Consider the following 274281-nt stretch of genomic DNA (forward strand, 5'->3'; position numbering starts at 1 on the left):
AGACTTAAATAAATGGAGAGATATACTATATTCATGGATCAGAAGACAATATTGCTAAGATGTTAATTCTCCCCAAATTGCTCAGTCGATTCACAATGCAATCCCAATCAAAATCTCAACAGCCTTCTTTTATAGAAATAGATAATTCTAACTTTTTTTAAATGTGAAGAGCTTTATAGTCAAAATAACTTTGAACAATAAGAGCAAAATTGGAGAATGTCACTACTTGATTTTGAGACTTCTTATAAAGCTGCAGTAATTCAGATAGTGTGGTACTGGCATGAAATAAACAGATCAATGGAGCAGAAAAGAAAGTCTAGAAATAGACCCTCAAATATGTAATCAGGTGATTTTTTTTTTTACAAAGATGTAAAAGCAATTCAGTGAAGTAAGGATAGTCTTTTCAACAAATGGTGCTGGAAAATTGGATATCTGTATGCAAAAACCAAACTTTGATCCATACTTCACACCGTATACAAAAATTAGCTCGAAATACTGAATACCTAAATGTAAAGCCTAAAACTATAAACTGTCTAGAAGAAAACACAAGAGAGGGGCACTTGGGTGGCTCAGTCAGTTAAGCATCCGACTCTTGATTTTGGCTCAGGTCATGATCTCACAGGTTTGTGGGATTGAGCCCCACGTCAGGCTCCCTGCTGACAGCATGGAGCCTGCTTGGGATTCTCTCTCCCTGTCTCTCTGCCCCTCCCCTGCTCATGTGCATGCATGTATACTCTCTCTCTCAAAATAAACTTTAAAAAAAAAAGTAGAAGAAAACATAAGAGAAATTCTTTATGCCCTTGGGTTAGGCTAAGATTTCTTAATTTTTTTTAATTAATTAATTTATTTATTTTAAGAGAGAGCCCGAGAATGGGAGAGGGGCAGAGAGAGAGGGAGAGAGAGAGAATCCCAACAGGGATTAATGTGGGGCTCAAACTCATGAACCTTGAGATCATGACCTGAGCGGAAATCAAGAGTCTGAGCCACTCAGGCGCCCTAAGATTTCTTAATGTGATGCCAAAATCACTACCCATACAGAACAAATTGTTCCATACAGAAAAATTAAAAGCTTCTGCTTTTTGAATGACATTTTTAAGAGAATGGAAGAGGGGCACCTGTGTGGCTCAGTTGGTTAAGCGTCCAACTTCAGCTCAGGTCATGATCTCATGGTTCACAGGTTTGAGCCCCGCATTGGCTCCGTGCTGACAGCTCAGAGCCTGGATCCTTCTTCCAATTCTGTGTCTCCCTCTTTCTCTGCCCCTCTCCCACTCATGCTCTCAAGCATAAATAAATAAACGTTAAAAAATAAATAAAACGTTAAAAATAAATAAACGTTAAAAAAATAAATAATTCTTTCTCTCAAAAATAAATAAACGTTAAAAAAAAGAGAGAGAGAGAGACTGGAACAATAAGTCATTGACTAGGAAAATATGTTTTCAAGTCTACATGTCTAATAAAGGACTTATATCCAAAATCTATAAAGAATTCTCAAAACCCAGTAGTAAGAAAACACAACCCAATAAAAGTGTGGAAAATATTTGACTAGATACTTCAAAAAAGGAGATATACAAGAGGCTAATAAATAAATGAAAAAATCTGCACACTTATTTTTTTTAAGTTTATTTATTTATTTTGAGAGAGACAGAGACAATGCGAGTGGAGGAGGGGCAAAGAGCTAAGGAGACAGAGAATCACAAGCAGGTTCTGCACTGTGAGCACAAAGCCCAGTGCGGGGCTCAAACTCACAAAACCATGAGATCATGACCTGAGCCAAAACCAAGAATCGGATGCTTACCCGGCTGAGCCACCCAGGAACCCCTAAATCTGCACACTTAAAAGTCATGTATGAAGATGTTTTAGAAGGCCGTCATTGTGATAGCATGGGCTCAAGGTACTTAGATGTTCATCACTGGGAGAATGGCTAAGTAAAATATGATGACTCTTCATTATGGAATATAATGCAATGCTTAAAAGCAATGAACTACAGGGGCGCCTGGGTGGCACAGTCGGTTAAGCGTCCGACTTCAGCCAGGTCACGATCTCGCACTCCGTGAGCTCGAGCCCCGCGTCGGGCTCTGGGCTGATGGCTCAGAGCCTGGAGCCTGTTTCCGATTCTGTGTCTCCCTCTCTCTCTGCCCCTCCCCCGTTCATGCTCGGTCTCTCTCTGTCCCAAAAATAAATAAACGTTGAAAAAAAAAATTAAAAAAAAAAAAAAAGCAATGAACTACATGTCTATATAGCAACACGAATGATTTTTTTTAACATAATAGGATAGAAATAAATAAAAACCAAAGAGGTCTAAGATTAGCTGTTCTCAGTAATTCACTTGCTTCATGGTAACAGGATTATACATCCCACTTATTGGATGAAACTTGCAGTGCTGATGTTCCCAACAGAAATACTTCTTCATCCCATTGTTAGGATTGGCTATGACTTGACAGATGCCAAGTCCAAGCTGAAGTTTTAAGAAGCATCACAATTTCTGCCAATTCTTTTGCCTTTTTCTTTTGCAAGAGAATAGCATGTCCGTCAAAAGGGTTCGTTCTTTCAGCCCAATCCTAGGGTGAGAATATGGAGGTGGAGAACTTCAATCTCCAACCCACAATTACTAACATGTAATGTGAGCAAGAAATAAATGTTGTCATAAGCCACTGAGATTTTTAAGATTGTTTGTTACGTCTCCTAACTGACTAATACAAGGTCTTTATTGTGTTACAATCTACAAAAATTAAAAACAAGGAACACATACACAAACAACACATAAGGATACTCATATGTGCAAGGGCATATTCCAATCACACTAGAGTGGATGCCTATAAAACAGGGGAAGGGAACAGGAGTGGGGAATGGGATAAAAGGGGTAAAGAAACAAACAAAAAAGAACCTTTACACAGTTTGATGATGGTATTGTGATGTATTAAGAACTGAGGGGTAGTATCAACCCAACTCTGTGCATCTGAGGCCCAAGAGACAATAAGAGGCTCTGGAGCTGGGAGTAACTGTTGGAGGAAGGTCCCAGGGGGGTTGGGAGAGAAGGGAATCTAGAATGCAAGTAGCGAAGATCAGCCTTGGGATCACCAGCTTATTCTGAGAGAGATGCTGGAAAGAAGGCTTTCTAAGGGATTCTGTTCTCAAGGTAACCTGTAGCAAAGGTGTTCTGCCAAGTGTGAGTGAGGAAGGGGGCTTCAAGAGAGAAATAAGAGAATAATAAATTCCTTTGTTCTCAAAGAATTTATATTCTAGTGAAAAGACAATATTGATATTCTCCAAGCCTGATATGTTCATTTCCCCATTTTTGTATATCCAATCCTACCCATTTCTTAAGGCCAAGGTCAAAATCTACTTCTTTCAGAAAGACCTTCTGATCTCTAATACCCCTCCCCTAAATAAACCTAGAAATCCCTCTTCCATATGCTGAATATCCATAGCACACATGTTAAGTTGCATTTGTTTTTCTTCCTCCCAGTAGACTGAAGGATCCTTAAGACCAGTATTATCTGGCAGGTAAACTGCCTTACACACAAAGGGTATTCAAAAACTGTCTGTAGAGTAAGTATAAATAGTAGTTAAAATGTCAGATAGCAAATTATATAAGTGATAAATCAATGAGCCAAATAACCAATGTGACAGAATTTCAGAAGAGGCCAAAACATTTTGAGCAGATCAAGAAAGGCTACATGGAGGGGCACCTGGGTGGCTCAGTCGGTTGGGTGTCCAACTTCAGCTCAGGTCATGGTCTCACAGTTTGTGAGTTTGAGCCCCGTGTCAGGCTCTGTGCTGACAGCTCAGAGCCTGGAGCCTGCTTCAGATTCTGTGCCTCCCTCTCTCTGACCCTCCCCTGCTTGTGCTCTGTCTCTCTCTGTCTCTCTCTCTCTCTCTGTCTCTGTCTCTCTCAAAAACAAATAACCATTTAAAAAAATCTTCAAAAAAAAAAAAATAAAGGAAATGCTACATGAAGCAGAGCCTTGAAAGATGAATAAGACTCTGCTAACCAGGTAAACACAGGAAGAGTATTCCAGGCTAAGGGAAAAGTGTAAGCAAGGGTGAAGAGTTAGGAAGATATAGGAAGATATTTAAGTTAGACTCCTAACTCACATAGCATACCAAAAATAAATTCCATATTATTAGAGATTTAAGTGAAAGAACATAAGAGTATTGGGAAAAAAATTAGGAGATTAGTTTCATAATTATAGGAGTAGACAATACCTTCCTGTGTAAGATAGTAACCTTGAAGTCACAACATAGTTTTATGACAAGTCACCACGAGCAAAATTGAGAGAAAAAAAGAAAAGAGTAGGGGAGAAATTTGCAATATATATGACAAAGATTTGTATTCCATAACATGTAAAGAAACTTTTATAAATCAATATGAAAAGAAACTCAAGACTTCTGATTTCTGGTCTGGCATGTAAGAAGCTTGGAAGCTGTCACTTGGTCCTAACAAGTAAAAAGTTGAACACATGGAAAAATCCACAAATCTTAAATCCATCAGAAAAGTGAGGTCACAGGGCAGACTAGTGCCCATGAAATTGGAGAGGCAGGTGAATACAGATAATCAGATAATACAGATAAGCAGACCTCCACAGGAAACAGTGCCAGGGAAACCTAAATAGGTAAGCTTAGACTGTAATTGACAAATTGCTAGAGGTTGTCAGTATGACAAGTCTGAGACTTAAAAACTCCAGGAGAGGGGCGCCTGGGTGGCGCAGTCGGTTAAGCGTCCGACTTCAGCCAGGTCACGATCTCGCGGTCTGTGAGTTCGAGCCCCGCGTCGGGCTCTGGGCTGATGGCTCAGAGCCTGGAGCCTGTTTCCGATTCTGTGTCTCCCTCTCTCTCTGCCCCTCGCCCGTTCATGCTCTGTCTCTCTCTGTCCCAAAAATAAATAAACGTTGGAAAAAAAAAAAAAAAAAATTTAAAAAAAAAAGAAAAAAAAAAAAAAACTCCAGGAGAATCCAGTGATAGGGGAACCCTCCCCCACCCTCCACACTTTTGTGAGTTTTACCTTCAGGAGCTTGACCTGATTCTCAGAGTGAATATTAGAGAAAGATCCCCTCCAGTTTCCAGCAGGGAGAATGAGAAAGTAATCACTTTGAAATACACCAGAGCGTTTTGTTCTTAAGGAAGCCTTCCCTAAGGAGAAACTATTTTACCAGAGCCTAAACTGCTGGTGTTTTCAGACCCTAACCAAACTGGGGAAAAGAAACTGAGGAAATGAAAAATTCTAGCCCACTCTACTTTTCCATGTGGAAGAAGGGAAATACCCCATTCCAACCCACTCTATCCATTCTTTCCCACCTAACCAGAGGAAGAAAACTATGAGAAACACTTGTAAAGTTCACAGTCTAGAGGAAAAGGCTCATTAAAAGACTGCAACCTGATCAGAGGACTCTCAAATGTTTCTCCATATCCCACAACTCACCACAACCTTACTGAAGGCTTATTTACAGAAATTCCTTTTACCTCATGTCCAGCTATTAAGAAAAAAATCACAACATAATAAAAGGGTAAGAAATACATTTTGAAGAGACAGAGATTCAAAGATTCATCCAAAACAGACTCAAGCATGGCAGAGATGTTGGCAGGGAATTTAAAACAACTAGGATTAATATGCCATGGGCTGAGGGGCACCTGAGTTTGTGAAGCATCCAACTCTTGACTCCGGCTCAGGTCATGATCTCACAGTTCTGAGATGGAGCTCCACATCTGGCCCCGTGCTAGGCATGGAGCCTGCTTAACATTCTCTTTCTCTCCCCTCTGGCCCTCCTCCACCCTCAAAAAATATCCTAAAGGCTCTAATGGATAAACAGTAGGCAATAATAGATGGGCAATGTAAGTACCTAGGTATATAATCTTCCAACTGCATAAAATCAACCATACAGAAAACATCTTGAGAGAAGTCAGAGGAAGAAACCACCTTACCGATTGAGGAGCAAAGATAAAAATTACATCTGACTTTTTTTTCAGAAACTATTCAAGCAAGAAGAGAACACAGTGAAATATTTAAAGTGTTAAAAGTAAAAAACCCACCAACATAAAATTCTCTACCCTGTGAAATTATCCTTCAAAAATGAAGGAGAAATGAAGACTGTCTCACATAAACAAAAATTGAGAGAATTTGTTGGCAGTAGACTTGCCTTCTAAAAGAAGTTCTTCTTAAGCCACCTGGGTGGCTCAGTTGGTTAAGCATCCAACTTTGGCTCAGGTCATGATCTCATGATTCGTGGATTCAAGCCCCACGTCAGGCTCTGTGCTGACAGCTCAGAGCCCACTTCAGATCCTTCTCTTTCTGGCCCTCTTTCTGGCCCTCCCTGCTCTCTCTCTCTCTATAAAAAATAAAATAAACTTTAAAATTTTTAAAAATAAATAAAAGAAGTTCTTCTAAAAGAAATTCTTCAGAAAAGGGAAATGATATGAGTCAGAAACTCAGATCTACATAAAGAAGAGTATCAGAAAAGAAAATAGGTGAAAGTCAAAAATTTTTATTTTTCTTATACTTAATTGATCTAACAAAAGTTTGTTCAAAATAATAGCATTAATGTATTTCAGTATGTCTGCTTAAGTACATACATATGCTTATGTACGCTTAAATATAAGTGAAATGAATGACACAATGATGCAAAGGACAGGAGGGAAGAATGAGGATGATTGTGTTATTAAAAGATACTCATATTACCTGTGCAGCCAAATTGTGTTATTTGCAAGTGGACCTGGATTAGTTGTAAGTGTATATTGCAAACTCTAGGGCAACCATAAAAAAAGTATAATTGATATGCTAAGAAAGGACAGAGAATGGAATCATATAAAATGTTCAATTAAAACCACAAAAGGCAAGGGGTGCCTGGGTGGCTCAGTCAGTTAAGCGTCCGACTCTTGATTTCGGCTTAGGTCGTGATCTCATGGTTCGTGAGTTTGAGCCCCACATCGGGCTCCACACTGACAGCACGAGCCTCTCTGGGATTCTCTCTCTCCCTCTCTCTCTGCCCCTCCTCCACTCTCTCTGTATCTCAAAATAAATAAACTTAAAAAAATATTTTTAAATAAATAAATAAAAATAAAACCACAAAAGGCATAAAAAGAGCAGAAGACAAAAATAAGAACAAAGAACAAGGCAACGAATAGAATACAGAAACAAATATCTAATTATATCAATAGTCACTTTAAATGTCAGTGGTCTAAATATACCAATTAAAAGACAAAGATTGCCAAAGTGGATAAAAAAAAAAGACCATCTGTATGTTGTCTACATGAAATCCATTTTAATTATAAAGACATAGATTAAAAGTAAATGGATAAAGGGGGTACCTGGGTGGCTCAGTTGGTTAAGCATCCGCCCTTGGCCCAGGTCATGATCTCACGGTTCATGGGTTCCCGCATCAGGCTATGAGCTGACAGCTTGGAGCCTGGAGCCTGCTTCGGATTCTGTCTCTCTCTCTCTCTCTCTCTCTGCCCCTCACCTGCTCATGCTCTGTCTCTCTCTATCCTAAAAACAAATAAACATTAAAAAAAATGTAAATGGATAAAGAAAGCTATATCATGCTGACACTAATTTTAAAAACCAGAAGTTGCTACATTGATTTCAAACAGAGCAGACATCAAAGTAAGAAAAATTACCAGGGATAAAGAGAGGTATTACATAATAATAAAGGGGCCAACTTTCCAAGAAGACTTAGAAATCCTTAATATGTGTGTGCCTCACAACACAGCATCAAACACAGCATCAAACTACATCAGAAAAAATTATAGAACTGCAGAGAGAAATAGATCTCAAATCACAGTTGGACATTTTAACACCAGACTATCAGAAATAGACAGATACAGCAAGCAGAAAATCAGTACGGACATAGTTTAATTCAACAGCAATATCAATCAATTGGTTATAATTGACATCTATTGACCACTTCATCCAACAACAGCAGAATATACATTCTTGTCAAGTTCACATGGAACATTCACCAAGACAGACTACATCCTTGGGCCATAAAACACACATCAAAAAAAATTTTTAGGGGCACCTGGGTGGCTCAGTCGGTTAAGAATCCAACTCTTGATCTTGGCTCAGGTCATGATCTTACAGTTCGTGAAATCGAACTGCACATGGGCTCTACACAGACAGTGTAGAGCCTGCTTGGGATTCTCCCTCTCCCCTCTCTCTCTGCCCCTCACCAATCCCTCTCTTTCTCTCAAAATAAATAAATAAACTTTAAAAAAATTTATTTATTTTTGAGAGAGAGAGAGAGACAGAGCGTGGGCAAAGAAGGGGCAGAGAGAGAGTGAGACACAGAATCTGAAGCAGGCTCCAGGCTCTGCACTGTCAGCACAGAGCCCAACACAGGGCTTGAACTCATGACTGCAAGATTGTGACATGAGCTAGATTGGACACTTAACCAACTGAGCCACTCAGGTGCCCAAAATAAATTTTTTAAATATAAATCATGCCCGAAGCAGTTTTTTTTCTAGATATGTCTCTTGAGGCAAGGGAAACAAAATCAAAAATAAACTATTTGGACTACATCAAAATAAAAAGCTGCATAGTAAAGGAAACAATCAACAAAACTAAAAGGCAACCTACTTAATGGGAGAAGATATTTGCAAATGATATATCCAATAAAGGGTTAGTATCCAAAATACACAAAGAACTTACAAAACTCAGTTCCTAAAAAATGAATGATCCAATTAAAAATGGACAGAAGATATAAATAGACATTTCTCCAAATAAGACATCCAGATGGCCAATAGACATATAAAAAGATGTTCATCATCACTTATCATCAGGGAAATGTAAGTTGAAGCCAAAATATCATCTCACACCTGTTAGAATGGCTCTTATCAAAAAGACAAGAGATAGCAAGTGTTGGCAAGGACTAGGAGAAATAGGAACCCTCGTGCACTGTTGGTGGGAATGCAAACAGGTGCAACCACTGTAGAAAACAGTGGCGGTTCCTCAAAAAGTTAAAAATAGGACTACTCTATGACCCAGCAATCACACTACAGGGTATTTACCCAAAGAATACAAAAACACTAATTCAAAGAGATACCTGCACCTCTACGTTTATAAGCAATTTTATTTACAATGGCCAAGATACGGAAGCAGCCCAAGTGTCCAGTGATTGATGAATGGATAAAGAAGATGTGGTATATATACAATGGAATATTATTCAGCCATAAAAAGGAATGAAATCTTGCCATTTGCAATGATGTGGAAAGAACTAGAGAGTATAAGGCTAGCCAAATCTGTCAGTCAGAGAAAGACAAATACCATATGATTTCAATCATATGTAGAATTTAGGAAACAAAACAAATTAACATAGGGTAAGAAAGAAAGAAAGAAAGAAAGAAAGAAAGAAAGAAAGAAAGAAAGAAAAAAGAGGCAAACCAAGAAACAGACTCTTAACTATACAGAACAAACTATGGTTACTGGCGGGGAGGTTGGGGGGGGGATGTGTTAAATAGATGATGGATATTAAGGAGGGCACTAGTGATGAGCACTGGGTGTTGTATATAAGTGATGAATCACTAAATGCTACACCTGAAACTAATATTATACTGTATATTAACAGACTGGAATTTAAATAAAAACTTGAAAAAAAATTTAAAAATAAACCTAAGTGTAGATGCAAAACAAAAACGAAAACAAAAACAAACAACAGAAAAAGCACAACCCTATGCCCACAAATCCTATAGCCTGGATGAAATGGACCAACTCCTTAAAAGATACAATCTGCCAAAATTTACATTCAAAAAATAGATGTTCTGAATGGCCTATATCTATTAAAGAAATTTAGTCAATGATTAATAACCATCCAACATAGTAAATACCAGGCTCTGATGGGTTCACTGGTGAATTATACCAAACACTTCAGGACAAAATTATATCAGCTCTCTATAATCTCTTCCAGAAGAAAGAAACAGAGGGAATACTTTCTAAATCATTCTATGAGGCCAGTATTACCCTAATACCAAAACCAGAGAAAGACAGTACAAGAAAACTACAGACCATTATCTATCACGAACATGGATGCAAAAAACCGTAATGAAACTATCAAATCAACAATGTAGAAAAAGAATTACACACCATGACCAAGTGGGATTTATCCCAAGTATGTAAGGTTGGTTTCACATTGATAAATCAATGAGTATAATATATCACATCAACAAGCTAAAGAAGAAAGATCACATGATCATATTGATAGATGCAGAAAAAACACTTGTCAAAATCTAATACCCACTCATGATAAACAAGACTCTCAGAAAATGAAGACTTCACCAAGACATATTATCATAAAATGGTCAAAAACCAAAGACAATGAAAAACTTTTAAAAGAAGCAAGAAAAAAAACAACTTGACTCACACAAGTGTACCCCAATAAGGCTATCAGTGGATTTCTCAGCAGAAATCTTGCAGACTAAAAAAGAGTGGGATGATATGTTCAAAGTACTAAAAGGAAAAAAAAAAAAAAAAAACTGCCAACCAAGAGTACTCTACCCAGCAAAGCTGTCCTTCAGAAATGAAGGAGATAATGGGGAGCCTGGGTGGCGCAGTTGGTTAAGCGTCCGACTTCAGCCAGGTCACGATATCGCGGTCCGTGAGTTCGAGCCCCGCGTCGGGCTCTGGGCTGATGGCTCAGAGCCTGGAGCCTGTTTCCGATTCTGTGTCTCCCTCTCTCTCTGCCCCTCCCCCGTTCATGATCTGTCTCTCTCTGTCCCAAAAATAAATATACGTTGAAAAAAAAATTAAAAAAAAAATAAAAAAAGAAATGAAGGAGATAAGACTTTCCTAGACAAACAAAATCCAGGGGAATTTATCACCTCTAGACTTGCCTTATAAGAAATGATAATAGAAGCTTTTAAGCTGAAATGAAAGAATGCTAATTAGTAACATGAAAAACATTGAAGTGTAAAACTCCCTGGCAGGGGCACCTGGGTGGCTCAGTGAGTTAAGTGTCTGACTCTTGATTTGCGCTCACATCATGATCTCATGGGTTCATGAGTTTGAGCCCTGCTTTGAACACAGAGCCTGCTTAAGATTCTCTGTCTCCCTCTATCTCTGCCCCTACCCCACATATGTGCATGCGCGCTCTCTCTCTCTCTCTCTCTCTCTCAAAATAAATAAATAAACATTAAAAAAACCTCACTGGTAAAAGTAAGTATAGAGTCAAGTTCACAATACTCTATTGTCTATTGTAATGGTGGTATGTAAAGCAATTAACTCTAGTATAAAGGTTAAAAGGCATATTATTAATAACTGTAGCTAAAATAATTTTTTAATGGATACATGTAAATTGTGACATCAAAAACATGAAATGAGGGGCACCTGGGTGGCTCAGTCAGTTGGGCGTCTGACTTCGACTCAGGTCATGATCTCTTAGTTCATGAGTTTGAGCCCCATGTCTGTGCTGACAGCTCAGAGCCTGGAGCCAGCTTCAGATTCTTTGTCTCCCTCTCTTATGCCCCTCCCCCACTCGCATTCTCTACCTCTCTCTGTCTCTCTCTCTCTCTCTCTGTCTCAAAAATAAATAAATATTAAAAGAAAAAAGCATAAAGTAAGGGGGCTATGAAAGGGTAGAATTTTTCTCTGTGATCAAAGTTATCAGTTTAAAATAGACTGTTAAAACTATAAGATGTTTCATGTAATCCTAGGAATAATGAAGCAAAACCTACAGCAGATACATAGAAGATCAAGATACAGAAAACAAAGCATACCAGTATAACTATAATATCACAGAGGAAGACATCAAGAGAGGATAAAATAAAGGAATGACAAATAGCCAGAAAACAATGAACAAGAAGTCAATAATAAGCCCTTACCTATCAATAATTACTTCAAGTGTAGGGGCTCCTGGGTGGCTCAGCTGGTTAAGCATCTGACTTCGGCTCAGGTCATGATCTCATAGTCTATGAGTTCGAGCCCCACATCAGGCTCTGTGCTGGCAGCTCAGAGCCTGGAGCCTGCTTCAGATTCTGTCTCCCTCTCTCTGCCCCTCCCCTGCTCACTCTGTGTCTGTCTGTCTGTCTCTCTCAAAAATAAATATACATTAAAAAAATTTAAAAAATTACTTTAAATGTAAATGGACAAATACTCAAATCAAAAGACAGAGTGGCTGAATGGATTTTTAAAAAACAAAAAAGAGGGGCGCCTGGGTGGCTCAGTCAGTTAAGCCGCCGACTTCGGCTCAGGTCATGATCTCGCGGTCCGTGAGTTCAAGCCCTGCGTCGGGCTCTGTGCTGACAGCTCAGAGCCTGGAGCCTGTTTCAGATTCTGTGTCTCCCTCTCTCTGACCCTCCCCCGTTCATGCTCTGTCTCTCTCTGTCTCAAAAATAAATAAAAAAAAACGTTAAAAAAAAAAATTTTAAAAACAAAAAAGACCCAACTATATGCTGCCTTCAAAAGATTTCAGCTTTAAATCTTTATATTGGCAGCAAGTAAAGGGATAGAATAAGATATTTTTTTGCAACTGGAAACCAAGAGAGAGTAAAGGTGGTTATACTTTTATCAGACAAGATAGACATTAAGTAAAAAACTAACAAGGCACAAAGAAGGTCATTATATAATGATAAAGGGATCGACTCATCAAGAGGCTATAACTATAAATATATATGCACCCAACATCAAAGTGCATAAATATATTAAACAAATATCAACAGATCTGAAAGTAGAAATAGACAGCAATGCAAGAATGGAAGGTGACTTCAATGCTCCACTTATGTTAGTGGATATATCATCCAGACAAAAAAATTGATAAGGAAATATAAGACTTGAAGTACGGTTTAGACCAAATGGATCTAACAGACATATATATAACATTCCATCCAACAGCAGCAGAATGCTCATTCCTCTCAAGTGCACATAGAACATTCTCCAAGATAAATCATGTGTCAGGTCACAAAACAAGTCTTAACAAACTTAAAGTTGAAATCTTAACAAGGAACTTTGATCACAGTGGTATAGCACAAGAAGAAAACTGAAAAAGTCACAGATATGTCAAAATTAAATAACATGCTCCTGATCAGTCAATGGATCAAAGAAGAAATCAACAGGGAAATCAAAAAATATTAAGAGACAAAAGAACATTGAAACACAATATAACAATATGGGATGCAGCAAAAGCAGTTCTGAGAGGAAAGTTTGTCACAATAAATGCCTACATTAAGAAAAAAAGAAAGACCTGAAATAAACAACCTGACTTGACACCTGAAGAAACCAGAGGAAGAAGAGGGAGAAGAAGGAGGATGAGGACGAGGAGGAGGGGGAGGGAGGGGAGGAGGAGAAGAAGAAGAGGAAAAGAACTAAGCCCCAGGTTAGCAGAAATAAATGAAATAGAGATTACAAACACAATAGAAAAGGTCAGCAAAACTAAAAGTTTTTCTTTAAGATAAACAAAGTTGACAAATCTTTAGCTAGACTAATGGAAAAAGGAGAAAAGATTCAAACAAATAAAACTAGAAACAAAAAAGGAGACATTACAGGGGATACCATAGAAACACAAAGGATCAGAAGGGACAACTGTGAACAATTATATACCAAGAAATTGGATAACCTATAAATAATGGATAAATGCTTAGAAACATACAATCTACCAAGACTGAATCATGAAGAAACAGGAAATATGAATAGATCTATAACTAATAAGGAAGTTGAATCAGGAATCAAAAATCTCCCAACAAAGAAAAGTCCAGGACCAGATGGCTTTACTGGTGAATTGAACGAAACATTTAAAGAACTAAGGCCTTCTCAACTCTTCCAAAAAACTGATGAGGAAGAAACACTTCCAAATTCATTTTATAAGGTTATGATTACCCTGATACTAAAGCCAGACAAGGACACTGCATGGAAATTACAGGCCAATATTCCTGATGAACATAAATGCAAAAATCATCAACAAAATATCAGCAATCTGCATTCAAACAGCACAATAAAAGGATCATATCTCATGGCCAAGTGGGATGTATCCCTTTGTGGCAAGAATGGTTCAACAGGTGTGAATCCGTGTAATCTCATGATTACACTGGGATTAAGGGGAGGGAAATCACAGAGGAGTAGTGTCATTCTCATCCCATCATATCCAGGGTACATATTGTCAACAGGACTTTTCGCTGTTGATGTTGACTGTGATCACCCAACTGAGGTTTGTCAGCTTTCTGCACTGTGAAGTTACTCCCCACCACCCCTGCCCTTTTCTGTTCTGTACTCTTGGAGGGAGGTCACAACCTGGAGCCCACACTGGAAGAGTAGCTACATAGATTATTTGGAATTCTTCTGCATGCGGTATTTGTCTCTCCTCCCCTTGTATTTATTTATTCATTTATTTATATCAGTAGGGATCCGTGCATGTTTATTTATACTTTAGGTTATAATCCAAAACGATTTTGTTGCTCCAATTGTCCAGCTTTGGCCACTGGGAGCACTCTCTGATGGCTCCTGTGTTCCTTGTCATTTTTCACACGGATGGCTATAACCTCCATAAATAAAAGGTCTGTGGGGTCCTTAATAATTTTTGAACGTAAAAGGGATCTGAGAACAAAGTTTGAGAACTGGAGCTCTAAAGGACCCTCCACTTGACCCCAACACCACGTGTGGGCGTGGCTCTGCAGGAAGGGTAGGAGCAGAGGCCACACTCGCGCACCCACGGGGACACCGACTTCCCCGTGCCACGCACTCCGTCCAAAGGTTTTCTCCCAGTCGGCAAACGCACGAGCGCCCACTCTGACAAAGCTCATCCTGCCGTGCCTTTCTAGAAAAGGCCACTGCGGGGCGCGCGGCCCACAGTGAGTCACGCACCAGCAAATCGGGAAGGGACAGGCATGTTGGCGGACTCAGCGCTTTCCTCCGCAGAGCCGGGGCCCTGGCCCGGCCGGCCCATCGGTCTCACTCCCCTCCAGGCTCAGCCGGTTTGCCCTCCCGGGCCACCTAAGGCGTGCAGGTGTGACGGCCGCGGACAAGAGCGCTCCTGCGGCAGTGGCGGGGCGCGTGAGGAGAAGCCGCCGGTTCCTCGGCCTCGCAAGGGCTCCCCAGTGCCCTCCACCTGCCGGTCCCTGCTGAAAGCGGCCGGACAGCTCCCGGGCCGCGGCCCCGCTTCTGCCCTTTCCTCTGGGGCCCGGCTGGCTGGGCCCGGCCGACCCTTTCTTCAGCGAGCGCCAGGCAGACAGAGATAACCGGCTGCAGCTGGAGACCCGGCTAATTGATACAATAAGTTCTGTAATTGCCTCGAAAATAAGGTAATGATTTGGCAGAGGGAATGCTTTGATCTTATCAGCCAAGAAAGACCTCTCCAAATGAAACTTCAGAGGGACTGGAGGCCTTCAACTCGGAGTGTGAAACCCAGGGACCGTCTACTCCCCACCCCCAACCCGCCCTTGCCCCTATGTCCCCTGTGCCCTGCCTTACACTCCAGGCTTTCCAGGCTTTTCAAGAAGGAATGGAAGAAGCAGACTTTTCCTAGACTAAAATATAACATTCGCACATATGCCAGGGGTTACGTATGGAGAAGGAAGGGGTGGCTTCCAGCCCTAGGGACGCTGTAAAAAGGATTGGGTGGGTGGGGCAGACTGAGATTATGAGAACCCTGATTTGGCTCAAGCCTGATGAGGTTTCTTATAGAGTGAGGGCTGCTGATTTTGAGGTTTTCAGGAAGGAGGGGGTACCCAGAGGGAGAAGAACCTTAGTCTTGCTTTCTCCAAGAATCTGCACACACACACACACACACACACACACACACACACACACACACACACACCCTTGCTCTGCACTGTGGGTGTCCCTGTCTGGCAGGGGCCCCAGCACAAAGAGGATTAGAGAGATGAGCTAATCTGGTTTGTGTGCCAGACATGGCCCCAGAAAGGGCCCTTGTCTACCCTGATGTTTGAGGGGGTGAAGGAGTGAGGAGTCCTCCTCCTTTTGGGGCCTGCTGGCTGACAGTATCAAAGACTCCTTCCCACTGAGGGTCCAAAGGATGCTGGAGTCCTAACTTCAGGGTCAAATCTAGGGAGCAAAGAAGCAGAGGCCTTGGAGAACAGGGTGGGCTGTCCTACAAGAAACAAGGGAGAAAGAGACAGAAATTGGCCCCCACGGAGGGAACTAGATGTCCACCCCACTTGTCTTGCCAGTGAGGAAACTGAGGCCAGGAGTGCAAAAGTGACCTTCAGAATCATGGAAATCAAGAAAGCTCAGGAAAAGCGTCTCAGGGCTCCTTGTGCAAGCAGCAGGCTCGGAATCATGCATGGCTGGGTTGAGGGAAAACGGTTTTTCTGATTTCTTTCAGTCCACTGTGCTTTGCATCGTGTTGCAGGGCCTATGGAGGAAGGTGTGAGAAAGAGAAGAACAGAGACAAAGAGAAACAAAGATACACACAGAAAAATACAGAGGGGAACACAGACACACAGAGGGAGTCAGAAAAGATATGGAGAGTGAAAGACAAGAGAGAGACATAAAGAGAAAGAGAGAGATTCATAAAGAGAAAGATGGAGAGAAGTTCAGACAGAGGGCAAAAGGCCAGCAGACACAGACACACAGAGAAGACAAACGAAGACAGACAGAGAGACAAACATAGAAAGACAGGAATGGACACAGCATGATAGAAATAGGAGCCAGACAGAGACAGACCTAGAGAGACACAGAGAGGACATGGGGAGAGCAAGAAGCAGAGCAAAGTGAGGAAGGCAGAGTGGGAGGGAGGAAGATAGTGGGCTCTGCAGATTTGTGTCCGCTGGAAGCAAACCTCGCTTCCAGATCATTCTAGGACCCAGAACAGGTGGTGGGGAGAGAAAGAGAGCTCAGTGTTATTTGATACAGGCAGATTGGGAGAGGGTGGCTGGGGGCAAAGTGGGAACCACTCTCCCTTGGGGTTAGGCTGGTCAGTGACCACCCAGAATCCCAGCAGCACACCCACTGGCCTCACACAGAACCTGGGCCACCCGCCCAGGATGGCTGTGAGCCCGCCTACCGCCTGGCTCCAGTCTGATTACAGCCAAAACACTAAAAGGCTCCAGACCCCCTTGCCCCGCCCCCATGGTCCCGCCTCCCCAAGCCTCTGCCCTTCCTTCCCCTTCTCCCCTAGCTCACTGTTTCTCCCAGGCCCCTTGGGGGAGGAATCTACTCTCCTGTTTGGCCACTGGCTGGGAGGAAGAGGGTCCCTGTCTCTGGCCTGCCCCACCGAGCCCCCTTCACTGGTTTGGGCTGGATGCTCCTTCCCTCCAAAGCCCTCTTGGCCTGGCCTCTTTGAGACACGTTCCATGCCTCGCCTGGGAGCTCATAAATACCAAGGAGAGGCCAGTCAGGCGGTGTGCAAAGTGTAGATTCCCCCACTCCACCCCCCTTAAAAGCCCCTGTGTTCTTCCCAAGCTCGCTCCTCTTCCCTAGACACCTGCATGGGGTGGCTGGGGAGGGAGAGACGAGGTGGGGGCACGGAGGCCTGTGTGAACCTGGCCCCATTTCAAATAAGACTTGCCTCGGTCTGCAAAGAAAGCTCAGGAAAAGCGTCTCAGGGCTCCTTGTGCAAGCAGCAGGCTCAGGAATTCCTTGACTCCCATCCAAACCTCCCCCCAGCCCCTTCTCGGCCTTTCTCTCTGCTCATTACCATCCACACCACCTCCCACCCACCAGGAAAGAGAGAAGGTCATCACCAAAGGGGTCCAGGGAAGGGGGAGCCTCCTCCTCGGGGGTCAACCAGGGTAGAGTAAGAGCTGTTTACCCACACCACCCGAACTCCCCTTAGCTCATCTCCACTCCCATCCAAGGGCCAGTAAAAACTCAAAATCATTCAGCCTCACGCAGCTGAGAAGAGAGTGAAGGAAGTCCCCATGGGGGAGCAGAGCGTGAGGTTAGATATCCAGGGTGAGGGGGGAGACCCTTCTCCTTTGGGCAGCCACTTTTGAGAAGGCAGGGGGCTACGGTGCCACCTTGAGGAAGAAGGGTGACTGGCTCTGCTGGTTGCCCCAGGGAATGCAGGATTCTCAGGGAGCCGGGATTCTTCCCCAAGGCCTCTGTTGACACTGCCCAGTAAATCTGCGGTATGCAGCCTCGAACAGCAAAGCCTAGTGAACCACTCCTCGGGTGGCTTTATTGTATTTGCAAGAAAACACCTTGGAGTAAGACCCTTTGTCTCCTTCTGTGTCATTTAGGATGCTCTGGCCAGTGCTGGGCATACAGCAGGTGTTCGATAAGTGCCAACCTGACTCTATGCAGTGCCCTCCAGACAAGAACTTGACTCCCAAATTAGTGACTCCTCCCCTGCCTCCCATTAGGGTGGAGTGAGGGTAGGGGTGGGAGGGAGGAGCAGGTCAGGCACTAGCTCTGGCCTTGACCCTCGGCCTGGAAGCCCCACAACAGGCCCTCGCGTGAGGAGCTGAGCTCTCCAGTAGCGTCTAGGACCTTGAGACTGAAAGTTTATTTTGAGATATGAAGTCCAAAGTGGCAGATCCCAGAAAACCTCTTCTCTGGCTCCGTATTTGTTCTCTAGTTAAGTGGTTGAGTGCAGCTCTTGCAGGCAGCTGGCTCCTGCAGCCTGGGGTTCCTCCTGGGGAGCCAGGGGGCTCGGAGGGGAGGGGAGGAAGACGAGGAAGGAGCAGAGCCTCATCTTGGGTTGTCCACTCTACAGCAAAGGTAGCCTGTAAGCACTGGGGAGAAGTCTTGTCCCCTCATTCACTGCCCTCCCTCTTCGAGCTGCTGATGTTTCTGGGGGCCTCCTTAGCTCAGCAACATGCTTTAATAGTTGAGCATCTATGTTGTGCCAAGACACGGTCCCACTTGACTGTGAAGACAGCTGAAGCCAAAGAAGGGGCCTCAGAAGTGAGTCTGGGGCCCAAGTGGGTGAGTCCGCACGGTTAGGGCTGATGTGATCATCTCCAGCCCACCCCACAACCTCGGGCCCATATGTAGAAACAAACACAGGGCCAGAGTCACACCCAGGCCTAAGCACACAGGGGAGTCTGGGAGAGGCTGCCCCAGCTTGCAGACCTTATAGACTGCTGCCCAGCATCAGGGTGGGGCTGGGCTGGGAGGAGGTGAAAGAGTGGTCCAAGGAGAGGGGCCCGGCCAGGAAGGAGCCTGGGCCCACTCCTTTCTCACCTGTCCCTCTCAGGGAAGCTCGGCAGAGAGTCTGCTTTTTGAGAGTCTTTTTGATGAAACACAAGGGCTGCTGGATACTTTCAGACTCAGGGAAAGGAGAGAAGGGGAGGGAAGGGTCAGCTGGTTAGTAGGGAGGGATGTGGCTGCATGCTGGCCCTGCTTGGTCTCAGCAGTCAACCCTCTCCCACTCTTATGCGACTCCAGTCCAGCCCCCAATTTCAACCCCTATGCCCCACCCCACAGGACTTGGGCCACCCTGGCTACCTAGCTGAACTCCTCTCCTTCCCCCAGCTCCTTGCTGCCCCCATGCCACCCTTTGCACACCAGCGCATACCCACCATAGTGTCTCTGTGTTGGCTGTACCCTCTGCTGCGAATGCTCTCCACCAAAAATCTGCCCGGTTTGTTCCCTGGCCTCCTCAAGTCTTTGCTTGAATGTTGCCTTACTGAGCCTACCTTCATCATCCTAGTTACAACTCTGTCCTTCCCACTGCTCTTACTCCCTTCTAACATACTATATGTTTTACTTATGATGTATACTGTGTATTGTCCGTGTTATCCCAGTAGAAGGTAAACTCCATGAAGGCAGAAAGTGTTTTGTTTTGCCTTGTTCACTAGCAGACTGTTCTAGCACAGTCTGGCACTGGTAAGGAGTAGATAAATATTTGTTGAATTAATGAAGGCACTTTGGCCCCTGCCACAGAAAGTAAGGTAGAGAGGTAGGGAGAGGGGATAAAGGTCCTTCTGAGCCCTCCCCACCCCCCCCCCCCCATATCTGCCCCTGGGATGTCTGCAGCTGCGCGGTGCCCACTCACACTCAGGCGGCTCTAACACCCCACCCCCACCCCCACCCCACCGGCAGGCCCCCAACCAAGAACTGACAGTGAGTTTGGGGTTGAGGAGGATGGGCAGTTTCCAGAGCATTGTTTACACCAGGGCTTTACAGTTTAGATAAATCATGGGGAGAGGCATAAAGACACTTGGGAATGAGGGGTTAGACAGGAGAAACTGAGGCTGGAGAAGAGGTCAGGCCACTTCCCAACTCTCCAAGTTGGAAGGCCGGGGCCACTCTGATCCCAAAGGTTCTACCAGCCTGCCTGGTAAGTGCGGGGAGAGAAGAGGGGTGTCACCGTCAGCAGTCAGCCCCTCCCCACCCCTTCCTGATTTACCACGCCCCGGGGCGGTGTGCAGGGGTGGGATGGGTGACGGAGGGGGTGAGGGAGCAGTAGGGAGGAGGAAAGGCGACGGAGAGAAATGGCTCCGGGTCTTCCACTCTCAGCAGGACCCCCACCCTGGCCTCTGGTTCGGGAAAGCCGCCCAGCTGTTTCTGATTCTTTCCTGCTTGCAGCCCCGCCCGAGGGGGTGGGGGACCGAAGCACTGGGTAGCCGGGAGAGACTAAGTTCTGCTCAGCCGGGGCGGTAAAGGGCGGGGAGTCCTTGTCCGGTCCGCAGGTGTGCCCCCTCTGCTTCTGCCATCGATTCCCGGTCCACAGGCCAGAGGGGAGCATCGGGGCCGGCAGGCGGGCGTGAACCAGGTCTAAACATTGTTTGCGTGCAGGGGGTGCGGTGGGCAGTGGGTCGGAGGAACGAGGAGCAACAAGCCCTAGATGAGAGAAGCCCCTACCTGAAGCCGACTGCCCAAAGAGCCCCAGTTGGCAACTTTGAACGGGAGTTAAGATCCTCCCGCAACTCCCCGTGACAGAGGTTCTACCCATTTCACAGAAGCGCAAGAACCGAGAGAGGACCGAGGAAATGAGTGCATGCTCAGTGGCTCAGCTCCGGTGTCACTGTAGGTTAGAGAACAGAGGGGAAGTGTCTGCGGCCCCCTCACTCTGCGCTCCTGGCCATCACCCACAGAAGTTAGGGCTGCCAATTGAAGGGCGCTAGGACCCGGTGGCGCTGCGTCGGCCAGGATTGGGCGCTACGGGTTCTGAAGGGCTCCCCCGCACCCCGTCGCGGCCCGCCGAAGCAGGTGAGGGCGCGGCGCGGTGCTCCGCGGAGAGCCGAGGGGCGGAGGGGGCCGCCACACCTAGGGCGCTGCGAAGCGCCCGGGGCTGGCGCGGGCGGAGCCGCCCAGAGGGCCGCGCGTGTCCCCGGCTTCGGCCCCGCCCCGCGCCGTCCAATGAGAGCCCGCGGCCGAGGGGCTGTCCGCACACACTCTGCCCGCAGCCCTACTCCGCGCCACCGACCCCCTGACACCGCGCCCAGCGCTGGGGCAGCGCGTCCCAGACCCGGGGCTCCGCGCGCCGCCGTCGGCTTCCGGAACCCGTTCCCTGAGCCCCTCTCCGGGACCCTGCGCCCCGGCTCCCGGACTCCAGGTGCCCCTGGGTGCCCTGCCGCCGGGCCCTATGGCCCCCCAAGGGGGTGAGGTAGGAGCAGCCTGAGTACCCCGAGCCGGTGCCCCGTCCACGCCCCTCCGGGTCGCGCGGCGGGAGTCATCGGGGAGCTATGCTGAAGCCGGGTGGTGCGGAGGAAGCCGCACAGCTCCCCCCTCGGCGCGCCCGCGCCCCTGTCCCCGCGCTCCCGCCAGGACCCGCGGCCCCCGACGGCTCTCGGGCTTCCGCCCGCCTCGGTCTTGCCTGCCTGCTGTTGCTGCTGCTGCTGACGCTGCCGGCCCGCGTAGACACGTCCTGGTGGTGAGCATGGCTCTCGGGGTGGGGAGGGTGAGGCGCGGGGTCAGAGGCCGAAGGCGCCCAGAGGAATTACGCAGCTCCTGGCACCGGCTGCACAGACCAGGCTTTTGCTTCGACGGAGTTAGAGACGATCCGAGCCGGACTGTCACTTAAGTCTCGGAGTAAGGGTGGGGGTGGATAGGTGTGCTGCTCACCCAGTGAGGTGGGCCCTGGGTGTTTGGAGCAAGGACGCCTGGTGGTCGAGGCTTTCCAGATTCCCTTGTGTGTGCCCCATTTCAGCTCTGACTTAGGGGGAATGCTACCTTCCAAGTTTTTCTCAGGGTGGATTCAAGAAACCAATCGTCCATCTGGGGCCTTCAGTGGTCCTCCAACAGAGCCCCCTGATCGCCTAACGTCGACCCCCCCCCCCCACCCCGAGGTGGAGAAAAGGGCATTTGGCGAGGGCGGACGAGGCTCTCGCTAGTCTACCCCACCGGGTAGGCAGTAAGACTTTGGTGTTCATGCTATAGCACCCAGCACAAGGTTTAGAAATGGAATCAAAGCAAAAATACTCCATTAACTCTCACAATTAAAACAATTTTGCATAATTGCATAATTTAGGCGTTTGTCTTCAACTTCAGCTTTGAAGATGTCACTTCGAACCCTGACATCCCTCTCTTCTTCCTTTTTCTTCCCAGATGACCCTGTGTCTCCCATCTCTTTCCCGTCCAAGAACTAGAGGCTTCTGGAGGCGCAAAGCATTGAGACCCTCCCCTCAGGTTTCTTGCAGGCCTCCAGACACCTCACAAGAGGGCAGATGAGGCAAAAGGCATTAAAAACCCACTGGATATCTGCTCTTTTCTGAATCCCCCCCTGCACCACCCCCAAGCCCTGGATGGCATTCATCCTTTTCTCTCAGGAGAAAGCTGCTCTCCCTCCTCCCCCACCCTCTGGGGGGCAAAGGGGGGAACTGAACTGAGAAAAGACAGTCTTCTCATCTTTCCTCTTCACTGCCCCCCCCCATCAAACTGGCTTCAGACTGCACTCTTGCCCCTCCCTACCCAAGCAGTGCCCCCTTCCTTTTCTTACTTTGCTCCTTCCTCCCTCCCCCTTCCCACCACACAGAGTGGTCTCTCCTCCCCTTGCACCCTGTGGCTTTTCTCCTCTAGACTTGGAATCTTGGCTAGGAAGGGTGAGGGGTAGCTGGCTGAGGGGCCAGCAAGCTTGGGCTGCAGATTCCTATCATTTCAAGATGCGTTGCTCTCCATCCCCAATCCCCCCCCCCCCCCCATTTTCCTGTTTCAGAAAAATCTCTCTTTTGGATCTTTTTAATCTCTGCAGTGTTGGGGAAGGCAAGGGGGGGTGGTTTGTTCTGGATGGGGGAGAAGGGAGGCCCATATCTTACATCTGGCTTGAAACATTCTTTCAGAAAGGGAAAGAGAAGAGGGGACAGAGGAGAAAAGCCTTTCAAAGTTCAGAGGGAGATCAAAGCCATCAGGGACTCAGTTTGGCTGGGGACTTGTGTGTTCAGTGGCCGGATGGAGAGACGATGAAGTGACCACAGTGCATCTTTACCCACCCCAGATAGCAATTTGCTTTTAGGGACTCTTGATTGCTTCTTACCAGTTTGGGAGGTAGTTTTGGGGACCACTTGGTGTTTAGGTGAGGAAGTGTCATTCTGATAATTGCAGCATCCTGGTAGTGCTTCCTAAAGATCCAACTAGGGTGTTTTCTGGTCCCCAATTTGTCCCTTGGCTACTCCCTCTTCTTTTCCTTTCTCCCTTCTACTGCTCTCACCCCCACGTGGTTCACATTTTGGAAAAACTCTGGGTAGAAGAGCCAGAGAGGGGGCATGCCAGTGATACAGTGATAGGGAGGGACTCGGCAGTCGCTGTGAAAGGCGGCAGTGGATCCAGGATGGGGAGTGGGTGCAGAGGTTAGTTCAATCTCCTTGCCTCACACCTGTCACAGCTGTAGGCCCCAGATGCCTGCCTCAGTGGTCATCACTTCTGAGATACAGTGGAAAGCTGCTTTCTAAAGGCAGGTCAGGCCCCCAAGGTATCTCACTTTCCTTTAGGGAAAAAACCCAGCAAGATTGATACTCTGTCCAAACCCTGGAAGAGATGCCTGTTGACCCTGTGTGTGTCCGTGTTCCACTCTGGAGCAGAAGGTCATCACTATCACCAGCTAACAGTCTGATCGTCCCCCCAGCCCTTCCCTTACTCTCCAGTCACTCCTTCCCTCTCCCCACTTCTAACTGGAGGAGGAAACAGATGGTCTCTTCTTAATCTGTGACAAACAGAGCAAGAAATAGGGGGCTCCTCGCATGTGCTTCCCTGTTCCATTTTGCATTCTGCAGGGGGCTGGATGTAGGGAATCCCGTGAGCAGGACATCATGCATGGATTCACGAAGGGAGAGGAACAGAGTTGATATCATAATAATAGCATTATTGTCACCACCACCAACTGCCATTCAATGAATCTTTACTAAGCTTTGGACACTATAACTAAGTACTTTATGAGCATCATCTTCTTCAATGCCCAAAGTAATCTGGTGAGGTAGATACTATTATTTTCTCCATTTCACACATGAAGAAAGTGAGGGCTGGGAGGGGAGTGGTATGAAACTTGCCCAAGTTCACACCAATTTTGGAGCTAGATTGCTCTATTCCTGGTTAAGCATTGTATGCCTGTCTTGTTCTCGGAGTGAAAATGAGCTTGGACTTTGGAGTCAGATATCCTTGGTTCGCCCTGGCTCTCCTCCGACTAGTCCTGATGGACAGAGTGGGTATTACCACTTAATCTCCCTGAACCTCAGTCTCTTCATCTGTAAAATGGAGACCTGTCTCATAGGATTTTTGTTTAGAGAAATGTTTCGTGAACTGTAAAGTACCATATAAATGATGTTGTATTAAGAGATTCAGGGAAGGTAAATAGTTTTATTCCTGTGTTCAAAGCCCTGTGTGGGCTGGGCTGAATTGTGTACACTAGGGACTGCAAGAGGGGAAATGAAAAGAGCATCCCTGGCCTCATTAAAAAGACACAAATATAAAACATCTGCAAATAGGCTGGCAATGTCAGCAGGAGTAAAGCTGTAATTGAAATGAAGTTTATGGCTGGCTAGGGGGAAAAGAGAGTTGGCGGTAAATCAGAGCGGTTAGGTGTTTATTCAACAAACAGTTATTAAGTATCTACTATGTGCCAGACACTGTTCTAGGTTCTGGGGGTAACCAAGTGAACAAAACAGACAAAAATCTCTGCCTTCATGGAACAGGGTGTCTGAATCACCTCGTGATGTTGGTGAAAATGCAGAATCTGATTCAGTACGCCTGGGGTGGGGCCCAAGGCTCTGCATTTCTAACAGATCCCTAGATGATGCCCATATGGCTGTTCTGGGGACCACACTTTGAGGAGCAAAGGGCTAGAGTAAGGTATGGGTCACTTTGTCAAAGGAAGGGACGTGAATTGGTCAAAAGCAGGTGAAGGGAGCATTCTGGGGCAGGAGGCTGGGAAGAAAAGGAAAACTTCTGAAAGGGAAAACAGAGCTGGAGTCAGGGGCATCTCTCCCCCTCTTACCAGCCAATGAGATGCAAGGTGCCTTAAACATCTCTGTGCCCTAACAGCTGAGCTCAGTGCTTGGCACATGCAGGCGTGTGTTGAATTGAGAGGGGACTGAAGCTCAGTTGTATTGGAGCCCGCCTCCCCCACCAACTACAAGGGGCTGACCACTAGCCAGCAGGCAAGTGCCCTGCTCTTCAGAATCACACCAGTTGGGGCACTTAGTGCAGCTACTTAATGGGGTCTGGGTGGTAGTAGAGGAACGTAATTATCTTCCTGTCTTAGGTACTAAATGTTCCCACGCTCAGTGAGGATGTAACAAGAAGGACCAATGTGGGCTGCAGCAGAATGGATTTAAGTCATACCACAGGAAGGACTTATTGCCAGAGTTTGGCCTGCCTCACTCCAGACTGTCTCATGAGGGCTGGATTACTGGTCTCCCATTCCCATCCAACCCCCCTCTTTCCAAGCCCCAGTAAAAAAAACAAACACCCATTGCTTAGAGTAGTACTTGGGCCGAACTGGGGAAGCAAAACGGTGGTGAGACAGGGACGAGCTCCAACTGCAATGGTCTTGATTCTCCAAACAAAGCACCGCGGCAGTGGGTGTAACTCCAGGCTGTGCGTCAGGCGGCCTTTTCCGGCCTGGCCCAGCCCGGGGTGTTTATTTTGTTTGTTCCTGGAAGCTATTGCCCTGATGGACGGTGCTGCTGGGGACGCTGATTCCATGGGATTTGTCAGTGGTGGGCCAGCCCTCTCACCCCTCCCCCGGGGACAGATGGGCCCCATCAGCCCTGCTGAGCTCCAAAAGAGGCAAGCATCAGCCCTCCTTGAGTCTGTCTGACTTGGTGTCACCAGCGGTGATCTAGTTTGTGGGTGAGGGCCAGGCACAAGGATGTGGGCAGGGCACGGTGAGGGGACATAGAGCCCAGGGCGGTCCAGCTTTTCCTCTCTCCCCACTGGCTGCCTTCTGTTCCCCTCACCCACTTCTAGGCCCATTTTGGGATCTCTCCCAAACCACAGGCTCATTCACAGCCCAAACCAAATCTTTTCAGCCCGTAGCAGCAACTGCCCCCTTTGACCCCCACCTGTTCAGAGAAAGAGAGAGAGGTATCCATTTGATGTGTTAGGATAGGAGAACAGAGAACTCCCAGAGGGCCAAGGAAGGTGCTAGGTGTTGGAGAGACAGCGAGGGAGTGTGAAGTGGATGAATGGGTCAGATCTCATTTAGTGACCTCATGGAGAGAAGAAGCTAAGAATGTTCGAGTGAAGAGAAAATACTGAGAAATTTGAGAGTGACTCTAGCAACCCACCGAACTTTTAGTAGCCCACCCCAACTGATCTTCTTAAAATTGTTTGAATTGGGCAGAGTGGGGACTGGAATATGGGGAGTGTCACCCCCCTCGCTTTATCTTGGCTTTGGCTTCCCACTGCTAACAGCCCTCTGCCCAAGCAGGTTCATCCAGGACATCATGCCTCCAAGACTCATTTGTTAAGAAAGGCTGTGGAGCCTGGAAATGAAGGGTATAGGGAGGAGATTTGGGGGTGGGGTCTTCCTCCCCAAGACCTCAGGTTTGGGAGTGAGGAATTTTAGCTACATGGGTCTGACTAGAGCTGTAAACATGACTCAAAATTGCCCACTGAGTCTCTTCCCACTGGTCCCTCCCTGTCTCCATCCTTCCTCCCCCAAACTATGTCTTCATGGACCAGCTACGAAGGACTTGCCTCTTACATGTGGGTGTAAGAGTGTTGTCTCAGACTCTTGTTTTGTTAGTTTATTTTTCTCTGAGGCTCTTAATGTTTATTAAATAAACCGGGAATGGGTTTGTGTGACATGCCCAGGGCTTCTACGTATGTGACACATGCCTGGCCCGTGTTCTGGGAGTGTGTGTCACTTGGGCCTTTGGCTGGGGAGCGGGTGATGGTGAGAGACCACTCAATTACTCTCTGCAACTGTGTAACCATTTCTCCAGGCTTGTGGGGAAAGCTGTACCCTTTGGCCTCAGGGAATGTGGGTTGGAGGAGGGGAAGGAACCTCTTCAAGTTCTGAATGCCAAATCTCTCCCCTCCCCCTCCCCCTCCTTCTCCCCCTCCTGAGGCAGGAAAAGGGCCAGGATGCTCTGACAGGGCCATCTCCACCTTGCAGGTACATCGGGGCACTGGGGGCCCGAGTGATCTGTGACAATATCCCTGGTCTGGTGAGCCGGCAGCGGCAGCTGTGCCAGCGTTACCCAGATATCATGCGCTCGGTGGGCGAGGGTGCCCGAGAATGGATCCGAGAGTGTCAGCACCAGTTCCGCCACCACCGCTGGAACTGCACCACGCTGGACCGGGACCACACTGTCTTTGGCCGTGTCATGCTCAGAAGTAGGGAGCTCTTCCACCCTGCTCCAACTACTTCCCTGTCTGTGCCTGGGGTGGCAAGTGGGTAGGGTAGGCATGATCCTCCTCCCCTCTTGGACACACTGCCTCATAATCAGATAGACGGTTGAGGGCAGTGCCCAGGATACAGTTGGGAACAGACCCTCAGTACCTGAGATATGTAGGCAGGGACCCCTCTAAATGCCAGTGTTGCTGGGATGATACACAAAGGTACAGTGTCCCCTGCCACCTCCATGTCTCGTCTTCCCTCCCCCTTTCCTCCCCAACCCCAGTGTGAGGGTTTCCACGCACTGTAAGGCCGAGGACTAGAACGGCTGCTCTGTACTCACTGCCACCATCACTACCCTCACCCCAACACTCCCAACATCACAGTAATGGCAGCAAGGGATAAACAGAAAGGTGATATGTAAATATTTGGAGAGTTGGTGGCTTGGCCCCAGCTCAGCAAAAAAGCTAAGCAGAAGTGAGACAATAAACTAGGAGAAAGGGAAGGAGATGGGAATCAGGAGGTGTCTGGGGGACAGGGGTGATGAGTCATCAATCCCTGAGAGCAGGGTAAGAAGGAAGCAGGCCCTGGAAAGTAGCAGGTCTCCCCAAACAGGCTAACCCCTGGGCTGGGGTCTCTATTGTAGGGGAACTGTCCAGCAGAGTAGGTCTGAAAAGGCCTGGAATGTGGACTGAGGCAGGCTTAGCTGAGCTAGGATTGGCACTCGGTGGGAGGGGATGACTCACTGTGAAACTTTTCAATGGATGGATCCAGGGAGTTTGGAAGGAAGCAAGAGTACAGGTCAGCCCAAGAGGTCAGATGTACAAAGAAGCGGATAGAGAGTACTGAGGGCCGAGGGGAAGAGGTCAGATACTCTGGGGAGTGCTTTTGGAAGGGAAGGCCACCTTGAAAAAAGCAGGTGCAGGAGTTGCTCTGGGAAAGACAAGAAGAGAGGAGGTTTCAGAGTGGGGGGTTGTGTGGGCAGAAGACAGGGACAGACATAGGCCTCTTTGCAGAAATGTACTTCTACCTTTCTCTCTCCAGGTAGCCGGGAGGCAGCATTTGTATATGCCATCTCGTCTGCAGGGGTGGTCCATGCTATCACTCGTGCCTGCAGCCAGGGAGAACTGAGTGTGTGCAGCTGTGACCCCTACACCCGTGGCCGACACCATGACCAACGTGGGGATTTTGACTGGGGTGGCTGCAGTGACAACATCCATTATGGTGTTCGCTTTGCCAAGGCCTTTGTGGATGCCAAGGAAAAGAGGCTTAAGGATGCCCGGGCCCTCATGAACTTACATAACAACCGCTGTGGTCGCACGGTCAGTACTCATGTCTGTGCATGTACGTCCATATCTGCTGGGGGTGACCAGTACGTGTGATCACGGAGTAAATGTGAAGGTGGAAGTGCTGAAGGCTCCTGGATCACTTCCAGCGGCCCCAACCCCCACGGGATAGGAGTAGTGAATGCAAGGGAGCTTGGGAATGCCTAGATTCAACCAGGCGCATAAAGTGTCTTCACAGATGTGGAAAGTAGGGAAAGGTAGAGAAAAGAAGGGAAGTTAACTTTTTAAGAAGGGGAAGGACCACTTCCATAAAGACTGAGGAGGATAAGAACTTGCTCTGGGCAGTTCACTGGTTTCTGAGCACTGCCAATGTGCCTAGTACTGTGCTGGGAAATGACATGCTAGAGAAGCAGAAGGCACGGCACCTTAAACTCTAAGAACATGTAGGGCATGTGATGGCAAACTGTAATCATGAACAGGATCCTGTGGCTCTGTGTTTGAACACACTATCGTGGGAAGAAAGCACTGGTGGTCTAGGGAGGATTCATGGAGGAAGAGGTTCTTGAATGGGTGGGTTCTGATGGGGAGAGAACCCACTGTCCAGCCTAGGCCAGATGTCAGAGCACTCATGCTTGTAGCCCTAAGGATGACTGAAAAGTGCCCTGACCGGCTGCCTCTCCCTCACCTCCCAGGCTGTGAGGCGGTTTCTGAAGCTCGAGTGTAAGTGCCATGGCGTTAGTGGCTCCTGTACTCTGCGCACCTGCTGGCGTGCACTCTCAGACTTCCGCCGCACAGGTGATTACCTGCGGCGGCGCTACGATGGGGCTGTGCAGGTGACAGCAACCCAGGATGGCGCCAACTTCACAGCAGCCCGCCAAGGTTATCGCCGTGCCACCCGGACTGACCTTGTCTACTTTGACAACTCCCCAGACTACTGTGTCTTAGACAAGGCTGCAGGTGAGTAAGGAAAGCAGGTAAGGACAAGGAGCCCCAGTTCTTGGTGCAGGCACCCCTGGTCAATCATAGTCTGCTCAGCCACAGGAGTTAGGGAAGTGGTACTTTGCAAGGCATCAGTCTCCTCTCGACGTGAACGTCTTATAATAAGATTGATAATGAATGCCTCAAGCCACCAGTCCCAGTGCTACCCAAGCAGAGGAGAGGTCATTTCTCACTCTTTTATATCCCCAGCATCTGGGGTACAGTAGGTATTATTCAGGGATTGTTTAAATGAGTCACCCGTTTTCAATACCAAGCAATGTATGGGCTGTACACAAGCATGAGGTGGAGGAACCCTACGTCTCTGACTGTTTATGATCTGGCTAAAGAAATAAGATGTAATCAATCGGTGGACATATGCAATTGCAGAAGACACAAAGCTGGAGAAACCAAGAAAAGCTTATTGGAAAATGTGGAACTTAAGCAATTTCTCGAGGTGTAGGGATCACCTGGACAACCTAGAGAGAAGAGAAGGGCAATAAGCAGAGTGGTAGGTGGGAAAGTACATGATTGTTCTAGGAACCGAGAGGTTTGATGAATCTGACTGAGTGAAGGTTTGGGATGAGGAGACTAGAGGTAGAAAGAAAGGTGAGGATCAGACCATGAGTGGCCTTGAAAGACTATATCCAGTGTGCTGCCACTGAAGATTCTACAGTGGAGTTGGGGAAGCAAGGAAAGAGATCTCAGTAGGGCTAACCACTAGCAGAAAGCAGCAAATTGTTTTTCAATCTGGTCCAGATATTTGTGGTGGAATTCTTGGGGATGCTGGAAAGTGATATGTTATTGCCCCCAAAGAGTAGAAGTCACCATCTTGGCTTGGCTCATATTTCAGGTTCAGACAGGTTAGACTAGGAACAACCTTTAGTGCAAAAGAACTGTTCTTCCTCTGGTTACTATCATGGGCTTGCAGGCTCTTCTCTGCAGACTCAGCACTCAGGACTTGGGTGAGATAGAGCCAGGAACCACAGCTGTCTTTGGTTCTGTTTGTTTTCAGCCATCACTGTCATTCCTGGAGAGTCAAGTGGCTCGGAGCAAATCTGGGCATAGAAACAGGGTGGGGCTCCACCTAAGTAACACAGAAAGTAGTTTGTGCCCTTTGGAGGGTGCTAGGAGAAAAGGAGTTAAAAGAGCCCTTTCTGATTCTCTCAGTGATTTCCTGCCACTAGGTATGTTTTCTTCCCACGTGGTATAATTCAGAGGACTACTCTCTGAATGTCTTGAAATAATTCCATAGCAGCCGAGGTATAAGCCTATGCTGTTATACCTAAAATGCACCTTTGGGGAAGGATCTTTGGAGTCAGAAGGAAGGGTGAGTCAGATGTGTTGGTTTTTCTTGGAGGCATAAAATTAAGTCTCATAAAACCCAAAGTGGGGCCTGGAATTCAAAGGGTGTAAGTCATCTCAGAATCGAGTATGGAGCCACAAATTTCCACCAAAGCAGTCCTGTCCGGTGGAGCTCTCTGTGATGACAGAACTGTTCTACATCTGTGTTTTCCAATAGATAGCCACTTAGCCACATGGGATTACTGAGCATTTGAAATATAGGTATTGTGCCTGAGAAATTAAGTTTTAAATTTTAGTTAATTTATAACTAAATGACCACGTGTGGCTGGTGGCTATAACCTGGACAGCTCAGCTCTAGAGTATAGAAGAGGCTTTTGGTGCACAAAAGGACTTAAGATCCAGCCCTTGGAGTTAGAGGAGAGTAACACAGATAGTATAACTAGTTAGCCCACACTCTGGAAGAGTGGCCTCTAACAATTTTGGATTGCGTACTCTTTCATTAAAAAATTATTTGAGCATGTACCTCTAATATATGGATATTTACTTTAAATTTTTTTTTTTCAACGTTTATTTATTTTTTTGGGGACAGAGAGAGACAGAGCATGAACGGGGGAGGGGCAGAGAGAGAGGGAGACACAGAATCGGAAACAGGCTCCAGGCTCTGAGCCATCAGCCCAGAGCCTGACGCGGGGCTCGAACTCACGGACCGCGAGATCGTGACCTGGCTGAAGTCGGACGCTTAACCGACTGCGCCACCCAGGCGCCCCATATGGATATTTACTTTAAAAAGATACCTATGTTCCACTGTATTGATATGTACTTTATAAAACATACAAAGTAGGGATTTTAAATTTATGAGATAAAAAACAAATGTAGAAGTTCTAAGATCTAGCATTTTCTTTTTTTTTTTTTTAATTTTTTTTTAATGTTTATTTTTGAGAGAGAGAGAGAGGCAGAACGTGAATGGGGGAAGGGCAGAGAAAGAGGGAGACACAGAATCTGAAGCAGGCCCCAGGCTCTGAGCTGTCAGCACAGAGCCCAATGCAGGGCTCGAACCCACTAACCATGAGATCATGACGTGAGCTGAAGTCAGTCTCTTAACCGACTGAACCATCCAGGTGCCCCTAGCATTTTCTTTCCATATCGCAGTAGGGTATACAGACTACTGCAAGAGAATCAGTCAATCTGTTCCCCTTCCTCAACCTCCAGGTCAGTCCCTGTCCCATCTCTGGAGAAGGGTTAGAATAGACAGATACTTTCTAGGGCCCATCCCATCCCAAATTCTGTGTTTTTATATCTGTCGGCAGGATCTCTCTTGCTAAAGTTGGTCAGAATGAAGTCCTAAGCACTCTCTGTGCAGGGGGATAATATCATTCCTACCCTTCAAGAGTTCCTACTGTAAAGGGTAAGGCAAGGGATATTCTGTAGCAATTCCACAGGGATATACCTCTGGGCAGTCACACTAACCAGTTCACCTCCTCATCTGAACAGAGATGATAGATGTAACAATCCACTGAGTTACACGCTATTATTATGCCTATTTTCATATGAGAAGATTAAAGCCTAGAGAGATTAACTACCTTGTGAAATCACATAGCTAAGATGCGGCAGGCCTGGAACTGAAACTTGAACAATATGACAATAAGGCCCATGCTTTTAATGGCCATCCTATATTACTTCCCTGTATGGTACAACTTAAAATGTAAACTAAGGACCAAAATACTAACAAATGGTAGCTGGATCAGAGTTGTGGCATGACTTCTTGGAAAAGATAAATTATAGGCTAAGTTGTTTTTTTTAACTGTTTAGTATGGAAAACTTCTAACACAGAGAGCCCTTACCCAGCTTTAACAGCTAGGAGCATTTTAAGGCTAGGTTTTGAAGGAGACACAGAGATGTGTATTGGCAGGGATGGCATAGTAGGTGAAGTCAATGGTCTTTGGGGAGCCTTTATGGTGGGAAGAAGCCAGAGTGGTGCAAAGGGAAGTAAGGAGATGGTCATTTTGGCCAGTTGGGCATATTTTCAGGAAAAGGGATTCTTTATGGTTTCCTCATGAGGATGTGGGTAAGGGAACCCAGAGCAGCTGAAGTAAGAGGTAACTTGGTTCTCATTCTCTTCCCCAACCCAGGTTCCCTAGGCACTGCGGGCCGTGTCTGTAGCAAGACATCCAAAGGGACGGATGGTTGCGAAATCATGTGCTGTGGCCGAGGGTACGACACAACTCGAGTCACCCGTGTCACCCAGTGTGAGTGCAAATTCCACTGGTGCTGTGCAGTGCGGTGCAAGGAGTGCAGAAACACTGTGGACGTCCACACTTGCAAGGCCCCCAAGAAGGCAGAGTGGCTGGACCAGACCTGAATGTAGAAATACCTCACTCATCCCTCTACTTCAAAACTCCTGGCTCAAAAGCACAAGATCTTTGCATGCACGCCTTCCTCTACCCTCAGTTCTGGGCTGCTACAGTTTCTATTTAAGGACTTGGAAAGCAATCCAGAAGGACTCTGGTGTCCTGACTGGTTCCTTAGCCCTGGGAAGGAGTTGACAGGGGATGTAAGAAACTGAACAGCTCCCTGACTGCCCCCTATGGAGGTTAGAAGGGAGAGGGGAAGAGGTGGGGGTCTTCAGAGTGATATAAGTTGCACTAAAGCACATGGTCAAGGCTCATTTTTCCTTTCCTTTGCACTGGCTTCCTGACATTTCTTGTGTGTGCAAGAGGAAGGGTACCTGGAGAGAGCTTCTTTGTGTTCCTACCTGACTAAGGGTAGATGGGACAGAGATGGAACCACATCTCTTCCCTGGGTCAGTTTGAGCAGACTGCCTGGTACCCCAAAAGAAACTCTCAGGCTACAACCTTCTTCCATTATCCCAGAGCCTGGGATTCCTAGGTAAGAGTTAGCCGTAGTGGACAAGGTTCCATTCACATGCTCATAGGTTTATAAACTGCTGTATTTTGTAGGGGAAAAAATTATATAACTATACAAACATACATTCTCTTCCAACCTCCCTCTTCTTTTCAACCTATATCAGATAGCACTGCCCCTTGCTCACTTGCTACCTGTTCAAACCAAGTGGCATGTAGTGGTTCTTATGCCTAATAGATCACTAGAATACCCTGGAACACTCCTGAGAAAGAATAATTTAGTAAGCCTGCCTAGGCCTTTGGGGTTTTATTTTATTTTTTTAAAGTTTCTATGCATTCTTCTGGAGGTCAACTAGGTTTGGGAAACACTTAGTAAAAGATATGTGACTCATGGAGGGTAGGAAAGGGTAGCAGGCCTGATCTCAAGGGCCCCACATGAGGCATCAGGGTATACTAGTCAGGTAGGGATCTCTGGCTTTGGCAATTTTTAGGAGAGAATCCTAGTCTTTGAAGTTGGGCATGGAAGCCAGTGGCTACAGAGGAAAAGAGAGCTGGGGCTTTGGGGCCAAAGTGGTAAACAACTTAAAAAACAGCCTTTCCCCATTTATTGAACAAATTTTTATTTCGTGGCTCTCTAAGTTCTGGGGATTATTACTGTTCACTCCATGTTTGGCTTAAACAGGGGAGTTCCTTCTATGCTACTACCTGCTGCCTAACTAAGCTTGCAGTAGTGGAGTCTCCAGAGATAGCAGGCTTTGTAAGCTACAAGCTAGGATATGGAGTCCCAAAAACTGTGATGTCCTATTTTTATGTGACTTAGACAATGGCTATCTTTTGATAATTTAAGAGAGCAGAGTGGTATAGAAATTTGCAGTTATGACACACCTGGGTTGAAATCACAGTTGTGCCATTTACAGTTTTTGATATTTTGAGCAAGATACCCAAATTCTACAAGCCTCTATCATCTCGTCTGTAAAATGAGGTTATAAACCTATCTCAGATACTGAGTTTTAATTGTGCCCCCCAATTCCAGCCAACAGACACTCTTACCAAAGTTCCTAACTGGTCTAGCCCATCATGCCTTCTCTTGAAACCTTCCATTTACAATTGCAAAGTATTGACAGCAGGCTGTTGATTAAAGGGCCTACACAAGGAATTCTGAACATAGGCGCCCACCCCCCCTCCAAGTTCCTCTCCAACATCCCTTGGGGTCCTCACGTGTTTGTAGAACAGCTTCACTCTGCACAGGCAGCAGAGGATAGGGGAGCCAGAGCTCTGGGCCATGGGGGCAGATTTATTTGGATGATAGGACTAATATTTGTGTAACCTGCTGAGACCTGTGTGGGAGAGTTTGGGGTGGTTTTTCTTTTGGTGAGGGGTTTGCTCCGGTTTCACATCCATTAACACAAAACATGAGCTAGTCAGGGCTCTTGTGGTCTGCGGTGAGGGGATTCCTGTGGAGAAATGGGACTGAGTGAGTCAGGCCAGGGGAATGTCTTCCTTGCAGAGTGGAGTCAACTGGATAACTGATGAGCCAATGGTGGGATTAGGGAGGGGGAAATGGGAGGGAAAGAGAAGAGCTTCTGACATCTTGAGCTGGGATTAGGAGGAGGAAAGCCTTAGCATGGTGGGAAGGTAAGGGGGTCAAAGTCAGTCTGAATCAAGAATACAGCTGAAGGAATTTACATCAGGGTGTTTGGGTAGAGCCTCAGGTCCCAGTCAGCCCCTGCTCTCACAAGAATGCCCAGGTAACCACATAAATGACAGCTAGGCCTTCCTGGGACTTCAACCCAAGTTCAATCTGCCTGTGCTGTCACCTATTCCTTTTCAGTTCTTACCCTATGAAGGAAGTTGAGCCTCTTCTGGCATCTCGTACTGCTCTGGGCTTCCCCTGGGCTCCAAATTCTAGTTCATAAAGACCCAAGTTTTGTAATTTACTATAAATGGTTAAGAGAAAAGCAAGCTGTCCAGAGAGTGAAAAGTTTGAATAGTGGGGTGGATAGCGAAAGAAAAGAGGTCCATGTGAGCCCCACTACAGAGGCACTGTGGTCCCAAGAAGGGATGGATGATGGCCAAGCAATTAATTTTTCCTCGTATTTCTTAGCTTGCCTCTGCATTGTGACTGGCTTTGGACAACTGGCGTCTATTCTGCAATAAAACAAACAGAAACTAATTTATTTGGAACAAGCAGCAAAAGGAGAACTTTATTTGGTGCAGTCAGGGCTCCATTTAGTCCTGCTGCCACCCACTCACAGCGTCTAACCCCTCTCCAGACCCTCCTCTACTCAGGAGAGTTCTGTGCCTCAAGCAGCGGTCTCTTAGCCCCTCTCTGACACTCCTTCCTGTCAGTCCTCATTTCTTCTAACTTTTAACATTTAGGTAGAATGCGTTGCAGAAAGTGCTATTTGGGTACAAAGTTAACGTCAAAGACACAATCTCTATCCTTTAAAGATCTTAGACTGTTTTAGAGAAGGCAGGTGACTGAAGTACCTCAGCTGCACAGCCCGTGGCCAGTTTTTCTCATGTAGAAGTAAGAATGCCAGCCTTAATCTAGGCCTGCAGATAAGAGCCAACTGCTATTATTGCTAGCCTTGAATAGTAGTGCTCGCCCTTATGCTTTCTTAGAATGATGCTGGAAAATGAAATCAGGGACTTCAGATTATTTTTTAAAAAATTAAACACTGCCTGGCCCTGAACGTCTGTTTGCAAAAAGTCTTGTAGGTCTGACTCATGACCACTTACGGCCTCATTTCTTTTCCTCCCTGTTGTAGAGGGTAATCTCTTCTCCTTTTTCTCACCTCCCTTAGCAAGAACACCAACCACTAAGTCTTCTGCCAAATTCTCAGACCCACTCAGGACACTGGTTTCTACACAGTTTAATATATGAGAGTTAATCGGGATTTTTTTCCCCCTCAGCCTGAGGTTTTTAAACACCCTCAGTGGTCACAGGGCAGAAACCCAAGGGAGGACGCCAGGGAGAGTATGTTTCTCATCCCTGGGAGGCCGTCAGCCTAGCTCCTGCAGCCAAATTACAGCACCAGAGAATAATGTGATGCATTCCTGGGCAGGTCGGTGGGACCCTGGGCGCCTGGGCCTTGTGGAGAGAGGTGCCAGACACAGAGCTCTCCGTAAGCAATCCTGCAGAGCCGCCCCCTGGGTGCAGAAATGAAATACGGGAGAGCTTCACATTACACGGAGACCTGTAGCTCACACCTGGTTATTGATGGCCTTGGTGGAAGCCTCTGCCCCCTCCCTCCACTTGGGAACTGCCTGCTACTACGGGGGTTGGGCACCTTTGAAGCAATGTTGGAAAACAAGAAAGAGATGCTTCCTTTCCATTCCTTGCTCTCCCTGCGAGCCTGCGCACAGCCATGAGGATACGCGTACGTGCACGCGTGATATGTGTTTGCGTGGACACGCACGCAAGCTTCTCTCAGGCTGCAGCAGAGTTCTAGTCGTCCCCGGTCCCTAACAATAAAACAAACAACTGGATTTCAATCACATCCTTCAAAATTCCTGCCATTATCAGGGGTTCAGCCGTAACCAAGTAACATTAAACATGTCCATTCTCAATATGCAAGCAGCTGTGTGGTTTGGTGACTGGTACCCCCACGAGGTGGCAGGGAAAGGATGCAGAGAGTGCATGGAGAGGGGAGATACTACCACCCAAGCCCAATGGCTAAGACCATGCTGGAGATAGTGCAATTTGTGCCCTGTGTGCTACGGATATGGCACACAGCCTCCAGGACTGCACCGGGTATAATCACCAAGCCTGTGGCCCACGACCTGTCGTTCTTAATTTCTATTAAGTTAGAAAACAGGATAGCTTTGGGTTCCAGGGATAATCTCCACAAGAGAGAGGCACTGGAGAGGAGCAAGCAGTGACTTTACTAAGGTAAATATGTCACAGTTGCTACAGTGAACTGAGCTTTCCCAGAAGCTGCTCTTCTCGTTGGGTGACTGGCAGGTTTCAGGTAATAGTCAGTGGGGTATCAGTAAATGCCTTCCCCTGACCCCAAAGGTCAAAGGGATTGAAGAGAGGGGGAGTTTACAAGTACATTTTTCCACTTCCCATTCATGGTTTAAATTATCCCTGAGCATCTTAGTGGCTCTTCCACTTACTTAAGATGTATCAGTCATCCTGGAGTAGAGACAGCAAGGAAAGCATTCTCCCCTTGGCCCCCTGACTCTGAACTACCCTTTGCTCACTTCCATTCTGCCTATGAGTCTATGCATGGAGCAGCCGGACATGGAAGTCCTCTTTCTTTGACCAAAAGGAGCTGAAATCTGGTGACTTTACTTCACTACTACCAGCCCCTCTAAGCAGGCCTGAGCAAACAGAAACGTTAAGCTGAGTGAAGAAAATGGGAAGACCGTTTAATCCACAGCTGTCCTTTTTGACAACTCAAGGTAGGGCTTCCCTGAGAATAATTATGATGTCATAAGAAGCTTTTTCAGGTACAAAATGCTTTAACGCAGACTAATTTTCACACCAATTTTCCCTGTGAGGCAGGAGACACTCTCACTGCACAGGTACTATTCAGAAAGGCTCAGTGATTTGTCCCAGGTCATGTGATACTGAGTGGTTCAGACAGAACTCAAATCCAGGGCTTCTCACTTCAAACCCTGTGTGCTCTCCTCAAAGACTGACAATACACAAGGCTGCAGAGTCCAGAGTCCCAGCCCCTTTAGGACAGAAATTGATACAAAATATTCTAGGAGAGTATATCTGAGCAGAATTTTCAAAAGGAAAAGCCTAGGGCTTCCCTAACTACATCAGCACATCCCCTTTTGGTCATTTCTGCCGCTATTTCCACCACCACAAAATGATCACTATGCCAAGTAGTCCACCTTCAATCAACTCTGCCTCCTAGAGCTTTCTATGCCTTTTTTTCTTCATCGGATTAACACTTTTAACATTTGCTTTAATTTTATCTATTTCTTTTAAAGTGATGCTAAGTGCACGGAATACAAGTAATCCTGAGAATCCATGAGAAGAAATTATTAAGGCTTTGGGCTTCTAATGTATGTATTAGAATTTCCTTTGAGATTTCACTCTGTTTTTATTTATTTTTTTTTTTTTATTTTTTTTTTTTCCACGTTTTTTTTATTTATTTTTGGGACAGAGAGAGACAGAGCATGAACGGGGGAGGGGCAGAGAGAGAGGGAGACACAGAATCGGAAACAGGCTCCAGGCTCCGAGCCATCAGCCCAGAGCCCGACGCGGGGCTCGAACTCACGGACCGCGAGATCGTGACCTGGCCGAAGTCGGACGCTCAACCGACTGCGCCACCCAGGCGCCCCTCACTCTGTTTTTAAATGGCTGTCAACCCCTGGGCTAGGAAAGTAAGAACAGGGAATGAGAGTGCTAAAAAAAAAAAATGTCTTACCCCAGGCCAGATGCCTACTCATGGCCTGGTAAAAGTCCTGGGACCTCTAGCTGAGACAGGTAATTTATCTACACCAAGGCAAGGAGAATCCACCCTGCAGAGAAACCCCTACAAGATGAGGCAGACAACAGATTTTTACTTGATCAAAAACTTTTGCTCCTTTCAACCCCTCCTCCCACCCTCATTCAAAATCTGGACTTCTGTGTGGGTCCAAGACAGTGAGACAAAGCAGCTCTAAGAGAGGATGTGTGCAAGGGGAACCCTTCCCTGTTCAACCGTGGAATGCATTCCTTCAGAAACAGCATAAGCCTGCACATACCCTACCTATCCCACTCCCGCACCCCAACTGTGAAGGCAGAAGGGAAAACTGCAGGAACACAGTGTTCATCCATCATAGACCCGGGCCCCCACTTGAATTAGGGGAAGGACACCTCATGAAAAAGCCTACCTATAGTCAGGATCTGTCCCAGAGCAAACCTTACTTTTTGGTCCATCGATCTTGGCTCTCACTGCTCTCCCTGCTCCCCACCCCCACTGCCTCCGCATGTGGGCTCAGAAGTCATCATCTAAAGAATTCCACTGCTCACCTCCTGCATAGCAGCACAGCCCCATGAGGCCGCACACCAGATGGAGGGGATAAAAGTACGAGGTCATGGCTTCTAGCAAGAGGCTTTTTCTTAAACTAACCCTGACTTCTGGAAAAGAGGCAGAGCAGGAGAGTGTCGGGTGAGCTGCTGACGACAGCAGCTTCATGGGTCTTATGTAAAAAGGAAGGAAAAAGCATTCATTAAAAATTTCCCTACTCCCATCCCCAGACCTATTTCTGATCCCACATCTACTTCATGAAGGCGTCTGAGTAGAATGCAGAGACGTTGAAACCAAAGGGTTAGATCCTTCCTATTTGTAGGGACCTATTCAGCAGGCTGCCACACACATGCTGAGGTGGAGGCCAAGTCCTGAATGTGTCCTGTTTCTCCAGGAATTTAGCTCTGATGTCAAGGGAAAAGGTATGGAAGGTGGACTAGAACTCAGGGAAAACTGAGCAGGCTGTTAGCAGGCCTTCAAAATGTTTGTGTGTATTAAACAAAGACAAGAGGACAGAGGAAAATCGTCATTCCTAGTATCATCATGCTCCTTGGGTGACAATGTACACAAGCAACAATCACAAAGGAAAACCAGTCTGAGGAATGGGCCGAGAAACAGAAGTCTCCGAATAAAGCAATCAGGTGGAAGAGATTAATCAGACTTTCTCCAGGACTCACTTTTGAGTTGGAGTCTTAAAAGATAAGGTATGGACTGGTGGAGGGCAGTCAGAGAATGCGTTCTAAAGCAAAGGCCCTGGTATGTGCTGAAACTTAGAAGCAAGAATGTGCAAGCAATATATAAGGAATTTCAAGCAAGTACATATTATATACACTGGGGACTACAGAGAAATCAGAATGCTGAGATAAGGGCTTAAATAATGTGAGCTAGCGGTATATGCCTAGACTGTCAGATGGTGCAGAGCCCCTTAGGGCCACACAGCATCTTGCTCTAGGTCAGTAAACACGGGGGTACCTACGGGAAAGCACAAGGATGAGGCCGTTTGTTACACATACAGGGACGAAAAGAGAGCTCCACTGTAAAGCCTCACAAATGCTAAGTGTTAACTACAACTCACTACCATTTGAGATTCCAGGCTAAATAAGAGACATGAAGTATTCTATCCAGAACTGTGATGCATTCATGTAGGCTTCCAAGCCCAGAATCTGACATAAATCAAGCCAAATGCTTAAGAAATTAAAATTTAAAAAAGAAATAATATGAAATTAAAAATATGTGTTTCTTTCCTTCATTCCCAACCTTAGAGCTTGACTGGCCCCTATGTCCCATTTGACATACTGGACTTTTTGTGGCTAGCGGATTCATCACCTCCAAGGCCACAGCAAATAGGAGGAGAGCGAAGAAAGAACTTTAGGAACTACAAAACCAGCTAACTGATAAGTGAGAAGATAGTTCTTGTGTGCTACAAGCTGCCAGATAAAGAGGCTGCCAGACAAGAGACAAATTCCAATTTCCTGACTTTCAGTTAGGTCTCTGGCTTCTTGCATTTGTGAAGGTAAAAACAGAGCTATTTACCAAGCTCCTGTCATACTTCCTAACTGAGCTTTCTCAACTTCTGGGGACAAAAATCACAAGGGCAACCTGTCCTTCCACAGCATTTTCCTTGTGTTTTTTTCAGAAAAAGAATAAGCTGACCCTTGAAACAACACTGGTTTGAATTGCATGGGTGCAGTTATACGCAGATTTTTAAAATAAATACAGTCCAGTACTGTAAATGTATTTTTTTCTACCTTATGATTTTCTTAATTATAAGAATACAGAATATATATACAATATATGTGTTAACTGTTATTTTTTAATATATATATATTTTAAATGTTTATTTATTTTTGAGAGAGAGAGAGAGCGCGCGCGCGCACAAGAGGGGGAGGGGCAGACAGAGGAGCCAAAGTGGGCTCCGTGCTGACAGCAGAGAGTCTGATATGGGGCTCAAACTCACGAACCGTGAGATCACGACCTGAGCCAAAGTCGGATGCTCAACCAACTGAGCCACCCAAGCCACCCCCATTTATGTTATTGATGTGGGTTCCGGTAAACAGTAAGTTTTTGGAGAATCAAAAGATGGATTTTCGACTGCACAGCAGGTCAGTGCCCATAACTCCTGTGTTGTTCAAGGGTCAGCTGCATTAGAATACACACGCACATGTATGTACACATACACATACACTGAATAAGCCCACAGGTGAGCAGTATCCTATGTTTTTGCTTTACTTAACTGGCACAATTTGGTGCTGGGAGGCAGCCACTTAACAGTGATGGCATTTTTTGGTATCATCTTAGTTTTTTCCTCCTACCCTAGGCAATTTATAAAAAGTGATTTCTGAAACCCTTCACGACAGAAAAAAGCTCAAGGGTTTCATTCAACTGTGACACCACTATGAATTCATTAAGAAGTGTGTTTCAGGTTGCACTATAATTTCCCTATGTAACATAAACCCACGGAATCTGCCATAAGCTGATTGCTCATGCTGCTTATTTTATTTACATTTCTGAATGGAAGGGATTTCAGTACTCATAAAATATCTAACTGACTTATTATTTTTCATCTGCTCTCTCAGGGCAGCTATTATAAAATAGACATAGAGATAGAAGTCTTAACTTGTACGACCGGTTAAGCAACCAAAGAAAAAGTTATTGCTCAAAAGCAATTAAAAAAATAATAATTCAAGGCACTTGGGTGGCTCAGTCAGTTAAGAGTCCAACTTCAGCTCAGGTCATGATCTCATGGTCTGTGAGTTTGAGCCCTGTTTCGGGCTCTGTGCTGACAGCTCGGAGCCTGGAGCCTCCTTTGGATTCTGTATCTCCCTCTCTCTCTGCCCCTCCCCCACTCCCACTCTGTCTCTCTCTCTCTCTCAAAAATAAAAATAAACGTTAAAAAAAATAATTCAATAGGGAGTTTGACACCAAACAAAAGATACGGTTACTCTCAATGCCATCTGAAAGATCAAAGTTAAAAAAATTTTTTTAAGTAACTCTATTCATTATCTTTGTCCAAGTCCTAAGGGAATTGGTGGCGGTAGGAACTCAGGGGGCCTGGAGTCGACTTAACTCTTTCTCTAGAGACCCAGCATTAGCAGACACGGTCTAGGATAAACGAGAACACAGGTGAATGGATGAGAGTGGGCTCCTTACAACCCAGAAATATGAATGTGACTCCTTATTAGCATGTTACAAATCAGACTTCTGAACTGGAAGATCCTGTCATGCATCTAACTCACTATCCAGAGATACATTTTCTGTTAACCTACCCAAACACTAATAATTTCTACTTATTCCATCAGATAGAGCAAGCTCAGATGGACTCTTAGAGAACAGTCACCAGTAAATTCCAAAGCCTGATCTGCAGTCTTCTGCCTCTAAGTCATTGTTCAAATCATCCCACTTCCTTTCTTCTGCTGCCACACTGAGTTAAATCAGTATATTCTTTGACCCCTAGTACAACCTTAGGCCTACTCTTCCACTCCATATACTTCCATCATATTATCCTATTTATTGATTACACGCCTAATTAGTATAAGCTCCCCAAGGCACAGCTCCCCTGTGCCTATTCTGAAATATGTATTCCAAGGTCATCCCTAATGACCTAGCCAGCACATATATTTGATTGAGCCCAATGAAGATTGGAAATATTTTTTAGTTACTTGGAAAATCTTGGTGGCTCTCCTTATAAAAAGACAGAATTGTCAGGATGCAGAATTGATTGGCAAAATTCAGCTTGGGGAATTCTGGAACCTTATTTCAGTGCCTACCCCAATATCCTTTTATGATTTTTTAAAATTAACATGTGCCTATGTTCAGAATCAGTCACTGCAGGATGCAGCTTTAACATTAACGGTAGGCTCTGGGAAATTTGGAGTGGGTCTTTCCCATCTTTCCCACATGGCCACAGACCCAACTAATTTTAGTCCTAACTCTTGTTCTCCCATTCTGCTTCACAATGACATCATACTGTTTCATATTCTAAACCAGAATGGCCTTTAACCCTTATCAGTCTATCATTATTAGCAATGAGAGGTTATAAAAGAGGACGATGGAAGTGTAAGTGTGAGAGAGGCCTCTGTCTTATGCTACTATGGCGACTACTATGTGACTCTTGAGGCAAGACCTTTCTTATTTCAATTTTGAATTGTGGAGCACTTCACTTTTTGATGAAGTTTAAACTATTCAGATAGACATAATGAGTACCACAGTTTATAAAGACATGAACTTCATCAGTTAGGTGTAAAGATGAAAGTCCTATGTGTCTCCTGTTTGAAAGAGAATAAAATAGAGACTCCCTTATCTGCCTTGTTTGACTGAAAGGACCCCTGACTAAACAAAGCCTAGATCTAAAGGGAAAACTCCTCTCTGAGTCTCAAATGACTTTTTAGGTCACTACATCTTATGTGAGGCACGTGAAAATAATTCCTCAGCCACTTCCAGTCAGATGAATAAACACGCAAGGGTGAGCTAATCTATCGCCGTGGCAGCAGCCTCTGTCTTACACGAATGCATCCCTTGCCGGTCTCAAACCCCCTACGGCTAGACTACGAGTTACTTGTGAACAAGTTGTGTTTTACATTTCATAAAGGTACCTGATAACACACTTGTTCACTGAATGAAGGAAGAAACAAGTTCATTAGTAGTAACATCTTAAAATAATGAAGTTGAATGTGGAAAACTTGGGAGTACAGTACAGAATAATCACTACCATACTATAGCATGTTATAGGACAACAGTTAGCATGTTTTTAAATGCTGAGGCTCTTTAAAAACTAAACTTTGAAAACAAACTAAGATGAGCCCTATTGGAGTCCTTCCAGTCAATAAGCCAATACTGAAAGAAGAATCTTCTCAGAGTATCCAGGACTCTGAACTGCATGTTCTTAGTACAGCTGTTGTTGCTGTTGTTGTTAAAGGCGGTCTTAACAATAGCTAAAATACAGCAAGAGCAAATTAATAAGAAAAGTCTACACAGCTAGGACTTAGCTGAATTACAATCCCTAGGCTCCCATAAAGGGCTAAATCCAAAGGGATCAGAGTCAAGTAAATAAAAAATCCAGCTGAATTTTATCAGAGGGCAAAGTTTCAACTCTGAGTACCTCAGCAACCAAAGATGAATTATGCATAAGATTAGTAAAGTGCCTTCATCTACACCCCAGCCAGAGAACATTTTTCTATCTCATTGTGACTGAAGGAAAAACAGCAATGTCTTTGCTTGCCAAGAATAGTCGTCGCTATAGTCTAGATAAGAGTCTAACAAACACTAAGGGATTAAAATTTAATTGTAAAGCTCCTGCTACCTGGGCATAAAAGCTTGAACTCTGGCTTCAGAAAGAAACTGGGACTCTGGCATATTGAACACATGAAAACAAGAGCTGGCGTGTTCCTACCAAAGGGTGTGAGAATATGCTCCCTTTTAAATTCTTCCCCAAACTGCTTCTCTCTCTGTATATCCTATTGGTAATATACAAGTACTCAATAAGAATATAGCCTTTTCGACACTTTGAATAACACATATACATTTCATTTTCAGAATGCCTGAAATTACAGGATGAGATTGAGAGAGTAATTATGTGGTCTGAACTCTCTGAATATCAGTTCTCTTAATTTTGTTGAGCATCACCTAAAGCCAAAATAATTTCTTTTCTTGAGGCTGGCTTCAATCTAATGCCACTATAGAACTAAGGCAGATAATTTTATTTTTTCCTCTAATTTGGAAAGAGCACCATTAACACCCAATCTTGTATTGAGGCCTTATCAGCATTAAAGAACACACCCAAGTTCCCTATTTATTTTTATATGTTTTTTTAATCTTTATTTATTCTTGAGAGAGAGAGACATACAGACAGAGTGCAAGCAGGGGAGAAACAGAGACAGAGGGAGGCACAGAATCCGAAGCAGGCTCCAGGCTCTGAGCTGTCAGCACATAGTTTCTGAGCCATAGTTTCATGCTTAACCAACTGAGCCACCCAGACACCTCCCAAGTTCCCTACCTATTGATAACAGCTCCTAGAAGTACCTTTACTATCTAAAATCCCCATGTTAGCCAAAAAATACCCACAAGTTAAATTTTAGACCAAAAGTTTATTCTGCTCAGTTAAACTTCCCTCCCTAATTCTTCACAAACTTACCCTTTGATTTTGAAAGAAGAGTGATATTGAAACATAGCGTATACATTTGTACTTTGTATTAAAACTTTTTTTTTTTTTACCATTTCAGAGAGTCAAATTCCCTCTGAATCATTACAAACCAGCATCTACTGTTTCTTTAGTATTACTGCACATTTCCAAAAGTTAGAAAGACTTAAGTTCTTTATACAGTTGTCTGAGTATGTGATGTAAATAACCAAACAGTGTTCTTCTTTCTTAAGTGACTTACTAGCAAGAAAAGGAATGAAATGAAAATGAACCAGTTTGAAGACAGAAAAGCAAATGGGCATTCTTTATTTTAAAGCATCAGAGTTCATCAAATAAACTAATACTGTGAAGAGTGAAGAGTTCCCCAGGCAGTTTGTATATTTATATTTTTATTTTTGCAGGAAGCATTTTTGCAACCTAAGTGTCCTTTCTATTTTCTGAAAACCAGTATCAGCCTTTTCATTTAAAACTCTGTTTCATTATATGCTAATTTGGATGTAAATTTTAAAAAATAAAAAATAAAATTTAAAAAAATGCGATAAAAAACAAACCTCCAAATTCATCTCCTATAGCAAGACGTCTCTAGCAAAACCACGTTACTATCACCATTCTATCATTCTATATCCCGTTACCATTACTATATTTAGTTTGAAATTTATTCTTTTGTATTTGCTTTGGTGTGAGTCGTGAACTGACATGTTATTGAAACCAAGCATATATATCATGACTAAAGGGCTATCTACTGTATGATTTCAAGCAAATTGCTTAACTTGAATGACTCGAACTTCCCCATCTGTAAAGCTGGAAAACCACAGTCTGTCTTGCAATGGCTCAGGTAAGAATAAATGAGAATATATGTACACACTATTGAGAGAAGAGATAATAACTAACAGAAATCTAAATTCTCCTGGTTTAAAATCATAATATATTAAGTAGTAGTACAAATTTATTTCCTTTGAGTATTAGTAATTTGATTGGTGGGAGAAGGAGCAAAGTTCAACTCAAGAAACAAGCCAATAAAAACTATTCCTCAAGATTATAATTTTATTCTGCATTCCCATTATTCTCTCCATTTAGAGGACTATGCTGGGTCTGCAAAAAACAAAGATGTTTTCTGAAAGAAAAATCAGTAGGTTTCCTAACATGAATTTTAATATCACTCATGTAATGGGTTTGGAGTGAGCAATTTACATCAATATCTAAGCGCAGCTCTTCCAAAAACTGTTATGCAGTCCACTTTGCCCCAAGTGCTAATGATTAAGCAATCAATAGATCAGCAGCAGTTAGTGACAGGATGTTCTAAACTTTGGCATTGAGATGTTCACTTTGAGGGGGAAAGGATGATTAAATATACTGCCAAATAAATTCAGGGTGAGCTTTTGTGAACTTCATACTTGACACGCACATGTTAATTGGGAAAGAGAGTGCTTTCCATAAACTTCAAAACTGAATTAAACCCTGGAGAAGGAATACAGACATGCATTAAAAAGTACATTGCCAGGGCACCTGGGTAGTTCAGTTGGTTGGGCATCCAACTTTGGCTCAGGTAATGATCTTGCGGTTTGTGAGTTCAAGCCCCGCGTTGGGCTCTATGATGACAGCTCAGAGCCTGGAACCTGCTTCAGATTCTGTGTCTCCCTCTCTGTCCCTCCCCCACTCACGCTCTGTCTCTCTCTCTCTCAAAAATAAATAAGCATTTAAAAAAAAGTACATTAACTTTTATTCTTTTTTTTCCTGCCTTTGAAAAGAAGAATTTAGTACTCAGAAAATATGGATAAAGAAGAACATCAGCGATTTCACAAACTTCTCAGTCTGGTTCTTTTTGAAGGGGAACAATGAGAATGAAGCATGAGAAATGCCCTTAGTGGAAGTAGAGAACATCTTTTCTCTTGCTAGAAATACCCCTATTTATTAAGAAAATCAAAATTGGAACATGCTAGATTGCCCAAATAAAGACTTCAGTGGCACTAGCAAAGAAACAAAAATATAAACATTTAACATTTTTTGACCTGTCACACAATGGGCTCCTTTATTATCAGTATAATCTCTGGGAAATACCTCAGATATATTACTGTAGAAATAGCATGGTTACAGAACAATATTTTATGCGAATATAAGCTTGGTTACAATTCAAAAATGTTTTAAAAGCTATGTCAGTTCTTAGGAACCAAAGAAGTCTCAAAGCTTTGAAAAATAATCCATTTTCAAACAAAGTAAAGAGACTTATTTTCCTTGTCGGTTGAATTTCTGAATGTGACCCTATTTAAGAAAGAGGGATGTAACTATCATAGGTTTTCATTATGAATGAAGTCAGATGGAGAATATAAAAAATTACTTTCACCTATGAACAGATTTCATATCCCTTGTTATGACAATGGAAAATTAGGAACCTTTAAAAATAATATATTTTTTTCTACCAGTATGTTTCTCAATATAAAGTTATAATTATCTACCAACTTCCCTAGTTACGAGGATGATCTTTGCCCTGGAAAAAATCATGAGAATAGTGTACAAACCTCAAAAGTTTTGATCACTATTCAGTAAAACACACTTGGCCATTTATTTCTGCTTATTATTCTTAAAAATGTAATTTGGGGAGAAAAATATTAATTATTTTTGGGAAGGGGCTGAAGAAATCCCAGTGAGACATTCTGTAGAAAGGTCTTTTGTTAGTATAACATCTGACCTTCTATATCTTTGGAAATCATGCAACTTGGCTAATGTAGTCCTTAAAGAATTAATCAAGCAGATTGTTAGGCCCTAGTTACAGTGGAGCCAGCCAATTATGAGTTGCTCAGAAATTCATCACTGGCATGTCCAACCACATTTTCCCACATAAAGATTAGTAAAAATATGTGGAAACAGGGCCCATTCCCACCTCAGCACAGCTACAATATGTGTTCAGTGAAACAGATTTCAACAGAGCTTTGCTTTAGTGAAACAAACAATTTATTTGGGAATCTTTTTTATTCCTGTCTTTACCCACTAACACCTTTTTCTGCCAAGTTGCAAAGGCTATCCTATTTAGTTAAAACCCAACTAAGGATTTTTATATTCAAACACACTTCTGAATTCAAAGTACTAAAGTCACATGCCACAAGCCTGAATTCATCAGCAAGTTAGTGAAATCCCCAAAGACCATCTTTAGTCTTCACTGCTGTGATAACGCCCTCCCAAGGCTTACTAAGAAGAAAGCTTTTCTTGCAAGAGAGAAATGAAAGGGGCCAGAGTAGACGAAGATTGGTTCTCTAAGGAGAGGGCAGTGCTGCTCTTAAATAAAGAAGCTCCTTTCAGATAAGCAGAATCAGATTCCAGTTCATTTGGTTTGCTGGCTACCCTTACTTTGAACTCTCATATTTAACCCAGCAGGCTTCAAAGCAGGTGAGAAAATGACCTACCACTTAAAAGCAATTTTTCCTTTTTCAGGAATTCTGGCCTTGGAGAATATCGGCTCTGATATCAGCACATTCCACATCTCCAGGGACTTACGCATTTTTTTTTATTATTATTGCTCTATGTCGAATGTCAGGCTTGGTTTTCATCTCAGCCAGGAAAAAAAAACAAGAAAAAAGTCCTAACTTGCTGACACTGAAGTCTTATTCCATATAGCTTTATACCATGCAAAACAAAAAACAAAAAACAAAAAACAAAACAACAACAACCAGGCACTAAAACCACTAACCATTCTAGTTCATTCCCTTCCATTTATCTCAATCTGATGTACAGTGGGGTTATTAAAAATCATTAATCCGTAGTGCCTTGCTTCACAAAAAAAGCAATTTTTGTAACAAATGTATTTTAACAAATTCAAAGTAAATTAGCATGTGAGCTAAAACAAAAATATATATTAGATGAGGAGGGGACCATGACAACAATGGAAGAAATTTAGGAAATTTTCTTAAGTTGTTTTGCCTTCCTAAATAGATTGAGTTCCACTGTATTTGGCTATCAAATATATGACTTAATTGAAAACCCTAACATAGGCAGTTTGCAATTTACCAATAGTTTCTGTTCTACGAGGCAGTTTGCCAGCTCCTAGAATCTGAAACATTTCTCCCCTTTTGGTGGTACAAATACACATAGTGTACCAGCAGTACGGTACTGACAGTCTTTTTTAAATGACACGTAACCACCATTTATACTACAATTTCTGTGGGAAACACATTTTGAATGTACTATTGGGACATGGCTCCTGCAGCGTGAAGGGGGTAGTATTCTTCACTACAGCTGCACTTTGGTGATAATGATGACCATGACGGGTGACAACAACAGTAACACTCCCCTAGTTTCTACTATGGACAGACGTGAGTCTAAACACCTGACATATTTTAAACTCATTTAACCCTCACAAAAACCCATGAGGTAGTACCACTCCCATTTCATGATGAGGGGGAGAAATGGTTAAGTAACTTATCTGAAGCTGCACAGACAGTAAATGTCAGGGCTGGAACTCAAAGCAAAGCAGTTTGGCTCCAGAACCTATGCTCATCACCATTCTGCAATGCTGCCCCTTGTCTACCTCAAAAAAGTGGCACTATCCAGGCAATCTACGTTCCTCCTATGGGGGTAGAGGAGAGCAGGGCTTCTTAGATTTTAAATGTGCATATAGGATCACCTGGGGGTCATGTTAAAAAGCAGATTCAGGAGGTGTGGAGTGGTGCCTGAGGCTATGTCTTTCTAACAAGCTCCTGGGTGATGGTGATGTTCCTACCACATAGACCATGCTGGGTGATGGTGACATTCCTACTCTATAGACCACACTATATTAAGAGGTGAAGAAGTAGAATTTGAGCCTCCAGCTCCGTTGCGGGCTGGTTGGCTGTTAGGCATTTATACGTTGTGTTCATAAGATGGGGATGGCCCTTATGTAATAATTTTCCATAAAGTCTTCAATGAAACCTGACTTTGATACTGCAGCATACCAAATATTGATTTCCAGGTACTTTCAGTAAATAGTTAGCTTTTAGGAACTTAAAATGTGCATGTAAAGGCCAGAGGATAAAATGTGGCTATAAAAGTTTGCTGTGAGGCACATTTTTCACTATATACCACCAACCATACAAATATCAAAAGATAGTAAATAAATGCCTGTTTATTGTTCACTAACTAGAATCACAGTAAATTAATAACTTTTGGTCTAAAAAAAAGTGTCCACTTTAAAATATATAATTATTCATTCTCAGACTCTTCTAGAAGAGTGCTAAGGAGCTTGTGCTATGTAATCTTAAAGGCTCTTCCAGTGCCATCAGCAATGTCTCAGGTAAAGACAGACACTATATACTAACATGAATGGACAGAACAGATAGTGAGTACACTCCACATTATTTTTAGCTGGAAGTATACTACTAACAATTGCTACCTATCGATTCCAGATTCTAGATCTTGCTCCTCACTCAATTTTATCTTTTCCCCACTGCCCTGAGAGAAACCCAAGGAGTCTTCCACTGCTCGCCTGTGATCTCAAATACACAGCTGCATATATTTTTCCAGTTGTTAAATGGACAGGATTCCTTTTCTAGTCAACTTTTTCCATGCCAGATTACACAGTAAGGTCATTTCAGTTTGAGATGCACTCACTCCCTAGGCAGCACCACTGCGAATAACAGTTATGGTATGATCACTACACTTCCCTTTTACACTAAAAGGAAATAGTCCGTTTCCAACCCAAATATCTATACTCCCTGAACAACAGTGGGAAGTCATTCCCCTTGAAGACTGACCCAGAATCAAGTGCAGTCGCAGACTCCTAGGCCTACAGCCAGTGGCAAGTTAACACATTATACAGTTGACCTTCAGGGAAAAAGGGAAACCAGTGCTTTTACTACTGGTGCCAAAAGAAAACCAACTGATCTTTAAGGCACAAAATAAACTGTTCTTAAGGCAGAAAAAGAAATTGTGAGGAAACAGAGAGTCAAAATGGAGGCATATAGAGAAAAATATAGAAATTACATTACCGAGTAAGGGCCAGTGTTTCTACAGTTCTCAATGCTTTTTGATCCGGGACTAGAATGAATTAGCATTTTCCTTTTGGGTTTGAACTATTATTACCTGGTAAAAATCCCAAGATGTACAAGAAAGACACATTTTTTTAAAGGCTCGGAGACTTAAAGCGACTTATCTTTGGTAATTTTACTTTAAGCCAGTGACACTAATTACTAACTTTATGTAGAAGAGTAAATAATCATGGGATACTCTCTCTAATATCAAGTACTTTCTGGACCTGGGTCAGGAAATGGGGAAGTAGTTCAAAATTGAAGGACAAAAATGAAACTAAAGGTCTATACATGGTTTTACACCCAAGATTGGGGAAAGTCAATAGGAACGTGAAGATACAACAGGGAGAAGCTTTGAGTAAAGAAGCGTATTCTGTACTCAGGGCAAATGTCGCATCTGTACCATCTTACCTACTTATTCTCCATCAGCAAACCTTACAACTGATGATTTCATTTAAATGGAAAAATCAAAATTTGTTTACAAAATAGGGAATTTTTTTAAATGCCAAAAAGAAAGCATTTAAAAGAGTTGGATTATTCCTCAGCTAGTAACAAGTGCTGTGTTTACCACCAAAAGTGATCTACAAAGACCAACTGTATAATGTTACACCATTGTAGTCTTTAAATTTTTAAGCAACAAAAATATAGCTCAAGTCACCAAGAAACTTATGTTTGACATATTTATGGCAGCAACTTTACAAATCAGTTCCTGTAATTTACTATAACAAACATCTTCCACTGATCAACTGGCTTAGCACAAACAGATCAGAGATGGTTTCTTGTGTGTTTTACAAATACTCTACACAAGTCCTTGAGATCATACTTACAGCTTTAGCAAAAACACCCATGATTTCAGGAAACTGGTGTGTGAGAAGAGCTATCATTGCTGTAGAAGAACACAGTCCTGCTGTGAAATGGATGAAAAAAGGAAGCTCCTTCTTTGGGTAAACAGAAACATGATGAAAGGCTGCAAGGGAGAAAAGGTTGAAATGGATTTTATTTAAGAATACAGTGTAAGCCAGTTTTAATATTTTCAAACAAAGTTTATTTTTTAAAACTAAAAAGGAAAATCATTTTTTTTTTTTAAAAAAGAACAAGGCATCTCGGGATAGCAAGATAGAAGAGAGTTATTCATTATTTATTCCAGCATCAACAGCCTATCTACGGAGCCAGATGACTGTGCTGCGGACTAAGAATAGGATGGCATCGTGGGAAAGAACATTAATTGTAAAGTCATGCTGAGGTGCTTTTGAAAAAGAGCTTTGTCACTTATTAGCTGTGTGATCTTGAATAAGTTGCTAAACCCTCTCATAGTTGCTATGGAGTTGTTATGATGAATACTGTAAGTCCTTACTAAATGTGAGTTGTTATAATTCTTGTTCTTTAGGAGCTCAGAGACAAGTACAGAATCGAGACAGATGTGTGGTTGCAGATTTCCCAGAACCACAATTTTACCCAGTTATTAATAAATGTTCTATCTGTAGCATTTCATAGAGCACTATAAAACCTGAACTAGAACACCAAAGCCCTAGGATTCTGATCATAAACCACGTACCCTGTCTTCTTTTACCACATTCACACATTAAATCAGGGATTATTTTTCTAAAGACTGGATATTCCATTACTAACAGTATTCAAGCATTTATATCTTATTTGAAATTTGATTGAAAATACCTGCATACCAATGCTGATGAGCGTATTACCATGCTTGGCACATAGTAGGTGCTCAATAAACGTCTGTTAAACTGAGAGCTATTCTGGGACTTCATTAGTCCAGTAAGTTGACTGCTCAGGGCTGGACACAAACCCAGGAATTCCTGATGTAATATCCTACATAAGTAAGGGATGACTAATTCAGTGCTGAATCAAGGTCAGCTATAAATTTCACTTTTTTAAACATAATGATTCACAGAGAAGATTACACCTAAGTTTCCTTTGGTAGCCATATTTTTTATGTCTTATACTATACTCTGAAAGAATATGCCAAAAACCAAACTCATTAAAAATCCAGAAAATTTCCAGAGGCTTGAATCACTTTTAAAGTAGAAACACACCAAATCTGAACTTTTTAAAAACGTTAGAAACATTAGAAGCTACGGACAACATTGAACTTTCAGCACCCAAAAAACCAGCAGTCCCTTTTGCCCTGTCCCTCAGCCATGAGAAGACAACTTCTTCCAGCAAACCAAGAGAGGCAAACCATCGTACTTGCAAAGACAGGGAACACTTAAATATACCAATGGTCACTAATACTCTTATTATATGACAGATGGCAACATTAATAAAGTTAATCAAACTGTATGGCATTTTATGGCTCACAAAGTGCTTTAATTTACATTAGTTTGATTTTTTTCCCAATTTCCCTAAGAGATAGATATTATTTCCACTTTATAAGGCAGAAAACTATATAGCTTTAGTAAGATAATCTCCTAAAATATGAAATTTTTATACTATAGGAGAGACTTAAGTTTTTCTTTTTGGATTGCTTTCTGTAGATTCACTTGTCAGTCAATGTTTGGCTAATACATCAATATAATGGATGACTAGTACAGAAACACTCCCTTGGAAGTAAAGTTCAAATTTCATCACTGGCTTGTAGAGAAAAATTTATCAGGAGGCATAAAAGACAACTAAATAGCTATGTGAACTAAGGGAATAGTTCAAGTCTGAGCTTATGAGGTTCATAAGCAAATTCCAGAATGTTGTAAGTCATATCAAGGTTGAAGGAGAATTGAAAACAAAAAAACATTAAGTACTCCTGGGTATTAGAACTCCACATTATTAAAAATTTGTTCATTCTACCACAGTCAGACACAGACAAATATTCTCAGAACAAACAGTATAATCAAACAAAGACCCCAGCATATCCCTCTTCTCCTACCTCCTGGAATTTGCAAATGTCTAAGTACCCTAGAAATAATAAAGGCCTGCCAAAAAGCAAACTCTCTGTTCTTATAAGCTGGGACTCTGGCAATACGTGCAAAAAACCCTGACTTTATTCATATTACTATGTAAAATTGGCCTTATATCAGGCAACCTTTATAATTTTGGGGAGGGGTATTTTAGGCTAAATGTATTAACTAATATAATATACTCTTGCATATTGATGTTCCATAATCAAAGATTTATTCTTTTGCCTTATTTCTGTTAAAATGGAAAACAACAAGAGCAACTACTACCAGCACCATCCTAGGAAAGAAAATAAAATTTCTCTCACTAATGACATTCTAACTGCTGAAGTCAATGGATTCTTCTCAGTAATCACCTTCCTTGGTATCAGATGCTCCTCCTCACTTGGATTTTTTCCCCTCTTTTTAGTTCCTAGCCTATCTAGTTCTGGTTCTTGTCCTGTCCCTGACCACTACTTCACTGAATCTTCCAGACTCCTTATCAGCCACCCATTCCTTCAACATTTTTGTGCCCCCATGGTTCTGCTCTTAGCTTACTTCTCACTCTACAGTTTCCCTTAGTGATCTCATTCATAGCTAGAAAATGATGACTACCAAGTTGGTTTGGTGAGGTAGAGAGATGTCAAGAGAAAGAGGTATCAGAACCCCTGGCAATTTTGTTTACACAACCTGACCCTGTCCCTAGCCCACAGCTAAATGAACCAGGAATGGACACATGGATTCTGATTCTGTCAGCATCTGATTCTGTCTCCCAGAAGTTTTACAAGCAGGATTGAGTTATTATTCATACTGTACTATTTGCCTGAACTGATGACATGTAAACTAGAGCGATGTAGGGGCATCAAGTTTGGCTACATGAGTGTCTAAGAAGGGAAAGCCAAACTACAAAGAGAAAGATATAAAAATGAAGCAGACACACTGAGAGAAGCAGAAAGGAGAGCTCATACAAAAAGGAGATGGCACTGGGGAAGGAAAAAAAAGAAAAGCGAGAATAGGAGAGCCTGAAAAAAGCAGCCTGAGATAAAGATATACAGATAACTGACTCCTGGAAATCTTTATATCCTTCTAGTTTCTGGTTCTAGTCCCTTCTGAGGTCCAACTGTAATTGCTGCCTTGGGATTCTTTGAGATAATCCAGTCTTCCAACAAATTCCCTTTAAGTTTAAAACAGCTCTGTATTACTTTTATCTAAAGAATACTTACAACATTTACTATTTATATAATATATATATATTTACTATATGTATATTTCTTATAAACATATCTTGGAACCATATATTATTTAGAAATATAAATAATATGTATATATATAATGTGTGTGTGAAACAGATTATGTAATAAGATATTTAAGCATGCATACACATATGCACACACACGTGTGTGTGGGCATGGGTGAAAGATTACACATACAACATATTCAAAGCCCGAATTTATTTACTTTCCCGACTCCTGTTCCCAAACTTGCTCCTTGTGCTGTATGTTGGATTTACCATTCTTCAAGTCATTCAAGTCAGATTTAGGAATCATCCCTGACCTTAGAGAGATAGGCACTCCCCATTCCAGCTTCCTTAAAATCTATTCCATACACACAGCACTTAACACATTGTTTATCAGTCTTTGTATTAACTCGTAAGCAGTTCAGGAGTTTGGAGTAGGATAAAGAGGAAAACGTGCTAATATTTAATATTTTTGTTGAGTGCTTACAATATACTTAGCATGTTTATAAGAATGCATTAACAAATTTGACTAATTAAAATATTTACACAATTTTCACGATGAACATTATAGAAATACCCAAAGAGATGATAAAGAGAATCCTGGCCTTCAAGTTTACAATCTAGAAGGGGGAGGTTAAGAAGTTCACAAAATACTTTGAGAGTTCAAAGAAAAGACAGGTAAATTATCTCAGAGGACGGAAGAAAATAAAAGACCCTGGGAGAAAAATATCAGCATACTCAACTTCCATAATCTCTCCTAAATTTTCATCTATTTGTTTGAACTTTTCAGTTCCCTAAATTTGGCGTTTGTAAAATTGCAACTTTCCTCGTTAGACTTGAGCTCTAACAGCCCCAGATCTGTAAAAACTATGGCACAGGTTTATATCACATAAGGAAACATGGTGCTAGTGTTTACACCCTTCAGCATGCTTATTTATTGGTTAAATCATAAAAAGAAAAGTTAAACAGAAATTTACCAGTTCACAGAAAAAAAGTGCAACTCAGACAAATGAATATAGACCATTCTTTTGAGAAGTTTGGCTTCCTGAAAGCAGGGACTCAGTGGGACTTTCAGCAATCATAACCCTATATATTTCTGGTTCTCTTCCTAAGTCTATGACTGCTCTTCTTAAAACTGCAAAGTGTAGTCTCTCCAATTTCATTCTTTGTAAAGACTGTTTTGACAATTCTGAGTCTTTTACCTTCCCATATAAATTTTGGGATCAGCTTGTCAATTTCTGCAAAAATCTCTCCTGGAATTTTGATAGGGATTGTATTGAATCTATAGATCAATTTGGAGAGAACTGTCATATAAATAATATCGAGTCTTCCAATCAATAAACATGGAACGCCTCTCCATTTACTTAGATTTGTCTTTAATTTCTCTCAGCAAATTATGTAGTTTTTTTTTTTAGTATACAAGCTTTGCACTTCTTTCATCAAATTATTCCTAAATTGTTTCTTCTTTTTGATGCCACTATGATTAGAAATGTTTTCTAAATTTCATTTCTGGATTGCTTATTCACTGCCAGTATTTAAATATGCAACTGAGTTTTATATTCTGATATTATATCCTGCAACTTTGCTGAACTTATTAGTTCTAATAGTATTTTTATGAATTTCTTAGGATTTCCTACATAGACGATGATGTCATCTATGAATAAAGATTGTTTTTCTTCTTCCTTTCCAATATGAATGCCTTTTATTTATTTTTCTTGCTTGATTGCACTGACTAGGACCCCTAGTACAATGCTGAAGGGAAGTGGGAGGGGCAGACATCCTTGCCTTATTCCTAACTTAGGGAGAAAGCATTCAGTCTTGCACCACTTAAGTATGATGTCAGTTGTGGGGTTTTTGTAGATGCTCTTTATCAGGTTGAGGAAATTCTCTTTTATTCCTAATTTTTTCAAAATTTTTATCATGAATGGGCGTTGGATTTTTATCAGACCCTTTCTCTGTATCCACTGTCATTTATTCTAATAACATGATGCATTGCCTTTTCAAATGTTAAACCACTTGCATTTGTGAGGTAAATCCCACTTGGTCATGGAGTATAATCCTTTTTATATGTGGCTGGATTCAGTTTGCTAATATTTGTTGAACATGTTTGTATCTGTATTCATGAGGGATATTGTTCTATAGTTTTCTTTTCTTGTAATGTCTTTGGTTTTGGTATCAGGGTCATACTGGTCTCGCAGAATAAGCTGAGCAGTGTTCCCTCCTCCTTTATTTTCTGAAAAGAGTTTGTGACTGAATGGTATTATTTCTTCTTTAAATGCTTATTAGTTGACTGTTCTTTTAAATATCTTCAGTTTTTGTGTTATCACATCTAACACAGAATTTTACCCCCAAAATACATGGGAATGAACTGAATTTTGCAACCACATCTAAGAAATGGCTAAAATAGTATTTTAAACAGTATCCTGAATTTCAACCAAAGGCACTTTTATCATGAGAAAATACTATGAAAAACAATCTCACAACTACTTTTAAGTTTAGGAAAACTAGAATATTTACTTACTAGGTAATAGCTCTCTATCAGCAGTCTCTGTGCAGCTGGGATAAGGGTAAAATAGATGGCCTTTCTCTAAAGGGTATGGAATCATTCTAAAAGCTGAGGAAAAAAAATATATAGTTTGACATTTAATTCAGACTCACTTTCATCCCATACTACAAATCAAAGCTACTGTGGAGACATATTTTTACAAAATTTTCATACAGCATTTATTAATTCCTTTAGAGATATCTTTTAGATGAAAGACACAAAGGAAGCAAAAGAAGGAATAAGGGGAAGAATAAGATTTATTCAGAGCATGAAGGGAGTAGTGGATAACAAAGTTGCTGAGTCCTTCTTGCCTCTGTCTCCTCACTACAAACACAACAGACTTAACTCTGTGGGTATAACTTCCTTTTCTTCCAGGAACCTTCATAAAATTGCAACATGTATCACTGTTGTTACCATGACTGTTGGCAACCCAGAAAGAGTTCCCAATGGGTACTAACTTCATGTGTTATATGTCACCAAAGTTTTCTACAAGCAGAATTTAATTTGGGGGTCACCAAAGTATGGCCCTTTGGCCAGATCTGGACCACTATTTATGTTTGCAAATAAAATTTTGTTAGAATACAGATGTTAAAACTGCTTGTTCATTTATATATTATGTTAGGCTGCTTTCATGCTACAAGAGTTGGGTATCTGTAACAGAGACTATGGCTCACAAAGACTAAAGATTTACCATCTGCCTTTTTACAGAAAAAATTTACCTACCCCTGATCTAGATTATCACCAACTCTTGAAGACTTCTTAAAGGAGGAATCTTTGTTTACCTACTTAACTAGCTAAGTATTCATCAAAACTGTGATTAAGTTTTGTTTTTCCTTTAGTGCTTAGCTCTATAAACTTTTGTCAAGGGGTGCATAGGTGGCTCAGCTGGTTAAGTGTCCGACTCTTAATTTCAGCTGAGGTCACAATCTCACAGTTCGTGAGATACCAGGATCAAACCCGGTATCAGACTCTGTGCTGACAGCATGGAGCCTGCTTGGCATTCTCTCTCCCTCTCTCGCTGCCCCTCCCCTGCTCACACTCTGTCTCTCTCTCTCAAAATAAATAAATAAACATTTAAAAAAACTTTTGTCAAAATATGAATTTTGTTCTGCCACAATAAAAAGTGGGGATTTGTCCAAAGTCACAAAGCAAATCAGTGGTAACACTAGAAAAATCATTCATAAAGAAGACTATTTATGAAATTCAGTGTAAGTCACATCCTTATTGAAAACCTCTTATGTGCCAGGCAGACCATTAGGCACTGAAGACACATACAGGATCAATGAGATAGAGTACCAGGCTTTGAGGAGCTTCTAGACTACTAGAGAGACAGCAAAAAGAAGCCTAATGACACAAAGACATTCTGCTCCTCAGTTTTATTAGTCCCAATTTCATTAATCTGCATATTGTCAGAGGTAAGCATAGTGTCTGACTCTTAGCAAGTAGTTAATGCATAGATTCCCAAATTCTCTTTGCCTCAAGGATACATGGTGCCCTTCATGTCTCAGTAATTTTTTATGATGCTCCTAGGCTGAAAGAAATATAACAATTCCACTTAAGTAGCGGATCCAAACAACTTTAAAGGTTTGTGTGCTAACAACTTAGCAGTGAATTTAAAAAAAAAAAAAAACTTAAAGGAAAAAATAATTATTTCATTTTTTTAAAATATTTTAATTTTTTAAAGTAATCTCTACCCCCATGTGGGGCTTGAAACTACAATCCCAAGATCAAGAGTCACATGCTCTACTCACTGGGCCAGCCAGGTGCCCCCAATTATTTCATTTTTAAACAACCATCTTTTCTTACTAGTGGGATGTATGTACCTGTTGGGCGCTGCATACCTTTTCAAACCTTGGAGTCAGATTGGACACTGCCATCGTCATTTCCTGTTCCACACTGATTTGTATGTGTGTGTGTGTGTGTGTGTGTGTGTGTGTGTGTGTGTGGTACTTCTTTTAATCACAGCAGCTAATAAAAAAACCGAGCTTTGCAAAGCTTTGACAACATCAAAAGAAAGAGACAATGGAGAGCCACCTAATGGTGAAACCTTGAACTACATGGAACTAACAATGATGCCTGACACATATAGAGTATTACTGTTGTTTCCACTGAAATTTTTAAATATGCCATGGCACTCTTATGAATTTGCCGCAACGCCCCAAGGTGCCTCAGCGCAAAGTTTGGGAACTGAGGGGGATCAACCAACTCTAGTTAATGAGTATTGAATTTATTTTTGAATTTTTAATGGTAGCAGAAATGCACTTTCCAAGACAATTATTATAAAAATTCAACTGATAAAACATTTTGATCAAGCTTTTTCATTTTCTAAATGATTTTAAGAAGTTACAAATAAGAGATCTGGTAGTTAATTGAAAAACAACCTAGTTCTCCAAAGAAGATATACAAATGGCCAATTAGCACATTAAAAAAAATTCAACAGCACTAATTATAAGGAAAATACAAATCAAAACCACAATGATATACCACTTCACACCCATCAGTGTGGCTATTAAAAAAAAAGGCAAGTGTTGACAAGGATATAGGGAAAGTGAAAACCTGTGCATTGCTGGTGGAATGTAAATGGTTGTAGCTGCCATAGAAAATAGTATGACAGTTCCTCAAAACATTGAACATAGAATTATATAATCTACCAGTTCCACTTCCAGGTATATACCCAAAAAAACTGAAAGTAGGAACTTAAACAGATATTCGTACACCCATGTTCATAGCAGCATTATTCATAATAGCCAAAAGGTGGAAACAACCCAAATATCCACTGACAGATGACTATATAAACAAAGTATGGTGTATATATACAATGGAAGATTACTCAGCCCTAAGAAGTAATGATTTTTTGACACATGCTACAACATTATACTCAGTGAGGTAAGCCTGATTTAATGAGACAAAGATTGTACAATTTCACTACAGAAGATACCTAGACTAGTCAAACTTATAGAGACAGAAAGCAGAATAATTACCAAGGGCTGGAGAGGAAGGAAGAATGGGGAGTCATTATCTAATGGGTATAGAATTTCAGTCTGGGATGATGAAAATGCTCTGGGAATAGAAGATGGCAATGGTTGCACAACAATGTGAATGTATATAATGTCACTGAACTATACATTTTAAAATGGCTAAAATGGGGGCACCTGGCTGGTTCAGTGGGTGGAGCATGTGATTCTTGATTTCGGGGTTGTATGTTTGAGCCCCACGCTGGGTGTAGAGATTAATTAAGAAAAATCTTGCGGGGGGGCGCCTGGGTGGCTCAGTCGGTTGAGCGTCCGACTTCGGCTCAGGTCATGATCTCACAGTCCATGAGTTCGAGCCCTGCATCAGGCTCTGTGCTGACAGCCTGGAACCTGCTTCGGATTCTGTGTCTCCCTCTCTCTGACCCTACCCCGTTCGTGCTCTGTCTCTCTCTGTCTCAAAAATAAATAAACATTAAAAAAAAAAAAAAAGAATAAAATCTTGGGGCATCTGGGTGGCTCAGTTGGTTAAGCATCTGACTCTTGATTTTGGTTCAGGTCATGATCTCACGGTTTGTGAATTCGAGCCCCACGTCAGGCTCTGCACTAACAGTGAGAAGCCTGCTTGGAATTCTCTCTCCTCTCTCTGTCCCTATCCCACTCACTCTCTCTCTCTCAAAATAAATAAATGAGCTTAAAAATAAAATAAAATCTTTAAAAATTTTTTTTAAATTAAAAAAATAAAATGGTTAAAACAGTAACTTCTATGTTATGTGTACTTTACCACAATAAAAAGAATAGATTGAAAAAAAAGAATAGATTTGATATTAGTTGTGAGGAAAATAGTTTCATGATGTATACATCTGAAAATAAAAGTCTAACTTAAAAAATATTAGAACAATAACTCAACCACATTAAAAAGCTTATAAACCAAGGGATGTAAGTTTTCATTTTCTTTCCTTACAAATATGTAATTTAAGTGAACATATGACAGAATACCATAACGGCTTCTCATTCTGCTTTTCCTAAATATGGCATCAGTATAAGTACATTATGCATTTCTCCTACAAATAAACCAAATAAACACCTCTGAGTTCACTTTGAAACCAATCCTTACAGAAACTCAGAAATCTCATTTAAAAGGGCTGCCTGGGGGCGCCTGGGTGGCGCAGTCGGTTAAGTGTCCGACTTCAGCCAGGTCACGATCTCGCGGTCCGTGAGTTCGAGCCCCGCGTCGGGCTCTGGGCTTATGGCTCGGAGCCTGGAGCCTGTTTCCGATTCTGTGTTTCCCTCTCTCTCTGCCCCTCCCCCGTTCATGCTCTGTCTCTCTCTGTCCCAAAAATAAATAAACATTGAAAAAAAAAAATTTTAAAAGGGCTGCCTGTGGATGCAATGAATAGTTGAGAGATTAGTGGGACATTTGGAGAATACTTACTGCCTTCCCACGTACACTGTAACAGATTCAGAGCACCTTCTATTCTCTTCCAATGCTGAAGATGGAAGAAAGCATAGGCAATTGCTTCACTATCACCTCGTTTCAGAATGTGTTCTGGAGGTAAAATTAGACTCTTCATCTCTAGTAAATACTAGAAAAATGACACACAGAGAAACACACCACAGAAAAGAGAAAAATTAAATTATGTTACATTCAAACAAAAAATGTAGACTCAAATTTTATAAAGTCCATTTGGTTAAAAAAAACACACATTAAGCTAGTTGAGATGACAAGAGGGTCATACTGATAGTATGTGTATAAAAAATGCTTGTATATGCAAATTCCAAAAATCAGAATATCCCTAAAGGCAGAAATAAGGAGATAAATGGCTTATGTATGACCTTGCTAAATACAAAATAGAAACTCAAGCTGAGGAAATAATGTGAAAGCAAATATCTATTTTTCCAAAAGAAAATTAAGTATAAAAATGATAAAATACAATTTTGGAAACATTTTGTGGTGACATTGAATTCTTTTTTCTCTTATTCCCATTTTACAAGTGAGGAACTTAATTGTGAATAAGTTCAATTAAATTAATATTTACTGAGTGCAAGTACTATATCTATTAGGAAACACTATATTCTCTGGAACTTCCTAATGTAATGAGAAAGACAGATTTTTTTAAGTTAATAATTATAACAAGACTATGCTTTATTAGAGATATAAACAGTGTATACAGGAATTTGGATTAAAGGTATTCATGTTTTTTAGTTTTTCTTTAACAGCTTTATTGAGACATAATTTACATACTTTACACTTCACCCATTTAAAGTGTACAACTCAATGGTTTCTAGTATTTTACAGATATATATAACCATTACCACAATTTTAGAACATTTTCATCACTTCAAAAAGAATCCACATCCTCTTATTACCCTCTAATCAAGCAACCATTAATCTGCTTTGAATCTCTATACATTTGCCTGTTCTGGTTATTTCATACAAAAAGAATTGCATAATATATGGTCTATTGTAATTCGTTTATTTCACTTAGTATAATGTTTTCATGGTACATCCATGTCGTATCATATACCAGTACCTCATTCCTTTTTGCAGCTGAATAATATTCCATTATATGGATATACCACACTTGTTTATCCATTCATTATTTGATGGACATTTGGTTGTTTTCACCTTTTGGCTATTACGAATAATGCTGCAGTAAACATTCACATACAAGGTTTTATGTGAACAGAAGTTTTCACCTCTCTTGGGTATATACCTAGCAATGAAAGTGCTGGATCATACGATAACTCTATGTTTAGGAGGTATTGGTTATGATTTAGGTGGTGAAAATAAACCACTTGATGGCATTTGGGATTTGAGTTTATAGATAAAGACGGGTAAAATATGGATGAACAGATTGGGCAGTGGGGTGGGAAAACACAGGGGTTGGAGTACAGGCCAACCTGAACAAGGCCAAGAAAGTACAGTGCAAGACACATTTAAGGAATTAGTGGATGTGCCTATTAAAGAAGTTATAACCTATCAGTTCTTATTCACACATGAAAATTAAATGCTACCTTAAATTCTTAAAGAAAATACTTGCCTTAATATTGCAATCCACAACAAAAGCAGTATGAACAAATGTACTAATTACATAAAGGTGCAAACTTAACCATCTGTTTATCATCTTTACTATTAAAGTGGTCAACTTAAAACAAAACCTTCAAAAATATTTAGTTAGCTAAATACTTCCTCCAAAGACTAAGACCAGAGTATACTTCCCCAACTAAAACAGTTCGAAACAACCTCTTTGGTTCTATATAATTTGATAGCAAATTATGTGTCATAATGTCTAAACCACATTATTTTCTGTTATAAAAAGAGAAACACTCCTGAGATGTGTCATAAATGATACATTCTCACACTTGGGCTGTTATACAAACTAAGGAGATGAACAACACAAAGAGCTGAATTTGTGAAACATGTTTCAAAACTGCTACAAGCAGGAAGAAACAAAAAGGTGTAGTGACTTCAAAATTTAAGCCTTAGGCTATTAATCAACATATATGTATACATTGTATCAATATATCTAAAATAATTTTTTTTGTTTATGAAATGTGCCTTTCCAATACTAAGTTTAATGCCCATCTTTAATTACTCTTACTCCTATACCTCAATAAAGCTGGGGGAAAAAAAAGCTCCTCTTAATCTTGATGTCTCTGGCTCTCTCCTAAAAGTGTAAGAATGCAGTCTGCTCATCAATTTATTTTAGCAGATGTCACAAGCTATGAGATTATTTACTAATCCAGTTTGGGGACTTAACATTTCCCATTCAGTTTCTTAAAGGAATGCAGCAGAGGTTGTGTCTTGGTCAAGCAAAGCCCATTTGCTGCCTGGTTGGGTTCTCTCCCCTTAGTGCCTTGGGCCTATATTCAGGAGGGTAATATTCTTTCTAATCCCCTCTAATCCTTGCCCATTTTTTTAAAACACAGTAAAAGATCACTCGCACCAGGCGGCTGTGGGAAAATGGACTCAAATAGCTGACCTCTGACATGACTCCTTATGTTCTTAGCAAGTGCGCTAAGAGCTTCTTCAGTAGGAAGCAAAAAAAATGCAACAATCACAGTGGAATCTCCATCATAAAATGAGTATCTCATTTTCAGAAGAAAACTGTTTTAATAAATAAACCAAGCCCTTTCTATTAAAACTCCGCTTCATTTCACAGGTAGAGGAGATAAAATATCCCAAATTATTTTCAATGAGTTTTAGAACCCTGAAGTTTTAAAGCTTTACACTAAACCCTATCTTGGTAGTCACATAGCAAGTGGTAAGCAAAAGATATTCAGTTAACAATTATCCAGGAGATATCAATTTAAAACGTTAAGAAAATACTTGAACAGCAACTGTATATCTGTATTTTCACTGTTTAATAATCTAAGTGACAATTCTGATAGTAATCAAACACATATGGCACATATATTAGGAAATGATACTTAAGTTTATATTTTAAAATCTTTGCTATTTAATCATGAAAAAAAATCTCTTTTGCTATCTTATTTTTCATTATCATGTCTTGCCTACCACCAAAGGTCCTTTCCAATTTGACTTTAAGGCAAAGCAATTTTTATTTTTCAGTTTCTAATAAACTACTGAATTAAAACTGCACCCTCAAAATATAAGGGAAAATTTTCAGTTTAAGGAAAATATATTTAAAATATGTTAAAGGATTATTACTTATTTTATATCCTTCACAAACTGCTACTCAGGAATTCCTGCCCCCCAGTATAAGCTGTAAGTTACTACACAATGGAAATTACATCTTTCGTATTCTACTATAGCACCTAGCACACTACACTAACCAAAGTAGGCATTTAAACACTGACTGACTTGATCTCATATATATAGTTAAAATATCTTCAAACTCATACTTATATTTCAGTTTTTACTTAAAGATATTGTTTAACTCTCTAGGCAAACTAAAAACAAAACAAAACAAACTTCTACCTAGACTTTACTTTTCCATGAATAAAAATAGGAGAGGTTGAAAACTGAAGAGTGGTTGGTTTGGTTTGGTGTTGGTCTTTTTTTATGCTTCTGAAAGTACATGCTTAGTGTTCTAAAGTTCAAACATTGCAGAGTTACATAGGAGAAATAATATATTAATAAATTGGAGGATAAAAGAGTAAAGAAAAAAGGTAATCCAAGTTATATTTGTCTGGATTTCTTTAAGCATAATATCCTTAAAAACAGGATCAAACTTTTATATAACTCACTTTTTACTTCACAATACATCTTTACATCTCATCCTGTCTCTAACAGATCTCATTATTTTTAATTATTGTATAGTATTCCATTAAAAACTGAGTTATTTTATAAGTTAAGAAATAAGGTCATGCTGAAATTGTACTACCATTCTTAAAAGGTCAAAAATAATAACATTAAACAAAGCTTATAAAAATATTAAGTAAAATGGCTTAAAAATTCCAAAAAATGATGGGATCTAAAATTTCACTTTCTTTAACTTAGACAGGTCTTTATAGCAATGTAGGTCTAAAACACAGACATGTCTACTTACCAAACATTTACTGCATGTCCGTTATGTTCTAAGCAGCATTTCAGACATAAAATGGTAAAACAAGAATTCTGCTTTTTAAAAAGCTCATAGGGAACTAAGGAAGAGACATACAAATAGACCAAAAAACAAGCAAAACAAAACCCAAGACATGATTAAAGCATTGAAGGAACAGAGAAAAGAGAGTCATTATCTCTGCTTAGGAAAAATGATAAAAGATACTTCTATACAGGAGGCAACAGATGAGCAGAATCCTGAAGAATGAGTAGAAAGTTGCCATGTAGAGAAGAGACTGAGCATATATACAAAGGTAGGGAGACATGATGAGACATGACCAATCTCAGGAATAACAAGATAAGGAGCAAAGCAGAAGTAGCAAGGAGTAATGTTGGAGACAGATATCCGGCCCAGACTGGGAAAGGCTTCTGTATATGCAATACTAAGGGATTGGTCCTTATCTGAGAGATGATAGGGAATAAGAAGGGCTCTTCAAGCAGAGCAAGTTTTGCTATTTAGGTAGATAACTATGGCAATGGCCAGAGTGGAGATGGGTTTATAGCAGGGAAACCAGTAAGAAGTATGTTTTAATCATCCAAGTAAAAGATGGAAAGTATTTGAAATAATTTCTATATCTTTATGTGTATGTTTAGAAATGCATAGAAAGGGCACCTGCGTGGCTCAGTTGGCTGAACATCTAACGTGGGCTCAGGTCATGATCTCATGGTTCCTGAGTTCAAGCCCTGCATCAGGCTGAGTTCGAGCACTGCATCGGGCTTGCACACGGTCAGTGTAGAGCCCACTTCAGATTCTCTGTTCCCCCCTCTCTTTCTGTCCCTCCCCTACTTGTACTCTCTCTCAAAAATAAAGAAATGCATATAATATGTCTGGCCATCACAGAACCAAACAGAAACAGTGGTTGCGTGAGAGAAGTAGAATTGGAGAGAAAGAACAGGACTTTTTATTCTATAAACTGCTAAAGGGTCTGATTTCTTTTTTAAAAAGCACTCGTTACTTTTATAACAACAATGATAATGTTTTAAAGAACAGGTAGTGAAGACAAACACTGGTCAGTGACAAAGGGAATGGAGTAGGTGACTAGATCTGAAAGACATTTCAAAGGTTATAATATGAGTTAGTAATTTGGAAAGGGCAGAAGTAAAGATTAATGATGAGAAGATGATAATGAAGCCATAAGCCAAATTATAATAATAAGTTAGGACAGGCAAGTTGGAGAAGAAACTTATAAATAAAAATTTAAAAATTCAGTTTGAGACATATTGAAGAGGCTGAGGTACCAACCAGATATCCAGGTAAAAATTTCCACAACCAGATAGAAACACAAGTTTATAGACAAGGAAGGAAGCCAGATTTATAAGATACAGGTTTGGAAATTATCAGCAAAAAAAATATAATAAAAGACATAAACCAAGGCCGGTACCCACTATACTATGCTGCAGGACCTTCCATATTACCTCGGAGTCACCTTACTGTTCTATCTGGAACAAATCAGAAATTGTAGGAACAATTTGTATTCAACTATTGACAATATACTCAGATGACTATTCAAGTCTCTTGCTTTTTCCTAAAAATAAAAATAAAAAATTAAAGCTACTTTGGAAAATAGCTTATAAATAGCTATAAATAGTTAAAAAAAGACATAATAATGTATTTTTTTTAATCTAAAACCATACCTATGCTTACACTCAAATTCACTTTAACTTTGAATTGCTTTGATCTTTATAATTTATCTTTAGATTACTTTGTTTCTATTACTTTGTAAATCTTACAACAGCTTTTGACCAAAAGCAATATAATTCTGACCTGAAGTAATGATAATGCTTTATAATCTTCTTCTTAAAAGCAGAGGTTAAAGAAAAATCTCTCTGAAGGCATCTGAAATTAAGGTACTTTGCTCTTGATCAGTCATGCACATCAAGAACCAATTTATCTCTGCAATTAGTTTTCTCAGTGCACATTCTATGAGATTGGACAGGCAGGCTGAATGCAAAGAGTCCACATTGATGTGTATTGGGGGAAGACTAAAGACAGTTCCCAGATAGAAAGTAAACAGAACAGCTGTATGAATAAACTGAAAGAAAATATAACACTCCTAGCAGTCTCAGGAGCAAAGGGAAAGTGATATTCTATTGCAAGGAGAGGGAAGGGAGACTAGAGAGGGCATTTGCCACGGGAAAACTTCTTTCCACATCACCCTACAGAGCAGTACCTCAAGAGAGAAGTGTTTTCTAGATCAACTCTTCCACCTAGACTACACCATAACATAACAGAAAGGCAAAGCCTTCACTGTGCCCTAACTTTGGGTCATGGACTTCAACACCACTTCCCCATTTCTCCCTTTACTACCGATATGGCACTCAGTCTCAATCAAGTGCCTGTTTCCCTCTCATCTTTTGTATATGCTGCTATAATATAGGTAATCTGACCAATGAAATGTAAGCTTGAGGGGCGCCTGGGTGGCTCAGTTGGCTGAGCGTCCGACTCTTGATTTCAGCTCAGGTCCTGATCCCAGCTTCATGGGATTGAGCCCCACATCACACTTCACCCTGAGCATGGAGCCTGCTTGAGATTCTCTCTCCTTCTCTCTCTCTCTCACTCCCTCCCTCCCTCTGTCCCTCTCCCCTGTTCATGCTCTATCAAATTAAAAAGAAGAAGCAGGAAGAGAAGGAAGAGGAGAAGAAGAAAGAGGAGGAGGAGGAGAAGAAAAAAGAAAAAAGAAATGTGAGCTTGCTGCTAAAGAGCTGGTATCTTCTATTAGTGGATGGGACTCAGAACATCCTACATGCTTCAATTTCTGATCAACCAAAATGAATTTTACCTTTTCTGTATCAATTTATTTTTAAAATTCCCCTTGCACTTAAAGAAGCCTCCAGGCATGGTCTGGTTTCTTGAAAACACAAAACAGCTTTTGTTATAAAATAAGAACTAATAACTTTTCAAAGCTACAGATAACATATTCTGAAACATGTACTCAAATTGTTATTGTTTTGTTTTTAAATGTTCTCTTCCCCCAAGAGCTTCTACTACAAGACGCAAATTATCTTCAGGGTATTAACTAATTCAAATTAGTTAAATGCTGTCTCAAGATCTTCACTTTTACCTCATCTCAACAAAAGAATCCCCAAATCTGACACATGCTAAGGCCATGAACACTAAAGTAATACTCCTAAGAAAAAGAGTTCATAGAGGAACAGCTTAAACAGGAAGCAAAAATGGTAATGGAGGTGTAATAAAGCAATAATCACCATGATCAGTACTGTTGCCTGACACTCAGACATTGTGTTAAGTGCTTCATATATATCAACGCATTTAATCAGAAGGCATGATACTTTGACAGTGCTTTCCATGCTGAGTCAGATTCTTTTACCTTTACTGATGTACCGTAAAATGCACGTATCTTAAGCATGCAATTTGATGAGTTTTGACAAATGTAGACAAGTCACACACCAATGAAGACACAGAACATTTCCATCACCCCAGAAAGTTCTCCTTTCCAGTTAATTCCCTACCTTGACTACCTGAAGCAACAACTGTTCTAATATCTACCAGCCCAGATCATATTTCGACACCACATAAGTGGAATCATTCAGTATGTACTCTTTTGTACACATTATATTCTTGAGTTTATCCATAGTTTACTTGTATCAGTTCTTTCTTTTTGTTGCTGAAAAGTATCCCAGTGAATAAATATATCACAATTTGTCCATTTACTTGTTAATGCACATCTGGGTTGTTTCCAGTTTGGGGCTATCATGAATAATCAGAAGGTATGAAACATGTTCCATCCTTAAAAAAAGAAAAAAAAGCCTGACATTTTTTTTTCTTTTTTTTAATGTTTATTTATTTTTTGAGAGAGAGAGAGACCCACAGCGTGCAAGGTAGGGAGGAAAAGAGAGAGAGAGGGAGACACAGAAACCGAAGCAGACTCCAGGCTCTAAGCTGTTAGCACAGAGCCCAACACAGGGCTTGAACTCACAGACCATGAGATCATAACCTGAGCTGAAGTCAGACACTTCACCGACTGAGCCACCTGAGTGCCCTTGACAATTTCTATAGTAGCTGAAAGATACACAATCTTTTTCTTGTTTGGTAACTAAAAAAAATTTTGAACCAAAACCATAGCTAAGTAATAAAGAACAAGTCAAAAACCATGAAAACACATTGTTTTAATTTTTTGCTATTACTATCATAGTTACTGTACACAGAAATTCACTCAGTAGATTAAAAAAATCTGTACAATCAATATTAATGAGATATCTAAAGCAAATGCATAGCCTGAAGAGATTTATGTGATCTCTTTCTACTGCGTTTCTAATAGTTTCCAGCTTTAACAAACTGCACAGTCCGAGACCTATAGTCATTTCTGTTGTAGTTCTGTGGAAAGTTGCCCAAAAATCTTTCCTGCTAAAACAGCTTCATCCTATGTCATCTTACTGGTAAAAGTCATATAACATTTGGCAAATTTGCATAACAAATTTTTAAGAATAAAAGATTAATTAATTAATTAATTAATTAACTTAGTTACTTACAGGTCATTGTTCATTAGGGTAAATAAGTTATTACAACCCACAGCTTAAGTTTGAGGAAGAAAATTAAAAAAAAATTTTTTTTTAATGTTTATTTATTTTTTTGAGACAGAGAGAGACAGAGCATGAACGGGGGAGGGTCAGAGAGAGGGAGACACAGAATCTGAAACAGACTCCAGGCTCTGAGCTGTCAGCACAGAGCCCGACGCGGGGCTCGAACTCACGGACCGTGAGATCATGACCTGAGCCAAAGTCCGACGCTTAACTGACCGAGCCACCCAGGCGCCCCGAGGAAGAAAATTTCTAAAGCCTTTATTTTTTCTTGGCTTCAGGCTGAGAGGCAGGGATAGAGAGCATAAGGGGGGGTGGAAGAAAATCTGAATCTGTATACTTCATAACTTGTAAATCCCTCACAAAAACAGCCTTAAATACCAGAGCTCTTCTAGTTCATATAATACTAATGTTATTTAAGTGGGATATTATCCAAGTTGTTGGACCTTAAAATTTCTCTAAAAAAATAATAATAATTATCCTGTTTGAAAATATCCAGGTTAGGGGCGCCTGGGTGGCGCAGTCGGTTAAGCGTCCGACTTCAGCCAGGTCACGATCTCGCGGTCCATGAGTTCGAGCCCCGCGTCGGGCTCTGGGCTGATGGCTCAGAGCCTGGAGCCTGTTTCCGATTCTGTGTCTCCCTCTCTCTCTGCCCCTCCCCCGTTCATGCTCTGTCTCTCTCTGTCCCCAAAATAAATAAAAGTTGAAGAAAATATCCAGGTTAAAGTGTATATCCACAAACAGTAATGTAAGGTTATAGCACCACTCTACTTAGGTGGATTTTTTTTAAGTTTATTTATTTTTAAAAAATTTTTAACGTTTATTCATTTTTGAGAGATGGAGGGAGACAGAGTGTGAGTGGGGGAAGGGCAGAGAGAGAGGAAGACACAGAATCGGAAGCAGGCTCCAGGCTCTGAGCTGTCAGCACAGAGCCCGGTGTGGGGCTCGAACTCACGACCCATGAGATCATGACCTGAGCTGAAGTCGGGCACCTAACGGACTGAGCCACCCAGGTGCCCCATTTATTTATTTATTTTGAGAGAGACAGGACAGTGCGAGCAGGGGAGGGGTATGAGAGAGAGAGAGAGAGAGAGAGAGAGAGAATCTCAAGGAGGTTCCACAATGTCAGCACACAGCCGGATGCGGGGCTCAAACTCCTGAACCATGAGATAGTTGGATATTTTGATAGAGTTGGCTTTGACATTTAGTTGAGGGGACATATGTAAATTTCTACCTACAGATAAAAATGACTTAATGTTAAAGTATAGGGGCATCTGGGTGGCTCAGTCGGTTAAGCAGCTGACTTCAGCTCGGGTCAGGATCTTGTCATTCATAAGTTCAAGCCCCACGTCGGGGTCTGTGCTGACAGCTCAGAGCCTGGAGCCTGCTTCAGGTTCTGTGTCTCCCTCTCTATCCCTTCCCCACTTGCACTCTGTTTCTCTCTTTCTCTCTCTCAAAAATAAATAAATATTGAAAAAAAATTTTTAAAGGTTAAAGTATATACACAATATATACTAGTTGAATATGGTTATATTTAAGTTATACATTGTAGTTTTATTGAGACACAAAATTCATCATTGTAAGTATACAGTTCAAAGATTTTCAGTAACTTTGTATGGTTGTGCAATCATCACCACCAAAAGTTTCCTCATGTCTGTGTGCAGTCAATCCATACTTCTACTTCAGCTCCAGGGAAACACTGATCTGCTTTTCTGTCTACAGTCTTCCCTGCTTGAGAAATTTCATATTAATGAAATCATATATGTTGTCTTTTGTGTCTGGTTTCTTTCACTTAGCATGAAGCACTTGAGGTCCATCTATGTTGTTATATGTACTTATAGTTTGCTCCTTTTTAGTACTAAGAAGTGTTCCATTACATGGAGATACTACAATTTACTTGTTCATTTACTTGTGTTTGACTGTTTCATGTTTTTGGCTATTGTGCATAATACTACGATTAACACTTGCACACAAGTCTTTGTGTAGACCTAGGTTTTCCCTTCTCTTGGGTAGATACCTAGGAATGAAATGGATGGGTCATATGGCAAGTGTATGTTTAACTGCAAAATTGTTTCCAAAGTAGCTATACTATTTTATATACCTAGCAGGAATGTACACAGTTTCTCCATATTCTTGCCAACAGCTGATTTTGTTGGTCTTTGTGAGTATAGCCAGTTGAGTGGGTATAAAGTAGTACCATATTGTGCTTTTAATTTGCATTTCCCCAATGACTCATGATGCTATCTTCTGATGTGATTATTAGCTATACATATATCTTCTTTGGTGAAGTGACTATTCAATCCTTTACCCATTTTTTTTCCCTTTACTCATGTTTTAAATAAGTTTTTTGTCCTCTTATTGAGTTGTAAGAGTTCTTTCTGAGTTCTGGGTACAGAACTTCAACAGTATATGACTTGCAAATGTTTTCCCCCAGTCTTTGGCTTTCCATTTTCTTAACGATGTCTTTTGAAGAGCAAATGTTTTAAGAAGTCCAATTTATCAATTTTTTCTCTTATGGAGCATGATTTTGAAGAAATCTTTGCCTAACCTGAGGTCACAAAGCTCGAAGTTTTATAATTTTACCTCTTATATTTAGATCTATGATCCATATTGAGTGCCTTTTTATATTTGGTATGAAGGAAGGGTCTGGGTCCTTCTTTTTTTTCTCCATATTGATTGTTCCAGCACCATAGAAAATACTATCCTTTCCCACTGAATTGCTTGGGAACTCTCGTTGAAAATCAACTGATCATTATGTGAGTTTGTTTCAGGATTCTCTATTGTCTTCTATTGATCTACATTTCAATATTTATGCCAATATTATACTATTTTAATTACTGTAGCTTTAAAAATGTCTTAAAATTGGGGCACCTGGGTTGGGCGTCCAACTTCAGCTCAGGTCATGATCTCACAGCTCATGAGTTCAAGCCCTGCCTCTGGCTCTGTGCTGACAGCTCAGAGCCTGGAGCCTGCTTCCGATTCTGTGTCTCCCTCTCTCTCTGCCCCTCCCCTGCTCGTGCTCTGTCTCTCTCTCAGAAATAAACAAACATTAAAAAATTTTTTTGAATGTCTTAAAATTGGATAAATTTGGGTGAATTCCAACTTTGTTCTCCTTTCTCAAAATTGTTTTGGCTATTTTAGGTCTTTTGAATTTTCGTATCAATTTTAGGATGAGTTTGTGAATTTCTACGAACAAGCCTGATAAGATTTTAATAGGAATTAGATTGAATCCATAGATCGATTTGGAGACAACTGTGGTCTTAACAATACTGAGTCTTCTAATCCATAAACATGGAACATATCTCCATTTATTTAGGTCTTCTTTAATTTCTTGTGTGTGTGTTCAAGATAAAAAAAAAAGTATCCCCTAAAAGCATTATAGATTATCTAGAGCAGATTCAATCTGGATATATTATCTATCCAACAATTTAATTTAATTAGGGCAATGCCTAGGATTTCTACTACCCTCCCTTGTACCCAAGTGCCTCCAGCAGTAGTTTTGAAGACCAATGCACAATGCACATCATCAGAATTGTTACTGCTGAGAATACACTTTGTATGAGAGGATTTGTGAAACAGAAACCAAGTCCACAACTACAGGGTATACATGGTCCATATTTTGTTATTCTTAGTGAGAATTAAATAAAATTTTTAGACATCTTAGTGATGTATTTAATTTGAATAGTTCGGTTAATAACAATTGCTTATCTTCTCACACAGGAAGATTTCCATCCCATCCTGGATAATAATGATACAAATCACTTCTGAAACGTTTACTGTGTGTCAGGCCTTCTTCTAAGCTCTTGAAGGATATGAACTCATCTAATCTCAATTAATAACTCTGAAGGATAAGAAATATTATTCCCATTTTACACATGAGGTCACTCGAGAGAAGCTGAGTAACTTGTCCAAGGTTATACAGCTAGGAAGTAGTGGAGCCAGAATTCAAACGTAGGCAGTTTAGTTGCAGAATCCATGCTCTTAACCACTCTGCAGCATGAGAGAACAGAGCATTTCATTTGGAGTTATTTTCAGACCTCTGCTTCCAGTAATGGAACACTGGGTAATTCAAATCAACCCTCTCAGACAACTAGAAAAGCTGAACAAAATATTTTTAAAAATCCAATCAAATGCATCAGAGAATTCACAAAGGGTAAGGAATTAGCAGCCCACAGTCTAAAGAAGGCAAAAATTGGAGAAGTAAACCACATTTGGGGCTTCTTTTACCATAGAGACATTTGCCAATTTTGGACAAGATGGCAAAGAGGCTGTTCAAACTTTCTGCCAGTTTTATTAGGCTAAAGGAACAAAAGTCAGGAGTTCAAGGTATGTCAAGAGTGAAGGCCCTGGTAAAACTCTCAGGGTTGGATTGGTATCCAGAACGGCTGCATCCTAGGAATAGGGGTGAACCAGATACAAACCCAAACTTTCACGGGCTACAGCCCAGTTTCTAGTCATCTAGGTAGACCAGAAAATATCAATCCCTGAAACTGAATTAAGGTGATTCTGCCCTGCTAATTGCTTCTCCTAGGCATCTAAGAACAAATAAAATACTCTCCGAAGGAAGATATTATTATCTGAGGTTTCAAGTTATTTCTACAATTTTTTCAGGTAAAATATCAGATACATAGTCAAAGAAAATCAGGTATAAGAGAAGACAAGAAGAACATAATGTAGCAGAAAAAAAAAAAAAAACACATTATAGAAACAGACACAGAAGTTCCAGATATGGGGATTATCAGAAAAAGACTTTAAGATAACTACTTTAAACTATTTTCACAGAGATAAAAGACTATACTTTAAATTTTGGCAGAGAATTAGAAACTATAAATAGCAAAGGAGATGTGAAAAATAAACAGAAATTCAAGAACTGAAAAATGTTTCAAAGGAGTGAAATCATGGACATAATGCAATCATGCTAGAAATCATTGATAAAAAGATAATCTTCGCATGTTTGGAAATTAAGAAATAGCCAAATGGAATAAATGTATCTCTAAATCAAAGAGGAAATCAAGATGGAAATTAGAAAATATGTTGAATTAAATTATACACAAAATATTACTATAGTATGCAGTTAAAATTGTACTTAGAGGTTTCTAGACTTGAACAAATATATTAGAAAGAAGAAAGACTGAAACTAATGAGTTAACTTAAGTAACTATATAAAAAGATACAGGAAATAAAAAATAATAAAATAGAGCCAAAGTAAGTTGAAGAAAGGCCATAAAGAGCAGAAATGAATGAACCAGAAAATAAACAGTAGAGCAGACTGTCAAAGCCAGAGCTTGGTTCTTTGCAGAGACTAATAAAATTCATAGATCCCTGGGGAATCTGGTCAAGAAAAAAAAATGGTAGCCAGTGTTAGGAACTAAATAGTAGATATCACAACTGATCCTGCAAACATTAACAAGATAATAAAAGGATTTTATGAAATCTTTATGCCAATAAATTATAATGAAATAAATTCCTAGAAAAATACAACTTAACAAAAACCAACACAAGAAGAATGAGGAAATTTGAATAGTTATGAAATACAGAAACTAAATTTATAATTCACCTATTAAAGAAATGAAATTTGTAATGAAAATCCTTCTCACAAAGGAAACTCCAGAATCAGATGGCTCTATCAACAAATTCTCTCGATTATTTAAGACAGAAATAATTCTAATTTTACACAAATTATTCCAGAGAATTTAAAAACACAGAGACCACTCCTAACTTATTTTATAAAGCCAACAATGAAAAGTACAGGCCAAAAACATAAGAAAAAAAGAAAGTGAACATAATTCATGTCACAACAGTGGTTACCTTTAAGCAGGAGGGAAGGAAGCATAGTTTCTGGGGGATGGCAAGGTGGTTCTTGACCTCAATGGTAGTTTTCACTCATTTGCTTTATAATAAATCATTAAGATCCACATTTCTGCTTTTTACACTTTGATATATATGTAATACAATTAAAAATAAAATTTAAATTAATGGGACCAGTGTCAATAAGAGAATGGTATGAATATTTGTTGACTGTCATTCTTAAATTTCAGTAATTTTCTTAACTCTATACTTACTCTAAGAGACTTACAACTTCAATTTCTTGGAGATTATCTTTTAGAGATTAATCTCTTTAATGTTTACTTGCTTCCAAATTCCATTATCGTACATTATACTGGAATCAACAGTTATAATTACATTTGGTAACAGATGCATATATTCTTGAATATTCTATAGTTCCTAACATGGAGCATTGCTTTTAAAACCCCAAATTTAATCTCGGGTGATAAGTCACAAAGATTAACCAATAATCTGTATGTCTGCAAGGTGTATAATATAAAGACAAACGAGATGGGTATAGTTTCATCTGGGACTAAATAAACATCAACTCAGCAGTTTTTCTGGGAACTTCCACATCTGTTTCCTATCATTGATTATTTTAATCTATTTGTCTTCAGTCTTTGTCTATCCCTAGTTCAAAAACACAGGCATCTGTCTAGAAGTAAAAAGCTTTTACAGTAACAGGAAATTTGATTTAATGATCTGAAAAATGAATGATCTTTTATTAAGACCATGCCATTTTATTTCTTCTCTATAACTAAAGTAAAAGGAACAGCTAGGTGAATACATTTCAAATTTTATTTTGAAAGCAATTACAAAGCCTAGAGTGAACTCCTGCTCCTATTCACCTTGCTAAATGCCTTTTAACATCCCCCGTATAGTGACTATCAAAATATAACAGACTAAAACAATTCTGACTCAAATTATGGAGACCCAAATTTGGTCTACATACTTTCATGAATTTGATAAACTTAAATAAAAGTAGTAGTTTCATCATAAAATTTCTCACTTTTGGAACATGAGGATTAAATTCCACAGCTCTATGAATTGCTTCCACAGCATTAATTTCTGCCATGCTTAGCCCTCTTCTGGAGGCTGTTTCAGGACAGAATCTATAAGAAAACCACAAAATGAACAAATGAATGTAAAAATCCATGATTTTCATCATAATCTAACTTCCTGAATCAGGGGTTTCTGGTGATGGCCAAAGACAAAGCCAAATAACTAGTAAACGTGAAAGTAAAGCCTTTATTTAGTTTAACATATAAAGAAAAGCAGCATAAGCAATGGAAATCCTCAAATTTAGGTAAGGAAAGCCTTCGAAGTCCATTGAAGGCACACTCTGGGAAAGGCAGTAAATATAAAATGCTACACAGGGACATCCAGAGAGTCTCATGAAATGGAAGTACATTGTTATTAAATTTTCACTGAGAGGAAAGAGTAATATTCCATTCTAATTTATATCAAGGCATAGTAATCTAAGGTGAAAAAAATGGTTGCCATTTGGTTGGTTTCTGAAAATTTTATCTGTGGAATAAAGAGAAATTCATTAAGGGCAGCCCAAAGGATAAAGATAAACAGAATAACTTGAAATTATAATCTCAGAACAGATAGTATGAAACTATTTCCCCACCACACACCTTATCAGTACCATTATAGCTACTCTCTGTACTTTCTAGCATTGCTTTAAGCATTTAACACACACAATCCTCACATACCCATGCTTTATTCTCACTTTACAGAGAGGAAGAGACTCAAACTGATTAACATGCCCAAAGTTCCACAGCTGGTATGCAGTAGACTTTGAATTGGAATTCAGGTTTAGTATAGCTCTAAAAACCTTGCTTTTTCCACTACACTAGTAAGAAGCCTCACAAGATCAAGGGTTATTCAAAAGGAAGTAGAGAGGAAAAAGCATTGTTTAAAGTCGGTGGTGAAAAACATAACACAGTTTCCCCTGCTATCTGTGAGTGTTTCTATCAAACCTTTCCTTAAGCTGGAATGGCATAAAGTGAAGAAGCAATTACCTTTTCATGAAAGTGAGAATCCTGTTTGGATTTCTTTCGGTTAGTGAACACATATATTAATGCAGGTCTCTTGCAAAAGCGAGGTGGCATAAAGTAAACTTTCAGACAGCAGGAGAAACCCATGTTGAGTTTAGCAGTCTTTCTAAATTACCGTAGTTTTCATTACTTACTTATCTGAAACAGTCCTTGTCTTCAATAGTGCTGCTGTGTAACAGATTGCTGCTGACTTTGGAAGGCTTATATCTGTAATTGTAATTTTCAACTCAGGTAAGAATTACAAAACATATCTTAAGACATTTTTAATAAGAATAATTCATGATACAAAATCAACAGATGCAACACAGTAGTAGAAGCATGTGGACATGTAGTTAGACATGCAGACCTGAGTTTTAATCCTGATTCTAGTATTTACTAGCTATGCATCCTTGAACTAGTAGCAACTTCTTTAACCTTTAACCTTAGTTTTCTCTTCTCAGAATAGAGAAGTAATACTTTTCTGGCAGAGAGTAATTAAATTATGTCTGTGAAAGCCCTCATACAATGGTGAAAAGCACTCAACAAATGTTTATGCTATGCTTACATAGGAGTATTCAGGGAAAAACATTTAGTTATAGCTGGAAATACTGAAAATTCCACCTTTCACAGAGAAAAACTAAGATTAAAAAAGTAGAAATACTTAATAGTAGTTAAATCCAGGTAATACAACAGATGATTTTAATTCTTTCTCCTTACAATATTTCTGTATTTTCTACATTTTCTTAAATGACTTTTTAAAAAAATTAAAAAAATTAATCAGGAATTATAATATAATTAGTTATATAAATCCTTTCTTAAAGAATGCACACAATAATGTTATCAGGGAAGTAAGACTTGAGGACCTTGAGTTTTATTTTATTTTAATTTTTTTTTAATTTTTTTAGCGTTTTCTTTTTTAAATTTATTTTTGAGAGAGAGAGACAGAGCATGAACGGGGGAGGGGCAGAGAAAGAGGGAGACACAGAATCCGAAGCAGGCTCCAGGCTCTGAGCCATCAGCCCAGAGCGCAACGCGGGGCTTGAACTCACAGACCGCGAGACTGTGACCTGAGCTGAAGTCGGACGCTTAACCAAATGAGCCACCCAGGCGCCCCGAGGACCTTGAGTTTTAGATTCCAGAATTATACCAGCAAATAGAGAACTAAAGAAATAAATCTGTAGAGTGCCTGGGTAGCTCAGTTGGTTGAGCGTCCAACTTTGGCTCAGGTCATGATCTCATGGCTTGTGAATTCAAGCCCTGCATCAGGCTTGACAGCTCAGAGCCTAGAGCCTGCTTCCAATTCTGTTGCCTCAATCTCTGCCTCTCCCCCGCTTGCACTCTCCCTCTCTCAAAAATTAATAAACATTAAAAAAAGAAAGAAAGAAAGAAATTTGCTTTTAACTTCTACAAGATTCTAGAACAGTAAAAACTCCGGAATCATAAAATCAACTGAAAACACAGAAGTATATCTAAGTTGTTAGTTTTATTTTGAATGAATCAGGTCCTATCTGATTTTTAGTATTTGGTTCCTAAGCTTGGTCATGTAAGTATCATAAGCAGGCCATGTACCCAATAAATTACATATGGAAAGAATTTCTCACAAATTTCTTCATGAGCCTACACTATTGTGAAGCACTTCCTAAGAATTCCAGATGTTTCAAAGAAATAAATTTCTCTTTCCAAGGGTAACACATTTCAAACTTTCCAAGTCATGGGGATTCCCAAACTAATGGATAGGAACTTATAACAGAACAAGGATGAATAAGTGACTTGTACATGCTCTGTTACAGTAAAAGATATGACCAGAAACATTATGCTATGCTTCTTAAAAATTCTCCCAACTCCATTTGTGGTGAACTGGCACTGTTTAGTATAATAATAAATAGCCAATACATACTGACTTTTTACTATTGGAAGACTAGTAAACAAAGAAATGGAACACCTGGATTTAAGTGCAGGCTTACCACTTACTGGCTGGGAGACCTTACCCAATTACTTACCTTCTTCAACTCCAGTTTCCTTGTTTCACTAACAAGAGCAAAAAAAAAAAAAACCTGTCCTACCACCTCACAAGAGTATTATACAGATATGAAATAAATTACACTTTGTAATCAAAAAGCATTTTAAAAATGTTATTCTGAATTACTCATGCAACTTGTTAACGGTCTCTGATACTCCAAAACAAATAAGGCACCATCCTATGTCTACAGCACCCCATACTTTTCCAATTATCTCACCTAACACACTATGCTTCAATACAACTACTATTCATTTGTCTGTATGTTCCTTTGCTAAACTGTAAATCCTACAAGGACTAAGTCCATGTCTTCTCATTCACCACTGTATTCCAAGTGCCTCACTCCTATTGGGTGCTGAATAAACAAATGAATAAATCTTTACAGAAGAAAAGTTCCTCCCTGCAGGCTTTTGCTCCCAAAAGTCCTGATAAAGAAAGTACTTAATATAACTGTATCCATGGATTCTAAATACTGACTGTTTAGAATAGGAAGAGAAAGGGGCACCTGGGTGGCGCAGTCGGTTAAGCGTCCGACTTCAGCCAGGTCACGATCTCGCGGTCCGTGAGTTCGAGCCCCGCGTCAGGCTCTGGGCTGATGGCTCAGAGCCTGGAGCCTGTTTCCGATTCTGTGTCTCCCTCTCTCTCTGCCCCTCCCCCATTCATGCTCTGTCTCTCTCTGTCCCAAAAAAAATAAATAAAAACGTTGAAAAAAAAAAATTTTAATAGAATAGGAAGAGAAAATCAAAGAAATACCAGAACAGAATCATATTTATGATTACATAATTGAAAAAATATTTTAACCATGCTATCAACTAAGTCAATTATCACTCACCATCATATTTTGCTAGGACTGCCTGAACATCTGCATAGGCCTGTAATTCTAAAAGTGATTCTAGGAGATTCTCATGGATGTTCAACATGGTAAGAGGAGGAAATTCTTTCATCAGCTGTACATTAAAAGGAAAAAAAGATTAAAATTATAGCAAAGGAACTCAACAGAGCTGAATCTGATTCATTAAAGTAGAAATTCTTTAGTGTCTTAACAAAACTGTGAAGACTCAACCCTTAAGAAATGTACGTATATTAAATAAATATCTTGTTATAAAGACTACCATTTAAAAAATAATGATTTTGCATTAAAATAACTGGCAACTTAAACCACATTTTCAGTTTTTCAAGGAAAAATTATAAACATCCAATCATCAAATTTACTTACATCTCTCATTATTTTTACTGCTTCTCTTATTCTTCCTAATTTTCTTGCACACATTGCTAATCTTCTTTTAATATATACCAGTACATTCGTATCTCTTCCTATTAAAAAAAAAAATGACACAACTATCACTTTGTATTATGACCTACTATTTCATTAACATATTATCCATTAATTTTATTGGCTTACCCTGGAAGCTTCAATTAAAATTAAATTGTTTCCAAATGGAATGATTATTGAATTTGGGTGATGAACATTGAATGAGAGTTCATTATGCTATTTTTGTGTATGTGTGAAGTTTTTTATGGTAAAAGCTTAAAATCTTTCCATATATACAGAATTACTTTTGCCTCTAACAGTAAGTAATCTGAGTACATTATAAATTAATTTGTGTATACTTGACAAGTATATTTTAATATTAACATAGAAGAAATATATACATTAAATAGAAAAAATAAATCTAACCTATTGAGTTTCTGCGTAAACAACCTATTATTTTAACATTCTCTATTGTTTTAACTGATAAAATATGTTCAAAACAAAATTTCCATGGCTAGAGTGAACTTTTGCTCAACACCTAGTAACTAACAAACTATAAAACTATTTCTAGAAAGAGCTAACAAATATTTCTGTAAGTACCTCATAATCATATTTGAGATTATACAAAGACAAATGGCATGGCTTTTTCACAGATGTAGTTTCATTAGTTCCAGACTGCAAAATTATATATTCCCACAGTTGTATGCCATAACAACATACATTAATGAAACATACTGTATACATCAATATTTAGTTTGGAGAGAAAACATTATCCAAATTTTAATTTCCACAAACAAAAGATTTAGAACTTAACTGCTAGCAGATAATACATTATGTAAACATATTTCAATTTATTGCCCATAATCTGCCAAAATCATTAAACTAAAATGCTCTGGCCACAAAAAATAGCAGGAGGCAACAGCACTACAGATTCTAACATCTTTGGTGGAAGTATCTCAATCACAGCTGAGAGAGTATCCCTAAGAGTGGAAAGAATTTCAGTTGCTATGGCCCATATGCTCTCAAACACATCATAGAGAAAAGTCAAAGAAAGAATCAATGCCAAGTGTAAGGCTGAATTTTTATACCAAAGGGCTGACTCCCTGGCACTCTGTGGAGATACATACAGTCTGAAGAGCAAACCAAATGATGTACTTTCACCATTGCTTGGGGTAAGGGTGAGGATAAAGGTAATACCTGCTTATCGTTACTAGAACGGTCTCCTGAATCTTGAATATTTTTGAGCTGTATTTCTCCAATGACCAACCCAATTTTCACATGAAATAAATTACTGTTAAGTCTAAGAGCAGCACATCTCTCAATAACCAGAGCACATCTGTTCCCTTCTGTAAGCATTCTCTAGCTAATGCATATTTGTCTTGCTGGCTTGCAGACATTATGAATACATTAGCTATCTCTTCTGAAAAGAAGCTAACCTCGAAATAGTAAGGATTTTTTTCTGTGTGTTTTTGTTTTTTTACTTGTTGTTTGTGTCTTAAACATAAATGAGCCAATTTCAGGAGCTAAAAGGTAAAATCAGTTCAGATTTGCTTACTCAGTTGAGCTTCGTGCTGAGGACTTTGGTGCTGGCACTGCTGTGACCGCCTGTAAATTGTCTCTCCTGCCTTGAGTGCCTGTTTAAATAACCTTTCAGCATCCACAATAGTTGTTGCTTCTTCCTCAGCCAGTAGAACATATGCAGTGGCACAGCTATGAAGAAAGCAAGTAAGGCAATTTTAAGTAAAATGGTTAAGGCAAGTATTTTCTCTTGGATATGTCCCTTTGTTCTGCATCACATTTCCCTACCTTTACCTAGACTTTCCATCTCTTGGAGGAAAAAAAGAAAACCTCACTCAGTACTTTATAATTTATTAGGGGTATATTGGTATATTTTTTGTGTGTTTCCACAATTTTTCTCCTTTCCTACCTTTCTCCTCTTTATTTTCTATTTTACTTCTATATCCATTCTCTGTTTGTCCCATATTTTTCTTTGGGGAAAGGGATAAGAAAGTAAGATATATAAAGAATTATGTAGAAAGCAGTTCAAGGGACTATGCATTCTAGTTGTCATGCCTACTCTTAGCCACTCTATATTGTTAATATCGATCTAATGAGGGCAGGTATGGAAGATGGTGAAGATTGAGAAGAAAGTCCCACAGCCAACTAGGCACTTTTAACATATGACTTAGAAACCGATCATTTCAGAAATAGCCCTTTTTCCCAACCCTGGGCCTTCCTTCTGCATGCTACCCCATCCTCTCTTAGACTTAACCACAATCATGTTGTGGCAAAACTCCCTTGGTCTGAATTCTAGTCTTTCCTCCTGCACTGTTGCTCATACTTGTCACACCCACACTCACTCTAAGTTTCTTCACCCTACTGAAACACAAAGATTTCTCTTTGTATCAATTAAGTCAAAAGCTGGCTAATAAAGAGAAATTAACCTGTTTGGGGGCAAAAAAAGAGAAAAAGTTTCCTTTCCATTTCAAAAAACAGCAAGTACATCTCTCCTGGAGACAGTATGCTAGTTATCTAAGCCTGCACTGTCAAGTACTGTAGTCATTACCACATGTAGTTACTGACCACTTGAAGTGTGCCTAATCTGAACTAAGATGGGAGGTCAGTGCAAAGTGCACAATGGCTTTTGAAGACTTGGAAGAATACAAAATACTTTAAAAGTTTAAAAAATATATTGATTATATGTTAAAATAATATTTTAATATTTTGAATACAGCTTAAGAAGATATATTATTTAGGTTAATTTCACTTATTTCTTTTTACTTTTTAAATCTGGCTACCAGAAAATTTAAAGTTACTTATGTGGATCATGTTATGTTTCTATTGAACAGTATTTAGGAAGAGAAGAGAAATTGTTGGTAAAACTACAAGACCAGGCATAAAACAAAAATGATGGCAAGGTAACTATCAAACAACTGGGGACAAGAAGGATCTTTTGAATGTAACAAATGGAAACTGGACTATTTCAGCATCCTTCAAATACTACACTAAATTGACTATATGATAATTTCACTCATCAACAGACATTTTGCTATTACATTATATTAGATTTCTCTGAAGCATTAGATATATTGCTGCTTTAAACGCTAGGCTCCCAAACTGCCATTCTAAACATAATTCAAATGCTTTTAAATAACAAAATAAAAGCACTTTTAAAAGATCTAGATAGGTATAAATTGATGGAGTAGAATCAAAATATGAATATATTTTAAATTATAGCATAGCTATATGATAAAAAGAAGTTCTTTCCTCTCAGAGCTTTCTTGTATTTGTTCAAAAATATTTTTAATGGACATGTTAATACAGAAATTAATTTTATGAATATTGAAATAATTATTAGGAGTGTTGCTTTTTTTAAAATTAATGTAAAATTCACATCACAAAATTAGCCATTTTAAAGTATGTCATCCACAGACTTTTAATATATTTACAAGATTCATTCATGTAGCATGTGGCTGTATTTCACTCCTTTTTATGACTGAATAATATTCCATTGTATAGATACACCACATTCTGTTTATCCATTCATCACCACCTGATGGCCATCTGGGTTGGTTCCAGTTTGAGGCTATTATACTGCTGGGAACATCTGTTTAAAAGTTTCTGTTTGAACACCTGCTTTCAGTACTCTTCAGCATATGCCTAGCTGTGGAACTGCTGGGCATATGATGGTTCTAGTTTTATCTTTATGACAAACTGCCAAACTGTTTTCCACAGTGGCTATACCATTTTACATTCCTACCTGCAATGTGTGAGGGTTCTGATTTCTCCACATTTTTGCAAACATTTGGTATTTTCTGGAGGTTTTTGTTATACCCATCTTGTTGCTTTCATTTTAATTTCCCTAGTGATGAATGATGTCAACCACCTTTACATGTGCTTATTGGTCATTTATATATCTTCTTTGAAGAAATGTCTATTCAAATCCTTTGTTCATTTTTAATTGGGTTATCTTTTTGTTATTGAGTTGTTAACAGCTCTTGATATATTCTGGATGCTAGACTCATCAAATATGGCTTGCAAACATTTTCTCTCATTCTGTGGGTTGTCTTTTCACTTTCTTGATAGTATCCTTCAATGCACAAAAGCTTTTAATTTTGATGAAGTCTAATTTATCTAATTTTTTTGTTTTTGTTTTTGTTGCTTGCGCTTTTGGTGTCATATCTAAGAAACCATTGCCAAATCCAGTCTTGAAAATTTGCCCCTGTCTTCTTCTAGGAGTTTATAGTTCTAGCTCATAAATTTAGGTTTCTGATTTTTAATTGTTTACGATGTGATGTAAGGGTTGCTTTTTTACGTAGTTATCCATTTGCCCAGTATCACTTAATGAAAAAACTATTCTTTCCCCCATGCAATGGTCTTGGCAACCTTGTCAGGGGCACTGGGTGACTCAACTGGTTAAGTGCCAGACTCTTGATTTTGGCTCAGGTCATGATCTCATGGTTTGTGAGAGTGAGCCCCACATTGGGCTCTAGGCTGACAGCATGGAGCCTGCTTGGGATTCTCTCTCTCCCTTCTCTCTGCCCTTCCCTGCTCACTCTCTCTCTTTCTCTCTCAAAATAAATAAATAAACATTTTTAAAAAATGGTCCTGGCACAAAAATCAATTGGCCATAAATGCATGGGTTTATTTCTGGACTCACAATTTGATTCCATCAACCTAGATGTCTATCTTTATTTAATTACTGCAGCTTCATAGTAAGTTTTGAAATCAGGAAGTGAGTTCTCCAACTTTATTCTTTTTCAAGATTGTTTTGGCTCTTTGAGGGCTCTTACAATTCCATGTGAATTTTAGGATCGGCTGGTCCATTTCATAATCATGGCTACTGAAATCCTGACAGGAATTGTACTGAATTTGAAGATCAGCTTGAGGAGTGCTGCTATCTTAACAATATTAAGTATTCCAATTCATGAACATGGGATGTCTTTCCATTTACTTAAGTCTTCTTTAACTTTTTCAAAAATACTTCGTCATTTTTAGTGTACAAAGCACTCCTTGGTTAAATTTAATCTTTAAATATTTTACCATTTTTGATGCTATTATAAATGGAATTGTTTTTCAAATTTCTTTTACAGACTATCTACTATTAGTGTATAGATATATGACAGACATTAAGAAGGACTTGTTTCTGCCATTTCCTATTTGTTTTATGTCCTATAGACAATAACTTTGTTGAACTCTTTTGTTAGCTCTACCAGTTTTTTTGTGTGTGGATTCTTTGGGATTTCTATGCATAAGATCATGTAATCTGTGAATAAAGTTTTACTTTTTCCTTTATGATTTGGAAGCCATTTCTCCCCCATTCTTACCAAATTGCACTGGCTAACCTTTCCAGTCCAATGTTAAATAGAAGTGGCAGGAAGTGGCAGTTTAAGGAAGTTTCCTTCCATTCCTGTCCTTTTTTTTTTTTTAGTGTTTTTACCATAAAATGGTGTTGGATTTTGTCAAATACCTTTTCTGCATCAATAGAGATGACCACGTGGTTCTCATTCTTTTTTCTATTAATGTGGTATCTTACATTGACTGATTTTCATATTTTTAAAAAAGTTTATTTATTTTGAGAGAAAGAGAGAGGGAGAGCAGAGGAGGGGCAGAGAGGGAGGGAGAGAGAATCTCCAGCAGGCTGCACACCATCAGCATGGAGACTGACATGGGCTCAAACTCAGGAACTGTGAGATCACGACCTGAACTGAAATCAAGAGTTGGATGCTTAACTAATTGAACCATCCAGGTGCCCCCATATTTTTTTAAGTTTTTTTTTTTTTTTAATTTTTTTTTCAACGTTTTTATTTATTTTTGGGACAGAGAGAGACAGAGCATGAACGGGGGAGGGGCAGAGAGAGAGGGAGACACAGAATCGGAAACAGGCTCCAGGCTCCGCGCCATCAGCCCAGAGCCCGACGCGGGGCTCGAACTCACGGACCGCGAGATCGTGACCTGGCTGAAGTCGGACGCTTAACCGACTGCGCCACCCAGGCGCCCCAAGTTTTATTTACTTAAGTAATCGCTACACCCCACATGGGGCTCAAACGCATCATGAGATCAAGAGTCACATGCACTTCTGACTGAGCCAGCCAGGAGCTCCTGATCTTCGTATTTTAAACCACCCTTGCCTTCTTGGGATAAATCCCATTTGTTCATGGTATATAATTCTTCTGACATGCTGCTGGATTTTCCATGCTAGTATTTTGGTGAGGATTTCTGCATCTGTATTCATAATGGACATTAACCTATAGTTTTTGTTTCTTGTGATGTCTTTGTTTGATTTTGGTATGAGGGCAATACTGGCTACACAGAATGAGTTAGGAAGAGTTACTTCCCTTCTATTTCTTTGAAGAGTTTAAGAACTGGTGTTATTTCTTCTTCAAGTGCTTGGTAGCATTTGCCAGTGAAGGGATCTAGTCCTGGTTGCCTTTGTTTGGAAGTTTTTAAATTATTGATTCCATCTCTTCACTTGTTACAGGTCTATTCAGATTTTCCATTTCATCTTGGGTCAGTCTTGGTACTGTGTTGTTAGAAATGTGTCCATTTATCTAATTTGTATGCATATAATTATTCACTGAATTCTCTTATGTTTTTCATTTCTATAAGGTCAGCAGTAATGTTCTCAGTTTCATTCTTAGTTTTAGTAATCTGAGTCTTATCTCTTTTCTAGTCTGGCTAAAAAGTTTGTCAATTTTGTTGATCTTTTAAAAAACCAACCTCTGGCCTCATTCTTTTTTTCTACTCTATTTTGTTTATCTCACTCTAATCTTTGTTACTGCCTTCTGTTTGTTGTTTAGTTAGCTCTTCATATTCTCATTTCTTTTTTTCATTTTTTTAATTTTTATTTATTTTTTTAAATTTACACCAAGTTAGTTAGCATGCAGTGCAACAATGATTTCAGGAGTAGATTCCTTAATGCCCCTTACCCATTTAGCCCATCCCCCATCCCATTTAAAAAATTTTTTTTAATGTTTATTTAATTTTCAGAGAGACAGAGGAGTGGGGAAGGGGCAGAGAGAGAGGGAGACACAGAATCCAAAGCAGGTTCCAGGCTCTAAGCTTTCAGCACAGGGGCCAACACAGGGCTTGAACCCACGAACTGTGAGATCATGCCCTGAGCCGAAGTCGGTTGCTGAACCAATTGAGCCACCTAGGCGCCCCCATCTTCTCATTTGTTAAGGAAGGTATAAAGTTTAAGTTATTGATTTGAGATCTTTTTTATTAATGCAAGTGTTTACAGCTATAAATTTTTCTCTGAGCACTGCTTTCTCTGTGTCTCATAAGTTTTGGTATGTTGTGCTTTCATTTTCACTCATCACAAAGTATTTTCTGATTTTTTCCTTGTGATTTATTCTTTGACTCATGGTTAAAACTTGTCTAACTTCCACATATTCCAATATTGTGGAATTTCCAGATTTCCTTGTTATTGATTTCTAATTTTATTAGAAAATATGGTTGCAGTGAATAGTTTATATAATTTCAATGTTTTGAAATTTATTGAGAATTGTTTATATCATAATATGTGATGCATCTTAGAGAATGTTCCATGTACACTTGAGATGAACATGTATTCCACTGTTGTTGGGTAGAGTACTATACAGATGTCTGTTAGGTCTAATTAGTTTATAGTGTTCTTCAAGTCTTTCATTTCATTGTGTATCTTTTGTCTAATTATTCTATCCATTATTGAAATTGCATGTTGAAGTTTCCAACTATTATTGTTGAACCGTCTATTACCTTCCTTCAATTCTGTCAGTTTTTGCTTCATATATTTTGGGGCTTTGTTATTAGAGATGCATGTGAGTTTAAAATTGTTGTGTATTCTTAATAAACTGAACCTCTTTTATCATTAGATAATGTAATTGTCTCATAAAAATTTTGTCTTGGGGCATCTCAGTTGGTTAATTGTCCGACTTTGGCTCAGGTCACTCATGGTTCATGAGTTCAAGCCCCACATCGGGTTCTCCGTGTAAGCACAGAGCCTGCTTTGGATCCTCTGGCTTCCTCCCTCTCTGCCCATCCCCTCCACTCTCAAAAATAACATTAAAAAATTTAAAAAAATATTTTTTGTCTTAAACTCTATTTTGTCTGATATTGGTTTAGCCATTGCAGCTCTCTTTTGGTTACTATTTGCATGAAAATCTTTTTCCATAATTTTACTTTCTACTTCTCTGTGTCTAAAATGAGTCTCTTATAGACAGCATATGATTTAACTATTTTTTAAATCCATTCTGCCAAAAAATGCCTTTAACTGGAGAGTTTCATCTATTTACATGTAAGTAGTTAATGGAAAGGAAGGACTTGTTTCTACTATTTTCCTATTTGTTTTCTATGTGTCCTTTTTTGTCCTTATTTCCTGAAGTAATTGTGTTAGGTATTTTCTAGCATACCATTTTGATTTCCTTGTCACTTCTTTTACTATGTTTTTTAGTTACTTTCAGGTGATTAACAATTAACAATTATATTTAACTTCTTAATTTACAGCAACCTAGTTTCAATTAATACTAACCTAGTTTCTATAGTATACAAAATTTTGCTCCTTCCCCCCCACCTTATGCTGTTATTGTCACAAATTACATTTTTATATACTGTACGTCCATTAACATAAATTTATAATTATTTACATTGTTGTCTTTTAAGTCATATTAAAAAAAAAGAATTGCAAACCCAAAATATATTAACTTTTGTATTTGCCTATGAAATTATTTTTACTGGTGTTCTTTGTTGCTTTGTGTAGAGTCAAGACTGTCTAATGTCCTTTAAGTTCAGCCTGAAAAACTCCTTTTAGCATTTTGCATAATTATACGTCTACTAGCAATGAACTCTCAGTTTCTGTTCATCTGGGAATGTCTTAATTTCCCCTTCATTTTTGAAGGACAGGTTTGTTGGATATAGAGTCTGTAGTTAACAGTTTTCTTTCTTTCAGAATTTTGACTTTGTCATCCCACTGCCTTCTGGCTTCTATGGTTTCTGATGAGAAATCAGCTGTTAATCTTATTGAGGATCCCTCATACATGATGAGTCACTTCTTTTTTGCTGCTCCCCTTGTCTATGGTCTCAATGTGAATGTCTCTGATTATATCTTACTTGGGGTTCACTGAGTTTCTTGGTCTTTGTTTCTAGATTTATTTCTACTTTTGTCCCTAGATTTCTTTCTAGATTTTGGGATCTTTATTGATATTCTCTAATGGTGAAACATTCTTCTCATGATTTCCTTTTGTTCTTTGTACATGGCTTTCTCTACCTCTTTGAGCATATTTAAAATATGATTTAAAGTTTTTATCTAGAAAGTCCAAAGTCTGGGCTTCCTCAAGGACAGTCTCCATTCCTTTCCTTTCTTTTCTTTGTATGGGATATATTTTGTTTCTTTCTATGTCTGGTAATTTTTCTGTTGAAAACTACAAATTTTGAATATCATAATTTAGCAACTCTAGAAATCAGATTTCCCCCTCCTTCCCGTGGCTTGCTGTTGTTGCCTGTTGCAGTTGTTTACTTGCTTAGTGACTTTTCTGAATTTTATGAAGTTTGTATTCTTTATCATATATGACCAGTGAAGCCTCTGCTCTGTTGCCTTATTTATCAGCCAGTGATGCGATAGAGACTGCCTTAAATACCTGGAACCAAAAACAAAACAAGAAAACCAAGTCTTTGCAGATTGGTTCTGTGTGTTGGGGCACACCTTCAACATTCAGTCAGGCATATAATTCTGCCTTAGCCTTTACTTTCTGTTTGTGCAGAACCTGAAATTTAGACAGAGCTTAGGGCCTTCTTAAGTCTTTTCTGAGCATATGCCCAACCTTAGGTATATGTGGGACTTTTGAGATTCCCAGGAATATGTGAGAGCTTTTGAAAGCCTTTACTTCCTAAAGTATCTAATTCCCCAACCTTTCCTCACAAGCTTTCTGATTTGTCTATTGTTTGCCCCAGCTGTTATCCCTTGCCCCCAGGGCAGCAGGGACTAATGCATTTGCCTTTAAACGTTTTCAACAAATGCCCCCCAGTGTAGCTGTGTCAATGCTGGGAGAGTTCAGAATTAACCCAAATAAAGACAAGCCTTTTAAGTTGGTCCTTCAGGGAACACCAGACAGGTCAAAATAAACAACCAAAATTTTTAAGAATAAAATCCATTCCACTTCCTCTGGTAGTTGGAACCTATACCCAAAATGAAGACTTTTTGTCTTCAAGGCTGCCCCACTGAGCTACGGAGTGGGGGATGGGGTCAGTGTAAGTTAAAACACCACAATGCTCTCTTATAGAAATTCAGCTGTTTTTTTTAATTGATTATGCATTCTCCAGGATGTTATAAACTTTTGATTAGTTTCTAGGGTTTCAATAAAGCTGATTCACTGCTTTTGGAGTTCCCCACACTGTGATTTTGCTCCACCTTGGAAAGGTCTTCTTAACAAGGATAATATATCTTGTTGCAGGATACAGGGGACAATGTTAAATTCACGTTATTCAGGAAGCATTTCTTGATTAACCCTGACTATGGCTGTATTTTTATTCCTAGCATTTATTCAGTATCAGATTAACACTTACTGATCTGCCCCACTTAAATATTATGATTTTACATTTTGCCTTTTCAAAATGTAGAGTTGATACAAAGAGGTATAAAAAATAAATGTTCTTAACATGAAAAAAAGTTAGAGCTACATATCATTTATTTTGAATCCTCTTCTCATGCCTCCAATCCCATTAGCAACTAAAGTTCTCAGGACTGAATGAATGCTTTAAATGAATGACTTAAATGAAAAACAAAATTAATACAGGTGGCATAAGTATTTTAGTACTCTTTAATTATCAAGTATTATAACCAATTAGTTCAGCATTTTCCATTTAAAAAGTATTTCTAGGATAATTTCTATTCAAAAGCATAGATAAGCTTGTAATTTAGGAAGCAAAGTACAGATGTGAACACTGCAAAATTTCTCTCTAGTATGCAAAATAAAGGGACTGGTAATGACTCCAAGTGTTTTAGGAACAGACAAAAGATAACATAAAATCATTTGCCTGGGTTTCCTTCAAAACAAACTTACTTTCCATATATTTCAAACTTACTCATTGTTTAATTCTAAAGCTTGATAGGCTGCTTTGATTCGAGCTGGAGGATTTCTTTCCCTCCATGCCTTCTGCATAACTGTAGGAAAAATATTTCAAAAAGTAGATGAGATGGTAAAACATAAATAATCTTACTCAAAACATATGAAGAATGAGCTATGAAAGTAAACAAAACTTTAAATAACATGTTCTTAAACAAGAAATTGGGGTGTTAGTTCACATTAATCTTATGAGAAATTCGCATTAAATTTGGAAGCTTCACATACAATAAAAATATATTCTTTCTCTGATTGAAGTAACAACATATAAAGTGTTTAATCCATTTGATTGCATCATTATTATACATGAACATTTATATTTCTAAATGCATACTGAGTCTGAGTGACATCAAATTATAATCAATATGAAATATTCTACTTTTTAAATCACTTTGCAAAGAGTCTACGGAACTGTTAAAATATACAAAACACTTAAAAAAAGGCTTTGTCTAACCAATGATTCAATGCAGGAACAATGTTTGAATTTGCATTTTGTATAAAAAGGTGGAAAAAGTAATTAATTTAGAATATTGTCCATTTGTGGAAAATGTCAGTCTCTACCAAGATTCAACAAAGCCTAAATGAAGATCTTTCTAGAATAACAATATTAGTTTTGCTACCAATTACTGTACCAAAATGAAAATTTCATAGTAATAAATACCAAATAAGATTTCATGCCAAAAAAATAAGTTTCTTAAAAATTAAATAAACAAATAAACAAAGTATATTCATGAAACTATCTGGCCTATTTCAAGTTTGATAAGAAAAATAGAGAATCTATGAATGTTGCTTTTGGAACAAAACCTACAACTGTCCAGAAAGAATAATGTGGAAAATGTTTGAGTTTTCCTTTGGAAACAAAATATTAGTCTTGGCTTAGAAAAGAAGACAATATATTCTACTTGTGTAACAAAAATACATTTCTCATATCAAATATGTCACCATCTGGCTGACAGCTAATGTTTCCTGAACTTGACAAATTGATGCAAGTCAGCACCCATCTGATAATAACCAGGTAAAGAATAGCATTTTGTTGGGGGGCCTGGGTGGCTCAGTCGGTTGAGTGACCGACTTCGTCTCAGGTCATGATCTCATGGTCCGTGAGTTCAAGACCCGTGTCGGACTCTGTGCTGTCAGTTCAGAGCCTGGAGCCTGGAGCCTGCATCGGATTCTGTGTCTCCCTCTCTCTCTGCCCCTCCCCCACTCATGCTCTGTCTCTCTCTGTCTCAGAAATAAATAAACATTAAGAAAAAAAATTAAAAAAAAAAGAGAATAGCATTTTGTTGAAACATTAAAATATTACATAAAAATAAAGACTAATATTAGACTTGCCAGTTTTAATGATGGGGCTTTTTTCTTTAAGTTACATGATATTTACAAGTCAAATTTTGATGCTGAATCTTTATTAACAATTTAAATGGTTATTTGATATTCTAGTATACTGGAATTATTTAAGCAATTCTTTTGATTATGAAGTTACACCCAATTTTTTTTGTTAATTATAGAAATGTTATAATAACCATCTTTCAACATCTACTTTTGCATACCTGACCAAATATTTCCTTTCTAGAAGTGGAATGGTTGGTTAAATGGTTGGATATACACTCCGAAACTCTTCTCAATAAGATTGTATTAAATTACATTCTTTCAGAGAGAGAGAGAGAGAGAGAGAGAGAGACAGTTTCCCTGCTTAGCAACACTGAGTAGTAACAATTTTGCTAATTTAATATGTGGAAACTATCTCATCTTCATTTGCATTTCTTTGCGGGGGGAGGGGCAGAGAGACAGGGGGCCAGCAGATCTTAAGTGGGCTCTGGGGCCGACAGCAGGAAGCACAACCCGGGGCTCAAACTCATGAACTGTGAGATCAGGACCTGAGCTGAAGTTGCTTACCCGAATGAGCCACCCAGGTGCCCCCGCATTTCTTTTATTTCTAGTAAGGTCATATGATCCACCTTTAAGCATTTGTTCTTATTCTTATTATGTTTTCAACTGCTCTATCCAGCCTTTCAAGATTAATCCTCACAACCAATGCAGTTCCAAGCTAAAAGGGAAAGGGGAAATAAAGCATAAGAAGAAAAATGTGTATTTCTTTCTTTAAAAAAGGCTTAGGAGTAATTTAAAGGAAAATATTGATTTAGTATTCAACTGTCCTCTTTAAGAGATCTTGACATGCTCAAAAAAATAACACAAGCAATTAGCAATTCAATCAATTTAATCTATTTTTTTAAGTTAAATAACATTCCAATATACTATCAAGCAGAAAAGAGAAGAGCCAATCTCAAGATCAGGAGTCATAAATGTAGATGCCTACAAAGACCAGGCAGAAAAAAAATATGTAAACTAAAAGGTCTAACTGATTATTGCCAAGTGGACATGCAGGTCCAGTTTTGCCATATTTTCCAACTTGTAACAAGTGTACACCTGGGTTTTAATATCAAATCTCCTGATTGTTAAGTGTTGAAAATACCATGAAAACAAATTATTCAAAAAACACTGTTAGCCAGGGGCACCTGACTGGCTCAGTCAGTGCAGCATGCAACTCATGATCTCAGGGTTGTGAGTTTAAGCCTATACTGGGTGTAGAGATCACTTAAAAATAAAATCTTTTAAAAAACCAAAACAGTGCTGACTGGCCCTGAGAATATATTTGTTTTCTGCCTTAAGTAAACAAGTCAATGGGAAGAGAACAGAATCTACTAACTTAGTAACTGATGACAATAGTCAAGAGAAATTTGTCACATCACATATGTACATGTTTTTTTAATGTAAAACTACATATATAAATCATTACCTTTATGTGAGTGTCTGAAAAGATCAGTATGGATCAATTCACAGATAAAAGTCTGTCCTTGAGCTCAGCATTTAGCTGGGAGTATGCATACCTCTAGAAGTACATGAAGCTTTGCAAGGACCAAAATAGGATGCATGGTTTTAAGAGAATCAATTTATAAAGTCTCAACTTTATATGACTCTTTTCTAGAACTGATCTACTTGAAGAATGTTTCTCTGAGTGGTCTGTACATCATGCTGGTTTTCCTTTCCTACCCAACATCTGCTTCCCCACTCCCCAAAAGATATATTTATTCTCTTCTCCTTTACAAAAGAAAGGCTTTTTTCACCCATCCTGAATTTTTCTAAGGTGCATTCTCTAGAGTATAAACATCTGCAAGTGCCAAAAAGGACAATTCAAAGCTTGGGTTTAGGGGCAGCCATTTTTGGTCAGGGGATTCCTTCTACTTAACAATGAAGTTAGGCATTAGAAATAAGTGTACCCCTGGGGCACCTGGGTGGCTCAGTCAGTTAAGCATCCCACTTCAGCTCAGGTCGTGATCTCACCGTTCATGAGCTTGAGCCCCGCATCAGGCTCTGTGCTGACAGTGCAGGGCCTGGAGCCTGCCTCAGATTCTGTGTCTCCCTCTCTCTCTGCCCCTCCCCTGCTCACACTCAGTCCCTCTCCCCCTCAAAAATAAATAAACATTAAAACAATTAAAAAAAAAAAAAGAACTAAGTGTAGTCTGGCCCCTGGATGCTCTGAATTCAAGTATATTGTAGTGGGGAGAGAGTGAAAACAATTTTTATCAATTCCATTTATCAGCACTGCTCTCCCCTTACTATCAAAGAATGCGCTGCTCCTAAGGGGAGGTCTCCTCACAGCAAGCAAAGGGGGCACTAGTAAAGGATACTAAAGGCACTGGAATCTTATTTTGGCCAAGTGATAGGCTCTAGGCAAAGCTCCAAGACTTATCTATCTTTCTATCTTAGAATCTAAATTCAGAAGAGAGATGGCTGTCATAGGGATGCATGTTAGCATGTTTATTTGACTTGAAAAATGAAGTCAGACTTCTCTGTCAGAAAGTCAGTCTGGTTTGGTTGATAGAATTGATAATGAGAACTCACCCAGCCAATTAGGTTATATGGAGGACATTTTCCAAAGTTAAAAAAAGCCAAATATGTAGCTCTAAGGATTTGACAAAAAATATAATTAAAGTACATGATATCATTTAGAACTTATGATCAAAGGAAATTTAAATTTTAAGAAACTTATGCAAATAATTTTTATGGTGGAAAAGCATGTGTGATAAATAAAAGATTCTCAAGTATATAATAATTATAATAAAATTATATTAGAAGTGTAAAATGGATGAGTTCAAGAAGAAAACGGACTTTATAAAATTTTCTACTGCTAAAGAGTATTAATTCATGTCTTTTTCAATGGATAATGGTGGGTATCAAGTCATTAGATTACTTGAGATATATCCAAATATAGGGTAATCTAGTTTTATTTTTAACTGTCTGTAACATGTCAAAAATTATATTCTTTACAATTATTTAATCTTATGATATCAAGTTAAAAATGTGTGAAAGGATACATAGTTTCTCAAAATTCCTTTAGGAGGTATGTGAGCAAAACTGTCCTAAGAGCACAGCTTTAGTGGATAGCCATGGTTGCTATTTGCAAAGCCCACCAATGTCTATAATCCTGCTTGTGAGAAGGAGGTGAAGCCTTCATTTCTTGAAGTCTTTAAAGTTAACATAAAATACTAGTTTCCATTTCTGTTATTCCCCCAATATGACACTTTGGCCATTAATGTAAACACTAAGCATATAAACATAAAGCAATTTCTTTTTCTTCTATTTGCAATTAAACCACTTTATGTAACCATTCCAAAGATGCTTGGCTTTCCTGCTATTATCTACCCTTAGTATATTTAACCCAGCAGATATAGATCACAAAGAACTCACTTTAATGCTGGAAAACTGGCTATTTTTCAGACCCTTGTTGTTGTTGATTTTCATCTGCCTATCACTGTGGTGAATAGAAGCAGCAGTAGTATAGTGGTTAAAAGTCAGACTTGCATTTGAAACCCAACTTTATCATTTATTAGTTAGGTTACTTAGAGCATGTTACTTGATTCCCTTTGCCTCCATTCCTTTATTTCCGAGGCTGATAAAAGTACCTAACTCATAAAATGATTGGGAAGATTAAGTCAGAACATTTATACAAATTGCTTAGAACAGTGCTTGGTGCATAATAAGTGCTATACGAGTGTTAGCTATTACTAGTGAAATTGCTTAAGACGTCTGTGACACCAAGGTCATTCATTCATATTTTCATCAAAGAATAAATATTAATATTTACAGTATGCCAGGCAATGTGCTAGACGATAAGGATTCAAAGATAATGAGACTATAGTCCCTGCTTTCCAAAGTTTCATACCCTATTAGGGAAGATAAACATTGAAGCAACATGACAAAATTAACAAGTAAATGGTTGTGGTTGAATAAATTAACTAGAATTGTTTCAGTGAGGCATGGACTATAGAACTACAGAGAATAAAGTGTTTAACTTTGGAGTTGACAGAGAAGGGTTCTTCTAGAATGTGACTTTTAACTGAATCTTGAAGGATAAAAGCAGGAAGCATAAAAGTAGGAGGATAGATAAGAAGGGAGAGAGCATTTGAAGTAAAAGAATAGTTGTGATAAAGGTCCCTGTCTTTAACCATGCATTTAAGAATCTCAATACTGTCTTCTATAGAGAAGACTGAGACACCTAAATATAGACATTTCTATGATCTTCCACTACTTTATATGCACCCCTAACTAATGACTAGGGTAAAATATACTCCATTCTAATCCACATGCCATGCCCCAGTGTTTGCACTTTGTCTTACTCTTCCTTTATTTATATAATTTCATGTGTTAATTTCCCATGAGCAGTTGCTGTATTTGATCTGAAACGTTTTTTAGGTAACAAAAGAAGCAATTTCATATTTTTATAAAATATTTTAAATTCTTTATAAGAAGGGTAGGTAGTGTAACAAGTTAATGTACACTCATAATTCGTTTCAATTTAATCTGGGTCTCTTATCAATGATGCAAACAACCCCAAGCCAAATAAATTTGTATATTCTAATAAGTAACTCTAAAGAGCTTTTAACACAATTTTCATTACCACTGTTTACCCCATGAACAGATATGACACATACCTGTGTCTGAAGGACGTAAAAAGTCCGTGTCACAGGTGAAAAAGGTCTGATGGTCCTGAGCTGACAAATTCATGTCATAGTAGGTAAGTGGCTCTTTACCAGTCACCCAAGTGTATCTTTACCAAAATACAAGAAAATATGTAAATTGAACACGAGAGAGCCTCTATCTGCTACAACAAACACTATTTAAAATGCAAAAATATATTGCTACAAATTCTATTTCAGAATGTTTTAAAAGTTTATTATAATCAGAAAAATAAGAGAAAACTTATACAAACTACTTCGAATATGATAATAAAACATAAAAAACCAAGAGGGAGCAATCAAAAAGAATGAAATTTTGCCATCTGCAACTACGTGGATGGAACTAGAGGGTATTATGCTAAGTGAAATTAGTCAGTCAGAGAAAGACAAATATCATATGACTTCACTCATACGAGGACTTTAAGATACAGAACAGATGAACACAAGAGAAGGGAAGCAAAAATAATATAAAAACAGGGAGGGGGACAAAACATAAGAGACTCTTAAATATGAAGAACAAACAGAGGGTTACTGGAGGGGTTGTGGGAGAGGGGATGGGCTAAGTGGGTAAGGGCATTAAGGGGTCTACTCCTGAAATCATTGTTGCACTATATGCTAATTTGGATGTCGATTAAAAACAAAACAAACAAAAAAAAACGGAAAAGGCCAGACTATTAGTGCTTCTAAATTAGATTTGAAGGGATAAAACAATTTGACTTATGATACATACCTTACTAAATATACTTAAATTTTCAGTGAATTAGAATTATTAAAAGTAAAACTACAAAGAAACTAGAAGAAAACATAGGTGGATTTTTATGAGATTATCAGAACAGCAAAGGACTTGAAAAGGATAAAATAAATAGAAACTTTTTCCAGATTTTACTAAATTAGAAATTTAAACTTTCCTATCCCCCTGAAACCCACAATAATTAATAGCAAGTTACCAAACTGGCTAATAAATATATTTTTAAGGGTCCAATCTCATTAGTAATGAATAGTGAATTGAATTTACAAATTTTTATTTTTCACCTGTTAAAATAAATTGTAAAATACACATTGTCAAGGATGAGATGGAACATGGACTCACACATATTCTGCTGGTATAAATATAAATTGTCATATACATTTCTCTTTCCAAAAATGAATTAGGTAATATCTATTAAGAGTCTTAAAAATATTCATATCTAGCTAGGAAATGGGTATATGGAATTCTATCATACCATTCTTTACTTTTTTGATTTTTGAAAATCTCCATAATTAAAAAAAGAAAATACTAAAGAAGAGACAGGAAGACAACCTGTTCACACCCTTTGATTCGGGAACCCCAGTACTACAAATCAACTCTAAGGAAGTAATCATAGGTGTTTAATTATCATAGGTTAAATATTTATATATACAGATATCCTTCTAATGTAAATGTTGATAGTGAAACATAATCTGTGACCCAGATAGGGAGCAGTAGGTAAGGTATGGTACCTCCATGTAACAGAATAGAATAAAATCATGTTTTTGAAGAAATTCCTGTATAAAAAGGTTCTGTGAGAAATTCATGTGTTAGAAAAAAAGGATGTAAAATTATATACACATTGTCATGTTCAAGTTTTGTTTCTATACATGCATATAGAAGAGAGACTGAATGGAAATACTAATTGCATTTATCATTTAGTGATAGGAAAAGGTGATTTTTACTTTCTTTTTTATGCATCTCTTTATTTTCCAATTTTCTACAGTGAATATGCATACATTTTAAAATGTAAAAAAAAAAGCAGTTTAAAAGTACATTATAAGTGTTATTTATGTGTAGATGATCAAAGATTTTAAGTAATTTAATAGTATAAATTACGTTGCTATTTAAAGTTTTTAGCTATTTTTTGAGAAATTATCATAAAGGAAAAAGAAAAAGTAGATCCTTGTTCACTTAGCAAAGTTGTTTTTGTTTGTTTGTTTGTTTGTTTGTTTGTTTTTCAAAGAGTGCACGTGCCCAAGCAAGGAAATGGCAAAGGGAGAGAGAAAAAGAATCTCAAGCAGGCTCTGTAACCAGCACAAAGTCCAATGCAGGGCTCGATCTCACCACCATGAGATCATGACCTCAGCTGAAATCAAGAGTCAGACACTTTAACTGACTGAGTCACCCAGGCACCCCAGCAAAGTTTTGCTACTTATTGTAAAATCATAAAAAAATATTTATTAATGATCTACATTATTCCCAAAATGATTTAAAGCAGTTAAAATATAATGTACAATATTAATAGCCCTAATTAGAAGCACATAAAAAAGACTCAGTAAAAGCAAAAATTGGGCCATACAGTGGAGCCTGGAATGAAGCTAACTGAAATACATACCAGACTTTTGTACCTTTGCTAACGGTTGGCTATAATAGGACTTTAAGCTTTCTAAATCCACACAATGATCATCAATACAGTTTAGACTTTAAGAGAAACTAATCATTCAAAAAGAAGCACAACGGGGCACCTGGGTGGCTTAGTCAGTTAAGCATCCAACTCTTGATTTTGGCTCAGGTCATGATCTCACAGTTTGTAGGATCAAGCCCGACACTGGGCTCTACACTGATGGTGCAGAGCCTGTTTGGGATTCTCTATCTGCCCCTCCTCTGCTCACGCTCTCTTCCTCTCAAAATAAATAAATACACTTTAAAAAAAAAAAAAAAAAAGCAGCAGCATGGAGTGCTTGGGTGGCTCAGTCAGTTGAGCACCTGACTCTTGATTTGGGCTCAGGTTATAGTCTCATGGTTCATGGGTTCAAGCCCTGCATCATGCTCTGCGCTGATAGTATGGAGCCTGCTTGGGATTCTCTGTCTCCCTCTCTCTCCGCCCTTCCCCTGCTCGTGCTCTCTCTCTCAAATAAATAAACAAACAAACACTAAAAAAAAAAAAAAAAAAAAAAGGAAGCATAAGTGTTCCTGATACTAAGATAAGAAATTTCTTGGGGTGCCTGCTGGCTCAGTTGGACGAGCATGCAATTCTTGATCTCAGGGTCACGAGTTCGAGCCCCATGTTAGGTGTAAAAATTACTTAAATTAATAAAAAAAATCTTTAGGGGCACCTGGGTGGCTCAGTCGGTTAAGTGTCTAACTCTTGATTTCGGCTCAGGTCATGATCTCATGGTTGGTGAGATCCAGCCTTGTGTTGGGCTCTGTGCTGACAGTGCAGAGCCTGCTTGGGAGTCTGAGTCTCTCTCTCTCTCTCTGCCCCTCCCCTGCTCACATTCTCTCTCAAAATAAATAAATAAACTAAAAAAATGTAAATACAGTGAAGATGCTGCCAACTAAACCTTGGGCTCCTCATTTTACCTTTTTATGTATCAATGTCTCCAACTAGAAGAGCTGTGATATATTTATAAAACAAATGTTTCCATAATACTTTTTAGTCTAAAACTAATGCCATAATTCTACTGAAAGCAAAATGTAATACCTCCTATATTCTGCTCCTCTGAAAAGATTTAGAGGGTTCCTCCATACTTTGCATTCTAAAAAACAAAGGGAAAGAAAAGGGAAGTTAGGTTAATCAAATGCAGTTAAATCTTACTTTCACCAACGTTAATTGTATAGTCACTGTATGCTATGCACAGTGCTAGCCAGTTAGCACAAAGATGAACACGGCCTGGATCACCCCTGCTGTCATGCAGCATACATGACATAGTTCATAGTTCATAGTTCATTCATGACATTAGTTCATAATTCAATTATGGCATTTACCATATTACAATGTGATTATCCATTTGGTTTTCAGTTTTTTTCATTTTAAAATATGAACTCTGGGGCGCCTGGTTGGCTCAGTCGGTTAAGCATCTGACTTTGGCTCAGGTCATGATCTCACAGTCCATGATCTCGAGCCCCACGTCAGGCTCTGTGCTGACAGCTCAGAGCCTGGAGCCTGCTTTATTTTTTTTTTATTTTATTTTATTTTTTTTTAATTTTTTTTTTCAACGTTTATTTATTTTTGGGACAGACAGAGACAGAGCATGAACGGGGGAGGGGCAGAGAGAGAGGGAGACACAGAATCGGAAACAGGCTCCAGGCTCTGAGCCATCAGCCCAGAGCCCGACGCGGGGCTCGAACTCACGGACCGCGAGATCGTGACCTGGCTGAAGTCGGACGCTTAACCGACTGCGCCACCCAGGCGCCCCTGGAGCCTGCTTTAGAGTCTGTGTCTCATTCTCTCTCTGCCCCTCCCCTGCTCATACTCTGTCTCTCTCTGTCTCGAAAATAAATAAAAACATTTAAAAAAAATAAAGAAAAAAAAATAAAATATGAACTCTTACAACTTTATTCATTTGTGTATTCTTGGAGCCTAGTGCAACATTTGGAACTAACTTGTTTAAATGAATTGAATGTCACATGAGAGTCCAGTCATGTAAACTACCATCTAAACTGTATGATAAGTGCTATAGTAGAGATATGTTTTGTTCTAAGAGAAGAAAAAAAGAAAGTAATTAAATTTTTCTAATAAATTAAAAAAGGCTTTAGAAAGGAGGTGACATTTGAACTGACACTGAATCATGGTAAAAGATGAGTAGAAGGCTGCTGGATGAAGAACGTTCTAAGAAGAGGAAATATAAAATCACACAGGCTAGAGTGCAAGGTAGGGAGTGTCTTCACTCTCCATATGTAAAGATATACTCAATCCTACAACAGGGAGTAAGACTATATATTATTGTTCTAATTATTTACATACTAGACTTAGCTTCTTGAGGACAGATCTATGTCATATTCATCTCAATATATCTCATTCTTAGGAGTTCTGTAATTATTTTACGAAAGAGGAAAAAAGGGGTCAACACCCACCCACCCACTATATGAATTTTACTGATACCAAATTAAAGGAACAATAATCCAAAAAATATTATTTCTATCTGGCCCTCAAATTTTTACTTTCATAATTGTATATCATTAATGATATTTACTTTGTATTACTGGTTACATATAAAAGAACAGCCTACAATTAAAGTATGACAATGGGGTATCCATATGTGAATAACTGAGATTTTGATGTCTTTTTTTTTTTTTTTTTTTTTTAACGTTTATTTATTTTTGACACAGAGAGAGACAGAATATGAATGGGGGAGGGTCAGAGAGAGAGGGAGACACAGAATTGAAACACACTCCATCCAGGCTCTGAGCTGTCAGCACAGAGCCCGACGCAGGGCTCGAACTCACGGACCATGAGATCATGACCTGAGCCGAAGTCGGACGCTTAACCGACAGAGCCACCCAGGCGTCCCTGATGTCTTTATAAATATATTAAGAAGAAAAAGTATTTTTCTAACTTTGCTATGTTGGCAGAGATGGCTAATTGTTCTTTCCTTTATGTAATAAAATCTCCTAATTATTAGTTGAGCATATGTACACCGAGAAAACGTTTAACAATTTCTCACTTGCCTTATATAGCTACTTGTGGCCAGCCATTTGGCAAAGGTCTGACCAGTAGGAAGTAAGTTGAAATAGTATGTAACACTCTGAAGAGTATCCTTGGCTGCTGTGGGGTTGAATAGGGGGAAAAGGTGGCCTACTGGCCTAGTCTCCTTTCTGCTGATTGGAATGTGGATATGATGGTAGAAACCAGAGCAACAGTCTTGGACCACAAGGAAAAACTTCATTTGGAGATGGCAGGCTAACAAGATGGGAGACTGAGTATCTGATCATTGCTCTCCATATCAGCCAAGATGACCTATATTTTCATGAAAGATAAATTTCTCTCTGTTGTGAGTTTTCTGTCTCCCATAGACAAACACAATCTTAACCATACGGTTCTGAAAACATATTAAATAGTTACCTGACAAATTCTGTCTGCTGGTTTCACTTTCTCTGTTGCTAGAAGGAGAACCTGGCTCTGAAATGCTGCTCTCCGTTCCTCCCATCAGAGGTCGCAAATGGCTCACAGATACTTGCTCAATAAAAGACGTGCCATGCTTATGGAAGTACCACCATTCAAACATCTATAACAAACAAAAAAATCCTTAAGGTAGAACTGATCACCAGAAATATGAGCTCAAATTAAAACATCTTTCAAGATGTTCCTATTTAATTCAGCACACTACATGCACTCTCCCTCCAAAAAATAAGCCAAACACAAGATTCTCCAATAATATATGTCAGGTAAAAGTACAACTTCGTCATGAAATTTAGACAAGCTTAGGCAAAACTATAAGAAATATATCTATAAATGAAACATTAAAAAATAAGAAACAAGGGTGCTGGCTCAGTTGGCAGAGCATGTGACTCTTGGTCTCCAGGTCATGAGTTTAAGACCATGTTGGCTACAGACATTACTTAACACACACACACACACACACACACACACACACACACACACACACACAAGCAAGAAGCATTTAATCTGTAAGTAATCTAATTCTGATATGTCACATTGTCATTTTATTCTATCTGTAGCATAATGAAAAGAAAAACAATTTTGAAACAATTAGCATGGTGGATTAAGCATTGGACTAAGGTTAGAGAGACCACATTGGACTCCCAGTCAACCTGTGTGCTTTGGGCAAGTCACTTAACCTCTAGCCCCTCAGAACCTCAATATCCTATCTATTAAATATGGTTAACAAGAATTTTAAGTGCCTTTTGAACAATGAAGTACTACTCAGTATTTGGCAGTATAATTAATGTAGGTTGAGGTTGATTCTCCTGTTGAACCATTTAAAAATCAGGATATTCACTTCTTTCTGTTTTCATGGTTTATCACTGTTATAAAAAGAGTAATCAAGGGGTGCCTGGGTGGCTCAGTCAGTTAAGCGTCTGACTCTTGGTCTCGGCTCAGGTCATAATCTCACGGTTTGTGAGTTCGAGACCGCATTGGGCTCTGTTGCTGACAGCGTGGAGCCTGCTTGGGATTCTCTGTCTCCCTCTCTCTCTGCTCCTCCTCCACTGTGCTGTCTCTGTCTCTCTCAAAATAAATAAATAAACTTAAAAAAAAAAAAGAGTAATCAAAAGAAGCTCTCTGTGGGGAGGGGTGCCTGGCTGACTCAGTCAGTAGAGCATGTGGTTCCTCATCTCAGGGTTGTGAGTTCAAGCCCCATGTTGGGCTAGAGATTACTTAAAAAAAAAAAAAAGCTCTCTGTGTTGAATTAACAGAATGTTTCATATTTGGACACTCTAGCATTCTCAACTACATTTGCCTGGTTCTTCTGGGTTTCAGCTTAAATGACAGGTCCTCAGGGAACTTTCCCTGATTCCACAGAACAGAAAGCAGTATTATATGCACTCTTACTGGGTTTTGTGTTTTACTTTAAGAGTAATCTTTACACTTGTAAGAATTTGTTAAACAACCGGCTTCATTGCTATTCTTCAAGTTCCCAAGCACATGACCTCCTACCCCCTCAGGTGGAAGTAACACAAACAGCATAGCTAGCTTCCTCATTTCAGTGGGTAAGAGAAATTATAAACCTAATAATCTTTGCTGATAAAAACTCATCAATAGGGGCGCCTGGGTGGCTCAGTCGGTTGAGCGGCCGACTTCGGCTCAGGTCATGATCTCACGGTCTGTGAGTTCAAGCCCCACGTCGGGCTCTGTGCTGACAGCTCGGAGCCTGGAGCCTGTTTCGGATTCTGTGTCTCCCTCTCTCTGACACTCCCCTGTTCATGCTCTGTCTCTCTCTGTCTCAAAAATAAATAAACGTTAAAAAAAAAAAAAAAAACTCATCAATATTACAAGGGTAATGACAAAGTTTAACCTTGAAAATGTTACTTGAATTTCCTATTTTTTTTAAAGTATATTGTTATAACCACTCTATTTTACTATTAGTTACTGTTGTTAATCTCTTGCTGCACCTAATTCATTTAATTAAAATTTTTTATTTGAGCATTGTTGATATACAATGTTATATTAGTTTCAGGTATACAACTTAGTGATTCGACTTCTCTATACTATGCTATGCTCACAAATGTACATCTGTCACCATACAATGCTATTATGATATGAATTTCTTAATTTTTGTATTTTTTTTTAAACATTTATTTATTTTTGAGACAGAGAGAGACAGAGCATGAATGGGGGGAGGGCCAGAGAGAGAGGGAGACACAGAATCTGAAGCAGGCTCCAGGCTCTGAGCTGTCAGCACAGAGCCCGACGCGGGGCTCGAACTCACGGACCGTGAGATCGTGACCTGAGCGAAGTCGGACGCTCAACCGACTGAGCCACCCAGGCGCCCCAATTTTTGTATATTTAAAACTCTTAAAAATAACAAATTTTAAGAACTACTATATATATAATATACATGTTATGTGTTTCATGCTTATATGATATATATGTAAGTTTCCCCCCTCTTATACATGAGGAAATTAAGACTTAGAGAATTTATGTGACTTGTCCAAAGTTATTAGCTAGTAAGTGGCAGAGCCGAGACTTAAAACTACATCTTCTAGTTCCAAGACTAATGCTTTTCCCACTCATCAGTTATTTAAAGACCGTTCATTTCCTTTATTTAGACTTTTATATGCTACTGACTAAATATGTTAAAACATGCTTAACAATGAGTCAGCTTTATAATCAGTAAATTTTAACTACTTTACCTATATTAACACATAGTTTTCATCCTTAAATTCCTCAGTAATTTTTTTAAGTCAAGATACAAAAATCCCTTTCTTGGCCAGCATTTCACTTAAACAAAGTGGCCAAGTATCAGTTCCTATTAAAACAAAACAGAAAACACTCCAATACACATGCCATTATTTCTACTATAATAGAAGAGCACCATCTAGAGATGAGAACAAAGCATAGAAAAATTCATTGGTTATGCATGCCATACTTCCTAAGATTTTAATCTGTAGCAGTGTTTTTCCAAAGTTTATTCTAGGAAACACTAGTTCCCAGGGATGTTTAATAGAGATTATACACACAGATTTTAATTTCTTAATTGAAAATGATAGCTCAGTCAAATAAAACAAGGGAAAGCTGAATTAAAATTAAATAGGTTTCTTTATCATGACACTTTTCTGAATAATAATGGTCAAAATTCATTAAGTGCTTACTGTGAGCTAGATACCATGTTATTGCAAGCTTTTACACACTTTATCTTATTTAGTCTTCATGATCTTATGAAGTTGATATTATCATTCCCAGTTATTAGATGAGGAAATTAAAGCTTAGAAAAGTTAATTAACTTGCTCAAAGTCACACAACTAAAGAGATCGTTGTGAAAACTAATATAATATTGTATGTCAGCTGTTTACTCCAATTAAAATCTCCTGGGGCTCCTGGGTGGCTAGGTTGGTTAAGTGTCCAACTCTTGATCTGAGCTCAGGTCACGATCTCAGGGTTTGTGAGATTGAGCCTGCCATCCAGCTCCATGCTGAGTGTGGAACCTACTTAGGACTCTCTCTCTCTCTCTCTTTCTCTCTCTCTCTCTGTCTCTGCCCCTCCCTCCCTCAAAAAAAAAATCTCCTCTCACAGTTAAAAAATAAAAAAAGTAATGGTTAGCTTGGCTCCAATACTCTGCCCTTAAATACTCCAGAGAAGATAATTGACAACCTATAGGCTGAATTCAAGACACACATTTTTAGTCTGCCCAACATTGCCAAGATTAAAGTATTGGGAGATATACTTGTTGCATCCAGATGCTTTTGAAATCATATGAAAAATTGGAAGATCTCTTAATGGTGGTCTGCAAACCTATATGGCAGCAACTAGCTTTATCTCCTTTAGAAGGGGCATGCATTGTCCAAATTACCAAGTCCTAAAATAAATAAGGAATTTAATTTTTACACTCTGCCCATTTCATTCATTTTTGTTACTAAACTGAGCCCTGCAAGGATTTAGTTGGCAACCCACCTCTAACCACTGCCCCTTACAGTATACAATACTGTTTCATATGCAAATGAATACTATGAATACTGCCAATCTCTAAAAGTGGAGAGGAAGATGCAGTGTTTTATCAAATGCTGAACACATGTTGAAAATCCTGATCTATAAGTATTTACAATTATTGTAACCATATAGAGATTTGATCTTTAGATAAATACCAAAACATGAAGGAAATGGAAACTACTTACAAATATTAGTCCTGATATCAAAGAAGATGTTCCTGTAAGTGCCACATAGAATTTGGGCGTCAATGAATTTAAAAATACTGTCACTGCCAAAAGGAAAACAAAATACCAAAGTTTAAAAAAATGTAAATTCAAATATTCAAGTTACAAATAGGCAGGTGTCTTTATGAGTGGAGGAATATAAATAGTATTAATATCTAGTATCAGATTCATCTGAGAAAGTTGTAGTTTTTAAAAAGCTACTTTAAATTCCCATTCTATGGTAACTTAAAAATCATTCTATTGGGTGCCTAGGTGGCTCAGTTCATTAAGCAGAACTATTGATTTCGGTTCAGATCCCAATCCCACAGTTCAGTTTGTGAGATAAAGCCCAGAGTCTGCAGTACAGAGCCTGCTTGGGATTCTCTCTCTCTCTCTCTCTCTCTCTCTCTCTCTCTCTCTCTCTCTCCCTGCCCTTCCCCTACTTGTGTGCACGCGCACACACACACACACACACTCTCTCTCTCTTTCAAAATAAATAAACATTAAAAAAATGCCTTAGAACATGTAAGGGTAGCGTAAAAAAATTTTTTTTTACATTTATTTATTTTTGAGAGGCAGAGACAGAAAGAGAGCACACACAAGTGGGGATGGGGCAGAGAGAGAGGGAGACACAGAACCCGAAGCAGGCTCCAGGCTCTGAGCTGTCAGTACAGAGCTCAACATGGGGCTCGAACCCAAAACCCTGAGATCATGACCTGAGCTGAAGTCGGATGCTTAACCAACTGAGCCACCCAGGCACCTCTGTAAGGGGAGCATTTTAAACTGATGATTTGTTAAATAAGCAAATCAAAATGAGATAATTTAGTTTACTTTTGAGAATAAAGTTAAGAACTTATAAATCATAACTTCGACAAGAAGTTTTACAAATCTTTAAGGATTAACTAAACACTCTGTTACAAATGAGGTTTAAAACCACTCCCTAATTATTTTGGTGAGATACAAACCAGTGTTTCAAATTAGAGGGAAGGAAACAGCATGTAGATGTGTTTGGTATGTCAGCTAGAGAGGCAAAATAAACCAAAAAGAATAACAGCAAACTGAGAGCTCCTTGCACCTGACTCACTGAAAGCCTGGACCAGACTCTTCACTTCAAATAACTGTCTCATAAATACTTTGGGTTTCAGAAATAAATAAAAATCTATCATAGTTAACTACTCTCACCTACGTGGTGTATCTCGTTAATATGTAGAAAAATAATTTTTCTACGTTGACGAAGTCAAATTCAATTAGCTCTTTCAAAAAGTCTAGGAAGGCCAATTTTTTAGTTTTAGTGTGTTAGTTATATCTGACTGAACTTACATAAAACCTAAGTTCGGAAAAGTCCAAAATATTTCAGAACATTATCTCACAGTATTTCATGTCATCTGGTGAAATAGAAAAGGGGACATTTGCCTTGCTACAGAAAATAAACCACAAGTGCTGCTAGTCACAGTCATCACACAACAGAAATACTTTCATCTTGCTCATAGTTTGAGTGAAAATATTGTAATGACATGGTAAGAGGGCCTGGCTCCCATCCACTTTGTCCTGGCTACAGGTAAAGGACAGTATTTGCAGAATCCACGGGGATCATCACTTCTTCCATGTCTGTATCTTCAGCTCAGACTACATAGCAAGCTCTCTACAAACGTTTAAAGCAAGAACTAAGAACCCACTACTGTTTGTGGCTCCCTTTCCCTTTACTTCCTGGACTATTCTATTACTCAAGCCTAAAGCAAAGAACAGACAAAAATACCACGAAATGTATTTCTTGACAGAACTATCTTAAAACATGATAATGGTCGGCTAAGATCTTGGCATTTTCCCCCTTTTAGGCCTTTGAATAGAGAGCGCTCATCTTTGTTGTCTAGGTGTGGGAACGCTCAGCTAATCGGCGAGACTCAAAGGAATGGTTTTCAAGGGATCCTACCAATGGTGGGGTGTATATAAATTCTGCAGCCAATCTGGAGACGCTCTCATCTGTTTCACTACCTGAAGCTTACAGCTTGTCAGGTGGCTTTTCATCGGTAAACGAAGACAGAAGAGAAAGGGCGGGTCTTAAGAGCTCAAGGGAGGAGCCCGTATCTGCAGCTCAGGTTTGACAATCAGCTGGGGAGTTGCGGCCCAAGAGAAAAAGAACCCACTAGGTCGCGCACCACCGTCTCAATCTCCAAAGCCCTCCAGTGACTGCAGAGAATCTCTGCCCTTTGCCCCTTGTCCCCGGCCCCTCTCCTGGTTCCCCCGCCCATCCCCAGGGAGGTCTGGGCCTCTCACCCGCTGCCAAATTCTCACACAGCCTCAGCGGGACCCTCAGAACGTAAAGCAGTCCCAGTCCCGCCACGAACCACAGCGAGGCCCCAGTCCCAGCCAGCCCAGCCCGCAGCCGCTCCCTCCAGCCCAGGGACAGGCTTTGGCCGGGAGCAGGTGCGGGAGGAGATGCCGCAGCAGTCGCTGCTTCACCTAAGCCGTCACCGTCCGCCATCTTGCTGCACCCGCAGGCTCTGGGAGCTGGGAGGGGAGAAGGGCAGGAAACCGGGAGGCGGGAATCCTGGGATAGTGGCGGACCTGAAGTTGGCCTCTGTGAAGGCTGTCTCAGGGAACGCGGACCAAGAAAATTTGGAAGGTGGAGGAGCATCCCAGGGCTGCCTCTTCCTTCGAAGGGCGGGAAGGGGTGGTTAGCGGCACCCTTTCCGGAGGAACTGGACTGAAATGTGACCTCGGAGTGAAATGTTTTTGCTTCCATACGAGTGAGGGTCACCTTTCACCCTGTTCTTGGGTTTGGAAAAGCCACTGACCGTTCCAGGGCCCGAGCAGCACTTAGCCCTTTGGACTCGGCTGCCACGGAGATCACTGGTACTGGGAAAACCTAGAGTAGCAATTGCTATTTGGTCGGATGGAGCTTGGGCGTCAGGAATAGTCGAATCACGCTCCCATCGTCTCGTAGATGAATGGGGAAATGAGTGTAACTCCGTGAGAAAGTTATTAGACTTAAAATCATTTAAAGCAAAGCCTTAAGGCAGCCGGAGATTTCTGGAGTACCCGCGCTCGGAGCCACCACCCTCGCCCGTAACTGACATGGCGCCCTCTCGGTCGGGGTTTCCGGGCGGGTCCTTCCGACGGCCCCCGCGGTGATTCCATCATTCGGCTTCCTTCCCGGCCTGCCTCGCGCCCGGGCCGGGCTGGGCCAGAGCAGCCCAAGATGGCCGACTTCGAGGATCGGGTGTCGGATGAGGAGAAGGTAAGGGGTCCGCCTCTCTCTCTTGCCTCCTCCCGCGACAGGGAACAGGGGCCCGACCTGGCTGTGGTGGGAACCCCGGCAGTGTCCCCAGGAAAAAGAAGCTTCTTGGCCGGTGCTGGCATACGCTCTGTAGTTGGGACGCTTTGCTCTTGAGGGGCTTTCCTCTGCCTCACGGTGGCCCCAGTTCCCTATTCCTTAACTCTCTTTTTCTCCTGCGGGGCCTGAGGCACAGCCCAGTGACCTTCCTGCAAGAGACGAGATTTTGCCTTATTGAATCATGACTGTGGACTCTTTTCTGTAATTAAGAGAGGGGGCGATGGTGATGTCTGGACGTGTCAGGAAGCAGTTATTTTACCGCCTTTAGCTGTCGGGGCTCTCCCCATCCCCCCATTTTTAGATATGATTGAGGCTAGTTTAGGGCGAGTCACTTCCTGGTCAGAGTGGCCTCTTAACTTCCCTTTTGCTCCTCCTTCCTCAGGAAGTGATTTTGCTGTCACGACTCTTCGACAGGGAGAGGTCCCCATGTGTTGTCCGTCCCTCCACTCTTTTCTCGCTTACGATCGGCTGAACTAATTCTCAGTAATAAGTGTGTAAGCCTCAGGACATTTGCTTCAGAATTTGAACACCACTCTTCTCTGTAGACAGTCCCTTGATTGATCGTGTGCATGTATGTAAGCCCGCGATGACTCCATCCCTTGCGCCTTACATCCTATTAACGGTAATTTTTGAAAAATAGTTTTCTGTTTCTTAACAAATCGAGAATAGCCAGAGGATTTTTTTTTTTTTAACTCTGTAAAGGTTTAATATAGCACATAAACTTCATGTTAACACATTCAAGTTTGGACAAAGCATCGTGCCTTCTTCGATGCTCCACTGTGTGGTCTTTGATTATAGTTAAATTTATCAGCGTGTTAAGTGCTTATTTACTTCTTAAAAAGTATTTGAAACATAAGAGCATATTCTGTGTTAGGTAGAATAACTTTTTGTTGACAACTGCACGCATTTCTTAACACTTTTCAGGCTTTTCAGTAAATACTTGATTTTAGGGTCTGTAGAAATTAGAATGATTTCACTAGGTGACTTGTTATAGGACAAGAATTATGTCTTTTGTTTCCCCCATTGGCTGTTACAAAATGTGCACTCTTGCATGCTCTGTAAATATATCTGGGCTCTTTATTTTTTTAATAAGAGAGATGGGGATGACAGAGGGGTGACTGTTTATAATCCAGGAGTACTCCATACAGAATAATTTGATATTATACCTACGTATAGCATGTCATTTTGAAATACTGGAGAATGTGGTAAACGTTCACAAGCCATTGAACAATACTTTAGCATTAAATTTTCTCGTTCTTGAAAATTCTCGTGTAAAACTTAGAGAAGAAAAGAGCATCTTACATATGAATTAACGCTGAAGAGAAGTCCATGATAAAATGTCTTGGCTAAGGTAAATAGTTATGATTCGGATGAAAGTATAGTAAAAATCGGGAATAACGAAACATTGTTAGCCCAACTGATGGCCCACTTATTTTAAGGAAAAATATTGTTACAGCAAAATTTCACTAAAAACTTAAATAACAGTAAACTTCAAAGTTTATGGTGTCCAAACAATACTACATTTACCAGTATTGTGGGTTTTTGTCTTTGAGGCTAAGTTAGAATGCCCTTTTAATTAAACTTGGGAAAATATACATGTATTTTAAAGTGCAAATCAAGATGTCTTTGGATGTTGACAATGTTTAATAACATCAATAGTCTTAATTTTGTAACAGTAAATTTGTGAAGTGTCCTCTTATCTCCCAGCATTTCTTTTGTTGCCTAATATTAATTAATAATGAAACAGCAAGCAAATCAAAATTAGTACTGTAAATCTGCCCAAAAATGCTGATGAATTTCATATTTCATCAACAGTTTTTAGATTAGCCACATTTCTTTATTATTGTGAACAACTAAGAATAGCTGATACTAAGAAGTCTCATATAATCCATATGATTTGAGATTACTGAAATTTTGTTAGGTTCTTATTCCCAGACAGAACTTGATCTGTATTTCTCTGTTGTGAATCTCTAAGTAAAAAGAAAGGGCCTTGATATCTAAGATTACCTCAGTTTTCCTTTAGCTTCATACCTACACCGAGCCCTTTTCCTCCAGGCTTCTAATTCCTTTTAACTGAATTCAGGAATTGGAAGTATTTTTCCAACAAGACTTGTTGCTATGAATATCTTAGCATTCATAAACAGTAGTAACCCTTAAGTGAGATCTTGTCCTATAAAATTTTCACAACCAAGGCACTATTACAAATTTTTAAAATCAAGATATTTTCAGCCATAATTTGTATAGATTCTTCCTTGAAGGAACTCTAAAGTTTCCATTTTTTCCTCTTTTTAACTAAGATCTCAACTGCGTTTTATTTGAGTTTTTTTTTCAGGCGTATATGTCATCACATGGAATATATTTTAATATCACTTTTTATCTTTGTTGCATTTCCTGAAAGCAGTGAACCCAAAGATGAATTTGGTGTTGATAGTCTCTGATTTCCTTGCAAGTATTTCTATAAAAGCTAGTAAGATCAGCCATTCTGATAAGTAACTGCTTAGGTTTTTATCACTTTACAAAGAGGAAGTTGGGTTTTTTTAACTTCTACATTGTTACCTGAAATGGTCATGATGAGCTGCCTAAATAAAACAGGAAGCTGAAAGTGTAATAACTTGCAGAAATAAATGCTTTTAGTTTTGTCCTCGAGTTCAGTTTCTGAGAATGAGCTACACTCTTCTAGTCACTGACTCTTCAGTTCCAAATGCTTAACAGGACCAAAGTGACAAGATACCATAATTAGGAAATTTGAAATGTGAGAAGAATTACTTGTTTGGGCTCATTGCACTGTTTCCTTTATTTCATGATTCAGCATTTAAAAAAAATAATTGCAGAGAGAATTTTAAGGCTGAAAAAAGTGCAATTAGCATATTTTTCCCCTTCAGCTTAACTATTAGAATATTTGTGAACAACCTCAAAAATGCCATAAGAGAGAAACGAATGCTTAAAGCTTAGACAACTATGTCATCTTTAAGGCACTTTTTGGAACGGGTTTATCAAAATTGTTGAGGAAAGATGTGAAAAATGGTAATTTGAGGGCTCAGAACTTATGAAAAATACACCTTTTTTAAAAATTAATTAATTAATTAATTTTGAGGAGGTGGGGTGGAGAGAGAGGAGCCCAATGCAGGGCTGGAACTCATGAACCGTGAGATCCTGACCTGAGCCGAAACCAGGAGTCCAGCGCTCAACCAACTAAGCTACCTCGCTGCTGCATGAAAAATATACTTCTAAACTGTATTTTTTTGATTATGTATTACATCCTTAATTTACTAGATGAGTTATTACCCTTACAGGATAAACTCTAGAGCTTATTTGCTATAGGTATTTTCTAAAAGTCATTAATTAGTATTAATACTGCTGTTCTTTTATGTTCTCTTTTTTTCAGTTAGCTTTGCTGAGTAGTATTTATAGAATCTGTCACAAAATCCTTGGACAGGAGCATAAAGCCTAAACAGATGCAAACTCAGATGCCCAATCTTTGGTGTAGGTTTATAATTTCTTCCATAGTATCTAGCTCTTTTATTAGGACCAGCCTTAATACTAAGCAAAGTAGCATAATTTGTCAAAAAATCAGGCCCCAGGTTTGTCTGATTCAGAAGCCGTGCTTTTTTCACTTTACTGTTTTTCCCATTTAACCATGAGTGAGAAATACAAAATAGAGGTATCCATTTAATGAATTAAAACTGAAATATTGTGATGTAATGGGAAAGAATGATTCTGAATGTCAGGAGATTTGGCCTCTCTTTGCTGAGTTTATAGCCACCAGTGTGATTCTAGAAACATCACTTATCTCTGTGGGCCTCAGTTTTCTTGTAAAATAGGTAAGGAGAAATGGATCAAGGTAACCCAACAAAATTTAATGAACTTCTACAAACTGTAATAAAAAAAAAAATCTTTGTTTTAAAAATTGAGACATTAAAATGTTTCAGGAGTTTCTGTCATTGTCTGCTTTTGCACATTTGCCCTGATAACAGAACTGTGAATTCTTTTGTAACTGAAAGCATATCTTTTTATGCTAGTACCTAGCATAGGACCAAGTACATAGTGTAGGGACAACCTTTTGATACAAAGGAGACCAACCAAACACACCTTTCTTCATTCTCATATTTCCCCAGCTCATGCTCCCTCACCCCACCTCCCAATTATTTCTGGTAATCTCTAGGTATTTCTTGAGTTCAGGAACGTGTCCACAATCTGGGTTTTTCTTTGGGCATTCATTGTGTCTAAGTATCTGCTGCCATTACTGATGATCTGCCATGCCACTGCTGGGAACATTAGATCCCTCTGGAGCCGTTTTAGTAGTAAATCCCATAAAGCTACAAAGCATTATACATACCAAAATGACTATGAATATATACATCTAGCCTTGCAGAACCCCTAATAGAAGTATTTCCTTCATCTGCTTTAAGTTCTCTCCTTTAGAGCTCAGAAAAACACACGCTATAAGGTTAGGTATCATTTGTGCTTTTCTCCTCAGGTGCATGAGTTTATCTCGTTTTCTTGCATGCCAAAAAAGAAAAAAACTTCTTATGTGGATCGGCTCCTGAAAATAAAAACCCTGGGTAGGAAAAATCAGTCATGATACTGAAGACAATTTAACTACTTGGGGATTTCTGAACTAGGTGATGATTTTAATATGCACTTAACTGTTATTTTCCCTTTTCCCTTTATCAGAACCTCCTGCAGATCCTTTGCATTTCAGTTCATCTCATCATTGTTCCCTTGTAGTCACACAGGCTCAGAACATTAGCATCATTTTTTTTCCTTCTTAGCCTCTTCTCTCATGTTCAGTTAGTATTCCAGTTCTGTAAATTCTTCCTGCCATTAGATTCTGTTCCTCCATTTCCATTAGTATTTTTGAGAAAAATTATTTTTTGGTGTATAGGAACTATAATCAGATTACATGCTTAAAATTAAAATGTAGGACAAAGCATGAGTAAAAAGTCCCACCACCCCTGTTTTCCAGCCACGTAGTTCCTGAGAGGCAGCCAGTATTCTTTTGTATATTTTCTATTCTATGCGTATACAAATATACTTCTTACTTAACATTACATCCAGTCAGTCCACATTCCTTCTGTTAATCTTCATTTAGGACCTTTTCTGATGCTTGAATTATTTCTAACAACATTCTTAATTGTTCTCTTTGCCTCTTTTTTCTCTCTACATTTTTCATTGATTTACCACAGTTCTTCACACTATTAAGTTTTGAAGTATGTGTAAAATTTGTTATTGCTATAACTGCACTTACATATTGTTAAGCAGTGTCTATGAGATGGAATATTCATTTGAATGGATCATATGATGTAGTGTAGGTCAATTATAACATAAGCAAGAAGACTGCATAATGCCAGACTTCACCAAAGAAAGGTGGTAGATTCATTGGAACATATGAGAACTTTGTCTTGTGAATTCTGTTTTGCATCTAAGTAACATTTAAGTGCTTATTATGTGTTAAGTATTTCACGTATTAACGTGTATTTGTCTCAAAACATTCCAACAGGATAGATATTTGTATTATCCACATTTTACAGTTGACTAAACTGAGGCACATTTGACATTAAAAAAAACTATGAACCAGTGTTCACAATTAGTTGAGCAGATTCGGTGTTGATAATCTGCTTCCAGACCTGTGGTCTTACCCACTTTAATCCCTTTGAATAGACAGTAGGTAGTAAATTAAGGTAGCAAACAATTCTACTGAAACGACACAGCCCTAAACAGCAATCAAGTTTAATGGTATAGTGACATGGATAGTTCTACAGATACTAAAATACTGATGTTCTTTGGTTGTGACTACATTGTAATTACTGCTAAATTAGCTGGGTGCTCTTTTGAGTTTCTTCAAGTGTGCTACCAGTAGTATTTGAAATGTCTTATAAACTTAGAGTGTTAAGACACTTGATTTTAGAAGTTTAATGATCATAATAGTCCTCATGACAAGGTGAAGAGCATCATCCTCTTAAGAATGTTATCATATAGCAGTACCTTGGAACATTATTGCCTACAGTAGAGTTGCTGGTGTGCTGCTTTCTTTTTTTCTTTCTTTTTTTTTTTTGTTTATTTTTGAGAGGGAGAGAGAGAGAGACAGTGTGTGAGTGGGGGAAGGGCAGAGAGAGAGACACACACACACAGAATCCGAAGCAGACTCCAGGCTTTGAGCTGTCAGCACAGAGCCCAACACAGGGCTCAAACCCATGAACCATTAGATCATGGCCAGAGCTGAAGTCAGCTGCTTAACCAACTGAGCCACCAAGGTGCCCCTGGTGTGCTGCTTTCAAAAGCAGATTTCTAGGTTCTATCCTAGACCAACTGAATCAGAATCTGGGAGGATCACTGCTCAGGATCTTTTTTTTTTTTCCCTAAATGTTTATTTTTGAGAGAGAAGCACAGAGCACGAGTCGAGGAGGGGCAGAGAGTGAGGGAGACACAGAAGCAGAAGCAGGCTCCAGGCTCCAAGCTGTCAGCACAGAGCCCAACATGGGGCTCGAACTCAGGAATGGTGAGATCAGACCTGAACTGAAGTCAGACGCTTAACTGACTGAGCCACCCAGGCGCCCCAGGAATCTATTTTTAAATAAGTTTCCCAGTAATTCCACTGCAACTCCGGAACCACTATCCAAATCTTAGTCTTCTGCCTTTTAGCTCAGAAACTTGATTCATCAGGATATTAAAACTAAATCTCTCAGGAACAAACTTATATTAGCTAGGCTGATGAAACTAATGTATAAAAGTAGCAGAACAACTAATTTAACAAATATAGAAAGGGGACGCCTGGGTGGCTCAGTTAGTTAAGTGTCTGACTTCTGCTCAGGTCATGATCTCACTGCTCATGAGTTTGAGCCCCACGTCGGGCTCTGTGCTGACAGCTCAGAGCCTGGAGCCTGCTTCGAATTCTGTGTCTACCTCTCTGCCCCTTGCCCACTCATGCTCTGTCTTTCTCAAAAAATAAATAAACATTAAAAAAATAAATATAGAAAGGACTAGAAACTTTCTTTCAGGTAGGTAGGTCAGGGACATGGGAGATCAAATTATAGTTCTTTCACACTTGAAGTGTGGAGTTGGAACGAGGGAAGTTAACGATACAGGTTAACATTTTAACTATATAGGTGAACATTTTAATGGCATTTTCCTCCTTAATAGGGATATATACCCAACACAAGACCATGTAGGGTCTTTGGGCAGAGCACCCTCTAATTTTTAACAGCAGCAGACATTGTTTTTACATAGCTGGAAGGAAACCCTTAAGTATCAAAAATTTGCGTATTACAACTTCTCCTGCAGTCTTTCCCCTCTTAATGACATATTCATTCTTTAGTTGTTCAGGCCAAAAAGTTTAGTGTCATCTTTGACTCCTGTTTCTTTCACAGTACATATAGTCTAGTAGCAAATCTTGTAGGCTCTGCCTTTGAACTATACCCAGAAAAAGACGGTTTCTCACCACCCCCTTATTCCAACCACTCTGGAAGAAGCCACTGTGATTTCTCCTAGGTTATTGCAGTAGTCTTCTCTCTGGTGTCCCTGCTGGTACTCTTGCCTCCTCCTCCCTGCCCAGCAGGCTGTCTGCAGTGCAGCACCCAGAATACACTGGTTGGAGAATGTAAGTTGGAACATGTCACTTCTTTGCTCAGAATCCTCCATTGGCTTCCCATCTTCTTCAGAATAAAAGTTCTTACTCTGACAACAAGTCCCTCTGTCTTTACCGCTTACCTCTCTCACCTCATCTCCTTCCTATTCTCCCCTGGTCCTCTCTGTTCTAGCCACACATTCTCACCTAAATGGTCTTTGTGTTTGCTCTGTTGTCTGGAGTTCTCTTTCTTCTTCCCTGCTCTGTTGTCTGGAGTTCTCTTCCTTCTTCCCTTAATTCCTCCAGCTATTTCATCAAAAGTCATTTTCTCAGTGAAGTCTTCTCTGATTACCCTATATATTGTTAAATCCTAACATTTCATTATCCCCTTAAGTTCCTTTATTTTTTTATTTTTTAGCATTTATCACTGGCTATTTAATGTAGTTTATTTAATGTTATCTCTATCTGTTATTTAATGTTGTCTCTCTACCCATTAGAATGTAAGCTCCACAAGAACCATACACTGGTGCATCACCATTGCCTAAAACAGTGCCTGACACGTAGTACACTATTAGATATTTGTTGAATGAGTGAATAAATCTCACTTTAATAGCATCTGACTTGATTTCATAGCTAACTCTTAGAGGACAGACTGATTTCCAGGTTTTGTGAGGCCGTATTAAGGATTCCAGTACTTCCGTATTACTAACAGTCTAATTTTATTAATGGAGCTTCCCACTCAGAAAGCTTCAGCACTTCTCCATTACCTACAGATACAACCAGACTTGATATTAGCATAACTACTGCCATCTGACTCATCTTATTCTACCCTTCTCTTTTATTATCTCCAAATAAATCCTCTGTTTCTACCAAACTGGTCTGCCTGCAAAAGACTGTTTCCCCCCCACCTCTTTTCATTTTACTATTCCCTCATTTGTAACACCCCCTCCCCCGCCTCCTAATCTAAAGCACTCTGTAGAGCTCAGTTTAGATCTCACCTGCTGCCCCTTCCTTAAAGTGTCTTTCCCCAACCCAGCCCACATCTATCCCATCCTTCCTCTTAAGTAAGTTGTTTTGTTTTGAGTGAATGGACAAATTGGTAAACACAAAGATCTGAACTTTAAAGAAAACATGTTACTCAAAATTCAGTAACATGTAGGCATTTGCTTAGGGAAAGAAAGTTAAGTATCTGCTATGTATTAAGTCCGTCTCATGTTACCTCACTGGATCCTTAAAACAGTCTGATATGAGCAGGTATTATATCCACAAATGAAGAAACTAAGACCCAAGCAATGAAATATTAAAGCTGGCTTGTGAAACCAGGTCTGACTTCAAAAGTTTTTGAAGATAAAATTGGTAAAAAGACATACCTTTGAATTAGAATGCCATAACATGCCAGATATGCAATGGATCTTGAAGGCTGAAGCTTCCTGTTTCCCAGTACTTTTGTTTCCATGTGGCATAGGTTCTCACCACCAAACTCTACCCTTTTGGACTTCAGTCATTGCTCTCAAGCATCTGAATCTCAAAGTGTATGGTGTGAATTTTTCCCGAGTTTCTTAAATTGGTCTTTTTGTTTCCAAAATGATGCCCATTGTATATCTGGCACTTGGAACCCTTTACCTGTCTGCCCAGTAACCTAGAATAAGGGATGAGAATGTGTGTGTTTTAACACATTTAAGCTTCTAAACAACAAGTTGCTTATGTGATCTTTTTCACACATTTTTATCTTTTTTTCTGACTCATTAGAACAGTATATCTCAGACTTTTCTACTTCCTCAGTTCTTGATCTAGACATTTTGATCCTATAATTAAAATGAATAGGGCCTTTTAGGGCACCTGGGTTAGTCAGTTGAGCATCTGACTTGATTTCAAGCTCAGGTCATGATCCCAGGGTCATGGAATCGAGCCCTCATCCGCCTCGCACTGAATGTGGAGACTGCTTGAGGTTCTCTCTCTCTCCCTCTGCTCCTCTCCCCAGCTTGCACTCCCTCTCTCTCTTTCAAATAAAAAAAAATGAAAACAAAAAACAAGTATTGTCTTTTACCTCCTTCCATATGAATATCAGTGCAATTTTGGATTTAAGGTAATTCAACTTTTTAAATCTTCACTGAGAATGAGTCAGTACTTAAAATTTTTTCCTGTTCAGTAGTTAATGTCTTAAGACTTACCACTGACTTTGAACTTCTAAATGAACACTAAGATGTATACTTGGAAATCTTTTTACCAGCATTCTGATGTTTTATATTAGAAGAGTCCAGAATAAGAACTAATGGATGATTTCCTTGTAACTTGGTGCATAGAGGGAATGGTTGGGAAAGATTAACTATAAAATAGATAAGAGCTGTTTTTTGGTTCTTGTCTGTTGTAAATTTTATGCTTAAGTTTGTCATTTTTATATACCATTATACTAGGTGACATAAAATATAATGATGACCTTGTTAAAGAAAAATTCTTCTGGTACTTGTTAAAATGACTTGGGGTGTCTGAGTGGCTCAGTTGGTTGAGCGTCCAACTTTGGCTCAAGTCATGATCTCGCAGTTTGTGAGTTTGAGCCTCACATCGGGCTCTATGTTGACAGCTCAGAGCCTGGAGCCTGCTTCGGATTCTGTGTTTCCCTCTATCTCTGCTCCTCCCCTGCTCAAACTCTGTCTCCCTCTCTCTCAAAAATAAATAAACATTAAAAAAAATAATAAGACAATTTTATTCAATAGTTTTGTGTTACGGGAGAGAGCTAGAGCTCGGCTCCAGATGAAGCAAAGACAACTGGGGATCTATAGCCAGCAAACAGAATGAGGGGGTCAGTGGATGGAAAATTACTAAGAGGACACATAAGGGTAGAGGGATTCTTACTTAACTGATTTAACAGGATCCTTACTAAAGACAGATTGAGGACTTCTGCATCAAAGGTGGGGGATAAGGAACTTGATCAGATACCTAAAGTGGGGGTATTCTCACTAAAATGACAACAGGTTCTTGCTAGGATTGGGTTAGACAGGACATAGGATGGAGCCAAGATCAAGGCCTAGCTGAGAACAGAGGGCTCAGAGGAGGCTGACTATAAAGTTTGGTTAAGGAGAGACTTTGACATTAAATGTATGTTATATAATTACTTTAATAAGTTTTTGAGCAATTATTCCTTAGAGTTGATAAAATTTTTAAAATGTAATTGCTGGAAGCTCCTTTCTATTTGCACGGGATGCTGCCCAATTCATGAATCATTTAATAAAGCTAATTAGATCTTCCATGAGAATGAATGTGAGTGAATGAAATTGCTGTACTTAAAAAAGCAAACTTGCCTGCTTTTCCCACCTATTGTCTATATCTGACAAAATTTGTAATTGGTTACTAATAGAGAAAACAGTTTCTAAGAGCTACTTTAAAATAACTTTTAAAAGAGTAAACAAAGCAAAATATTCGGAAGTGCCATCTTTTATATAATATTGATCCTAATTTAAAACATATCTTTATGCTTTTAAGCCTTAGCTATTACTGAAAATGATAGAATATAAACTGTATACAGCTAAGTTTTTAAGTACATTCTGAGTCTTTGTAGTGTCTCTAGGTCAAAAACTGGGAAACTGGGAAAACAATAGTTTATTTGGAATTTTAAAAAACTACTGGGGAGCCTGGATGGATCAGTTGGTTAAGCGCCTCAGGTCATGATCTCACTGCTGTCAGCACTGCAGAGCCCTCTTCAGATCCTCTGTCCCCCTTTCTCTTTGCTCCTCCTCCACTCGTTCTCTCTCTCTCCCTCTCTCTCTCCCTCAAAAGTAAATAAACATTTAAAAAGTAAGTAAATAAAAAAGCAGCTAACAATAAGTTTTAGTTAATGAAACCAATATTCCATTTGGTCCTAGACATCAGTAAGAATATATTTCTTTTAGAATTGCAGCCCCAAATTAAATTCTCACTAGCCTCTGAGAACCCTCAGCCAGGAGGGATTTTGTTTATTTGATAAGGGCACTGCAACTGAAATTCCAGGGCTTTGATACTATTGTATATGCATGTCAACAGCTTGGAACTGGTACCTATTAAATAATTGCCCCAGATAGTTTATTGTTGATACACTGAAAGCTTTAGAACCAGATGAAAAAATGAACCACACTGAGGCAAGATGTATTTTTAAAAAAATTCTTCCTTTTTAAAATAACATACTAGGGGGAGGGAAGAAAGAGTAGGCAGAGAACAGTAAATTGTTAGGGCGGTGAAAATACTCTCTATGATACTATTAATGGTGGATACATATTGTACATATGTCCAAATCCATCAAATGTACAACACAAAGAGTGAACTGTAATGTAAACCATGAGCTTTGGATGATAATGATGTGTCAGTGTAAGTTCATGAAATGAACAAGGAACCACTCTGGTGGGGGTGTTAATGGAGGAAGTATGCATGTTGGAGGGCACGGACCCTATGGGAAATTTCTGTACCTTCTCAGTTTTGCTGTGAACTTAAAACTGCCCTTAAAAAAAAAAGTAAAGTCTTAGAAAAATAACAGTATCTAAATGTCTTCAAACAGCAAAAAACCTGTTAGGAAACAGTATTGAATTCCATGCAAATAGAACTTACTGTCTTAACAGGGTAAGAATAAGGTAAATCTCTTTAGGAAGAAAAATGTAGCTATTTATCCTTGAATACTTCTGTAATGACGCAGGATAAAAGTAAGGAAAATAAACATATACAAAAGTACAATTGGTTACTATGCTTTTTTTAAGTATAGCCTAGTTGAAAACATAGGTAAACTTTGGAAGATGTGTTTAAAAAGGGAAGTGAAGCAGTGATATTTTGGAGAACTTTTGGTCAGCACAAAAGTTGCCACTATTTATAGTTCACGATAAAGACTGTAATGATGGGGAATATAAGGTTACTAAGACCCAAAGAATTTCTAGAAAAGGGAAATTATTTTCTTAATAATATGAGGGGGTTGTTTAGTTTAATAATTTAAAGCAGCAGTTGTCTTGCTAGGACCAGCTGACATTTATTGCACCTATTTTATTTTATTTATGTATTTATTTTTAAGATTTTATTTTCAAGTAATATTTACACCCAGCATGAGGCTCAAACCCACAACCCTGAGATCAAGAGTCACATGCTCTACCAATGGAGTCAGCCAGGCACCCCTATATTTTAAATATACTGCTAAATTTAATCTTCACAACAATTTAATCTTCACAACAATTCTAAGAAGTAGATACTGCCCCACTTTAGGCTGAGGATATGATTTAAAGACCTTAAGTGATTTAAATTCAAATCCAGATCTGTCCCAACTCCAGAGCCTATATCTTTCCATTTTGCCATACTATCTCATAATCTGAAAAACTAAGAACACTTCCATATTGTCATTTTATGTAGAAGGGGTTTTGTAAACCTTTAACTAATTGCCAGCTATGTGCCATTTACTTTGCTAGACCCTGTATAATAAGGAAAAGGAAAGCAAGGCAGTTTGCCCAAAGAAAACTAGTTTTTAGGGACAAAATGGTATCTATAGAACTAATTATCAATAGCAGTTATATTTTAGGTGCTATAATAAATGGTCAAACAAAGTATGGTAAAGTAAGGTTTAATGTGGTAAAGGATTCTTGCAATTACAAGTACTGGGAATACTTTTTGGAAAGAAACAGAAGAACCCAACCTTAAAAGACAGGCAGAGTTTAGACACGTAAAGATAAGGAGAGAGGCAAAACTTTCAAGGACAATGTAAGTCAAGCCCAGAAGCAAAGTCTTTAATATAGGCAGTAGTCTAATGAGGGAGGTAAAGATTTCGGTAGACACCAGGGAGACAAGCTGGCGGAGATTTGGCTCCTGAAGTATACAAAGTTTGGGCAGTATAAACTGACCTGGGCCTTGCTGATAAGTAGAATGTGGCTATTATCTAGCCCAGAATTTCTTCCCTCGTTGTTTAGAGTTACCCACTGACATTCAAACAGAGCTGCAGTTGTTAAATACTCAACTTGAATCCTGTTGTATGTGATTGTCAAGAAAATCATTTAAAAAGGTAGTTATGAAGAGATGTAATGTTGAAATATGTGGCATCTGTTATTAAAAGATTATTTAATAAATAAAAACCTAAGTTTTATAAATTTTCCAAGTGTCTTTTAGTACATTTTCTAAAGTTTCTTACTAAAATACAGTATATCAAAATTAACAAAATTAAGCAGCTTCTGGGGAACAATAAGGTATATTACTTTCTCAGTTTGATGTTTAAACTTTCAGTACAGGTATTACTAATAATGAAATTTTGAGTCTTTCAAGGATTAGGTATTTTTTTTTATTTCCCTCTTGAAGAGGTGAGAAGATACGGAGAAGGGGAAGAAATTGAAATCTAGGAAAATTATCTTTAACTGATGCTTATAAGGTCCTAAATTCCACCTTTTTAGGTCAGAAACAATACAGTGGGTTCCATGAAATTAACATTATTGGAATATTTAAATCTATGAAGGATTGGAATTGTGTATAAAGCCTGAGTTATTCTCCCTTTAAAATATACATGGAGTTATACTCTTCAGATACTATCTGATGAATGTTATGTGCAGTGAAACTATTACTTTATGGAATAGGGATGCTTTTTAAAAGCCTTTTTTGTTGTTGTTTTTAAAGCAGCAGTTAAGTGTTTGTTCAACCAAAACCTCCATATCAGTGATTCTCAGTTACACTGGAGATGGCATGCCTCTCTATGGGACATACTTGCTTTCAACTTTGTTTCCCCACCCCATTCTAAAGAATGACTAAATCACTGTTTTTATTTTTAAAAAAAAATTTTTTTTCAACGTTTTTATTTATTTTTGGGACAGAGAGAGACAGAGCATGAACGGGCGAGGGGCAGAGAGAGAGGGAGACACAGAATCGGAAACAGGCTCCAGGCTCTGAGCCATCAGCCCAGAGCCCGACGCGGGGCTCGAACTCACGGACCGCGAGATCATGATCTGGCTGAAGTCGGACGCTTAACCGACTGCGCCACCTAGGCGCCCCAAATCACTGTTTTTAAAAATGTCATCCCTCATTTCTGTTGCAGCAAAAATATTTTTGCTGTCGCTACTTAGCCATTTCTCTCTCCCCTTTTACTTCTGCCACCAATTCTTACCTCTACCAAATTTCATCTTGTTTTGACCCAGTTTTGAAGCTAGATGAGAAAATACTGACTTTTAACATTACTATTTATCATTGTATTTATTCCTTCCAACTTTGTTTCAACTGTAGCTTTCATAAGCAAGGTTTTGACTCAATTCCTGGATAAAAGAAAAAAAAAATCTAAAAGGACTAAGCTAAATCTATGTGACACCACACTAAAGATAATCCTCCTGAATTTAAATACCTGTTACTAATGCACAGAATAGTTGATTGAATAGTTCTAGGCCCACCTCTGTATAAGTGTGTGACCTTTGACAAAGCACTTTCTCTGAATCTATTCCTTTTTTAGTGGGGATACTAGTCTCGCCTACCTATTAAGCTGTTTCAAGATCAGAAGAGAAACAGGTTATGAAAAAGTTTTGTAGACAATAAAATAGTCGTCATTCACTTACATTGCTAGCATGTGCCAGGTCTCAGTTCTGGGTGTACAGCAGTGAACAAACGTTCTATGCCAGGGTTTGGCAAATCTGGTCTACCGCATGTTTGTATATAGCCTACAAGCTAATGTTTTTTGAATGGTTGGGGGGAAAAATCAGAAGAAGACTATTTCGTGACATGTGAAAATTACATGAAATACAAATTAGAGAATCCAAAATAATGTTTTAATTAACTTAGTGGGGCTAATACTTTTACAACGTATATCAAATCACGTTGTACACTTTAATATCTTACGAGTTTATTTACCAATAATACCTTAATGGTAAAAAAAAAAAAATAAGGGGTGCCTGGGTGCCTCAGTCAGTTGAGCATCCGACTCTTGATTTCAGCTTGGGTCATGATCTCAGGTTCATGAGATCAAGCCCCACATTGGGCTCTGCACTGATAGCATGGAGTCTGCTTGAGATTCTTTTTCTCCTTCTTTCTCAGCCTCCCCCCCCCACTCTCTCTCTCTCTGTCTCTCTCTCTCTCTCAAATAAGCATTCAAAATAAATAAACAATTAAAATCTTATTAGAACACAATTGTGCTAATTTGTTTTCATTTGGGACCGAGACCATGTGGCCCATGTAGCCCTAAAATGTTCACTGTCTGGCCTTTTGTATTAGCAATTTGCTCACCCGAGCTCTATGCTCTTGGACTTCTTTTGGAGTGTTGAGCCGGAAACATAAATATCATTCAGTGGTGACAAGTTCCTTGAAGAAAAAGCGAGTAAATGGGCTAGAATTGTGAAGGATGCACCGTATCATGGCTAATTTGTAGATAGGAGTCAGGAAGTCAGAAAGTGACATCAGGAACTTGAATGAAGAGAGATGCTCTGATAGAAAGCGTTTCTGGCAAAAAGGAACAAGAAATGCAATAGCCCTGAGGCAGGAATTTAGCCGTGAAGTCTAGCAGCTAGGCAGTAGGAGATGAGGGTGAGGGAACCAAATTTTGAAGGACCTTGGAGTCCATGGAGTAGACTTTAGATTTTTATAGAAAATGTGTAAATGTAGCATTAAGATTTCAACTACTCTCTCAAGGAATTTTTATGGTATTGTTATAGTGACAAATCAACTTATCACTTCAAAATCTGTTGTCAAAGATTGCCAAATATTTAATACTGAGTGGTCCACTTTTTTAATACCTCTCAGAAAATAACATGGAGATTGTTGACAATGACCACGTTTTGGGATCTACCTTTGGCATCTAATGATGACTACATTCTTTTTAATCACTCATTTAGAATTTCACCCTTGCTGTTGCATATATATGTCTTCACCTCTTACCAGCTTTCATTTAAAAACTGGGGGATGTTTTCGTTTCTTTAATTGGACATTTCTCCTGTTCTTGATATTCTTAGATTTACGGGTATCACTCATTTGTTTTTCCAGCACTTTAGTTAGAATTCTTCTGCACTTAAGCCTGAATTCAAATATTGCTTACTTTTTATTCCTCCCTCTCTGACTTATGTGTACTTTGTGTGTTTTTTTCCCCCCTTTAGGAAGTGGAAGCAGTCTTTTAGTTTAGTTCATTTTTTTTCCTGTATAATCCCTTCATTTAACCAATTAACTATCCCATACATTCCAGCATAAGGCACTATGCAGCTAGGAGGTAAATAAGGCTAAGCTTCTGGTCAAGAAGCATATGCAAAGTGTAACTTTAAAAAGCTTCCTTGGGGTGCCCGGGTGGTTCAGTCAGTTAAATGTCCAAATCTTGATTTTAGCTCAGGTCATGATCTCACGGTTTGTGAGATAGAGCCCTGCATTGGGCTCTGTACTGAGAGTGCAGAGCTTGCTTGATGTTCTGTCTCTCTCTCAGCCCCATCCTCACTTGCTCTCTATATCTCTCTCAATATAAATAAAAATAAAAATAAACTTTAAAAAGTCTTCCTTGTTGCCTTTTACCAACCTCCCTTTTTACTCTGTCCTTTAGCTTCCTTGACCTGTAGTTTCCTTGATCCATCGCTTGCAGTTTTGATGTCACTCCATAGCCTTTATGTTGTTAATGTCCTTTTTTATCTTTAACAAAATTAATTTATTAGATGGTAGATGTTGTCATGATCCTCTTTGATTTTTAAAAATTTAAAAATTATCTTTAATTTACAAGTAATAAAGTAGTGGGTGAAGTAGAATAAAGGGGATTAAGAGGTACTAACTCCCAGAAAAAAAATTACAAGTAATTTGTATTCCTTATACAACTTTTTGAACATAGAGATAAGCCAAAAAAGGAAAGAAAAACAACTTTTTAATAACCACCACCAGGAGAAGTCCTAATTAAAATTAGTAGCTATACATATATGTAAGTGTATTTACTTTTAATAAAACAGGAATATATCATTGTGTGAACTTTTGCACTCAATGGCATATGATAAAACATCAGCCTGTATCAACAGAGCACTTCTCAGACGTTTTTGTTTTCAGGACCCCTTTATACTCTTAGGTGTCAACTTTTTATGTAATTTATAGCTATTGTACTAGATATTAAAACTTAAGAGTTCTTAAAGTATTAATTCATTTAAAAACATATTTAAAAACATTTATATGTTAACATAAATAATTGGAATTTTGTTTCTTGTTGTTTTGTAGTTTATTTATTTCGGGATAGAGAGCACGAGTGAGCCGGGGAAGGGGCAGAGAGAGAGGAAGAGAGAATCCCAAGCAGGCTCCAGGCTGTCAGCCCGGTTCAGGGCTCAATCTCACGAACTCTGAGATCATGACCTGAGCCAAAATCAAGTGTCTTCGGACTCTTAACTGACTGAGCCACCCAGGCGCCCTGGTATTTTGTTTTGAGGAAAAAAGAAAAAAAAAAAAAACCCAAACTTTATTTTCTAAAACAAAAGAATTAGTGGGAAAAGTAGCACTGTTTTACATTCTGCAAATCTTTTAAATATCTACATTCAATTTGTTGTGTTATAATGTCTTAGTTTGTGCATACTGTTTCCTCTGACTGGATGCGCTCCTTGGTATTTACTCATTCTTCAATCCAACTCAAACATCACTGTATCTAAAGGCCACCCCACCACTCCTTATATACATATATAAAGTTGACTGTATCTTCCTTGTGCCTCACCATGGCCTTTAATACTTGCTTGCTGTATTACTATCTGTGTGTCAGGTCCTTGAAGACAGTGACAGAATCTTACTCAGTGTTTAATCTTTATTTACTCCTCTTTTCGTATGTGCTCAGTAAATGTTTGCTGAATGAATGAACTATTACTTTTTTTTTTCCAATATATGAAATTTATTGTCAAATTGGTTAACTATTACTTTTTTAATATGCATTGTCAGTTCATTGATTATCCAAATACTTGTTTTAATTATGCCAGATCCATCAGATTGTATGGCTTTTAAAACTTCAGGGATAACTTCAGGAATACTAGTATCTTGAATTTTCATTTTGGTAGCCTTTACTATTGCATATTCAAACATTATGTTATATATGTAGTATGTAAAATATATAGCTTTATTCTTTTTAGGGAATATGCTTTTTGGGTTGTATATGAATATATTTTTGAACTACACACACTTAAATTTGTTTGACTAAGGGGACTTTCACAATGATGTAAGGATTATGGGAGATGCACATTGACAAGTGGGATAGATCATAGCCCCTCAGCAGATTTGAATAGACTAAGAAATAGGTTTACTATCAAAGTAGGTTTACTAATGTCTTAAATAAATGATTGACAGCAACAGTTGATGAGGAAAGAAATATGATTAACTGCACATGCCAAGGCAAATATAAATATACCGAGTTGTAAATCTATATGGGAACTGTTAAGTCCTGTGTAGTGTAATTTTCATGAGTTGAGCAGCATTTCTTACTTCCTAATTATTTTCTTTTTATTGTTGTTGCTTGTTAATATAAGAGTTTTATGGTGTATTCCTCTTAGTCTCCAGCAGCTTTTATTCCAGAAAAGTAATGTATTATCTATAATTATCCTGTCATGACAGGGTTCTCAAGCTTTATGTACATAAGAATATTCTAAGGTGTTTGTGTTATGGATTCCTCATCTCTGCTTCCAGGTAATCCACATACAGGTTTTGTATTCTAAGGTTAAAAAATCAGGTAGAGCTTTACAATTCAAAGAAATTTTGCAGAACTTCTCATCTCTTTTGGGAGTTGGCTTATAATGAGGAAACTCAGGACCAAAACAGGTTAGTCATGCTTCTAGAATTACAAACCTAGTTAGTTTATGGACCAATAGAGCCAGTAATTAGAATCCAGGTTTTCCAATCTACCTTGCTCCATCAATCAGTAGGCCTTTCTTGACTGAAGATGTAAAATTTGTCCATGGAGCAGCTTTTCTTTTATTCTTTTTAGAATGAGTGAAGTCATATATAAGATCTTCTGTATAAACCTGAAGTTGCAAAGTATTTTTTATCTTTCTAATTCTCTTCTCAGTGCCCAGTTGTATTTTCAAAGGACTCTTGAAAGTCTTTTTTCTGCTTAAGAATGGTTTGGCTTTGATGATAGCCTTGATTTGAGTGGGTCAACAAGAACTTAACGTTGTTTGAAGGAAATGAAGAGGTTAATGGAGGATGCCTACTTGGAAAGCAGGGCTCAGTTTATTGGTAGATCTACTGTGTTCCTCTTTGCCCCTCATCAGTGAGTTGAATCATCTTCGTACTCATTATCACATCAAATATTAGGGAATTTTCAACATTCTTTCTGTCATAGTGTGTTAGAATTATACTGTGAGGGGCGCCTGGGTGGCTCAGTCGGTTAAATGTCCAACTCTTGATTTTGGTTCAGGTCATGGTCTCACAGGTTTGTGAGAACGAGCCCCATGTCCAGCTCTGCACTGACAGCACGGAGCCTGCTTGAGATTCTCTCTCTCCCTCTCTCTCCACACCTCCCCTGCTCACACTCTCTCTCAAAATAAATAAACTTTATAAAAAAAACAGAATTGTACTGTGAGACTGTCGGAGGTCAGTCCTATTATCATTGCTAGCATCATAATTATATATGTATATTGCCAAATGATACTCGAAATTATTTTTTCTTTTACATAGATTTTTACATTCTTTGTATTTCACATCTTGATAAAAGCGAAGAGATTAAACTATATGGCAGACTGAGCACATGGTTTCACCTCATCTTTTATGCCAAACCTTAGTAGAATGAAAAAAGTAGGGAAAACAGATTAAGAAGAGAACTGAATTAGTGCTTGGGTGGCTCAGGCAGTTGAGTATCTGACTCCATGGTTTTGACTCGGGTCATGATTGCATGGTATGTGTGATCAAGCCCCATGTCAGGCTCTGCACTGACAGCACAGAGCCTGCTTGGGATTTTCTCTCTCCTTGCCCCTCCCCTCGCTCTATTTTTTCTCTCTCTCTCAAATAAGCTTTTTTTTTTTTTTTTTTTAAGTGAGAGTGCCATTGTTGGACCAAAGTTTTGTAGCAATTCTTTTGATAGAAAGAAAGCAGAATGGTAAATACATGAGGGAAAAAAAAGTAAGATCAGAAGATAACTGTTGTGGAAGTAGGAGCCACTTGGAGGAGCAAGAAGGAAAGGACTCAGAACAGTCTTGGAGTAGATTAATTGCGGAATTGTTCTGTAAGCTAACTGTACCATTGGCTCCTCTTTTCTCTTCCACTGGGGCTGAACTGCAGATAGAAATGCATTTGTCTTCAGAATATAGCATTGAGAATGAGCACTAAGAGCAGAGAGGCAGGGCGATGCCCCAGGTAGCCTCTGGCCCTTACGAGGGTTACTCAGAAATTAATCGGCTCATATCCACTTCACAGCAGCAAGTCTCCTCTCTCCCTCCCCTACAATCACTAGAGACAAACTGCTGGTAAACAGAACAGGCAAGCTAAATTAAATTCAAGGAGGAATACCAAATATTTGTGGAAAACTGGTACTATGAAAGAAAAGCATCAAACTCAACAAACAAGTAGATCTAAATTCTTAGGGAACAGTCAATAGAGCAATACTTTAAAGTAAGTATAGTTAATACCCTCAAGGAGACTCAATAATTCTTACACACACACAAATAAAAGTCTTGGAAATGAAAAATAGGTTTTAAAATAACTATCTGAATAGCAAAATAGACATGAATGAAGAGCATTTTAAGTGAATTGAAAAATGGAGCTCTGAGGCCTTCTCCCCAAATAAACTACCAAATGACAAAAAGAAGATAAAAATACTGGAGAAAAAGGGATATGCAAGTTAGATCTAAGACTTCAATGTCTGTCTATAAAAGGAGATCCAGAAAAGTAGAATGGCAGTAGGGGGCAGGAGAGGGAGTTGGAAGAACAGAAGAAGTACTGTCTATAGCATTCTTTAGAACCTTTAGTACAGTGTTTAATAGTAGGTGATAGCAGTCATCTTTGTCTTGTTTTTAAAATTAGGGACGCTGCTTGCAATGTTGCATCATTATTAAGTATGCTGTAGAATTTTGGTAGATAATCCTTTATCAAGTTAAAGAAGTTTATTCCTACCAAAAATTAGTAGTTTTGTTGTTTTATGATATTTGAATGTTGAATTTTATCTTTTTTTTCCAGCATGAGTTAAGAGAATCACAAGGGTCTGCTCCTTTAATTTGTAAATTACACTGATTTGTTAATACTGAGCCACCTTTGCATTGGGATAAACGCTATAAACACATGTTGGTATCCTACCAGTTCACTACTCTTTCATTTAGTTTTGCTTAAATGTTCATAAGTGATTAGGATCATAACTTTCTCTATTTGTGCCTGTAGTATATTTTGACCAAAAATTTATTATTCAACTTTTTTTTTTAATTTTTTTTAATGTTTATTTATTTTTGAGACAGAGAGAGACAGAGCATGAACGGGGGAGGGGCAGAGAGAGAGGGAGACACAGAATCGGAAGCAGGCTCCAGGCTCTGAGCCATCAGCCCAGAGCCCGACGCAGGGCTCGAACTCACGGACCGCAAGATCGTGACCTGAGCTGAAGTCGGACGCTCAACTGACTGAGCCACCCAGGCGCCCCTCAACTTTTTAAAGAAGAATTAAAACTTAAAGCTGCATGTAGATCTCAAAATCAGGACAAACCTCTATTGATGATGAAAGCTTTGAGATAGTTTGTGAAAAAAATCTGAAGTCTCCTAAATAGTAAAGGTTTGAATAGGAAGTTTTATCTCCATGAATATGATGAAAATTTTGTAATCTGTTAATTGCTTCTTCCTTTATATGTTACTCTTCTCTTATTTTATTTCTTTCTCTTTAGGTACGCATAGCTGCTAAATTCATCACTCATGCACCCCCAGGGGAATTTAATGAAGTGTTCAATGGTGAGTAAACATTAGTATTTTAAGCCCTCCATAATTATGTATAAGTATTTATTGAGTGTTTCTTATCTCTTCTAATCCTTACAGCACATTATAGCTATAGCTTAAGGAAATCAAGATTAAAAGAGGTTAAAATAATTTATTCAATGTCATCTAGCAAGTAAGTGTCAGAACAAGGATTCAAACCCAGGTCTGAGTTAAAAGCATACTCTTAACCCATAAATTAGGATACCTATCTTATGTGAGAAAAGATTTAAAGTAGCTTAATATGAATATGGAAGCAATATTAAATTATTTTCATAGTTTTGTATCACTGTAAATCATAGCTTCAGCTTCTTCTGTGCTTTCACTCAACACATGCTTGTAGTATATACAGGACACTTTCTAAAGCCATTGGGGCTGAACTAACTACATCTGGGAAGCTTATTACATACACAGATTCCAGCCTTACCATCCTTAAGTTCTCCCAGGTGATTCTGAGTCACAGCCAGTTTGGGAACCGCCATTCCAATACATTTATAAATTTCTATTCACTGGCTTAACATATAGAATGAAAAATGTAGATGAGGCATCTTGAGCTTTATGATAAAATCAATCATTGTAATCCCATTTTAAGTTGTTAAATTTATCTTTAAGTCCTTTGTGTATCTTGGTTCATTTTAGCAAGCATTTATTTTGAAATTCGAGTTTTACATTAGAGGGCTATGTACTTGAGAGGAGCTATGTGATACTCATCTGCAGTTGGCCCAGAGCCCCACACATCATAGAACAATCACTAATCTCCAGTGATAAAAATAATTAATGATGCAGAGAAAGAGTAACCAGGAGAACATATAATAATTTAAGGAGTAAATAATACAATAGAAATAAATCAGAACATGTATCTTTATAGACTTGTTTGTGGATTTTGAGCACTAACAGCAAGAGAAACAAATAAACAAATGCAGCCTTATTTTCCTAGTCTTTGCATTTTGACCAAATGTAAATTTTCAACAACTGAGCTTTTAGGAAATTTTCCTTCGACCTGAACTTTATCAAGCTGATTAGCTCAAATAAATTCTTTTTTTTTTTTTAATTTTTTTTTTTAATGTTTATTTATTTTTGAGAGAGAGAGTGAGACAGAGCATGAGCCGGGGAGGGCCAGAGAGAGGGAGACACAGTATTGGAAGCAAGCTCCAGGCTCTGGGCTGTCAGCACAGAGCCTGACATGGGGCTCAAACCATGAACCATGAGAACATGACCTGAGCCGAAGTCGGACGCCTAACCGACTGAGCCACCCAGGCACCCCAGCTCAGATAAATTCTTAACAAAATTAATGGCCTTTGTAGTTAGAAGTCCCTGTTTGATTTCTTTTTTTTTTTTTTTAATTTATTTATTTTTTTCCCAACGTTTATTTATTTTTGGGACAGAGAAAGACAGAGCATGAACGGGGGAGGGGCAGAGAGAGAGGGAGACACAGAATCGGAAACAGGCTCCAGGCTCTGAGCCATCAGCCCAGAGCCTGACGCAGGGCTCAAACTCCAGGACCGCGAGATCGTGACCTGGCTGAAGTCGGTCGCTTAACCGACTGCGCCACCTAGGCACCCCCCTGTTTGATTTCTGACAACTGAATGGACTTTACAGGAATATCATGAGAATAATTGATATGAAGGAATTAGATTAAGAATTGGCAAGCTACTTGTGGCATGAAGACTAGTTTTTATTGGCATGCTACACATTGGCCTCTGCCAGCCTCTTTGAGAAGCTCTAAGAGTCAATGGCCTTTGGCTTATAATTAAATTAGTCTTTCCTCTTGGAGTTAATGAATGCTTAGTAGTTTCTTCTATAACAAGGACCCTCCTCTTATAAAAGAAGAATGACTATAGGGGTGCCTGGGTAGTTCAGTAGGTTAAGGGTCCAACTCTTGATTTCGGCTCAGGTCATGATCTCAACGGTTTGTGGGTTTGAGCCCCCCACTGGACTCCGTGCTGACAGTGCAGAACCTGCTTGGGATTCTGTCTCCCTCTCTGCCCCTGCTCTGCTCACTCTCTGTCTCTCTCTTTGAAAATAAATAAGTAAACATTAAAAAATAATAATTAAAATTTAAAAAATAAGCATGACTAGACTCTTGACATACAGCTTTTTAAAAGCACGTAGGCCCCACGTTCAATCCTTCGTGGAAAAATATGTTTGGCAGTTTCACTGCCACTGGCTGAATTTTGCCCAGCTTTCTTGGTCTGATGCTATAGAAAAGTCTCCAGTTCTTAATCTTATTTTAAAGGATTCTTTTAGATACAAAATTAACAGTTCTAATTGTAACTTTCTTTAAACCATGCTTTTTATTTGCTATGAAATTCCTTGAGAAGTTGTTTGATTATTGTACCACAAATAATTACATGAAAATCTATGAACGTGAGCATCTGTTCATTTGCATATAGGATATCTGAAGATCAACTTTGCAAAGCCTGACTTGTTAAACATTTCTGAAGCTTATCCTTTACTGAACATTTGAATTTTAACATCTTTTAAAGGTGTGGTTTTTTAAAATGTTTATTTTCAGAGGGGTGAGAAAGTGTGCACACAAGCAGTGGAGGGTTAGAGAGAGGGAGACAGAATCCCAAGCATGCTGCACATGCTGTCAGGGCAGAGCCCAGTGCAAGACTTGACCCCACAAACTGTGAGATCATGACCTGAGCCGAAATCTAGAGTCGGATGCTTAACTGACTGAGCCATCCAGGCGCTCTGTTCTTAACATCTTTTAACATTTTTTTCCTCTTCAGATGTCCGGCTACTACTTAACAATGACAATCTCCTCAGGGAAGGGGCAGCACAGTAAGTATCTTTCAAAATCCACTTACATATATTTTTTTCACTTCTATATTTTAATTTTGGATGAACTATATTGATAGTAAATTTGTGCCCTGGAAACTAAGTCTAAAATACTTCAATATAAAGCAGTTGGTTTTAGCAGTTTTAGTTGTTGTTTTTTTTTCTTGGAGAAAACATGTTCCCCCCCAATGTTGTTTATTCCCTTAAAGCTTATTATATACGACCTTATTTTTTATTTTTTATTTTTCCAGATTTCCCCTGTAAAAGCAGAGTTTAATACGAGTGGTTAGGGTTTCTTCTATACTCCTTTTAGTTCACATTGAATTTTTTTTAATTGCTAGCTATAGAAAGATAAGGCTGCTATTGAGGAGTGTTTCTTAAACTGCCACAAAATAGTAGATATTCATAAAAGTGCCCTAATAGAATTAACCATAGAATAATAGCATCGTTGTTCAACCCAGTCATGGATTCCTTATCACCACCACGCTAATTAATCTTTCTAAAATACCATTTTCCTTTTATCCTTGTCCTCAAAAACATGAGAGTGATGTGTGTTTTGTTTTCTTCAAATCTAAATACTGTCAGCTTTCAAGGCCCTCTGTTATCTGGCTTTATCACTACTCTCCTTTACATACAAAATTCTGTTTCAATCACTGTCTGTCTAACTCACCCAGAGTTCCTTTGTAAAGAGGAAACCAGAAAAGGATAATGACTGGGTAAAGATGGGGTAGAGAGGATGGAACAAGGATTTTGACCCAGAGTTCCTTTGTAAAGAGGAAACCAGAAAAGGATAATGACTGGGTAAAGATGGGGTAGAGAGGATGGAACAAGGATTTTGACATAGAGCAACAAATAATTGTCATAAAGGCATTTGGTATGGTATACAGTTGGTTTAGATTTTAGCTATAGAAAACTTTTAAGAGTTGCTGCCTGAGAAGCAATCATCTTCTTCTGCCCTTCTTCTGCCCTGCTGTTTTGGATCTCATTCTGGGACCAAATTCTACAAACCCTATAATTGTCATCATGATTGATATTCTCATTATACATTGATTTAGGCACACACTGAAGATACATTCTAATGCTGGTTTCTCTTAGTTGCGTAAAATGCCATAGAAAAAGGCATTCATGATTTGCTAATTCAACCCCTGTCTATCCTCTGCCCTGTCATTGAAAGAATTTCATCTATATTTTGTCAACAGATGATTATCCAGTCTGAACGCTCCTAATAATAAGGAATTCACCATCTAACAAGGCAGGTTCTTCAATTTGCCTGACATATATTGGTCTTAGTTTTATCCTTGAGAGCTACTCAAAATAAATCTAGTCAGTACTTCATTTGATAAGGTACTGCTGAAGAGGAGATGGGGAGTGGAATGCCAAGATCCAAGAGTGACTGCATCCTAAGCCTGTTGTCACGTTTTTAATTAGGAGTAACAGTAGAATTTGGTATTTAATAGTTCAGATGCTTTAATTGCACTGACAATAAAGCTTTGTTTTTATAAATATTCTGGTTCTTACAGACTGTAGCTTTTCAGAGAACATTCTTCCTAAAGGACAGCTGTCTTATGCCCAAATATTTGCTTTTCTATAGGGATAAAAAAATTCTGTTTTTCTTCCTGTAATAAGATGCTTCAGTCCCTTGGCTGCAGATCTCATAGTAAGGGCTCAGTGAATGTTGTTTCAGTAATCATCATTATTGCCTTCTATATAAAATGAAGGAGGACTGAACAACCGAGAATTTAACCCTATTTCCTGGATTTTCACCTATGCTTCTTGACCACTGTAACCATTCTCTGTTAATTCCCAGACTAAGTAGGGAGATGTAGGCCATGTTAAAGAGAGGATTTTATTTCTGAAAGAGAGGGGAAATTACTAGTATTATGAGCAGAGAATGACTCGATGAGATTATATTTTAGAATAATTACTGGCTACCATGCAGGGGGGCAAATATTGAAGTAAGAGGAGTAGTTAGAAGGCTTATTGCAGTAGTTCAGAGATAAATGGCGGTGGTTTGGACTAGTGTAAGGGTGGTGGGAAGGAGTCAGATTCTGAATATGTATTCAAGGTAGAATCCATATGATTTACTGATGGATTGGATGTGAAATGTGGGAGAAAGAAGAATCAAGAAGGATCTCAAGTTTTCGGTCCACACTGCTGGTAGAATGAAAATACCATTTTCTTGAGATGGGATTAAATATTAACCATCTTTGGTATTTGTGTTTGTAATCTGTAATCTTAGGACGTATCGTAGAATGGAATACTTACTACTCTCTACTCCTTAAGCTTTTTAAAAAAAAAAAAATCAATAATAATAATATTTAATCCACTTTGCATGAACATTTAATTTATCTTCCTATCTGAAGAACCACCATGTTTAAGACTCATTTTGCTAATGGGGATGTATAATGATTTATAACACCATAGAAATGATTTATCTAAAAACATAACAATAACCCAAAATGAAAAGACTGAGGATTAGCTTTAAATGTCTGTTACTTTGGTTTCTTTTGAAGAAAAGTTTGATACTTTGCTTAAAAACAGTGTCTAGCAGGCGTTTTAGCAGGTTAAACTTGGGCAGGAGAGGTGTTTAACTCTTCCCTTGGCCAGTGGGTGAGAATACTGATATTTTGTGTGTTACGCGTTTCTTACACTGCAGTTTACCTCGGGCTTCTTTCCCTTTACCTTTTTGCTTACTTAGATGTACTAGGGAGCCATTGAAAATGCAGTTTTACAAATCTAGCACTGGACAAGTAAATGGTAGTTAATAGGCATGTACTTTGATTATTCATATCTCCTTTTTAAAATAATCTCTTCTGGGGTGCCTGGGTGGATCATTCAGTTGGGCGGCCAACTTCGGCCCAGGTCATGATCTCGTGGTCTGTGAGTTTGAGCCCCACATCAGGCTCTGTGCTGACAGCTCAGAGCCTAGAGACTGTTTTGGATTCTGTGTCTCCCTCTCTCTCTGACCCTAACCAGTTGATGCTCTATCTGTCTGTCTCTCTGTCTCTCTCTCAAAAATAAAATAAACATTAAAAAAAAATATTCTCTTCTGCCTTAAGCTCTCCTCTGAGACTTGACTCATGCTCCGCTCTTGCCTCACCCTCTCCCCATGTCAAATGCCTTCCAGTACATTTAATTATGATCTCTCCTTCCTGCCCTGCCTCAGAAAGTCCAGAATAAAGAAGGCAGCATTGGTAAAATAGTGCATCAACTGAAGGGTTTTTTGTTTTTTCTTTAAACTACTGAAAGCCTCTATCTAAAAGTTGGTAATTCACAAAAATCAGATTACTTAAAACTTCGGAATTGTCTAAGGGGAATTCTGTTGGAGCTTAGAAGTGGAGATGAAAAGGTAATTTCAGAGTTTAGGGCACATCTGAGATCACTGTGAAGAGTTCCTTCAGAAAGTGGGAAGGCATTAGGATAACACTAGTTGCCTGGAGAGAGGAAGGGAAGAGCACTGGGGAGTGTTTTCACATTCTCTTTCACTATTCTGTGAATTACCTTTGGTGTTTCTTTATGTATAATTCTCTCCCCCCCAACCCCCCCCCCTTTTTTCCACTTGTTAAAATACAGTGCATTTGCCCAGTATAACATGGATCAGTTCACGCCTGTGAAGATAGAAGGATATGAAGATCAGGTAATGACGGTTCTTTTTAGTAGGCTGTGCCTGGGTGGTAGTAGAAATCCTATAAACCAAAGCAAATGTCTGAAGATAAGATGCTGAATAAATTCATGCCGTAGTTATCAGAGCTTTTGTAAATGTTCTATATAAGAAAATTCTTCCCCTCTCTGATAATACCAGGAGTTTCTTTGACAGGAAAAAAGAGCTGCCCCTAACAAGAATAGTGAAAGTAAAAGAATTGAGTTTTATACAGATTTTATAGCTGTATGTAATTCTCCTTGGTAAGAATAATAGGAGACATTATATTTGATATTCTATAGAAAAACAGACATTTCTATTCAAATAGAGGAACAAAGCAAACATTTCCATTATTGTCATAGTTATAAACATTGTCTGGCAGGACTTTGCAAATTCATTAATTGCACTTCAAAGGCAGTATGTCACTAAATACCAAATCCTTGTTTAAAAAGTCTGAGGGGCACCTGGGTGGTTCAGTTGGTTGAGTATCCAACTCTTGATTTTGGCTCAGGTCATGATCTCATGGTCGCGATATCAAGCCCCATGTAGTGTGGAGCCTGCTTGGGATTCTCTCTCCTTTCCTCTCTGTCCCTCCCCCACTCTCAATGTCTGCACTCTCTGTCTCTCAAAATAAACTTAAAGAAAAAAGTCTGAATCTTCTTTGAACCCACAAATCCGTAAGATTTATCCTAGGAAAATAAGTATATAAATGTATTAAAAAGATTATAGCAAGGTTTATGACAGTGAAACAAGGTTTATAATAGTGAAAAATTGGGAACAATCTAAATGCCCAACCAACATTAAATTAATTATCTATAGACCAAAATACTGTGACTACATTGAAAAGTGATGTAAAAACTGATCTGGGAATATACTCCCTTTGGTAACACATATGCTAAAGTATTGATCTAGAAAGATTTTTGTGATATATTAAGCTAAAACATAAAAGAACATATGTAGAATTGTGCTAGTTTATTTTTCAAATAGATATTTAAATGAACTGTATTAGAATTAATGCATTTTAAATTCTTTAAAAGATGCACCATTTTATGTACCACTAAGAAAAAACACTGCCAATTTTAATTGGCAAAGTCCTAAGATGCCATTAAGTATAAGATGTATCCCATTTTATGAAATGTTAAGTGATGGGGGGACATATGCATCTTTTTTTTTTTAATGTTTGTTTATTTTTGAGAGAGAGAGAGAGCACCTAAGGGACAGAGAGAGAGGGGACAGAGGATCGGAAGAGGGCTCTGTGCTGACAGCAGAGAGCCTGATGTGGGGTTTGAATTCACGAACCGTGAGATCATGACCTAAGCCTAAGTCAGATGCTTAACTGACTGAGCCACCCAGGTGCCCCTGGAGGGACATACACATCTTAGGAGTCAAAGGTATAAAGTATATAGATGTGCATAGGAAAGGAAATGTAGGAAAATATACACCAAAATGTTAACTCTGTCTTGGAATTACAGGATTTTTGGAATTTGTTTTGCTTGTTTTTTGTTTGTTTTGGTTTATATTTTTGCTTAATTTTCTTAAGGAAAATAGATTAATTACAAGTATAAACAATAAGCAATACTGGAAAAAATGATAAATATTGCTTGCAATTGATATTGTATAATTTAATGTAATATAGACAAGTTATTGAAATAAGATCTGTGTCCAGATACATGTTATAAGACCATTCCCATACACCAGTAGTAGCCAGCTTAAAAATGTAGTCAAAAGGAGATGGCATTCTTAGCCATAACAACAGCAACAAAAAGCTATTACCTGGACATTAAAATAAGGAAAGATACATGAGTTATTAAAGAAGATGCCATAGGGGAGCCTGGCTGGCTCAGTTGGTAGAGCATGCGACTCTTGATCTCAGGGTTAGAAGTGTGAGACCCACATTGGGTGTAGAGATTACTTAAAAATAAAATGTTTTGAAAAATAAATAAAGTAGATGCCATAAAACATCACACACACAAAGGAAAAAAATTAAAAAGACAAAACCAAAGTAGATGCCACCCCTGCATATAATAAAAATCAACTACAGTGGGTTAACTATGTAGAGATTTTTGTCATGTAAGAAATCCGGAGGTAATATTTAGAGCTGTTATGAGCTGTTACTTGGTAGCTCCATGATGTCATCAGAGACCCACGTTGCTTCCAGCTCTCTATTCTGCCTTCCAGGTATTGTTTTCATTATCATGCTCTTAAGAGAGCCGCTCTATTTCAGGGCACTAAATCCATAGTTGTAGGAAGGAAGAAGGAGGAAGTTGGAAAAGGTGCTGGCCATTCCAGAAGCAACTTTCACTGATAAGTTATTGCCAGAACTCCTATCACTTTGTCATTCCTAGTGGGGAAGTATCATTTTTGTATTTGTATACACAGTCTTTTTGGAAACTTTTGGGGTTCTGTTAGTAAGGGAAAAGGAAAGAATGGTTATTGGATTGGAAACTAGCAGGAGTCTGCTATACAGTTCATACACACACACACACACACACACTTTAATCTGGGAAGTAAACGGGAAATTAGATTTAAATACAGGGTTTCTGAATAAGAAATATAAATAATATGGAAAGCTTATCTGAATAAGAAATATAAATGAGGGGCACTTGGGTGGCTCAGTTGGCTAGGCATCCGACTTCAGCTCAGGTCATGATCTCACAGTCTGTGGGTTCAAGTCCCACTTCAGGCTCTGTACTGACAGTTCAGAACCCAGAGCCTGCTTCTGTGTCTCCCTCTCTCTCTGCCCCTCCCCACCTTACGCTCTGTCTCTGTCTCTGAAAAATGAATAAACTGTAAAAAAAAAAAAAAAAAAAAAAAAGAATAAAAAAGGAAATATAAATGGTATGGAAATTTTGTTTTTCAAATAGATTTCATACAATTTCTATGAAAAATAGACCATACAGGATTATTCTGATCAGGAACAACAATGAAAAAAGACCAATGCTAGCAAACAAAGACACAAGGCAAGAATCAGAAAGCCCTTAAACGAAGTATCATAAAACAGAAAGGAAAAGGAAACAATTGATAAAATTTATGAGATTACTCTAACTTTGATTTCCAGTGCCAACTATACACTTAGATTAATTCCAGGTGGAGATTAAAGGTTAAATATTTTTTAAAACATAAAAATTTAGTAGGAAATGGAAAGAGAATCATTTAAGTAATGATGAAACATTAGAAAAGTTTATAAAAGAAAGTGACCTTTGTATAATGGGCTTAAAATAAGATTTTAAAAGAAGAAAATATGTGCCTCAAGCATAGTAAAGAGGTTATTCAAATACCTAAGGATGGGGGCGCCTGGGTGGCGCAGTCGGTTAAGCGTCCGACTTCAGCCAGGTCACGATCTCGCGGTTCGTGAGTTCGAGCCCCGCGTCAGGCTCTGGGCTGATGGCTCGGAGCCTGGAGCCTGTTTCCAATTCTGTGTCTCCCTCTCTCTCTGCCCCTCCCCCGTTCATGCTCTGTCTCTCTCTGTCCCCAAAATAAATAAACGTTGAAAAAAAAAAAAATTAAAAAAAAAAAAAAAAAAAAACAAATACCTAAGGATGATGCCAAGAGTTCAGTGAATAAATGAGCAACAGAAATGAACCATTTGCACCCAACTGGTTCAATTGCACCCAACTGAAATACAAAGCAAACTTGGAAAAGTGTTACATCGCCCAGAAATAGTAATTAAGGTAGTGCAGATTAAAATTTTAATGTGAACATATTTACTTTTTAATTACACAAGTTGCAGGATTGTGATGAGAAAGCTTTATGAGAGTAAGACTAAGGAAATAATCAAGCTTTTAAAGGGTAGTCTGATGATAAGGACATGAATCTCAAAACTAGGAATTCTTTCCAAAGAATTATTTTTAAGCAGAAGACTTTTTGTGGGAGAATTTATAGTGGCTTTCGATAGTGGAAATGGTAAGTAACTTAAACCTGCTTCAATTCAGGAGTGATTAAATATATTATGGTATGTCAATATTGTGAAATTATATGTAATTATTAAAAATGGTAAATGTGTCAAAAGACAAATGGCAAATTAGGGAAAAAATTGTGAAACTCGACACATGCAGAGTTTTATCTGCCTAATTAATAAAAAGAGTTCAACTAGAAAAAGACCAAATACCCAATAGAAAAGTGGGCAAAAGATAAGAATAGACTGTTCACAGAAGGGGAAATGACTTTTTAAAAGGTGAAAAGAAATTGCAGTTAAAATTTCTACTGATAGTGTGTTTGTAACTTGGTACCACACCCTATCTCTGATATAGGGCAGTTTGTCAGTCTCTAACAAAATTATGAATACGTTTACGCTTTGATCCAGTTGTCCCCTTTCAGAGAATTTACCTCACATGAGTACATGGCACATGTACATAATTGATACATAATGAACATACAAGGACATTTATTGCAATATTGTTCATAATAGTAAGAGATTGAAAACAACCCAACTATCCGTTAATAGAGGACTGGTTGAATAAATTTTTGTATAGCCATACAATGGAGCAGTATACAATTGTAAACCAAAAAACAAGGAAGTTCTCTGAGTATTCCTATGGAAAGATTTTCTAGGTATATTAAATTTAAAAAGTATAAAGTGAAACACAGTATAGTATGCTAGTTTTGTGTAAACTAAAAGGGTGGGTGGGTGCCTGGGTGGCTTAGTTGAGTGTGCGTGACTCTTGATCTCAGCTCAGGTCTTGATCTCAGGGTCGTGAATCTGTTGGGTCTGTGCTGGGGGTGAAGCCTACTTAAACAAACAAGTAAATAAATAGAATAAGTAATACATCTACATGGTTCAAAAATGGAAAAAAAATATATATATATAGTGAGATCTTTTTCTCATCTTTATCTCATATCCACCAAATTCCTAACAAATAAATGTCCCTTTCCTCATAAGGCAACTGATTTTTATTAATTTAGAGCAAGGGTCAGCAAGCTATGCATGGCAGGTACGACTTATTTTTGTAAATAAAGTTTTATTGAACACAGCCCTGCTTGCTTGTTTTTTGTATTGTCTATGGCTGCTTTCCTGCTAACATCAGAGTTGAGTAGGCACAACTGATTCTATGTCCAGAAAAGCTGAAAATATTTACTATCTGGCCCTTTACAGAAAAAATTTGCCAATCCCTGATATATTCTTCCAGCGTTTCTATTTTACAAATATTACCTATTTTAAATGCTAAGTATAATGACTAGAAAAGGTTTATGAAATATGTGGAAAAAAAGGATATTAAAATGTATAGAGAAGTTACTGTTGCAGCTATGTATAAAGTATATACATTGGCAAAACATTAGACAGAAACCAAGAAATGAAGGATAGGTTGGAGAAATGTGGTTTTAGAGCTGATTTAACCCTAAACGTAATATTTTTATAAGAGTAAAAATGTGACTTAAGGGGTAGCTGGCTGGCTCAGTTGGTAGAGCATGCTGCTCTTAACCTTAGAGTCATGAATTCAAGCCCCACCTTGGGGGTGGAGTTTACTTAAAAAGTTAAATTTTTTAAAAATGTGACTTGATTGAAAAATCAGTATGAAAGAGAAATCTGAGTAAATGAAAAGTTAACTGTCTTCAGAATTTTTATTTGTTTTGTTAAATTTGACAAGAACTTTTTTTTTACAGAGTTACTCATATTTATAATTATTCTTTGGAAGGTCTTAATTACAGAACATGGTGACCTGGGTAATAGCAGATTTTTAGATCCAAGAAACAAAATTTCCTTTAAGTTTGACCATCTACGGAAAGAAGCAAGTGACCCCCAGCCAGAGGACGTAGATGGAGGTCTGAAGTCTTGGAGAGAATCCTGTGACAGTGCTTTAAGGGCCTATGTGAAAGATCATTATTCCAACGGCTTCTGTACTGTTAAGTATCTGCCTGCTTCATTATTAGAGATGTTTTATTTTCTACATTTACCTTATCCTTTGTGGGCTTTGGCTAGCCAAACATCACTTCTTAGAGTCTCCTCTGCATTTTATTCTCCTCTGCATTTTTGAAGGGGTATAAATGGACAATTTTATATGGAAAATTCTTTAACATCTTTAGTTTAGACATAAGTAAATAAATTTAGATTGTCAAGACAGCTATTGCCACATTCATGACTTTTTAGTATAGGCCTTTTTACAGAAAGCTACTTATATAGTTTAGATGCTTTCACTGGATCGTCAAAACTATTTGAATTTTTTTTAATCAAGAGTAATTTGACTTTTTTTTTTTTTTACACTGATGTTAAAATGTGGCTCTATCATGATTTTTCCTTTGTAAGGTTGTGAATACGATTAAGAAAAATGTCTGTTAGAATATTTTCAATATTTAACGATGATGAGTTAAATGGCGATAATAGAATATTGGGTAAGAGCCCTTATTTTGAAGCCATACTAACTGGTTTGATCCTAGTCTTGCCACTTAATTAGTTCTGTGACTTTGTTAACATGTCTGCCTCAATTCTTTTCACCTATAAAATGGAAATAATAGTTCTTACCTCATAGGATGTTGTGAGGATTGAATGAAGTAATTACTCATATAAAATGCCTGGAAAATGTCTGGCACAAAGGAAGTTCTGCATAAGTGTTGAATATCATTATTATTACATGTTTTTTATTTTTTAAATGATGGAGAAAACCCATTATGGTGGATAATTACAGTTGATATTACAAAGGAAGACATGGCATACTCTTTTAGAAATTGGCTTTGCAATCCTAAATATACTTTCAACTTCTCATTTGTTATGTATTTAAAGTTTGACACTACTCATTCTTATTTTGGAGGGCCTCCACACCAAGTAACCTCACGTGCCATTTTCTCACTGTCTCTGCCAACAAATGAGCTACAGAAAGCCGTCAAATTGTTCTGACAGTGTCTGTTGTACCCCAAATGTCTTATATCCTCAGAGCTGTCCTGCTTGGTGGTAATTCTTGATTTCATCTCAATATTTCCCATAATGTTTTCAATATAGTGTGTTCCAATTCATTCCCATTGTCCTTAGGCATCTGTCTGATCCCCCACATATTAGTAAGACTGACATGAAATCTTTCGCTGCTTTCCACACTCAGCAGTGTTCCCTCTCTTCCACTGTACTTCAATCTTAGAAAGGGGGATCCTTATTCTTGATCTTATACTATCCTGTCTGATACATATCTCTTTAAATATTTTTATTTCTCTTCTTAAGGAGAACAAACTTTTCCTCAGTCATAATTTCCATCAGTTACTTTTCTTCTTCTCTTTCTACCTTGCTCTTCCTCCCTCTTCTTCACTTCCTTTCTTCCCTCATTTCTCTCTACTATGTAACCAAACCTGGGAACATTCTGCTCCTACTAGTGTCATTTCCTCATTATGTATCTACTTCTTAACCCTGTGAATTTTGGCTTCAGTCTTTAGTCTATAGAAACTGTTCTCTGAGTTTACTAATGGTTCCTGAATTGCCTCAGTATCTTTTTCTTTGTCCTTGACTTCTTCATGGCATTTCACACTGAGACCATCCAACTACTTACCTTTTGCTTAGACTGCTCTGTCAGCACCCTCTACTCATTCTCAGTTTGTCTCTATTTCTTTTCTTCTCCCCTACCTTTGTAAATGTAGGCATTCCCCACTGCTCTATTTCTCTTTCTTGAAAACTCATGGTTTATTTAATATAGGGAAAGTATACATGTGGAAATATTTTGTGGACTATAAAGTTCTTCTATTTATTTTTTTTCCTTTTCCTTGGGATTGCATTTCTGTTCACCTCTCCTACATTAAGGAACAGTTGGGGCTTCTGACTACTAGCTGCACATCTCTATCTGAATTTCCCAATTTGTTAATGATACTACTGTCTATCTGGTCATCCCAGTATGCAAGCACTTTGGCTCTTTCCCCTTTTCTGTCCTTCACTTGCAGTGTATTGTTAGACTTGATTATGCTTTTGCACCCTGATACCCACTGATACTACCCTGACTTTTTGCCTAGATTAATGCTCTGGCCTCCTAACCAACTTTAGCTTTTCCTCTACTTTAGCCTGTATACCAGTATTAATTATTCTCCCAAAACAATAGTGCCTGGTATGTTGTTTTGGTGTCTGTCCTGTAGAATAATGTCCATACTTCTTACCTTCTATCTATCACTGTGGGATTTATATCTTCTATCCTCTATTGTCACCCACTTCAGTTAGTCCACTTCACACGTACTGTCTAACCTGAAAGCACTAATTGCCGTTCACTGAACAAGCCCCCAGTTTCCTGTCTGAAGAGTTTACTCATCTTTCCTCTCAGTCTCTGCCTATGAGAATCTCACCTGTCTTGTAAGGCCCAGTCCAACTGTCACCTCCCTTGTACCCCAAATCAGGAGCAGTACTGCCTTCTGCAGTCATTGTGCCAGTGTCTCCTGTGGAACTAAACATGTTCTGTTCTGTGTTTGTATCCCATGAAGTCTTGTGAGTTACCTGATTCTTTGTCTCCTCCGAGGATTTAGCATGCTGTTTTTGTACAGTGTTTGGCATTTAGGTTAAATGTGTTTTCAGAGGCTAACTTTTTTTTTTGTTTAACAATAGGTTTATGCTAAAACTATAGATGGGCAACAGACCATTATTGCGTGTATTGAAAGCCACCAGTTTCAGCCTAAAAACTTCTGGTAAGAAAGTAGATGTTCTCTTCTATTTGTGTCTTAACTTCTGTTGGGAAGAAAACAAACCAGTAGTTGAAACTTGGTTTTTAATCTAACTAGTTTAGAATAAGTTATTTGACTGAGAGGCTTCAGTTCCCCATCTGCAAAATGAGGGGTTTAGACGTGAACATTTAGATTCCTTTCAATGCCAAGATTTTATAATCTTGTCTTTTTAAAAAATGCTCTTCTATTGAGTGAGAATAAGTGATTGGTTAAGAAAGTGCCCAGTGGAAAATCTGAGTTTTACTTGGGTTTAGTTAATAATACTTGAGTTAATTGCAAAACTCAGCAGCCCATCTAGCTGTTTGTGGAAGAGCCTACCATGAATAGTATAAGCATGGTTTTCTGTTCCATGATTGAAAAATGAAAGTCAGAATAACTTTAAAAAACTTACGTTTAGACACTTGGATACAAACTTGTATTTGAGTAGACAGAGCCTTGGATTTGTCAAACTAGAAATGATTTGTTTCTTTTTGGTTTTGGTTTTGTTTTTTTTCTCTTTCCCAAATTCTCTCCCTCAGTAGCAAATCACCTCTTTGTTGTGCTTATTGCTAACTCTTCAGCCTTGTGTGTGTTTTAATAGGAATGGTCGTTGGAGATCAGAGTGGAAGTTCACCATCACACCACCTACAGCCCAGGTGGTTGGAGTACTTAAGATTCAGGTGAGATCCCCATGTGTTAATAGGCCATGTTAAAATGTCACATCTTCAGGGGCGCCTGGGTGGCGCAGTCGATTAAGCGTCCGACTTCAGCCAGGTCACGATCTCGCGGTCCGTGAGTTCGAGCCCCTCAGGCTCTGGGCTGATGGCTCAGAGCCTGGAGCCTGTTTCCGATTCTGTGTCTCCCTCTCTTTCTGCCCCTCCCCCGTTCATGCTCTGTCTCTCTCTGTCCCAAAAAAAAATAAATAAACGTTGAAAAAAAAATTAAAAAAAAAAAAAGTCACATCTTCAAAACAAACATGCAAGTTGGTATTTGTTCTGGTATTCGAAATAAGGAACAACTATATGTAGATGCAACCTGATGGTAGTAAATAGAAATAGAAGCCTCCTTCATGGGGAAATGGTTAAGCAGAGCTATTCTGGGTTGATAAAGGATAGTCATATGGCATGTACTGCTTGCTTATTATTTTTCTCTTTCAAAGATAACAAGATTTTTCCAGGAATTATCAAATAGTAGTTCTAAGAAAGAAGAAAATAAATGATTATTAAGAAGTGACTAAATAGCAGCTGCTGTGACTTACTTAGGGTCTCTCGTATATGTTAGCCCATGTAAGTGTGTATGTGCATGTACATATAAAACATAATTCTTAACTTTGAAGACAGCTACATGAATGGGATTGTTTTGTTTTTTTACAGTAATGACAGTAGGTTGTATTATCAAGTAAATAAAACAGAGGAACTAGAGCGAATGACCAAGTGTCATCGTGTATGGAATATAAGTAACCAAGCAGAGTAGATTTCCAGTGCTGGTGTCAGAACAGATAGGCAGGTGAATAAGGAGCTTTTGGATGCCTGTCTCGATCGGAGTCTTCTGATATCCTAGCAGAGGTTTGAAATTCAAATTCAGGGTGATTGAATTCTTAAGCCCAGCCAACTCTCAGGTAGGATTAAACAGTTACTGATACCTGAGATCAGTACCTAATCATACTTCTATTATATTGTGTTAAGTCTTACTTTCAAAACAATTAGCAAGAGCTGCCTTTCTTAATGATATAATTTAATCAAAATATATATGATACATGTCATCTGTACCCGCTCTTTTCAGGATAGCTTCCTGCTACAAGTAGCAGTAACTTGTTTCCTGGGAGCTCTTCCTAGCCACAGGAGCATGCCAACTCAGATGAGGCAAGCTGAAAATGTTAAGTTCACAGCTCTGGAGCAGCCCTTAGTGCCATACAAGAGTTGGTAGATAAATATGCCAGTTTCCTCACCCATCAGGTGGGACAACTCTGAAGTATGTTCTCCTTAGTCTTCCAGAGTCCAGGACCCACAGCTGTCTGTGGGTCATTAATGGTCATCTCTGGGTTCATTAATGCACCCATAACACTTTCCTCCCTTCTGTGTCTTACTACCTCAGCCCTTACTAGCCTTTCTTGAGATTACCTCCCAAGTAAACCACCTCCTCTTAAATCTTAATCATGGGGTCTGCTTCTGGGGGAACCCAAGCTAAGACAACATATATTGCTCTATTTCTGTTTAATCATATATATGAGTAGCCTAATGCTTTAGATCTCCTGTAACTATGGCATCAGCATTAACTTGGCAGCTTACTATAAATTTATGTAGGTAACTTGATTTTTCTTCCAGAAGGAGATAATTACTTGTGTTTCAGCTTTGCCAATGCAAACCTAAATTAAGAGTACATATCATAAAGGGTAATAGTTTCTGATAAGGCTTAAAACAAGGGCCACTACCCGGACCTCATGTATACCTTTTAACCAGATTGTCTGATCACACCTTGGTGAAGGGCTTGCTTCTTCTACAGATCTTTTAAAAATCAGAGTGAGAATTACTTGGAAGAGTCACTAAGAGATGTAGACCTTTGGTTATTCTGTAGGCAAAAGGGTAGTTCTGGGAAGTCAACAGTTTCTGAGGATTTATGTTGATGATAGTCATGTTGAAATTTTTATTAGCAGCTGAGACCTAGAAAGGTTTTTGTTGCTTTTGGCAACTTTGAAGCTGGGGAGATCCTAGCCAAGGCAAGGATATCCGATCTCATTGTCCTCTCAGCCCTTTGACTCCTCCCCCAAGCACCCCAGTAAAATGGTTTGTTCCCTTGCCTGCCCCCTCCCCCACCACAAAAAGAGTTTTTGTTTTAAAACAGAGTTTGGGGCACCTGGCTGGCCCAGTCAAGTGGAGCACGCAACTCTTGATCCTGGGGTTGTAATTGAAGCCCTGCATTAGGTATAGAGATTTATTTAAAAATAAAATCTTAAAATTTTTTTTAAATTAAAAAAGATAAACAGAGCTTAAGTTTATCATTTATGTATTAGATAATGAAATCAATATTTTTAGAATTTTCAATTGAGTTTATAAACAGCAAGACTTGGTGGTATTCCTATTCATGTCCTAGTTCTTAAGAAACATGATAGGGGGCGCCCTGGTGGCTCAATGGTTAAGCTCCGACTCTTGATTTCAGCTCAGGTCACTGTCTGATGGTTTGTGATTTTGAGCCCCAAGTTGGGTTCTATGTAGGCATCATGGAGCCTGCTTGAGATTCTCTCCTTCCCTCTCTCTTTCTGCCCCTCCTCTGCTCGCGTGCTCTCTCTTTGAAAATAAATAAACATTAAAAAATTTTTCAAAAAAACTATGATAGAAATTCAAACCAATTGCATAGTCTTTATTCTTGGACAAAAAAAGATGTGCCCTGCATAATTCCTTCCTTCAAATGGGTTCTGAGATGCCTGTCTCAAATATATAAGTCCTTGTTTCTTTTCTGGACAGAGCTTTGTTTTGTTTAAAAAAAAATTTTTTTAATGTTTATTTCTGAGAGAGAGAGCATAAGCAGGGGAGGGGCAGAGAGAGAGGAAGACACAGAATCTGAAGCAGGCTCCAGGCTCTGAGCTGTCAGCACAGAGCCTGATGCGAGGCTCAAACTCACAAACCATGAGATCATGACCTGAGCCAAAGTTGGATGCTTAACTGACTGAGCCACCCAGGTGCCTCCCCATAGAGCTCTGTTTTTTGAATATCCCCCATCTTGTTCGTATTCACTGCTCTTCCTAGTGTTCTTTTCAGCCTCTGGACTTTTCAGTTTCTTAGTTTAAAATGATCAAACAAAATAGTGTTTGGGTGTGACCCACTTGTGTTTTGAACATCCTTGTCCAGGTATTGTGGGCAGGCCAGAACTAAAGACCCTGAGGGGGTCCCACAGGACCAAGAGAGTTCTTGGCTTCACATAGGACAGAAATCAAACTCTAGCCAGGGGAAAGTGAGAGCAGAGTTTATTGAATGACATAAGTGATACAGTATAGCAGATGGAATGTCTGGGAGACTCAAAAGGAAAAGTGAGTCTCCCTATCACTTGGGGTTAGGGATTTATATTGGAAAGGGATCATGTTCCAGGGTACATGTTCCATCAGGAATCCAGGGTAGGGTCCAATCAAAGGTGAGTGCCAGGTGAACAATAGGTGTTAGTCCATAAATCACCGAAGGTAAGAGTGTATTGATGCCACTGTTGACCAGAGTTTGTTCAAAGGTAATGTTCTGGAACATGCTGGGGATCTAATTCTTCTTAGATGTTAGCAGCTGTTTGGGGGCCTAGGATGAAACTTAGAGAATGATTAACTGTCTTGTTTCCCCCTTGGAGTGGGAACAAAGCTTCTTTGGTTTACTCAGATGCAAAATACAGAACATGAGTGAGTGGAACTTAAAGAAACAGCAGAAATGGAGCCTTTCAAGAATGGAATCCCTTCAGTTTCCCTATCTCACTTGTCTATTGGAACTTTAACCTTTATATGTCATTATTAGCCAGGTCTTTTTTTCCTCAGATCTTTGCTGTTGTGATTCTTGTGTGTAGGTATTATAGGCATTTATCAACTCCCTGCTTCTCCAGTGTATTCTTAAATTGTCTTTTTCTCTTCAACCTCCTTTAGAAAGCCAAAAGATGAAATTTAAGGGTTTGGAGAGGGTATGGAAAGTCTGTGGTTTCTCTTGCCCATCTGGACAGAGCCAGCTATTTTTGTTCCCTTAAACAAGTTTCTGTAGTCGATTCATGTTGCCCAGGGAAGGCCTTTTGTTGCTAATAGGATCATGGTTTCTGCCTCGATGAAGGCTTGGCTGTTTTAATCCCCCTCTAATGATATTTTAGAAGAGTTAAGTCCCTAATGAGACACTTTATTTCTCCCTGGATGAGGGAATTTCTAATTTTTTGACAAAACTTAACAGTGGGAGGTATTAGGCATGTTAGATATGGTTTTAGTTCTGGAATTCGACCTAATTCATATTCTAGCTCCTTTTTTTACTAGATATGTGAACATGGATAAGTTATTAAACTGCCTCAATGGGAATGCAAGCTGGTGCAGCCACTCTGGAAAACAGTATGGAGGTTCCTCAAAAAACTAAAAATAAAACTACCCTACGATGCAGCAATTGCACTACTAGGCATTTATCCAAGGGATACAGGTGTGCTGTTTCGAAGGGACACATGCCACCCCCGTGTTTATAGCAGCACTATCAACAATAGCCAAATTATGGAAAGAGCCCTAATGTCCCATCGATGGATGAATGGATAAAGATGTGGTGTATATATATATACAATGGAGTATTACTCGGCAATCAAAATGAATGAAATCTTGCCATTTGCAACTGCGTGGATGGAACTGGAGGGTATTATGCTAAGTGAAATTAGTCAGAGAAAGACAAAAATCATATGACTTCACTCATATGAAGACTTTAAGAGACAAAACAGATGAACATAAGGGAAGGGAAACAAAAATAATAAAAAAACAGGGAGGGGGACAAAGCAGAAGAGACTCATAAATATGGAGAACAAACTGAGGGTTGCTGGAGGGGTTGTGGGAGTGGGGATGGACTAAATGGGTAAGGGGCATTAAGGAATCTACTCCTGAAATCATTGTTGCACTATATGCTAACTAATTTGGATGTAAATTTAAAAAAATAAAAAATAAAACAAGTTAAAAAAACTAATTAATTACAAAAAATAAAGACATTCTTTCAGATTGAAAAATATATATATTAGGAAAGAAGGAAACAGAAGTTTTACTTTTAGAGATACTCTAGGTGCTACTGGATTTCATCTTTCAGACTTGCTTTCCTTTATGGATCTGTTAGTTATTCAGTAAATCCCATCAGTCTATGTAATATTTTAATTGTATAAAATTCCTTTGTGACTTTAAAAAAAAAATCTTCTTCTAAAAATAATAATAATCGGGGCACCTGTGTGGCTCAGTCGGTTAAGCAGCCGACTTTGGCTCAGGTCATGATCTCGCGGTCCATGAGTTCGAGCCCCGCGTTTTCAGATTCTGTTTCAGATTCTGTGTCTCCCTCTCTCTGACCCTCCCCCATTCATGCTCTGTCTCTCTCTGTCTCAAAAATAAACGTTAAAAAAAAAAAGGTTTTTTAAATAATAATAATCTATTTTTTTCTTTCCAGTCTGCTATGTTCTGAATGTTTGTGTTTCCCTACAATTCATTATGTTGAAATTATAACCCCTACAGATGATGATATTAGTAGGTGGGATCTTTGGGAGGTGCTCAAGTCATGAGGGTAGAAACCTCATCAGTAGGAATGGTGCCTTATAAAAGAAGTTCCAGAAAGATCCCTAGCCCCTTCCATCATGTAGAGATACAGAGAAAAGAAGCCTGCAATGAACCACCTGATCATGCTGGCACTTTGGTATCAGACTTTCCATCCCTAGAACTATGAGTAATAAGTTTCTGGTATGTATAAAAAAAAAACAAACTGCCTCAAGCTTCAGTTTTCTCATCTGTAAAATAGGAATAACAATGGTCCCTATTTCAGAGTTTTTGTAAAGATTGAATAAGATAATGTAAGTAATAACTAAAACATTTAGCATAGTGTTTAACATGAAGTAAGGACTCAATAAATAATAGTCATAGTAGTGCAGGGTATATAGTTCCTTTCTTCTTTACTTCTGCTTTATCTCTAAAAACATTCCTTTTTATCCACATTATCTCCTGTTATGGGTGCCTGGCTGGCTCAGTAGGTAGTGCATGCGACTCTTGATCTTGGGGACTCCTGAACATGGGTTCAAGTCCCATGTTGGGTGTAGAGATTACTTAAAAAAGTAAATAAAATCTTTAAAAACAAAAACAAAGCAAAACAAAAATAGCTCCTGGTAACCTGGACTAGATGAAGGAAACAGGCAGTACCTGGACTACTGTTCTAGCATTATGCCCCCAGTTTCGGCTCCCTCCGCTTTATTTTCTTCGTAGCACAAATGGTAATCTTTTTAAAACATTTCCTTTTCCCTGAGTCCCAGTCACCTTTAAATAGGATAAAGTCTGGACTCTTAACATGGTTTATAAGGCAGTTTGCTTCACAGTCTCTCTCCAGCTGGCTTCATAGCACTGTCTCTTGCCACATTCCCCTCCACACTTAACTCATTTGCAGTGAGTTCTTTGTTCTTTCCTAAACCATTCTCTTGTACTTCTCTTATCCCCTTGCTAGATGCCCTTCTCTACTTGTCCATTTAGGTGACAACTCCTATTTTCAAAACCTTGTTCAGATGCACTTAACAAAAGGAAACCCTCATCCTATTTTATATGACCAGTTTGTAGCCTTGTTAAGGTGACTGGAGCTATCTTGTAAGTTGCCAAAACTTCCTGAGTCTTAACATGTCTTTGCTTAGTCTGGCTCTTATGTATCCCTCCTTCTTGCTAATTGGTCTCATAATTGTAGCACCCCACTTTACCTTATATCCTCAGAACTGCTTTTGTCTTGCTTTTTTGTAAGCTAATTTACTAGTAGGATATTTGTTTTTTCAATTTGTCTTTAACTGTCAAGTCAGTTTTTCCTGCACTTGGTCAGATCTGCTTACCAGTATTGATGATTATATATATGGAGAGATGTGTAAGGAATTAGGATCCATTAAAATTCCTTGGTTTTCACAGAGAAAAACTAATGTCCAGTGATTTTATTTGAATTCTTTTAATCTTTTAATATTGCTAAGAGTGGAATCTTATTTAAGATCTTTGTATTTACAATACTTAGCACAATGCCTGGAATGCAATAAGCACAAAATAAATATTTGTTGAACTTAATAACCAGTTTCCCCTGCTTAAAAAAAAAAGTGAGAATTCTTAAAATTTAGTGTTCTGTGAATTTTAAGCACCATTGTAAGTTACAATTGATCATACTAATATTTTTTTCGGTGTTGGTAAAGATTGGTGATGACGTAAAAAAAAAAAAAAAGATTGGGAGTGGCTTAAGGCATGGATATGTACCTTAGCAGTGGGTTTTTATATGAACTACACATAAACTTGCTCAACCATTGTCTCACACAGGTTCACTATTATGAAGATGGCAATGTTCAGTTGGTTAGTCATAAAGATGTACAGGATTCAGTAACTGTTTCGGTGAGTGTGGAGTATTTAATATGTCTCACTTGTGTCTTTTCTTTAAAAAATTGATTTTGATCCTGAGATACCTGGGTGGCTCAGTTGGTTATGTGTCTGACTTCAGTTCAGGTCATGATCTCATGGTTCCTGAGTTCAAGCCCCATATCTGGTTCTGTGCTGAGAGCTCAGAGCCTGGAGCCTACTTCAGATTCTGTGTCTCCCTCTCTCTCTGCTCTCCCCCACTTATGCTCTGTCTCCCTCTCTCAAAAATAAACAAACATCAAAAAAAAATTTTTTTTAAAACAGCACAATAAAAAAAATTTTTATTTTGATCCTGACTACTGATTCTGCCACTAGAAATTCAGTTTGTTTTCAGTGCTTTGATTTTGGCAGCTTATAAAAGCATGTAATCAACCAGCTATATTAGTTCACAGTCTTTGACTAAATGTAATAGAGTATATAATTACATAATATAAAACACAGTGTAACATAACATGATATAATGCCAAATAGTGATAATGGCTTTATTCAAACATCTTTCACTTTCTCTGTTTCTCAATTGTGAGATTTACTCAAGGACAGCAATATCTTCAGTCAGTAAATACTATGAGGAAGGAAAGTTTGCCAACAAATCTTATAGGGCTACATTTATATCACTAGAGAAGCCAAACATTTTTAGGAATATTCAACTAAAACGTGTTGTTCTGGAGTGCCTGGTTGGCTCAGTCAGTTAAGCATCCGACTTTGGCTCAGGCCATGATCTCCAGGTTCGTGAGTTCGAGCCCCACGTCAGGCTCTGTGGTGACAGCTCCAGGAGTCTGGAGCCTGCTTCAGATTTTGTGTCTCCCTATCTCTCTGCCCCTTCCCCCCACCTCTTTTGCTCTCTCTCTCAAAAGTATAAACATTAAAAAAATAGATATTATATATTTGTGTATATTTATATATATACACATACACATATATATATAAAATTTGTTCAGACAATAATACTATATGTGTGTGTGTGTGTGTATATATATATATATATATATATATATATATATATATATATATATGGTGTTCTATACCTGGAAAGAAGGGACATAATTTTTTTGCATTCTCAGTGCTCCTTTTTATTCCTAGAAATTATTGAGCACCTTCAGATAGCTTTTGTTTGAGGTGCCTGGCTGGCTTAGTATGGCATGTGATGCCTGATCTTGGGGTTGTGAGTTCAAGCCCCACATTGGGTGTGGACCTTCTAATAAAAAAAAATCATAAAAACAAACAAACTAGCTAGCTTTGTTTATGTATGTTGTATCTACATTTACTTTATTAGAAATTAAAACTGAGAAATGTTAAATATATTTGTTAATTTAAAATAACAGTAACAAACCCATTACTTGCTGGCCTAAATAGCATTTTCATGGAAAAAGAACTATATTTTCCAAACCAAAAAAAAAAATTAGTGCAAAGAATGGCATTCACTTACAGTTTTACAAATTGTATAGTGTCTGACTTAATAAAAGACCACTGGATTCCCATATGTGCCCACACATTCCATTAGCCGTCAGAGTGATGAAGCCATCACACATCTTGTAGCTTCTGTGGACCTGCATTATGCACACTTGAGAGTGTGAGTGGGAAAGCAAATGACTTGTCTTAGCATTGCTGTGAAAACAAGATAGTTTTTACCATTTGAAAGAGTCTGGGAACTGCTGCCCTAGGCAGTAAATCTTAGCTTTTACCTATATTTTTGTTGTACCTAATGATGAAAGGAAGAGAGAGGATGAGAAATGAACCACAGTGAAAAGGATACGTTTAGTTAATATGGTACCTGAATCATGTAAAGCAAAATGTATTGGTTGATTTAACATCACAAGTGGCAGATAGAGGAGTATATGAGTTTAACATATGTGGCTGATATTGGTGAGGGCATTGTGTATATCATCTTAAACCAGAGATATTTTCAAGGCATAAACATTTCAAGATGTCGTGATGATGTCTTTGGGGCATACTGTGGTAGATTGAAAAGAGCGTGGGGTCTTTTGGCAGAAGACTTGGATTCAGATCCCATCTTTCAAGAAGTGTGTAATTTTGGTCTAGTCACTTATGAGGATTCTGTTTTCTCATCTGGAAAATGGAGGTAATGATAACAGATCAACCTCACAGGGCTGTTGGGAGAATCAAAGAAGGTGATGTGCATGGGAACACTTGATAAACTGTAAGTTGTTATACAAATGTTAGTCAAGATGATCTTTTCAGTATGTTTTTATTTATTGTTTATACTTTTTTAAAAATTCCTATTTCCCCTTTTCCTCTGTTAGAATGAAGTCCAAACTGCCAAGGAGTTTATTAAAATCATAGAGCATGCAGAAAATGAGTATCAGGTAAGAAGATTTGGAACTAATTTCTCTAGATCTCTAGAACATTATTATTTTGCTGTTAACACATTTTGTTAGAACTTTTCTTTGTCCTTTCAACATAAATATATGTGTTGTTCAGTGTAACTAAGTGTGGAAGCTGCAGACCTTGCAACTTGGCATTGTGCTTACTGTCAAGGTTTTGACACTGGAAGAGATTATAGCTCTAGTTTTAGAAATAATATAAGTGGGCTTCTTAACTTACTTCAGAGATGGGAGAGGAGCTTACTAGGAATATTATATCCTGTTGTCCTTCTTAGAAGACTCAAACATGCCCTTTGACTACAGAGTTACTTTCCTAATCACAACTATCCATTTCTGTTCAAGCAACTTATCTTCAATTATCTGTTGCAGACAGCAATTAGTGAAAACTATCAAACAATGTCAGACACCACATTCAAGGCCTTGCGCCGGCAGCTTCCGGTTACCCGCACCAAAATCGACTGGAACAAGATACTCAGCTACAAGATTGGCAAAGAAATGCAAAATGCTTAAAGGCTGAATGTAGGATTCTTCAGTATGTGGAAAGAAAGGATTCAACATGCGGTCATATGATAAATAAGTGATTTATAAACAAGAGTGATATTTTGCTAGGGCTTTCAAAGTTAACAGGTTTTCTAGCCTCATGGAATACTGTTGAACCTATAGCATCATCTTGATTCTTTTGTGTTCTCTGCCTTGTAATTTTCTGTTTTCACTATCTCTACTTGTAAATTTTTTTTTTTTTTTTTTTAATTCTGCCACATTTAATGATGGAGAGAGATCTATCCTGGAGTCATTTTACTGTTTAGAAAATTTTCCTAGCCATGAAGCCCTGTTATTGATACAGACAGGTAATATGCCCAGTACTTTTCTACCCCTATCCTTCAAAGCACTTCTGGTACTTTAGTGGTTTTTACTGATCCACCAACAGGTAAAGAGGCTATGCTACAAACTAGTTGAATGGAAGACACATTCATCCTTCTCCCTCTGACTGCTTTGATTATCATTTATAACATCTCATAACTGTAGTGTTCAAAAGTTTGGATTGGGCTTTTCAGGTCCTTTTGTGGGGGCAAAGGAAGTTTTCTGGAAATTCCATTATAGCCAGCTTCTCTGGGGAAGTTGTTTTTAAATCCAAAGACTTGAACCACATTCCCTGCACATGAACGTGTTTGCTTTTTTCCTCTTCCCTCATTGTCTCCTTCCCATCTAGTACCGTTATAGTTATAGACATCTGCATTTTTAGAAGAGTTTTACCCATTTATTATTATTTTTTATTATTCAAGAACTGCTGACGTACTAGGGATGTAGTAGAGTATAAAACTTGAAAAATGCAGATGTTGAAGGAATAATAGTATCTTGTGCTTTAATACTTTGTGGCAGGATTATACTATAAGCAGATGATTCAAACAACTATGTAAATCACAAACACAAAAAATGAACCAAAGTGAAAAGGATATGTTCCAGGCAGTATCTTTCTATTGTAACCTGTTATTTAAGGGAATACTAGTGATTTGTTCTAAATAGGATGTAAAACTTGTTCCAAATTACTTTTCCTCAGTCCTGCCTGCCAAGAACTTAAATGTAACTGTGATTCAACAACCCTTCCCAGGTATATTGGCAGGTATATGTATGATCTCAGAATACACAGGTGACATAGATATGATATGACAGCTGGTAATGGTGGATTCATTTACATTGTTTACACTTCTATGACCAGGCCTTAAGGGAAGGTCAGTTTTTAAAAAACCAAGTAGTGTCTTCCTACCTATCCAAATACATGTCAAAAAAGAAGGGTGTTTGTGCTTCAGCTTTGTTTTTGCTCAGTAATACAGTCAAGCAAGTTTGTTTCCAAGTGACCAGTTGAACTGTGTAAGCATTTTTGTTTATTTCAAATAAAATATATTTGTATTATGTGTCATTCATACTATCCATTCATACCACACTATCCTCTGTATCAGGTAGTCCAATAGAAATATACCTGTTTTGTTCTTAAATTGTCTGAGTCTTTCCTTTTCGATCCATGTCTTCAGTTTTTGTTCTCAAGTAAGAGAACTGTGCTTGGTCTTAATTGATGAGGATGTTCAGGGTTTCTGAACTATTACAGATTCAGTGATTATCCAAAAACTTGGAAAGAACAGCGCTTTTTTTTTCCTTTTTTTTTTTTAGTTTGAGCAATGTCCCTGTGGATAACATTGCTCCTCACTCAGAGGCTGCGGGTGGTTCAAAGATTTTGCTTTGGTTTTCCATTTCTAGTTATCTTCTCTGTCTGACATTGAGAAAGCAAGGCCCAAGTATGGTTCTAGTCACTAGACAAGAAGTAGAAATGAAAGAATCCCTGTACCTTGAACTTGGGTGGTATTTCACATTGACTTAACTCTAAATGCAACTTTACTTCCTTGCAAATTGGACTTAGCTACAGACATGAGGGGAAGGCTTTTATCCTGGTTCCTAAGAACCAGAGGAGTTTCAGTGGTTCACACTCCATCTAAGGCCAGTTAAAGTCCCACCTTTTGAGGGAATATTTGTTGTACTATACTCTGTACTTGTAGCACAAACAGATTCAAACATTCTTGCCTTTGCCTTTAACTTATTAACTGTCAGCCTGCCCCTAGCCTATCCCATCCACTTCCCTAGCCCATATAGACTTTTGTAAAAACTTAACTAATCTTTTGGCTATCTAAAGCCCTTGCTTAGTTGTATAATCGGGAGGAAGTCAGCCCTCCTTGCCAAGTGCTGCAGAGACCTTACTCCCTTAACCTCCTTCAGGATATTTGCTTGAATTGTGTCTTATTTTGTCACGTGCTGCTGAAATCTGCCCGTGGTATCCTAGGGTAAAGGTTTCTCAGCCAGATGGAAAGGAGTTTTCTGGGAGGCCTCACTCCTATATTTGGATTTGAAATTACACTGCTGAAAACTATTGGTTTCATTTGAGCCTGGGTAGTTGTGCTGCTGTTAGCTGCCTTGTTCCAGTGCCTGTTCTCTTCTGTAATGTAGAACTTTGATGCTGGACTCATCTGTGTCCATGAGATACTTGGCAAACCTTGGCAATTTTTTCTCCAGACTCACAAAAGACTGATACATTACTGAATGTCAATTTATAAATGTATAATCTCATATAGAATGAAGCTACCTACTGCTTGGGAAATCAAAGAAAGAAAAGAGGGTTGGTAAATACAGAACAAAACTGGATGGTCCTATAAGTTGAGCTAACAAAAATTTTCCCTTGAACAGAGAATGTATAAAAAGACACGGTAGATCTTAGCCCACCGAGAGCAGTAACCAATATCATACCTTGTCAAATCCAATACATTGAAAAGCACTGTTACACATATGAATATACTGTTGATTCTCATTATTCACAGTAGTTCATTGCCAGCAAACACTGAGTTGGCAAATAGGAAATACTGCTTCTCAGGGAATACAGGGTTAGGTGCTTGGGAACTAATGGCCACATTTTTGTCAACAGGTCAATACATGATCTTATTTTACATGTGTGTTTCTATTTAAATCACCTCATTTAACATATTGTTTATTCATTAACCTTGAACTCCCAGCCAATAGCACTATAACTCCTGCTTATCTAATAGGAATATTGTCTATAAAGCACATCACAGCATTGTGCTTAGGAACACCAGATAGAACTTCAGCACTACACAGGTGTGGGGGCCATTTTAAGCAGTGAAGTCACCACCAACAACAAAAAATGTGACCATAATATGAACCACGAAAAGGATGCTTGTTTATAATATGAGCTGAAACAAGAAGGCAGAACATGACCTTGCTCGTTGCAGCTGGGAACATACACATTGGGCAACTCAGGTTTTTTTTGCTGCTCTGCACAGTTCCATGAATGACTACAAAGTTACCGCAAGTATTGATTTGGGGGTTAGAAGTAAATTTAAGGGAGTAGGTGAATTTGCAAATACACAATCTGCAAATAATGAGGATCAGCTGTACTTGCCACAGCCTCTGACCAATTTCAGCATTCAGTTTAAGGGCTATTTCTAGTTGTATTCAGGACTATGGTCTACATGAACTTAGCATTCAGATGCTTAATTGTGAAGCCCAAGTAACTATGCAGTAATGAGAAGTAATGAAGAAAATACAGAACTTTTAATATGCTTCTCCAAAGTTACTTTGGGAGGCTATAGGTTTATTCTAGTAACGTCATTGGCCAAAGTTAACTTTCAGATTGCCTTCAGTGATATTTGGACCCGTACTAAAATCAGCCACTTTAAAGTCAGATTCTTTACAAGTGCAGATGGTTTTAGAGAAAGGTTCAAGGAAGTGAGACAGGGAAGGAGAACCATTCTAGACATCTAGACAGCCATATGTGGTAACAATTACAACTCCATGTGAAATGTATTTTTCTAGATGAAACTGGTTTAGAGAGGTTCCATTGTAACCAAGGCCACATAACATATTTTTACTCAGGTTGGTACTATACTACAGCTGTTTGCATGTTTCGATAACATCTAGGAGATTGGCCTAAGGTTTGGGGGGGTGGTGTGTGGGGAGGGGCGGTGGTGTTAGAAATCCAGGAACAATGGGGACTTAGATTTACTCATCAGCATGGAACCAAACATCAGTGTGGGTGTGGTGGATGGGAGGTTTTTGAAATGGTAAGTTAACATGGTGATTTTAAGAGGTTCACTCTTGGCTACTGTCAGACCTCACCAGGTAATTGTGGAGAAAAAAGGTGGAGAAATCAGCGATTTTACTAGTGTTTCCCTCTACTTTGCACAATTTCTAAGACATAAATTCTTAAGCAATTTCCCCTGCCCAGTTTTTCCTCTTCCTCTTAGCTTTGGTTCCCACCAACTTTGCATTTCCTGTTGCTAAAATCTGTTATTCCTGGCGATAGTTGGTTATTGGCCTGGGGGCAGGTACAAGAGTAGCCCAGCTGGAGCATGACCTGGGTTCTGGACTTTCCTCACACTAGGTTATGTTGAATGCGTGGCCTCCTACAGGGAATTACTTTGCAGAACAACACTAACTTTAATATTTTTGTAACTGGTATATTTTTTTAAAGAATTTTTTTTTACATAACTTTTTATGTTCTTTGCCCCATTCTAGTTGGTGTGTTTTTGTTATTAGGGAGCATAAATAGATGCAGAGGCTTGTTTTATGTTTGTTGTGGGAGCCCCACCCCCTTTAGTTTGTCTTAATTGTCTTCTGAAGCACGCTAGTCTATTCTCTTCCTGGTACTGATGCTGTAGCTATTAACCATTTATTGCGTAAGAGACCAGTCTCTTGCTCTCAGGCTGATATTTTGATGAGTGGGGCAACCCTTGCTTATATACGAGTAACAATTAAAGAGCAATACAGACTGGAATGCAATTAAGTGCCCAAATATGTGTGGCTCAAGGGCAGGGATCACCAGCCTTTCCCCTAAAACGAAACCTGTGTGGCTGAGAAAAGTAATGACTGTTCCGTGCTGGCGGAGCCCCTTGTCCCTCCCTCCCACACGTACACACCTTTATCTCAGAGACACTTGGTTCTTCCCCACCACCCCCCACCCCCCTGAACTTCTTTGGCTCTTATGCCTTCCTCCCTGCGTCTGAAAGCTCGAGGAGGGAGAATGGGGGAGGGGGGCGTGCCGCTCGCTTCCGTACTGATTTCTGTCCCTAGCAGTCTGGGGGAGGTGCTGGATAAGCTGCCCCAGTCCAGCTGCAGCCAACCCAGGTCCCAGTCCCTGCCCTTTGCTCTCCTGCTTTTCAATAAGTCCCGAGGCTCTTGGGGGGGTGGGGGGGTGGGCGTGGGAGTAGCCCTAGCTGAGGCTCGGAAGTCTCCCTGGGCTGCTCAGGGGGCCCCAGGCGGTAGCCACGTTCAGATTCTGGCTCGAAGCCAGGGGAGGGAGCTTGGGGTAAGGGGAGGGCCCTGAGGGAGGGGTCAGACTCCTTAGGAAAGAGTTAATGGGAGGAGGGGGAGGGGATTGGACGGAGAGACCGAAGGGAAGACTCAGGTAGGAAAAGAACCGAGGAGGGAAGCCTGGTGGGGAGAAGGGAGCCTGCAAGATCAGAGGGTCAGAGTTAGGGGGCTTCCCCCTGCTGCACCCTCATCCTAGGGCCGCCAACTTACATCCGCGGCGGCGACTTTCAGTTTCATTTCCACGGACCCTCCTGCCTGGGCCGCAGCCGCAGCCGCCGCCGCGATGCCCAGTAAGTTCAGCTGCCGGCAGCTCCGGGAGACGGGCCAGTGCTTCGAGAGTTTCCTGGTCGTTCGGGGACTGGACATGGAGACAGATCGCGAGCGGCTGCGGACCGTTTATAACTGGGATTTCAAGATCAGGTACGGGCCGGCCCAGTCCCCGGCCCAGATTCGCGGGCCCAGCTCGCCGCCACGACCCCTCGCCGCGGGGCCACCCTTCCCGCCCCGGGGCGCGGAGGGACGCAGCTCCCCCAGTGGCGCAAGCCGGTCCCGGGGCGGCGCAGACCTCCCCTCCCGCGCCGTGCCCACGCCCCGCCAGCGCCGCCCGGAGCCCGCCCGCTCTGCCCGGCCGGGCCCCTGCGCCCAGTCCCGGCGCAGAACCGCCCGCGCAGCCCGCGCCCCCCGCGCCCCCCGCGGCCCGGGCCCTGGCGGGGAGCGGGGTCCCGCGCCCACGCGCCGCTCGCGGGGGCGGGGGAGTGGGGGGCGCTCGGCCTGGGGGAGGGGAGCGCGAGAGGGGGCCCAGGCATCGCGGGACCGCGGGAGGGAGCTGCTTGCGGCTGGCGGCCGGCCCTGGCGCGGGCTCTGCGGGGACCCCCGCCCCGCCGCCGAGGGGCTGCTTGCCGAGGGGGTCCGCTATCCCGGGGAGCCGAGGAGACCCAGTGTGGGAGGGAGAATCTCCGGCAGCTCGGCAAAGAAGAAAAGGGCTCAAACTATATACGCACCAAACCTCCATTAGCACCTGTGGCTTCTCCATGGAGACCCAGGGCCAGCCTCCTGGAGGCCTTTCTCACCCTGTGGCTGCAGGCTGTTGGGGCCCCCTGTTGCTATCGAAGTGAAAACCAGACGCTTCGTTCTGGCAGACCACAGAATTGTGCTTCAGAAACACCTATCAACAGGCTGCAGCCTTGGGCCGGAACACAGTTTAACAGGGATAAATGTGAAGACTTACACAAATACATGCGGGGTGGTGGGGATTTCGGCTTCCTAACACACCTCCTGAAAAAGGCTGTGGGTTTCAACAGACCAAAAGGCCGGTATGGCTGCCAAAAGAGTCCAAGAAGTGTTAGACTCTGTTAAGAGAAGTGTGGTTGGGGGGGGGGGGGGGGGACGAAATAGTGACTCTCCAGATCACATCTGGGTTGTTTGTTTAAATCAATAATGAAATGTCCCATTTTAAGAGGGACATGAACAGGCTCCAGCAACATCTGAGGAAGGGTCAGCGGTTAGGACCTGTTTTATGCCCTCACCCCGTGCTGGGCTTTGGGGAATGGAAAGATGAACAGTACAAGATGCCAGGGAAAGAGAGGCTTTGATAGGCATGCAGTATGCATCATACAGAATACTAGCATAGATGGTAAAATAACGCGCGGAGTAGAATAGAACTAGGAAACATGTCAAAGAGAAGTAAGCAAAGATCAGGTACTATTGAGAGGCATTATCAACAAGCCACATCCGTGCTTTCACCTGTGTTCCCCAACACAAGTACAGGTGCCTCTGAACACAAGCCAGCTACTTTGGGCTCCGAAGGAATGTATTTGGATGCTTGTTAGACCGGTAGGAAAGACTTTATGGAAGAACTATTGCAGTAGAGTTACTGTAGTAGGGGAGAGAGTGCTCTACTCCCAACACGGCAAAGACAGCCTGGAATTGGTAGTTGTCAGCCGAGTGAGGGGGTCAGTGGATGGAAAACTACTAAAGACATACTAAGAGGTGGGGGGCAAGGTAGAGGCCTAATTGAAAATAGGGTTCAGAGGAGCCCGACTGAAGTTTGGTCAAGGAGAGGGTCTCTGTCAGCTCTCAACGAAAGCTACACAGTATGTTCCAGTACTGGGGAAGATGTTCTGTCAGACTGCATACAGAAAACCACATATAAAGCACATTATGGGTGAATTTAAGGGATTTCAAAAGTAATTTTTACTATGTGCACTTGTTTTTTATGCAAATAACATACCGTTCCCCTGGAATTATTAGGGAATTTGGTGTTTTCTTATGCAAATAAGAACGCTCCTGTAGTTAGTAGGGAATTCAATGGAGAAGGACACTGACCTTGGCCTTGAAGGATTGACAGTGAGGAGGGGGAGGGAAACAGCTTACGTGCTGATTTGTATTCTATCACGAAACCCAGTCAAAGACTGAGGTGGGGGCTGGCTGGCTCATTCAGCGGAGGATGGCGCTCTTGATCTCAGGGTGGTGAGTTCGAGCCCCACATTGGGGGTAGAGATTACTTAAAAAAAAAAAAAAAAAGACAAAAACAAAAAACCTGAAACGTGTTTGCTTGAAAAGAGAAACATTGGAGAGAACAAGGCAGTAATCCTTGAATATTTTGAAGTCTGTCGTGGTGGAGAGGATTATGCTTCCCTGTCACTTCAGAAGGCTGGGCTAGCTTCATTCAACATGTTCCCCTCACCCTCTCCATACCAGGTGGAGATTTCTATTACGATTATAGAGAACTTTCTTACACATCCTTTAAACCCAGACAGGAATGCTGTGACATCAGCCCTCATCTTCCCAGTGGGAATTCATGGCTTCTTCCTCTGGGCTCTCAGAGCTCATTGTTCACAGCCAGGTTATAGCCCCATTGCACTGCCTTGCGTTGGAGCTAGTGTGCGACCAGCTTCCCTGATCTGAAAGCGGGGATAGGCTTTTCCTCACGTTTGCACCTTCCTCAGTCCCCAGCATAGAGCCAGGGATGTAACAGATGCTCTGTAAGTGCTGGCGGAATGGAATTGAATTAGTAAGTACAGTTGATCTACAAGAGAATGGGCCACCAGAGAGCTATTGCAAGTCGCGCGCGCGCACGCGCGCGCACACACACACACACACACACACACACACACACACACACACGGAATTCTAGGGAGCCTTCCTACACTGGGAGGCGTGCATCCCTTCCAGCTAGGGTATTTCAGGATGTTGCATCCTCTACTGCTAACTTTGGCCTTTTCCCATCATTCGTTATTTAGCAAAACATACTTAACGAGGCTCTGCTTGTGCCTGTGCCTCGGTTCCTGCCTGTAATCACAGTCTAGTGGGGGTGGCAGATGTGTAGACAAACATGTAATACAGTACCTTAGGGGCTGGGAGAGTGTTTGGATAGCTGGAGTTCAAATCCTGGTTGGCCATTCACGAGTTTGCATTTTTTTTTAATGTTTATTTTTGAGAGAGAGAGACACAGAGTGTGAGTGGGAGAGGGGCAGAGAGAGAGAGACAGAGGGAGAAACAGGGCTCCATACTCTGAACTCTCAGCACAGAGCCTGACGCGGGGCTCAAACCCACGGGCCGTGAGATCATGGGCTGAGCTGATGTCAGACGCTTAACTGACTGAGCCACCCAGGCGCCCGGAGTTGCATTGAATTTTGAGCAACTATCTAAATTTTCCTGTAACGCATGTAAAAGAATGCCTTTCTCTCAGGGCTGTGTGTGAGGCCAGAATGAGCTATCACAGGTAAAGCCCTTACCGTGTGTAGCATGTTGCATGGGCTTTGGAAGTGGTAGCTGTCATTAGTACAGTGATGGTTAGGAGGAAAGACTGATGTCAGGAAAAGTTTCAAGAGAAGACTGCTCTTGCCTTAGGCAGGAGACTCATTCTTTTCTTCAACAAATTTTGGCCGAATGCCTCCTGTGAGCAAAGCAAAACAGTGTGAGTCGCTGTGGATGCAGAAGGAGCCTAAGGAAGGAGGTGGCGATGAAACATAATTATTTAATTACTTTTGTGATAAGTGCTTAGAACAAAAGGTCCGGTACTCTGAGAGTATGTAACTTGGACACCCAACCTCGGAATCAGAGGTTTCTGGGAGAAAGTCATGTTTAAACAGAATCTTGAAAGATAAACGGGAGTTCACAGATGTTAAGGGGCAAGGGGACAGCATTCCAGACCCAGAGGGAGTAGCACCCTAAGGGCTTAGGGTGAACTCAGTGGCCCTGACAGGAGGCCAGAGGGAGGCAGGGACTAGATGGGGCAGGACCTTGCCAGCTGCGGAGAGTCTTTTGTTTGTTTGTTTACTTTTTAATCTTAACAGAAATAGGAAAGCACAGATTGTTTCCAAGTAGGAGACTGATGGATTAGGGGTTTTGGAAAGATCGTTCTGTCTCTGGCATGGAGAAAGGCTGTGTGTTTAGACTTCTATCCACAGTAAAGAATACATTTTAGTTGGGAGCCTGGGACACAGCTTTCATGGAACAATGCATACCCTAGAAACCGTATATAGCCTCACTCCCTGCCCTCTGATGTTTTTATTCTGTTCCACTCCAATTTTCTAAAAATCCTGGTCTTGACCCACTAATGAGAGTTGCAACCCACAGTTTGTAAAACACAGAACTAGATGTCCCTTTAAGATGGCTGCCAAATTTGATAGTATGTTCTGAAATACCATTCTTCTAGCCATGAGACTTTCCTGCACTGCATCTAAAAAGATTAGTTATTGTTCACTGAACAAATAGCAGGGGCCAAGGTCAGGGCGTTACAGACCAAAGATGTCCACAGTGGCAGGAAAGTCTAGAGAGGAGTGACAGTGATACAGTGGGAAGGGCTGACATACACTTAAGGAGGGATTGATGTCAGAACCTGTGCCTCAGTTTCTTCTCTAAAATGGGGTGATGATAGTTGCTACGTTGTTGTGAGGATTAAATGAGATAATGCTTACGGGTACTTCAAACAGCACACAGGAAGTGCTCAGTAAACTTTTCCTGTTGTTGATGGTGTTAATTAACTGTGTTTGCATTATCCCAGTTATACAGAAGATCCGTGTGTGCCTTGTTAAAAGGTTAGACTTCATCTTGTAGACTGTGCAGTCATAAAGGGGGGCCGTGATCCGACTTGTGTTTGGTAATAACTCCTGCTGGTTTAGGGGAAGAAACACAAATGACTGATAAACAGAAGGAAAGATCCTTGACTGTGTTAGTGATGAGGGGAATGCTATTTAAGCAAGATATCATTTTTTTTGTTTATCAGATTGTCAGTAATCGAAAAGATTGAAGATTTCTGATGTCAGGGTCTGGAAAAAAGGTATTCTCAAATTTTTAGTGATTAACATTAAATTTGTACAACCTGTTTAGAGGACAATTTGGGGCACCTGGGTGGCTCAGTCGGTTAAGCATCGGGCTTTTGATTTCGGCTCAGGTCACGATCTCATCGTTGTGAGATCAAGCCCCGCATTGGACTTTGCACTGACAGCTGCTTGGGATTCTCTCTCTCCCTCTCTCTCTGCCCGTCCATCTGCCCTCTGGCTCCCGCCCCTGCCACTCGCGTGTGCGCGCACTTTCTCTCTCTCTCAAAACAAATAAATAAACTTAAAAAAAAAAAACAGAGGACAATTTGGCAGAACTTGCCAAAGTTGTGAAGAGTCATTCTGTTTGACCCAGAAGTTTATTTGAAGGCATTTGTCCCATAAATCACCGACTAGTACAAGAATTTTTGTGCATGGGTGGTTATTGTATGTAACCTTTGAAAAAGCCAAGCATTATAGGCACCGAACTATCGCTGGACAAACAGTTAAACACGCCCCCTGCATTCCTACTATGCTATCCTTTGCAGCCATCCAAAAGAGGGAGGTGACTTGGTAAAATGTCCGGGAAGGAAGTCCATGGTGGTGAAGAGGTCTGTTGCAGGAGAGTATGTGCAGCAAACAAAACACTTGAGTGCTTAAAAAGTTTTCGTATGTATAGAAAAAAGTCTGGAAAAATACACATCAAGCAGTTAAGCTGATAGGAGGGAGTGAGGGCCCTTAATGTTCTATGTTGGATATTTGTGTTTGAAAGTTTTTTTATGCTTTGGATGACCACCCTTTCACTTATCTCTGTATGCACCCATACTTCCATCCCACCTATGTCAGTTGGCCCCCATGGGATCGTTACACTATATCCTTGTTTATTGTGGGTCCCTCTCCATATCAGCATCCCAACTCCGTTCCACATTCTGCCCCACACTCAGGACACTCAGCTATCAACTGGGGTGTTTTTTGGGTTGTTTTATTTTAAAAGGATCATGTTATATGTGTTTTCAACATCCTGCTTTCTTACTCAACAAAACATCACGGAAGTCATTCCCGATCATGGCGTTCCCAACATTTTATTATGACAGACTTCAAACACAAAAGTTGAAATAATTGTACAGTGAATACCCATATACCCTCACCTAGATTTTTTTTTTTTTTTTTTTTAGAGAGAGAGAGAGTGTGAGCAGGGGAGAGGGACAGAGGGGGTGAGAGAGAATCTTAAGCAGGCTCTGTGCTCAGCGCATGGCCAGACACGGGGCTCGATCCCATAACCCTAGGATCATGACCTGAGCCGAAATGAAGAGTCAGAGTCTCAACTGACTGAGCCACCCAGGCACCCCCTAGATTTCTTAGTTAGTATTTTGTACGTCTGCCCATTGGTCCATCTTAGTGTTTTCGATGCATTTCGAAGTAAGTTACAGACTTCAGTGCAACTTACACCAAACACGTCTGCATGATTATTACGAACTGTAGGTGTTCAAAAATTAAGTGTAACTTCTAGATAGAAGTGGACACATTGGGGGCACCTGAGTGGGTCAGTTGGTTAAGCGTCTGACTTTGGCTCAGGTCATGACCTCATGACTTGTGAGTTCTCTGACAGCTCAGAGCCTGGATCCTGCTTCAGATTCTGTGTCTCCCTCTCTCTCTGCCCCTGCTCTGTGCACACAATGTCTCTCTCTCTCTCTCTCTCTCTCTCTGTCTCTCTGTCTCTCTCTCAAAAATAAATAACCATTAAAAAAAATTTTTTTTAAGTAGACACATTTTAACTCTACCTTTCCATGTACTGTGTGTAGTCCCTGTTGAGACACAGAACATGACATCACCCCCAAATTTCCTCCATCTTTCCTAGTTCGTCCTCACCCTTACCCCACCCAGAGGTACCCACCACTGTGATGTTTTTTGAGACTGTGCCTGTCTGGAACTTCATTTAAGGGAATTAGGAGGTATGCACTCTTCTGAACGCCATGTTTCACTCAGCATAATGTTTTGTTTGTTTGTTTGTTTGTTTTAAGTAAATTGTACCCGAAATGTGGCGCACGAACTCACAACCCCGAGATAGTCTACTACTCTACCAACTGAGCCAGCCAGACGCCCTTCAGCATGTTTTTGAGATTCATCCATGTCTTGTGTATGGCAGCTTTTTATCACTGAGTGATATTTTTTTAATTTTTTTTTTTTTTTTTACATTTATTTATTTTTGAGAGACAGAGCACAAGTGGGGGAGAGGCAGAGAGAGAATGAGACACAGAATCCAAAGCAGGCTCCAGGCTCCGAGCTGTCAGCACAGAGTTCAACGCGGGGCTCAAACCCACAAACCGTGAGATCGTAACCCAAGCTGAAGTCGGACGCCTAACCGACTGAGCCACCCAGGCGCCCCTGAGTAGTATTCTTCATCTGAATACAAATCAGTTTGTATCCATTCTCCTGTTCATGGCTGTTTTCAGTTTGGGGCTATTTCTTTTTTTTTTAATTTTGTATTTAAGTAACAAACTCACGACCCCGAGATCAAGAAAAGTCACATGCTCTTTCATCTGAGCCAGCCAGGCGCCCCTGTTTGGGGCTATTTTGAATAAAATCGCTGGGAACATCCTTGTACCTTTGGCTTGGGGATATACCTAGGAGGAGCATTGCTGGGTCACAGGGTAAATATACATTTATTGTTATTTTTAAATCTTAGGCAAGTTGCTTAACTTCCTTTTTTGGTGGTTGGCAGCAAAGTCTTCTGGACTGGTCCTCTGTTGTGACCTTGTCTGAGGTTAGGCTGCTCCGCCTTCCCTAGTTCCTGTCTGTTTCCTGAGCCCATTTCTCACCTTCCCAGCAATTTATTGGTAACTAGCTTTTATCGCTTAAATCAGCCATAATTTATTCTTTTTGCTTACAACTAACAACTCCAAATATACACAGCCATCTGACTTCAGCTTAGATCATGATCTCACAGTTCGTGGGGCCACGCTGAAGGTGCGGAGCCTGCTTGAGGTTCTCTCCCTCTCTCTCTCTCTCTCTCTCTCTCTCTCTCTCTTCCTCTGCCCCTCTCCCACTCTTGTGCTCTCTCTCAAAAGTAAACAAACACTAGTGAATGAATGGATGATTAAATGAATAAATAAAAGTGGTGTGACCAGGTCTTCATGCATTTTACTTCCTTGCCACTATCTACCTTCCTTTATATATGTTTATTTCTATGTGTATTTATTACATGTATATATATGTATATTTATATATTATTACATGTGTCTCCAAGTTTGGACAGTATGTATAAAATATGTAAACGTTTATATAAATTATATATATATTAGACCTATAATAATATATATCATTATATAATTATACATGTCCACGTGTGGACCGTGTATGCAACCTGACATGTAACGTTACAGGCCCCTGCACAGCAGTGCTGTGTGCCAGCCAGCGGTTTAGTGCAATGTCCCCTCCTTCGTTTTTTAATAAAAGAATAGTCTGGAATTATTTGATATTTCTTTCACTCATTCTCCTAGCAAGTATTTTTTAATAAATACCAGTGCTAGGTCTATACTAGATATTATATAGTAAGTTTTTTTTTTTTTTAAGTTTATTTATTTATTTTGAGAGAGCCAGAGACAGCGTGAGCAGGGGAGGGGCAGAGAGAGAAGCCCAAGCAGCGCACAGCCCGATGTCGGGCTCGAACTCATGAAACTGCAAGACCGTGACCTGAGCTGAAACTGAGAGTCAGATGCTTAACCGACCCAGCCACCCAGGCGCCCCTATACTTGCATTTTTAAATTAAGTTTAATCTTTTTAAATGTTTGTTTATTTTGAGAGAGCAAGCAAGCGAGTGTGCGAGTGGAGGGAGTGGCACAGAGAAACGAGAGAAAATCGCAAGCAGGCTTCCCACTGTCAGCACAGAGCCCGATGCAGGGCTTGAACTCAAACCTTGAGATCATGACCTGAGCCAAAATCAAGAGTCGCATGCTTAACCACCTGAGCCAGCCAGGTGCCCCTATAGTTGCATTTTTTTTAGTGCATTTTTTTTGCACACATAATATTCTTTCCATTTGAAATCAGAATATTGCAGCATATGTTTAGTTTTTTGCAAAACAGACCTTTTTCTGAAGTGATCGTACCAGTTCATACTCCAGCTGACAATGCATGAGTGTTCTGGTCTGTCCTTAACCTTGTCAACACTTGGTGTTGTCAGCCTTTTAAATTGTAGCCGTCTGTGTGGGTGTGGTGCGTTCTTTTTCATTGCTGCCTAGTATTTTCCATGCTGTGGGTGTTGACAATGTGTTAACGTCTCCCTATTGATGGGCATGTTTTTGTTTCCAGCTCTCAGCCCCTGTGAATACCTCTGCAGTAAGCATCCTTGCACATGTCTTTAAACACAGGTACTTTCCTTTCCATGGGATACATTCCCAGAACTGCAGTTGCTGAGTTAAATACCTGTGTTTCAGAGAGATGTTAGGAGTCCTCACCAGATTGTTTTTCCAAAAGGTTGTCATATTTCACCTTTTCCAGGAGCACTGTGCGAGAGTCCCCTTCTCCCCATACACACAACAGCGATCCATGTTATGGCTGTTTTCCACTGTTGTCAGTCTGATCGAAATAAAACAGTCCTTCGTTTTGACTTTAATCTGCAATTTCTCTGCTTTTAGAACATCTTTTCATCTGGTCGTCTCGATGTGTTCTGTAAGGTGACTATTCGGTTTTTCTACTGAAGTCTTGATCTTTTTTCCTAGAAATCTAGGTGACTTAGGCGCATAATATAAGAACTAGGACTTTTTTCCAACAGCTACGTGCTAAGTCTCTGGTTGGAAAAAAACTGTTTTCATTATGGCTGTCACCTTAGACCAGGGAGAGGTGAGTTTGGGTAGTGGTAATAGTCACGGGGCATAATGTGAGAAAACACTTAGGTGGTAGTACCCATGGCAGAAGTTGCGAAACTTGCAGAGTTGAGTTCCTTCTGCCAGTGTGCCCAGGCAGAAGTTTCCAAAAATAGATTTCACGTGAAAATTTTGATCTGGCCTTCTTTTAAAGGTCGGACGCTGGCCATCTTGGGCCTCTGTCCCCTGCTGGCCACATCTGTCTGGAGACGATGGAGATTAGCAGTTACCCCCTCTGGACAGGGCACGCACTCTTGGGTTTGTTCAGCTCTCTCAGAGCCCTGTCGCCTCCCCAGCACTACCCTGAGAGCCGGCTGCATTTCAAGGCATCTCCACTGTTGTCTTCCCTTTTTTTTTTTTTTTTTTAATTTTTTTTTTTTAATTTTTTTTTTTTTTTTTAATTTTTAAGAGAGAGAGAGAGAGACAGAAAGCGAGCAGGGGAGGGACAGAGAGAGAGAGGGAGACAAGGAATCTGAAGCAGGCTCCAGGCCCTGAGCTGTCAGCACAGAGCCGGACGAGGGGCTCGAACTCACAAACCGCGAGTTCATGACCTGAGCCAGAGTCGGACGCTTTAACGACTGAGCCACCCAGGTGCCCCTCCACTGTTGTCTTCTTAAGTGGAGTTATGAGGGACGTGAGTCCTTAACACTGATGGCTCAAAAATGGTACTATGCAGGTGCTCGGGTATTAAAGATGCCTGGGGAGCCTGGCTTCTGTTGGCATTTGAGTCTGTGCTCGATCTGTGGAACCTACCGAGCAAGGGGCCCTGGCGGATGACAGTGACTCCTCCTGATTTCAGTCCCTTTATGACTGGACCTCCTGGCAGTGTTTGAGCCTGATGCCTGGTTTTGAGATTTCCTTCTGATTCTCCTCCCTCTCTCGGGGCTTCCTTCTCTGTTTTGTCTTCCTCCCTGGGTTGTCCCGGTCTCAGCTCTTCTCAGACTAGTCACACTCCGTAGGGAGATTCCAGACACTTCCATGGTTATAACTACCACCTGAGGACTCCAGAATATCAGGCTAGACTCAGGCTTGACTTTGGCCTGAGTTCTCAGTTTCCAACTCATGGAGCCAGCTGCCTCTGGACCACAGGAATCTCGAACTGAACATACCAAATACAAATGTCATGATCCTCCCTCCAGCCTCCTCCTCCTCCTCCTCCTGCCTTTACCTCCTATCTCAGAAATGGTTCTGGAAGCCAAGCCATCGATCTGAGTTTTGTCCTGGACTCCTCCCTCTTCCCAGCTTCCATTCCCCCTCCTGTCCGCCACCAGATTCTGCTAATTTTACATCCTAAGTATTATCAGATCTGGCCCCCTCTTCCGTCCTTTCCACCACCTCATTCAGGCCCTTGTCATCTTTTAATTGGACTGTTACAATGGCCTTTTTCTAACTGGTGTCCCTGCCTACAGTCTTGCCTCCAGCAAATCCATCCTCCAATCCTGATGCCAGAGTCATCTGAAATGCAAATATGATCTTGCCACTCCCCTGCTTAAAACCCACCAGCCTCGGGGCTTCTGTAACCACAGTGTAGCCTCTGCTGTGGGCTGAAAGTAAGTTGTTACTACTCCTACTACCACTGCTACTGTTAGTCCTACTATTACTACTAATACGAATACTAATGATAGTAGGTGGCATTTACTGAGCATTTTCTGTTATGTTCTCAAATGATTTATTACCTTTTTAAAACAAATCAGAGCTGATTCACAGTCTTCTGAATAGTGTCACTCTCATTTGCTTGGGGTGAGGAGGGAGAGGGGCAGAGTGACAGGCAGGGGGCACCAGGGAATTGTCCAGACCATAAATGATCTCGTTACACGCCAGTGAGTGACCGTGCTGATCCAGCCTTAATAGTTAAATAGGGATTACCATGGTTCTTATGAGCTAGGATTTGCTTTCATTCCCTACGATGCATTGAGGGAGGGTGGTCAGCCGTCCAGATCTGGAGTATGTCACGTGTGGGGGTGTCCCCGGCTCCTGGGTGCCAGTAGAGGAAGACCGCTAGCCTTCAGGGTCAAGTCTAGGCTTCCTGGCCTGGCATGCAACACTGCGTGACCTGGTGCCTGTCCATCTCTGCTGCCTCCCATCACCCCTGTCCCACACTTCACTGTAGCACAACCAGACTGTGTGTGATACTAATCATAGCACACCTTACGGAGATCTCCTTATGTGCCAAGCACTGGGCTAAGTGGACACTGCAGTGCCCGTCTCCATGTAACCCTCATAACAATCCCCCCCCGAGGTAAGTTTTCATTGCCCCCATTTTGTAGGGGAGGAAAGTGAGGCTCCGAGAAGTGGAGACCCAGCTGGTGGCCGAGTGGGAGGTTGCCCTGCACCCCCAGCTCTTATCCTTGCACGCCCCTCCACCTTGGCTTACCCTTTGGCTCCCTGTTGTGCCTGGTAGACACCGTTCACTCTCCAGGACTCCGTTCTGACCGCTGTCCTGGGACAGCCTGGCTCGGTGCCCCTCCTTGGCCCCAGGCTGCCCTGGAAACCTCCTTGGCCGCGCCCCCGGCAGGACGCCAGGATTGACGCGTTCAGTCTGTGCCGGGCTCTTACCTCACTGAACCCCCGGCTTCTAGCGCAGTGTGTGGCACATAACAGGTCTCTGTAAGTGTCGAGTTGACTAAACTGAATTCCAGGCACTGGACTTTGAGGTTATTGACCTTCTGACCAGTTTTCCCTGTCTTCACCTTCTCTAGGCACAAAACCAAGCTATTTGATCTCTGGAGAAGGATCCTTTCCCTTCCTGCTTGGGTTCCATCCACCTGCACCCTTTGACTTCGGGTGGAAACTGCTGTCTGATCAGCCACCTTGCCCACACACCCTGGACACCTGTGCTCTCTCTGACCCCTCTCTCCTTCCTCACCATCAGGCAGGACCCCAGATCCACCCCCTCTGAATCAACTTATTTGGCTTCCCCTTAACCTTAGCTCTTTCTGCCACGTCATTTGTATCTCTTTTTCTGTCCCAAATAGTTTTCCCCCCCAAAAAATCTTCGTTTCTTTCTCTCTTTTCCCTTAGTCCTCCAAATCACTAGCCCATGACTGGGCTGTTCTCCTCCAAAACACAGAGTCCACAACTTGCTGTTTAAAACAGTCGTATTTTGTCTTGGGAAGTCCTATTGAATTCCCTTAAAACATTAACAATTCCTGTGACCCCCCCCCCCCCAGCCTGAGTCTCTGTCCCTGGGTCCTGTCCTGTTGCGCAGCAGGGCTGGTGTGTCCCACATAGAGCGACCCACAGACACCCTGCCCTCCTGCCTTCCCCGTTGAGCTGCCCTGCCTTCCCTCACTTCCCAGTCTCCTCTGCTTCCGGCAGCTTTGGGACCCCTGCCCCTGGCTTCTCCTCCATGCTGTATGGAATGAAGATTGCAAATCTGGCCTACGTCACCAAGACTCGGGTCAGGTTCTTCAGACTCGACCGCTGGGCCGACGTGTGGTTCCCAGAAAAAAGGAGAGTGAAGGTGGGGTCAGACATCAGCAAACACCACAAGTCACTGCTAGCCAAGATCTTTTACGACAGGTGTGTGTCTGTATGTGTGCATGCACGTGCATGTGAAAGAGGGTGCAAGGACAACGGGGGTCAGGGTGTCGGGGAAGCCATCTGGCTGAGAGAAGAGGGGGTTGCCTCAGGTTGGGGTAAGGCCCCCTCCTTCAAGGAGTGGGGGAAGGGGTAGGGAAGGAGCTAGTTGGTCTGGGGAGAGGCGGTGGGGTTCCTGAGCTCCGCTGGCACTTCGCCAGCCTCCCCTGTCTAGGCCCTTCCTGTCCCAGCCCCCCCTTGACTCCCACTCTCCCCAGGGCTGAGTATCTTCACGGGAAACATGGGGTGGACGTGGAAGTCCAGGGGCCCCATGAAGCCCGAGATGGGCAGCTCCTTATCCGCCTGGATTTGAACCGCAAGGAGGTGCTGACCCTGAGGCTTCGGAATGGAGGAACCCAGCCTGTCACCCTCACTCATCTCTTCCCACTCTGCCGGACCCCCCAGTTTGCCTTCTACAATGGAGACCAGGAGCTGCCCTGCCCACTGGGCCCTGGTGAGCGGGTTTCCACGGGAAAGAGCCTTTAGTGGACGGGGGCTTGCCCTGGTAAGGGTTGCTGTGTCAGGGCTCCTGCCCCGGGGTGTGGCTGCTGGGGGAGTGTGCAGGCAGGGTGCTGGTGGGAAGGTCCCTCCCTGTCCTCTCTCACTCATCTGTCCTCCTGCAGGCGAGTGCTACGAGCTCCAGGTCCACTGTAAGACCAGCTTTGTGGGCTACTTCCCAGCCACGGTGCTCTGGGAGCTGCTGGGACCTGGGGAGCCAGGTTCGGAAGGAGCCGGCACTTTCTACATTGCCCGCTTCTTGGCTGCCGTTGCCCACAGTCCCCTGGCTGCACAGCTGAAGCCCACGACTCCCTTCAAGCGGACCCGGATCACTGGAAACCCTGTAGTGACCAGCCGGATAGAGGAAGGAGAGAGACCTGACCGGTAACTCCTTTCCTCTCCAACCCGATCCAGTTTGGGGTGCCCCGCATGAGGGTGGGCGCCTTGGGGAAGAGCACAGAGCCAGAACCAGGGCCCCCTTTCCTAACTGAGTTCGTAACTCCTCTGGGCCTCAGAGATTTTTTTCTGTTCGGGAAGGAAGTTGCAGGTGAGCCTGAAAAAAATGTTAAACATTTTTGATTGTATGATAGATTGTCAGGCAGCCTGTGTAGACCTCTCTCTCTGTCTTTTTTACAGCTTCTTTTGAGATAATTCACATACCGTACTATTTAGGTTCTCAGTATATTCACAGATATGGGCAACCACCACCACGATCCGGTTAGAACACTTCATTACCCAAAAAGGAGCCCATACCCTTTTGCTCCTCATTCCCTCCCAGCCTTTTTTTTTTTTAATGTTTGTTTGTATTTGAGGGACAGAGAGAGGGAGAGTGAATGCGTGAGCAGGGGAGGAGCAGAGAGACAGAGACAGAATCTGAAACAGGCTCCAGGCTCTGAGCTGTCAGCACAGAGCTGGACACAGAGCTCAAACTCACAAGCAGTGAGTTCATGACCTGGGCCAAAGTTGGACACTCAACCGACTGAGCCACCCAGGTGCCCCCTAGCCTTTTTTTTTTTTTTTTTTAAGTTTATTTATTTTGAGAGAGAGAATAAGAGTGTGTGCAAGCAGAGGAGGGGCAGAGAGAAAGGGAGAGAGAAAATCCCAAGCAGGCTCCATGCTGTCAGCACAAAGCCCAACTCGGGGCCCCATCTCACAAACCGTGAGATCATGACCTGAGCCGAAATCAAGTCGGATGCTTAACCTACTGAGCCACCTGGACATCCCTCCCTCCCAGCCTTAAGCAACCACTCTGCTTTCTGTCTCTATAGATTTCCCTATTCAGATATTTCATATGAAGAGAATTTTTTTTAATGTTTATTTATTTTTGAGAGGGAGGGTGCATGCAGGGGAGGGGCAGAGAGAGGAGGACAGAGGATCCAAAGCAGGCTTTGCACTGATAGCAGAGAGCCTGATGTGGGGCTCGATCCCACGAACTGTGAGATCATGACCTGAGCCGAAGTCCGACACTTAACCGACTGAGCCACCCAGGCGCCCCTCATTTGAATAGAATCTTATATTCTGTGTGGCATGGCTAGGTGTTTATGAAATACTGAGCTAGAAAAGCGAACGATAGGCAATTGTGCTCTGTTTGTTAAAACTGTATGTATGTAATACAAATTGACAGAAACCTGGAAGTTTAGCTATCAAAAAGTTATTGGTTATCCCCGGATGGGGAGAATGTTATGTATTTACCCACTTATTTTTCTCTAATGAGCATGCATTTTTTTATATCCATATTATTTACACATATGGGTGTTACATATGTGACTTTTGGAAGTTTCCACGAATAGTACTTTCCAGAAATGAGAATGGTCCAGCCTTGGGGTGAGCATCCTCATGGGGTAGTGAGTTCTGCCTCCTTGTACAAAATCTGCCGACCCCCTTCAGCAATAGTTTGTGGAAGGGCTTCGGGCATCTCCCAGGGAGGAGCCTTCTCCACCTCTCTGAAGGGCAGGGATCTCTGAGTTTGTGACCACTCTTCTTCCCTGGCTCCTGCAGCGCTAAGGGCTATGACCTGGAGCTGAGTATGGCGCTGGGGACATACTACCCACCCCCTCGCCTCCGGCAGCTGCTCCCCATCCTTCTTCAGGGGACAAGTATCTTCACTGCCCCAAAGGAGATTGCTGAGATCAAGTAAGAGACACCCTTCTGCCCCACCTCATGCTGCTTTCTGTGTCTCTCCACCCCCCTCCCCCGCCCCATCCCTCTGTCCTCAGCCTCCCATGCCCCCTCCCTTTGTTCCCATACAGAGCACGCACCTCGTGCTGCGCACTGTTCAAGGTGAATTCTTCACATGAGGGCCTTGCTCATTGCAGTAGGGAGAAATGAGCATTTATCTTACAGTTTCATGTAGCGATGAGTGCTGCGAAGAACTCTACCAAAGCTAAACTTTCGGGGAAGGGGAAGGGTTGTGCTGTCTTGCAGAGGGCAGTTAGTGCTGCCCTCTTTGAGAAGGTGACATTTGAGTAGACAATGACACATGAATGAGGTGAGGGTGTAAGCATAGGAGTTATCTTAGGGGGGGAGAATGTTCCAGGCCCCAGAATCCATGGTATAAATGCCACGTCAGATCTGAGGTGGGGGCAGGGGCGTCGGAAGGAGGGAGAGCCAGGATTCCATTCTCCGAGGCCTCTGACCCCCCACCCACCTCTCTGCCCTTCTGGTCCTCCCTGATTCCTGGTGCTTTCATAGTCCCAGAGCCGCGGATGGGAGAGGGTGGATGCTCCTGGGTGCGGGGGTTGCCTGACCCGTCCTGTCCCTGCCCCCTCCTGCCTGCCCAACCATCACCGCCAGGGCCCAGCTCGAGACAGCCCTGCAGTGGAGAAACTACGAGGTGAAGCTCCGGCTGCTGCTGCACCTGGAGGAGCTGCAGATGGAGCATGACATCCGGCACTACGACCTGGAGTCGGTGCCCATGACCTGGGACCCCGTAGACCAGAACCCCAGACTGCTCACACTGGAGGTCAGGGCTCGGATCCTGCGTGGGGAGGGTGGGCTCGAGTCAGCCAGCCTGAGAGTAGAATGCTGTTCCTGCCCCCAGGGGGCTCAGTAGGAGCAGAGAGCCCAAAACAGGTGTCAGAGCAGGCTGATGGGGAGGACCTGGGTTTTAGTCTAGACGTTGCTACCACTAGTTGTGTGGCCTTGGGCAAGTCCCTTGCTCTCTCTGGGCCTTTGTTGCTTTATCTGAAAGCACAGAGCTGGCCTAGATCCCTTTCCAGATGTCAGATGCTGAGTGTTGTACCCACAAGCCCAGAGTTCCTGCACGCAAGTGCTGAGGAGGGCAGCTGGTGAGAGAGAAGGGGGTGGGGGGCAAGCAAGGAACGATTCCTGCAGGAACTGAGTTTTGAACAAGGATTCAAGGGCAGAGTGGGAACTGAGCTGGCCAAGAGGGCACACGGATGGGCTGAGAATCGTGTCCTGGAGAGTTTCCAGGACTGCTGGGCTCAGCTCTCTCTGTGCAGCTCAGGCAGACTGTCTCCGTGCTCATCCCAACTTTTACCCTGTCAGGCGGGAGAGGAAAGAAGCAAAGCTCCCTGGGTCTTGGGATAGAAGGACAACGCTCAATCCTTGTCCCTCACAGGCGGTCTGGAGACCTAGGGGTCCTCCAGTAGCCATCCCTGGGGATAGAAGCTTGCTTGTGTCCACCCCCCGTAGGTTCCCGGAGTGACTGAGAGCCGCCCCTCAGTGCTACGGGGTGACCACCTGTTTGCACTTTTGTCCTCTGAGACACATCAGGAGGACCCCGTCACCTACAAGGGCTTTGTACACAAGGTGGAATTGGACCGTGTCAAGCTGAGCTTTTCCATGAGGTGGGTGTTGGGGGAACCATGAGCTGCTAGAAGGGTCTACAAATGTTTCTTAGGCCAGAGGAGCAGATTTGTTTCTCCCTGAGACCCCAGTGGGACCCCAGGGATTGAGCAGGAAGCTTTTCTTCAGGGGGACCCTGAGATGCCTCAGTAGCTTCTCCTGGAGGGATTGCATGGCTGTCTTGAAAAGAGAGTGGAGCCAGAGTAGATGCAGAGAGTCCTTGCCCTCTTACTGGAGCTTTTCCTTCCTCCTCCCTTCCTAAAGCCTCCTGAGCCGCTTTGTGGATGGGCTGACCTTCAAGGTGAACTTCACCTTCAACCGCCAGCCCCTGCGGGTGCAACACCGTGCCCTGGAGCTGACAGGGCGCTGGCTGCTGTGGCCCATGCTCTTTCCTGTGGCCTCCCGTGGGGTCCCGCTGCTGCCCTCAGATGTGAAGCTCAAGTGAGACTGGGCATGGGTGTAAGGGGGGCCACTTGGGGTGTGGGGCGTGGGCGCTGGAGTCAGGGAGGCCTCTGGGACACCGGGTGACGTCACATTTCTGGTTCGTCTGCCAGGCTGTATGACCGCAGTCTGGAGTCAAACCCTGAGCAGCTGCAGGCCATGAAGAACATCGTTATGGGCACCACCCGTCCAGCCCCCTACATTATCTTTGGGCCTCCAGGCACTGGCAAGACTGTCACCCTGGTGGAAGCCATTAAGCAGGTGGGGCCTGAGCATAGACCTGGGGCTGGTGCTGACTCCCCCAGGGACCAAGCAGTGCCCAGATCCTGGGTGCCTCCAGCTTCCTGATCGCCCCTGGGCTGGCGTCAATGGTCTGTGTGGCATTCGAACATCGTTGTGCAGGGTGGGGTCCCGCGTGACTCTTGGAGTCACCAATCATGTTTCAGCTACCGTAGACTCTGAATGTTTACTGTGCCAGTTTTCCAGCAGTGAAGTGCTTACTTGGACTAGCAGAGGGTTGGGGGGGTCAAAACTCGCCTTTTGTGTCCCTGCTTCCCTCAGGTCCGGGAGACAAATGCCACCCTGTGCCAACCTGAGTCACAACCGAGTCTCTCCCCCATCCCTCCCCCTGGAGCCAGAGAAGCTGCTTCCCACACTGTGCTTGTCCCCACCCCAGGTGGTGAAGCACTTGCCCAAAGCCCACATCCTGGCCTGCGCTCCGTCCAACTCAGGAGCTGACCTTCTCTGCCAGCGGCTCCGGGTCCACCTGCCCAGCTCCATCTACCGCCTCCTGGCCCCCAGCAGGGACATTCGCATGGTGCCCGAGGACATCAAGGTACCTGGAGAAGTGTGGAGAGCCAGGGGAGGGCAGGTGCTGGGCTGCTCGGGGTAGATGCTCAGGGGCCAGGAAACTAGACCTGGATTCGGATACTCGCTGCGTGAGCTTGGATGGGTCAGAACCCCTGTTTGGTCGTCTGTTTCCCTGTGTGGGAAGTGAGAGAGGGAAAGAAAACTGCCTGGGGGGCCCAGAGCCAGAGTGAGGGTGAGGATGGACAGAGCCAGCTGATTTCCTCCTCTCTCTTCACACCCCGCAGCCCTGCTGCAACTGGGATGCGAAGAAAGGGGATTATGTGTTTCCCGCCAAGAAGAAGCTGCAGGAGTATCGTGTCTTAATTACCACCCTCATCACGGCCAGCAGGTGGGAAGTGTGTGTCTCTTAATCATGTGTATAAGTAAGGAAGTAGCGGGCTGGAGAGATGGGGAAGAGTGGTGCCTGGCAGTGGGGTGAGGGGCCAGTTTGGGTGGGCTTTCAGGTTTGCTAGTCGGGTGCCCAGATATGACCCCTGCTTGGCCTGACGCCTCCCAGGTTGGTCTCAGCTCAGTTTCCCATCGATCACTTCACACACATCTTCATCGATGAGGCCGGCCACTCCATGGAGCCCGAGAGTCTGGTGGCCATAGCAGGTGAGGGGTTCAGGGTGGGCTGCGTGCGTGCCACCCTGCATGGGGTTGGGGGGGTCCCACCGCTCACCTTTCTCCCACGGCACCCTGCCTCTCAGGGCTGATGGAAGTCAAGGAAACAGACAATCCAGGAGGGCAGCTGGTGCTGGCAGGAGACCCTAGGCAGCTGGGGCCCGTGCTGCGCTCCCCGCTGACCCAGAAGCATGGCCTGGGGTACTCCCTGCTGGAGCGGCTGCTGACCTACAACGCCCTGTACAAGAAGGGCTCCAGTGGCTATAACCCCCAGTTCATAACCAAGCTGCTGCGCAACTACAGGTACTCCCGCACCTTCACCTCGCCTGCAATCTGTGCCTTCACCCACTCTGTGCAGCCCCCGCTGGAGGCTCCATCCTGCAGCCCTGTTGCTCAGAGGCTGTGTGATGCAGGAAGACCATGATCTGGAAGGTCGGTGATCTCCATTCCAGCTCCATCACCGCTACTCATTGGCTCTGACTTTGCAACTGACTTCGCTCTTGAGCATTTTGCTTATCTGTGTATCGGGGGATTGTCCATGGTTCCCAGACACTGGATTGTGTCTGGTGTGGGTCCCAGATGAAGGGTCGAGGCAGTCCAAGGAGAAATGAGAAAAATAGAGACGATATAGTTTTTCAAAAAGCTAATTGTTATTCAAATCAAAAAGTATACTTGCTTTACTCAATGAATTCATGTACCTAATGATGAATTCCTAAGTTCTTAGGAGTTCCTTAGATAAGTCCACTGGGAGTTCAATCTATTGTTATTACTTCTGTTTTTAGATTTAACACATTATCTCATCAAATAATGGCAGTAGTAGATGATGGTTGTTTTTGTACCATCCTTCCTTGGCAAAATTGAAACTTGAGAACCTCCCCATTTCTTGCGTGTTTGTTTTTTTTTTGTTGTTTTTTTTTTTTTTCCTTTTAAATCTGCCTGGCCTACGGACCACATGCGCTCAGGAAGCACATTTGGTTCTGTGCACATTTGGTGCAGTGAACAGTGCCTAGCAGCACGCTGTAGATCAAGGAGTCCACTGTCCACTTGGGCGGGTGGCAAGAGGATGTGTGGACCCAGAGCAGGTGGATCGGGGGACCCCAAGGGCAGGGCAGAAGTAACCTGGCCCCTGGTCTTGCTCTTCCTTCCTCCTCTTGCCTCCCAGGTCTCACCCCACCATACTGGACATTCCCAACCGACTCTATTATGATGGGGAATTGCAGGCCTGTGCCGACGTCGTGGACCGAGAGCGCTTCTGCCGATGGGAGGGTCTGCCTCGACAGGTGAGGCTGAACCCGGCAGGGTCAGGCTGCCACCCCTGTACCCCACGTTCCCTCCTACCGAAGGTGCAAGGTAGTAGGAGCCTCTGAGTGGAAGCCACGGGCTTTCACCTTGGCCTGGGATCCCGCATTCCCTGGGTGGGTTTGGGGTGGGAGGGAAGGGAGGCCTGGCTGAAGGTTTCCCCCCGACCCCGTATCCAGGGCTTTCCCATCATCTTTCACGGCGTAATGGGCAAGGACGAGCGTGAGGGTAACAGCCCATCATTCTTCAACCCTGAAGAGGCTGCCACAGTGACCTCCTACCTGAAGCTGCTCCTGGCCCCCTCCTCGAAGAAGGGCAAAGCCCGCCTGAGCCCCCGAAGCGTGGGCGTCATCTCTCCCTACCGGAAGCAGGTCAGGCCCTCAGTTCCTCTCGAGGGTGGGACCCCCCCCCCCACCACCGAAGGTACCCCCTTCATAGCCAGACCATTAGGTGGAGGTTCTAGAAGCTCAGGTCTCTGCTAGCCCTGTCAGACGAGCTCAGAGGTCAGTTGTCCCTCCCTCTCTGCCCCCCAGCTCCCTGGTCTCCTGCCTGGCTCCCTCTTACACTGGGGTAATGGCATGAGAGAAAGGCACCTGTCCTCATCTTCCAGGTGGAAAAAATCCGTTATTGCATCACCAAACTTGACAAGGAGCTTCGGGGACTGGATGACATCAAAGACTTAAAGGTGACACCACCGTTTCACATTTGCTCCGTGCCTTCGGTGTCCCGCACTTCCCCTGCTTCCAGAGAGCTCCTCAGGCACTCCAGCCTGTGTTACTGCCCCGCCCTGCCTTCGCTGCCTAAGACCCAGTGGGGCTCCCCCCAGGCCTCACCCCTGCAGATCCTGGCTTGTCTATCTGGGGCGGGACCAGGAAACACCACACCGGATTCTTGATGCTTTTGATCAGGCTGGTTTGAGGCCTGTGCCCTACGGATAAAGTCCAAACTCCCTGCCTGCCTGACCTGTCATGTGATAGTGTCACAGCTCACCATTCCCACCCTCTGAGTCAGTCAGTGCTTTGACTCAGGTGGTGGTTCTCAACACTGGCTGCAGATAAGAATCACCTGGAAAGCTTCTAGCACCACCGGTGCCAGAGCCCCACCCGGCCAGTGAACACAGCTATCTGGGGGCAGAGCCAGGGCATCGGTAATTTTTATGGCTCCTCAGGTGATCTAACGTGCAGCTGCAGTTGAAAACCAGTGCTCTAAGATTTAAAGGCTTCTCCCTTGGAGATTCCAATTTAGGAAGTCTGGGTTGTATATCTTTAACAAGTGTTTAGTGACTGTCTTTAGGGAAGTTTGAGAACCACTGCTCGGAGTTCCTGTGTCCTTGCAAGCGCGTTTTCTTTGCTTAGAAGAATTTTAGCCCGCACCCCTTTAACTGGATCCACCCTTAAGCTTCCAGGGCATCCTCCCGTTCTATCAGGACGCTCACTCCCTCCCCTGTGACAAATGCCCGGTGCTGGCATCGGCCTTGCCTTGGAGCTCCTTGGATCGGGAGCTCCATAAGGCAGGGTGTGTGTCTGCTTCCCGAGCCCCCGCTGCAGGCCCTGTGTCTCGCCCTCCAGGTGGGCTCCGTAGAAGAGTTCCAAGGCCAAGAGCGCAGCGTCATTCTCATCTCCACCGTGCGGAGCAGCCAGAGCTTTGTGCAGCTGGATCTGGACTTCAACCTGGGTTTCCTTAAGAACCCCAAGGTTTGAGACCTGGCGGGTGGAAGGAATGCTTCCTTCCTTACGGCCCTTCCCTCCCGTGACCCTACCACTCCTTCCTTTCAGAGGTTCAACGTGGCTGTGACCCGGGCCAAGGCTTTGCTCATCGTGGTGGGCAACCCGCTGCTCCTGGGCCATGACCCTGACTGGAAAGTGTGAGCATTCCTACCCCGTGATCCCTCTTGGTGACCACAACCCCCATCCTGGGGCAGGTGTAGCTCTATTGAGCACCTTCTTGTGGCTCAATTAATTCACAGGTCTGTTCTTTCTCACAATTCCCCACTTAAATTACCCGACAGAGGATAAGCAACTCGCCCAAAGGCGCAGGCCCACATGGTAGGACCAAGGCTTAGCCTCGAGCCTCTGCTGGCACTCCTCAGCCAGGCCTGTGCAGCTGTGTGTGTGAATGTCCCTGTACCCTACAGATTCCTGGAGTTCTGTAAAGAAAACGGGGGGTATACCGGGTGCCCCTTCCCTGCCAAACTGGATCTGCAGCAGGGACAGAACTTACTCCAAGGTCTGAGCAAGCTCAGGCCCTCTACCTCAGGTATGGCTGGGCCAGGCAGGGGACAGCGCTAGGGGATGAGGTAAGGAAGACAGGCTCACCTCTTTTCTTTCTAGGGCCCCAAAGTCACGACTACCTCCCCCAGGAACGGGAGGGAGAAGACGGCCTGTCCCTGCAGGTAGAGCCAGAGTGGAGGAATGAGCTCTGAAGACACAGCAGACAGCCTTCGCACACCAGCCAAGCCTTAACCGCCCACCTGACCCTGAACCAGAACCCAGCTTGAACCAGAGCCCAGCTGAGCTGCCCCTCCAGAAGGACAGGAAGGCTGGGGGAGAGAGTTTACAACCCAAGCCATTCACCCCCTCCCCTGCTGGGGAGAATGACACATCAAGCTGCTAACAATTGGGGGAAGGGGGAGGAAGAAAAACTGAAAACAAAATATTGTTCTATGCAAAAGCCTCCTTGTCTCCTCAGCCTGGCCCCCTCTGGCCTTGCGGCCTTCCCAAGCTCTCCAAAGCGACCCCAGAGGGGAGGGTGGGACCATCACACCCTGCCCAGGGCCCTACTCCTCCCAGCCAGAGAGGAACCCAGCCCCCAGGTCCAGGGGAGGAAACCCAGTGGGAGGCCACAAGGAAGCCACCCACAGGCTTCTAAGTTTAGCCCCTGCTCCAGACCACTCCCCTTACCCGCCTCCGAGGCCCAGAGCCAGGCATGACCTCATCCTTTGCTCCAAGACTCCGCCCTGCCTGCCCGGGAGTCCTGCCTTTGCAGACCAGGGGCCAGCCTGGCAAGCAACTTGGGAGAGATGGGACTCTCGGCTCACAGCCAAGGCAGGGACCAGGAGAGAAAGACAGGAAGCCGCCACACACATGTTGGAGCCTGTGGCCTTTATTCGTGTCCCCCCACCAAGAAGAGCCAGAGTCTAGGCCCCAGTCCAAAGCAGAACCGTCAGGGGCCCGGGGCTCTGGGTTACACCCTCCAAGTCCCCTACCCCAGACACTCCCGTGAGCCAGAAGTGTATAAAGTGCTGGTGTGTGATGATCTTACGGGGAAGGCTGAAGGGATCAAGAGCCCCACCCCTGGACCAAGGCAGCAGGAGGAGGAACTCTGCTCTTGGAAGGGCAGGGAATTGCCCTAGGTTCCAGAGTATAGGGAGGGAGGGCCAGGCCACCACCACCACCACCACCACGGGGTTGCTGGAGGGGGGCTGGCAAAATTCAGAAATTCAGATGCAGTCCTGGGCTGGAAGGAACTGAAAAGGGAGCCTTCGGCAAGGAGCCCTAAGAGGATGGGGCCAGGAGGTGGGCAGCTCTGCAACCCTATGAAGGGAAGGGGGGGAACAGGGGAGGCCTTGCGGGTCTCAGAGAATGGGACAACCCCTCCGGCGCTTATTCTTGCGAACCTGGAGGCCAGCCCGAGTGGCCATCTCAAATACCTCCCTCACCCCCTCCTTGGTCTTGGCCGAGCACTCGAGGTAGCCAAAGGCACTGATCCGGTTTGCCATGTCCCGGCCCTCCTCAGATCGCACGGGCTCCTGGGAAGACAGAAGTCGAGCGGTTAAAGGAAGCTGGTGGCTAAGTGCACCTCTCCCCACTTTAGCCATGAGTGTAGTGACTAGGACAAATGCATGTTCCAGCCCCGGGCAGTTTCTGGGCCAGGACCCAAGACTCTTAATGTTTACATCAGATGTCTCCATCAGCCCTATATCCCATGGCACACCCTTCTCTGGCCTGAGCATCCAGCACCTCCTAACCAGTCTCCCGCCCGTTCTCGCTTTTTTCCAATAAGTGCCCTACGGCTGCCAAAATTTTTCTAATGCACAGATGTGACCATATCTGCCCCCTGGTTGAAAGTTTTGCCATAACTATCCTTGTAGGAGAGTCCATATTCTTTATCCTGGCCTCTGGCTAGAGAGCCACCTACCAGGTAAGCCAGCTCCCTCACTCTGGACCTTCCGGCCATGCGGGCCCACCGGCATTGGAGTCCGCCCACGCCTCAAGCAAAAGATCTATTATAAGAAGCTGCCTCTGAAGACAGGGATGTTCCTCTTCTTAATAGCCCCAACCCCCAAAGAATGGAAGCAAATAAATTAAAACGCCAAGTGACCCTGGACAAATCACTGCATTCTCTGACAATTTCATCAGGTATGGTAGCGGAGAGCAAGAGCCCTTCTCGTTCTTCCTCGCCAGGGAGTAGGAGGTGGGCCTCCACTGCCTCACTGGGAAGTCCACTGGAGAGAAGACCCTAAGGAGGTCATCTGTCCCGGGGGCTCCAGGCCTGGCAGCCCCACCCACCTGCTTCATCTTGGCCAGCTCTCTCCTCGTATGCTCATCTTGCCTCAGGTCCTTCTTGTTCCCCACTAGGATGATGGGCACGTTGGGGCAGAAGTGCTTCACCTCCGGGGTCCACTTCTCAGGAATGTTTTCTGCACAGACATGTCCCGACAGGTGTTGGTGCCTCCACTTAGGCTAGAAAGCTCCCCCCAGGGTCCCCTTCTTTCCCCCCAGCAGTGTTAGAGGCTCTTCAGCACAACAGTCCCTTTCACAGCTCAAAGCCCCTCTGCCCCCACAGTACACCCTTGGAGCCCTCCCCAGGGCCAGAGTCACCACAGTGCAGGAGGCTGACAGGGACCTGTCCCAAGCCCCCCGGCCTCGGCCTCTGATGGTGGCTGACAGGAGCTGAGGCGAGAGCTACCTCTGGTTGGCTGACTCCAAGGGGTTCTCAGTGCCTTTTCTCCGACGCCCTCACCCCCACCTCACCCAGGCTGTCGGGGCTGTCGATGGAGAAGCACATGAGGATGACGTCAGTGTCCGGGTAGGAGAGAGGCCGCAGGCGATCGTAGTCTTCCTGCCCGGCCGTGTCCCACAGAGCCAGCTCCACCTGATGCATAGGCCCAGTGAGTAGCTGGCCTGAGGGCCCCAGTTACACCCCTCCCCTGCCACCCAGAGGTCCTCTTCTGAAACCACTGGTCCTTGTGGCTCACTCAACATTTATTGAGCACTTGCTACATGCCAGGGACAGCGCTAATCACCATCACACAATGTAAATAAGGTGAGGTCTTAGAAATCCTGAGACATGGGTGCTTGATCTCTGTAGTTTATGAGCTCCCCCGTGAGCACCGCTATCTGATTTAAGTGACAAAAACCTTTGAAGGAGGCCTGACCACTATCCCCACTTTGCCGTCAAAGGAGCTTAAGCTCAGAGGCAAAAGGACTGGGCCCGGGTTATAGAGCCAGGGCGTAGAGAAGAAGGAGGTGTATCTAGATTTCCTAAAACTAAAGTTTCACTTAAACTTGTACTGGCTCCAGCAGGGAGAGTGGAGCAGGGACATGGGTGGTGAGGCAGGACATCCAAGGTCCAAAGGGAGGGGGCGGGGTTCCCAGGGGGAGACGGGGAAGGTTCTTGGCCTTCACCTGCTTGCCGTCCACCTCTATGTCTGCGATGTAGTTCTCAAAGACAGTGGGGACGTAGACCTCTGGGAACTGGTCCTTGCTGAAGACAATGAGGAGGCAGGTCTTCCCACAGGCCCCATCTCCGACAATCACCAGCTTCTTTCTGATTGCAGCCATGGCTGGGGCTGGCAGGGAAGAGGCAGTGAGAATGTAGGGAAAAGCCAATATATCCAAAAACACTTCTCTGGGGCCCCCCAAGACCTGGAAACCAAGGCTTCCAGCAAAGAGAGGGAAGGGAGGGATAGGGGCTTGCCCAGGCACGTTCTTGCCAAGAACCAATCGTTCAGTCAACTGAGCTTGAAACTCCTAATCTGAGGGTCAGGGACAGGTCTCCCTAGACGGATTAGAATACAGAGGTGGGAGGTGGAAGAATCAGGGAGCCAGAAAACAGGAGTTCTGATCTAATCCACCAACTGTAGGACCCTAGACACTTAAGAGGGGGGATCAGGGACATGTCTGGAAGGGCCAGCTTTTATCTGCTATACATATCAGGGCTTCAAGTCAGACTTTGTTACCAGGATTCTGATACTTCTAAAGTTTAATAATCGCTAGGGTCCAATCAAGAACACATTGTCCCTCACTCAGGACAAGTCCTGCCTGCCCAGTCACAAATGAGGCATCCTCTCCAAGACCACAGGCTAGTAGAACCAGCTACGAGGTGGCAGGTGGATAAGGGAAACTATGCTGAGCATTTCCACAAAAATCATCTCCTTCAGTTCCCAGAAGCCTGCAAGATCGATGGTGTGCTTCCCATTTTGCCAAACTAGGAAACAGGCTCTGTGAGGTTATAACGTGTGTTCAGAGCTGTGGCAGGGATGGCACTCAAAGCAGGGCTGTGTGACTCGAGACTCTGTTAGAGCCTTTTCTACGTATCACTCCAGAGATGGGAAAGAGAGCAGAGAGAAGGAAACCCAGAGGGCAGTGGCAGCGGCCAACCGGCTTCCCTGGCCCACCCCATCCCAGTCCCTAAAGCCAGCCCCAAGTCACACAAAGAAGGCTCAGTCCCGGCAGTGCCCACAGCCCACATTCGGGCAGTCTGCCTTCCTCCCCCCTTCCTTCTGGACCTGGCAGCAACACTGGGTCACTCAGCCCCAGGCAGGGGACAATGACCACACTGTAGGGAGCCACACATCCACCACAGCAGAGTGACTGAGAATAATCCACTAGGGAATCACCTCCACCCACCCCGCAGACCAGCCCCTGCCTCTCCTCTGTCCAGCTCACCCCAAGGCCCTGCCCACCCCTCCCTGTGACTCAGGGCGAGGAGTCAGCTTCCCGAGGTTTCCATATGTCCCCGGCCCCTAACACACAAGAGCAAGCATCTGCACAGTTCATCACACCTACCCAGCCTCCCTGCCCCTGAGCTGAGCCTCACTTCCTCCCTCCCTGGGGAGAGGAGCTGACCTCCAGCCGGCTGAGGTTCCCAGGCCTCCAGCCTCGGAGGAAGAGGGGGCGGGCTCTGAGAGCTGAGAGGCGGGTCGAGGCTGTAGGGAAGGGGGAGGGGGCTAGAGCCTGAGCTGGGAGGAGCTCCCAAAAAAAGCTGAACAAGGACCAGTCCCAGCACCAGCCAGGCAAGGAGTAGTTAAGAGAGAAGGGGATGGTAACCTGATCTCTGCCCCAGACCTGGCTTTTTCTCTCAGTCCCACATCCTGTCAAACTGGGCTGAACTCTTGTACTCCCCACATACCACCACCTCACAGCCTGGCTTTGGTCTGCCTTTTAGGAAAGCGAATTCTCCAAGCCCAAAGCTAGTTCTCTTCAACAGTAGGATCCTGGGTGGCCTCCCGCTCCTACACACACACACACACACACACACACACACACACACACGTACAAAACTGGGATGAGAGGAAGTGGATATGAGTCAGAGAGAATTTATAGGAGTTCAGAGGATACAGCCACACACTCCCCACCACAAAAGGGGCTCTCTCTCTCTGATACCCCAAGACAGGCAAGAAGGCATTCACCCTGCCAGCCGATCTCCTCCAAAACTGGAAACCACCTTCAAAAAGGGGGTTCCCCGGAAATTCTGCCCAGGTGATCAACTCCCCCCACCCACTCCCACTGGTTCCATTGGTCCAGCTGTGTGGAAAAAAAAAAAAAAAAACAGGCTGGGGTAGCCCTGCCTGGGATGGGCAGTGTTGATGAAAGACAGTCACCACCAGGGTGAGTACCAGTTGTTTAGGTGTGAGGATGCCACTACCTGCCTGCAGCAGGACAGTTTAGATGACACCCCATGGTGGGAGCCACAGGCCAGAACTCAGGGGCAAGGGCATGCATTAAGTACTCTGAAGCCCCCAGCTCAATTAGAAGACTTTCCCTTCAGGCTCTCAGTTGGGCAAGAAGGGCAGCTGGCCTAGGCCAAGCCAGGACACCAGGCCCAAGGCCAGCATGGCAAGGACAACAGCTCCCTATTAGAGGCAGCCCCAGAAGAACTGCCCCACTGACCCTAAGATGGGCAACCAAACACCACACAGAGGCTGGAATGGAGCCTGAAGCTCCTGGAGCCTTCCCTGAGACCAGACATCCCGCCCTCTCCTCAATCATTCTCTAGACTTCCAGATGAACCAGAGGTAGGCTGTACAAAGCGGATCAGCCCTAAGGTCTAGGAAAGGAATCAGATACCACCTCAACTTTAAAACCAGAAGTGAGAATAGGACGCAGCCTTGCATCCTCCCAGCCCAAAGCCCCAGGATAATCCTGGGTTGGGGAGTGTAAGGGAGGGGTCTGGAAGGGAGGAGATTCTTACTTACACAAAAAGGAGCTGGATGCTTCCCAATCTCCCCTACCTCCCGCCCCAGGCACACTCCAGGAAGCTTCTGGGGAGGTGTCCAGACCTCTCCGAGCAGTGGCAGCCCCCACTGGCCACACCACGCCCCTATTCCCGCCATTCCACCGGCCTGGCCTGGGGGAATTCCCACCTCCACCCGGATTTGTGCCCGGACCCACACCCCACCCCAGGTCCACATCGGGCCGCCCAGCTTGGGAGCTACAGCGTCTGGAGTTGGGCTCCCTCGCGGAGACCCAAGTTGCCTCCTGGCTTCTCGCCCGGCGGGGCAGGTTCCGGGAAGCCGGGAGGGGAAAGGCAGGGACCCAGGCTCGGACACAGGAGCCGAGAGGCCCTGCGGGGCAGTTCCCGGAGCAGGGGGGAGAGGGGGTGGGGAGGAGCCCTCGCTGCAGCCCAGGGAGGGGCCGAGAGGGCCCGACCCCCGCACAGCCCAGACGCCGCGTCCCGAGGGAAGGAGGGCGGCCCGCGCTCTGTCCAAAGCCCCCTCCCCGGGCGGCGCCCGGAGCTCCGGCCCAGAGGAGGGGAGCGAAAGTGCTCTCCCGGGGTCGAGTTCCTGGGACGCCCCGCCACCCTAGCCCCCGGCCCGGGTACCTTCCGCTCCGCTGCCTCCAGCTGCGCGGCCAATGCGGGAGGCTGAGACTGACCCGGGGGGCCCCGCCCCGCCCTCCTTCAGCGCAGCGGCGGGGAGGGGCGGACCCGGCTGGGGGAGGGACCGGCCGGGGGCGGCCCTTGGCTCTGCCCGCCCACCGCCCAGCCGGGGGCCACAGCTGCAGGCCCCCGCCGCTGGCCGGGGGTCGAGGGTGGGATGCCGGGCGGGTTGGGGAGTGGGCGGCGGGTGGGCCCCCTCGAGGACTCAGTCTCTGCTCCGCCTTCCAGCCCCCAGGGGTGGACCGGCGTCGGGAAAGTTGCGAGGCACTCGGGGTGGGGTCGGAAAGGGCCGCTGCTGCCCTCCCGTGGCCAACCGGCCACCGGCGCCTACACGCCCCGGGACCTCGCGGGAGGGGGGCTGCGGAAGATGCCCGCCCTCCTCTCGTAAAATCCTGCGGAGTAAGTACCGCTCAACATCACTCCCCAACCTTGAGGACCTTTCACATCCTTTGAGACCCAGGTCACCTTTCCACTTCACAATGCCCGTCCTTCCCCCAGCCTGGAGTTTCCATGAGTCCAATTACTGTGCACCCCTCAAAGGGCGCTCCTTGAAACCTTTTCTGATCCCCAGCTGGGAAGTCAGCTTCCATCCCCATTGCATTATTTCGGTGCCGCTAGGGACACTGCCCCGGTCCATTATGTCGCCTTGGGTATTTACCTGCACGGGTATCTCTTTTCCTGTTGAAGTGGCTGAGAAGGTTGGAAGGTGAGGAAGCCTACCAATATTTCATTAGCTTGTGACCTATACGCTATATAGCTCGGCCCTTTTAATACTCATCATGGATCTTTGGGTTAAGTATACCCATCTCAGTTTGCCTGTAAGGATATTGAGGCTCAGAGAAGTAGCTTGCCCAAATTTTTGCTATTAGTATGTACCTGAGAATTCAGACAGGCCTGTGTGGCTCCAGAGTTGGTGCTGTCTCCCTGCTGTCCTTTATGCTCTCCCCACCCCCCATCCCTCACCACTGCCTAGCACACTGCCTGGCACACAACAGGTTTTCAAGACATAATCACTGAATGAATGAATGTCAGCAGTCACGCAGATTTTAAAGATCTGAAGTGCAACCCACACATTTGATAAATGAGTAAACTGAGGTCCAGAGAAGTTTGGTCCCCAGACCTCTTAACTGGCTCAGTAAACACGCTGCGTGTGAGTGGAGACCTATGTGCTCAGTTCAAATTGATTTCTGTCTTCAAAGAACTTACAGTCTAAATTTGGAATACAAACAACTTAAAGATAGCAAGTTATTGATCCCTTATTACATGCACCTGGGTCTACATACACACATGGACTACTTTAGTCTTACAACAATTCTAGAAGGTAGCACTGCTATCTCCGTTTTGCTGAGAAGCAAACTGAGGCTCAGAGAGGTTGCAGAGCTCGTGGTAGGTCTGGCACCAGAACCCAAACAGCTGGACTCTAGAGCCTCTGCCCTTAACTGCTACTCCATACCCACTACTTTTTTTTTTAATGTATATTTATTTATTTTGAGAGAGAGAAAGAGTGGGGAAGGAGCAGAGAGACAGAGACAGACAGAGAGAGAGAGAGAGAAAGAGAATCCCAAGCAGGCTCCTCACTGTCAGCACAGAGCCCCACGTGGGGCTTGATCTCATGAATCATGAGATCATGACCTGAGCCAAAATCAAGAGTAGGTCGCTTAACCAACTGAGCCACCCAGGCGCCCCCATACCCACTCCTAGTGTAGACAGTTACATTACAGCCGGCAGTGGCTGTAGTGGGGGCATGCATGGGCTGTGGGATCCCTAGCCCCGAAGGACAGGTGAAGTGTTCCAGATAAGGTGATGTGTAGACGTTAAATGAGTTGGAGCCACAACAGGCCCAAAGAATTATGGAACCCCCAGGAGGGTGGAGGTGGGGCTGAAAGATGGGGCTGGAGAAGGAAGCAGTGGCTAGATTATGAATGTCCTTGTATGCCATACTCAAGAGTTGAGTGTTGATTTTGGTCTAGGTGCACTAGGAAGCCACCGAAATGTTCTCTCAAGAAGGAAATAACCAATCAGATTCACACTGTGGAAAGGTCACATTGGGGCATACAGGGGCGTGGAGTTAGGAGGCTAATGTAGTAGTAACAGTTGGGGTGGGGACAAATACGAAATATATTTTGTAACATATAATCAACAGTATGTAGTGATTGATTCACTTGCTGAGTAAAGACAGACGCCAAAGGTGACCAACTCCAAAATTTCTAACTTGAGCCGATAAGCTGGTGCCAACTGGCATGGTGAACCAGAAGGCACACGTTTGTAGGGAAATGGTGGATTCTGACATACGTTGAGTTGAAGTGCCTGTGGGATGTCGAGGAGATGTTCAGGAGACAAGCTATGTGAACATCAAGTTCAGGAAAGACCTGGGCTGGAAATACTGACTTGGAAAACGCCAGCAGGTGGATGAAGCCATGGACATGGATGAGAGCACGTGGAGTGGGAAGAGCAGAGGGTGGAAGAAGGAGCCTGGGAGCACTACATATTTAGGACGGCTTTGGGGGGTTCTTTCCACCACCTGAAAGGGCCTTTCAGTTTCTAATCAAAGTAAATAAAGACACACGTTTTATCCATGTGGTTTATTTGCCATTAGCTATAATTCTGGATCTAACTGACACCCCTTCTTCAGTTAAGTTGGCACTAAAGAAGGTCAGGGAGACAACTTCTGATTTGGGTTGGCAGAGGGTAAGCATGGAGAGGCTAGGATGGTGGGGGCAGGGGCAGGGCTGAGCCCCTCAGGAGTAACTGCCTGGCCCTCCCAGGGGGATGACGAAGACCGAGATGTCATCCCCGGAACCCAGCTTGTTGTTGGGGAGACGCCAGCCACGGTCCCGGGGGGTGCCCCGGGCCCCCAGGACCAGAGCTTGGGCCAGAGCCGTGTACCTGCCAGGAGCACACGTGCACATTCATGTACCAACATGTAAATGGGAAGATCGATACACAGGCCCTCATGTGGGTCCCCAAGCATTGCTTCCCTTTGCCCCTACCTTCCCCACTGTCATTCCCCCCCACTGCCCTACAACTCCTACCTGCTGGGGTCATTGGGCTCATAGGCCGACAGCACCCTGTCCACAGTGGCAGCTACCTCACAGTCACTGGTGACGTCCCACAGCCCATCTGTTCCCAGGACTAGCACATCATCCGGGCAGTGTTCATACTGTGTCAGGTCATACACTCGTACCTGGTGGGAGAAGAGAGTGAAGAAGAAGCTTGGGGACAAAAGGACCCTGGTAAGAAGCCAGCCTGAGGCCCCCAGAGGAGGGAAGGAATGGTTGAGGTAGCCCCCATTCGGCTCACCTCAGGGAAGCAGGAGAGGAAGGGCTTGATGGGCAGAGTGGAGCTGCAGACCTTGAGGTTGTGGTCTCCCAAGCCCCGGGTCACCCCAATGGTGGCCATCACTCGAGCCTAAAGGGAATGAGTGTGGGTGCTGCCACAGCCCTCTCCCAGGCTCCAAAGCTGTGGGCCCTCCCACCCCTACCCTCAGGTAGAACCTCCACCTCCCTAGACAAGTTGTGGTGGGTCCTCCTGCCCTCTCCCACCTCTACCGTGGAGTTTACCTTTTTGCCCTCCCCACAGACCAGAGGAAACCTGAGATCCTCCAGCTCGATCTTTTTGTAGGCCCTGGGGAGGGGGGAGTACAGGAGGCATCACCCAGGCATCAAAGCCCCCCCTCCCCTAGGAGCCATGCCCCTCACACAAACCCCTAAGAAGGACCACATCCCCCCAACCCCCAGCCTGGCCCAGCCTCCAGCTTCCACCTTGCTGCTGGTGAGGGACTGGTTGTGTTGCCATGGGAACGTGCCCCAGCTCTGAGGGAAGTGTTACCAGCCGGTCATGTTCTGGTCCCGGTACAGCATCCTCTGCCCCAGCTCCTTGGGCTGAATTCTGCGGGGGAACTCAAGGTGGGTGAATTCACCACCTAGCAGCTCTGGTTTCAGGAAGCCCTGAGGTTGGGAGTGGCCAGACAAGAGCAGAGGCCAGGGAGCATTAGGCTTACAGCACACTCTGGTGTATAGATGTTAATTACAGTAGGGCCTTAAATGGAGTTTACCATGTACCACGCGCTGTTCTAATACTAACGTATAGGAGCTCATTTTAACCCTCACAACAACCCTTAAGGCAGGAACTAGTGTTGCCAGGGAACCGTCTGATGATCAGTTAGCAAAGTATTCCAACTGGGATTCAAACCCAGGCAGTCCAGCTCCAGAGTTAGGACTTTAAAGCACTAAGCCACACTGCCTCTCATGGGCCTTTGCTATTTCCTTTCCCCACTTCTGACTCCACTTCCTTCCTCAGCTGGGGCCACAGTGGGAGCACTGGAGTAACCCACGTTCCTTCCTCCTACATGTTCCACCAGGTCAGCCGTAGTCTGCAGAATAGCCTTCCCAGTGAGCAGGTGAGGAGCTGTCTGTGCAGTAGGGATGGGGACATAGGCTACAGAGAGCCACAGAGTCCACAAAGAATGGGAGTAGAGCGTTTAGTTCCTACTTACAAGCAGCTGAAGACGCTGGCGCTCAGTCTCCGGGGTGAACTCCCGGGACATTGGAATGATTTCACCATTCCGGACAATGATGGCTCTGCCCAGAGAAAGAAAAGGTTTGGGCTTGGCTCTCCTCAGCTCCCTTGTGGAGAATTCCAGAAAGACCAGGCTTTCCCCATAATGACCCTTAGGGTTCCTCACCCAGACCCCCATCTTTCCTCCCCTTGTGGCTATTTCCGGTCCTTCCTTATGTCTGTAACTGCTCCTGACCCCATCCCTCCCTCCAGTTTTTGATTTTTAAAGCCCACCACCTCACTGTCTTCTATGCCCCCATCCCAGAGAGTGGGACCCCCTGTAGGCATTTTCAACCCCCCCACCATACCTGCTGTCACCTGCATTGGCCACATACACCTTGCCTAGCAAGTAGACTACAACCAGTGCACAGCAGCCCCCCTCCACTTGGTGGCCGCGCCGCTCCCGGGCCATCTGCTCATCCTGCCATGTGAAGGAGGGTCAAAGGGGTGAATGAAGAAGAGGTTCCAGGCACACAACCACCGCCCCATCTGCAGAAATAAACTGGCCCAGCCAAGCCACACTGGAGGAGAGGAGGGAAGACATGGGTATAGCTAATACTCCTTCCCTCCCTACTGAACCAAGCTCTGCTCAGGCCCTCAAAGGTGTTGTGGGTTCTCAGGGTCACCCACTTAGGCCACTTGATCCCCATCCAGAGTTGACCAGAGGGACTGCCTAGCAGGCTCTTGCCAGGACCACCCACTCACCATAAACTGGAAGGCATTCTCAATCGCCCCCACTACCAGGCTCTCATGGGTCACTTCCTTCTGCGAAGACCAGCAGGACTGAGGACCAACCAAGTGAGAAGGATCAGAGGAACCTGTGGCCCCTGGGGTAGACGGGAGGCAGAGGGGAGGTGGCGAGGGGTCCTGGAGTATCTCTACCAGGTCTTTTAGCTGCTCCCGGATGTGGCGATGAAGGAGCCTGGAGGCCATTTCGGCAGCTCCGCCCCCTGCATGCCCATCAAACAGGCCCCAGTAGTAGAAGCAGAGTCCCTGGTGGAGGAAAAGTTGGAGGTGAGGGGGAGAGAGGGAGAGAGAGAGAGAGAGAGAGAGAGAGAGAGAGAGTGTGTGTGTGTGTGTGTGTGTGTGTGTGTGTGTGTGTGTGGGGCTTGTATTATGTAAGACTCTGGGGCATCCATATAAACATCTGAGAGGAGGTCAGAGTTTGGCATTAAAGGCAAATTAGATTTGTTCACTCATTTACCAAGGGCCTATTATGTGTCAGAAAGAAAAGCATCAAAAAAGCCAAACTCCAAGGATAAAATATGCAAAAATAAATACTGGTAATTAATTACCATCCATAAATACAGTAGTACCTATATTCTAAGTGGAAAACTGAACATTTATACTGACATTCTAACTGTTCAAATGCCACATAAAGGTTCTGTGTCAGAGGTAGAAAGCTAGTGAGTTAGGAGTTAGGTCTTCCACATGTCTTGGATTTAAAACCAGATGCCTAGAATCCCCCGGAAGAGATGTGACCAGGTTTCTGGAGGCTAGGGGCTGGGGTGGGGGCTTACCTGTCCTCGGCTAGGCTCCCTAGGTACCCCTGAAACACTCCTCCGACCTTCCACATACACCACTTCACAGCAAGCCTGGTCCTCATTGTGCCGGCTTTTGCCAGCATTGATGACCCTGCCAGGCCAGAGTGACCACATCAGGTTGGACACCAGACCAGGTCCTGGAATAACCCCCACCTTAGACACACACACCCTCTCTAGCCTGCTGGCCAAACTGAGAAAGGTCACAGCCACCCGGGATCCAGGCCAGAAAGAGGAGGGGAAGGGAGGCAGGGCAAGGCACGAGGAGTACTGTCTGGGTGTCAGGCCCCACCACCTCACAGAAAAGCCAGCAGCAGCACCTGCCTGCCTCAGTTCCCCCATCCCCTGCAAAGGGGGCACCCCTGTGGGCTGCTGGGGAAAGGGTTGGACAGGGGCAGCAGGAGGTCTTACTATCCTGCTTGCCAAGACCCTACATCCCGCCCTGAAGCCTAGTCAACTTTTCTAGTGCCTGGTCTACAGCACCCCACCCTCATGGGCACACCCACCTTTATCTTAAAATCTTCCAGTGAAAGTTTCTGCTGCTTTGGCAGTGAGGCAGTGCTCCAGCCCAGATAGGGAAAGAGGAATTGAAATAGGGTAGGGGTGGAAGCCCACCTGAACTGCGCAGAAGCCACATAAGCCACCAACTCTTCTCAGATAGAAAGCTAAAGGAGCTGGCGGTCGGGCCACGGGTCTACCAGCCACCACCCTCAGCGACCTCAGCGCCCCCGTCTCCCTCAAAGCTCTGCTTTCCCAGTAGATGCATTAAAAATACACCCGGCCTGGGAGCAAGCCGGCTGCTCCCGCCACTCCGACCGGGGGTCCGCGACTTTGTCTGGCCAGCGCAATGCCCCCCGCCAAGGGGCGTTCAAAGGGGACCCTCCTGCTTCCCGGGCGGCCCCCTCCCCCGCCCCTGGGGAAGCCGGAGGCCGCCTGGTGTCGCGGGCTATTTCTGGGTGTGGAGGGGGAGGGGAACGGTAAGAGGGACAGGGAACTGGGGCGCCGGGGTCGGGAAGCCCGGGAGCGAATCTTTCTGGCTGCCATCTCCTCTATGAAAAGCGCCCCCAGCCTCCTTGAAGCCCCGCCTCCCCTAGCCATTAAACTGCCGGGCCCCAACAGAGAACTGGCCAACTCATCCTTCACGGGGCCCTCCGCTCTCCGAGCTCCGGGCTCTGGAAGGGAACAAGGTCCTGAGGCGGCGCGGGTGAGGGAAGTCAACGAGCTGGAAGATCCTGAGGAAGACTGCACCAACTTGAGAAGCGGCTGGGAGGGGGTGCAGCCCGAAGCCCAGAGGATAGCAAAGGTCCTGGGAGAAGGGAGTTCCCAGCGCCGAGCGCCGCCAGGGGCACGCATCCCAGCGCCGGGGATGCCCAGCTGGGGAAGGGTCTAAGTAAGGGCTAGGGGTCCCATCCTGGCTAGGGTGTTCCCGGGGACGCTCACTCGGCGTAGCCCGTGCTCCAGGGCAGGCGACGGCCGGTGTCCGGGGGGCTTTGCACAGCCCGGCCAGCGTGGTCGTCAGCGCGTCGCAGCCCCCCTGGGCTCAGCTGCAGAAAGGTCGGTCGGGAGAAGCTCGCTCGAGCCTCTACTGTCTTCGCGGGCGCCGAGCTCCCGCTCCCAGCCCTCGCCGGAGGGCTCCTGGGCGCTTCTGGAGGGACGGCAGGCTGCGCGGAGGGCGCGTTGGACAGGTCTGGGGACTTGGGGCGCGGAGGCGGGGCGCCCCCGGAGCTCACCAGGTGCGCCACGGCCGAGCGCACCCGGTTTAGCATGCTGCCTCCCTGCCCCGCCCTCGGCGTGGCCCCGCCCCGAGTCAGGCCCCGCCCCCTAGGGCGCGCGGTGGGCGGTGCTCGCTCCTGCGGGCTCTCCACGGCCATTGGCTCCGCGAGGGCAGGGCGGGTCCCGGGAAAACTTCCTCCTGCTCTGGGCCGCCCCCGCACCGCCCCGCTGGTTCGCGGCCTCTTCCCGCCTAGTTCCGGCTACGCTCCGCCTCAGTTCCTTTGGGGAAGAAGGGTCTGCTGTTGTGGGAAGGGGACGGAAGGAAGGACACCCTCCAGATTAGACATCAGCTAGAACTTCCCCATTGTGACGGGGTGGGTGGTGTCTCCTCGCCTTCCGTTCCTAGCAGTTAGCCCGGAGGATGATGGAGCTGATGACCTCAGAGCAAAACCAGCAGCTTCGGCGACCCGCTGGGTGTGAGACACCTGGTGTGACAACACCTCTGGCTGGGGCTGCTGGAGTGAGAGTGAAGGCGAGCCAACTGGTGCTGGGTGTGCTGTGGGGGTGTGAACGAGGCGGGCTGGAGTCGACCATCCTGAATTAGGGAGCTGGGGGTAACTTCCTGGGCTCCTGAGAGGGCCCTGCTCCCTATGACCTCTAGATCTGAGAGAGCGGTTACCACTCCGACTTCACTTTCTTTCTCAGGATCCAATTCCCTGTTCCCCCCCTTCCCCCAGCCCCATTTAGACCTCCCCTGACCATCAGGGCTAGAGGAATATTTAGTAAGGATAACTACAATAACTGCTATTTATGGCGGACTTTCTATATAGTAGGCCCGCTACAAAGCACTTTCTATATATAGTAGGCCATCTATACTGCACAGTAACACTTCAAGGTAGATTTTATTACGTTCTTTTTACCGATGACGCACCTGTCATTTTACAGAACTTGCCTCAAGAGGTCACACAGTCAGTGAGAGACTCACACCCGTGCCAGTCCCCAGACGCCCAAACTCGATTCCGTCTGATGAACCAAGCTAATTTGTCGGGATGGTGGAGGAAGGGTTAAGGAGGAGGTGAATGGCAAAGAGCGGGGCTTCTTCCTCTTCCACCTTCAACTCAAGACAGAGGCCGAACCTGCAGGCCGAACAAGTTCTGTACGTACCGCCAGGGGGAGACAGAGGCCAGGCTAAGCACCTATCTGAAAGGAAAAGGTGGCACTAACTTGATGTTCAAAGCGCCCTGTTCCCAAACCTGGTTTCAGGGAATTAATCAGTAGACCTCCAGAGAACCTCCTACCCCATGTACTGTCCAAATGAGGACAAGGCCCTTGTGGCCCTAATGCAAGACAGGAGTAGCCCTCAGGAATCACTGGCACCAAGTCTGCGGTTGGGATGCCATCTCTGTGCTCTGTGGGTGGAATGCTTCCTGAACGTAAGTCTCTCTCTTCCTGAGCTAAAGTGTGCCCCCAGAAGGGGTGGCTTTCCTGGCAGCTTCCAAATAAAAATCTCATAATGATCATTCAGGTCTATATATTTGCTGTAATTATACCTGCACTCTGGGCAGAGACAGCCAGAAAAATAGAAGTCACAAAGAAAAGAAAAATCAGACCCAAAGGCACATAGAGTGGCAAACGCAAAGGGGGGGGGGGGGGGTAAACGGCATGGTGCTGCTATGGGTGTTTCCCTCCTGTTTGAGAAAAACAGGAACCAGCTGTCAGATAAATGGCATAAACAACAGCACAAGCAAAGACTGATGGAAAAATATAACATCCTGTCTATTTTTATTATTCAGTGTTTCTGGGGCAGTTTGCTTACCACTTCTCTGTGTCATCCTGCTCCCTAATCCCTGCTCTTCACAGCACCCATCATGGTGTGGCTGCAAATAGGCCACAGAGCCAGGACAGAGAGACCCCTAGCTCTAGCACCAGATGGTCATCAGGATGTCAGCAGCACTCTTGGGCTCCAGAGCAGCACCCCCCACCCCCCGACTAAATCCTAAGGCTCTCCTGTCTCTGAACATCTTACCTCTGATCCCTGGCATCATCACACCTCCCCCCTCCTCAGACTGCCCCAGAACCTGGTAAGAAGGTCATCACTTCTACTCATCCCTGAGGCAGCAGAGAGTGAGTGGGAAAAGTGGGTGGGGTAGGAAGGCAGACTTGGGAGATATTTTTCTCTGCTGAGAGCTGAGACTGCTCAGTGCCTGGCCCTGCCAGGAATGTGTGTGGCCCTAGCCAGTGAGGGCAACTGGGCATCCTCAAGACAGGCCCCTTTTATCCTAGGCCATGTGCAGTGGCTCAGAGTTCAGAACTAGGCTTTTCCCCTCTTACCTCTCCCCACCCCATTACTCCAATCCCAAAGCCCTCTTAAAGTAGAAGAGTGGTCCTCCTGTTAAGAGAAAAATTCACAGACCACTTCCTTCTTCCATTTGTCTAAGGCTTTCACATCCAAAATCTTACCCTGTAAAGAATTAGAAATTGCATTTGTATTGTAGCTTATATAATGAACATACCGGCTCAAGTTTGGCTCTCAAGTTGGGGTTCACAGCCATCAACCATAGAGACCAATTATCAGCCCTCCTGCCTGCTCAGCCTCTACCTCATACCTCAGCTAGTCCCTTCCTGCCCCTGACCACACCATTCCTCCTGCTCTGGGCTGCCCGCCCCCACCCCCGGTACCGCCCCGCTGGCTTGTGGCCTCTTCCCACCTGGTTCCAGCTCCACTCTGCCTCAGTTTCTTTGGGGAAGAAGGGTCTGCTGTTGTGGGAAGGGGACAGAGGGAAGGACACCCTCTAGATTAGACATCAGCTAGAACTTTCCCATTGTGACGGGGTGGGTGGAGCAAAGATCATTTGCTCTTCCCACCTGGATTTTAACATTTTCATAGTGGAGGGCTAACATACCAATCTAGAAGTGCATTGTCTAATAGAATTTGGTGCAATGCTGGGGATGTTCTGTATCTTTTCAGTACAGTAGTCCCTAGTTTCATGTAGCTATTGAGCACTTGAAATGTGGTGAGTGCAAATAAAGTGTTTAGGGGCACCTGGGTAGTTCCGTCTGTTAAGCCTCTGATTCTTGATTTCTGCTCAGGTCAAGATCTCATGGTTTGTAAGTTCTAACCGGCATAGAGCACTGGGCTTACAGTGCAGGGTCCACTTGGGATTCTCTCTCCCTCTCTCTCTGCCCCTCCTCCACTCATGCGCAGGTACCCATTCACACGCACTGTCTCTCTCAAAATAAATAAATTAAAAAAAAAGAAACAATGTTTAGATTTTATTTAGTTTATATGTAAATTTAAATTAAAAATTTTTTGATGTTTATTTTTGAGAGAGAGACAGAGTGAGAGTGGGGGAGGGGCAGAGAGAGAGGGAGACACAGGATCAAGGCAGGCTCCAGCCTCTGAACTGTCAGCACAGAGCCCCATGCAGGCTGGAACTCACAAACGGTAAGGTCATGACCTGAGCGGAAGTCCCATGCTTAACCACCTGAGCCACCCAAGCGCCCCAACTTATATATGTAAATTTATTTTTCTTTAGTTTTTCAAGTTTATTTATTTTGAGAGAGAGAGAGTGTGAGAGAGAGAGAGAGCATGAGCAGGGAAAGGGCAGACAGAACCAGAGGGGGAGAATCCCAAGCAGTCTTCAGGCTGTCAGCACAGAGCCAGATGCAGGGCTTGAACTCAGCTGTGAGATCTTGACCTAAGCGGAAATCAAGAGCTGGAGGCTTAACCGACTGAGCCACCCAGGCACTCCCATATGTAAATTTCAATAACCACTTGTGGTTAGTGGCCATCATTCTGGATAGTGCACTTCTAGAATCTTCAAGACTCAACCCCCCCTGGAGATCTTGGCAATCCCTCCTTATACTCAGCCCCCACCCCCACCCCAGAAGCCACAAGACGGAGAGTTTTCGGGGACCTCTCTGGCTTACCCGGCCTGCACCGGGGAGATGTTCACCCGGACTGCTGCGGCGGGGGCCGGCCCGGCCCTCCTCGCTCTTCTTCCGTCGGCCGCCAGGGGCCGCTGCGCCCGCCTGTGCCCGCCCGCTCGCCCGCCGGGAGCTGTCCGAGAGGAGGCGGTGGCGCCCACAGAGGGGCTGGCGGAGCGGGGGTGGCCCCCGGCGACCGAGAGGCGGCGGCAGCTGCGCGCGCCCTGGGCTGCCGGCGGGAGCCTCCGAAGGACCCCGCCTGAGCCTTGCGGAGCGGCGCCGGGCACGACCGTGATGCCAGTTTGGCCGGAGCCCCGTCGCCTGCCGGACGCCGCAACTTGGTGAGGGACACAGGGCTCCAGACTCGACACACACCCAAGCCGGCCGCTCCGGCCCGAAGTCCGCCTTTCGGAGTCTTGGTGCCGGACTCAGAGGCAAGTGGGCACCGCCGTGGGGCAGATAGATCCGGAGGGTGGGGGCTCAGAATTTGGAGGAGTGGGCGAGCGCTGGAGGAGGCCGGGAGAAGGCAGTGCAAGCTTAAAGGCTCTTGTGGTCCACATCCTCGACTCCACGCTGTTATGCGGGCTGCTAACTCAGCCTCCCCATAGCCTGCATCTTGGGTTTGGGAAAAACAGCCAGGCAAACTGAGGCAGGAGAGTGGAAGCCCAGGAAAATCTCAGAAGCTTCCCTTCCCCGCCGCCTCCACCGTCTCTCTGAAGGAGGGAATAGAATTCCAGAGAGCTCAGCCCAAATGCACGCTGCCCATCTTTTGGGTCTTGGGGCTCATGGGAGAGTTGGCTTGGAGGGTGTGGCAGCTCAGAGAGAAAAGGGATGAGAACTGCCTGAGAGAAGACAAAGCTGGATTTGTAATGATGGGAATGAAGGTTCCTGAGGGCGACGGAGAGGAGATACCTACTCAGAAAAGAGATAAACCTTCTGGGAAGCTCTTGCCCGCGGAGCACACTCCTGGGGCATTGGCACCACTTCCTCCATCCATCCCCATAGTCCTCTCTGGTCCCCACCTTCCCACCTGCCTCCGCTCCACCTCCCCTCAGAGGCTGAGGGATGAGAGGCCATAGGGAGAAATGGAGAAGCTGTTGAGCTGGGGCCCCTGAGGCTAGAGACTGAGAGGAACCCCATTCTAGCCCTCTGGAAGGGAAATGGGGGTGAGGGTGACAGAGCTGAGCCAGCTCTGTGTGAGTCCAGGACAGGGGTGCAGTGAGGGTCGGGGTAGAGACAAAAGGATTCAAGACCTTGGGGTCTTTTCCAGGTGTCTCTTGGAGCAGAATTCTGTCAGAGCCTGCTCAGGAATCCTTCACTGGCCTTCAGCTCCCCCCACCCCCCACCCCAAGGCCAGAGCGGAGATAACTTTGATTCCTAGACCCCTCTCTACCATCTACCCCACTTTACCCTACCCCCATCCCCCCCCCCCCCCATGGGGCAGAGGAACCCTTAGGTTGCTCAGGCTAGCTGCCCTACCTGTTCCCACAGTCTGCAAGGATCCCTGCGAATTCCTAAGGCAGAGGAGAGACTCTGTGTCCTGCCCTGCACCTTGGGGAAGCATCAGAATTGGCTTCTACTTCAGTGCCACCCCTTGTCCTTACCCGGGCCCTCCCTCACCCCCTACAGGACCATGGGCTCCTTCTAACCCTTGCAGGCCCCAAAGAGTCTTTCTTACTTGTCCAGGTAGAGTGAGTCTGAGGCCAGTGGATGAACAGACAGAAGCTGAAAGATCCCCAAAAAGGTGAGTGAGGAGACAGTTGACATGGGAGAGAGTTGAAGTGGGGATTGGGGTCAGGGGAGGGGGGTGGTACAGAAATCAAGCACTCTGTCCAAAGTTCTGGCATTTGGCTTGGCCTCTGGTGTTCCCAGGATGGTGCTGACACCTGAGGGACCCCAATAATGTCCCAAGGGGCCAGCAGTGCAGCAGAGAGGATGGTCCAGGCTCCTTCTATGCCTGGGCAGCTCCCTGCTGCTCTATGCCTCTGCTTCCTTGGGATCCCCTCCATTTCCGGTTCCTCCTCTGGGATAGATGGGAGGTGGGACCCATCAAGGATAGGGGAAGAGGAGAAGCAAAGTGGTGCAGGAGGAACAGGGCAGGCTTCTGCGCTCTGGGCCTCTGCCACCCAACATGCTGCCTGGCCTTGGACAGTCATTTGACTTCTATTAACTATTAGCCCTAGTTTCATTTCATTTCATTTCTTTTTTTTAAATTAGAATCTGTTTAAATTGAATTGCTACCACATTCCCACAGTTCAAAACCCGAAAAAATAAAAAAGCAATAGGTAAGTCTCCCTTCTACCTCCATCTCTCAGCCAACCAGTTCCCCTTTTTGGTGGCAATCAATGTTACTATGTTTCGTTGGTACATTTTCCAGGGCTAGCTTATGCATATTTAAGCAACGTATATAATCTTTCCCTTTTATGCATTTAATACACACCATCCTGCACTTTGCTTTTTTCCCCTTAATGGTGGATTATCGTTAGAGATCATTGCATGGCTCAGTACCTAAAGCATTTCCTCAGTCTATTTTATAGCTGCCTGGATGTAACTGCCTTTGTACAGATGCTCCACAATGTATTTAGCCCATGCTTTATTGATGGCTGTTTAGGTTGCATCCAGCCTTTCGAGTATCAATTTGCTCATCTGTCAAATAGGTACAAATAATCCTACTTTGTAGGACAGTTGTGAAGGCTGCAAGGGCATGTATGTGAAGTGCTTAAGTCAAGGGCTCAAAAACTGGGAGTCAGCAGTATGGTTCCTTCTGTGTCACAGCCCTCCAAGGGACCACATCTGGTTCATCCTTCAACACCCTCTTAAATGTTATCTCCCCTACAAAGCTGTCCATGCTTTTCCCAGCAGGACAGTCTCCCTGCTCCCTTTCCCTACTGTAGAGCTCACCACTTTGTATGGTTTGTGCCAGGCCGGGAGTTGCCTGGGGACAAGGTGTGCATGTCCTGCCCACCTCTGTGCCTCCCAGAGCATGTGGCACAGAGGTGCTGGGGCTGGACTGTGGGGAGCTCCTGCCCAGAGTTGAGCAGGGTGTGTGCTTCGCTCCGCAGGATGCGTGAGAGGACCTCTCAGAACTGGAGCACGGGCCCCTGGCTGCTGGCACTTTACCTGGCCTGGCTGTGGACCCTCCTCGCCTCAGCTTCCTTGCAGCCGCCAACTCCCACAGGTTTGGGGGAGGTGGCAGAGCCTGGGACAGGGATTCTCAGGATGCCTGGAGAGCTGGACACCACCCCACCCTATTCCACACAGGCAGATCTCCGAGGCTGAGGGTGCAGATTCTAGGGGCTCTGACTCCTTCTCTGGTTTTCGCCCAGGAATATCCACCCCCCCTCTGCTATCCCAGCCCAGAGAAGGTGTGGGCAAACCCCTTGCTCACCTTTCCTTCCAGGCCAGAAGGTGTTCTGCAGGGAGAGAGGCCCTGGGGTGGAGGCTTAAGTCTTGCCTCCTGGCCTAATTCTGTGGTTTTCCTTCTGGGATGGCTAAAGCCTGTGTAAGCGGATGATCCTCTCCACGATCCTCTCCACGCATTGTAAGCCCCCGGGGCCCTTGCCCTCAACCGGACAAAACCAGAGGAAGTGGGGGCTGGTGGGGAATCCTACCTCTCTTCCACCCAAGGGCCAGGCTCCGCCAAAGAGGGCTGAGTGTGGCCTGACTGGGGAAGAAGGAAGGATAGGAACACTGAAGCAGCAGGAGGATTTCCTGTGTTTCCTCCTCCCCTGCAGTTGGAAATCTCTTGAACACCCTTCCCCTCGGCGGGGAGGAGGGCCTGGAGGATGTGCAGGGCAGGTGGGAGGGGAGCAGGGTTGCAGGCCTGGGCTGGGCACCTCATCTTGTCTGGCCACTTCAGTCCTTGTGAAGCAGGGCACCTGCGAGGTGATTGCCGCTCATCGCTGCTGCAACCGGAATCGCATCGAGGAGCGCTCCCAGACTGTCAAATGCTCTTGCTTTCCCGGCCAGGTGGCCGGCACCACGCGGGCAAAGCCCTCCTGCGTGGACGGTGAGTGAGAGGCCGGGACCCGTCGGGGAGGGCCCGATCACAGAGATAAGGAGGTCTGTCTAGGCCACACCATCTGCTCGGGATATGGTTTCATACCATCCCAGGGCTTTGGCAATCAGTCTCAAATGCTGGGTACCTCTGGGGGGAGGAGGGCAGACGGACCATCCCCACTTCATCCCTCCCTCTCATCCACATTCACTGCCAGGCGCTATGCAGACGCATTCTGTCACATGAATCCTCTCACATATCCTGCCAGACTCACACTTAACTCCCCCAGACCTTGACCTCTCCTCCTACGCCTCCGAGTTCTCTTACACACACACACACACACACACACACACACACACACCTGCCCATTCTCCTGTGGCCTTGACCTTCCCCTCACATGGACACAGATGTTTCACTCACCCCTCCCCCCCATGATTGCACCCATGCTCGTAGGCTCACACTCACGTGACCATGTTGTAAACGTGCCCACTTGTGCTCACATGCACGCCTGCTTTGCACTCCTGCTCTATGGAGCCCTTTCACACTTGCTCACATACACCAAGTGGGTATGTTGAAGACCGTGCCTCTCTGCTAATGCCATGGTGACTCAACTGAAGGGTTCCTTGGAGAACTTCCCCTGCCTTCACCCCGTGCTGTCTTGGCGACACGTAGGGGTCAGTGGGATTGACTTTGATACAGTTGTGTGCCCCAGCCTCAGCCTGAGTACTGCCTTTCTGAGCAGCCCGGAGTAGGGGAAAGACAGGGGAAGGCAGGGCTCACAGCCAACGGTGTGCAAACTTGCACTTCATTCCGCACAGACTCCCCGCCCTTGACTGCACGCTGTATTCCAGGACAGCTTAGAGCTGCCCTCACTGCCTCCTGCTCCCACAGCCTCCATCGTCCTGCAGAAGTGGTGGTGTCAGATGGAGCCCTGCCTGCCGGGGGAGGAGTGTAAAGTGCTCCCGGACCTGTCGGGATGGAGCTGCAGCAGCGGACACAAAGTCAAAACCACCAAGGTATCCAGCGATGGCCACTTCACCCCACCCTACGCTTCCCCTATCACGTGGGCTGGAACCGGGGGCACGGGAGCCTGGGAGTCTAGGCTGTCGGCATCCCAAGGGGAGATCCGTGAAACATGTGGGCACATCCATGGTCAATCCCCTGGACTATCTCGACTCCAGGGACTGGAGTTAGGGCCTCTGGATTTGAAATCTTATGTGTCCCGGGCAAATCCCTAATGCTCCATATGCCTGCGTTTCCTCTTCTTCCCAGGGTGAGTCTGACTCCCAGAAAATGTCAGGTCCTTAAGAACGAAGTAGAGAATTAGGAAATTGTTCAGATAATTCTGAGGGGAATCTCTGCCCACCCACCCCTACTGCAGACCCACCCCACCCCCGGGATTAACTCCCTGCAGCTCACACCTGTCCTCCTCTCATCTTACTGCAACAGCACCCAAGAGGATTATTACTTTCATGGTTTGCTGCCTGCCCCGCAGAACAAGGGGTAATGAAAATTTTATCAAACTCATTAGCAATTCCATGTGTGTCATAACTAATCAGTTGCATGGCTCTGTCATCAGCATTTGTGCAGATCAGTGACACTTGGGGCAAGCCAGAAGCCTGCCTTCTGCCTTCCCTTCCCACCACCACACAGAGCAGACAAGCAGACATGTAAACAGAGAGGAGAAGGTGGCCTTCAGGGTTCTGAAGAGAGCAACATATTCGTAGGACACAGAACAGGAGGAGTTACGGCAAGAAAAAGTGTGACTAGATGTAAAGCAGAGCATCCTGTCTGCAAGCAGGCAAGGGAGACGCCATCCTGAGTATAGTCAAGACCGGAAGACGGCGAGACCCGCCAGAGAGCTCGTGACATTTGTCACTATTTTATAGGTTTGGGTTTATAGCCTATAGATTGCGGTGTTTGCAGTTTGGTTAGCCACTCTGAAGCAAGCAGTGGTGAGGGGTGCTTGATTTATGTTTGTGTGGGCCACGCCAGCCATGCTTTCCCAGCCTGCACTGCTTTAGGGAGAAGGGATCAACAGCAACGACCTTTATATGACCTACATCTCCTGGGGAGTCTTGGGCATTCCCTTCTCTAACCTTCCCCATCACCCGCTCTCTAGGTCACAAGATAGCTCCTGGGGTCACGGCCTGGACAAGACAGCTTGACTGAGCCCTGGACTGAAGAATGGTATCGTTATCAGCCAGCAAAAATGGAGATTCACTTACCTGGACACATGCCCTGTGCCAAGTGCAAGATCTCTTTTTCCAGGGACATTTCAACTGAGTTGCTCAGCCGATAAGGACGGATCTCCGGCCACATAACTAGTGTTGTGCTGGGTTCTCCTGGGGGACCCAGAAGAAGGTCAAGATACCGTCCCTGCCCTTGAGGGATGTCCAGTCAAATTGGAGAGTTGTTGAAAGACAATTGAGCTAATTTAGGTTAAGACACTGTGTGCGGCTTCCGGGTCACATGCTGTGGGCCTGTTGGGGGTGCGAGGGTGAGACTCCCACGGCCCTTCAGCCACCTCCTCGCCACAAGGCATGAAGACAAGAGGTCACATCCACCCCCCTCCACTTCCCTCCCTCACATGGGTCTGAACACCCAGCAAGCTGCCAACATGCTGAGGGGAAACCCCCTCCCCTTGATGAGAGACCAGCTGTATCTCATTTGCATGGGACTGGGTTGACTTGGGGAAGGAAAGCTGAGATGAAGCCAGTCAACTTTCCAGCAAAGCTTCTGCAGAGGTGTGGCCTGGTTTGGGCTATTCATTGGGTATGGGACGGACAGGACCTTAAAATTACCACCATCCAAGCACCTCAGGTTTTTGTTTGTTTGCTTATTTCAACAGATGAGGAAGCTGAGTCCCCGAGACTAAGATGAGTTGGTCAAGATCTCCCAGTTTGGGCTCCCAAATCTCTCAGACCTTTCACTTAGCCCAGATGTGGGATTCCAACCTGGGCCTTCCATGTTTGCAGGAACAGGAGGCTGCAAAGGACTGGCAGGAGAGCAGCACCATTTTTCTTGGGAGATGCCAGAACAGGTCCTTGTTATCTGAAGTAATCCAGAATACCTAGATGCTAGGTGGGACCACCGGATCTCCACTCTGCCTTCAGCCTCCAAAATTACTAACAGCCCCCATGACAGCTCAGAGGTCACTTGGCCCAGTTACACCTGAGACACTCTGAGCTGGCAGCCCTATTGTCTAGGCTGACGCATCCCTCCCCGAATGCTTAGGCTTGTATGTAACTCCCAGAGGCTCTGGCTTCAGGAGAGGCTCTGGGTGGAGTCCAGAGATGGTCATAGTCCTCTCCCTTCAAAGGCCCTGCTGGGCAGTAGAGGAGCCCTTGCAGGGCTGGATGGAGCCCCTGTCCAGGATTGAGGTTTGTCAGAGTCAGAATGACACGCAGGCTTCAGAGACTCAGAGATACGGGCTAGTTGGATATCTCATCAGTAAAAGAATTACAGGCTCAGTGACTGTGAAGATGAGCTGGGATCAGCTGGGATCACCAGGATCACAGGGCATGTGTGGAAGGGAGTGGAGCTCGAGGGGAGGGGTGTCAGCAGAGACCAATGTTGAATTCTCCCCCCCAGAGGATGGGTTGAAGCTGAATCTCAGCCTCTCCCTGCTTCTTTCCCTTCTTCCCCAAGCAGCCAAACCAAGACTGTTCACCCTACTCGAGGGTTTATCTTCCTGTTTGTATTTAGTTCTGCTTTTGGTAATGGAGTGGGAAATGATGCCAGCTTCTCACTAGACTGTAAATATCAGAAGTCTGCCAACTTTGAATCTCTGCACCTAGTGGTGTCAGGGAGTGGGGTAAGTGAAGGAATAGGTCAGAGGTTGTCATCACTTCCTTCAAGACCAGGGAATGGATTAAGGGACTGGCAAGTCTTCTGGAAAGGGCCAGATAGCAATTATTTTAGGCTTTGCAGGCCACTGGAAGTCTCTGACAAATTTTTCTTTGCTGCTGTTTTTTTGTTTTGTTTTGTCTTTTTAAAAAGCCTTTAAAAAATGTAAAAACCATTCTTAGCTCAAAAAGCTGGCCAAAACCAGACCCCAGGCCATTTTTGGAAGGTTGCCTGTCCGATGAACCTTTGAAGGCAGGCCATCTCTGCAGCTTGGGATTGCCTGCCAGCCTCCTGGCCGGACTTGCCTGCAGTGGGAACCTGAGCATGAGGGCTGGGTTGGGTTTTGTTTTTCTTCTAATGTTCCTTGAGAGATTGGTGAGTGAATTATTTAGGCTACAAATGAGGCAGCTTTAGCAGAGTCAGACAATAAGAGCCTGCTCTCCTGGAGGCCAGGAGGGCTTCTCCACTCCCTCCCCATCCCTTGAGACTGTGTCCAGGAGGCAGAGGGAGGGCGCCAGCCCCCTGCCCATCTGCTGCATCCACAAACGACTGGACTATGAGCCAAGAGAATGGGGGTGATTTTGTGTTAAATTCCCCCACTGCCCCCACCTCAACTGCCAACTTCCACCTGCTCCCGCCTCACCCAAGGTCCTGGTTCCCTGACCCTCCCTGATGTCCCTCATCTCTGCTTACAGAAAAAGCCCCTTTCCTTTGGCATATGCTGGAATTTGCCTCCATTTCCTCAAGACCTGTTCATATATTTATTTGGTGGGCTTTGAGGGGTGTCCCTTACACAGCCAGGAGAGCTCCACACAACACAAGAGGGTCTGGTGGAGAAAAGAAAGCCTCCCACTTCCAACAGGAGCTCCCTAGGGTCATGTTTCCAACTAAGTCAATATTAGTGCACATTTTGTAGCAACTTCAAAGGCAGTTTAGGAATGCAAACTAATTTTCCTGGAGCATAGGGGTCCTGGAGTCATTTGTCGGTGGGCTGGACTCTCCAGATTCTCTCACATTATCTGGTATCCTCACCTCCCCAGTTGTGAGGCCTTAGGAAGGTTGCCGACTACCAGAGATCATGTGGCTAATTTCTGTGACCTCCTGGCAGTCTCATTAAGGTCTGAGAGTGACATCATAATTAATGGTCCCAGACAGTTGCCTCAGGTTGAGGCTGAAGCTTCCTAAAATCATAAGCTTAGAGCTAGAAGGGATTTTAGAGATCAATTAGGCAACTTTTCTCTTTGACAGATTTGGAAAGGGAGGCTCAGAGAGGTTAGGTGATTGGCTCAAAGTCACACAGTATGTCCTACCCAGTGATCCAGACAAGTGTTCTTTACATGCCTCTGTACTCCAGTACAGATGAGGAACCTGAAAAGAAGCCAGGATTGTAGCAAGGATGCATGTGAAGGGGTCTTATTCTAAAGTCTCCAAACCCTGTGAGTGCAAGGGGACAGAATGAAGAATGGGAAGCCTTTAGAGAAATACACACAGAAAGAGAGAAGTAAAGACAAAAAGGAGGGACTGGGGTAACTCATTCAGACGAACATCAAAATATCAAGGCACAGCACGTAATAGAAGAAAACTGATGCCACACCCAAAATAGTTGATTTTTGTCCTTTTTGGAGGACATAGTGTGAAGGCCCTATCAACCTTTGGAATACCTGTGAAGCCAGTCTTGATGACTTCTGGCTTCTTTAGATTCTAGAGTGGGAGACTGCAAACGAAGGCCCGTGGGCTGAATTTGGCCCACTGACTCCTTTTGCAAATAAAATTTCATTGGAACATCACTGCTCTCACTTGTTTGTTTTGTCTATGACTACTTTCCTGCTAGGACAGCAGAACTGAGACATTGCAAAGAGACCATATGTCCCAGAAGGCCTAAAATATTTACTGTCGGACCCTTTATAGAAAACTTTTGCCAATCCCAGCCCTAGTGTTTTAATTGAATCTTTCTCAGTACGCGCCTGCAATCTGGAAAATGACAACTCTGGGTTGTGTATTTCTGGGTTTGGGATTTCTTGGAGGCTGTGCTTGTGTCTCCTTTAACCCTTTCTGGTGCCACTTGTGAGACCTAACAACTGAAGAAATGAAGTCACAAAGGCTAAGAGGCCAAGAGAAAGACTTTGAAATAGAAGAATGCTTCCTTAGCATGTTATCACACCCCAGGTCAGTCAGCTGAGTTTATATTTTCCAAATTCATGTAGCTTCTGCTTTTAAACTTCAGGAAAGTAACTGCATGTGCTGTGTATATACATATGCTGCTGGTGTTTCTGTGCATCTGTGGATTGGAGTATCTCCATGCCCACAAACAAGGCTGCTACTCAAAAATATATAAAAACTAGATTAGCACAGAGACTGACTAATGAAGACAGATGCCAGCCTGCATGTCAGACCAGGGCATGCTGGCTACACATGGCTCAGCACACGACTGCATGTTCCCACTCCACCTTCTGTGGCTGAGATGTGACTTCAGAACAGGAGAAAGCTCATTTCTCTCTTCCCCCAGTGTGAGCAGCTAAGCTGGTTCCCGACTTCCTTGGGCTTGCGATTCGTCCCTGAGTGTGGGTTGTGGATCTGGGTGTGTGCACGGGTACAGGAGCTACTGGACTCAGGGCTCTAGACATTGTATTTGTAATAGACACGTAGACTGGGCATAAGGAGGACCAGGCAACTACCTCTTAAGCCTTACATGAGGCTACAAACTCCTTTTTAGACTGGTTTAGGGCGAGAGGATTCCAGCCATTTAGAAGTCTGGATCGATCCACGTGTTTGGCAATCCATCATCGCCTCTATTAGTGAATGTCTACCATGTGTTACGCATCATGCTAGGCTCTTTATATAGGTAACAGTATGTTAAATGGGACTTTCCCCATCTCAAAATGTGGACAGAGGCTCCAAAGTTTGGAAAAGAAAGCTAGGCATCAACTATTCTTAACTACCCCCACATTCTAGTCAAGATGGTAGAGTATTTCTACAGATTTGTAAAAGGGGTGATCAATAGTCCATTACCCACCTCCAGAATATATAAGAGAGGGCTAAGAGTTCAAGTAGAAAGGCAGGTGGTAGTGATGATCTATCTGGAGAGTTCCCCAGCCAAGGGGAAGATTTAGCTGTTGATCCTTACTATACCCTACTTAGGGGGATTGCAGAAAAGAACTCAAAAGAGCTTGACCTAAATCAATTGGACAGCGGGGGACAGAGGGACTCAGGCCTGAAAATGATCTAGAGGTCAGTGGCTGTGGTCGGCTTGCGGTCCTGAACAGTAAGCCCAGAGAACTCTCTTGGGAGCAAGCTGCACATCCAGAGCTCAGCAGACCACAGATGTTTGTATGTTTTCCGAGGGCCTATGCGGACTGCCCAAGAGGGCTGCCTGGAAGGGCGAGGTAACCCCAGCTAGGGAAAGGCCGCCACAAATCCTAGGGCTGAGAGGGAGTCATAGGTGGCCAGTGAGAGGAGGTAGTGCCCCTGTCAAGAGGCCTGTAAGTGGGACATACGCGGCAACAGGGCATATTCCAGAAAACCCGAGACAATGTTCCAGAAGACAATGTCCAAATCCTGAGGTGGAAAAGAGACTTAGAGAAACTCACAGACATGAAACAACTTGCTCAACATCAGGCAGCTAATACATGGCATGTGGCGGTTTTGTACTGTGGTGGTTTGGGTAGGTTGAAACAATATTTCCCAGAATTCTCTTCCCTGCATAGTTCCAGATTAGAGTTACTGAAGTTGGAAGGCAGAGAAGTGCAGCAATAGCAATTACTCTCTGAAGGCTGTCATGATTACAGGTGCCAGCAGGTTCCAGGCTGTACTCATTTTCCCTCATTCCACATCAAGCTTTTCTCAGCAAATCTAGCCCTTCTGACCCACAGCAACCCCGAGCCAACCCTCAGATGGAGAGGAAACAGTGTCCCACATAAACTTCTCCACCAGCTCTTTATATCCTGCTCTAACAGTTGGATATGCCTGATTTGAGAAGGTTGATTAGTGACTTTTCTCTGATCGTCCAACTTTTCCATTCATATGCTTATTTCCCTAGTTTCTCCAAGAATGTTTAAAGCTTTGTTCCTCTACTAAATCCCTTATTACACAATTACTGTTACTATTTCTCCCTTCCTGACGGAGCCCTGACTAACACCATTAGTATCATTATCAAATTGATAGCAAATGCCTTATAGGTAGTAGAAATAGTTCCAGAGAATAGAACCTTAAGGATGGGAATCTTGAGTTAATATGATTAGATTTAAAGGCATTAATGACCCTATTGCTCATGGTAAAGGAGACACCGGTAGACCATGGCAGGTGGTGGCAAGACAGGTACATTAGTTACCACCTGAACTCAGCTAGAACCAGATACCTACAGTAGGCAGGGCTCTGGGTGACCAAGTAGTTGCTACCACTGAACAATGTAATGGAAATAAAGAGTACAATAAGGTTAGTTGGTTGCTTCTGAGTGCACTCAAGAACTTGGAGAAAGAAAACTATAAGCAAAGGACTATAAGTTCCCAACTCAAGACATACGTAAGGGAGCAGGATTGTTCTGTGATTGCCGTAAAATAAACCTTTATTTCCTGTAGCTGCAGGATTGAGATTTCTGAAAAACAAACTCAAAGTAGCCAGGTGGCAGTCTCTACATAGCCAGGTGGCATATGTCAGTCCCTATGTTAATAGGATCATTTTTTGTCTCCCCCGGGGGAGACATCTTTCTCTTGGAAACTAATACCTCTAAATCAGCAGTGCCCTAAGTTTTAGGAATGAGAAGTAGCATTTTGCTAGTGAATCGTTAGGGATAGGAATGAGAAGAACCACTTCTATTTCCACTCCATATTGGTTCACTAACACATACAATGAGGCTATTATGGTGGGAAATGTTAAGCAGAAGCTTCTAGAATTGCCTGTACCTACCAAAATGGTAAGTGGTATCATTCCCGGAGAGACTGCAGACATGAGTGTCACCAGCAGGACTTGAAGGATGTGGTAGTGGCGATTATCCTCTCTCAGCTTGCCTGTTTACTCTGTGTAGAATACAAATAAATGGGTTTTGGAGAATAACAGTGCATGATCATAAACTTAACCAGGCTGACTCCAGTGTCAGCTTCTGTTCCAGACATGGTTTCTCTACTGGAGCAAAGACATCCCTTGCACCTGTTATTCAGGTATTGATCTGGAAAATGTCTTTTCTTTGCACCTGTTCGTAAAGATCACCAGAAACAGTTTACTTTCAATTGGCAAGGCCAGCAATACACTTTCATCTCTTTCCTCAGAGCTCTGTCAACCTCACGGATACCATGATGTTGGATGGACCTGTTGAGTAGGAAGCAGTAAGTGCTCTAGACGCTTTGGTAAGACACATGCATGCCAGATGGTGTAAAATAAATCCTACAGAGATTAGGGAGCTTGCCACTCTGGTAAATTTTCAAGGATCCTGGCGATTGGAGGCCTATCAAAGTATTCTTGCCTATCAAAATACTCTCGTGGTAAAAGACAAGCCACTGCCCCTGGTATCTTCTCCCAGGAAGGAAGAGGTACAATGCTTCATAGACCTCTTTTGGATTTTGAAAATAACATATTCTTCATTTGCTGCTCTGACTAATTTGTCAGAAAAGTCAAAAGTCTGCCAGTTTTGAGTAGGATCCAGAACAAGGGAAGGCTCTGCAAAAACTACACACTGCTGTGCAAACTTATCTGCCCCTAGGGCCATACTAACTGTCACATCCAATGGTGCTTAAAATGTCTGGCACTGTATGGAGCCACAGACACTGTAGAGAGCCTTTGGCAGCCTCTGAAGACGAGTCAGAGTAAACTCTTAGGATAATGGATCAAACTATGCCATTCTCTTCAGATAACTATTTTCCTTTTGAAGGATAGCTTCCAGCATTTATTGGACCCTACTAGAGATTAAATGTTTGTGAATCACCATGTTACCTATGACCTGAGCCGCCCATCATAAACAGGGTGTTTTGGCCACAAAGCCATAAAAATGGGCATTCACAGCAGTATTCCATTATCAGTGGGAGTGGTATGTATACACGATTGGACTTGAGCAAGTTCTAAAGGCAAAAAAGGAAGTTGCGTGAACATGTGCCTCAGATTCCCATGGCTCTGATTCCTACTAATCCACCTCCTTGGGTGCCTGTGTCGCTCAGTGGGTTGAGCATCTGACTTCGGTTCGCGTTTTGTGAGTTCAAGCCCTGCATCAGGCTCACTGCTGACAGCACAGAGCCTGCTTCAGATCCTCTGTCCCCCTCTCTGTCTCTCCCCTGCTCACACACTCTCTCTCAAAAATGAATACATATTTTACAAAAATAAACCGCCTCCTCTTTCTCACCCCATACCTATGGTCTCACGAGAAGTTCTCTATGACCAGTTGACTGAGAAACAAAAAAAAGTCTGACCCGCTTCACTGATGGTTCCTCATGCTATGAGTTGCTTCTGCATGATTGGAATGATTCCAGGTACTACCTGAAGGCAGAAAGCTACAGCATTACTACCCCACTCAGAGGGGACACTAAAGTCTTCCCAGTGTGCAGAACTTACAGCAGTACGCATAGGTGCTCATTTTGCCTGAAAAGAGAGATGGTCAGAGGTACAGATAGATGCTAAAGAAAGGGGATGTGTGTGCTGGGGGCTAAAGGTTTGGCTTTTAGGTTCAGAGTATTGGGGGGAATGTATTTGGGAAATTGGTGATAAGGATAAGGGGGAAGAGGTATGTGTTTGAACTATTCTAAACTGATATAAATCAGTTTATATGATTTGTATATATGACTTATATGATATGGGCTCCTATGCATCAAGTCTGATATGGTTACTGAGCGCTCAACCTGCCAACAGCAGAGACCAGCACTGAGCCCTCGATGTTGGCACCATTTTCCAGGGTGAGGAGCCAGCCACTTGGTGCTAGGTTGATTATCTTGGAACACTTCCATAGTGGAAGGAGTAGTGCTTCTTCTCACAAGTAGATACCTACTCTGGACGTGGATTTTTCTTCCCTGTTCACATGCTTCTGCCAAAAGCACCATCTACAGTCTTATAGAATATTTTATTTATTGTCCTGGTGTTCCACTAAGTAGAGCTTCTGACCAAGGAGCTCATTTAACAGCAGATGAAGTATGGTAATGGGCTCATGATCATAGAATTCACGGGTCTTACCATGTGCATGATCACCTTAAAGTAAACGGCCTGAAGGAATGGTAGAACAATCTTTTGGACCCTCTATGTCAACACAAGTTGTGTGCCAACACTGGGCAGGGCAATGTTCTCCAGAATGCTGTATATGCCCCCAGTCAATGACCAATATATAGTGCAGGTTTCTCCCTTCAGTAACTGTGTCACTGGCTGAGAGTTCAGGACCAGGAAAAAGTGCATGCTAAAGTGAGAATTGACGTACAGACATTTTTGATGTGCACTGTCATCTTATCCTCGCCACAATTCCATAAGGTCAGGTATATTCTGATTTTACAGACAAGAAATCTAAAACTCAGAGAGGTTGAATAATTTGCCAAAGATCACACAGGAAAAAATAAAGCAGAATAGGATTTGAACCCAGGTCTGCTTAGCTCTAAAGGTCATATTCTTGCAGCACACATGGACTCTGTTCTGGGCATCTCCTCCAGGACTGAGCTACCCAGAGCCCAAATGCTTTACAATTAATGCTTAGAAAAGATGAGAGAGGCTGAGGGATGAACTGGGTAATAAATGTCACGATAGAGGTGTGTCCTCTGTGCTACAGTAGAAACTGTTTAGAAAAGAAACTAAATCCAGCATGGGGAAGGCATCCTGGGAACCAAGTCTTTACAGGTGAGTGGGAATCAGCCAGGTAAAAGTGTGTGTGTGTGTGTGTGTGTGTGTGTGTGTGTGTGTGTGTGTGTGTAAAGGAAAGGGAGAACACAGGCCAAGGGGAAAGCATTTGTAAAGGAGGAAGTCTTGAGACAAGTTCAAGTAAGTAGCTAGCTGTGGCTGGAATATAAGGAGTAAGGGGTGATGGTGAGAGACAAGGCTGAGAATTGATCGAGGCTGGGCTCAGAAAGAAGCTGGATGCTGTACAGTCTGAATTCTACCTCAAGACAATGAAGAAACTTGCAAGGGCCTGCGGGCCAGCGCAGAGGCAGGTTGCCACATTAGAGACAGGGCTGTCAGGCTAGATGACGGGGTGACTATACAGACAGGGAAACCAGTTAGCAGCTTTGGTAATACTCCATAAAAGAAGTAATGAGGCCTTGAGCCAAAAGCAGGGGTTGCCTGGGGGTGCAGAGAGAGGAGGGAGGGAGATGGGGCATATTTTCAAACTGTGATTATCTCTCCATTCCCTAATGGTTGCTTGCCTTGGTCTCTCCCACAGTCAGAGGTGTGAGTGCCTGCACCCACCCCGTGCACAAGACCAGTGACTGCCTCTCCACTGCTTGAAAAACCTGAAAGCCCAACACAGTGCCCTCCCCAGGGCCTGTAACCCCTCCACTGGAGTCCCTTTCCGGGCAGTACTCATACAAAAGCAAATATTTACTAAGCGTGCATCGGTACTTTTGGTTACTCATGTTTTAAGGGGCCACCATTCAAAAGTTGGCTAATTGCAAGGAAAGGCTAGAAGAGGAGTTTGGAGATGAACTGTGGCGATTGCAGGGAACCAGATAGCTGGGAATTGTGGGCAAAGAGGAGAGGCCACACTGTCTAGGAGGGACAGGCTAGGGTGGGCCCTTTGGCTTGCCACAGGTTTGGAACGTTGGACTTCCCTTTCACTCTGGCACACGGTTATGTTTCTCTGTAACTTCTATGCACACGGACTCCCAGACCCAGCATGGTCTGTTCCAGCCAGGGTCTGAGTTGAGCCCAGGAAGGCACGTGATGGAGCATGTGCTCTGATATATTTTGATGAGGGTTGGGAGGTGGACACACAGAGGTGCTGGTAGCTGATTAAGTGAGGGCTGTTGGGGCCCCTCAGAGCTCCTCGTGATGGAGCTATGTGGGTGGCCCGTGGGGATGGGAGCGCTGAATTTTCCTCCTTGTGTTACAGGAGAGTGGGAGAGATGCTGGTCCTCATCTCACAGAATTGAAGAATGAATCTCACGGACAACAGAGAGTGAGCAAAGCGATAGAGTTTATTGAGGGAAAGTATAAAGCTCTCTAGGGGGAGAGGGGTCCCAACTGGGTAGCCACTGAGGAATTTTGTCTCTGACTGTTTTGGGACCTTATCAGAAAGTTTGTGAGACTCCACGCATGGCCCTAAACCCAGGCAGGTCTGGAATATGTTTATCCTTTTTTTCCCTTCCAAACCTCACTGCTTCTTCAGCCTCCCACTTGCAGGTGCACTCTGCCTCCCCGAGGGTCCCTTATCTCTCCCTGCCTAATGTTAACCCTCTCCCTACTCACTTGGGAGTGATACCTGGCACAATCTTCAAGGCCTTGCCTCCTTCCCAGTGAGAGCTGGGAAGCCAGCCACCAGCCGACGAGATGTGCAAACGCTGTTTGCTTTCAACTGTTGATTTTTAAACATTAAGCTGCTAGTAAGCCTACTGAACATCAACAATCTTTACAGGAAAATCTTTGAAGGGGTGCCTGGGTGGCTCAGTGGTTAAGCTTCTGCCTTCAGCTCAGGTCATGATCTCACGGTTTGGGAGTTCAGAGTCCAGAGTGAAGCTCTGTGCTGACAGCTCAGAGCCTGGAGTCTGCTTTGGATTCTGTGTCTCCCTCTCCCTCTCCTTCTATCCCTCCCCTGCGTGTGCTCTCTCACTCTCAAAAATAAATAAACATTAAAAAGTTAAATTAAAAAAAAAGAAAATCTTTTACGTTTACATGGAAACGGTTGCAATTGCAGACATTAGTCAATTAGAAGATATCTGAGAGGGAGAAGGAGCGGGAGGTGAAGTGGGGGGTCGTGGTGTAGGGGTGTGTGTGTGTGTGTGTGTGTGTGTGTGTGTGTGTGTGTGTTGGGTTGGGCCCCGGAGAATGAGGATGTGTGCTGGGTTGGGGGAGGGAGGCTGGTCTGGTCGATGAGCGGTGCGGGCCAGGAGTAGGGATGGGGGTGGTGACAGGAGGGTCTAGGCGGTCGCAGGAGCCCATGAGCGCGCAGATTTGGGCTGTGTCCGTAAGACGCACCTCAGTGGGCGATGAGTGGGGCGCAGTGTGCCTGAAAGCTCCTGGCGATTCCGAGCCCGTGGGGTCGCGTCCCGAGTGAGTCCTGATTAGCGGGCCTCCGACGAGCCAGAGGGAGGCACCTCCTCGGCGGGGTGCTCCCGGGAGGGAGGCTTGTCCTTTCCAGCTCCGCCCTTTTTAGGCTGCTCTCCTGCCTGCCTCAGGGCCAGGGGCCTGCAGTGGACGGCGTCCTCGCGCCCGCCCCGCCGAATCGGGTTCACCCAGGTCTCAGGACGCCACCGTGCCATTCCGTGGCCTCTGGGACGCGAGGGCGGGGTCCTTGACCAGGAGGGGACAGGCGCTCCGAGTCCCGCTTCGTCCATCCGGCCTCCCCGCGGGGGCCTGAGCAAGTGGGCGGAGGCGCGCTTCGCTGAGGTCAGGCCTTGCTGGGTTTGCACGCGCGACACCCCCTGGCGGTTGGCTTGATCCGACCCCCACACCCGGCGAGGAGGCGACACGAAAGGTCCCCACCCACCGCCTCCTTCAGCTGGCCTTTGTGACCGAACTTGTGTCGCCTCCTCCCGCTTGGAGGCCCAGGGGTCCACCAGAGCTGCTGGCGGGTTAACTCTTGGATTGTTCTCGAGGGCGGGCCCTGTGGCACTCGGAAAAAGTCTCCAGGCAGATGGGGCGCCTGGGTGGCTCATTTGCTGAAGCATCCGACTTGGACTCAAGTCATGACCTGACCGGTTTGTGAGTTCGAGCCCCGTGTTGGGCTCTGTGCTGACAGCTCAGAGCCTGGAGCCTGCTTTGGATTCTGTGTCTCCCTCTCTCTCTGCCCCTCCCCCACTCTCACTTTGTCTCACTCTCTCAAAAATAAATAAATGTAAAAAAAAAAATTAAACATAAAAAATAAAAAAGAAATTAAAAAAGAAAAAGCCTCCAGGCAGAATAGTCCAGGGCAAATGGAGGAGTACAAAAGGTGCAGGCTGTTCAAACTGAAGCCCAATGAATGTCGTGCTTTCTTATTTTTAAAAATCTAAGTTATCGAGGGATAGTTTATATGCAATAAAATGCACCCATTTCAAACGGACATTTCAGTGAGGTTTGACACATTTGTACACCACCACCGCGATCAAGATACAGAACATTTCCTTTTTTTAATAATATAATTCATTGTCAAATTGGCTAGCATACAATGTGTACAGTGTGCTCTTGGTTTGGGGGATAGATTCCCATGATTCATTGCTTACAACACCCAGTGCTCCTCCCAACAAGTGCCCTCCTCAATGCCCCTATCACCCATTTTCCCTTCTCATCAACCCATCAACCCTCAGTTTGTTCTCTGTATTTAAGAGTCTCTTATGGTTTGCCTCTCACTCTGTTTGAAACTATTTTTTCCTCTTCCTTCTCCCATGGTCTTCTGTTAAGTTTCTCAAGTTCCACATATGAGTGAAAACATATGGTATCTGTCCTTCTCTGACTGACTTTATTTCACTCAGCATAATATCCTCCAGTTCCATCCACGTTGCTGCAAATGGCAAGATTTCATTCTTTCTCACTACCAAGTAGTATCCCATTGGATGTATAAACCACATCTTCTTTATCCATTCATCAGTTGATGGACACTTGGGCTCTTTCCAGAATTTGGCTATTGTTGAAAGTGCCGCTATAAACATTGGGGTACTTGTGCCCTTTGAATCAGCACCCCTGTATCCTTTGGATAAATTCCTAACAGTGCTATTGCTGGGTCGTAGGGTAGTTCTGTTTTTAATTTATTGAGGAACCTCCACACAGTTTTCCAGGGCAGATGCACCAGTTTGCATTCCCACCAACAGTACAAGAGGGTTCCCATTTCTCCACATCCTCACCAGCATCTGTTGTTTCCTGAGTTGTTAGTTTTAGCCACTCTAACTGGTGTGAGGTGGTATTTCAGTGTGGTTTTGATTTGTATATCCCTGATGATGAGTGATGTTGAGCATCTTTTCATGTGTCTGTTGGCCATCTGGATGTCTTCTTTGGAAAAGTGTCTATTCATGTCTTCTGCCCATTTCTTCACTGGCTTATTTGTTTTTTGGGTGTGGAGTTTGGTGAGTGTTTTCTAGATTTTGGATTCTAGCCCTTTGTCCAATATGTCATTTGCAAATATCTTTTCCCATTCTGTTGATTGCCTTTTAGTTTTGTTGATTGTCTCTTTTGCAGTGCAGAAGCATTTTATGTTGATGAGATCCCAATAGTTCATTTTTGCTTTTAATTCCCTTGCCTTTGGAGACGTGTCGAGCAAGAAATTACTGCAGCTGAGGTCAAAGAGGTTGTTGCTTGTTTCCTCCTCTAGGGTTTTGATGGTTTCCTGTCTCACATTTAGGTCTTTCATCCATTTTGAGTTTACTGTTTTTTGTATAAGGTAAGAAAGTGGTCCAGTGTCATTCTTCTGCATGTTGCTGTCCAGTTCTCCCAGCACCATTTGCTAAAGACACTGTCTTTTTTCCATTGGATACTCTTTCCTGCTTTGTCAAAGATTAGTTGGCCTTACATTTGTGGGTCCAATTCTAAGTTCTCTATTGTATTCCATTGGTTTATGTGTCTGTTTTTGTGCCAATAATATACTGTCTTGATGATTACAGCTTTGTAGTAGAGGCTAAAGTCTGGGATTGATGATGTAAGTCTATGGAGAGCAACTGACATAAAATAAGTATTTATTGTTCTTGTCTTCTGGGATGGGAGAAGGTAGGCTTGGGGATGTGGGCTGAAGGAAGGTTGTCCCAACAAAGAATAAACACCACATTTAGCTTCCTGTTCTGCAATATTTCCTCCTGTCCCTGGATCAGGGAAAACTAAATGGCTCTGAAATAAATACACAGATGAAGGGCCTAAGAATGGGTTTCCTTTGAGGAGAAATTAGTCTCTGGCAAATATTTCATTGTATGTCAATCTGATTCCACCTCAGCGTCCTCCCCCTTCCCCCAGCCCTCTTGCACTCCAGAGTGGCTCCTCTGAGACAAACCCCCTCTCTTTCCTACCCCCCACCCCCACCTTCAGGCCAGTGTCCATGGTTGGTGCTGTCCTCCCTCATACACTGGCCCAATATCTACCACACAGGCTCCTGTGTAGCCTCTGGGTCATTATATATGTGCTTGGAGGTGGGGACTTGTCCCCTGGCAGACCATGAGGACTCTGGGAGGAAGAACAGCTTCTTCTTCCCTCTCCAAGCTCACTTATGCAGATGGGAGCACTCTTGGGAGCATTGCAATCATCTCCATTATTTCCCAGCTCATCAGTCCACTCCCTGTTCTGGGCTTCTCTGTGCTAGTCCTTCCTGCGGTTGTGGAGTGTGTGTGTGTGTGTGTGTGTGTGTGTGTGTGTGTGTGTGTGAGAGAGAGAGAGAGAAAGAGAGAGAGATGGACAGACAGACAAGGGAGGGAGAACCATTATGGCAATCTGACCCAGGCAGAGGAGAGGGGAGAATAGGACAGGAGAGAAAGTGAGACCCAGTAGGAACATGTAGAAACCATCAAAACTGAAGCAGGTAAACAGGAGGGCTCAGCCTCCAAAATATCAGTGTGCCACCATAGGTAACAGAGGACTCACAAGGCTCTAGGGCCCCTGCTCACTCCCAGGCTGCACCCAACCCTGGGCTCAGAGGAGGGCACTTGATGCAAGCAACCTCTCAAGCTAATGAGAAGCCCTACCCCAGGCTTTCTGCTCCCCACCCACATGGGCTACACCAATGTGGGGTGGGGACCAGAGGTGGGAGTGGGGGTGGGAGAGTAGGTTTGGACGCCACTGATGACATTTACCAGATACTTGAATTCAATGAACATTGTACTTTGCTGATTAAAAATTTAATCCTTGTCTTAAGATCAGAAAACATCAGAGAATGTCAAACAGTGGGTGCAGAAAATTTGACAGAAATTGGGGTGGGGGGAGTGAAGCAAGCCAGCTGCTTTAGTTGAGAGGGGAAGGTATGTCAGACTGCTGGGTGTGGGGTCAGCAGAGGGTAGAGGTAAGTGGGGAGGGCACCCTGCCTGGGTGGGTTGCTCTTCCCAGGTATGGGGAGCTAGAAAGAGCTTGGACTTCAGAGTGAGGCTGACCCAGGCTAGCCTCTGGTGATGTGACCCTGGGGACAAGGAGCCTACTTAATACAGTATGATTATAACACAGCTAACAGTTCTTTCTACAAAAGTGCAGGGCTGGAATGGATCTAGGCCCTTTTCTAGAAGTCTGACCCAAAAGAAAGGAGAGGAGTGAAAAGAGGGGAGGGAAGGGAAGGGAAGACAAGGGAAGGGAAGGGAAAGGGAGGAGAGGGGAGGGGAGGGGAGGGGAGAGGGGAGGGAGGGGAGGGGAGGGGAGAGGGGAGGGGAGGGGAGGGGAGGGGATAGGAAGGGAGAGAGAAATCTCCACTTCTCTTTTTTGTCCCCTTCTTTTATTACCTCCTCCTCCCCCTTTCTGACCCCATCTCCCAGGTCTGATTCCTGATTCAGAAGGAGGGTGAAGACAAGTCAAAGTGGAGGGGGCAGGACACCGAGGCAGAGAGGAAAAGAGGAAAGATAGATTTGGCAGATGAGATGGGAATGAGGTTAGTGAATGCTATGGCCACAACCACCTCTCTCCTGTCTCTTATTTTCATCCCTCCCAGCAGATTCCTTGGCTCTTAGAGTCAAGTGGTATCCACCATGGCCTGTGGGGAAGAATAGAATAAACCAAATAATAACAATGGCAACACTTAAAGAGTGCCTGGTCAGGCACTGTCCTGAGCAGTTACAGTAACTAATCCACCACCCTAACCCTGAGAGGTACGACTATTATCCCCACTGCCCAGGAGAGGGCACTGTGGCACAGAGAGGTTCAGGGACTTGACCAAGGACATCTGAGGAGAAGCAGAGGTTTGGGACCAGGCTGATTCCAATTCTTGTCAAAGCAGCCCTCAAAATTTCAGGGAGGGAAAGTTGTGGTTTGATGGGGAAGGGATGGGGGAGAGGAAGTTCAGGCGGAAAGAATTCTGGGAGATCACCTCGTTGAACAGCTGGATATTCTGGCCAGAAGCAGCAGGGGAGGAAGAGGGAATTGGCCAATCTTTATTGGTCTGAGGGTCTACTCCCTGTGTGTGTGTGTGTGTGTGTGTGTGTGTGTGTGTGCGTGCGCGTGATGTGAAGTGAACACTGTGAATCCATCCCATGTCATTCTCCCTTCTCTCATGTCAATCTGCTAGGCAAAGTATGTAGACCTCCTCCCCTGCTTATGATGGCCCAGTGTTATTCTCGAGTTATTTGTGAAATTCATTACTTCTCAACTCAAGTGCAGGCTGTAGCTGTGCCCTCGTGCACTTGGCCTCTCAGAGCTGTGAGAAAGCCAACATATCATCTAATTCACCCCTGTTTTGAAGCCCAGAGACCACAACTAGCGGGAGATAGCAGTAAGTCTCAGAATAGGCCACGGCTTGCCTGTTTCAATGTTTTTCTCTCCAAGACCACTCACATTCTACCCTCCAGGCACGTTTTATGCCAAGACCACAGTGTCCTGATGGCCTGAACTTTATGGTAAGTATTGAAATCAGAGTTGCTTTCTCAATTTAGTGCTTCTTTTTAAAGTTGTTTTGACAATTCCAGGTCCTTTACCTTTCCGCATGAATTTTGTAACTCAGCTTGTCAATTTCTACCCCCAAAAAAGCCTGCTGGGATTTTGACTGGGACAGTTTTTGATCTATAGATTAATTTGGGCACAAAGGGTGGAAGGTAGGAATGAGAACCTGAGTAGTTACTCTTGTAGCACTTATCACAGGGTGTGGAAGTTGTCTGTTGACTTGTTTTTCTCTCCCAACAGGCTGTGAATCTGATAAGACCAGGGGCTGGGCTTCATTTATCATTTATTGTTCGCTGTTGCAGCCCCAACACCAAACACTGTGCCTGGCATATAACAATTGATCAGTACGTATTTGTTACAGGAATAATTATTTCTTTGATCGTTTATTTGTTTTTTTCCACAACAAAAAAAGAATTTTTGTTTGCTTTTATTCTACATTATCTTCCTTATAAACAGTCTAGTCCTCTAAGTGCTTGCTGAATCGCTAAGACATTTTGAGGCATATGCCCAAGGTTCTGTCTTTTTGACTCCTCCGTGTGTAACATTGATGGAGGCCTTTCCATTTTTTCCATCCTGGGATTTATAGAGAGGCAGCTGTGTTAATAACATGTCCAGGTGTTAATAATATGTTGGATGTGCTTCTCCTTTCTCTATCTTCCAGTTATAAACTTCATTTTAGTAGAAAATGAATCAAATATCATGTCTGCAGGGCACCTTGGTGGCTCAGTAGGTTAAGCATCCAACTTTGGCTCAGGTCATGATCTCACAGCTCATGAGTTCACTCCCTGCTTCAGGCTCTGTGCTGACAGTTCGGAGCCTGGAGCCTGCTTCAGATTCTGTGTCTTGCTCTCTCTCTGCCCCTTCCCCACTCACACTCTGTGTCTCTCTCTCTCTTAACTAAAAATAAACATTAAAAAAATCTCATTAAAAAATATATAATAATTATAATTACTATATATCATATCTAATAATTGTAATTATTAGATAATAATTATAATTACTATATATTTTATCTAATAATTGTAATTATTATAGTAATTGCAATTATTATATATTATATACTAATAATTATGATATAAAATATTATATTATTATAATATGGTATATTATATATTGTATATTATATTATATTATATATTATCTAATACATTCTAAAACATATTATAATATATTACAATTACATATTATATTAACACATTAGTATAATATATAATTATATAAAAAAAAAAATATATATATATATATATATATATATATATATATATATATATATAATGTCAGCTTCTTAACCTCTCAAACATTAATTTCTCTAAGCATGGAGTTGGAAGAAACAACCTTTATTTAGACAAATTTATTTATTTATTTACTATTTTTTAAATTTTTATTTATTTTTGAGAGAGAGACAGAGCATGAGCAAGAGAGGGGCAGAGAGAGACGGAGAGGCAGACAAAGAATCGGAAGCAGGCTCCAGGCTCTGAGCTGTCAGCACAGAGCCCAACGTGGGGCTCGAACTCACCACCGTGAGTGCATGACCTGAGCTGAAGTCAGATGCTTAACCAACGGAGCCAGGCAGGCGCCCCTAGTTAGACAAATTTAATGTAGCTGCTGCTAACTGGTGGAAGCCACGCCTCCTCTGTGGTCTTGAAGGTCCCTGCTCTGGGGATGCTGTAGGAAATGCCCCTGGGCTGGACAAGGAGCTGAAGCAGGTGGCTCAGCTCTGCGTTTCTCTTTGGATGTTTCCTCTGCCCTTTGGCTGAAACCAATTTCTGGTGATGAATGAAGTGAATGGTTTACGTTTATTTTTTGATCAACACTCCATTCCAGCCAAAGTAAAGGGAGGAAGGAGAGGGAAGAAAAACACTGATGAAGCACACTTAAGTACCAAGCTCCCTTTCCGCCTAAAGTCACGCTGCCGAACAGAAGAAAACAGTTTCTTCCCTTGGAGACCCATCAGGTTGGGTGTTCTATACTCTAATGGCAGCGGGGCCTAGCTTCAGGCCGGGAGGCAGCATGGCACCAGGGGACCACCAGCCTGATTTGGGAACAGAATCTGGTTCTACCGTTTACCCGCTCTGTGGCTTCAGGAAGGTGCCTTCACATTTCTGAGCCAGTTCCCTCCTCCATGAAAAGGTAGTTAATAACTCCTACTGTATAGAATCAGTGTAGCGATTAGAGAAAATCTCTGTAAAGTCTTCCTGCGCGGTAGAAAGAGCCACTGCTATCACGCGCCTCCGCGTTGCGGGCTGAGAGTGCCCACGGCGCCTGTGCCAGCAGATGGAGCGGACACGTGACGTGCGTGAGCACGGGTGAGGGCGCCGCACAGTGGGCGGTGAGTGTGTGGGATGCGCTTGTGTGTCAGGGGAGCCCCGGCAGCCGTGTGGCTGAGATCTCTCTGTAGCGGAAGAAGTCGGAGCTGCCCTACTTTCTGTAGAGGTCTGTAGGCCAGCATGGGAGGAAACTGCTAGGGGACTCGTCTGGGGTCGTCTGGGGGTTTGGGGGGTGCAGCACCCCTTTCCTTGCAGAAGAGGAAGGTCCTGTCTCAGTATTCTGGGAATCACTTCCATGCCTTCATCAGTCCCTGGTGTCTTGTTAAGACACTTCAAAGGAGGAACTTCACACCAGAAACTCACTTGCCATTCACATGTGTTAACATTGAAGATGTAACCGCAAGGAACACGTCTGTGAATGCTGATTACCTGAGAGAGAGCGAGAGAGAGAGAGCAGAAGAGACAGACAGACCCAGAACTGTAGAAGGCCAGAAAAATGCTGCAGGTACAGCAGGGGGAAGGGAGTTACTGCTCAGTTCTAGAAAACAACCTCAAGGGTACTTACTTATGGCTCACGGAGATGAAAGAGATTCCGTATTAACAACAGAAGGATCTGATCCCAAGGAGGAGTCAGTAGGATGAGAAATGGAGCTTGTGTGGGAATCTCCCTTTTCAAAGAGGCAGATGGAGTGGGCCCCGCTGCCCCTTGCACAAGTGGGACAGAGACCACCCAGAAAGGAGTGCATTTGGCACTGGGATGTGGGGTGTGACCTAAGGGCCCCTGTCCAGGGTCTCATACCAGGCTCTCTTCCCTGCACCCACTAGCTCCCAGCCACTTACATCTGAACCCCCACTTTAATAGGAAGTACATTAAAAATGGATATTTAGCACCAGGTACATTTTTAAACATGATCTTATTTAATTCTAACAATATCCATATGAAGCAGATACTCAGGAAATATTATCTCCACTTGATAGATAAGGAAATTGAACATCACAAGGTAACGTCTGTCCCTTGACAGTAGAACAGGCTGTTTCTATCCTTTGAGTTTGTTGCTATCAAATTGTTTCAATCTTCACTCTCCCCTCTCATTACCATGAAAATGCTTATTAAAAGGCATTTTAAAAAATACTAGAGGGGTTCCTGGGGTGGCGCAGTCAGTTAAGAGTCTGCCTCTTGATCTCGTCTCAGGTCACCGTCTCACAGTTCATGAGTTAGAGCCCTGCATCAGGCTTTGCGCTGATGATATGGACCCTGCTTGGGATTCTGTCTCTCCTTCTTTCTGCCCTTCCCCTGCTTGTTCTCTCTCTCACCCTCTCTCTTTCTCTCTCAAAATAAATAAATAAACTTAAAAAAAAATTATTTTTAAATACTAGAAGTTACAAAGAAGAAAGAGGAATGTAAAAATAATTTGTAACTTGTAGTGATCTCTATTTCTTTATGGCTTTGATAATTATTCTAGCTCATGAAATGCTTTGTTAGGAATACTTTCAACTGTAAGAAACAGACAACTTGACTACCAACACAAAGATAAGCTGTGTTTTAAAAAAACAAAGATTAATTATTTTTGTATATCACAAAGTCTGGAGGTAGACAGTTGCCACTGTTAATTTAGTTGTTCAGCCAGTGCATCAACATCCTCAAAATGCCCTTAGTCTTTACCTCATGCTTACAAAATGGCTGCTGCAGCTCCAAAACTCACAGCCAAGTTTGAAGCAGTAAGAAGAGAAGGGAAGGCACTAGCATCAACTGTTCCTTTATTAGAAAAGGAAAAAGCTTTCCCAGAGGCTCCTGGCAGACTTCTGTTTACAACTTATGGGCCAGGCCTGGTTCACACGCCCACCTCTGTGCACCACAGACTGTGCTTTCCCACAATCACGTAAACGGAAACTGGTAGAAGAAAAGTGGGTGCTATTAACATAAAGGAAAATGGATGCTAGGGAGGCAAGAATGAGAAATGTCCATTACATTTTGTATCAGTTAACTTTTCTTGCATAACAAATCACCCCCAAACTTAGTAGCTGAAAACAAGCATCTGTGATTCCTTGCAGTTCTGTGGATCATTTCAGCAGTTTGTTCTGGGTCTATTTAGACAACTTCTTAGGTCCCTTTCAACTCTCAAAAGTGAAGTAATAATACTTCTATTGACCAGGTGCCTACTATTTCTTAGTGACATTAGCCTACGTACATATTTCCTCACACTTTCCTCCTTTCCCTGCTATCTGTTAGCAGACTTTAAATGATTTGTATCCTGGGGCGCCTGGGTGGTTCCATCCGTTAAGTGTCAGACTCTTGGTTTTGGCTCAGGTCATGATCTCACGGTTTGGGAGTTCGAGCCCCTCCTCAGGCTCTGTACTGACAGTGCTCAGCCTGCTTGGGATATTCCCTCTCTCTCTCTCTCTCTCTCTCTCTCTCTCTCTCTCTCTGTCTCTCAAAATAAATAAATTTAAAAACTCTTAAAAAAATGATTTGTATCCATTTGAGGTATATTCTATTCAGATGTAAGTAGTAATTTTTGAGTTTCAGTGCTGGGTGCTCCACATACATGGTTTTGTAAAATCCTCACCACAACCCTGTTAGATATTATATCCATTTACCGGTGAGGAAACTGAGGCTCTGAAAGGTCAAGTGACTTGTTCCAGGTCTCTCAGCTAGTAATTCTGAACTGAAGGCCTCCTTATTCTGAGTATAGCTCTCCTCTTGCTGAACCACATCTGTCTACTAGCTTCCTCAGAACAAACTGTACCCAACCCCATAAAGTCAGGTCCCTGCAGAAGTTACTGGATACTTTCCTTTCACCCCTAGAAAAGCAAATGAAGTGACAGCCACTTTTGGACTAAAAGCCCCAAATCCCCTCAAGGAACAACCCTCTGTCTCCACTGTGGTTATTCAGGAAGACTTGCATGCTTCTGGGGCTTTTTTTTTTTTTTTTCCAGCCAGATTCTCTAACAGACCTTAACCAACCTACTTTTCTGAAGCAAACAAGTGTGTCAGGTGGCTGGGACACAGGCTGCTCAGGTTTTTGACAACCCTTGGCGGGGGTGGCCCCCCTTATCTTGGCAGGCTTCCTGGACTTCCTGCCATCCACAGCCCCAACAACTGAGTAGGATGTAGGCTGCTAGGAAGGGATTAGAAAGACCCATGGGACTTGGAGGTTTAACTGCCCCCATCCTCCTTCTGGTGCCCAGGTGAGGGATGTCTAGGAACGGGAGTAAGGGCAACATTTTCCCAACTTCCCTTTGGCGGAAAGACAGATCTCCAAATAAAGCTTTTCTTCGCATTGCTGTGCAAGTTCAATTAGAACTTCTTTTAAGTATGATTGGCTAGGAAGGTGGCAACTCTGTTGTTTAAAAAAAATCTACACCTGCCTGTGTCTATTCACAACTGTGCCGGATGATATACCAGAATAACTACCCAGTAAAATGCAAGATGAGGCGCAGGTGTTTGGAGCACATTTTTTCTCATGGTGTAATTGTTGCATGTACAGTAAGTTAACCCCTGACACATTATGATGATATTATCTTTCTAGACAGCATTTATTGTCAGAGTGGGTTACCTTGTGTTTAACTTCAATATCAAAATAAAGAATTTGAGGGGCATCTGGGTGGCACAGTCGGTTGGACGTCTAACTCTTGATTTCATGCTCAGGTCACGATCTCATGGTTCATGGGTTTGAGCCCCACGTCAGGCTCCACGCTGGGAACGTGGGGACTGCTTGGGATTCTCTCTCTCTCTCTTCTCTCTCTGCCCCTCCCCTGCTTGTGCTCTCTCTCTTTCAAAATAAATAAACTTTATAAAATCATTATATAAAGAAAAGAAACTGTTTTGAATCTGTTTGAGGGGAAATCCCCACTATTCTTCTTTGAAGCTTCTGGAATTAAGAGAGTTAAAGAGGATCCTAAGATTACAAGGTTTAAAAACTGCTAAAGTGTTGGCAGTGTTGGTTGAGTGTTTGACTCTTGATTTCGGCTCAGGTCCTGATCCCAGAGTGGGCTCTGCACTGAGCATGGAAACTTCCTAGGATACTCTCTCTCTCCCTCTCTCTAAAATAAATTAAAAAAATTTTTTTTGATGTTTATTTATTTTTGAGAGAGAGAGAGACAGAGTGCCAGTGGGGAAGGGCAGACAGAGAGGGAGACAGAATCCGAAGCAGGCTCCAGGCTCTGAGCTGTCAGAAGAAGGCTCCTGATGTGGGGCTCGAACTCGAAAATGGGGAGATCATGACCTGAGCCCAAGTCGGATGTTCAACTGACTGAGCCACCCAGGCTCCCCTCTAAAATAAATTTTTTAAAAACACCGCTAAAAATTACAACTACTTATTTGTGTGAATGATTCCTGTTCTGTGTAACGAAAATAACGTTGAGAAATAAACAGGTTACATGAGATTTCAACCGTTATCCAATATCTCAGTTTCAAAGCAACCTCTTACTACAGCATTGCCTTTAATAAGTTAATACCGTAAATCTTACCTTATAAAATTCATTTCTTCATAGACAATGCCATTTAATCTGTTTTGTATTGGGGCTCTGCATGAAATTGAATTTTGAAAAGAGTTCCTCTGCTCTCCCATTATCTTGCTTCATCTCAGAACAGCCCCTGGGTAGTCAAGTTTTATTATTATTCTCATTTTATAAATAAAGAAGCAGAGGCTCAGAGAGGTTAACTGACTTTCCCAAGGGAAATAAACAAATGAACAAATAAGCAAGTTTTAGGCAGAGCTAGGACTTGAAACCAGTTCTACAAACTGCAAATTCAAACTTCTTTCCATTGTACCCCTACTGTACCACACTGCTCTCTCTACTGTTTCCTAAGCTCCTGGGAATGTGTATATCAAGGCTAGTGCTCACCAGAGGGCGCTCGAGTCCAGGACAGACCGAAAATAATCAGTTTTGGGTGGAAAGTGGGAGGGAGCAGCAGCCCTGTGAATTCTCCCCAAGGGCCCAGCAGGCTGTTGAGGGAGAATTAGCTAGTTTTGTCCCCTGAACCCCGCAACCCCCGTGCTCCATCCAGGAGTCAATGGAGTGATCACCTAGGGATTTCCACCTGCCCAGAGCTCAGGCAAGCTCTGAGGGAAGGAGAGGAGCCTGATCACTCTGGAGCCATTCTGTATCTGTAGATGCTGCTCATTCCCACTTTGGCTAAGTGCATTTAGGCAGCTGGAGAAGTGCAGAAGCATGAGCTTCTTTTCCAGGCTGAGGCATTAAAGCTTCCTTTGGTTTCAGAGGCTTGTGCTGAGGCAGGAAGATATATATAACTTTGGCCCTGTAAGCTCTTTGAAATTTGCACAGCGCTCATCTTCCAGAATGAGCCATTAGAAGAAGCATGGTGAGCCACGCTTATTCACACTGTCCAACTGTCACGGGCAGGGCCTCATTTATGGGGGTTCGCAACACCTGATGCTTCCTGTTCCAGACCTGAGGGTCCCCTGTGGCAGTTAGAGTGAAAGACGTATCAGCAACCGCTCCCCCACGGCTCCCATTGGTGTTGTCCCAGGGCCACTCAGAGCTCTTGGGGCTTTGCCTCACTCTCCTCTTATACTGCATTCAAGTGAGCTTAATGCTACCTCTTTCCCAGGCGTGAAATGCACCTAGGAAGTCACACCTTCTCTCCAAATGTTTTGTCTGTGCAGGACTCTACTTCCTTCCCTTGGGATTATCATGGCGGAGCACTGCTTCCCCTCCGCGCCCCAGCCACATGTTTTGGAGGAGAGCTGCTGTGTTCTTATAGAACCACACCCCCCAGCTAGGTCGGACTGTGCAGGGGCTGGCACTCCCCACACGTCATATGTGGGACTTGGCTCTTGGTGGGTGAATAAGAAGCTCATATTTACTGAGCACTGATATTAACTCACTTCATCTCTACCCTGAGCTTTCGAATCAGGCACTGTTATGGGGCGCCTGGGCAGCTCGGTCTGTTAAACGAATTAGGCACTGTCATTAGCCTAATTTGCAGATGAAGAAACAGGCAGAATTTAAGTCACTCGTTCAAGTTTACTCAGCTAGAAAAAGGATCAGAGTTAGGATTCAAACTCAGGTCGTCTGGCATCCTCTCCTTTCCCCTCCTCTTTCCCCTTCTCCTCTCTTATCAAGTTTGAAACACGCAGGAAAGTAGGCAGAATAGTATAATAAATTCCCAGACACCCATCATCTATCTGGATTTAACAGCTGTTAACATTTTGCCAGATTTGCTTTGTTTATTTTTTTGAAAATCTCTGGTAAGGACTTAAAAAAAAAAAATAACATTGCCATAATACTATAATGACACTCAACTAAATAAACAGTAATTTCTTCATATTCTCTAATACTTGGTCCATGTTCACTTTTTTTTCTCACTATATCAGAAGCATCTTTTTACAGTTTTTTTTTTAAATTTTTTTGGTGAGAACATTTATTTATTCATTTATTTTTAATGTAATTTATTGTCAAATTGGTTTCCATGCAGTTCTTTTATATAAATGAGAATCAAATTTACATATTGCTTTTGGTTGATATGTCTCCTAAGTCTCTATTAAAAGCCATTCATTTGTGAAAGAAACACGGGTCATTTCTCACGTAGTATTTTTCACATTCTGGATTTGGCTGATTGTATTCTCCACATACAGTTGAATGTGTTACTACTCTACTATAATACATTTTTTTAAAAATGTTTATGTGGTTTTGAGGAAGCGATAGTGACCAAGCATGAGTGGGGGAGGGCAGAGAGAGAGGGAACACAGAATCTGAAGCAGGCTCCAGGCTCTGAGCTGTCAGCACAGAGCCCGACGCGGGGCTTGAACCCATGAACCGTGAGATCACCTGAGCTGAGGTCGGACGCTTAACCGAATGAGCCACCCACGCACCCGTGTACCCTTCCTATTGATTGCATCACACCTCAGGGAACATGATGTTCGGTTGTCCCACTTTTATTGAAGTGAAGACTGATCAGTGGGTTCAAGTAATGTCAGCCTGATCCATTTATGATAAATTTCCCAAGAAAATTCAGCTGGAATGAACCATGTCTCCAGATATCCCCAGTTCTTTTTAGTGGGAAATGGTATTTGGGAACACAAAAGGAACATTTTGTGGTTTTGGGATGGTGGGGGTTCAGAGCTGACAGCCAAGAAAGAATTCTTGAGATATTTTTGGTGCAAAAAGGTGGTTTTATTAAAGCACAGGGACAGGACCCGTGGGCAGAAAGAGCTGTGCTGGGGCTGTGAAGATATTGACTGGTTTTACACTATGGAGTCAGGGGAGGTGAAGGCACAAGGGAAGCCTCCAGAAGGACTTTCATAAGCTAAAGGGGACTCCTAAGATACCTGAACCTTGCTATTGTCAAGCTAAGGTTGTTTTCCCTCTAGCCAGGCATTAACATTAGGACGGTAGGGGGTTCCTGCAGAAAAATTCTACTCTGTGTTTGCCTCAAGTATTTACCAATGGGCTGCAGGTTACAAGGAAATTGAATGTTACCTGCCATTTCCTTCTTGCCTTCATTCCTCCACATCACTATGGAGGGGAGGGTGATGTTGGCGCTCCAGGAAACTGAGTCCATAAGTTTCTGGTGATTGAGCTGGTGATAAGATTGCCTTTTTCTTGTAATTTACTAAGACATTTGTAAACTGATGGAGACCCATGTCCTATCAGTTAACCATGATCTCTATCAGTTAACCATGTTTTTTTTTTTTTTCCTTTCCTTTGTTCTTGGGCAGCCAGAAGTGCCTGAGGAATATCACACATATACCACCTGGGGTTAGCTTGTCCTTGGCCCCTCAGCTTGCCTTATGCTCCCTCATCACTAGCAGTGCCCATTGCTACCAACTTGTCACTATTTCTAGGTCTTTCTGGTGAACAGAGCTGATAAATACATATTTCTTAGAAAAAATATATAATTTTCCTTAAATATTACATCTAAAAATATTTAAACATATACATTTTTTCTTTTTCTAATAAAATATGTATCCTGAGCTCATACTATTATTTCCAATTCAAAATACATATGACAGAATTCACACTTCTTGGTTTTTTGTTTTTTAATCTCATTCGGTTTGTATCTCTTGGCTCTTACTCTGACAATTTTTTACCTTAAAAGCATAATACATGACTCATTTGCTTTATCCCACTACACACACACACACACACACACAAACACACACACACACACACTTGTGTGGTAGACTGATTGCATTATTAATGGCTCAAATCTGCATCCATGAATCTGGGCTGACCTCGGGTCTCTCTTTGGCCAATAGAATGAAGCAGAAGTGACCTGTGTTTGTTCCAAGTCCAGGCATTAAGGCTCCTTGGCTATTCTGTTTCCTCACTGTGCCTTTACAAAGGCCCAGAACAGGCCCAGACAAGCCTGCGAGGGGCGTGTGGTACAGAGCTGAGCCCCTGCCCCCTGCAGTCGTTTCAGCCACGCTAACCTAGATCAGCCAACAGCTAGTCAATCTTTCATTATTTAGTTTTGAAAATGTAAGCAATTATATAAGTATACATGTATTCATATCCCCCTCTGTATTATTTTCCTAAGATTGCTGTAACAAATGGTACCACCGACTGGTGGCTGGAAACAACAGAAATGTATTGTTTCACAATTCCGGAGACCAGAAATCTGAAATCTAGGGCCATGCTCCCTCTGAGCGTTCTAGGGAAAAGGATCCTTCCTTGATTCTCTTTTACTTCTGGTGGCTGGCAGGGATCCTGGTGCTCCTTGGTTTGCAGCTGTATCACTCCAACCCCTGCCTCTGTCATCACATGGTCTTTGATTGTGTCTCTGTGTATAAATTCCCCTCTTCTTAAAAAAAATCTTGGGGCGCCTGGGTGGCGCAGTCGGTTGAGCGTCCGACTTCAGCCAGGTCACGATCTCGCGGTCCGGGAGTTCGAGCCCCGCGTCAGGCTCTGGGCTGATGGCTCAGAGCCTGGAGCCTGTTTCCGATTCTGTGTCTCCCTCTCTCTGCCCCTCCCCCGTTCATGCTCTGTCTCTCTCTGTCCCAAAAATAAATAAACGTTGAAAAAAAAAATAAAAAAAAAAATAAAAAAATCTTTTAATGTTCATTTTTCAGAGAGAGAGAGAGAGACAGAGCATGAGCAGGAGAGGGGAGGGGCAGAAAGAGGGAGACACAGAATCCGAAGCAGGCTCCAGGCTCTGAGCTGTCAGCACAGAGCCTGACTGTCAAAACAGCCCCTGACGCAGGGTTCAAACTCACGAACCATGAGATCATGACCTGAACTGAACTGGATGCTCAACCAACTGAGCCACCCAGGCATTCCTAAATTCCTTTCTTCTTATTAGGACACTAGTCATTGGATTAGGGCCCACCCTTATCCAGTAGGACCTTCTCTTAAGTTGATTAGATCTGCAAAGACCTATTTCCAAACAAGGTCATATTCACAGGTGCCAGGGGTTATGACTTGATCAGATCTTTTGGGGTGGGGGGGAACATTTCAACCCATAATACAAAATCGCTCTTTGAACACAAAATCGTAGTATACTATTCACACTCTTCAGTGCCTTGAAGATCCACATGAATCTGGCTTCCAGGGTCACGTTTGCAGCAGTTTAGAGGGAGCAAGGCAAGGAGGCCCACTAGAAGTAAACTGTAGGGGCACCTACGTGGCTCAGTTAAGCGTCCAACTCCGGCTCAGGTTATGATCTCACAGTTCGTGGGTTCAAGCCCCATGCCAGGCTCTGTGCTGACAGCACAGAGCCTAGAGTCTGCTTCCGATTCTGTGTCTCCTTCTGTCTCTGCCCCTCCCCGCTCACATTCTGTCTCTCAAAAACAAATAAACATTAAAAAAAATTAGGAGTAAATTGCAGTGGCTTATGTGAGAGATACAGACTGTCTGACATAAGCGAGTCCAACATTCACATAGACAACTTCGCCAACACTTGAAAGCCTCAATCATCCTCAGCTACCCAGTCTCTACCATGACCATTCCCAGGGCTCTTATCTTAGCGAACGCTACCCCTCTCCTCTGTTTGAAACAAAGCTCATGATCTCCCCGTCTCAGAGATGCTGTATTCCTCCCATGTCCTCCATCTTGGTGAATGGCACCACCATCTGTCAGTCAGTCAAGGCAGAAGCCTGATGTCGCCCTCGATGTTCACACATCCAGTAACTGTTGGAGATATTGATGTTATTAATGTTGGCATACCCGCCTCCCTCTTTGCCTTGCAAACCTCACTCACCTTTCAAGACTCATACTCCCACCATAAAATCTTCTCAGACATCCCCAAGGAGAATTGGCCATTACCTCTGTGTGTTCCTCTGTGCAGAGATTTATAACATTCCGTTCACTTCTTAGTGAACCTCTCTCCCCTCCTAAACTAGAAGTCCCTTGATTACCAAGACTGTGTCTCACGGACCTTGTTTCCTAGCACTGAGTATACTGCCTGGTTCCTGGTCGGTGTGAGGTAACTATTTGGCCAATGGATGAATGAATGAATAGGCTACTGAGCTTCTCTAGCCAAGGGCTTCGGCTCTCTGGACAAAGGGTACCTAAAGTCACTGCTGATCCTGATCCTGGCCTGGAATCTTCCCCCTGCACCTGGGAAGTAACTTGCAGCTCTCACTTCTGAAAGAGAGGTTGCTAATCTCCTGCCATCCCTGCTCCCCTGTGCACCCCCCTCCACCGCCCCAACATCTGGTTCTGCCTGATGAGACGCTGGATTATCAATGACTCTCATTTAGCGTGTTCAATTTAAAGCCACCTCCACAGCTGTTTGTATTTTATCGGAGGCTTTGGCAACCTTTCTCCACAGCCCCCAGAGCCATGTGTGGAGGGGAGATGTCAATATGGGACATTCAGATCAGCAGCAACCTATCTGCAGGCTTGTTTTTATCCCCTTCTGTCTCTTGTTTCCAGCAGGAAGGAAGCCGATGGGAGCCATGGAGGAAGCCAGGATGACAAAGGGCCTCTAAGGATGCACTGTTTCCTCTCAGACCAAATTGAGTGTGAGGAAGCATGAGTCAAGCTTTACTGGAGGGGCTGCAGGCAGTGGAAGGGATTTAATGGGAAAAAAAAAAAAGTCCCTCCTGGATTTTAGGACTGGAGACTTCCAACCTGACTTGTCTACTCTTGCCGCCACTGCTGCACCATCAGAGACCACCCCTCTCATCCACCTCACGTCATCTCGGGCCTAGTAGGTCTTCTCTATTCCCTAATTCTGGTCGGCGCTGGGATGGCATAACGTTTGTCTGCAGAAAGGGGATGGCTTAGAATTGGGGAGGGACCTCGGCGTGGCTGCTGGCACCACCGTGATCTGGTTGTGACTTTGGACACCTCATCGCTGGCTACTGGGCCCGCTTCCCAATTTATAAATCGGGAAGCGGAAGCTCAGCTGTTGTGGGGGTGAGGTGCCACTGTGGAAACTGCCTGTTTCCTTGTCTGAGCCTCCCACTCTGGGCTCCTCAGGGTGAAAGCATGTCTCCCCTGTTCTTCATTGTGTTCCCACGCCCTGGAAAAGTCTCTGTCCTGGGAGCTCAATAAAAAAAATGCAGAATAAATCGTTGTAACAGTGTCTCCTGAGCTGTCAAAAGCCATTACACGGGATTATGTTTACTGCCCCTCAGTCTGAGTCATGGCCCCTCCCACCATGCTGCCTGCTTCAGACAAGAGGGGGGAAGGGACATAGGACCCTGTGCATGCCCTCTCCCACCACCATCTCCTTTCCCAGCAACAGGGGTGGGGTAAGTGCTGCCAGGCTCATTCTCCCATCTTTCAGATCTCTAAAGAACTTTATACTTTCACATTCATTATTGTATGCAACCTTATACCAAATATCGAAGAAAGCAGGGCAAGTGAGCAAGCCGACACCCAACCCGATGAAGTGAACTGTTCAGGAATATACCAGGTAAGAGCAGCTTTGGGCCCCCTGTCTCCTTCCAGCTTCTCTGCCCTCTATATCTGTCCCTTACTGTCCGCCCCCCCCCCCCCCATTGTGGATGCTGTTCCCTTTGTTAACTGCTACCTGAAGACTCAACTCAGGTGGAAGCTCCTCCAGGGACCCTTCCCTGGCTTCCTAAACCTGGACGAGAAGCCTCTCCATGCACTCCTCATACATCTTGAGTTTACTTCTCCCAGAGCACATGTCCAGGGGAGGTCTGTCCCTCTAGACTGGGGACTCCAGAGGGCAGCCTCATCTCTACATTTGTGAGCTTTAGAAATGTCTGCTGAGGGAATGGATGGATGAACAACGCACAGAGTGGGTAAGTGGTTTGTCTGAGGTCACCTAGCTAGGATTATAAACTGAAAATATTTTTATTTAAAAATTTTTTTAACTTTATTTATTTATTTTAAGAGAGAGACAGAGCACATGAGTGCATAATAGTGGGGGAGGGGCAGAGAGAAAGGGAGAAAGAGAGAATCCCAAGCAGGCTCCACCCTGACAGTGCAGGGCTTGAACTCATGAACCGTGAGATTATGACCTGAGCGGAAATCGAGAGTCAGAAGCTTAACCGACTGAGCCACCCAAATGCCTCGAAAATGCAAATGTTTTTAAACTTTTTTTTTTTTTCAACGTTTATTTATTTTTGGGACAGAGAGAGACAGAGCATGAACGGGGGAGGGGCAGAGAGAGAGGGAGACAAAGAATCGGAAACAGGCTCCAGGCTCTGAGCCATCCGCCCAGAGCCCGACGTGGGGCTCGAACTCACGGACCGCGAGATCGTGACCTGGCTGAAGTCGGACGCTTAACCGACTGCGCCACCCAGGCGCCCCGAAAATGCAAATGTTTTTAAAAAGTTGAATAAATGCACAATGAACTCAGGTTTTTGCTAAGTATTTTCCAGTGTCTCGGGCCAAGTTGCCCCGACTTCCAGTGACATACTCTTTTCATTGCCTTCCCATGAGCGCCCATCACCCATCTCACGAAGTCCAGTAGTGGGATTTGCACCTCCTGGTGAGAGCAGGCCATTCTACCTGGAACCCATCTTGTAGACCCACCTGCGCCCCACTGGGGGCTCCAGAGAAGCCTGCCAACCACTGTTGTTACTGCTGCCACTGCAGGGCCAGAAGTTAGGGCACCATAAATTGAAGTAACTTGCCTTGATTTGGGTTTTTCTGAAACAAGACCTGGGGACATGCATGTGAGCACAAAAAGTATTTTGGGAGGTGATCCCATGAAACACTTGTAGGGGTGGGAAAGCAAGATAGGGAAAGGAAGGGTGCCTATAAAGGGATGTTATTAAAGCCAGTCACCACTGTGGGCCGCTGGAGCCCCCTCCTGCCGAGGACCTTTAGGGGGTGCTATGGGACATGCTGTAGAGTCATCTCAGCTGAGGGCGAGGAAGCCAGATGCTCACGCCCTACCCTGTTACTGGCTGAGGGCTGCCCCTGGGGCCTTCAAATGTCTGGTAGTTCTGGTTTGCTGTGCACATAGATGTTCTAAGTGGTAACCTCAGATGTGTGGAAGTGAATGCCAAGGGCATGTGGCCGCACAAGGGCAGAGACAGGCTATGAAAGAAAGGAAAAACCCACCTCTACAGCTGGGCTGTGGTAAGGTTAGAGGAGATAAAATTAGGTGACACCACTTGGTAAGGTGGAGAGGATGATGACTGAGTCATGGCTAATGACGAGTCCCGCTCTCCTGGCAAATTAAAGAGAGATTAAGACGTTGAATGCCGGGGCGCCTGGGTGGCGCAGTCGGTTAAGCGCCCGACTCCAGCCAGGTCACGATCTCGCGGCCCGTGAGTTCGAGCCCCGTGTCAGGCTCTGGGCTGATGGCTCAGAGCCTGGAGCCTGTTTCCGATTCTGTGTCTCCCTCTCTCTCTGCCCCTCCCCCGTTCATGCTCTGTCTCTCTCTGTCCCAAAAATAAATAAACGTTGAAAAAAAAAATTAAAAAAAAAAAAAAAAAAAAGACGTTGAATGCCAAGGAGAAAGCTGGGACTCCAAGGGGAACGGCTTTAGATTTAGATCTTCATTACATTTCTGGGTTACGTAATAATGGAGCAAGACGTCCACAGGCTGCACCCAACTATTGGTCCGTTCACACCCAACCCAAATCCGGGATGAAAATCACTTTCATCTTAGCTCCAACCCTTGGTTGGGTTATTACTCCCCAGCAGGCAGGAACTGCAAGGGAAGAGAGACAAAAGTGCTGAAATAATGAAGGGCTGTTTACCTGCCGGCAGGTGGGAGGGACAGGGCAGGATGTGGTTGGGGACAGATGAAATTCATCATTGAATGAATGGCATGTGTGATTTATAAGCTCTCACCCCTGAAGATCTAGAAATTTCAGAGGTAGGGTGGGGAAAGAATGAAGGAACAGACTAAGAAAGGGTGAGTTCTCTTTTTTCTGCATTTTCTCCAACACTGGCCAAGGCTGCTGGCAGTAAATTCAGCAAATGTATCTGATGCTAATCTTGTTGGAAGAATTTACTGTAATTTGGTTCACTGGGGACATAATCAGATTTGTGCAAACTTTCACAATAGTCTGCACAGGCTCCATATATCTTGACAGATACAGTCTTTAAAATGCCTATACCAGATCCGATCTTAGGAGAGGAAAGACAAGACCTGGGGCTAATGGAGACCTTGGTTTTAGGGCCCAGAGAAGTGCACAGGTATGCTTTCCTCCCTGGACCCCACTTGCAGGCCTTCCCTCCAACCCCTCCATGTGGCCTGGCTCCAACGCTGATGGGGTCCCTCTGGTGGATGGGACTGATAGTGGCCCGGGGTTGGGAGGTCGGGATATCTTAACGATGACAGGGTGGTTACACCCCACTTCCCAAATCTAATTGCCCAGTAATTCCTGATTCAATCAGCCAAAGGCATTGCCTTTTAAATTCTTTGTTTTGTTGTCCCAGTAGCAGCAAACTCTATTCTTACCAGTATTTTTCATAATTTTCAATTACTAATAGCATTATTTCTATTTATAGTTTAAAGCCATGGTAACACTTATCGTAGGCAGTTTTTTGTGCCTAGAAAACTCGCCATGAATTACAACTATAATAAGTGCAGTAAGCCTAATAAACATATGTTATTGTTCTCAGAAACAGGTATTTTTGTTCATTTGTTTATAACAATGGGAACTGGATTCTTGGAGCAAATGGTGACAGACTGACAGCTGCCATCTGGGAGGCACATGCTCCTCATAGCATGAGACGTTCTGGAGGGCATCAATTCATATCGATTTCTGATGACACGAAACTACCAATCTCCTTTCCTCAACAAAACACAGACCCCAACTTCATTCAAACCCAAGGCCTAAACGAACCTGTTATTTTATCATAAAATGCAATTCCATATGGCCCATCTTCAGGCTCTATGACTTCGGGAAGTGTGAAGTTAAGGATCCAAGAAGCCAAAGGGAGAAGTAGCCTCGGGGAATGATGCCGAGACTGGAAGTTGTACTGATCATCAGCCCAGGTGGGGAGAGCTGAGGCCAAAGTGGTTTCAGAGAAGTGGGAAGATGGAGATCTAAGAGTTGCCTCAAAGAGGAGAAGCGATCAAACTTGGGATCAGATTAGGTATGGGCTGGGGTGGGCGGGGCTAGGGGGTGGTTGCGGAGTGATGTGTACAACACGATAGTAGAGTTGTGAGCCTGGGGACTGGAAAATGGAGGCATATGAGGAGAAATGGAGCTGTTGGGAAGAAGGGACTTTTAGACGGAGGAGATGATTAACTCAGTGTTGGGCGTGTTAAACAGAAGTGGCCTTGGGGCAGCTAACTGAAATGTCCTGCATTAATGCTAAAAAGCATAGGAATGAGCAATTAGGGCAGAAATGGAGACTTGAGAATTATTCATACAAGAAGCATTTATTGGTGCCCTGCTGCATGCTAGTTCAGGCAAGTGCCAGGAGTAGAGGTGCCTGGGAGCAGAGTAGGAAAGGGCTCAGACCCTAGATCACACAGACCTGCGTTCTGATTCCCACTCCACCACTTATGAGCCAGGGATGTTGGGCAAGTCGCTTCATGTCTTTAAGCCACAATTTTTCCATCTTAAGAAAGAAAGAGTGTGTTTGGCACACAATTATCAATCATAAAGGCAACTGTGGTGAGAATTGGCCAAGCTAATGCATACAAAGTGCATAGCATTGTGTCTGGGATACAGCAAATGCTAAAAACAAGTTACCGGTTATTCTCAGGAAAAACGTAGTCTTGACTTTTAGGACCTCCTAGTCTAATAGAAATGATGACAGCAAGAGAAGGTGTTAAGAGCTCAGCTGAGCTGGAGGGGAGAGAGAGATGAGCTGTCAGGTGTTGAGTAGCGGATGAAAGCAACCAGCCATAAATGAGTTAAGCTTCTCACTGCTTAGTGTAATGGTATAAACCAGAGGCTCAAACCGAGGAAGCACCAACTCTCTTTGTTCCATTTTCCCCACGAGCTGAAGGTCAAATGGATCAACACAGATGAGGGGTGGTCTCACTCAACAAACAATTCAAGAGGCTTTGGAAGTTTTATGGACACAGGTTGGAGAGGGGAGTGAAAAGGAAGTGTTGGGGTGGAAAACTTTTGAGCACTGAGTCAGAGTAGGGAAAAGTGTCTTCCAGATTCCCCTCCCACCTTCTGGGCAGAAACCCCGGCTCAGGGCCTCAGGTAAAGCGACGTAGGAATGAAGGCGCTGGGGGAGGAATGTGAATATGGGGGAGAACATGATGTCCAGGGCCCCTCGTCCCCCAAACCATGCCCTTGACTGCAGTTCCCCTTAGGGACTCAAATGCACTGACTGTAGCCAGGTCTGGCGTGGGGAGGACAGTTTCTCTGGGGAGCTGCTAGGTAAAGCCTTTGTGATCGCCTCAGGTCAGGCCTGAAAAGACACACAAGGTTTTTAACCAGGAGTCAGACTGCTCAGAAGGTACATGACAAAAGAATGGCAGACCAGCAACGTTTCTGTGGCCTACAAGGCGGGGCCCATGAATCTAAGGTTAGGAACACAAGTGCGGGGCTGTGAATGAGTTAGCCTGGGCTCCTACATTGTAGGAGTTCAAATCAGCTTTGCCGAGGACAGTTTGGTAGTTCACCTACACCCTTCACTGACTGCCCCTGGTCCCTCTTCTTTTGGGGTCCCGGTTGGGGTTACAGAGAGGAAAATAAAACTGAAACAAAGTGACTGTGTTTTCCTTTGGACTCTTAGACCTGTCCCCCAGGCTGGTAGCAATCTGAGGGCCGTAGGCTGTGAAGGTAACATGTTCACTTTAGTGTGAACTCTGGGACTTCACTCTGGGGAGCAGAAGACAACCCCTCTCTCCGGGAGTGGCAGAGGTTTCTCTGCTTCAGAAGAGAGTTGGCAAATGAGTTTTCAAGTAATTTTCTCCCCTTTGCCCTTTAACCCCAGGAGATTAGGGAGATGGTGGCTAACAGTACTTGTAAAAATTTGCATTTCAAAGTAATGTATGCAAAAAGAATACATTTTGGCACACGCTTCATTAGCATTAAAACAAATTGGCTTTGGGTCCTTGCCATTTATATCTTTTTCCTCCTAACTCCAATGCCCCCAATGCATTTAAGGAAAAAGGAGAGAAGCACCTGGAGGGAGGTGTGGAAGTGAGAAGAGTGGAGCTGGGAGCTTTTGAGACAGGGGTGTGTGTGTGTGTGTGTGTGTGTGTGTGTGTGTGTGTAGGGGTGTGTGTGTGTGTGTGTGTGTGTGTGTGTATGTGGGTGAAAGAGAGAGAGAGAGAGTTTGTGTGTTGGGTACTGAAGGATTCACAGAGGGGCTAAGAGGAAAATCGCTCCTCGTGGATGGAAGTTGGGTGAGTGGACCTGTCACCAGCTGGACTCCCAAGACCTGACCTTCACTACCCACCTGCTTGTAGCCACCAACCTTTGTCCCACATTCTCCCTTAAGACCCAGGGGCATCACATTCCACGATGCAAACTGAAACTGCCCCTTGAGTATTATCGACTGCCCGGACTAAGAGCTACAGTGGCCCAGACCACCCAGACCAGTTTCAACTTAACCCCCAACTCACGCCTGCGCGGATGGACTGTGGAGAGACCCAAGGAGTGACTAACAGTCACCTTTACCTCATTGTCTTAATAAAACCTCCATCCCAGGAGGAGCACAAGTCTCATTTACAGAACATACAATGTATGTCTAGGCATGTTTCCTTAAGGCGCACACGTGACCTCGAGCTCCCGTCTACATACAATAGCAAGGCCCCCTTTCTTTAAAAAAAATTTTTTTAACGTTTATTCATTTGGAGAGACAGAGAGACACAGAGCATGAGCAGGGGAGGAGCAGAAAGAAAGGGAGACACAGAATCCAAAGCAGGCTCTGAGCCATCAGCACAGAGCCCGATGTGGGGCTCGAACTCACAAACTGTGAGATCATGACCTCAGCCAGTCCGACACCCAACCTACTGAGCCACCCAGGTTCACCCCCTCCACACAAGTTTAAATACAACTAAAATTTTTTACATTGATTTAGTATCTAAATATATTTCCTTTACAATTTCTTAATTTCTTTAGCAGTAAATTAACATCAGTTTGACCAAAAAATAAGGGAAAGATAAGGAAGGGGAGGCTGGTCATTCTGCTGGGTGAAATTCCGTGATCTACCCCTAGAGGCTCAGCCTAGAGCCCACCCCTCCGGCCCTTCCAACAAGTTTAAAAGTGCCTAATTCTCTGGATTAAATTTTTTGTGTTTAAATTTTTTTTTTTCAACGTTTATTTATTTTTGGGACAGAGAGAGACACAGCATGAACGGGGGAGGGGCAGAGAGAGAGGGAGACACAGAATCGGAAACAGGCTCCAGGCTCTGAGCCATCAGCCCAGAGCCCGACGCGGGGCTCGAACCCACGGACCGTGAGATCGTGACCTGGCTGAAGTCGGACGCTCAACCGACTGCGCCACCCAGGCGCCCCAAATTTTTTGTGTTTAAAATAGCTAGAACGATTTGTTTCTTGGGCAGACTCTGACTGGTGAGTTTGAGGGCACAGGCTAAGGGTAGCAGTGTCAGAGACTCAACGTGACGGAAACAGAAGTCCAGCAGCAGAACACAGAACTGCTCTTTGCGGGGCGCCTGGGTGGCGCAGTCGGTTAAGCGTCCGACTTCAGCCAGGTCACGATCTCGCGGTCCGTGAGTTCGAGCCCCGCGTCGGGCTCTGGGCTGATGGCCTGGAGCCTGTTTCCGATTCTGTGTCTCCCTCTCTCTCTGCCCCTCCCCCATTCATGCTCTGTCTCTCTCTGTCCCAAAAATAAATAAACGTTGAAAAAAAAAATTAAAAAAAAAAAAGAACTGCTCTTTGCTGTGAGTTCCTCTCTCATACCAACCAAATCCCTCTCTAATCAATTAAGCCCATTTACTTCCTTATTATCCTCTGTAGAAAACCAGAAGAACCAGACATTGGGCTCCACGTCAGACGCTGGGGAATTAATATCTGCTGGAGAAAGCTGTGGCACAGCCCCGCCTGGTTTTGGTCCAGGATATGATGGCAGGACTCTTACTCACATGGTGGCTTAAAGCTTTTCTGATGAGCCTTCCAGAAGTTATGACAGAAGCCTGAGTAGGGTTGGAAAGCACCCCTAGGCCACACCTTCTACCCATGCAAGATTTATGTTCCTAGGCAAAAGTACCTAAAAGACCAAAAGCCTCCTACCTTGCTCCTTAAAGTGAATTTTTCCTTGGCTGACACTCTGAAGCAAATGTATTAATACCCATGATGAGTGATGAGCCTTCAATAAATAATGCTGGTTGTTCTAATGTACCTGGCATGAAATATTCAGAGCTATTAATGCGTTTCAGTTTAAATAGTCACCAGGGCTTTCTTCCAAAACAGTGGTGAGCCTAGGTTCTATCGGGTTTGTTTTTGCACAAATCAGATGGAAAGTGCACGCTGAAAGTTCCAGGAAAGGCATCAAGTATGCAGAAGGTAGGGAGCTATATGGTGCAAGATGTGATGGCATAGTGGCCAGAGTCCTTGCTTGGGGGCCAGAACTCCTGTCCTTAGCCTGGCACTGGCTGTGCTGAAGGACTTGAGACTCACATGGTCATGGGAAGCCAGATGGGAGCATGTTAGGATGTCTTCTCTGGTCCTTCATTTTAAATCAGGCATTAAAAAAATTTTTTTTACATTCATTTATTTTTTGAGAAACAGAGTGAGACAAAGAGGGAGCGGGGGAGGGGCAGATAGAGAAGGAGACACAGAATCTGAAGCAGGCTCCAGGTTCTGAGCAAGCAGTCAGCACAGAGCCTGATGCGGGGCTCGAACCCACAAACTGTGAGATCATGACCTGAGCCGAAGTCAGACGCTCAACCAACTGAGCCACCCAGGTGTCCCTAAATCAGGCATTTTAAATGCTTTCAGTCTTGGGACACCTGGCTGGCTCAGTCAGTAAAGCATGCAAGTCTTGATATTGGGGTCCTGAGTTCAAGTCCCATACTGGGTGTAGCACTTAACTAAAAATTAAATTAAATTAAATTAGAAAAAAAAATGCTTTCAGTCTTTTGAGGCCATACAGGGAAAATGGGAGAGTGGAGGAGTCTATATGACCATACAGACTGGGAGTGGGATTCAAATTACCAAGCACTAGGACCTCCACAGGAAACCTTGAGTGGCAAGAGCTCTGAGAAGGCTAACCTCAGAGAGCCTGTCCGTATGGAGACGGTTGATAGTCTAAATCCCTGGTGCTGTGGTCCTGACTGGCAGATGGTGAGCACGGGAAGAATCTGAAGGATGAGCTGACAGAAGTGAGTCAGTCCACACCTAGTAGGACAGCAAAACTTCCCACCTCTCTTGTTAGGTTTCAGGACATTAAATTACGTTAAAGACGCGTTGGCATTGGGGGAGCCCTCCAGACAGACAACTGAATTGCCTAGGCTCCCCACCCCTTCTCAGATCTCGGAAGTCTCCCACCCGGTCCCATCCCAGGTGAAGTCCATTAAGAACCTACTCCGAAGGGATTTGGAAGGAAGGAGCAAGTCTTCCCCGCCCTTCTCTGCCCTGACCAGAGATGGATGTGGGGGTGGGGGGGAGGCTTCAGAGATGTCATTAGCTCTCTGAGTCACGGCTTAAAGCCCAAATAGTTTCTCATCCTTACTCCTAGGGAAGGCTGACCTCCCTTACTCTACCCTCTCCTCCCGTCCTCCGCCAGCTTAGCTCCTTCGAGTGCTTTTTCTGTGGGTTTCTTACACTGCCAGTTCCTAGGCGTTCCATTCTCAGTGCTAATAGACCGATCTACTTCTCCCAATATGACGGCTCTCAGCTGCCGCCTGCTGCCGCTAATCTTTGCTGTACTCAGCTACCTCTTACCTCTCAGAGGCCACAGGGTAGGTCTGGGAGGAAGCCCTGTGCAGACTGGCCTTAGGCGACAGGCAAGAGCCCTAATGTGTGCCCTGGTTACTTAGGTCTTGTCTCTCACCCGCAAACCTCTTGCTGAGACAAGAACTTTGAAAAACACATTTCTGACGGGCTATTTAGCACCCTGCTAGATTCTGCCAACAGAGGACACTAGGAGTAGACTGGAAGGTGGAGGAAGGTGGGTATACTTTTCCTCTTCCTGTTCCTGTCAGCACCACCTGCCTGCCTCACACCGGCAAAGGCAGTTCGTTCCAGCTTCAGAAGTTGATTCCAATTTGCAATTTTTCCTCTTCTGCTCAGCTTTTTTCTTTTTTTAAGTAGGCTTCACCTCCAGTGTGAAAGCTCAGTGTGGGGCTTGAACTCAGAACCCTGAGATCAGGACCTGAGCTGAGGTGGAGAGTCGGACCACCTGAGCCACCCAGGTGCCCCTCTGCTCAGCTTCTAAATGTTGGATGCAGGGTCCAGTCCTGAAGGCCCATCACTTCTCTGTGTACACATTCGCCCTAAAGATTTCAGCCAGTTCATGGATTTATTTGTATTCGGTGACTCTCAAATCTCTATCTCTAGTACTGACCTTCCCCTAGATCTCAAATTTGAGATGTCTGTAATAGGGATCCTCAATTTAACATGGCCAAACATCATTTCTTATTTCCCCTCTTCAGACCAAGCTTTTCTTTGGGTCTTCTTCATCTCAGTAAATGCTACCACCGTCTGTCCAGCTGCTCAGCCCAAACACCCCCCTGTCATCTTAGATCCTTCTCCCCCCAACATACACTTCCTTCTTCCCTCCAAGCCATCTGCAAACCTAACCTGACCACTGTGCTCCCTCTTTGTGGCTTCGCCCTCGTTTCAACAACCATCAGCTCAGAGGGAGGTTGGGGGAAAATTAGGAAAGTTTCTTCAGTAAGGCTTCTGGAGTCTTGGGTTATAGACTCTCAGAGCACAGTGACTTTTCTCCCTAAATGAAGGGACACTCGGGATAACAAATCTGTTGAGGGTGAACCCAGAACTACGAAATGAAGGAGCAGTGTGGGGACCCTCATAAGAAGTGGGATGGAAACAAAGTAAAAATGGGAAGTGGCCCATTTGACGACCTCAGCCTCTCTGCCTTGCAAGGACCACACGCTCCCCCTCATTACCAAGTGGGACTGTGCTGTGCTAGGCCACAGCCCATAATTGCCCGTAATGACTTCATGGGGCTCAGCCCAGGTAGGAGCCCAGACATATCAAGATAATGGCTTTTCTTCCCTTTTTGTTCCGACTGTGTTAGCTCCCGGCGTGGACTGAAAGGTGCTCATTAACACAAGTGCCTTTGATAATTGGGTTGGTCCTGGCTTCATTAAGCACTGATAAGCTTCCTGCTTCTGGGTCCAGATGAGAAAATGAGCCAAAAACTGGATTCTCCTTTAAATACTCTCTGGGATGCAGACAGGGAAGAGGGTGTACTACCCTCTTGCTATCCTGGGTTGAGCTAAGGGTAGGGGAGGCAGGAGGCAGGTCCCCATAGGGCAACAGGAAGGTGCCTTCCTCCCAAGCATGCCACCCACAAACTCAGCCTCGATTTTCTTACCTGTTATGTGGGGCTTAGAACAGAGAACGCGAGGGCTAGAAGTGACCTCAGGTATATCAATGCCTATACCTTTATCCTACAGAGAAGATACAGCTATGGGGGCCCAGAGAGATGATGGAACTTGCCTGAGGTCACACAGCTTAGCTGTGCCAAAGCCATGCTCAGAATCCAGGTCTCTTTTGGTTGCTCCAGCCTTGGTGATCCCTGATGTAGCTGCAGGATTGTCGCAAGTACTGGAAAGTAGAAGACAGAAAAGAGAATGGTGTGAAAAGTGAGACCCACCAGGCATCCTGTCTGGGAGTGGGGATTGGGGAGAGGGAGAACAGGTTTCTGATGTCGTGGGTCCCAGCCTCATGCCCCTGTGAGCCTTCCTGAGTCTTCTACAGGCCCTGGGGAAGAGGGAGTGAGGCGAGAGAGCCTTTCAAAACTAGAAACAAAGCCCCTCCAGCTGCACATCAGTGGCTTTGCCCTGCCTATTCCTCTGTCACCCCAGCATCACTGCTCCAGAGGCAAGGGCACTGCTGAGTCCAGCCAGGCACCAGCCTCAGTCTGCATCTGTAGGACCCTCACTTCAATTGCCAACAATTAGATCCCAGAGAAACCAGCTCATTTTCATTCCCACCATGCAGAGGCCCTCATTAAAATTTAAACGCATGTTTCCTTTTTTGTTTTTAAAATTTCCATGATAGGTAATTAACTTTTCCTTTCTGTGGGTAAGCAATTAATTAATGCTGTTAATGATCATGGAGTTCAGAGCAATGTGATTTGCCTGGGAGTTTGTTTCTTTTATTTACTTCCATGTTCTAAATGCATGTTTGGGAGGGGGAGGCAAGGAGAAGAAAGGAAAGATGCTGTAGTGAGTGTCCACTTTGTTAGGACTTTCATGAAATCCTTAGAGCATGAAACCCTTATAACAAGGAGGGCATAAATGGTTTTCCCTGGGTCAACAGAAGCAGCTGAGGGAGACTTCCTTAGGAGGGGCCAGAGAAATGCCACGTGTGTGTGTGTGTGTGTGTGTGCGTGCGCACATGAGCACACACAGGTTTCCCCACACGGACAAGCAATTTCCGACTCCAGCTGGGCGTCTACAATTTGACTCACTTCTGTCACTATCTACCCAGAGATAGCATCAGATTCCACAGCGTAAGGGCTCAGTCTATTAAAAAGAAACAACAGGTCCAAAAATGGAGTCACTTTTGCTAAGCCCCACAAGCCTTAATGCCTAACCTAATTGCAGTTTCAGCCTCCCCCAGGAGTGGAATTTTAAGCCAATCAGTCTGGAATTTCCTGGTTAGTACTGGGGAGGTCATCTGTTCATAAGACGCCCTGCCTTCCCCAAAGGCCAAGTAACATTCCCCGAAGTAACCCACTTTGAACTTCCTTGGTATCCCCTCCTTCTGCCTAGAAAAGCCCTCCATTTTTGTATAGCTCTTCAGAGGTCCCTTCTACCTGTTAATGGGATGTTTCCCGATTCGTGAAGGGTTGAGTAAAGCCAATTTGATCTTCAGATTTATTCAATTGATTGTTTTTTAACAAGTCCTACAAGACCTCCCCCTGCCCTTCAGGTAGGAGTTGAAAGTCCAGGCTGTCACCTGTATTTCTGGCTGACTGGCTGTAAATCAGAGGTTTCTGCAACCTCCTCCTCATGCTCCATTAATTTACTAGAGGGGCTCACAGAGCTCAGAGAAACCTCTTACTTACTAGATCACCAGTTTAGTGTCAAAGGCTAGAACTCAGGAACTGCCAGGTGGAGGGGCTGCGTGGGGTAAGCTAGGCGGAAAGGGGGTGGCGCTTCCATGCCCTCCCCAGGCATTGCACTCTGCTGGAATTTTCACCTGCTCCCCAACCCTGAAGCTCTCAGAACCCTGTTCCTTTAGATTTTTATGGAGGCCTCATTGCCTAGCCAGGACTCATTAAATCATCCCCGTTGGCGATTGCCCCTCCCCCACTCCCTGGTGGCTTGGGGTGGACTCAAAGTTTCAGTTCTCGAATCACCTGCTGGCTCCTCTGGCAAACAGCTCCCAGCCTTAGGTGGAGGCCAAAAGTCACCTCATTAACATAACCAAAGACCCTTTTGTTGTCCTTGCTTAGGAAATTCCAAGGCTTTTTAGGAGCTCTGTGCCAGAAACGGGAATAAAGAGCAATGTATGTTTGTTATGAAGAAACACAATGTTATAGGGCTGTAACTTCTCTGGCTGAGTTGGGCTGGGGTCTGTGGGCTTCCGGGTTCCCCCAATGCCAGCCTCTGTGCCCCCTGGCCTCCCTCCAATCCCAGCCCCTGAGTCCGTCTTTCCACCACACACACCTCAGCACCAACAGAGCGGGTGTAGAAGTTGCAGGCCACAGGGTGAATTGTTACAGTTGATGAGGTTTTGGAGTGGTGGGAGGGTTCGGAGCTGACCACCAAGAAAGAATTCTTGAAGACGTCTTTGGTGCAAAAAGGTGATTTGATTAAAGGAGGAGGACAGAACCAATGGGCAAAAAGAGCTACCCTGGGGCTGTGAAGAATGACTAGATATATACTCTGCAGTTGGGGAAGGTAAAGGCATAAGGGAGGCCTCCAGAAGGATTTTCATATACTAAAGAGGATTCCTAAGATACCCGAGGCCTTGCTCTTGTCAAGCTAAGGTTGTTTTCCCTCTAGCCAGGCATTAACATTAGGACGGTAGGGGGTCCCTGGAGAAATGTTCTACTCTGTATTTGCCTTAAGTATTTGCCAATGGGCTGCAGGTTACAAGGAAATTGAATTTTACCTGCCGTTTCCTTCTTGCCTCTGTTTCCCACATCATTATGGAGGGGAGGGTGATGTTAGGGGCTCCAGGAAACTGAGTCCATAGTTTTCTGGAGATTAGGCTATTGATAAGATTGCCTTTTTCTTGTAATTTACTAAGCACATTTGTAAACTGGTGGAGACCCATGTCCTGCAGGACTGTGATCTCTATCAGTTAACCATCTGTTTTCTCTCCTTTGTTCTTGGGCAGCCAGGAGAGCCTGAGGAATATCACATATATCCCACCTGGGGTGGTGTTGCTAGCTTGTGCGTGCCTTGCCTTGTGGCCCCTCATCACAATCACTTTGGAAAACAGTTTGACCTTATCTTGTGAAATGGAGGGTTTGCATATAGTGGGACCCAGTGCCCCTATGCTTAGGTATGCGCGTGCAAAACTTGTGCATGTGTACCAGGAGACCTGTCCCAAAGGGACTTAGCCTCACAGTCAAATGGCAAAGGAGTGGAAACAACCCGAATGTCCATCACAGGAGAATGGATAAATAAAGAACATGGAGGTAACCCGGAATAAAAAGACAGGGAGCAGCTACCCTCTCCCGAGTGGGGGAACAGAGGGGGAAAAGAAGAGTGTCATAGAAGCTTGGAGCTTGGAGGAAGGAGGTGACCACCTACAGCCAATCATTTCTATAAAGATCAAAGAGGCAAAATGAAACAAACACATTGCTTAGACATATGTACCTTTGTGACAAACTTTTTCAAACACAAAGAAGGATAAACACAACATTTAAGATGATTGCCTCTTACAACAGACAGGCAGGAGGGTAGATGAAAGGGAATGTGATGATGCCCTGGTTCTTCTGTGAGTGGTGGGTTCATGGGGTTGACTATATGTTGTTTTATAACTAACATTTAAAAATTATGTTTTGTGGGCGCCTGGGTGGCTCAGTTGGTTCAGCGTCCAACTTTTGATTTTAGCTCAGATCATGATCTCACAGTTTGTGGGATCGAGCCCCATGTTGAGCTCCACATTGAGCCCCATGTAGGGCTCTGCCCTGTGAGTGCAGAGCCTGCTTGGGATTCCCTCTCTCCTTTCTCTGCCTCTCCCCATGCTCATGCATGTTATCTCTCTCTCTCTCTCTCTCAAAATGAATAAACATTTTTTAAAAAATAAAAAATTGGGGTGCCTGGGTGTCTCAGTTCAGCGTCCAACTTTGGCTCAGGTCATGATCTCACAGTTTGTGAGTTCGAGCCCTGCATCAGGCTCTGTGCTGACACCTTGGATCCTGGAGCCTGCTTTGGATCCTGTGTGTGTCTCTCTCTGCCCCTTCCCTGCTCACACTCTGTCTCTCTCTCTCAAAAATAAATAAAAATTTAAAAAAAATTTGTTGAAAAACTTTTTAATAAAAAATATATTTAGCTGGCCTCTAAAAAATACCCCAGTGATCACTGCCTCCTGGAGTTCATATTTCCTTTCACATTGTCCCAGGATTGGCCTGTGAGACCAATAGAATATGGCAGACTTGCTGGTATGTCACTGCCAGGATTAGGTTCTAATGGACACTCTGTCTTCTATTTTGGTTTCTCTTGCTCTCTTTCTCTGGGAGCATCTGCCCTGTGGGAAGCCACTAAATATGTTCCTAGCAGCCTTATGGGGAGGCCACAGTGGCAAGAAAGGAAGGGCTCCTGAGCATGACAGACAGCCACACCAAATGAGCTTGGAAGTAGGTCCACCCAGCTTTCAGATGACTGCAGTCTTAGCCAACCTCTCCATGACAATTGCGTGAGAGCCCCAGGCCAGAGCCACCCAGGTAAGCTACTCCTGGATTCCTTCCCCTCAGTAAGGGGATTTGAGTGTTTGGTATTTTATTTACTTGTTTATGTTTATGTTTATGATGTTTGAGAGAGAGAGAGAGAGAGCTAGTGGGGGAGGGCAAGAGAGAGGAGGACAGAGGATCCCAAGTGGGCTCGGGTGCTGACAGCAAAAAGCCGGATGTGGGGCTCGAACTCAGGAATCCTGAGTTCATGACCTAAGCCTAAGTGGGACTCTTAATGGACTGAGCCCCCCAGGCCCCCTGAGTGTTTGGCATTTTAAACTGCTACATTTTAGAGGTAATTGGTTATACGGGGTTAGATAACGAATACACACTATTTGATATGCATGAATCTTGAATTTCAAAATAGGAAAAGGTAAGAGACGGACAGACGGTAGCTTGGGCGCAGGCCCACGGGGGCAGTGAGCAAGGCCCCCCCCCCCCCCCCCCCCCCCCCGGGCACAGGACTCTGCTGGGGGTGGGGGGGGGCGGGCGCGACGCAGGAGCGGGAGGCCGCGGGGGGAGCTGCAGCACCGCGCCTGCCCACAGGAGGGCGCCCCGCGCTGCCACATCCAGCTTGGGGTTCTGGACTGGAGGAAAGCCGGGGAGGGAGCCTTCTGGGGGGAGAGGGGGATGAGTAGAGAGGGGAGGACCTGCTTGCCCCCCGACCGCCCCCCTCTCCGGGTTCTTCGTGTGGTCAGCCTCGAAGAAGGTCAGTGTGAGGTTCCCCTGGCAACTGGACGTACGGCCTGCCTTCAGGCCTGAGGAGGAAATTCCTGTGCATTTGTATCAGGGCTGCCAGCACGGAGGGAGGTTTGTGCTGTGTGTGAGTGTGTGTGTGAGTGTGTGTGTGAGTGTGTGTGTGAGTGTGTGTGTGAGTGTGTGTGTGAATGTATGTGTGAGTGAGTGTGTGAGTGTGTGTGTGTGGCCAGTGCAGGGCCAAGCTGGTGGGGAGTCTCAGAGCTGCACGCTGCGGAGGAGAGAGGGCCAGGGTGCCATTTAAATTGTCAGCAGTTTTTCCCATCTTCCCCTGCCCACTCACCTTCTGCCCCAGCTGTAGACCTTCAAAGGTCATCAGGAAAACATCTCTCCCATTGGTGTGACTGGGAGAAGTCTCCTTGGTTTCTCGTACACTGTAAATGCTTATTGTTAGGATGTCCTTGGAACCACAGTAGAGGGACGGCCATCTGGCCTGCGCAACCCAATGAAAAGCCCCTAGCGGCACACCAGAAGGAACTGGAGGTCAACCAATCACCGAGCGACAGCACGACCTGACGCGAAAAAGGCCCACCGGGACCTAAACCCGGAACAGCTGCAGCTTAAAAACCCCACCCCACCACACCTGGGGGCGACTTCCCTGACTCCTCTTTCTCTCCCTGAGTCACGGAACCTCGCCCGAGACCTTAGTTCCCAAATAAAGCCTTTGTTAAAATTTTTTAGCCTCTGACTCCTATCTTTACCCTGCCTTACGCCTGACTCTAACACTTAGAAATACTGGAGACTTGAATTACATGCCGGCCTTAAGCTGATGGGAGGCAAAGGGCTTTCTATGAACTCTGTTTCTGTTCTGTGAACACCACCCCAGGCTGGGTTCCCAGACTTACAAGTGTCCCTGCTCCACCCGGTGTGCCGCCTCACCCCCAGACTGGCCCAGGTGGGCCCCCTGTGCTCTCAGCTCCCTGTGACCCCAGGCTTTTCGCACACACGGTTACACCAATCACTTTCCTTGATGATTCCAGTCTCTGCTGCCCCTGGAGGGCCATCGCATCTTCAGGGTCAGGCCCTGTCTTGTTTGCGGGTGTATCTCCTTGGGCCTAGCCCTGAGCTGCCACCTGGCAGCCACCCAGCAGCCATGTAGCCGTCACCACAGGAGCCTCACCAGAGCCGCCTCCAGCCAGCAAGTGCTGTGTACCTGGAGTGGTGAGCGCTCTCCAGGCTTAAAGGTGCTTGATCCTCATGGGGCTGAGGGACCCGGTCTCACCTATTTCCTGTCCTTTGCAGGTAGAAAGTTAAATAAAGCTCCATTTCTCAGACTGCCTCCTTCCAGAGTGGTGGGTGCCTATCGTGAGCCAGCGCTGAGACCCTCACGTGGGACTTGAAGGTGGAAGGAGCCAGAGGCCGCCTTCCTGTGCCTTGGCCGCTCCCTTCTGACAGGCAGGCTGGTGCAGACGCGCATCCTTTCCTGCACTGGTGTCCAGGGTGCGGTCACCCCTGGTGGGGGAGGCCCTGCCTGCTCCCCGGATCACGGCCATGTCGGCGTGTCCCCTAACATGGAGTGCCCGAGGCAAGCTCCAGACGCCCACCTGCCTTTGCTGCTCAGGCCAGGGGAGCAGATCCTCTCAAGCCTCAGCCTCCCCTCCTCCCCTCCCCCATCCAGCCACTCCAACCATCCCATGAGCACCCAACCCCCTGTATTAGTCACTTTCTGCTCAAAATACCTCAAGGGTTCCAATTTCCTGCCCGAAGTCCAGCTGATACAACCATTCTTATTACCCTTGTTTTACAGATGAGGGAACTGAGGCGCAGAGGTGTGAAGTGACCTTTCCAGAGCCCCACAGCCAGAGTGAGAGCCAGGGTCTGAAGCCAGGTGTCTCTGAGCCCAGGGCCACCACACCCCCTTGCCTGGGTAGAAATGCATTGTGGTGTGCCTGGAGGTGGCTGGGCGGGGTTGTAGGCTGGAAGGGGTTGGGCTCACTGCCTTGGCAGGTTCTGAGCAGGTCCTGAGAAGGCAGCATAAGTGGGGCCAGTTCCAGGGGACCCTCCCAGAGGTTGGGGCTGACTCATCTAGGATGTGTGGGGCAGGGAGGCTGCTGAGAGAGCCAGGCTGTGTGGGTACCACATCGGTCACCTCCCGTGGTTGGGGCAGATCAACAGTGTTTGGAGAAACACTTCAGTGATGGGTGCAACATCAAAAGAGGCAGATGGTACGGTGGAGGTGCCACCAGGCCCGTGGGTAGGGGGCTAACGTGGGTGGCACCACCTTGGTGAACTTACAGTGGTTCGATCTTGTCGGTATCCCAGGGTTGAATGGAGCCTGGAGCCTGACGGATGCTGATCATTTATACACCAGGTCTCCTAGAGGTGAATTCTTGCAGGAGAGTATCAACCATCTGGGCTGGAATGTCCTCACATACTGGGCATTCTCTCTTTCTTGTCTGAGAGAACTATGGGTGGGGGAGGTAAGGCAAGTGCTGTGGGGTGGGGAGAAAAGTAAATCAAAGTTGTTGATTGATGCTTGCAATGCTTAAATGACTCTTCTTTGGCTGACTACATCTGAGCACCACCCGCCCCCAGGAGGTCCATCTCTTGAGTCTCCACTCATTTATATTCAACATATATTTATATTTATATATATTATGTATTTATATTCAACATATATTGGTGAGTGCTACCGGATACCTCACCCTTTGACTGCATATGAGAGATAGAATCTTCAGATACTCAAAATCCCTGCCTCATGGAATTCACATTCCAGTGTAGAACACATTTTCCTGGATTTTCTTTGTTGACTAGTCCCCCTTTGAACCCATTTCTTTAGGTATGTAATAGTATTTTCTTCTCAGTCACTTTAGATGTGCTACTTCAGCCTCTGTTTACCTTTTCTCTAATCAGGGCCTTAATTCCTGGGGAGTTGGGCTCAGGACATTTCCTCCACGCTCATTACTAATCCACATGCACCCTAAAGAGAGGGAAGGAGGGAATGGGGGAGTGGGGAGTCGGCCAGTGGAGTGGAACACAGATGCTTCGTTCACTTCTCCAAGGCAGCCCATAAACCCACAGGGATGTCCTCAGTTTTCTGCTCTCAGCAGACCTGAGTTTGTAAATACTCTGTCCTTGATTGCCTTTCAAGTCCCTGATGTTTGGCTCCTGGACTTTTGGGGTCCTCATACACTGTGTTGTATGCATTGATTTCCTTTTATTGCCCCCAATATATAGAAAGCCTATTCAACATTCCAGTCTCCTAGCCTAGCCCAGGGCCTGATACACAGTCTGTTTATGCATGCTTTCTCTGATAAGATAATCTGTACAATTTCAGAAATGCCTGGGTGGTTAAGCCTCTGACTCTTGATTTCTGCTCAGGTCATGATCTCATCATTCATGAGATCCTGCTCAAAGCTCCGCGTAGGGCTGTCTGCTGACGATATGGAGCCTGCTTGGTATTCTTTCTCTCCCTCTCTCTCTGCCCCTCCCCTGCTTGCACTCTAAATAAATAAATAGATAGATAGATAGATAGATAGATAGATAGATAAAACTTAAAAATAAAGATAATCTGTACAATTTCAAAGGCTGGTTGGTTCTATCAATGGTCTCTATATATCCCATCTTTGTTTTTCATTTTCTGGAAGCAATGCCATTTTTCTCTTTTAAAAAAAAAATTTTTTTTTTAACGTTTGTTTATTTTTGAGACAGAGAGACAGAGCGTGAACAGGGGAGGGGCAGAGAGAGAGGGAGACACAGAATCTGAAACAGGCTCCAGGCTCTGAGCTGTCAGCACAGAGCCCGACGCGGGGCTCGAACTCACAGACCGTCAGGTCATGACCTGAGCCGAAGTCGGACGCTTAACCAACCGAGCCACCCAGGTGCCCCCATTTTTCTCTTTATCTACCCATCCCAATCCAGCAATTCAGAGCCCCACTGTAATGTCACCTCTTCCATGGAGCCTCTCCCAACTCCTCTAGGCATAAAGGATGTCTCACTTCAACGTTCTGAAACAATGTTCATTGTCTCAGAAAGTTCACAATCTGGTATGTGTGATAACGGTGGTTCAGAAAAGCAAGTTGATATGATAAGTGCCATTTATGATAGAAGTAATGATAATGGTGAATATTTATTGAGTACTTACATTAGGTCAGGGACTGTGCTAAGGATTTTACTGCCATTAACATTATTGAATCCCCACAGCAACCTTCTTAAATTTTTTTAAATGTTTATTTATTTTTGAAAGAGAGACAGAATGCGAGTGGGGGAGGGGCAGAGAGACTGGGAGACACAGAATCCAAAACAGGCTCCAGGCTCTGAGCTGTGAGCACAGAGCCCAACGTGGGGCTCGAACTCAAGAGCTGTGAGATCATGACCTGATCTGAAGTCAGATGCTTAACCTACTGAGCCACCCAGGTGCCCCTCCACAGCAACTTTCTAAGGGAGTTCTGTTGTTGTTCCCATTTTACAGAGGTAGAAACTGAGGCTTACAGAAACTAAATAACTTGTCTAGAGACACAAAGCTGGGAAGAGCCTGAGCTGGAACTTAACATTAAGGTTCATTCTCTTTATAACTGTTGCACTCCAGCCCACGAGGAGACAGAAGAACCCAAAGGGGCTGTTGAAAAATGGTGGGGAGTGTATCAGTCAGGGTTGTGCAAAGAACAGAATCTCTAAGAATGATATGAAATAAGCAATGATATGAAATAGGAATCAGACCTTATGTAATGGTGGGAATGGTGAAGAATTTTGTGGAAGGTGGTTGTCTGCATGATGTGGGTCTGAATTGCGGTAGATCTGCAGGGGCAGGAGTTGGGAAGAAAAAGTGGAGATGTGGGGAAGAACCACCACCCACCCCACAGGACAAAGGAGAACCCATGTCTATCCCTTACAGCCTCCATTCTTGATGGGCCAGATGGCCAGCAGGGGAAGCTGGTGCCCTTTGGCATGGAGCTGCAAATGTAGCTGGCCCAGGACTTGTAGGAGATACGGTGGGAGCTGGTGACTGTGAGTCGCCATGCCTACAAGATCAGCTCCCAGTTATGCAGCAGTGTTGCAATAGGACCTCATTTTGGCAGTGTTACACAAAATTATCTAAAACTTAGACATAGGGCAAGGGATGATTATGTGTCCTTTCAAAGTCCTACTGGATGGAGTCTTGTCTAATGGACCCACCCACAGATTATTTAATTCTCTAGGTTCTAGAATCCAGGAGAATAAACCTTTGCTGTCTTTTTACTATTGTTTAGACCCCAGGCTCTGGCATGTGATGTGTCCACACGTGCATTTTGGCCTTGCAGAGATGCAAATGATCTCTTGGCCAGTAAAAAATGTAACTCTGTTGGGAGCTCAGCTGAGCTAGAAGACAGTAGAGCTGTCAGGTGTCAGAGTAGCCGATTAAAGCAACTAGCCATCAATTTAAGAGGTAAGCCTTTAACCACTGACTGCAATCAAGAGGCTAAACCCGAGGAAGCGCCCACTCTCCCTGTTCCATTCTCCGGAGGGGTCAGTAAATCAGTGCAGACGTGAGGGGCCCCGTCACTGTTGAGGGAGTCCCAAACAAAAGGCTCCAGCAGTTTGGTGGGCTTTGGGGTTTGGGAAGGTTGAGAAGGAAGGGATAGTTGTGGAAAGACCTGGGGACTGAGGAGTGGGGAAAAGTGTCTTCATGGTTTCCCCTCCTCCCCTCTAGGAATGCCTGGGCAGATGTGTCCAAGAGGAGGACCTCTGCCCAAGGCCTCAGATAAAGACCCAGGAATGAAGGCCCTGGGTGAGGAACCTAAATGTGTGGAAAAGCAACAGTTTTATTGTACCTAGAAGTTTTAACCTTATTCCAGCATTCTGGTTTTTAGTGAGTGTATTTAGTTTCTTGAATTTTCCTTTGAACTCAATTTACCATTCTTCTAGTTTCTTCATGAATGAGTTCTCAGTCTGTATTTATATGACTCTCATGTTTTGACCCTTTAGTGGTTATTCTTTGATAGTGGCGGTGTTGAGGTTGGGTTGGAAGTGACAAGTGAGATCCAAGGCTGGGCATCCGTAGAAGGCTCAGAAAACTCCCCTCCCCCTTCTGTTCCCTATCCCCAACCCGCAGGCCCATATCTTCCTTGCTTATGCTTATCCTTAGCATCTGAGAAAGAAGATAACACTTGGAATTTATCCAGTTCTAGGACGGAGCAACAGGTATTACTAAATGTTTCTACAGCTGCAAATGTGAAAAGCATTCAGAATTACAGTCAGTAATTTTTTTCTTAAAAAAAAAAAGGAGGAAGGAAGGATATAAGGAAGGAAGGAAGGAAGGAAGGAAGGAAGGAAGGAAGGAAGGAAGAAGGAAGGGTGGGAGGGAACAGAGAACAAAACACAGCAACAAGAGAAACACCCCAGGGTGAACTCTCCTAATTATACACCCACAGATTGTTAGCACACCGAGTGGGGTAATCCCAGTCCACTTCCCCTCCTGGCTTCTCAATGGCTGCTGCCACTTCCTCCCGGGACACAGCTGGAGTTAAGCTCAGCAAATGCAAGCTCTTTTAATTCTTGAAACAGCAAAGAATATTAGCAAAAGAAATCTGCAAGTGAAGAAATCACATTATGAATTCCAATGCCAAGGAAAAGGATTATAAATCAGATTGTGAATTCTTTGGGGACCAGGAATTTTCTTATTCTTTTTTGGTGCAGGACCCAAATGATTGGTTTGGCCATCATGCACCCTTCAGGACTACCCAAGGCTCAGCCCCTTCCATTCTTGCTTGTTTTCAGAGCTTCCATCCAGCACCGCCTTCGGCTCTAGCCTCTGAGCTGTAATGCTCTTGCTTTGCCCTCTTCTGATAGTAGATGAACTGCTAGGATGAAGGCTAGGGAGTCAGTGTTGTGACCCTTTTTTTTTTTCCTACTTTTTATTTTGGAATTTTAGATTTACAGAAAAATTAGTACAGGATTCCTAGATACTCTTCACCCAGCTTCCTCTGATGTTAACCTCTTTCATTATCTTAGTATACTTGTCAAAACTTAGAAGTTAACATTGGACAGTCCTATTAACTAAACCAAAGACCCGCTTTTTCCATTAATGCCCTTTTTTATTTCCAGGACCCAATCCAGGATATCAAGGTGTGCTTAGAGGGGTCATTGTTTCTTTTTTTTCTTAATGTTTATTTATTTTTGAGAGACAGAGAGACAGAGCACTAGCAGGGGAGGGGCAGAGAGAGAGGGAGACACAGAACCTGAAGCAGGCTCCAGGCTCTGAGGTGTCGTCACAGAACCTGACACGGGCTCAAACTCATGAACCTCAAGATAATGGCCTGAGCCAAAGTCCGACACTTGACTGACTGAGGAACCCAGGCACCTTGAGGGGTCACTGTTTCTAATTTACCTACTTCCCTGGGATTTGGCATGGACTGGATGATAAGCTGTATGAAAAGGGCTTTGTAGGAACAGAATAGAGAGCCCAGAAATAAACCCATGATCATACGGTCAATTAATCTTTGACAAAGGAGGCAAGAATATACAATGGGAAAAAGACCATCTCTTCAACAAATGGTGTTAGGAGAACTGGATAGCTCCATGCCAAAGAATGAAACTGCACTTTCTTACACCATACACAAGCGTAAACTCAAAATGGATTAAAGACCTAAATACAAGATCTGAAATCATAAAAATCCTAGAAGAAAGCACGGGCAGTAATTTCTCTGACATCTAGATATGTCTCCTGAGGCAAGAGAAACAAACACAAAAATAAACTATTGGGACTACATCAAAATAAAAAGCTGCACAGCAAAAGAAACAGTCAACAAAACAAAAAGACAAACTTATCGAATGGGAGAAGATATTCACAAATGATATTTATGATAATGGACTAGTATCCAAAATATATAAAGAACTTACACCACTCAACACCAAAAAAAGCCCAAATAATCCAATTTAAACAGCAGAAGATATGAGCAGATATTTCTCCGAAGAAGACATACAGGTGGCCAAAAGACACATAAAAAGATGTTCAACAGCTGTAATCATCAGGCAAATGCCAATCAAAACCACAATGAGACGTCACCTCACATCTATCAGAATGGCTGTAATCAAAAACACAAGAAAGAAGTGTTAGCGAAAATTTGGAGAAAAGGGAACACTTGTGCACTGTTGGTGAGAATGCAAACTGGTTTAGCCACTATGGAAAACAGTATGGAGTTTCTTCACAAAATTAAAAATAGAATTACTGTATGAACCAATAATTCCACCACTGGGTATTTACTTAAAGAATATGAAAACACTAATTCAAAAAGATATATTCCAGACCCCTGCGTTTATTGTAGCATTATCTACAAAAGCCAAATTTGGAAGCAACCCAAGTGTCCATTGATAGATAAATGGATAAAGAACACAATGGAATATTACTTAGCCATAAAAAGAATGAAATCTTGCCATTTGCAATGACACATGGATCTAGAGAGTATAATGCTATGTGAGATAAGTCAGAGAAAGACTTCACTCATATTTGGAATTTAAGAAACAAAATCAATGAACGGGGGCACCTGGCTGGCTCAGTTGGTGGAGCATGTGACTCTTGATCTCAGTATTGTGAGCTCAAGCCCATGTAGGGTGTAGAGATTACTAAAAATATAAATAAATAAACCTTAAATATATACATACACTTTTAGACTTTCTAGGTCCTCCCAAGATGGAGATAGCTGCCTTTCTTTTTCTTTTTTTTTTTTTATTTATTTATTTTGAGAGAGAGAGAGAGAGAGAGAGAGAGAGCAAGCACAAGCTGGGGAGGGTCAGAGACAGAGGGCGAGAGGGAATCCCAAGCAGGCTCCACACCATCGGCACAGAGCCCCATGTGGGACTTGAACTCATGAACTGTGAGATCATCACTGGAGTCGAGATCAAGAGTCGGACACTTAACCGACTGAGCCACCCAGGCGCCCCAATAGCTGCCTTTCTATATCTGCCCCATCACAGCACTCCCTACACAGTCCTCCACACTATATGAGAAGTTGTGGGTGCCAGAAACCAAATTTTGTTCACTGTTCTATCTCCTCTGCTCAGCAAAAAGCACATAGAAGAAACTCCAAAAAATGCTGGTTTTTAAGTTTTTATTATTTTAAAGTAGTTCCCATACTCAACATGGGACTTGAACTCACAACCCTGAGATCAAGAGTTATATGCTCAAATGACTGAGCCAGCCAGGAACCCCTCCAAAAAATGCTATTTTGATGAATGAGCTAATGAAGGCTGATCTTATATCAGTTGTTCTATTCTTTAAACTGCTGTTTTCCTCATGACTTAACTTTTCACTGTCTGTCTCCCCTACTAGAAAGGAAGAACTGTGAAAGAGAGTTATGCTTTACTCCCTAAAGAATCTTCAATGCTTACAACAGTGCTTAGAACCGGCCCAGGGTAAGTGTAAATAATACCTGTTGAATGAATGTATGTAAAGGTCGATGGTCAACTTCCTCCTTTGACCAATATTACCCTTTTTGTAACACTGTGTTTTTTCTGATGCTGATCTCAGTAAAATGATGTTCTAGAACAACTGTAACCCTGTGACATGTTAAGTGCTGATTGCTCAGGCTTCCTGAGATGAACATTCACTTGAAGATGAATGATGATCAGAAGGGAAACTACAGGAATACTGTCCCAAAGAGCACTATCTCCAGGAAGGCACTGGTGGCTGACAGACTGTGGACTTTCTACATGCCATAGCTTCTGTCCTGTACCAGCAAAATAGCCTCATGACTTGAGGCTATTTGTGTTTTGTGTTTTTAAGTTCAATGTCACATTTACCTCCCTTTCGCCAGAATCCAACCCTTAAGGAAGCAAAAAGCAATCAATCAATTAATCAACCAACCAATCAATATCTTATAGTAATCATTAGATTTATTTTTGTAGAAAATTCCTGTTATTAGTGAAAGGGTAACTATCACATTCACATTAAGGAAAATGAATATAGGAAAAGTCACCATCCTAATTCAAGTGTGGTTGGAATTTTGTGTGTATTCCTTTCCCCCTCTTTCCCATAAAAGTACATTATATATACTGATCTAACCAGTTTGTGTTGTGCTTTTTACATTTAACATTGTATCATGCTTACAACATAAGGATCTTTCCATCCTATTAGACTTCATAACCGTCTATTTAAATACATTACCACATATTTAAGGATTTTCAAATATAGTGCTCATTTCACTGTCAGATGTGTCAGGAAAAGTTTTCTGAAGAGTTTGAAAGACAAAAATTCAAGGCACTAAATTTTTTTTGATGTTTCAATTTTTTACTTAAATTCTAGTTAGTTAACATGTAGTGTAATATTAGTTTCAGGAGTAGAATTTAGTGATTCATCATTGACATATAACACCCAGTGCACATCACAACAAGTAAGGCACTTAAATAAGTGCCTTAAGACTCTGTTAAATGTCAGGATTAAAAAACAAGGCTTTGCTAAAAATATACAGATGACCGAGCACATGAATATATGGTCAATAATGGGGTGCCTGGGTGTCTCAGTTAGTTAAGTGTCTGACTTCGGCTCAGGTCATGATCTCATGGTTCGTGGGTTTGAGCCCCACGTCAGGCTCTGTGCTGATGGCTTGGAGCCTGGAGCCTGCTTCGGATTCTGTGTCTCCTTTCTTTCTGCCCCTCCCCTGCTCGTGCTCTGTCTCTCTCTCAAAAATAAATAAACATTAAAAATATTAAAAAAAAAAAGAAGAAGAAAATATGGTCAACATCATCAGTTGTAGGAGAAATTAAAAGCAAAAAGCCTGACAATGCCAGGTGCTGACAAGGATGCAGAATAACTAGATCTCTCAAACTTTGCTAGTTGGATTACAAAATGGTTTGGCCAATTCAACAATAGTTTGAGTTTCTTAAAAGTTAAACATGAACTTGCTACATGACCCAGCAACCCCAATGCTGGGCATTTTCTCAAGAGAAATGAAAGCATATGTCTACACAGACCTCTGTGTGAATGCTTATAGAAACTTTAGTTATAATAGCCAAAAAGTGGAAAAAACTGAAGTCCATCAACTGGTGAACAGATATCCAAATTATGGTACATTCACACCAAGAAATGTTACTCAGCAATAAAAAGCAGCAAACTATGTATAAATGCAATGAAATGGATGAGTCATAAAACGTTATGTTAGGTAAAGAAGCCAGACATAGAAGGTTACTCTGTTACAACACTTGTGACATTCAATTTTTTCCACAATGACCAT

General features: G+C 43.3%; 8 protein-coding genes and 2 long non-coding RNA genes across 29 annotated transcripts; 6 read left to right on the plus strand and 4 right to left on the minus strand.

Moving 5' to 3' along the window:
- Window positions 1-7236: 7236 nt before the first annotated feature.
- On the minus strand, window positions 7237-113181 carry ST7L (suppression of tumorigenicity 7 like). 8 transcript variants are annotated; one of them, XM_086717847.1, is made up of 15 exons: window positions 112441-112682; window positions 110149-110231; window positions 105920-106082; window positions 103559-103613; window positions 100101-100216; window positions 94073-94151; window positions 84567-84721; window positions 82976-83073; window positions 82592-82706; window positions 79898-79970; window positions 78710-78812; window positions 63202-63352; window positions 58774-58866; window positions 52955-53094; window positions 7237-7480 (listed from the first exon to the last, which is right to left on the minus strand). In XM_086717847.1, exons 1-15 carry the CDS (start codon window positions 112646-112648, stop codon window positions 7451-7453), a joined length of 1662 nt encoding a protein of 553 aa, XP_086573973.1. In that variant the 5' UTR covers window positions 112649-112682; the 3' UTR covers window positions 7237-7450. The 8 variants fall into 8 exon arrangements, with proteins under 8 accessions (XP_086573973.1, XP_086573975.1, XP_025768540.1 ...); XM_086717849.1 differs by lacking the exons at window positions 7237-7480; window positions 112441-112682 and adding exons at window positions 30260-30944; window positions 112962-113181; XM_025912755.2 differs by lacking the exon at window positions 7237-7480 and adding an exon at window positions 30260-30944.
- On the plus strand, window positions 20980-37603 carry WNT2B (Wnt family member 2B). Its single transcript, XM_086717854.1, has 5 exons — window positions 20980-21695; window positions 27375-27595; window positions 28641-28918; window positions 29575-29839; window positions 33292-37603. Exons 1-5 carry the CDS (start codon window positions 21508-21510, stop codon window positions 33519-33521), a joined length of 1182 nt encoding a protein of 393 aa, XP_086573980.1. The 5' UTR covers window positions 20980-21507; the 3' UTR covers window positions 33522-37603.
- A 69-nt stretch (window positions 113182-113250) lies between the features above and the next one.
- CAPZA1 (capping actin protein of muscle Z-line subunit alpha 1) lies at window positions 113251-163354 on the plus strand. Of its 2 annotated transcripts, none has more exons than XM_025912631.2 (10): window positions 113251-113404; window positions 135814-135877; window positions 138634-138685; window positions 142256-142319; window positions 147956-148162; window positions 150823-150902; window positions 151519-151597; window positions 158923-158994; window positions 161280-161342; window positions 161730-163354. In XM_025912631.2, the coding sequence occupies exons 1-10, from the start codon at window positions 113366-113368 to the stop codon at window positions 161868-161870; spliced, it is 861 nt and encodes a 286-aa protein (XP_025768416.1). In that variant the 5' UTR covers window positions 113251-113365; the 3' UTR covers window positions 161871-163354. The 2 variants fall into 2 exon arrangements, with proteins under 2 accessions (XP_025768416.1, XP_086573981.1); XM_086717855.1 differs by lacking the exon at window positions 113251-113404 and adding an exon at window positions 113906-114122.
- A 3758-nt stretch (window positions 163355-167112) lies between these two features.
- MOV10 (Mov10 RNA helicase) lies at window positions 167113-191124 on the plus strand. Of its 6 annotated transcripts, none has more exons than XM_086717837.1 (21): window positions 167113-167226; window positions 167428-167651; window positions 180676-180879; window positions 181155-181390; window positions 181560-181818; window positions 183433-183567; window positions 184228-184396; window positions 185089-185243; window positions 185506-185682; window positions 185796-185943; window positions 186359-186517; window positions 186777-186880; window positions 187049-187146; window positions 187242-187458; window positions 188318-188435; window positions 188634-188825; window positions 189065-189139; window positions 190023-190148; window positions 190230-190318; window positions 190589-190710; window positions 190785-191124. In XM_086717837.1, the coding sequence occupies exons 2-21, from the start codon at window positions 167515-167517 to the stop codon at window positions 190874-190876; spliced, it is 3012 nt and encodes a 1003-aa protein (XP_086573963.1). In that variant the 5' UTR covers window positions 167113-167226; window positions 167428-167514; the 3' UTR covers window positions 190877-191124. The 6 variants fall into 6 exon arrangements, with proteins under 6 accessions (XP_086573963.1, XP_086573964.1, XP_086573965.1 ...); XM_086717838.1 differs by having other exon boundaries at window positions 167223-167325; XM_086717840.1 differs by lacking the exon at window positions 167113-167226 and adding an exon at window positions 178767-178907 and having other exon boundaries at window positions 167519-167651; window positions 180057-180879.
- A 416-nt stretch (window positions 191125-191540) lies between these two features.
- Window positions 191541-197623, minus strand: RHOC (ras homolog family member C). Of its 2 annotated transcripts, none has more exons than XM_025912518.2 (5): window positions 197500-197623; window positions 194082-194245; window positions 193428-193548; window positions 192963-193093; window positions 191541-192202 (listed from the first exon to the last, which is right to left on the minus strand). In XM_025912518.2, the coding sequence occupies exons 2-5, from the start codon at window positions 194235-194237 to the stop codon at window positions 192029-192031; spliced, it is 582 nt and encodes a 193-aa protein (XP_025768303.1). In that variant the 5' UTR covers window positions 194238-194245; window positions 197500-197623; the 3' UTR covers window positions 191541-192028. The 2 variants fall into 2 exon arrangements, with proteins under 2 accessions (XP_025768303.1, XP_086573982.1); XM_086717856.1 differs by lacking the exon at window positions 197500-197623 and adding an exon at window positions 195465-195487.
- A 2500-nt stretch (window positions 197624-200123) lies between these two features.
- PPM1J (protein phosphatase, Mg2+/Mn2+ dependent 1J) lies at window positions 200124-205471 on the minus strand. Of its 2 annotated transcripts, XM_086717853.1 has the most exons (11): window positions 205095-205471; window positions 203634-203748; window positions 202996-203106; window positions 202819-202896; window positions 202422-202534; window positions 202052-202136; window positions 201385-201503; window positions 201117-201180; window positions 200857-200964; window positions 200589-200740; window positions 200124-200442 (listed from the first exon to the last, which is right to left on the minus strand). In XM_086717853.1, the coding sequence occupies exons 1-11, from the start codon at window positions 205418-205420 to the stop codon at window positions 200295-200297; spliced, it is 1419 nt and encodes a 472-aa protein (XP_086573979.1). In that variant the 5' UTR covers window positions 205421-205471; the 3' UTR covers window positions 200124-200294. The 2 variants fall into 2 exon arrangements, with proteins under 2 accessions (XP_086573979.1, XP_025791184.1); XM_025935399.2 differs by having other exon boundaries at window positions 202819-203106.
- Window positions 205472-205477: 6 nt separating this feature from the next.
- Window positions 205478-206887, plus strand: LOC147578250 (uncharacterized). Its single transcript, XR_015254990.1, has 2 exons — window positions 205478-205899; window positions 206313-206887. It is a non-coding gene; the product is annotated as an uncharacterized LOC147578250 (long non-coding RNA).
- Window positions 206888-208746: 1859 nt separating this feature from the next.
- LOC147578251 (uncharacterized) lies at window positions 208747-212630 on the minus strand. Its single transcript, XM_086717857.1, has 3 exons — window positions 210973-212630; window positions 209298-209909; window positions 208747-209065 (listed from the first exon to the last, which is right to left on the minus strand). The coding sequence occupies exons 1-2, from the start codon at window positions 211481-211483 to the stop codon at window positions 209320-209322; spliced, it is 1101 nt and encodes a 366-aa protein (XP_086573983.1). The 5' UTR covers window positions 211484-212630; the 3' UTR covers window positions 208747-209065; window positions 209298-209319.
- Window positions 209416-215556, plus strand: TAFA3 (TAFA chemokine like family member 3). Of its 4 annotated transcripts, none has more exons than XR_015254991.1 (6): window positions 209416-209732; window positions 210985-211038; window positions 212357-212472; window positions 213154-213303; window positions 214110-214307; window positions 215414-215550. XR_015254991.1 is itself a non-coding variant. In XM_086717861.1 (6 exons), the coding sequence occupies exons 3-6, from the start codon at window positions 212805-212807 to the stop codon at window positions 215423-215425; spliced, it is 318 nt and encodes a 105-aa protein (XP_086573987.1). In that variant the 5' UTR covers window positions 209423-209732; window positions 210985-211038; window positions 212357-212804; the 3' UTR covers window positions 215426-215556. The 4 variants fall into 4 exon arrangements, 3 of the variants coding, with proteins under 3 accessions (XP_086573987.1, XP_086573984.1, XP_086573986.1); XM_086717861.1 differs by having other exon boundaries at window positions 209423-209732; window positions 212357-212835; window positions 214183-214307; window positions 215414-215556; XM_086717858.1 differs by having other exon boundaries at window positions 209424-209732; window positions 214183-214307; window positions 215414-215556.
- A 46713-nt stretch (window positions 215557-262269) lies between these two features.
- On the plus strand, window positions 262270-263809 carry LOC147578252 (uncharacterized). Of its 2 annotated transcripts, none has more exons than XR_015254236.1 (2): window positions 262270-262372; window positions 263529-263809. It is a non-coding gene; the product is annotated as an uncharacterized LOC147578252 (long non-coding RNA). The 2 variants fall into 2 exon arrangements; XR_015254237.1 differs by lacking the exon at window positions 262270-262372 and adding an exon at window positions 262967-263087.
- The last annotated feature ends 10472 nt before the right edge of the window (window positions 263810-274281 follow it).

Source organism: Puma concolor, chromosome C1 (genome assembly GCF_028749965.1).
Source record: "Puma concolor isolate L17-30 chromosome C1, mPumCon1.1.hap2, whole genome shotgun sequence".
Classification (NCBI taxonomy): Eukaryota; Metazoa; Chordata; class Mammalia; order Carnivora; family Felidae; genus Puma; species Puma concolor.

What these genes read in the sequence shown, in the direction of transcription:
- WNT2B (XM_086717854.1), top strand. Translation starts at nt 21,508, where the DNA reads ATGCTGAAGCCGGGTGGTGCGGAGGAAGCCGCACAGCTCCCCCCTCGG. An exon ending in CGCGTAGACACGTCCTGGTG is followed by an intron (nt 21,696 to 27,374) that starts GTGAGCATGGCT and finishes TCCACCTTGCAG; the next exon opens with GTACATCGGGGCACTGGGGG. An exon ending in ACAACCGCTGTGGTCGCACG is followed by an intron (nt 28,919 to 29,574) that starts GTCAGTACTCAT and finishes CTCACCTCCCAG; the next exon opens with GCTGTGAGGCGGTTTCTGAA.
- ST7L (XM_025912755.2), bottom strand. Translation starts at nt 112,648, where the DNA reads ATGGCGGACGGTGACGGCTTAGGTGAAGCAGCGACTGCTGCGGCATCT. An exon ending in ACAAGGACTGTTTCAGATAA is followed by an intron (nt 78,813 to 79,897) that starts GTAAGTAATGAA and finishes GTTTTCTTATAG; the next exon opens with ATTCTGTCCTGAAACAGCCT. An exon ending in TTAATCCTCATGTTCCAAAA is followed by an intron (nt 63,353 to 78,709) that starts GTGAGAAATTTT and finishes TCATTTTTCTAG; the next exon opens with TATTTACTAGAGATGAAGAG.
- CAPZA1 (XM_025912631.2), top strand. Translation starts at nt 113,366, where the DNA reads ATGGCCGACTTCGAGGATCGGGTGTCGGATGAGGAGAAG. An exon ending in ATTCCAACGGCTTCTGTACT is followed by an intron (nt 148,163 to 150,822) that starts GTTAAGTATCTG and finishes GTTTAACAATAG; the next exon opens with GTTTATGCTAAAACTATAGA. An exon ending in TTTCAGCCTAAAAACTTCTG is followed by an intron (nt 150,903 to 151,518) that starts GTAAGAAAGTAG and finishes GTGTTTTAATAG; the next exon opens with GAATGGTCGTTGGAGATCAG.
- MOV10 (XM_086717837.1), top strand. Translation starts at nt 167,515, where the DNA reads ATGCCCAGTAAGTTCAGCTGCCGGCAGCTCCGGGAGACGGGCCAGTGC. An exon ending in CCCTCAGATGTGAAGCTCAA is followed by an intron (nt 185,683 to 185,795) that starts GTGAGACTGGGC and finishes TTCGTCTGCCAG; the next exon opens with GCTGTATGACCGCAGTCTGG. An exon ending in ACCCTCATCACGGCCAGCAG is followed by an intron (nt 186,881 to 187,048) that starts GTGGGAAGTGTG and finishes GACGCCTCCCAG; the next exon opens with GTTGGTCTCAGCTCAGTTTC.
- RHOC (XM_025912518.2), bottom strand. Translation starts at nt 194,237, where the DNA reads ATGGCTGCAATCAGAAAGAAGCTGGTGATTGTCGGAGATGGGGCCTGT. An exon ending in CGACAGCCCCGACAGCCTGG is followed by an intron (nt 193,094 to 193,427) that starts GTGAGGTGGGGG and finishes ATGTCTGTGCAG; the next exon opens with AAAACATTCCTGAGAAGTGG. An exon ending in AGCTGGCCAAGATGAAGCAG is followed by an intron (nt 192,203 to 192,962) that starts GTGGGTGGGGCT and finishes CTGTCTTCCCAG; the next exon opens with GAGCCCGTGCGATCTGAGGA.
- PPM1J (XM_025935399.2), bottom strand. Translation starts at nt 205,420, where the DNA reads ATGCTAAACCGGGTGCGCTCGGCCGTGGCGCACCTGGTGAGCTCCGGG. An exon ending in GGGAGCCTAGCCGAGGACAG is followed by an intron (nt 203,107 to 203,633) that starts GTAAGCCCCCAC and finishes TTCCTCCACCAG; the next exon opens with GGACTCTGCTTCTACTACTG. An exon ending in GCCAATGCAGGTGACAGCAG is followed by an intron (nt 202,137 to 202,421) that starts GTATGGTGGGGG and finishes TTCTCTGGGCAG; the next exon opens with AGCCATCATTGTCCGGAATG.
- LOC147578251 (XM_086717857.1), bottom strand. Translation starts at nt 211,483, where the DNA reads ATGAAACTAGGGCTAATAGTTAATAGAAGTCAAATGACTGTCCAAGGC. An exon ending in GACTCACTCTACCTGGACAA is followed by an intron (nt 209,910 to 210,972) that starts GTAAGAAAGACT and finishes CCCAAACCCAAG; the next exon opens with ATGCAGGCTATGGGGAGGCT.
- TAFA3 (XM_086717858.1), top strand. Translation starts at nt 212,358, where the DNA reads ATGCGTGAGAGGACCTCTCAGAACTGGAGCACGGGCCCCTGGCTGCTG. An exon ending in GCAGCCGCCAACTCCCACAG is followed by an intron (nt 212,473 to 213,153) that starts GTTTGGGGGAGG and finishes TGGCCACTTCAG; the next exon opens with TCCTTGTGAAGCAGGGCACC. An exon ending in AAAGCCCTCCTGCGTGGACG is followed by an intron (nt 213,304 to 214,182) that starts GTGAGTGAGAGG and finishes CTGCTCCCACAG; the next exon opens with CCTCCATCGTCCTGCAGAAG.